The sequence below is a fragment of the Sceloporus occidentalis genome, unplaced genomic scaffold (genome assembly GCF_023333645.1).
Source record: "Sceloporus occidentalis isolate IW3139 unplaced genomic scaffold, rSceOcc1.0.p SCAF_2, whole genome shotgun sequence".
NCBI lineage: Eukaryota > Metazoa > Chordata > Lepidosauria > Squamata > Phrynosomatidae > Sceloporus > Sceloporus occidentalis.
This window is the reverse complement of record NW_028316982.1, coordinates 163,482,348-163,744,061: the sequence shown is the minus strand read 5'-3', so window position 1 is coordinate 163,744,061 and position 261,714 is coordinate 163,482,348. Positions and strand designations below refer to the sequence as shown.

The window sequence follows — 261,714 nt, the reverse complement described above, 5'->3', positions numbered from 1 at the left end:
CACAGGCAACTGCAATGCAAAAGCAGAAAACAGAGCAGAATCAAAGACTGTAGGGAAATTTGGCATAGGATCAAGAAATAAAGCAAGAGAGAGATTGATTGAATTTTCCTATGCCAACCGTTTTTTTTCACTGCAAACACATTTTCATTGCAACCACATTCTTCAAGCAACCAAAGAAGTGAGTGTATATATGGACATCACCTGGTGACAAGATAAAAATATGGACATCACCTGGTGACAAGATCCCCCCCCCCCCCGGCTACGTCCCTGTATCTAGCTTTCCCCGATTCATGCTTCTCACTTTCCATATCTTTATAATAAGCATTGTGCAGCTCTGGATTTTCCTTTCCCAAGTGAAGAGTATGTCTGAGCATGTCAACACCTGAATATCCTTTTGACTTGCATCATTAGACACAGTGCTACTCAAAGTTGTCCTCTGCTGTACCTCAGTAGCTCATTGAGTGCTTCAACCTGGCATACTCATCATCTGACACTATGTCTTGCTTCATTTGGATTGTCTCATCCTCCTTCTGCACTGTATTAGCTATGGTGCCATCATCATTGTCTTTGAGGGAACCTCCACCAGTGTCACCCTCCACTACTGCTGTTGTCCAGTTTGGTGCATCTGACAGAAAGTTAATTTCTCTTCCTAGTAGCTTTTTTCTCTCTGATGTATTGGTACTAGAATTACTTGCTTTGAGAAGAGGCATCTTTGAAAATGCTGCCTGGGTTATGTGCTTTTTTATCTGTGTGGCATGTAAAATAGGTCCTAGGCTTATAGTTCTAACTGAGCTCAGTTTAGAGAATCCAGAATAAGTTGTTCTAGTCTTTATGCAGTCTAAATGCAGCTTGTCCCAGCTAACACCACAAGCAAGCCAGCAGTTAGTATTATGTGAGTTGATAGAATTTCTCAAGGTCTTTTCCCCCCAGCTAGATACAGTTTTCTTATGATGAAAACTCCATTGGGACTGGAGGCTGTAGCAGAACGTATGCAGCTGTCAGCTGCTAGCAGGTGGAAAGCTATGAAGTGCCCCTGAAACCATAGTTGCCAATGGGCAAAAAGTGCCCAGTAGAGCACACAACTATATAGAGGACAAACAGAATGATCAGCAAGTCTAAAAGAATGTGAAATGGACATCTGCAACACTCCAGCAGTCACCTTCAAAGAGTGACAAGTTGGAAAACTAAAGTATATGATGGCAGGTTAACACAATTTGTTGCTGCTGCTGAAATAAGTAATTAATTACTTTTTTGGCTATACATAGAGAAGAGAAAGAAACAAGATTATATATTATAAACTCTCCAGATATACATGATATTAAGCATTTTTAATATTTATTTTTTAAAAGAATAACACAGTTTGGCCTGATTTGTGGAAGATTAATGATGAAAATAACAAGCATGCCCAGTGTAGATAAATATTATGGAAATATCTTCTGATAGAAAATTAGTGCCCACTTTTTAAAAGAACCGATCGCTGCTCTCATCATAATGAAAACTGCAGGTACTAGGTTAAATGATTCTTATGAATAAGTGGAGTCCACCCTGAGCAGCTCATAACCAGAAGAAGATTGTGATGCTGCTACCAAGCTAGTCTCACCATATCAATATTTGTAATTCTCATTTAGAGCTAGAACCTTCTATGGTTGTATTGCCTTCAGCATTATCAGTCACTAAAAGCTATTCACAACATCTGCCAAAGAGATTAGCATCCTGCCAGATTATTACTAAAATCCAGTTTGATGGGCAAGTAGTATGAATTGCTATCAGCTGACTTGGCATGCATGCTCCATGCCATGCAAAAAGCTGAATATCAAATTTTATATCTCTGTATTTGCAAAACTTGGCCTTTATTTCACATACTCTGCAGCCTAATCCTTTCACTTTAACTCATCCAGAATCTTTACTGATTTATGGGGAAGAGAACGGCATCTTCATTCTGCTCTAAACAATTACGCCTCCTTTGTCATACAGTGACTTGATACAAAGTAATGCAATGCATTCCAGAAATGCATCTCACAGGCTTATATGCCTTCAGCCCTCCAGCCAGTAACAACAAATCCCCAAATATGACAATCTTGAAACAAAAGAGATGAGAGATTTTTCCTCTCACATATTCATTTGGAAATATGTACAGCTACCTACAGCTTTTCTGTATGAAAAACTAGAAATGCAGCATGCCTATTCTTAGCTGGTTGAACTTCGCTTTTATCATGTTTGAATGCTTGTCTTCAGCTCTGTTTTGCATATTTTCCAAAGATGCTTAGATATATACTCCAGTTGTCTTCTTGACACTGAAGGGAATCACAGAGGTCACAGATTCAGAAGCATTTTTGCTAGAGGTACTGTTAAGGAGGGACATTCCCTGGCCCATTATGTATTTCAGAATGTGTTTATTTATTTCTAGCAAATAGCCTGTTCTAGATATTAAGATGGATTTGAAAAGCAGCTACAAATATTTCTTCAAACTCTCTCTCTCTCTCTCTCTCTCTCTCTCTCTCTCTCTGGGCAGATTTTGTGAAATCACACATCACCCCAAACATTGAAATGGCTTTCTTGACTTCAGGCTACACAGCTAAGATTTTCAAAGTTCAAGACAGTACTAAGCGTTCCCAGGTTAAGTGAACAGTTGTTTGAAATGCTACAACTGCTCTGAAAGCTAGAGAAGATATTTTACAAATTCCTCCTGCAGCCTTTAAGCTGAGGAGCATTGGCTTTCCAGATGTTGGATTGCAACCATCATGATCCATTGCCATTGGCTATTTTGGCTGGGGATTGTGTGTTGCAGCTAATCATCCAGAGGACCATGAATGTCCCGATCCCTGCTTTAAATCAAACCATTAGATGGATATGTCAACTGTGTTTTAAACTGACCAAACATTATTACCAATTAAACAGGCATTTTTTCTAATGTTAATTATTTTTATTTAATATAGGTGGCTGCATCTATAGGGAGATCCTTTTTCATCACATCACTATCACAGAATACCTTTTCTATGATAGCTCCTACTATGATGCCTACCTAAAACCAGAAGAAAGTATACATTCCCCAGCCATACAGATCAATTGTTTCAGTCACAGGGAAATTCATGCAGATTTGCTCCACTAATGCTTATCAGCTAAGACCTCATTAGGTTGGGTGACAGCCCTAAATTGTATTTCTATATTTGAGGAAAGTATATTAAAGAATAAGAGAACAGAGCAAGCCCAGTTTGCTGTCATGCACGAGCATGCGTAATTTATTTCTTCCTTACAGTAATGTACTTAAATTAATCTCACTGTTCATGTACTAGAACTGATAAGAGGAAGCTACCAATCCCCCTGCCCTCCCCCCAACAGGCACATGCAAGACAATCTGAGCAGGACTAATACCTTAAGCCAGAGGAAAAGTGACATATGCAAGAGGATCCAATCACACTGCCCTTCAGGCAGTAGAAGATATAGACAAGATCAAAGAGGCACTTGACTTGACTTGAAGTGCTTGGTTCTGGGGAAACAAATTTGTTGAATTTGCTTTACTAGCTGAGAAGGAAAAACATATTAGTCCTGTAAAGTTCAGTCTCACCTCAGTATTTTTCTCTTCTAGACAATCACCTGGTTAGGGGCAGTTATATCATCAATGTATCATGTTTTTAAATACAGAAGAAGTGCTTCCTTTTTATAATGCAGAAAACAACTAATTGATAGAGTGACCTACACATTTAGCAGCTGATTAATTAGCAGAGCTTAGAATTAAAGGCACACTTTAAGGCTCATTTTGTTAAAAAGGAAAGAAAATATTTAAAACAGCCTTTCTTCCCAGTTCTTACAGCATAATAGTGGCATACTGACTCAGGAATAAAACACTGTGATTTTGTGGGATTTGCTTCCATGCAAATATACACTGACAATAATCTTTTATTTAGAATAAAAGATAGGTCAACAATTTCAGTTTCTCACAGAGATACAGAAACTGAAAATCTGGTGGTTTACAGATTTTAGGTAAAACTTTACAGACAATATGTTTTTTTAAAAGCTGTTTTTCAAGCATGAGGAATACTGTTACCTTGTGCATGTTTATCCTTGCCCTCCAGTTAGTGCTTGAGCTGTCTTGGCACAAATCATTGCATGCTTAGTTACTTCTCCTGTCCCTCAGATTATGGTCATAGAGATTATGGCCATCAATTATGGGGCCTCACTTCTCACTACACCCTCTTCCTGGCCAGCATAAGGGGTGTGTATGAACCATTGCTCCTGGAAGCCTTTTAAATAAGTTACAAGGCTTCCATATATTATTTAACATTTTAAAAAAATTCAAGAACCAAGAGAAGAGAAGAACAGCCTTTCTCTTGGTTGCTCCTTTTATTACACTATTGTCAAAAGGAAGCACAGTACTGCATAAGAAACTAGGAGGTACAAGTTTAGGGTTTACTTTTTGGACATGTAGCTAGGTCTGAGCCACTGTTCCCCATCAACGTTTTTTAGTAAAATGCACAACTGATGCACATCTTCATGAACATAGAAGTAGCTATTTTGCAGTGAAAAGGTTTTAAAATACCATGACAAGATTAAAGGGAAATTGTGTCATTTTTGAGCTAGAACCATTCCCCAAGATGTATGGGTTCATATGTGTCACTGAAAGCATCTATCACTATACTTCTCAACAGAACTAGTCTAATCTCATTCATTGATAGAGTAAAATTCTTATCATGGTGAACAACATTATTTCCTCTATAGTTTTTTTCTAGTGGTTTTTGATAGATCGCCAGGAAGCCTGGTTTTGAAAAACTGGTGGTCTGTGGATTATGGTTTATAAATCTGCTGTATAGTCTGATCCCTGTGCAGAGGTCTACCTGGAAGAGAGTACAGCTGAAATCAATAGAAGTTATTTCCATGTAAGTCTGCAAAGTAATACGACATTAAAATGAAAGGAAAAAAAATAATAGTTAACTACAGCTGCTGACATGCCGCCTCTCCACAACAATGAAAGCCATCATCAAGACCCCCTCTAGTTTTGCATCTAGCCACTGAACACCCTGTAGGCACCAGACCCCATCTGATATTGGAAGCTAAGCAGGATCAGTCTATTGGATGGGAGAGCACCAAGGAATACCAGGTGCTGCAGGTTATATTTCAGTGGAAAAAACAGGCAAAAACACCTCTGAGTATCCCTTGTCTCAGAAAACCCTATGAAATTCATGGGGTCACCATAAGTTGAGAGGGGACTTGAAGGCACACACACACACCATACTTGAGCACCTCATTAGAGACAGGTCAAAGCACTTACCAAGGACACAATCCACAAAATGATTCTTCTGTGTGAGTCCTATTCAGTTAATGGGAACTGCAATAAAAATAAAATTAAATAAAAATTAAAAAAAAAACTTCTGTGGATTGTGCCCCCAAGATGACAGGCAAAGATTAAAGTATTTTCACAGTAAAGTCATGCTGTCAGCACTGTTTTTTGTCCATTTTGTCCAAAAATTAAAACAATCTTCTCAGGGATGTAAAGAAAAACAAATTAACTGTGAAAACCAATCAATCCCTCTGGTACTACATGACTGTAGTCCAGAAGACTACTGGTAAAAATACTGTTATATAATCATTTAGACCCTCCATGAAGCAACACAGCAAATAAACAAACAGAGCTGAGATCCTAAGGTTTTATAAGAACATGATGGGATGCAAAGAACCAGCAAAGGGTTTAAATGCTAATTTATCTGCTGTAATGGCTTTCCATTAATTTGACACGCCACTCCATTATATGTTTTTAAAATCATAATCAGCTAACGTAAATACACTTGTATAAAAGGGAAAGTGTTTGTGTATTTGAAATTTTAAATTGCAGCTAAATGGCCTGCAATTCCAGTAGTCCTTCTCACTAGGTATACTAGTTAGGGTTGCTGGACACTCCAGTCCAAACACACCTGAAGGGTCTCAGATTCTCACCAAAGTAGGAGTTATCTGATTCATTGTTGCTGTTAACCACCCTTGAGTCAATTTAGACCCGTGGCGATCCTGTGGATGAAACATCTACAAGACTCCCTGTCCTCCACTATTGTGCTTAATTCCTGCAAACCCATACTCATGATCTCTTTAATAGAGTCCATCCATCTAGCATGCAACCTTCCTTTTTTAATTCTTCTGTCCACTTTTCCTAACATTATTGTTTTTTCCAACAATTCATGCCTTCTCATGATGCATCTAAAGCATGACAGCCTCAGTTTTGTCATCTTGGCTTCCAGGGAGATTTCTGACTTGATCTGCTCTAGGATGCATTTGTTTGTCTTTTTGGGTGCCCACAGGATCCTCAACACTCTTCTCCAGCACCACATCACAAATGGATTGATTTTATTCCTATCTTCTTTCTTAACTGTCCAGCTCTCGTATCCATACATGGAATACAATGATTTGTATTATTCTAACTTTTGTGCCCAGCAGTACTGTATATCTTTGCATTTTAGGTACTCATTGGTTATAAAACTTCAACTTTTCTAGTTCTCAAAGTATCATCAGTAAGAGCTTCTAAAGGACCCCACTCCAGGTTTTGTGTATTTCTAGTGACAAAAGCAGCGCTGTCAGTCAAAGCAGGACTCTCCTCACATCTCCTGTTCACCATTAAAGGAGCTTTCTCTTTCTGTTACACACATGGACCCACTTTCAAGTACCAGGGGTTCCAGAGTTTACCCATGGTTCAGTTTCTATGGAAGACGGGTTCAGATGTCTCTGTGATATAAGGTTTGTTTACACTGCTGGAAAAGAAAGGTGGGGTGGGTTCTCAACATTAAAACTCCAGCAGATTGCTGTTTCTTGTCAGATTTCTGAAGGATAACCATAGTGAAGAAATTATTGACATTTGGCACTCTAGAAGCTTTGGACTTCAAATTCCAAAAGGCCCAGGTAATGGCAAGGGACTATGGGAATTACAATTCAAAATAGTGGGATGGCCAAATATTACCTACCCCTGTCAAAGTGGTGTAGGATTTCCTTCAGTGAATGAAGCTGATCCCTTTTATAATTTTCAGAACATATTTCAGCTAAGTTTCTTTTTTTTGTCCTGTCTTCTATCCCACTCTCATAACATGAACACATTCAGACCTCTAAAACTGGCTAGGCCAGTTTCACAATTTGTAAGCCACTCTGGAGCATTCCTAAAGAGCAAGATATAAATACATCATCATCATCAACAACAACAGGCCAAACATGAAGCATTGCAGAAGTTTTGTATTCATGAGGTGAAAAACCTAGAAAGATCACATTCTATGCATATTTATTCAAAAATTCTTTGGACCCAATTCTCAGGTAAGTCAGTATACTTACTACACAAGTAGCATTGTCATATGCTAGCCTAAACTTTAGAGGGTATACAGGGACATTCAGATTAGGCACAATACTATTAATAATAAGAAGTAACTGAACATTGTGATACAGCTGTACACATCTTGACAGTGCTATATTCAATATCTGTTTGATTTGCAAACTTCAGGAGAAATCAGCACATATACAGCCAGGATGCATAACCATACAAATTAGCAAACTATGATAAAATATTTAATTCATAAAAACAAAAAATAAAGTTGACTTGGAAGAAGTAATATTGCCTAATAGAGATTGTTGCACTGCAAGTTTCTACCTTGCAAAGAATAGAAATTTTCTTTTAAGAAGAATGAATGTAATGACATGCTTAAGTCATCCAGAATTAAGCACAGCCTCATCCTACCAGTATTTAGTTATGGAAGATTCAGCATGTTTATGTCCATTCTTCATAAAACAAGCTTTCCATGCAATGCCTCCTTGATCCGTATAACTGAATGGCTTTTTCCATATTCCCAAGGGAAATTTGTACTTGTGTGTCTGGAAAAGTAGATGCATGACAAACTGTCCATCAAATGTCTCAAATGAATGTCATTGCCTCTTTTAATTTTCCTCCTCACTTTTTTCCTTCCTAGTGAAAGCTGTCACCCACATGCCTCAGCCTGTAAACTCATCATTATAATAGCGATAGCACAGATCTGTAAAGCGGCTTCTTGCAGCTTTGACAGACACAAAATGACAGGCATTGTTGCCTTTTAAAAAGGGTTTCCATCACAGTAACAGCCATATTTGTCGTCCGTCATCTCCTGAGAAAAATCTCACAGAATAGACTGTTCCTTTTCAGCAAGAGGTGAGGGTTGGGGCGGGGGTAAAAAAGGAGTTGCACCAATGTTGCACGGTTGTGTGAAAAATCATGTCATATTAAGCATTTTTAAACTGATGCTGGACATTCCTGGGAAAAAACCATTACTTGATGATTCCCTTCCTATGCTAGTAGGCACAGGTTATCTTAAATAGATATATACCAACATGAAGGGATTTGAGATGCCTGGAGCCATAGCAGGCTGCTTACTATGCATAAGATGCAGTAAAAGAAATCTAAAGCCTGGTTCACCTCTCTCTCTCTCTCTCTCTCTCTCTCTCTCTCTCTCTCTCTTTCTCTCTCGTACACACACATATTGTTTGATTATTATGTATTCATATGACTGGCAAATAATGTGTGCTGACTGTCTGTTGGCAGCTAAACATAGGGACTGACTTCTTTGAATAAAACTGAGTTTCTGTCTTTGTTGGTCCATTTGTACATGCAAGTTATCAACATCGCACAAAGATAGGGGTGTTGGCATTAAAAGTGATTCATTGTATCATTTGTTAGTTTAGAAAAGAATAACTTTTGTATTTTCCTGTTAAACTTCTTTCCCCAAAAGTATTTAAATCAATAAGACAAAATATCAAACTTGAAAAAATGTTCTTTAATGCCGCTAGTAAAAAGTACTACTATTTTTGTCGATGTAACAGTGGTAAACTACACAGGGCTCTCCATTTTCACTGGATTTAGGGATGCAGGACTCCTGTGAAAATGAGAAAAATGCAAATAAAACAACACTATTTTTTTTAACCTCAGAAAACATCTCTGTAGGTCTTTCAGCACAACTCTGGGGTCAACATCTTCTGGCAGGTGACCATAGAACTACACTGGAGGACCCAAGCAGAAACAGGCTGTGGCATTCATGGCTTCCCTTTAAAATATTTTGAGAGATGGTGGGAGTGGGGTCAAGGAGAAGCCCCAGAATTTTTTTAAAATTAAAATTGATAAATTAAAATAATTTAAACTTTTTTATTCTTTTAAAATTTTCTTTAAAAATATCTCATATTAACCAAATCTTCAATATGTATATGTACATACATTTAGATTGTGTTTATGATATTGTAATTTGAAGGGTTAATTTTAATTTTGCTAGTTCTTTATGTCACAACACATTACATTCAGTGTTATATGGGAATTATGATGTACAAGTAACATTAGTGCAAAAAGCATTACTAAGGCCCGTTACAGACGCGCATAAAGTACGGACTGGGTCCGTACTAGGGTTAGAAAGGGGTGTCCCTTCTGGACGCTCCTAACCCTAATACGGACCGAGTCCATACAAAATGGTGGCACCCATTCTACACGGGGGACGCCATCTTGACGTAGCGGACGCTTTGCGTCCACATGTCACGTGGTGCATATGACACCACGAGTGCGCCATTGGCACCTCGCGGCATCATAACTGTGCTGCAAAGAGAAGCGCCATTTTGGTGCTTCTTATTTGCAGCAGGGAGGAGCCGCATGGTTTGGTTGCTGGGGCTCCTCCGCGCTACAACTGGCAGTGGCGTGAGACCGTCTGGTTTGGGCGGTCTGTAACGCGCCTAAGATTCTGTATGGTGTGAAATGAGAGGTCAGTGCAGAGAGTGACACCATGAACTCATTATGAACTCAATATTGGTGTCAACCGTACCGGGTGACACCAAACTTAGTGATGCCACTGGGCTTCAGTCATCTGACTTCTATCTGTTCTTTGCTTGTTTTATATCTTTCCTAGCCAATCAGCTCCAATCAAAACAAGAGGCACTGACTGCTCCTCATTTATGCAAACAATTATTCTCCTTCCCAGAGATGATATAATACGAGGTACACTTAACTTCTATCAGATTACATCAGCCAGCAGATTGCATCAGCTGTAGTTTTGCTATGGAATCCATTTTGAGTTGATTACCTATCAAGGCATTGTTTATACTAACATGTCAGTGTTGACGGTTATGCTGGCTTTCTGTCTAGAATTAAACTGTCTCAGTGACACACATGCATTCTACAAAACACAAAGCTTTCTGCTTTATGCATATATAATAAACACACTATTATTTTCAGGCCTCAAAGTCTGTAACCAAATCAGCATAGGCTAGTAAGAAAATGATGCTCACGTACTACAGATAAGATGTGTAAGATGATTACCTTGCCATTAAAATTGATTGCAAATACTATGTTCATGTACTACAAGGGCCAAGTGTCTTATAAGAAGATATATACCTACACTATGTAACATACCTGAAAAAGAATGTACCTAGACTGGAAATGTCTATGTGAAATGATGAACGTACATAAGAAATGTGTAACTGCAGAAATTGTTTTCTTAATAAATATACAGTATATATAATAAGGAAAAATGTACAGCATGCATCAGAAACTGTAGATATAGAGAATACTTTTTATGAAACCTGATGTCCCTTTATTCACAATTGTAGTAACTGTAGCGATATTTTTCCTCCTTATGTGTATTAACTGTTTTGCCAACTGTGCATATATTAAGCAATTTATTGAACAGAATATGGTACATCATGTTTAACTTTTTTCTGATGTTGATTTCCCCCTGATATTGATGTTTTATTTTGTTTTTAGTTCTCTCTCTAACACAAAGATCCATCATGAAGATTAAGCTGAATGGGATAGTTCTTTTTGCAACAGGAGAAATGAGCCTGTATCTTTTGTAAAGAAAACACCAATAATTAAATACATTATATTTCAAATGAGTCTGGGGTTGTTGTTTTTTTACTGAAGGTTAGGAATGTTTACTAGAAAGTAGACATACCTATCTGAATCATGCAGTATGCATTTTAGTGATTTTAGTGCATATTACTTGAGATGAAATTAATTTTAGTATTGACCAAGTGATGGAATATTATTCAGTGATTTGACAAGTAACACATTGATGTGGAGGCTTTTATTCAGTCAAATTCATAAAATGATGCATAGTCTCATTTAATTTAGACTGTGAGTCTTCCCTAACCTGCTATTTCAAAGAGTTAAGGGATCAATGGAAGCAATTCTATATAAAGTCTCTGATATTTTTTGTAAAATATCAATAAACATTCTTTTAGTACAAATACCTGAACATTTTCCCGGAGCTAAAGAACAAACCCTGTAGTAAATGCAAGCCTACCCCCCTTTGACTGATTGCTAGGCCAAGATAATTTAATGTCAGATTGAAAACAAGACCTGAATAGATCATAAAATATTCAGACAATCAGCTTATTACATACCAAAGGCTACCTGGGACCAAATCAGCTTATTATATGGCCCCATTACTGCTGCATAATGCAACTGTACATTGCATAATGCAATATAATGGAGGTGCATAGTTTTAATCAAGTATGTGGTAAGACTATCACTGCTGGGATGTGGTGACTGCTTGTTCTCCCCCATATATCCCAGGTTATAGTCAGCAGAACAATTAAGTCTTAGTTAACTTGGACTATTTAAGTTTCAACTAACATTGCCCATGAGCTGCAGTGGTTGACATAGAGATCATGGCCTTTGCCAACAGAGATCACATCTGGCTGAACAGATGACTGCTTTCCCCATGTGGGAAGGTTGGAGCAATAGTGTCACAACAATATAGTTTGGCAACACAGTATATCACATAGAGCAAAGGAATCAGGGGAGAGATAAGAGATTGTTATAGCTCTTTTAGCATGTGTTCTTCCCACACCTCTTTTGCCCAGGCACCCTGCAGTTTTTAGAGTGGAGTCTGATGTTGTTTATACATGTTTGAAATCCCAAGCCTATATACCTCTCAAAGTCCTAAGCAGGGAAGTGTTAGCAATGTGCTCAGATTCCCAGCAGTCTCCCTGTGGCTCTTTCGGGGTAAAGAGTAAGAGAGTATGCGCCAGCAGACGGAGGAAAAACTGCAGGGCAGTCAGGATAGTTGGAGACCTCGGAAGGTTTTGTTTGTTTCTTTTAGCATCCAGTTGGACACAAAACATATAGATGAAGGGAAATGCATAATTGAAACCCTAACAGATGTTCTGTTGGAAATGAGAAAAATCAGACCTATGGAAAGGTTAGAAAAAATCCCCAGACTTTGAAGAATACCACACAGCGTTCTGAGAACATTCTGAGAACCCGATGGGAAAGGAACACATTTAAGTATACCGCACGTATGTGTTCCCATTGGGTTCCCATCACGTTCCAAATGTGTTCTGCATGTGTTCCAGGGAGGGGATGGATTAAATGTGTTCCCAGCGAGCTGTAACGCTCTAAGAACGTTCCAAAAGAGGTCTGTGCAGTATTCTTATTCATTCTCAAATACGTTCTCTCATTCCTCCATCTCCTGATTGGCTGAAAGAATGACAGGCAGGGAGGCAGGCAGGCAGGCGAGCGACTGCAGTGAGGGAAGGTGTGTGTGTGTGTGAGGGGGGAAAGAAGGAGGGAGGGAAGGAAGGAAGGAAGGAAAAAGGTTGGAAAGGTGGGACAAGGGAGAGAAGAGGAAAGGAGGGAAAGAGAGAGAAAGAGAGAGGGAAGGAGAAAATGGAAAGAGGGAGAGAGAAGGAAGGATAAGCAGTGAGAAAGAGAGTGAAGGAGGAGGGCAAAACAGAGGAAAAAGAGAGAAGGAAGGGAAGGAGGGGACCAGGGCAGAGAGCAAGAGGGAGAGGGTTTGGCTGCTTCTGTGGGGGCCTTTGGTGTCATGTCCAGCGGGGCTCCTGTGCTGTCAGCCTGCAGGAGGCAGGGACGCCCAGGACCCTCTCCTCCTTCCCTCCAGGAGGGAACCCACAAAAGCTCTTCTGTTTGGAGCACCACACAAAAGCAAGCAAACAACTCCCATAATTCCATAGCAAAGAGCCAGACAAGAGTTAAAGTGGGGAGGGAAGCTCACAACCTGAAGGCATTACATGCACACACACAGGAGGCAAAAGGGTGACAAGCTGCCAAAAAGGGGAATTGGGATGACAGCAGAGGACTCTTCTTTTCTAACCAGTTTAAAGAGCTGCAATGGCTGCCGGGGCTCTGCCCTTGGCCCAGTCCCCTCCCTGGCAGCTTGCTTTCCCTCAGCTTGAAGGGACCTCCGTGGAAAATGTTCTGGGAATGTTCTCAAGAAAAAGGGATGCGCTGTGCGGTAAAATGTGTTCCCATCACGTTCGCATCACGTTCCACTTTCCTCATGCGGTAATATCCGTTCCAGGAACGTTCCCAGAACGTTACGACTCAGAACGTTCTGAGAATGATATGCGATAATCTTCTGTATCTAAGATCTCCAGAGGAGGCATTTCTTTCTACATCCATAGGCATATTTGGGGGGAACACAGAAAGGGTGGTAGCTGCTCCCAGTCTTTGGAACTCTCTTCCTAGGGAGGATAGAATGGCTCCTTCTTGGCTAGCTTTTCAATGGCAAGTCTTTGGAAATTGGCTGGCAACAAGAAAATGTCTTTTTATGTGTTGCACTGCTTTTAATCTTTGTTTTAAAATAATATTTTAAATTGTTTCAACTCTGTTGTTAGTTTAATAATTTATTTAATAACTTCTGTATGTTTTTTTTAAACAATACTTGCCTTTCTTGTAATTTTATATCTTTGTGAGCTACCTTGACTCTCAGTCTGGGAAAAAGGCACTGTATAAGTATATGCATTTGAGATAAGGTGTTGGAACTGATATGAATAACAGAACCCATTCCACTCTGAACATACCTGTTAGTGCTTTTGGACATCTCAGCGGCTTTCGATACCATTGACCATGGTATCCTTCTGGAATGCCTGAGGGAGTTAGGTATTGGGGGTACTGCGCTCCAGTGGTTCCGTTCCTACCTCTCAGGTAGATTCCAGATGGTGCAGCTGGGGGACTCTTGCTCCGATAAGAGGGCCCTTACATCTGGTGTCCCTCAGGGAGCGATTTTGTCCCCCATGCTATTTAACATTTACATGAAACCACTGGGAGAGATCATCCGGAGACACGGGGCGCGGTGTTATCAGTACGCTGATGACACCCAAATATGTTTCTCTGTGTCTCCAACTGATGCAGTGACTAGGGATGGCATCTCTCCTCTAAATGCCTGCTTGGAGTCGTTAATGGGCTGGATGAGGGAAAACAAACTCAGTCTGAATCCAGAGAAAACGCAAGTACTTGTGTTAGGCTCCCCTGGTCCAGGTAGTGAAATTTGTCTACTGAACACAGAATACCGACTAAGCATGTTTCTCCACTATGGTGGCCATAGGATAAAGAATATATGAGACGAAGTTAGCAAGACCATATTCCACTCATTTTTTATCTTCTTTTGTCTTTTCTGCCAGCATAACATCCCAACAGAACACTCCTCCTTCCCGGCTGAACAATTTGGCTGGTAGAGTATAATTTCCACTGGTATATCTCTTGTGCTTATCGCATAGCTCAAGCTTCACCAGCCCAGGACTCCAGATCCTACAGTTTCTCACTTGGCTGAATTTAAGCATAGAACTATGACCTCATGGAAACAACCGTAAGGCCATCATTTATTGTTTAGCAAGCCTTTAAAGCTGGTTCCCCCGCCTTTAACTTCTACACTGCCATCTGGTGGGATGATATGGAAGCACAATATACCATATTGTATTGCGGAGGTGGGTTGTAAATGGAAAAAGCTCATGCTAAAATAAATCTCTTAATCTCAATATTTGTTATTCAGAATAACATACTAATTACCATAATCTGTACTATGACACACACATCTCTTCTGCCTTGCTAGGAGCACATGCACCAGAAGAAAAGAATTTCATCATTGTTGATTCCAAAAGTTCAACCAATACTTTTTCTAGAGTCAGAAGGGAAGAAATCATAGAATCATAGAGTTGGAAAAGATCGCGACTGATTATATTTGCATAATGCCTTTCTCCCAAATTTGGGACTCAAAGCATCTTACAATTTAAAAAGAACAATATACTGGACCCAAAAACACAAAAAGTGAACAAGAAAATGCAATTAAACAAGTCACTGTATTGAAACAATTTAAACCTACATTGAAAAGTTATAATTGCAATATAAAAGATTAAAAAAAAAACTATTAAAAACAGTTCAGTGGATGAAAAGACAGGCCTTCATTTTCAGGGCTGAGCCTGTCACCAGCCTCAGTGAGGAAATTTCCTAACACAGCAGGAGCTAGAGCAGGTAGCAGTGGTGGCAAGCTCAGTTTTTCCCCCTAAAATTTCCAGCCAATACTCTGATGAAAGGCAAGATCAGCCTTTTCTGTACCCCTATATTAATCTGCTGCCAAGCACCGATGAAAGATTCAGTGACCAGTCCTCCTGGCTTCAGTGTTTAGAAGCAAGTAAGGTGATATAATTTTGCTGGGGCAACAAAATGCCTTGGAGCAGCTCTTCTTATTTTCACTACATTCGTCTTTCCTCTGGAAATTTATCATAGTAACTTCACTTTTAGCAAAAAAGTGCTGAAAACATACCAATATTTAATTATGGGATGATCAATAAAAGTTAACATTGTTATAAAAGATAGAAAGTAAAAAATATGAAAAGACTAGTTATAATTACAGTTTGTAAGGAATAAATTGTTACAATTATTATTTGCTACTGTATAAAAAAAGGTTATTTTGCACTGTTTTATTAGTTAAGTGTTCAGCAATTTATGCTCAAGGTCCAGATAAATAGCATGGATAAGAAGAAGCTCAGTCAGGGCTCATCTTATAAGAATTGGAAGATTATTATTCCTCCAGTTGAATCCTGAGGTCTTTATATCCTCTCTTTTAGAACAAAACCATTTCAATGTGTCCTACAAAAGGAGTAATTTAAAAAGTAAAAATATTTACATTACCTGTCAGTTCCATAGAAGTAGCAATGCAGTGACAGGGTAGACTTGACCTTAGGCTGGGTGTAGAATCTCTCTTCAATACTCCATCCCAAGCCCTGTGATGTGGAGTGGTTTTCTGTTCGCACAGCATTTTGTAGTGTTGTGTCAGGCCTTGCTCCATGTGTGCAGTGTGAAGATAGTGGCTTGAATAAAAGAGTCCAAAGTGGAATATTTCCCTCACTTTTTAATCCATACACCATTCTTATAGATATAAAAGAATATTAAGCAATCCCTGGCAATCCCTGTACTGGAAGACAGATGATGAATCTTATTTTGAAGACTAGCTTTGTTCTTAAATGTCCTTTTAGAAGACTAGCTTGTTCTTAAGTGCCCTGTAATTTCATCACAATTGTGCTATAGTGACTGTAAATGACTTATGGCTCTTATGACCTGATACTAATGTAATAGTGTAACATCCTAGCCTAGAATCTCACAGTGGGGGAAAGCCAGATTGTCATTTTCTACTCCACCTATCATGCGACTATAGCTAAATTCAGAGTGAATGGGGAGTCAGTGCAAAGAGCTTGGCAGATAATGCCAGTCCATTGCATTGCTGTTAGGTTGAAAGAGTGTGCCTTGTCTAAGGTTTCCATATGGCTGAGTAAGGATTAAAATCCTGGTGTCCCAGAATCTTAGTCCAATATTCAAACCACTAGGCCACATTAACTTTTGAGGCAGTTTCCATCAATTCATTGTGGCCTCTTACTCATGAACTAGCTATTTATGAGCTGAGCCACATCCATTAAGGAAGTATACATGGCAAGATAACAGCATCTCACCTTCTCCTCGTGAATCTTCTATCTTAACTGCTTTTCTGAGATTTAATTATATAAGCTTCTACTGATGCCACAATTTGATTTACACTGTGTCTTCTTGGACATTAAATTGAAATCTCTTATATATTGGTCTGAGAGTAACAGAACCCCAGAAAAGCGTATCAGATAAAAATATTGGGGACAAAATGTGTCAGGGAGTAGACTTGGCAACAAGGACAGTAACAGGTATAACATTCCTTTCCTGAGCCTCATTCATAAAAATTACATAAGGCATGCTACTCTAGATACAGAATACTTCATACCAAAGGATTTGTGGGGCATATGCCTGTTTTTAATACTTTATGGTGGTTGACTTCTGCTTCTGTTCTTTTAAAGCTTATCTGAAGACTATTCCCATAGGCACTTACCAGTTCTTTCATTCAGTGTACAGCCAGAGTTCTCTGCAAACATTCACAAATCCACTCAGCTTTGTTCTTTCGTTCCTCTAATTGAATTGCAGCTCCAGGAAGATTGCTGCTCATTAGTTTTTCTCTCATTACAGGTTTTCCAAATAAAAGCCAAAACAATGCATTATTGGTATTTTGTTTTATTTCTTTTATAAGTGCAGCCACTGATTACATTAGTGATGGATTTGAGGGTTCAGGCGGGCTTCATTTTAGTTATTTTTTTTTTTTTAAATTTGATTTATATCTCACCTGTCTCTCAAAATGAGACTCAAAAGTGGATTACAATAGGGGGGGCAGCAGTACCAGAATAGCCAGGATGGTGCCCCTTACCACCAGCTGGAACCTTGCCTGGGCCCCTTCAAACCTGGTAGTGCCACTGAGGGTGCGTTCCCACTCGCTTATACACCGGTTTACAAATCGAATCCAAGGTGTATCGTTCCCACTCAATCCCAAATTAACTCTAGAACAGTTCTAGATTAACCCGCAATTGTTCCCACTGCGATTCGAATCTGATTCGAATTGTAACATTTAACCCGGATTACAAGCCTATAAACCGGCATAAAAAAAAATACTAGGGTCTACCCTAGTATTATCCCTTGATCCGAGATAGGAATCGCTGTATTTAAATGGGAACGTTTCGGCGTCTGATTCGGGTTCCACAGGATGGGAGGAACAGCACTCAAGGGGCTGGCCTGGGGGTGTCACCCTCTTTGGTTTCTTTCTGCATTGCCGGCGCCATTTTCTTCCATTCACATAATAGCCTTTCCTCCGGTAGACTGCAACCTCCCCTCTGCTCCTCTTTCATAGACCGATGTGTGAGGAGAGCCATTGAACACCATTTTAAACTATTCTTTTTTTCTTTTTCACCTCTGCCTGAGCACTAGATGGGCTTTGGAGGATAGCCCAGAGATCAATGGGTCAGGCAAAGCAAATTTGGGGAACCGAGGCTCTTTCCAGAGGAACTATGGCCCGTTACAGATGGGCAGGAAAGTACGCGCGGAGCGCGTACTAGGGTTAGAAAGGGGCGGTGCTTCTGCACCCCCTAACCCTAGTGCGCGCTCTGTGCGCACAAAATGGCGGCGGCCGTTCCACACGGCCGCCGCCATGAGGACGTCATGACCACGCTGCCTCTATATGGGGCGGCGCGGAAGTGACGTCCTCGCTCCACGCCAGGGTGCCTAGTGCGCCCTTAGCGCAGAGCAGGAAGGAGCCCAGCGGACCAAAGTAGAAAGGAGCCAAGCGGCCTCTTTCTCCTCCTCCTCGCCGCCTTGAGGCCCCAAGGACACCCTTTTCCAGGCTGCAGGGAAGGGGCCTTTTGCCGCTTCCCCACAGCCTGAAAAGCGGCAGATCGGGGCCACAACGGCTGCTGCTCTGGACGCCGAGGCCCCGATACACCGGGGAAAGGGGTGGGTGCAGCCCGCCCCAAACAGGCGGTCCGTAACCCGCCTCAGGGATGGGTTTTGCAGGACATATCCCCGCTTCATGGCTCTCCAGACAGCCCTGGGAGCAATCTTCCCCAAAGATTCTCTCCCCATGGGACAGGCAAAGCGGATTTGGGGAACCGAGGCTCTTTCCAGAGGAACTATGGGATGGTTGTGTTTGTGAGACATTTATCCTCCTCTGCCAGAGAGTGCTGGTGCCATAATAAACTACCATTCCCAGGATTTCCTAGCACTGAGTTATGGCAGTTAATATGGGGAGACACAGAAGAGGACAAATAAGCGCCTCCTGATTAGCTCTTTTTGAAAAAACCGCGAAATTTATAACGAATTAATAACGGCCAGGTAGTGGGAACGCAGGTACAGGCTACATCAGTGTATGTTACTCCGAATTAATGTGATGTCATGATGACGTCGCTTTGATTGACAGCCAAAACAAGTGAATGTGAACGAAAAAGTAACAAAACCGGTTTAAATATACTCCGATTCATCCTTGAATGGGAACGAAACAGGGTCAATTACAGCAAATTAAAATAAAACGTTACGTAAATGGGAACGATACAAATAAAGCGATTTGAAAAGCGGGATAACACTCGCTTTATTTTGAATCGCTTTAGAATGAACCGCTGTATTTAAATTCGTTTTAAATCGCAAGTGGGACCGCCCTGAGTGTGATAGATTCATCTCTTTCCAGGACAATGCCTCCTCCTGTGTTCTAAGACTCATCACGCTTTCCCAAAATCCTCCTAACACTGTATATTTCCAAGGCATATTGTTAGAACTGTTTTCTAAGAAGTTCCAGTGTCAAAGCCATTCCATTTTCAGCACTGCTTTGTCAGTGAGTGCCACTTTTGAATGCCTAAAGATATATTTGGCAAGGTTTCACACAGAAGACTATCCAAATGTTATCTTTAATTATTCATTTGAGCAACAGATGCTAATATCAATAAAAGTAAGACAGTTCGACTCTCCTGGAGACGATAGGAGGGGAGGAATACTAGGTTTCATCCATATTGTATTCTGCTTTTAGGATTTCCAAAGATGAGGCTAATAAAAAGCACAATTCATTTTCATATTTTATTTAGGATATTTTAATTCTACCTTTAGGATAAAGTCCTTTAAAGGCAGCTCACAGATGCAAACATTAAAAATGTAAACAAAATATTACCAGAAACAAACCACTTAAAACATATTAAATCAGCATAAATTAAAAATATGTATATGAAAGCCTTTAATAAGGCTATCCTTTATATGTTTATAGGCTAAACACAGCAATTCCAACTGTTCAATGGGACTTACTCTCATATAATTATGCACAGTATTACACTGTGGAAATACACTGCATCCAAATCATGTCTTCCCCCACAAACCCATTTTCTAGGCAGAATAATTGTGTTTTTCTCTGTAGAATAATTCTTGCTGACTGACACTTTGAGAGACTAATACTAGCAGAAAACTGCACAAAGTTTTTACTGTTCTATTATCTATCCTGATGAAATTTCTTAAGTGCTGGGAAATATTTTCTGACCTGGGAATGAATAATTGCAAATATTCTTCCCATCTCTGTTTTACCTATATTTACTGAGAACTAAATCTCATTTATTTAAATTGCTCTTAATTTGAAAATATGTTTAACAGTCATAAAACACTTCATCCAAAAATATCTATGTACAATTTAGTACTCATGCTGTTTTAAGGGGTGGGAAACCTGTGACTCTCTGAATGGTATTGGAACTGAACTCTCATCAGTCTCAGCCAGTATGCCTAATAGCTGTGGTTACTGTTGAACCCAGCAATAGTTATAATTCCAGATATTCTCTGTTCTTACTTTAATACATACACCAACTTCACTATGGTCAGGTGACTGGTAGGAAGCCTAATTAATTAATTAATTAATTAATTATTAACCTCAACCTATCTTGGAGTTCCATTATATAGACTTGTTCAACCAATTTCTAGTTGCATCTTAATTATTTAGGTTTTTTTGTTAACTGCCCCAAATAAATAATTTTTCTACATAGCATTTTTGTATATATAAATACAATTAATTAATAGTGAATTAAATGATGCATAATACATGAAGAAAGAATTAATTTTAATGCTAATCAATGACTGGAAGTTCAGATATTGGATGCACAGGTTGTGAGATTCTGCTAGAAACTGTCTGACCAAAGATCCATAAGGAATTAGTAGTTTTGAAATTTTCTTCATTGCAAAGGATGTATCCACACTGCAGAATTAAAGCAATTTGAGACCACTGTAACTTGGATTTCTAGTTGTTGTTTTTGAAAAACTTAATTTTTTAATAAAGTTTTAATAATGATTTAATAATAAACATTTAAGTATTGTTACAGTTGTCATATAAAACCCATTCCGATACTCTTCTGTGGTTTCTTATGTGTTTCTTCCGCATTGATTTAACATACACTCAATTGTTTCTTAATTCTACATTGGTACTTTCCTTAGTTAATCTGGGTTGTAAAAACATTTTTTTATTTTGCCTGAGTTCAGATTAAAATAAACATAAATTTCTGAAACAGTTTCCTCTACTTTGTTTCTCTAGCACTCTTTCTTGTTTTTTACCAAATATTTATTTATGTTTTCCCCCCTTTTTTGTCTGTCATAAACATTTCTTATTACATGTAGAGAGATCTTGTAGCACCTTTGAGACTAAGGGGCTGCACATACCTGCAAGAAATGCCAGCGTCAGGATAGAATGGTGACATGGTCACCACACACTGCCTGCCCTGACTTTGCCCCCAAAGCCACATCATGCCGCCTGCCTGCCAAGACAGCAGGTGACATCATGCCATTTCTGCAGTGCAGCATTTACACACACTATGCCAAAGAAAAATGGAAGAGCCACAGCAGCAGCAAGAGCAGCTTTTTTCTGCCCCCAAAAGGAGTGGCATTTTGTCACCTCTTTTGGGGCTGGAAAAAAACCGGATTGGGGCTGTGGCAACCACATGCTGCGACCCCAATCAAGTGAGCAAAAGGGTGGCACAGAGCTGTTCCTTTAGGACTGTCTGTTTTCGGCCTAACTGAAAGAAACTGGCAGCATGAGCTTTCGTAGACTTCAGTCTACTTCCTTAGCTCTTCAGACTTAAGTCTACGAAAGCTCCCACTGCCAACATCTTTCTTTCCATTAGGAGTTTATCACACGGAGGGCGGACTGGTAAAATCCGGTGCAGAAATGGGATTTTAAAATCCAGGTGTTGTTTGTCAGATGTGTTGGCGTGAAAGAGAAGTAATGCAAAAATAATCCGAATGGAAAACTCCTTTGTACTTTCAGAATTTAGCAAAAGTAAAAAGCATCTGGTTTTGACAACTTTGCATTTGGATTATTTTCATGCTATTTCTCTTTCATGCAAACGTCATCTGAAAAACACCTTGCAAATGCAGTTTTTTTTCAACTTTCTGTTTGTGTTAAGCCTGAACGTTGTCTGAAAAACAACCCGCAAATGCAGGTTGTTTTCAGTTTAAAATTAGTTTCTGCGCAGGATTTGTCCCGCGTGATGAACTCCACAGTCTCAGAGGTGTTACAAGATCTCCCTACATACTGATTCTACAGAATAACATGGCTATATCTTTGATTTCTTACAGTATTCTACTATCGGTGCCCAGTTGTCTTCTGTCTTCCTTGTTGTTCATCTGTTTGGAGGCAGAAGAATTAGACAAAGTAACTAGTTGGCTAAATGGATGAACAGGGATTTGAATAATAATAATAATAATAATAATAATAATATGAATTCAAAGATATAGTCTGTAGAATCAGTAAGTAAAGAGATCTTGTAGCACCTTTGAGACAGACTGAAAGAAAGAAGTTGGCAGCATCAGCTTTCGTAGACTAAAGTCTACTTCCTCAGATGCATTTGGTCAAAAGCATCTGAGGAAGCAGACTTAAGCCTAGAAAAGCTCATGCTGCCAACTTCTTTCTTTCAGTCAGTCTCAAAGGTGCCACAAGATCTCTCTATGAATAATACAATAAACTGATGCTTCTTAGTAATGTTCAGAATGGAAGACATTTTGAAATTAAAAAAAATAATTGTAAGCCGCTCTGATAGCCTCTAGGGCTGAAGGGCGGGGTATAAGTACTCTAATTATATATATGTATATTCATCCTTGACAGAAGGCCGAAATACAGGCCATGCCCTGGAAAAGGAGGACGTCTGGTCACCCTGGTGTATCCACACTGTGGAATTAAAGCAGTGTGACCCCACTGTAACTGCCATGGCTCTATGCTAAAGAAACCTGGGATTTGTAGTTTGGTGAAGGCGGACTATACCTCACCAAACTGCAAATCCCAGGATTCATGGCAGTTAAAGTGGGGTCAAAGTGCTCTAACTGTGCAGTGTGGCTAGCCCCCCTTAAAGGAATGAGACTCTTTCAAGGGGACTTAAAACCACCCTTTGAACCCCGAGAGGCCACAGGACCCTCCTTTCTTTTTGTGTAAATGTGAACTTCTTAGCCATGCTCCAAATGGAGGACATTTTGGGGGGTTTCCCCCTGGAGGGGAGGCCGAGAGGGAGGCCAGGTCCGGGAAAAGGAGGACCTTGGGTCTCCCTGGGTCTCTGTGTGGGGACTTTGTAGGAAAGAGAGAGAGAGATTGATCAAGGGGAAGGCCTTGTTCCATGGCTGCCCCGGAACCTCTCCTCCGAAGGGCCCTGTTGCTCCACGGACGGAGTTCGGAGTAGGACTCTCCCAGCTGCAGGCATCGTGGGGCCCGCCTTTGGAAAAACCCTTTCTTTCTTTCTATTCCTTCTCTCTCTCTCTCTCTCTCTCTCCTCTCCTTCCCCCTTTCTTTCGGGGGGCTGTGTTAAAATGGCGCCCTGAGCCCGGGCCTGGGGGCGTCGGGGGAAGAGGAGGAGGAGGCGGGCTGGGAGCGGGGCCTGGGGGACCCTTATCGCCGGTGCACCCTTCCTCCTTCTCCTCTGCTCCGAGGAGGAGGCCAGGATGGCGGGACCAGACCAGAAGTCGCCCAACGTCCTCCTCCAGAGCCTCTGCTGCCGCATCCTGGGAAAGGGAGAAGGTAACCAGCCCCTGGGAGGCGGTTGGCTTCCCTATTACACCGAGGATGGGCTCCAAAGCTGGGCAGAACAGGGAGGGGGGTGGTTGTGGTGGTACTACTACTCCACTACTACTAGTAGTAGAGGCGCTGGGGTAGTAGTTGTTGTGAGAGAGCCAGCGTGGCGCAGTGGCTTGAGTGTTGGACTACGGCTCTGGAGGCTCCCAGCTCGGCCATGAAACCCATTTTGGGTCACCTTTGGGGCGAGTCACACTCTCTCAGCCTCTTTTTGCAAACCTCCTCTGAACAAACCTTGCCAAGGAAACCCTGTGATAATTTCGCCTTAGGGTCTCAATAATAATAATAATAATAATAATAACAAGTTGGAAATGACTTGAAGGGACACAGCAACAACAGTGGTATACTGTTGGGATCCGCGTTGATTCCTTTGTGGAAAAGCAGAATACAAATAATAATAATAATAATAATAATAATAATTAGAAGTAGTAGAAGTAGTAGTAGGTAGTAGAGGAGGTGGGGGAACCTGTTGCTTTCCTTCTGTCAGAGGCGCCTGGGAGAGGTCTGCAGGTAGTGGAGCAAAGGATGCTTTCCAGTGACTATGCCAGCCCTACAGTTAATACAGTCAACCATCATCGCTTTCCCTTGATGGTGACACTTGACCAATAGCAGTGTCTCAAGTAGAGGAAGAGGGCAGCTGTTGTGGTTGTTGTTGTGTCAGGGTGACCAGAGGTCCTAACCACTAAGGAGGATAAAAGCACCGCAAAATGTAGGACCTCCAAGAAAAAGAATGTATGAGATATTACAAAACAAAAGCTAAAAACACTCCTATAAACGTTAATCCATGCTTCTCTGTCATACCCGAATTGGAGGACGTTTTGGAATTCCTCCTGGATGGAAATGTAGGACGTGTCCTGGAAAGGGCAGGAGGACGCCAGGTCACACTGTGTTTGTTGTGTGCCTTCAAATCATTCCCATCTTATGGAACCTACCCCAGGGTTTCCATGGCAAGTTTCTTCAGAGAAGGTTTGCTATTGCTCTCCTCAAAGGCTGAGAGAGTGTGACTTGCCCAAGGTGTGTGGCTTTTAATTTATACAGTTGGCCCTTTGTATCCACAGATTCTTTATCCATGGATTCAGTCAATCAAGCCATAGTTTATTGCAGTCATAAACCAGTTTAGGTAACAGGTTTTACTGTGAAATACGAGTTGAAATATGAGTTGTATACAACAGAGTGGCATAAAATTCAATACAATAAATTCTTAAAATTTAAAAGTACAGTTCCCTTTTAACATATAGTCGGCCCTCTGTATCCACAGATTCATTCATTCAATCAGTCACAATCAACCAATAATTTATTATGGCCATAGACCAACATAGCCAAAGGTAATAGATTTTACCATAAAATACCTAGGATATGTGAGTCATGTAAAATGCAGTGGCATAAAATGTGATGCAAAGAATTCTTAAAATTTTTAATTCTTAAAAATTCTTACAATTCCCCCAAATTACCTTTTAATATATACAGTCGGCCCTCTGTATCCACGGACTCTTCTTTGGCGGATTCAAACATCCATGGTTTGGATTTTTTTAAAAATTCCAAAATAAAAAAATGCTCTTTGATATAAAGGACACCATTTAATTACATCATTGTAGTTAATGGGATTTGAGCATAGAAGAATTTGGGGTGCTGGATCTAAACCACTGTGGATACCAAAGGCCCACTGTAATCATGTTAGGGAGGTTTTGGGGGGGGGGGTGCTTTGCTGTTGTTAATTGCCCTCGAGTCGATCTTGACCCATGATGATCCTGTAGGTCCTGTAAACTCATACCATGTTCTCCTTAATAGAGTACATTAATCCAGCATGTGGCCTTCTTGTCTTTCTACTTCACCTTTCCTCAAATTACTGTTTTTTCCAGTGAGTTCTCCTTTCTCATGATGTGCCCGAAGTACAGCAGCCTCAGTTTTGTCATCTTGGCTTTCAGGGAGATCGCTGTCTTGATCTGCTCCAGGGCTCATTAGTTTGTCTTTTTGGCTGTCCATGGGATCCTCAGCACTCTTCTCTAGTGCCATATTTCAAATGCATTGATTTTCTTCCTACCTACTTTCTTCACTGTCCAGTTCTCACATCCATACAATGTATTGTGCGATTCTCACTTTTGTGTTTGTTGTATATCTTTGCATTTTAGAACCTTTTCTAGTTCTTTCATAGCCATCATTAATCTTCTTCTGATTTCCTGACTGCAGTCCCCATTTCTATCAATGTTTGATCCCAGGTATGAGGACTCTTTTACCACTTCCATTTCTTCATTGTCTAGATTGAATTTGTCAAGATTCTCCATTGTCATTATTTTTGTTTTCTTTATGTTCAGTAATAGGCCTGCCTGTGCACTTTCTGCCTTGATTTTTCTTAGTAGTTGTTCCGTCTGGGAGGTTTTCTGCTAGTATTATGGTGTCATCTGCATACTTTAGACAGAGGATAGGCATATCCTACTATTTTCACTCCTCCTTCTTCTGTGTTCAAGCCTGTTTTTCTTACAATATGTTCTGCATCTAAGTTGAACAGGTAAGGTGATAAGATGCAGCTTTGTCTGACCCCTTTGCCAATTGGGAACCATTCTGTTTCTCCATGTTCTGTTCTGACAGTAGCCTCTTGTCATGAGTACAGATTCCTCATCAGGACTATCAGATGTGTTGGCACTCCTATGTCTTTAATTCCAAGGCATTAAGCCATGTCAGTTAAAGTGGTATCAGGCTGCTTTATTTATGCAATGTGGCAGCAGCCCTGACCTACCCTTCAGGGTTGTTCAGCGTACGTAGAAGGAATGGTGCCATACCCAGAATTTCTCAGAGGAAGGATGGGATAACTGAAGTGTGATAAGGACAGAATACAAGACAACAGGAATGCAAGGCAATTGTCACCCTGAACACCAAACCTGTGTGGTTATAGCTATGAAACTACTTGGTGGTTTTTGAGAGGCTGATGAGAAGCTGTTTGCAATCTTGTCATGTTTTTGAGCAAAGGAAGAAAACATACAGTGCTTATGTTTTTACTAAGGGGTCATTGAGACATTGGGTTTTTTTTTTAGCGTAACAGCTCACTCATGCATTCTGGGTTTATTATTCACACTATAGAACTACATCTTTGTGCATCTGTGTGAGTTTGGTTGCTCACACGTGCTAGCACTTGAATAAACATGGAGTCGGAGATACAAATGTTTTCGAAATGTGTTCAAGCCATACAGAGTTTAATTCCAGGTCTATTCACATTGGTTATTCATACTGCCAATGATGTGACTCTTTCTTAAAAAGTCAGAAAAAATGTCGGTATTGATTATCCCGAGTTAAGTGCCCCCCCCAAAAAAAAAACAAAAAAACAAAACTTAATCGGGTGCATTTTGGATGCATGGGAACAATGGAGATTCAACCTGAATTCATTCTGGATTATTTTCATCATCTGACTAATCCCTTAATCCCATTGTGAAAGAAAGGTGGGATATAAATCCTTGAAATAAATAAAAAATAAAAATAGTAGCTGTTGTTGTTTACTGCCATTAAGTTGACTTTGCCTGATGTCGACCATATGAATGAGAGACTTTCAGGCAACCTTCCTGGTGAGGTCCTGCAGACTCAGAGCCATAGTTTCATTGGCTGAGTCTATCCAACTGGATTTCGATCTTCTTTTCCTACTGCTTTCTATCTTACCAAGCATTATTGTCTTTTCTAGTGAGTCATGTCTGAATCATAGAATTAGAAGAGACCACAGTGGCCATCCAGGCCAGTCTAAACACTTCTGACAGATGGCCATCCAACCTGTGTTTAAAAACCTCCAAAGAAGGAGACTCCACTACATTCCCAGGTGGCATATTCCACTGTCAGACAGCCCTTATTGTCAGAAAATTCTTTCTAATGTTTAAGTGGAATCTCTTTTCCTTAGTTTGAATCCATTGTTCCATGCCCTAGTCTCCAGAGCAGCAGAAAACAAGCATGCTCCATCTTCAGTATGACATCATTTCATCATGTCACCTCTTAAACTTTTTTTCCAAAGCTAAGTATACTGTATCCAGTTCTCATAGGGATAGCTTCCAGACCTTCTCATGACATGTTCAAAGTACAGCACTCTCAGTTTAGTCACCCTGGCTTCTAGGGAGAGTTCAGGTTTGATTTTTCTTTAGGACCCATTTATTTGTCCTTTTTAGCAGTCCACTGTATCCTCTGAACCTTTCTCCAGCACTGTATGTCAAATGGGTTGGTACTTTTCCCTATGCATTCTCGTCACTGTCCAGCTTTCACAACCATACATAGAAATGGGAACTATGATGCCATGGCCATTCCTAACCTTGGTATTCAATTATATATTTCATAGTTGCCCTTCAAAGTCTAGTCTTTTGATTTTTTGTCTGCACTCTCCAGTCTGATTTTGAGCCAAGGTGTGAAAAATCTGTAACTATCTCACTGTCTCCATTGTCTCCTTTAAAGTTACATAAATCATCGGTTGTCATTATTTTTGTTTTTTTTAATGTTCAGCTGTAAATCTGTCTTTGCACTTTCTTCCTTGATTTTCTTCAGTAATTGCTCCAAGTCTTTGCTATTTTCTGCTAGTAGTATAGTGTCATCTGTATATCTTAAATTTTTGATGTTCCTTCCTCTTTTTTCACACCAACATCCTTTGAGTCTAATTCTGCTCTATGTATCATATTTTCTGCATATAGGTTACACACATAGGGTGATAAAGGGCAGCCTTGCCTGATTCCCTTGCCAGTTTGGAAACCATCCCATTTCCCTGTGTTCTGTTCTAACACTAGCCTCTTATCTTGAGTACTGAGCAATATCTGAGACTTCAGAAAAGTTTTGAAAGGAGCTTTTGTTTGTTGAGTCAAAACTCTACAAAACAGCCCAAATGTGCTAAAGAATAAGTAAAAGACTTTATGCAGATTTTTCAGTAGAATACTGCAATAAATGAAATCATTATGATATCCATTTGGTGTTGTTTTTGTAACTTAATTCATTTGCTTTCAGTAAAGTTGGAAAACCTACTTCCTAAGACACTTAGAGTTTAATGGTAGAGAAACTGTAGTATTGTACCCTCTTAGTACAGTGAGAAAATGGATATGAACAGTGACAAGTGAAAGACACTGGGGAACAGAGAACAAACATTATTGGAAACATGCAAACTTGCTGAAATATCTGCACTTTCTAATTGGTTTCCGGGCCAATTAAGTGTGCTGGTGATAGTCTGAAAAGCCCTTCACAGTTCAAGGAACACTTCTTCCCAAACAAGCCATGTTTATGGAAGTAACACACAGGCTATACTTTTTTGAGTTTATGAATGGTTGGGACTAGGATGTATATTTTGGAGTTCTCTCCTAAGTCAAGTCCATCTTGACCTGACTTTAATATAAAGATGAGAAATTATAACTGGGATAGGCACATTCTACAGATCACTGCTGAATTACATGGAATTGGTAGGAATGGTAGCCAACCCTTGTATGTCTGGATGTGTGTTCAATTTGCCTGTCAACTTGGAGCAATTCCATGAATTTCACCGGGTTTTCCTAGGCAAGGTGATGTGCCAGTTCCTTCCTCTGAAATATAGCCTACAGCACCGGGTATTAATTGCCCATCACTACAGGCTGATTTGAAACTCACTTTTTGGAGTAGGTTCTGAACAGCATGACATTTTATATGTTGCTTCAGGAACACACCTTTCTTAATGAAACTTTATTTATATTAAAAGTTAAATCTCCCTTATCTGGAATTACAAAATCCAAAATACTCCAAAAACTAAAACTTTTTTCATGGGTGACTGAGATAGTGACAGTTGACTTTCTGATGGTTCAGTGTAACAAACTTTGTTTCGTACACAAAATTATTAAAAATACTGCATAAAATTACCTGCAGGTTATGTGTAGAAGGTATATATGAAACATAAATGAATGTAGTGTTTAGACTTTGGTCCCATCTCCAAGATATTTATTATGCAGATATATGCAAGTACCGGTATTCAAAATCCAAAACACTTTGGATCCCAAGAATTTCAGTTATTGGATACTCAACCTGTATTTATAAATGTTGGACTAAGATCCTGGAGATCCTGCTTGACCATGGAAACCCACTGGGTGACCTTGGGCAAGTCATGTTCTCTGAGCCTCAGAGGAAGGCATAGGTAAACTCCTTCTGAACAAATCTTGAGAAGAAAACCTCATGGTATTTTCATCTTAGGGTGACTGTATGTCAGAAATAACTTGCAAACACATAACAACACAACAATTATTTATTAATTTATTATTTATAACCCTCTTGTATACCTTGTTTTATAACCTTCATCCATTCAGAACCTCTGAGATAGGATAGGTTTATAGGTCCAGGATAGATGAGGGAGTGCATTAAAATGAGTGGAGAATGAGGAGTACTCCAGATGATGTTAGAGAGGCACATGTTCTCAACTCTTTGGGCTAACGTCATCATCTACTCCATCCCAAGGTGAAAGGTAGCAGAAAACAAAATCAAAGCATGAATAGTTTCCAACTGTTTTGTAGACTTGGACATCTTATATAATGAAAAGTTGAAAGGCATGTTAGAAATTTCCATTTCAAATTCTAAATTATAACTTTAGCTTTAAAACTTCATAAGTTTGAAATGGCTGAACACTAAGCCATAGATGAGCTCTCTGATGTTGGACTGTTATTCCAAGCATTCATGCTGACCAGAGCTGCAAAGAAGTGCAGTTCAGTTCACCTCAATTCTTCCCCTTGTTCTAAAGCAAACAACTAAAAATAATAATAGGATTTTGTGGGCTATGAATAAAAGTAGCTGTTGCTTGGGTGATATGCTAAAAGTTGCTTTTCTTATGTGTTACAGACACTTTCTAAAATAAGGAGCATTTTAAACAAATAATTGGTATTCTAGGATGTTTATGTTTACAGTATTACACAGTATCATTTTTTCTTCTCATAAATTCAAGATATTTTCCCTACCATTTATAAATATTTTATTGGCATTTTGTGTTGTCTGCTATTTATTACAACCCATTCTATATCACATGCCTGTTCTAAAATATTTTAAAATAAAAAGGTATAAGGGTTAATTTCTGTTACCATGGTATGGTAAGCATAATGGACATTATCAACATTCTGGATGTTAAGTTATTATTATTACTACTTTAAATCCACAAAAATGTGGACCTCCGGATGTCATTGGATCAACTAACGCTAGTCAGGTTAGCCAGTGTTGAGAAATGTAGTAAATTCAGTTTAACAAAATCTGGAGGGTGATACCTTGTCTATTCCTGATTTAAGGGAAAGGAGATCTTTATGTACATCTTGATTGGGATATCATGGCAGGGAATACACATTTTTTTCTTCTATGATATGCTATCATAGAAATTGCTTAGTGATACGTGGCGTAGTGGTTTGAGTGTTGGACTATAATTCTGGGGACAAGGGTTCTATTCATGGCTCGACCATGAAACCCACTGGGTGACTTTGGGGAAGCCACACACTCTGCTTTTAGTGGAAAGTAATGGCAAAACCTTTCTGAACAAATTTTACCAAGAAAACCTCATGATGAATTCATCTTAGGGTCAGAAATAACTTAAAGGCACACACCAACAACAACAGCAACAGTGAATACAATAATTATACTTCCGTATGCAGCGTTTTCTAGGAAAATGTTCTGGGATTAGATGACAAGCATAGCCTGGCCATGTAGAATATGGCAAGTTAGCAGAAATTGTGGCTGACGATCCACTGTAGTAGCTACTATAAAGTGCATGTTTGAATAAGCAAAAAATTGGTCTTGTATATTTGGGGGATGCATACATGCACGTGCACACATGGATACTGATACTATAAAGCTATGGATATAACTTTATTGATGCTGTGAAGTTATGAAGGCAGCATCATGTCTATGAGGTTACAAAGTCATTTTGTTATAACAGTTTGTGATTATTGTAGCATTGCCAGTGTCCAAATCACTTTACAGAATGCAAGAGGACAGGCTCCTGCCCCAAAGGGCATGAAGTCTAAAATTTGACACAGCAAAAACCACGGAGGCAGAAATAACATGCAAAAATATGTGGGTTTTTTTTTATTAGTTTGCATTGCTTATTTAGATGTAACTTAATTTACACTAGGACATTTACACAAGAATATGAGAACTCAGGTTGTTCCAAAGACTTGATGGAACAAGTGGATTTTAAAGTGTTAGAACAGTGATGGCGAACCTTTGGCATGTGTGCCAGAAGCTCTTTCTGTGGGCACATGTGCCGTTGCCCCAGCACAGAGTTTGCTTGAGTTTGTTACTAGAAAGCCAGAGGGACATGACACTTTGCAATAAATAAGTGGTTTGGGGGTTGCAGTTTGGGCACTCGGCCTCTGAAAGGTTCACCATCACTGTGTTAGAAGGAAGAGGGGTGGCATTGCACATCAGAGTTGCTCATTGTTTTTGATTTCAATAGCCAACCTTTGGCCATATGAAGAATTGGCCCTCAAAGTGAAGTGCTTTTCTTACTGTGCAGCATTATTTTCATTTTTTGCTTTTAACTAAACATCAAAGAGAATGATTTTGGTTCTATAGATAGTTTAATGCCATTTAAACACAAGTTTTGTCTTGTTTTTATCTACATGTATTTTTACCTGTATTCCATTTCATCTTGTAAGCCACCTTGAGTCCCAATTTTGGGAAGAATGTGTGTTATTATGTTTTACTGGATCTGGGAGCTGACAAAAAGTTAAGATAAGGATTTAAGGACAGAGATAACTTGTGATCAGAGTGGAAGAACACAGATAGATGAATGATTCTGGCAGATGAGCATAGACTAGACTAGACTAGACTAGAATAGAATAGAAATAAAGGGAGCAAAGGGAAGCAATGGAAAAAGAGAGAAGAAGATATTTAGTAGACACCTCAAGCTGAAAGGCTAAAGCAGATAATAGTATTTTTAAAATATCTCTGTAAAATAGTGAGTACTGGGAGAGACTTTGCTATCCAAAGGACACTTGAGATAGAGGAAACTTCATGGTAAGTATAGGCTTTTGCATATATAATCCCCCCCCCCCCAAGAAAACATAGCATATGCTTGAGACTACAGAAAATTGGATTCCTTGACTCAAAGGCCCAATCTTTCTCAAGACTATTAAAATCTTTTCAGTAAATCGTAATTATGGTTTTCAGTGTAAATGTTGTTTAGTGACTACTGATAGCTTTACTAGTGGAGCAATTGCTTAACCAAATGATACCACAAAATATTTCAATGTCCTTCGCTTTTTGAGACATTTCTAGAAAGCATACTTTCTGTAACACTGAAATTCTTTGTCTTCTTGGATCTTTTCCATTTTCAATTTTCTGTTCTCTAGTCTCTAATAGTTTCTCTACATTTTCACAGGAGATTTGTTCAGAGCTCTTTCTAGTCTTTGAAATACGTATGCTGAACATTGCAGTTCAGAGCAGAAATACCTCTGGTAAATTAGCAGAGATGGTGGAAAGGGAATACATATTGGAAAATGTGTGATAAAGGTCAATTCCCATTAAACGTTAAAGAAACCTGCCTCTTTAACAGTTAACACAAAAGTATATTTAATCTAAATTAGTAAACTTTGCTCCAAGAATATGCTTTCTTAAACTGATAGTTTTTGTTGTTTGCTTTATGCCATTTGAGATTGGAATGATCTTTAACTGTGTTCTTAATTTTTTTGGAAATCTTCTATAAGCTATTCATTAAGAGTTTCTACCAGGATACTCAAATAAAGTATAATCTTGACATTATTAAAATTTTCATAGTTTTTTTTTTAGGTGAAATCTAAAAGCAGATGTGTGGGTTTGTGGGGTTTTTTAGATTGTAAGCCTGAGGGCAGGGAAGTGTCCAATAAAAAAAAAGTAAGCTGCTCTGATAGCCTTTTGGCTGAAGAGCAGGGTATAAATAAATATTATTAAATATTATTGTGTTCTACTGGGCTTCATTATTTCTGGAATGTCTGTTTTATAGACTGTTTGCATTAGTCTTGCATTTATGAGAAGCAGCTCTCAGTTTAATGAGAGTGGGTTGTACTTTAAAGTTATCTATCACCCAGAGTGAAATAAATAAGAAAACCAGGTTTATAGATGAATTCAGGGAGGGGTGAATTCTAATCTGATAAATTTTCTGCATAACTTCTGCTAATGTGAACTGATGGGACTGAAAATTATTATTATTATTATTATTATTATGCTTATGCTTATGCTTATGTTTAGTTATATCCTGCCTTCCTCCCAGTACAGGGACTCAAGGCACACAATAAACCCAGTAGAACACAATAATATTACAATTGAGAAGCCAAAGTAACAAGATACAAGCTTAACTGTGTAGCTGTGGATAATCAGGAGTGGATTTTAAGAAGGCTTCTTTTTCTGTGTACAGGCATGTTGTTGTTGTGTGCCTTCAAGTCATTTCTGAGTTTTGGTGACTCTAAGGCAAACCTATCACAGGATTTTCTTGGTAAAATTTGTTCAGAGGGGATTTGCCTTTCTCTGAGGCTGAGAGAGTGTGACTTGCCCAAGAACACCCAGTGGGTTTTCATGGCTGAACAATGATTTGAACTCTCGTCTCCTGGAGTCCTAGTCCAGTATTAAAACCACTGTACCATGCTGGCATGTCCCACCTTATAAAGCCCATTAGGATCTACAAGATGGAAGCTTTTTTTCTTGGGATGTTAGTTTCATAGACTTATAGAATCATAGAGTTGGAAGAGACCGCATGGGCCATCCAGTCCAACCCCTTTCTGCCATGCAGGAAATCTAAATCAAAGCATGGCCATATAGCCTCTGCTTAAAGACCTCCAAGGAAGGAGACTCCACTTCACTCCGAGGGAGTGTGGTCCACTGTCGAACAGCCCTTACTGTCAGGAAGTTCTTCCTAATGTTGAGGTAGAATCTCTTCCTGTAGCTTGCATCCATTGTTCCGGGTCCTGTTCTCTGGAGCAGCAGAAAACAAGCTTGCTCCCTCCTCAATATGACATCCTTTCAAATATTTAAACAGGGCTATCATATCACCTCTTAACATTCTCTTCTCCAGGCTAAACATCCCCAGCTCCCTGAGTTTGCAGAGTGCCTTCCCACTGTTTTTGGCAAAGGAGTTTGGCATTCATCTCTCTGAAATAGCAGCTGCCCAGCGGTCCTCTTGTTTTGCTGACCTAGTTCTGCCAAATGTAGAATGAAGTCTAGCAGGAAGATAGAGCAGATGAGGCTAGGGTCAGGGATACTTTTCCATTTCAGTGTTTATAATAGTTAAAACAGTGATTCAGATACTATTTACTTCTTCCTTTTTTCAAACTTGCACTATAGGAATATCATTTGCTGAGTCGTGCTGCTTTTATACTGTCCCAAGCAAAAGGTACACATGATTCTTGAGAGAGTTACCTGAACATCATATATTTCCAAAAGCGCTCTTTCTTTTCTCAGTGCTGTTTATGTAACCATAATGGCACTGGTCATGCAGAAGAGGAAGGTAACAACAGAATATCTAAAAAACCAAAACCAGGAGGAGGGCCCACAAACAGTACCATAAGGAGTGAATGTGCTCATTGAATGCTTTATACTGAGTGATTTCAGCAGGAAGGACAGGGAGGTGGAATGGAGCAGCTGTGATCTAACACAAGAGAGGACCAACTCAACACTGCAACCCTTCCTTGTTAATCCTATTCATAATGATTAATTTATATCTTTCCAAATACTAGAATAGAAACATTGCAGTATGAGAGATTTCAAATTATTTCAAATCAGACGCAAATGTCTATAATTAAAATATATTCATACCAATCTTTTGAGGAGAGAGAAACATAAAAGCACTGTTTAGGGCAAGTGTCTTTTGGAGTAAGGCTGTTTTTGAGGTGTCCCCTTCTCTGCCATTTTTAAAAAAAGAACTCATAATGTTTCTCTGATGCCCGTTGGAATTACTTCCTTTTTTAAAAGGGCCTCTCCTTGGTCTAAAAATGCTCAGGTATTTATTTTATTTTTTAAAAACCAAATATGTTTCCACTACTTCCTCAAAATATGTGGAAGTGGATTCTGAATAAATTTGTTTGACATGTTAAGAAAAAAAGGGGTGGAGGTTGTGGTTCTTTGAGGTCAAACTAACAATAGGTATGGTCTCTGGATCTTGGATAGTTGCCCATCTATGTATGATTCCAAAGTGCTGTTGATTGTTGGCCATTGTTGGTGTTCTCCTGCATGTGGGAAAGTGAGGAAAAGAGATGGTGTAAAGCTCCTATTCTTGTGGCTTTATGGGGCAGTATGATCCTAGTGTTTGTGTATGCACACGTGTGCCTTTAAAGTCACCTACTGACTTACCATGACCCCATGAACTTTCATAGAGTTTTCTTAGGCAAGGACTACTCAAAAGTAGTTTTGCCATTTTCTTTCTCTAAAATATAGCCTATAGCACTTTGACGATCTCCTATTCAAGTACAGTGAGGACTTTCCGGACCCCTCCATGTAAGGCAAATAGCCCCATTGAAAATAATGGGGCTTGTGCATGATGTGTGGTGCGGTGCGCACACCATGGGCGTGCGCACCATTGAAACCTCCGTCGTATGGCTTTCAGCATAAGCTGAAAGCCACGTAAAAGATGCCCGCGTATGACGCGGACGTACTGTACTAACCAGGGCTGACTCTGCTTAGCTTCCAAGGTCATACTTGGCAAAATAGTTGAAATCAGATTAATTTGGGATAGTATAGTTGATGACACCTTCTCCTTCCATCAGCATCTGAGGACCTTTGCACACTCAGCAGGCTAGGAGGCAATGATTAGAAAAACTCTGTAGTATTCATGTCATGTTGAAGATACAGCGAGTGCATCCTCTCTTGGTAGGAGAGGGTCTCAAGACACAAACTAGAGTGTTCCTTGCAAGGGGATATAGGACTGATTTATTTACTTTTATTAAGCTTCATCTTGTTACGCATTTCCACTAGATTTTGAGGTGATGGTAGGAAGAACTAAATGTCTGCATCTGGATTGTAAAAATTCCAGTGAACAATACCAAAGAAATGGGGTGGTTATTTGAATGAGGAGGAGGAAAGCAATGGCAACCCCCTCTGAACAAAGCTTGTCAAGAAAACCCTATGATTGGTTTGCCTTAGGTTTGCCATAAGTTAGGAATAACTTGAGGGCACATACTAACAACAAATTCAAGTCTTTAGCTTCTGTGTACTCGCTGTTGTGTTCCTCCTTTCTCCTCTCCTGCCCTACCTGTTACTCCCTTCCCCTTCCTAAGATAAACTGTGAAGTTGAAGCAGTGCTCTGGATCTGAGAAGGTGTGAAGAGCACTTGTAAAATCTGTTCAAGTTTTTTGAGTCTCTGGTTTCAACCAGATTTATATATGTTTTTGTTTTATTCACTTATATGTATATGTGACTAATGTTACCAATGTCTTACTAGTAAATGTTGACAAATGGTAATTTTTATTTCAGCTGATGTTGCTCAGCAGTTTCAGTACGCAGTTCGAGTCATTGGAAGTAATTTTGCACCTACTGTTGAAAGAGATGAATTTCTTGTAGCTGAAAAAATAAAAAAAGAACGTAAGTTCCTTATTTTTAACAATATGACAATCGAAGCTTTTTATGCAGTTTATAGTGCTAGCTGACTTTTGCAGTGTTTTACTCAGTATGACCGAGCAGACCCGCTTTGGACAAAATATCACCTGGTTTCACAATATACTGTGTACTGTAATTTTATCTATTTTGTAATATGAATCCTTGTAATACAGAGAAGAGGCAAGGGGAGATAATGGCCAAGACACAATAATGTACTGAACTGGACTTTCTTTTCTTCTTCCTCCTTTGTTATTTCTCTCTGACAAGAACAAAGGGTTTGTTGTCAGTTGTACATGAGAGCTGTGTGCAGACACATGTATAACACTAACACACACACACATACACAGACACAAAGTCAGGCACATCTAGATTTTTAAAATATTCTTTCCCTACAGTTTTTTGGCTGTTGTCTTATCATTTTTGCAACAAGGGCTTGTGACCTTCATTTGACAGGTACCAAAATGGAGTCCTTTGTGTAAACTGGAAAAAGACATGTGCAGTATGGTGAAAGTTTCAATTCAGAAAGTGTACAGTTGATTTACATTAGAACTGGCTTCTACAAACTACAGGTTTTAGTAGACATCAGGTTTTGTAATGTTTTGAGTTCATTCTCTTAACATAATCTCTTTCATTGAAAAAAATTAGATATGAAATTTAAAAAAAATTCAGACATTTTCTACAGATTGATGAGCCCTTATCTGAAATGCTTGGCATCAGAAATGTTTTGTATTTCAATCTTTTTCACAGTTTTGCATTCCTGTATTTGCATATACATAATGCACAACACAAATAGCATAGTATTAACTCTGTTTGTGAAGCTGGAGAGAGACACAGCTGGAGAGAGACTGAGGAGATGGGAAATGGTAGGAATCTAAGCGTAGCGCTTAACACAAATCCATGCTTTCCACCATTTCACAGACCATTGTGACTCTCTAGCCTCCCACATCTCTGCAGCTTCATGTTTCGTTCATTCTCTACTAGTGCTATGTATGAGACGCAGGGCTGGAGACAGACTGAGGATTTGAGAAACAAATGAAAAGGAACCCTGCTACTGCTTTTGCCTCAAAGGTAGAAGGGTGTGACTGGCAGCAGAAAGTTTCAGGGTTTAAGGTTTTTTGGATTTCTTGATTAGGGATGCTCAAACTGTACTGTTAAAGGAAAAGTAATTAAGGGTGATATGTTTCACTCTTGTTTGTGGATGCAGACTTAGGACCATTTGTAATTTTCTGCTGGAATAGACCTATTAAACTAATGTGATTGACACAAGTCCATTTGGTACTTGATTCATTGGGCCTATTCTAGTTTATGGTTTTTTTTTTTTAAGAATATTCCCATTCACTGATCATAGTCATGAAATTATCTAATCATACTACAGTCTGCTTTTTAGGTTTTGTAAAACATATTTGAAAGTCATTAAATGATGGTCCTCCTGATTAGCCCTTCCTCTTCTTAGAAGTTTGATGCTGTGCATGTTTACTAAAAAAACAAACAAAAAAGTCATACTGGGCTTATTTTCCTGTAAACATGGATAGGATTGACTGTTAAACCCACTGAAAAACCCATGGATGGAAACATGTTTGATATGCAGCTTGGAAGGATTAGTGCCTTGGGTGCTGGCTCCCAGAATTCCCTATGTGCCATGACTATAGTGGCAGGTGTGATTTTGGCAACTCCAATTAAAAAAGTAAATTTTATATTTTATTTTATCATTTAATATTATCGCCATATATAATAATATATAATCATTTCTCATTGCTCAAAATTGCACATAAACAGCTATTTGAACATCCAGAATCAATCTGTGGTGGTAATACTTATTTGTACTTGAAAGTTTTTTTATATGAACCCTTGGAGATATTTTTCAGAACTGCAGTAAGATCAGCCAAAGCAATCAGGAATTTATCAGCAACAGAAAGCTTAGTATTGCCTCCAACCCTGACATATACTATAAATGCTGCCTTCAGACTCTGACTTCTTACAGGAGAGGTTAGTTAGGATTCTGAACATAACACTAAGCTTTCTTTTGTTAGTATGTCCTTGGTTACTTTAACTGCTCTTGCTTTCAGTAGGAGCCAAGTGAAGGGAATCATGCAGTATGCATTAGCACAGTTGCTCAAATTCTGGTAGCCCAAATTCTAAGTAATCCTTGCTTATTCTTTTCTGCAAAGATAGCTTATAATAAGATAGCCTATAATAAATACACACCTTAGTTGTGCAGAAGGAACATGCTTCTTGTGTGTGTGTGTTTGTTTTATCACATTTTTTCTATATAAAAGTGAAGTTCCTAGGAAATTAATTTGTGTGACATAGGGAGCTGATAGGTAGTTAACTTGCAGACATGGTGGTCATGGTCATGGCACAACAAATGAGGGAATCCATGGGAACTCTAGTTTATAGATTAGGAGCAAAATGCCGGTGCTTGCAAAAGAAATGGCTAAACGTACATGTTCTGCCCAATTGGGCAAAGTCTGGGCACTCTGTACTTCCCAGGGATCCCACTATGGTCTCTCCGGCCCCTCAGCCCTACCTCCAGGGTTACAAATAGTCAGTTGTGCTCCTCAAGTGGAACAGTTGACTGTTTTGCCACATTTCCTCCATCTGGCTATTTTAGTCCCCCATGGATCTTTTTAAAAAACCAAATAACAGAAAATGGCAAAAATGGAGCAAAACACCTTAGAGGGCGCAATCGGCCATTTTAGACAAAAGAAATTGAGAATGTACATGGCAGAGTTCAGGAGGGATTGGAGGGGTGTGTGGAGCACTCTCCTCACCCTTGCAAAGTGCTGCATAGTAGTATTGTTACTTTACAGCAAGGGAGGAACTGGGGACTTTGAAATTAAATTTTGTAGTGATAGAACAAGTACTAATACCATTTGCTTTCTAAGAACTCATAGAATAAAATTCAGTAATATTTGGTTTAAATGTTACTATTACACATAACAGACTTACATTAACCTAATAAGTCTCTCTCTCTCTCTCTCATTAGTTGTGCGGCAAGGAAGGGAAGAAAGTGCTGCTGTATTTTCAGAGCTCTACAGAAAACTACACTCACAGGTACAGGAATGAATTTTGTATAAGCTCAGTGACTTGTTGGTTGATGTGTTGTGACTACCACTAGTGTAGTTTATTTATCATTTAGTTTTTAGGAATGCTTTTTGTATGCTTTAGTTCCAGTCTCCTGTCCTGCAAAATTGTAACAAACACACACACAGTTTTTGTTTTAAATGACTCTTTATGGAAAGGACACAGATCAGCAGAAAAGTGTTTTACTTTTTATGTTAAACTTACCTCACCACTATCTATTTTTAAGATAATGCATATTGATTTATTGATGAAGCATTCTTTTGTCCTCTTAAGTGATCTTGGCTGTTCCTGTTTTGTACTTGAAGTCTAAGGTTGTGGAAACACACTTGTTAATCGAAAGATTACAAGTGGGTTTTGAGGGTGAAGTTCCACAAAGTTCATACATTCACATATTGCAGAAAAACAAATTATTTCTTGGCATTGTAATCTTGCTCCCTCTTTCAGTGCTGAATAAGTTCAATAACTTTCAGACTTCAAAGAGCACTAGAATAGCTCCTTAAATACCACAGTGCATAAATTGGTAGCGAGCCCTGGTGTGGTAAATCTGTCAGTCTTTTTGTTAAGCTGCAAATCATTTTTTCCTCATATACTACAGATGTTAGTAGATGAAATAGTACCTTTGGACTGATGAGACTTTAAGGAACCTAGGACTGTACTCTTCAGAATATGCATGGAGCAAGTAGGAATCATCCATTCCTTTGTATCAATATGTAATTATGTGGCTATGATGGGTTAGTCACTGAAAAAGCACAATGAAGGCAGCCCACCTAACCTACATGAGTTCTACAGGCACAGCAGGGGCAAACAGGTCATTAATGGGAGACAAAGAATTTAAGAGGCAGACTTGTATTTTCCTTAAGGAAAAGAGGGAAAACAATGTAAAGGGAGTCCCGTAAACAAAAAAGAGGTAAATAACAACAGACCTGCTAATATTACTACCCATTTTGAACCATGTGGACCTGCAACTCTTTGCTTTGCACTATGACGCTGGCTGAGAAATTGCTTTCTAAAATTCATTTCCAAACCATGGTATTTTTTCTCATATTCTTATGTTTTTTCATAAGGGCATTTTGAAAAACAGATGGTCAATCCTCTACCTCCTGCTCAGCCTCAGTGAAGATCCACGTAAGCAGTCAAACAAGGTAAATAATATTGTGGGTGGAATTCTTCTGGGCCAGTGTGATGGTGTAAAAAATCATTGCTTATATGGATGCACTTTCTGAGAGATCATTTAAGTAAGTGCAGTACAGCCAAACATTCTGCACAGAGACACACATCCCTCTTTCTCACTTCTGATGTGATGGGTGGGGAACTATTTGATTGTTGCACAGTGGGCAAGTTCATGGCATCTATTGTGCATCTGGCTGTGCAACTGTAGGATCCAGCGTAATGGTGCTGGCTGGTATTTATGATGCACTGAAAGCATGTGGGGTCTTGGTCAGTGTTTGTTTAAAATGTCATTATAATCAGTGATTTCAAGATAGTTCTTAAAACTAGTTAGAACAAACCTAAATATAGACAGAGCAACCAGCAGACAAAAGTGAAATTAAACGTTAAAAAATTTAAAATGCTAAAGATAATGAAAACGTTTTTTAAATGGCAAGGTAAATAAGTCATCAAATTTGTCACCAGGCATCCCCAGCCAGTGTGCTGTAGTGGTTTAAGCATTGGACTATGACCCTGGGTGACCTTGTGTCAATCCCATTTTATCAGCCTCAGAGGAAGGCAAAGGCACCCCCCCCCCCGAACAAATCTTGCCAAGTAAATCCCATCATTGCAGGGTTGCCATAAGGCAGAAACAAGTTGAACAATCCCCAAAGAGGGCATTCTAGAAAAGCGATCTAATGATCTAAGCTTACAGGTAGATTTCTGGAGAAAGTGCTTTCTCATTGTTCCAACATACAGTGCAGAGATATGGGGGATTTTCATGTATTCAAAAACAGATTCAGTGCTCTCTCAAGCTGAAACTAATAATTGTATTTAAGTCTTAATCTGCTCTGAAGTTGGAAGCTTGGGAGTTAATTCATATGCCAGGTATTAGTAAGACTTTCTGAATTATCCAGAGCTTGGAAAAGTTACTTTCTTAGACTAGAACTTCCAGCATGGCCAGTAGCTGGGGTATTCTTGGAACTATAGTACAAAAGTAGCTCTTCCATATTTTGTAAATACAGTCGGCCCTTCTTATACACGGATTCAAGAATCCATGGTTTGAAAATGTTTTAAAAAATATAAATTTCAAATATCAAACCTTGATTTTCCATTTTTATAAGGGACACCATTTTGCTATTTAATGGGGCTTGAGCATTCACGGATTTTGTTGTCCACGGGGGATCTTGGAACCAAACCCTATCGTATAACAAGGGTCCACTGTTTCTTTGGAAAGACAGATGGTTGGAAAGGCTGAAAAGTTAAATGTTACAGGTTACAGGCACTGTACTACCTCAAAATAGCTCCACTGGCTCCCGGTTTGTTTCCTGGCAGAATTAAAAATGCCAGTTATGACCTATAAAGCGCTATTTGGCTCAGGTCCAAGCTATTTGGCATATTCCCTTGTATGTGCCTGTTCAGGCCCTAAGGTCATCAGGAGAGGCCCTTCTCTCGGTCTCATCAACTTCACAGGCCTGGTTGGTGGAGAAGCAAGAGAAGGCCTTCTGAATGGCTGCCCCTAGATTGTGGAACTCCCTAGAGAGGCCACAACAACCCCCAGTTTTCTATCCTTCTGTAGGCAAGTAAAATCTTTTTTTATTTTACAGGTTTTTAATACAGAAAGATTTGAAAGAACAAGCTAGGGAGTGCTGTATTGTTATAAAATGTATTGTTTCAATAGCTTTTTAAATCTTTTTAATTGCACTTTGTTCTTTTAAATAGAGATTTGAAGTGTTTTAATATTGTGACTATAATTCTATTTTAATTTTAACGTTTTGTATGTTTTTAACTGTATTGCTCTTTTAAACTGTAATTCATCAAGGCAGGATACAGTTAACAACAACAACAATAATGGTGGTGGTGGTGGTGATGATGATGATGATGAAGATATGTGTATACTGTGTTTTATTAATTTTAAATAGTTGCAGATACATGGTAAGTAAAATGCAGTGGGAGAGTAAGTTTAGCTTATTTAATTGGTAGATATATGGTTTTTAAACCTTTTTTTCCCCTTCACTGTCAAGGTTTCAAGTTTTGCTACACTGTTTGCTCAAGCACTGCCACGGGATGCTCACTCGACTCCCTATTACTATGCCAGACCTCAGAGCCTTCCTCTGAATTACCAGGACCGGAATGCCCAGTCTGGCCAGAATTCTGGCAGTATGGGAAGCAGTGGGATCAGCAGCCTAGGCATGTATGCTCCGAATGGGCCCACACCAACTCCACAGTCATTTCTCCCAGGGTAAATGAAACTTGCTCATCTTGCAGTTAACTGTTCAGAGAGATTTGCTTCAATAGATAGCAACTGAAGTAACAGTGAAAACTTGCTATACAAAGAATTCTATCTAAATAGAATGCAGCTGTCATCACAGCATGGAACCATAAGCTAATTTGATATAATTATTTTAAGTTTGTTATATTCTGTTCTTCTACTCCTTTAGGGGTGTACATGAAAACAAGGAAATCAGTAAGGCAATAAAAAAGAGGAAACAGCAGTACAGCAAACATTTTTCAGCAGGCTTTACAAACAAATTAGAATAATTTAAAAGGAAGGTAAACAAAAAGATCTGTGCTTGGAAACCTTAAAGGAGGTGCCAGATGAGCCTTTGTGGAGAGAACATCCCATAGATACGGCATCACTACTAAGAAGGCCCTTTGCCATTTCCTCCTGCCAAAATGCCAAAAGCAAGGGAATATGGTAGAGGGCCTCAGAAATTATTTGACATATGAGTGGATTTGGAACAGAGTAGAGTGTCCTTTAGAGTTGTTAGTAATCTTCTACTTACATGCTTAAAGCCACATAATGCTAGAGAAAACACTTGACTGTAAGCATACTTAACTGAGAAATAAGTCCCAATAAATTGAGTGAATCCCATTGATGTCTTGCACAGATCTATATAGGATTGTACAGTATCTTTCTCACATCAAAATTTGTGCAAAAGAGCCATTATTTCCCATGAGTGGAGTTCTTTTCACAGGTAGTTTGGATGCAGACCCCTACTCTTTCTCTGATGGACCACACTGGATTTGTTTTCAAAAAGAACATAAGAGACACTTATCTAGCTTTATAAAAGCTTGTGCAGAACCTTGGGATCTAAAGTATATCTTGGTCAGAAATGGAAAAAATCAAATTCTTAGATGTATTTAAAGAAAATGGGCAACTATTTGTTTTTGTAACCACATCTACATTTTCATAACAAATCATATTTTATCAGCTTGTTACATTCTTTTTAGAGTAGCGGCCAATACAGGCCTCGAGCAGATGGGGAAAAGGAGTGGATAGAGGCTGCTCCTGCCCTGATTGCTGCAGGACCATGGCAACTGCAGGCACCCAGCTCTGATCTGGACTGCTGCTGTGATCCTGAACCAGGCCAGCAGAAGGAGCGGATCTTGTCCGCTCCTTTTTGGCCTGGTTCTTCCACAAAGACACAGCCTTGGCGGGGCTTCCGGCCGTGTTCAGGGCGTGCGTCATCTAAAGGCTACGCCCAAACATGGCCGGAAATCACATCATTTGGCCCATCTGTTTTGGGCTGCAGTTGTATTTCTTTTCAGTACGTTTTATGAGTTTAAGTGCTGTTAAATTGTTATGGCTAAGGAGTGGGAAGCATAAGTGGTTTATAATTATTAGTTACTATTTTATCACTCTTTTATATTCTGGCTTTCTTCAATAGTGCTCAAATTCAGACTATATGTTAGACTGAAAGTACTGAATAAATAAGAGATAACACTTGTAAAGCGGTTGTTTCCTAGCATGATGGTTCTAACAAAAATGAAAAGCAGTCATCATATAAGGCATAGAACCTCCTCTTGGTTATGGGATCAGGTTGTTAGAATATCAAAGTAGTGACTTCCTTGGCTCCTAGACCAGCAATTCCTCAGCATCAGGTTATAAGATTTTGCTGGAGTTCATACATCAATTTCGTAAATATATTATTTCTAATCTTTCACCATTTTTTCAGTTCCATGGAATTAAATAAGAAAATTAATGACTTTCCTACTTGTTTTTCCCCTTCAGTGCCTCACTGTGGCAGTACAGACACATTGCCTCCTGTAAGTTTCTTTTACAGGAATGGAGGAAGCCCGACTTTTCTGGAATTCTTTAGAGCTTAAAGTAACAGTATTTAAAGATACATGTTTCAGACAGTGCTTCTCATGGTTAAACTCAGCTGTTTCTGGCCATCACCTTTCAGACCCAGGATTTACTAAGAGCCTATGTGCTCTCCATAAAGATAATGGCATTGTTATGGGAAGCTTATCTCCTTATGTTGTTATGTAAACCTCTATATTGGAATGGGGTATGTTGGAATGATGGCAGATCCTTGATTTTTAAAGAACCCTGGTTCTCTGTCTCGATAGAATGGAGATATCTTTGTTTTGTTTAGGAATGACATTTTGGGGTATCCACCCTAGAGGTGACATTACCACTTTAGAGAGAGGGATCTAATTCCTATTTTCTTTCTTTTTAAAATTATCTTTATTAAGTTTTTCCTGAAAAAACATAAAATCAACATTTCAAATACAAATTCCTATTTTCTGAGATGGTTAGGGAAATATAGGGCTTGAACAGACAGGCCAAAATAAAGCTGCTTTGGGTCTCTTTGGAAGTATGCTCTTTAAATGATACATGCATCCTAAGAGGTTGGAAGCCGTGCCAAAGCCACATTCCAAGCCTAAGGAGTGTGGTGCAGCTTTGGCACAACTTCTGGCCTCTTAAGATGCATACATCATTTAAACAACATACCTCCAAAGAGACCCAAAACAGCTTTTTATTTTGGCCTGTCTGTTTGGGCCCATAGTCCTGTGCTCTGTTCCTGAGCTGTTGAGCTCACTTCTGAGATCCAGGAGGTCAGATGCAGGGACAGGGCCAAAAATGGTACTATATTAGGTATGTTTTAATAGTTCAAGGAAGCTTGGTTTGGTGGATTTCGTCCTGACTAAATAGAGAAGGCTGTCCCAGATGACAGCAAGACAAAAGACTCAACAAATGCAAATGAGAAATCTCCCAGCAGACAGTGAGCACTATCAAGCAGACATCAATCCTTTTTTGCAGACCCTCCACCCTGAGGCCTGCCATTAGCAACAAAAACAATATACATGCAAATTCACTCCTGCCTTCCCAGGTCACCCAAGTCCTTTCCAGGCAAACATTCTCTGAAGATGCCAGCCACAGATGCTGACGAAACGTCAGGAAGAAACTTTTCTGGAACATGGCCACATAGCCCGAAAAACCCACACAAAACTATCCCAGATGAGTTTGCATCCTGTGGGAATTTACAGGAAGGGGGAAAACCTCTGTTTATGTAAGTGGGAATGCTTGATCTGTAATATAATTTTTGGAACTTGTTTTCTGATTGCAAAGATCACTAAAGACATTCTCATGAAAACATCAAGCTCTAAGGCTTCATTCTGGCAGATTTTGGCTTTCACCTTGTGTGTGGGGGTAGTCTCTCTGTCTCAGAAGGCATCCAAAATATCCATCTTTAAAGACAGTGATTTGCCGTATCATTTTTTTTGCAACAAACAGGACACTGAAGGATGAGAGTCTGTTTATTCTGTGCTACGCTTGATATACTGTAGAAAATGTCTGCTGAGCTTTTTAATTTCTCATGGCTTTCCCCTAGAATTTAGGGGCTCATAACCCTGATCTTTATATACAGCAGTTATGGGCACCCTCATGAGTTGAGAAATGCTTTATTGTTATAATTGTGACACAAGTTGGCAGTTTTACCTCTTCTGATATTCTCAACTATAAGTTGACCTCATGTATAAGCCAAGGGCAGGTTTTGGGGCCAAAATTATGGCTTTTTAAATGACCTGTGGATAAATTGAAGGTAAAACTTAGGGACATGTAACAAAGGATGTAAAACATGTATCAAAATAAATTGATGCCAAAGAACTTCAAAATTCTATACCTGTTTGTACTCACCCTGCATTGATGAGAGAGTAGAGAGGGTTGGTGCTTCTTTTAGGTGCTTCCAGGATGGACAAAAAGCTTGCCTTTTGCCTCTCTACTCAGAGAAAGGAGGTGACTATGAGTTTTTACAGTAATAAAAATTGATCTGTCATAACCGAGAAATTTAGTGGCTAATCATATTAATAGAGGCTTTTCTTTTCTTAGACAATCCTATCAACGTGCAGGAGTGGGCGATTGTCTTCGGCAACAGCTGGGGGCACGACTTGCTTGGACTTTAACAGCCGGCCAGCCTACTTTACAGAATTCTACCTCAAAAGGCCTTTCAACAACTGTTTCACGTAATCTGCCAAGGTCAAGGCGGGAAGGGGATATAAGTGGTGAGCAAAATGGCATTTCATTGACTATACCCTGCAACCTTTCATCACAGTGCTTGCTTCTGAATTACTTCAGGTCCCTGTTTAAACCAACATTGTCTGCTTTCAGTGGGAATAAATCCTGAAATCAGACTATTTCAGCTTTCAGCTTTTATTGGATGATAAAATATCCAAAAATTGACATAGGCAGAGCTCATTCAGATTGTTGACTTCAATTTTGTTTCTTCTAAAAAGACTTTAACTGTGCAGTGTTGTACATATTTATTTGGAAGCAAGTCTCTCCATGTTTAATGATGCTTACTCCCAGTTAACATGTTTCAGGTTGGAGTCTAATGGTGCTGGCTTGAGTTGAGGAGAGACATTTTTGAGGAATCTCTTCCCATTGTGAATAGAAAAACAACTGCAATTCAGCCATTTCCTATCAAAAGAACAAGAGGATAGCAAGAAGGACATGCAACAGGATGTCAGCTGTAGTTTGAGTCTGAAGTGTAGTAACGTAGGTTAATTTCTTTGATAGCTTATTGTAATTAACTTGTGTTTAAGGTATGCATTTGCAGACCAGTGGATGTGAATCCTAAGAAACAGAACGAATTTTACCTACAGTACCTAAGGGAGCTTTGAGCCTGTGTTCTTTAAATGTAGGGTAAACTGATTTTGTTTTGATTTTTAACATTGAGGGGATTTTCAAAAGCTGATTTTGATAAATCATGTGAGTATGAGCTTTGAGGAAAATCAGAATTCCGCTGGATTATCTTTGGATCCTGGTTGTTAGAGCCTTAGAAGCAATGGATAGAAGGGTAAAATTCAAAGTTATGAAAGCATCCCCCCTCCCCATTTGTGGGAGAAATGCCACACACCATATATACTCAACTACAAATCAAACTCATAAGTCAAAACCAGATTTTGGAACCAGATTTTGATATGATTTGTAGATAAGTTGAGAGTAAAGTGTAGGGTCATGTAACAAAGGATCTAAAGAAAGAAGAAAAGGAAAGGAAAATGATGCCCAAGAACTTACAAAATCCAGCATGCATAACTGTTTATGCTGACACTAAAGGGTGGATGAATGAGAGAGTAGTGGGGAGTCAGTGCTTCCAGGAGAGATTATATTCTTGACTTTCACCAAAGGATGGTTCCTTTTTTATATAAGAATTAGTGAACAGTACTTACCCATGGATAAGTTGACTTGGATTTTTTGGGTCAATTTTTTTACTAAAATTTCTAGACTTATACATGAGCCCTGGTGGCGCAGTGGTTAAATGCCTGTACTGCAGCCATTCGCTCAAAACCACAAGGTTGCGAGTTCAAGACCAGCAAAAGGGCCCAAGCTCGACTCAGGCTTGCATCCTTCCAAGGTCGCTAAAATGAGTACCCAGACTGTTGGGGGCAAATTAGCTTACTTGCTAATTAGCTTACTTGCTGTTCACCGCTATGATCTTTGGAATAGCGGTATATAAATAAAACAAATTATTAAATTATTATTATTATGAGTATATACGTAAGTGCTGCTAAGAAATCAGTGTACTTTGAGACAGAAGCAAGTGGATTGCATCAATAATCTATTTACCACTGCCAAAGGGGGACATGGTTTACTGATTGCATGATTAAAATATGTATATCTTGCCTTGTATCATAAGAACCCAGGGCAATTTACAATAAAACAAATTAAAGAATGTAAAATGGGTTTAATTTTTTAAACCGTCTAAAAAGATATCAAACCATTAAAAATGTAAAATATGTAAAATATAAAAACATGTAATGTACAGATCTGAATAAAAGCTGTGTTTTAACTTGGCACCAGAAGGAAGCCACCATTGGGTCCCATTTGAGCATCCACAGCTGTGTTGCTACAGCAGAGAAGGTCCTTTCTTATGTCCACTCATAGTGTAGTTCTTTTGTTATGGGGATGGAGAGAAGGGCCCCTTCAATAGTCCTCAGTCCAGTTAATAATAATAATAATAATAATAATAATAATAATAATAATAAGTTTTATTTATAAACCGCTTTTCCGCAGTGATCAAAGCGGTGTACAGGTAAAAATTGCAATGACAGAGTAGATAATACAGAATAAAAATTGCAATACATAAATAAAATTTCAATAAAAACATTACAGTTATACAAATTAAAACCATTACATCAAATCCAGGCTAGCTGAATGCAGTCGATAGAACAGTACATATAGGAGGGAGTCACATGATATCAAGGAACATCGGGGAAGGCTTGCCGAAACAAGAAGGTCTTGAGTCTCTTTTTAAAGAGATCCAGGGAGGTGGTGGAGTGGAGCTCATCGGGAAGGGTGTTCCAGATCCTAGGGGCTGAGATAGAAAAGGCCCTTTGCGAGGTTGACACATATCTCGCCATCGGGATCCTCAGCAAATTCTTCCCGGCTGACCTGAGTGTGCGGGGCGGATTATATGGGGAGAGGCGGTCCTCCAAGTAACCTGGGCCCAAGCCATTTAGGGCTTTATAGGTTATAACCAACATCTTGTATTGTGCCTGGAAGCGAACAGGCAGCCAATGGAGATCTTGCAAAACTGGTGTTATATGGTCAGCCCTGGAACATCCAGTGACCAACCTTGCTGCCATATTCTGCACTAGCTGAAGCTTCCGGATTTGGTACAAGGGTTGCCCCATGTAGAGCGCATTACAGAAATCCAACCGAGAGGTTACCAGAGCATGTACCACTGTTTCAAGGTCCCCCCGGCCAAGTAGGGTCGCAGCTGGCGTATCAGCCGAAGCTGGTAACAGGTGCTTCTGACCGTCACATCCACTTGAGAAGTCAACTGGAGTGACGAGTCCAAAAGCACCCCCAAACTGCAAACTGAGTCTTTTGGGGAGCGTGACCCCATTCAGGACAGGTGGGCAAATTTCACCACCCGGACCGGGAGTGCCTATCACTAGTACTTCCGTTTTCTCTGGATTCAAACTGAGTTTGTTTTTCCTCATCCAGCCCATTACCGACTCCAAGCAGGCATTTAGAGGAGAGATGCCATCCCTAGTCACTGCATCAATCGGAGACACAGAGAAACATATTTGGGTGTCATCAGCGTACTGATAACACCGCGCCCCATGTCTCCAGATGATCTCTCCCAGCGGTTTCATGTAAATGTTGAATAGCATGGGGGACAGAATAGCTCCTTGAGGGACACCAGATGTAAGTTCCCTCTTATTGGAGCAAACGCCCCCCAGCTGCACCATCTGGAATCTACCTGAGAGGTAGGAACGGAACCACTGGAGCGCAGTGCCTCCGATACCTAACTCCCTCAGGCGTTCCAGAAGGACACCATGGTCAATGGTATCGAAAGCCGCTGAGATGTCCAAAAGCACTAACAGGGACACGCTTCCCCTGTCCGTGCCCAGACGGAGATCATCGACTAAGGCGACCATGGCAGTCTCAACTCCATAGCCCTCCTGGAAGCCGGTTTGAAATGGGTCTAGAAAATCTGTTTCTTCCAAGATCCCTTGAAGGTGGAAAGCAACTGCTCTCTCGATCACCTTCCCCAGAAAAGGCAGCAGTGACACAGGCCGATAGTTATTCCGAATCAGGGGGTCCAGGGAGGGCTTTTTTAGCAGAGGTTTTACTACTGCTGATTTTAAGCTAGATGGAAAACGCCCCTCCCTGAAGGATGAATTAATTATACGGCGTAACGTAGAAGTTACCGCCGTTCCCTCCTGGGCCACCAGCCATGAAGGACAGGGATCGAGAGAGCATGTTGTCTTCCTAACACTTCGGAGAATCTTGTCCACTTCCTCGGTACTCACAAACTCAAAGTGATCCAGTTTAATGGAGTCCACGGAAGCTCTGGAAGCCTCTCTTATAGGATCTGAAGAAATACTGGCGTCGAGATCAGCCCTTAGCCGAGAGATTTTATCCGCGAAGAAGTTGTTAAATTCGTTGCAGCAGGCTTTAGATGGTTCTAAAATAGGGTTCAGGGAGGGGGGCAGTTGTGTCAGCTCCCTCACTACCCTGAACAGCTCTGCTGGACGCGACTCCGTGGACGCAATACGTGCAGCATAAAACGAATGTTTTGCTGCACTTATTGTCACTCCGTAAGCCTTCAAAAGAGACTCAAGGAGTGTCTTGTCGTCTAAGTGCTGGTGTCTTCGCCAGTTGCGCTCTAGTCATTGCATGGCCCGCTTCCTTTCCCTGAGATCTTCCGTGTACCAGGGTTGTTTGTTGGAAGCAGGCCGGAAAGGACGCTTGGGAGCGATACTGTGTATAGCCCTGGAGAGACTTCTGTCCCAGATGTTAGTCAGGGCATCAACAGAGTTGCCGTCAGTTCCAACCATATTGCCCTCTAGGGCTTCTTGTAACCTTTTGGGTTCTATCAGCCTTCGAGGGTGGACCATCCTAATAGGTCCTCCACCCCCGGGGGGGATTTGGGTAGAAGCCTTGATTCGAGCCTCGACCAGGAAATGGTCCGTCATTGATAGGGCAGAGTTGGCCAGTATCTTTGCTTTGCTGCATTTCTTTGCTTTGCCGCAGCCCTGCACTCGTGTTGGGGCATTCATATGCAGGCCAAACTATCTCGGGTTCTCTTTGCTCTGAATATTAGCCCCAGAACTCAGCTTCAGTCTAGTTTCCGACAGCTTTGGAGGCATGTGTCATCTGAATGCCCCACCTTCAAAGCAGTTGGAAGCTGCTTTATTTGCCCTGTCTGTTTCACTGCAGTGTTGCAGATGCCCTGGAATACTGGGGTATGCATTGGTTTGTTTGTACCAGCTTGATAACATTTTTTTAAAGTACCAAATTTGTGAGTTTAATCACATTGATAGAAATCAGGCGCAATATCATATTATACGGATAGAACTCAGGAGCACTATGAAAAGCTAAGCCGAAGTTTTGAAGCAGCTATAAAATAAAGAGGAATTTGTGCCAATTAAATGGCATAGCATATTTAAGAGCAACCGTTGAAGGTGCCTGGTATAAAATAACTACAATAAAACCTGAGTGAAAAAGTAGATAGTACATTGGGTTGCCATCTTTGAGACTTCCATCATAGACTATTCTTGCATTAATCAAATTGCTGATGCATTTTTCCATTTAGAAGGAAAGTTTGTCTCCTAAAATGGTTTGTGAATGACCTTATAAAATACTGTTTTCTCAGTAACTTTCAGGAGACTCTATCTTGCCTAAAACATTTTTATGCCTTTTCACAGTTTGACAGTGTAATGGAATCCCTCTATTTTTAGGCATCTTCATCCTTAAAACCCAGTTGATGTTATGGTGGCACTGATACGGTTTGAAATTGAGAAAACCTTGGTTAGAAATGGCCTATAGAAAAAAGCCATCTCCATTTCTTAATTGATTGTTTTTATGTTGTGCCAGTAAAAAAACATTTACTCATTCTGGTTGGCAGATGTAACAGAAGGAGCAGATGTATTTTGTAGCTGCTACTAAATAAAATTCATATTCCAAATTAAACACTGTTTATAAAGAAAGCAGATGGGTTTTCTGCATTTTATAAATATTGAGTCTTTCAAGGACTACAGGGACATAAAAACAGATATCTGATGTTCTTTGATTCGTAAATCCACATTGTAGAAATTTGGGACTTCTACCATGGAAATTCCTCTGATAATCCAGAATTAGTTTTTAAGAATGTTGATGCATTTAAGAGGGCCGTATAGAGTGAAGTGCTATGTTGGAATAATGGTTAATAGGATTGCCTGGGGGGGGGGGGGGGGCGGAACGTCCGCACACCCTGCAACCCTACTACATGGAGGCAGCGTCATCTACATGGGGGCTGCCATGATGCCGGCACTGCTGCTGAGTGCTCAAATGTGGTGCACAGGAAGTGGCATGATGGCACCACTTCCTGGTTGTGGTGCCGCAACAAAGGAGCTGCTCTAGGCAGCTCCTTTTTGTTGCGGCACCGTAAGCTTCATTCCCTTGGCAACCAGACAGCTGTGGGAACGAAGCCATGGGAGAAAGGGGCCAGGTGGCTCTTTTCTCCAATGGCTGCGCCCGTCAGGGTGTCCTGGGGCATGAAGCCCCAAGGACACCCCTTTTTGGGACCACAGAGAAGGTGGGGCGTTCAGGTGACATGGTCCCGAAAAGCGCCGGGTTGGGGCCTCTGGGCTGCCGGTGAGGCTGCCCTGCCCCCAACCCGGCAAGAAAAGGGGCAGGTGCAGGCTCCCTATCCCATTAAAACCAGACTGAAATCAGGTGTGTATGTGTAACATTTTGTAGTGTCCTTTAGAAAAAGGATCAGCTGAAGAATTATCAGCTGTCTTCTATCTGAAAGCATGAAGAAAAATGCTAAGATCTGATACTGAAAGAGCATTTATAAAGTGTTCAGGTAAAAGGAAAAGAGGTAGAGTGAAAGCCATCCTTTTTTTTGCTTAGACATGGTATAGGGGCTGTGCGGATGCATGCAGTTGTCAGTGTAAAGTCATCTGCAGTGTAATTTCATATGTAATAAAGAGCAGAAGCATGCATAGCTTGCAGTCATACGCATTCTATACTTGTGCCATTTTTGTCTTTGGCTCTGTGCACAATTGCTTGTGGTCCCCAGTTGACTTTCCCTGTGGTCAGCAGTCCTTCTTATGCCAAACATCCCCACCTTCAGCTTAAAGTAAAAAGTCTATATGTTTATTTTCCAGCGTTACTATTGACCACAGTAGGACATGTGAGTCAGCAAATTTTGAACAGTGACTTTCCTCTGTCTTCATGGAAAGGAGGCTTTGTCTTTTTGCCTAAGTCTTGTCTTTTTCTCTTCATAAATTTGGAATATGTTAAGTGTTACCAAATTCTGCAGTGTATCTGTTGTTGAGTTGTAGTGCACCCTGAGATACTTAAGAGTACCCCCCCCTTTAAGGAAAGAAACATATAAATTTTAGTTCTAATCTTCTTTGAGTTACCTTGTTGACCAGGATATTTAAGCTTACTGGTCTGGTTGTGACGGAACTTAAAGAAGCTCACAAAAGAAAAGTTTCCTATAATCTCTTGTTGCCTCATTGTGGGATGGAGCTGAAGGGTAGAGAGAACTGCCTCAGATTGGGCTGAACCCAATTTGATATTGAGCAATTTCTCCTCATTTCATTCAAGTCAAGAAGGTACCCTCCCTGATGGAACTTTTTCAGAAGATGCTGTGGGCTGAGGAGACAATGAGAAACTTTCCTTAATGTATGCTAGGACTCAACCTATCACTTTAAAACTTTAAACAAATGTAAATGTGCTCAAGAAAGAAAGAAAAAAAAAAGATCCCTGTAAGAGGGAAGAACAACAAACAGAAAAATTAAGGAATGTCCTTAATTAAGATGTCAAGCACAATGTTGATGATTTGACAGGTTCTGTTTGACCAAAAAATTTGTGAGAAATCTGTAAGGAAAAAGTCAGTCATAGAAAATAGTTGTACAAGTGATATAAACGGTTTCTAGCAAAGGCTGCCCTAAGAAATCTCTTTCATGAAGATATTGATTGTGCTGATCTGAACCCTAATACAGTTGTCCCAGTTGAGCAGATATGTATGTGGAAGCATCCCAACTTCAGGACCCTATAAGTGATTAATATTGGCTCAGCATTATAATAAAGAGAGTTGGTATATTTAGAAAACATTGGGTGTATTTAGCAATAGCAGTTTCATTTATATACTGCTTCATACCGCACTAAGCAGTCTCCAAGTGGTTTTACAACTGTGAGCTAATTGCCTCCAACAAGCTGGGTACTCATTTTAGCGACCTAGGAAGGATGCTAGACTGAGTTGACCCTGAGCCCCTGGCTGGGATTGAACTCACAACCTTGTGGTTTGTGAGTGAGTGGCTGCAGTACTGGCACTTAACCATTGCACCACCAGGGCTCCTTGCTAGTTTCCTAAAAATAGCAAGAATTATTTGCGAACTTTAAATATTACTTTCTCTGAGTTACTGATTTGGTTTTAGACTTTCATAGTTAATTATTCTGTTGTGAGTTGTGCTGCTGTTGCTAGCTGATTTTCTGACTGAAGTCCTATGCTGTGGAGTGAGGATCATTAAACCCGGCATGACAAGTGTCATTGTCTAATGATTAAGTTCAGGCTGTGAAAGTGAAAAAAATGGCTCTCAAATATCCAGGAAGTAACTTAATCCATTTTTCTCTCTTTAGGCTCTGTTGAAATAACCGAAGCCTATCTTGTGAGGGATATTTTATATGTCTTCCAGGGAATAGATGGCAAAACCATTAAAATGTCCAATTCAGAAAACTGTTACAAAGTTGATGGAAAGGTACAGTATAGTGATCTTTGCACGTGGTTTATATACCTGACAGCACACAGCAAGAAAGTTTGAATTTCAATATCTACAATCGTTCTGTTTCTCGTTTTAGTGAAGACTAGCTTTGATTTCTTATCATTTCTTATTTATTTTCATTTTTAAATTTAATATCCCCTTTCTGTCATTACTGTCATTCAGGGTGATTGTAATAAAAACAGCGCACCATTAAAAATAACATACAAATCAAAAGTGCACTATATACACTAGCCTTCTCCAACCACTGCCCTATGGATACTTTGGACTACAACTCCCACCATCTCTGTTAGTAAGGTTAGTGAAAGTTATAGTCCAAAATGTGTCAAGAGTATGAGAGAGAAATCCTAGTGTGCACAGCTTAATGTCAAAAGATGTAAAAAATAGATCTCAAGGCAGTATTTAAAAATACTATGAAAACCATATTATGTACAACATCTCTTAACTACTCCCTGCGTCCCGTCCCAAAAAACCCTACAGCAAATTTAGTCAGGTTTCCCATCAAGAGCTACTTGGCACTGTAAATGATAGCAACAAAGGTGTCTCTCCCTTGGGAAGAGGCTGAGCCACTGCACCACAACAGCCACATGAAGATATTCTTTCTACAGTATTTACCTACCGAACATCCACAGACAAAGAGTGACAGACAAAAAACTCCGACAATGAACCTCATCTTTTCGTATGGGATTACTCGATACTTTCAGTAACTTCCATGGCTGCAGGCCATTTGTACAGACTTAGATGTAAAGTTCCAAAATGAGAAGGGTAAGATAAAGATGGATGGGGAAAATGAGGCTTGTGTAATGTATGTGACCCCTTCCATCTTCCCTGGTGCCCCCTTACTCTAAAAAAAACCCCACCCCCCAAAAAAGAATATTATTTGCATCCCAGAAAACTCCTGGAGCATTGAGATTGCCACTTAAATGTAACTCTGCCAAGGCCTATTTAGGTTTTAGAAACCTTTTCCAAATGGAAAGGGACCAGTCACCTCCTGATCTGAATAACTGCTTTTACTGTCTGAAACAGACCTGGTGAATAGAGTATATTTAAATGATAAATTATGCCCCTGAGAGGCTTCTTGCCAGTTTGGGATGTGTGTGAAAAGTATTTATTTCAGAGTGTGGAGCTGGAGTGGATCTGACCAACTCTCTCTCAGAATGCCTAGGGGTAGGGCAGAATCTCTCCTGGACCCTCATAAATTGCCTATTTCTACATATTTTGAGTTTGCAAGATGGAGTAGGAGACTAGGCAGATTTAAGGGAGACATTCCTTCCATCAGCAGCTACCTTCTTACATACAAACCTACTGTATCTATCTACCTACCTACCTATTATCTAGTTACTTATCTAATTACCTACCTACCTACATAACATGCAGTTACCTAGGTAACCAAAGGCAAAATACCACAGAATAATTTTAAGCCACAGGTGTATTCTCTGAAAGGCATTCTGAGAGAGACAGAGCCTTTGGAAATGCTGTCTGGAAGTAACAACAGAAAGGAAAAGATCAACACACATGTATAGATCCCGATCCTGCTTGTATTTCATTATTTACTCAGTCGCCATATGTAACAAGGAATTCCATCCAGGTAAATAAGAAGGCAGGCACAGGAGGGGGGGCTCATTACTTTTCTCCTTTCGAGTCTTTGTGGCTTCCACGCTTTCTTTCCAAGATCCATCCTCCCTGTGGCAGGACACTTTGTTTCTGAGATTGATGTGGATAAAGGCAAGCTCTTTCCTGCATGCCCATCATAGAAACCAAGTGACGGGATTTTTAATTTCAAAATTTCGTCTTGGTTTTGGGGGAATGATGGGTTATAAATAAAGATGATGAAGTACTGACACACGTACTCTTGTATGTAAGTATGTATTTGCTTTACTTATATGCCGCCTCTCCCCCAGAGTGGGACCAAAAGTGGCTTTTAGAAACAGTAAATTAAAAAGAAATTTATAATAAAATTAAAATTAAAATCACCTCATAAAATACATTAACCCCATTTAAAAAACAACCAAAAGTTTAAAAGATAAATGCAAAAGAAAAAAAGCCAATAAAAAGCCCCCCTACATATATATTAAATGCCTTCTTAAACAGAAACATTGCTGGGAGAAGGAAAGCAGTGAGGGGGGGCAATAGGCTCCCGTGGAAGAATATTCCAGAGGATGAGAGTAGGCACTGAGAGCACTCTCTGTCATGTCCTCACCAAGCAAGCCTTTGATGATGGTGGAACCCGGAGAAAGCTGCCTCCTGAAGATCTTAAGAGCTTTGGCAGGTTCATATCACATAGTCTTTCATATAGACCCAAGCCTTATAGCACCTTATAGGTCATTACCAGAACTTTGAATTGTGCCCAGTAATGAACTGGTAGCCAGTGAAGCTGTTTCAACAAGGAAGTTATATGCTTCCTATAACTGGGCCCAGTGAACATTCTGACTGCAGCATTTTGAACCAACTTCAGTTTCCAAATAGTTGGCTTCTCCTGCCCCGTAACTCTTGGAAAGATGGTACAGTAACATTTTAGGCTACTAAGGGGCTCGCCACACTGTTGCTAAAAGGCGCCACCCTGCTGCCCTTGGAAGCTCTGGGTTGCGGACACAGCAACTCCATGCCATGCCCCTAACCTGGCAGTTCTGTGACGGAAACAGTGCGCTAGCCACTGCCGCAACTTTTCTGCAGGTCTTTGGCACAGCATGACACCATCTGATGTTTGGTTGGTCGGGGGGCGAGACAGCGGCATGACGCCAGCATGGGGGAGGGTGACAGGTGGTCGGCACACCCCCACTCTGTCCTCACGGCAGCATATTTTGCCGGTCTGTAGAGGGCCTAACTTTTCTGACACATATATAAGACTTATTATAACAGGAAATGTTAAGATTTGGGCATATACAACTGGTCAGGTGGAAGCAGACTTCCCTGTTCACTTCATCTCCTCATGAAAATGCTACACATTTTCATGAGGTCCTGTGAGATAAAACAGATTATGGTGGAACTGTACTGAATGACCAGCACTTTTCCAGGTTACAGGAGACAATCAGATTATGGTATAGCTTAGTTTTCAGTCCAAGTGTAACAATTAAGTTTGTCTTTTAATACTTTAGGTGAGCCTCTCCAAGTCTCTCAGAGACACTACAAGCCGGCTTGCAGAGTTAGGATGGTTGCATAATAAAATAAGAAAGTACACTGACCAGAGGAGCATGGATCGTGCATTTGGGCTGGTGGGTCAGGTATGTGAGCAAAATCCAGAAGTCTTTGATGTTCTGCTTGGTTCTGTTACTGGTACTCCATGTCCCTTGATATGAGAGGAAATCTGTCATTTTGACTACAGGGGATGTCACAGTGCTCACTGTGATTCAATTTGCTAAACCATGTTCTCTTTCCCTTCTTTGTAACTGGAAATATCAAACAAATAATCAGTTTTTTAAATGTAAAGAAAATTCCATCAATAACATTATGGTATGTTTGGGCAGATATGTGCACATGCACAGTAAAGCTTCAATTTTGGTTTAGAGCATCAGTTAGTTTAGAGCATTTCCTGTCCTACCTCTACCTGATACTGATATTATTTGCTACTAAACTAAAGCCCTCTTATATTGTAATGTTTGTGGAGGAACTTCCACCTGACAAAATTGAAGTAGGGCTGTGCTGCCAACTAAGCTTATATGTTAACCGTCTTAGGTCCGACTTTGGGAGAAAGGTGGGATAAAAATTAAATCAATCAATCAATCAATAAATAAGCAAGCTCCTGCCTTGTGAAGCATGCCTTTGTATAAGAGTTGCAGAACACAAGATGGAGCATGCAGTTGCCTTTATGTCATGCTGGTGGGCTAACTGTAGGCAACTGGTTAGCCACTGTTTGAACACAACATTGGACTACATTGATGTTTAGTCTGATCCAAGATGGTCTTGCTATATTCTTAATGTACATCTCTGCCCCTCTGATACCTGTAAGGGAAATTTCAACTTCTTAAGACATCCATACTCGCCACCCACAGGTAAAAAGTAGACATTTGTTTGTACTTGACGCAGTGAGCCCTTGATCTGCTTTGCTGCCTGGGAAAAACATTGTCTGTATATATGTCGCTTAGTGAATTGTCACCTCTTAATAACCAAAACAACTCAACAAACACAAAAACCAGTTTTCCTCAAACTATTATATGTACTAAAGAAATGTTGATTGTAAAAAGTACTTGTTCATCTAACAGTGTGGATTTGCATCTAGTGTTTTAAAATTCTTTACTATTACCCAGTGAGATGTTCTCTTTGAATCCCATTTTCATTACTGTGCTGTGGGCAGCAGATGTTCTGGACAATGTTAAGTGCAGTATACAGGGGCTAGTTCATCTGTTGCAGAGGTGTGATGAAAGGAGAAATAGTAAGAGACTTGTACTTCTGCTTTCTTTTGCTTCTATGGTAACGTGTGAAGTGGAACTCACCACTGATCTTGCAGCAATACACAAGGGAGAAGGAGAAATGTCAAGGAGAGCTATTTTTGGACTCCATTTCCACTTCTTTGTAATCCATGAACTACAATTTTCCCCCACCCCACCCTCAGGCCCAGTCTTCTAAAGATTGTAGTTTGGCATTGGGTTTAAATCAGAAAATTTCAATTGCTCTGTTTTCTGTTATTTGAATGTTTTGACTTTGCAATGCAGCTGTCAAACTGTTTTTTTAAAAAGTGTGAACCAGTTTTAAAGCTTTTGCTTAAGTTCAGCCTGCTAGTTTTTTTTTTGCATTTGATGACTTTGTGCCATTTTATTTTGTTTATGAAGACATCATTTTTTCATTTCTTTAATGCATAAGTCTAGTTATTACTTAGATAAAAAGGAAATGTTATTCTAACTCTTCAAGACGCTTTTGTTTACTAGACACAATCTGTTGTGTTCAATGGGTCTTTACACTATTTTCCTCTTCTGAACTGAAGCCTAGCCTGCAGACTACAGTGCTTTTGTAAGCTTGTGGATTTTCAAAACCTGACTTGCTGTGAGGATGTTCAAAGATTCGAAATCAGTTCCTTGCCTACGAGCCAGGCCTTCTGGACTGGCGTTGGTGTGAATGAACTGCATTGACACCTGTTGTTCTTGTCTTACAGAGTTTTTGTGCTGCCTTAAATCAGGAACTCAAAGAATACTACAGGTTATTATCTGTTTTACATTCACAGGTAAATAAATCTTTTTCTTGCTTGATTCCACCAAGTTAACAAAATATGCCCTTAAACCCATTGTTCATAGGCACTGTTCCATGGTAAATCACAGTTACCTACAAGAAAGCAAACAGTAGTACAGTCAGCCTTCCATATCCATGGTTTTTTTAATCCACAAATTCAAGCATCCACGGTTTGAAAATAATTTTAAAATATATAACTTCCAAAAAGCAAACCTTCATTATACTATTTTATATAAAGGACAACATTTTACTACACCATTGTATTTAATGGGACTTTAGCATCCACGGATTCTGTGATCCATGGAGGGTCCTGGAACCAAACCCCAGCGGATACCAAGGACCCACTGTAAAGTTTGCTGCCCCCCTACCCTTTCAAACATCCAAGGAATGTGGGGAAGGGTAGCTCAGTGGGTAAAGAAGGCACTCTCCTTCTATGCAGTCACTTCAGTGAGCAAGGAGAGCGTCTCTCACTGGAAGGCAGGGGGAAAGTGGAGGGGGCTGGAGCTGAATGGGGGAGAAAAGAGATGCTTTGGGACTTTCATGGGAACTTTGTGAGAAGCAACATTTAAGCTTGGTTTTTGTTCCAGCTCACTGTTTATCAGCCTCTCTGTCCAAAGGTTTGCAGGTGATTTATAAGGGGAGGTGAAGGAGGCAGTACCAGCAGAGAACCAGCAAGCCTGGGAGTGAAGAGAGATGGAGGGAAGGAGGGTTACTTTCATCAGAGCTGCTAGCTTTTATCAGGTTTTTTTTTACAAGTTGCTGAATTTTTTTAAAGGCTTTAACACAATTTATTTTTGTTATCCTAAAGAGCATCACCTTTTGGAGAACAATGTAGTTTAGTATTAAGGAGAGCCCCAGAGTCCCCTCCCCTTGCACAAGCACTGGCTCCCCATTTCCTTTGTTGCCTCTGGAGCATATCTTCCTTGGCCCTTCCTTTTGAAGGCTTCATCCATGCTGGAAGAGATGGCCTGGGAAGGTGAGAGGCAGGCACTTCGACATTGGGTCAGTGCACAAATTTTCACTCCAACCACAGGAAACATGAAACTAAATATAAGTACATTTAGGCTGTGTTTATAATATTGTAGTTTAAAGACATAATTTTAATTTTGCTAGTTGCTTATGTTACAACTATTGCTTATGTCACAACTATAGTTCAGTGATAGATGGAAATTATTAGGACAAAAAATTACTAAGGATTCTGTATGATGTGGTATGGGAGGAGGTCAGTGGGGGTGGTGATACCATGAGTTACTTCACCAGATGACACCAACCCTAGGGCCCCATACACTGCTTAGATTACAGGGCCTTTAGGGGGGAGTTGAGATTTTTTAAAATTCAAGATCTAGACAGCTGATGAGTCCCCTTACCATTCAACAGTTTCCTGCACCTGCTGTAGATAACAATAAATTACAGTGAGCCCACACCATACGCGGGCTCCTTATAGGCAGCTTTCAGCATATATCCAATGGAGCTCATGAATGGTGCACATGGCTGCGGGGGCGTGCGTGGCCGCGCAGCAAGCATGAGCCCCATTGGATATAATGGGGCTCAAGCTTACGCATTTTTTGCTTTATGCAGGGGGACTTCCAGAATGGATCCTCTGCATAAAGCAAGGGCCCACTGTATTAATATTGTTGTACATAGGTAGGTAGGTAGGCTGAGGGAATGTCTGTGTGCTAGTACAGTTTACTGTATTTTCTGGCGTATAAGACTACTTTTTAACCCAGGAAAATCTTCTCAAAAGTCGGGGGTTGTCTTATACACCGGGTGTCATCTTATAGGGCAGGTGCAGAAACTTCTGAGCTGGACTGGAGAATCTGCAGTCGCCGCATATGTAACTGAAGGGCGGAGCAAGCTGCAGGTGTCCGGGAAGCCCAGGGTATGGAAAAAAGAGCCGTGTTTGCAATACCGCTCTGATAGTCTTGGAGACAGGGAGGGCTGGGCAGGTAGGGAGAGCTGACCAATCAAAGCAGGCTTTGTATACAATACGTTTTCCTGCTAAATATCTGCATGTCATAAGCCTTTGAATTAAAATTACCATATTGAAATCAAATCTGATGTTTTTTAAAAAATTATTTGGTGTGCGTTGGAAGAGGGGTAGTCTTATATGGCGAGTATATCCCAAACTCTATATTTTAACTGGAATAGTTGGGGGTCGTCTTATACGCCCAGTTGTCTTATACGCCGGAAAATACGGTATATGCAAGCCTTCCTTTTCCTAGTGTTTAACAAACAGAAAATGGGAAGTGACTTAAAAAGCATTTTGCTTTTATATAACTATTAAAACCATTTTATCATGAAAATTTATAGGAGTTATATATGATTATTTCTTTACATTATTTCTGTTACATAACACTTTATATATGTTTTTCTAATTTCTTTTAAAAGTAAAATGTTTTGAATTGGTGCTTGTTCTTTATATGTTTTCCAGAATTCCATCTATAATATTGCTCTAAAACGTCATGCTAAACTTACTAGCCATTAATATATTTAAGATTAAAAAGCAATGCCCATATTAGAGGAAAGTATGGATGCTTTCATTTTTAACTGACGATGGCATTCTCTATCTGCTTTTTGAGAAGTAAACCCCATTGAGTTCAGTGGAGCTTCTACATAGGCGTATATAGGATTGCCCTGAATTTGTTTAATTTGTTTATTTGTTTATTCTTAGTTGCAGGTAGAAGATGATCAAGGTGTAAATTTGGGGGTTGAGAGCAGTTTAACCCTTCGACGTCTCTTAGTTTGGACATATGACCCCAAAATAAGATTGAAGACACTTGCAGCACTTGTTGATCACTGTCAAGGTATGTCAGCAGAATATTTACAGCTGTAACTTCGATGAAAATTTATGCCAAGATGGTACTGATACTACAGGAATTGCTCACTAGGAGTGCATCTACACTGTAGAAATTATAAAGTTCAACACTGTTTTAACTGCCATAGCTCTAGCCCACAGAAATATGTGATCGCTGCTTTTCTGAGGCATCAGCACTCTGGCAGAGAAGGCTTGAAGGCCTTGTAAAACTACAAATTCCAGGATTCTGGGACTCTGTAGGATGGAGCTACAGCACTTAAACTGGTATCAAACTGTATTATTTCTACAGTGTAGATGCACCCTAGGTCATTAGATGTTAACCAATCAATAGCATTGTGAGAGAACTCTGAACTAGATAAAATGCAGGACATTTGCACTCAGATATATTGCCAGTGGAATCCAAGAAAGCTAATGCATTTTTCAAACATACCATTTATCTTTGTAGCTGAAAATGTTGTGTCTTCATGTCATTTCTGACTTTTAAAGTGAACTATCTTAAATCTGAGATTATATCTGTTTATCTGTATTAGTGGTAGATGGGTAAGTGTTCTAGTTTTTGGTCAAAATTGTAAAGATGGGTGCTTGATGAATGGGTGCTCTTGATCCTTTAATTGTAGTTTAAGAGATTGCCAATAGGTTGTGGGATTGTCCACTTACTGCCCTTTTCCTATTGGCCTTAACCATAAGAATCTGTCTATATATTATGGTTGCTGGCAAGGGAAACTGAGAAATTGGCCTATTTGAAAACTTTGATGAGCTTCCTCCCACAACTCTCTCTATAGACAGGCAAGTTAAGAAGGGATTGGAATATTGCTTAACCCTAGCCTTTATTTGATATTCTGGGAAGTAGTGAGATGAGCTTCTGAGCTCTGTAATGGTAGCTTTTGGCTTACTTTCCTCTGGCAAAATTGTTCTAGTAGTAGGGACATCTTGTGAATCTTGTGATCATGATTAAGGGCTTAGGAATGCTGCATGTATTCTGACCCATCATTATCCAGTTTCCCTTCATGTTAAACCTCTGCAGTTCTTCATACAACAACTGCTTTGGAATTAAATTTGGTGTTTGGCAAATTCACAGATGAAGTACTGATGTTTTAGCTAGGGGAGACAGAATTCACTGTGAAGTTCTTCTTTCTCCAGGTAGAAAAGGTGGTGAACTTGCATCAGCTGTTCATGCCTACAGTAAAACAGGTGACCCCTATATGAGATCCCTCGTGCAGCATATTCTTGGTCTAGTATCGCACCCTATCTTGAATTTTCTTTATCGTTGGATTTATGATGGTGAACTGGAAGACGCATACCATGAAGTGAGTTACATGAAGATTTCTTTCACGGTGTATTTACTGCTTCAACATTGAAGAGATTTTCTCTTCTCCTCAAACATTTGTGGAACTTTTATGGGTAAAATAAATTCCCACAAGTTGTCTTTATCCTTAGGGTGAAAATCCCAAGAATGTGCTCTTATATTGAATTTCCCCCCATCAAATATAATCCTTGTAATAAACCTTTCATATAGTGCTTTTTTGGGGGAAAAGAGGGGTTAATTACATTAGGGCAAATGTGTTTCCCCCCATCAAACTGCAGCACTTCTCTTCTGGGATACTGATTGCTTTTGTAAACAGGCTCTTAATTTCTTCCTAAGAAAATCACCCTTTTTATTTGTTGGTTGGAAGGCCTTGGCATTTGTTCATCAGTTAGATTGTACCATGATTTCTCATTTCTCCTGCGGTTCTCTCTGCATTGGCTATAGTTTTTTTTTAGAAAACCCTCAAAGAACCTTGAATAGGTAAAGCGAATCAATAAAATAATTATAATGCAATTATGTTTTGACCTTGATTTCCTTCACCCTTCCTAAGATCTCTTTTTCACAGGATTAATTATAAAATGCTCTTCTCATTCTTTGTATTTTCTAGTCTATGTTTTCTAAATACATTAATTGCATGTTACTTTGCCCTGGTTACAAAATAGGAGCTTTTAGGACTTCCAAAGATGATTGAATTGTCTGATGTATTTTAAAATTATATTTTCTCATTAATACTCCAATTATGGCTGTGTGCCAATTACTAAGGGGAATTGCCGTAATAAATTTTAGACACTGGTACTTAAAAATGTGTATTATACTTACTTTCCTGGGTAAGTTTTTTTAAAAAAAGAATTACTGTTGCATTCCTGACTAACTCATGTTTTTTTTAAAAAAAGTTACACCTAGTTTTAGAGGCTGTTCAGATAAGGCTTGCCATCTTTCCTGATACCACTGTTTTGGCAAATATATGAAGAGTTGGTCTCTGGCTTCTTCATCCTTTGCCTCTACATAAAACAAAGATCTGAATTGGGAGATACTACATTTATTTAAAATAGGAATAATCTATTATCCAAACCCTCCTTTCAAGCAATGTTGGGTTCATGGTATCAGGGAGATTGTATCCGTAAAGTAATGAAGTAGCTCCTGGTTCAAAAACACCCATTGTGATTATGGTGAAGAAAAGCCAGAGAACACATACTGCTCTAGACTAACTCAAACCGCTTAGATTTCAGTGCATCTCATCTAAGTATGACTACATTTCTTTCAACCTACTATGTGTAGATGTTCAAAGTTAGAATATAACTTGAAGAGAAATACTTCCTTTATCTTGAAAATAGATTTTTCCTAAACATTTAATAGTTTTTTAGAAGAATATAACGATGGTTGAGTCTCAAAAATTTTATTGTTCAGCCATTTTGAAATGTAATAGTTAAACTTGGGCTTATAGAATTTATGGTAAATGACATTGTCTTACATAGGTAAAATTTAATATTTATTGTTATTACAATTGGCAATAGGTTGTGGGATTGCACAATTTATTGTTATTGTTTCCCTAAGAGGACCAGGTCCAAAACAAATATATTGGGTAGGCTTTCCCAAGTAGGGGTGTGGAACCTGAACATCTACATAAGGGATAAGATAGGTGTGGAATTTGGAAGCAAACCCAAATGTTGTGTGAGTATTAAAGTGGTGTTGTTGTATGCCTTCAAGTGGTTTGGGACTTATGGTGACCCTGAGGCGAACCTATCGAGGTTTTTGTGGCAAGGTTTATTCAGAGGAGGTTTTCCAAGCATAGCATATTGTTTTTATATTTTTATATGTTAAAATAATTAATTGAATGCTCATAATATTTATGCTTCTTTTTTAAAAAAAGTATTATATTTTTTCCTAGTTCTTTGTAGCTTCAGACCCCACAGTAAAAACAGATCGGTTGTGGCATGATAAATACACATTGAGAAAATCAATGATTCCTTCTTTTATTACAATGGATCACTCAAGAAAGGTATGGAGAAAAATTGCCTTTTTCTTATTATATTTGACTTTTACAGTGATTTATATAATTGACATACAAGTTCAGAGAGCACACTCAGTTCTGTAGACTACATTCAACACAAGCTTGGCTCCTGGTTTGTATAGTAATGTTACTGCAAAGGGAAAGCTCAGACGTGTGAAAAAGTACACAAATAGCCTTTGCTTATAATAAATGACAAGACTATCCTTGCTATTCATGATGATCAAAACCTCACTATTAAACTGAGCTTGATGCCCCATGTGCTTTTTCTGCTATGAACTCACATCATAGCTGTGTTAAATGATGTGAGTCTCTAACCTGTCAATCAATCTTGTATTCCATCAACTGTGGTTTAGTAAAATATTTCAAATGTGTGGTTTAGAGTGGTAAAATTATATTGCAATTCTTTTAGATATGAAGAATTGATTTAATGACTGTCTTGGGATGTGCCATGGTAAGCAGTACTAGTCTTAAGCAAGTGTATGTGCTTATTTTTATTTGTAGGCTTTGTCTTTAGTAACTATGTACAGTACTTGCTTAAAACATTTTTCTCCTATTTGTAAAATATTTTTAACAATAACTTTTGAAAATGCCTTACATTTATATTTAGGTTCTCCTAATTGGCAAATCCATAAACTTCTTGCATCAGGTTTGTCATGACCAAAGTCCAGCTTCAAAGATGATAGCTGTGGCCAAATCTACAGATTCTCCAAAAGATGGTATGAAGTTAGAATAGTATTACTGTATCATGTCTGATTTTGGAAGCTAATGCATGACTACATGTGGTCAAGGTCAGCTCTGGTTAGTACTTAGATGGGAGACAGCCAAGGAATACCAGGTGCTGTAGACTATATTTCAGAAGAAGGAACTGGCAGTGCCACCTCTGAGTATTCCTTGCCTAAGAAAACCTTATGAAGTTCATGAGGTCACCAGAGGTTGACAGGTGATTTGAAAGTACATAGACACACAGAGTAGTATGCATTATAAAAGTCTAATGTAATAAATTACCAAATTTTGTTATAAAGGGATAAGCATCAAGGTCCACTTCAGGACCACTGCAGCTTTGTTTCTTATCTTGATGATTTTACAAATCGTAATTATCTGAAACCATACCATGAAGTACAAAATCCAAGCATGTGGGTTTTGCAGTGTAGGATCTCAGATATTTATACTGAACATACCGTATATACTTGACTATAAGTCGACCTCATGTATAAGTCGAGGTCAGGTTTTGGGGCAAAATTATGGATTTTTATATGACCTGTGGATAAGCTGAGGGTAAAATTTAGGGGCATGTAACAAAGGATTTAAATGATGAAGCAAAGGAAAACAATGCCAAAGAACTTAAAAAAAAATCCAGCATAACTTTGTGTTCACTTTAAAAGTTGGATGGATGAGAGAACAGAGGGAAGTCAGTGCTTCTAGAACAAATTACACTCTTTCCTTGCACCAGGGGATGGTTCCTTTTTTAAAAAATGAGAGTTAAAATACAGTGTCTACATTGACCCATGGATAAGTCGACTCAGTTTTTTTGAGTCAATTTTTTGACCTAAATTTCTAGACTTTTACATGAGTAGATACACTAAGTCTTTCATAGTGGTTGCAGCCATATCCAGACCTATAGTTGTCCACATGCACTACCGAATCTCTTGAATAGAAATTGTCTAGAACTATTTGTGTCACCCTAAAGGCTTGATGGATAAGGAGGAAACTATGGTAGATGATAGCATTTGTATGTAGAGAGATCTTGTAGCAATTTTGAGACTAACTGAAAGAAAGAAGTTGGCAGCATGAGCTTTCGTAGACTTAAGTGTACTTCCGCAGATGCATTTGGTATCTGGTAAATGGTGGCTGTGTGATGTGTGGTAGAGACAACCAGGCATTGTCAGGGCTAAGAAAATGTGCACACATAAAAAAAGAATGTAAAAGCACGAATTAAAGTACAAATTGAGTCTCCCTTATGTGAAATACTTGGGAATATCTGTATATACATATACATACATAATGCAATATCTTGGAGATGAGACCCCAGTCTAAACACAGAATTAAATTTATGTTTCATATAAACCTTATACACATAGCCTGAAAATAATTTTATAATTAATAATTTTGTGCAAGAAACAAAGTTTGTATACATTGAACCAATCAGAAAGCTAAGATCTCACACTTATCTGAACCACCCAGGAAAAACCTTGGTTTTTGGAGTATTTTGGATTACAGAATTCTGGATAAGGAAGACTCAACCTGTAAGCCTTAACTCTTCTCAAAAAAGAAACCATCTCCTTCTGTGAAGAGTGGCTAGAGGCAAGAACTTAGTCCATCATGGGAGAACCTAAAACAGGCACTAATCCCCTCTACTCTTGGAACTTCTTTGAGGGGAAACTTCAAAGAGCTGCCACTGCTGCTGTTTTCATGCCCAGGAATTCAAAAAGCCAGAAGTAGCATGACTATGGACAGAGTAGAGGGGGTCAGTGCTTCTTTTAGAGTATCTTAGGACAGACTAAGCTCTCAGTTTTGCGACTCTGCTCAAAGAGCAGGATGTTTCCTTTTTTTGAGAGGAGTTAAGGTGCAGTACTTGACCCGTGATTAACTTGACTCTGGTTTTGCGGGTGAATTTTTTGACTAAAATTTGTAGACTTCTACATAAGGATAGACATTGATTCAAACAGTACAGCTGTTTTCCTTAGTAGAATGAAGAGATCTTAGGCTTAAAAAAACAACAACTCAGCAACTCAGTTCCAGGTAGCTTATGTGCCAGGCATCAAATAAGAAGAAATTATATCTCAATAGGTAAAGATGTATCTTTGCTAGTTCTTTTGTATCTAACTAAATACTTGCATAGAAGTCACTTTAGTATACATTTGGCCCTCCACATTCGTGGGTTTAACATTCGCAGATTTTTGTCTGTGTTTGAAGGACAGCCATACCCCCCCCCCCCCCAATGGCTGGGAAGAGTGCAAACACGCTCCTCATTCTCCATTCAGGACTTTTCCCCTGAGGAAAAAGCCCAGGGTGGAGCAGCTGGGAAAGGACGCACACACACTCCTCCTCCTCCTCCATCCTGGGTTTTTCCCCTGGTAAAAAAGCCTAGGACGGAGATGCAAGGAAGGGTGTGTGCATTCATCTCCTTCTCCTTCTCCATCCTTGGCTTTTCCCTCAGGGAATGGAGCAGCCAGGAAGGGCATGTGCACACTCCTCCTTCTCCTTTCTGTTGCCTCACTTGCCCAGCCACTACCTGGCAGCCCTAGACAGGCAGCCGGCTAAGGAAGTGGGGGAGTGGAGAAGGTGGGGGAGGCACCCTCTATTGCTTCCCCTGCACTGACTCTAGGACTGGGTGCCACAGGCCTGCATATTCACGTTATTTCCACCTATATGGGGGTCTTGTGTCCCTAACCTCCGCAAACGTGGAGGGCAGACTGTAGTATGGTGCCATAAGCAACAGCATTCTAGTGATTTAGTATAGGATAGTTTTCTGTTTCCTTTTCAGTGTGTCATATATTGGATTTGAATGTGTTCTTTATGTTGGCATGCAGTTACTATTTATGGTTACTAGGAATTAAGTCTTGTTGTCTTAACTGTAGAAAATGTGCAGAGAATTGCAGTCTTAATTGATTTTTCATGTCTATATGTACAACAATGTGACAGTTTCAAACTGAGTATAAACTATTTCTTCAGATAGTTGAAGAATATGAAATAGTTACTATAGCCTTTATGTTGCCAACATATTTTATTTATTGAAGAATAAAGGAATTTCGATCTGAAAATCTTTGTATGAGTCACCAATAAATACATTCTCTTGCTTACCAAGCAATGATTACATTACTTGAAAGTGCCATGTTGATTTTACAGAGCTCATATTGGGTACTGAAACTTATTAATTTTATTTTCCTTGCATTTTGGAACAGAATTGAAGAAAACACATTTCCAGTCTTGGTAAATCCTGCTTTTGTTTTTATTTATAACAGCTGCTGAAATGTTCACAGATCTGGAAAATGCATTTCAGGGAAAAATAGATGCTGCATATTTTGAGACCAGCAAATACTTGCTGGATGTTCTCAATAAAAAGTACAATTTACTGGAGCACATGCAGGCCATGAGGCGCTACTTACTTCTTGGTCAAGGAGATTTCATTAGGCACTTAATGGACTTACTTAAGTAAGTAATTACAGTTTGTGATCTTACTCATTGTCAGTATGTAGAGAGATCTTATAACACTTTTGAGACTAATTGAAAAAAAGAAGTTGGCAGCATGAGCTTTCGTAGACTTCAGTCTACTTCCTCAGATGCATTTGGAGAAGAAGTAGACTTAATTCTATGAAAGCTCATGCTGCCAACTTCTTTTTTTCAATTAGTCTCAAAAATGTTACAAGATCTCTCTACATGCTGATTCTACAGACTAACATGGCTATATCTTTGAATTTTACTTATTTGCAGTATATGTATTGGAGCAGAAGACTGATTGAAATTCATAACAGAGTTGTGTTCAGTTTGACATCTAGTAGTGACATGCTTTATTAAAATACAGTTGTAATGATTGTGTTAATACATTTGGTGTTTTTTTTTTAAAAAAATTCAGACTGGATTTACCAGTGTGCTTCTTATTTCAAATTAGATAACATTTCACCCTTTTAGTTTCTAAATGGAACAAAAGTGTCAAATGTTGGAAAAATAGTCTGTTCTCTTGTTTTCTTTTCTGTATGATATTTTATTAAAGGCCTTTCATTCTTCATGACCACAAACTTAATAGAAACAAATACCATGTTCATTGATTTATTAAACATACATCCCACTTTTCCACTAAAAATACTTTTTCTTGGCTCTTTTCTCCCATTTCCCTTTCCTTTATTTTGTGCTTTGATTTCTTAGATTTTGATCATTGGTTGGAATGGTTGCATCATTTTTAATAGGTATGCAGTACCTGTTAATTTTTAAAAATCTTAGCATGCTTGCTACCTAGAACACCCTGGCCCTCAAGAGAAATGGTCTTCTGTGTATCTTTAGTTCCATCTGCAAACCAGGCGTTCTATGCTTGTATACATGGATGCGTGTATTCGTTTGTGTAGAGAGAGTTTTGAGTATGGCAGTAGGCTTCACATCCTTCACACATTTCATGCCCGTGGATTTTCAAACGTGTGCATTCCAACATTATGTGCAGGTTTGAAGATGTCTTTCATTGCACGTTTGTTTGTTTCACCAATGTGTGCATTCTGGATGCTAGAACCTGATAGTCACACCCCACCAATACAAAATGGAAATCTATCCATAGTATTTTAGAGACATGGTTAGAACCTATTGATTCATTTATTAAAATAGTTATATTTCATCCTGTATCATGGGATGTCAGTGTGGCATACGAGCAAAATCAGTGCAAGCAGTTTAAAATAAGTCAGAATGTAAAACAATAAAATAGTTTAAATAGGCTAAAATGTTTTTAAAATGAAGAGGTTAAAGTTACTTAAAATATTAAAACAGTTTAAAACTATATGCACATACATTTTGGAACAGAGAAATTAGGACCAACAGCAACTTGGTGCTGGAATGAAACAAACATTGGTGCCAATCAGACCTCCAAGTGATGGCATCTCCTAAACAGGGCACAACAGCAGAGAAGTCCCTGTACAGTGTTCTCCCACAATATTTTGTTCCCACTGGTGGGATATATAGGGAGGGCCCTTCTATCAAACCTCAGTCCATGTGTTCACGGTAGTGGCCAGATGGCTTGCAGATCTGGCTTGCAGATGTCCTTCAGATCTGGCTAGAGCTTGTGGAGGTCAGGACATGTCTTGCACTGCATGTAGGAGAGCTGATCGACCATGCCTGTTATCTGTTGTTTTGGGAAAACAATAACTAAGGGTAATTAGATTTAATTTTGTTAATAATAAGCATAGACCTAAAACTTCAATTTTTTTATCATGCATTTCAACACAAAACTATCTACTTTAATTTTCTTTGTCTTTTCTTAGTCTATAGTCTAAAAGCGCAAGGAACATAAATTCAGAAATTAAGCTTTACTGTAGCTTTAACTATTCAGCAGCTGCTGACATGGAGTAATATTTTTAAAAAATAGAAGGCGAAGACTCCTTTGATGAAAATATGAAAATATTTTTGCACTTAGAGCTACAGGTTTTAGACTCCTGGTTCCTATACTTCAGAACCTGTATTTGCCTCCTCCAGTACCATATTTTTTAAAAGCATCGTAGACTTTCCCTCAGGATGGAGCTTGAAAAGTATAATGGTAGGCTTCCTACATGTCACATTCCTTTTACCTCCACAATTCTATGATTTTTTTATTATTATAAAGCACTCCATTTGCTTGCCAGACATCAAATATATGTCTGTTTGTCCAAAAACTGATTTGATGTAACATCTCTCTACATTGAAGTGCAGAAGAATAATGAGGAGGCATGAGACTGGTATAATGCTTGGTATGTCAAGCAGTCAGGACTCACGTTTTAGTAGGCCAAAGTATCCTTTTCATGATTTTTTAAAAAGTATTATTTTAGATTTGTAAAGAATATCATCTTTGACCTCTCAGTTTTCTAATGCAAAAGGACATTTTCCAGGCTTTGTTGATAGAATTTAAACTGAAGCACCAAAAGCACTTGCTAAAAGGCACTGGCTGGAGAGATACAGCTTTTGGATATATGTACATTTTAAAATATTGGATTACTGAGATCTTTCAAGCATGACTCTAACGTTAGGTTTAAACCAGGATAGGCAACTCTTCAGGGAGGGCGGTACATTGATGGTACGCTAGAAGTGACATAACCTATGGTTCCTGTTATGGTTGATTTGTTAATGATTTTAAATGTTGGGAAGGCAGGTAGTGAAAAGGAATCAAGACACCATGTTTGTGGATGGCTTTGGTCTATGAGGGGAGTGTTGGGTCTTTGGAAGACTCACCCATGGTTCAAACAGTATTTTTCAGTTAAATAGGTAGTATTGGTCTCCTATCATTGTTGCACTCTTCCTCCAATAGAATAATTGTCAGCAGTATGGAAGTGCTTTTTCCATCTTGCCCCAAAACAGCCAGTTTTGCTACTGTAGTTGTAGTGGTGGCGAGGACAGTACTACTGATTTCACCACTAATAAATGATTTGTGGGGAACACTTCCTTGGGTCCTTGGACATGCAATAGTTAGAGTGCTATGATTCCATTTTAACTACCATGGGAATGTCCCATGGAATCCCAGAGCTTGCAGTTTAGGGAAGAGCTTTAAGAAGCCAGAGGAGATTAGTGCCTCACCAAATTACATATTTTAAGATTTCATAGAAGGTGGATGTGGCACTTAAAGTAGAATCGTAGTATTATTATTATGTATTGTGAAAGGGCACTTTGTTGTGGACTAGTGGAGGTTGAGTTTCCATTACTAATTTTCGTTTATTCCATTTCTGCTGCCATATTTAAAATATAAGTTCTATTTTCTATTTCTTTTCACATCCAGTAACGGGGTTACATGTGGCATAAAACAGTCCATGAATTCAGATAATCAAACCAAAGTACAGTTATGAATACATACATAACTGTGTTTTAGAAAAAGTTGTTTTCAGCAAGTTTCAAAAAGGTTTCTTTTTTAGGATTCTTTAGTAATAGTATGGATGTTACCAGAGATTTAAAAAGCTGGCAATGTTAAGTGGTTCCTGTCATTAACCAGCCTTTAGCAAATCACTCTGTCTCTCAAGTACTTAGTTTACTATTTTCTTTTTGGTTCTGGATCTGGTCTGGCCTCAGATTTGCTATATCCTTCAAGTCCTAGCCATTGCTTGAGTTTGAGCCATTAGCTGGCATTTCTTCTGGCAGACCCCACTGCTTTCTGTCAGTCCCAAACCACTTTGCCAATATGGAGCCTGATCTTTAACGCTGTCCAATCAAATCTCTCCAGCCAGACAGGGCATTAGTGGTTAGAATTCCATCCATCCCCGGGTTCAAGAAAGGACCAGTAGAAAAGTCTCAGTACAGTCTATTATAATTTACTACCACCTAATTCTAGCCATCTAGATAAAAGTAGAAATCTCCCCTCTCAAATAGCCAGGTTTATCGCTGTTTTAGCTATTTATATGTTTGGTTTGTTTTCAGCAGTCTGCTACCTTGACTTTTCATGTGTAAACCTTCTTGATAAAAGATCCTGTTTTGTCTCATTTTACTTCCTTGCCTTTTTTAAAACAATAGCAATAGCAGCTTCATTTATATACTGCTTCATACCACCTAAGCCAGGGGTAGGCAACCCTTTTGAGCCGGGGGCCGGGTTGCTGACCCTCAGACAACTGGGGGGCCGAAGCCAAAAAATAAATAATTAAATATTATTTTTTTTTAAAAAAAAATTAAATAAATAAATAAACCGGGACAAATGTAGGACAAAATTTCCAAATGGAGGGCACTTTTTAAATTAAAAATGGAGGACACACGAAAAAATTTGCTGATTTTTTAAAAAATGTTAAGATAAATGCATGTTTCTGAGGCTTCTATAGACAATTGCCCCACCATGCCCCTCGCACGAGACGCCAAAGGCCCCGGCGGCAATCGGCGGCAGGACCGGGCTGGGGCCGGTCCCAAGGCCTCGCCGGGCCGCACCCGGCCCGCGGGCCGCAGGTTGCCTACCCCTGACCTAAGCAGTCTCTAAGCAGTTTACAACTGTAAACTAATTGCCCCGAAGAAGCTGGGTACCCATTTTAGCAATCTTGGAAGGATGCAAGCCTGAGTTGACTCTGAGCCCCTGGCTAGGATTGAACTCACAACTTGTAGTTTGTGAGTGAGTGGCTGCAGTACAGGCATTTAACCACTGTGCCACCAGGGCTCCAAAGCACATCAACACATTTAGCTCTGTCTTCAGTTAATATTGGCGCGGTACGTACTGTTCTTTTGTGCCATGCTGGCGCCGATTTTAGGGTTAGGGACTGCGTGGCAACCGCACGGTCCCTAAGTCTAATATGGCATGGTGGCCTTACAATGGCAGTGCCCTGTGTACATGGGTGCCGCCGTTGTGACATAAGCAATGCATAGCGTCCGCACGTTGCCACATGTCATTTACGTAACATGCACTTGTTATGTCCACCCTGCGGCAGAAAAAGAACCCACTTTTCCTGGGTTCTTTTTCCTCCAGAGGGAAGCGGCGGTCTGTGCCAGGGCTTTTTGGGTGGTCTGTGCTAGGCCAATGGTTCCTTTACAGGAAAACATAGAACATGAAAAAATAGCATACAACACACAGAGGGTTTATCATTCAGAAAGAATCAGTATGTGGTTAAAAATAGTTTATTTGGATCTCTTATATTAGTAGCTGAACAACCATAGACAATTATGTAGTGTTACTGTAAACCAGTTCATGATTTTTAAATGGGAAGTGATATATTTATAAACATATAAATAATATGACTACAATTATTTATTTTATATTTGTCATTTAAGGCCAGAGCTTGCAAGACCAGCAACCACGTTATATCAGCATAATCTGACAGGAATCCTTGAAACAGCTGTCAGGGCAACCAATGCACAGTTTGATAATCCCGAAATCCTCAAACGTTTGGATGTCAGACTTTTGGAGGTACTTCTGAGTTGGGTTTTTTTTTTTTTTTTTGGTGTATTATGAGAGTGTTTACATTAATTTTTTTAGAAGCAGCTAATATTGGCCTCAAGGTCAACATCTCAAAACAATATCAGCTTTCATATTGAACTGGCATGCCTCCCTTAGCAGTAGTATAAAACAAAATTCAAATCCACAAAAGAGTGATACTGATATCTTTATACCATCAAAGGTATTTTGCTTTATGGCCAACATGGCTACCCCTGAATATGTTCCCTGCCAATATAGTCCTTAATTGTTTCTTTGTTTTAAATTGAGCTCTGGTTAAGTCAAAGGCTTTCGTGGCTGGCATCCATAGTTTTTTGTGGGTTTTTCAGGCTATGTGGCCATGTTCTAGAAGAGTTTCTTCCTGACGTTTCGCCAGCATCTATGGCTGGCATCTTCAGAGAATGCTTGCCTGGAAAGGACTTGGGTATATATATTGTGTGACCTGGAAAAGCAGGAGTGATTTGCATGTGTATTGTTTTGTTGCTAATGGCAGGCCTCAGGGTGGGAGGGTCTGCAAAAGAGGATTAGTGACTGCTTGATAGTACTCATTGACTGCTGGGAGATTTCTCGTTTGCATTTGTTGAGTCTTTATCTTGCTATTTTTCAGGACTAGTAGCCAAACCTTGTTTACTTGAAGGGTTTCCACTTTTCTGTTGAAATTGTCCACGTGTTTGTGGATTTCAATAGCTTCCCTGTGCATCCTGACATGGTAGTGGTTGGCATGGTCCAGAATTTAAGTGTTTTCAAACAGTATTTTATGCCCAGTAGCAGAACATGCCACAATCCTGGGCAGATTGTGTAGGGAGAGGCGTTCCGGCAAGTAACTCACGCCCAAGCCATGTAGCGCTTTAAAGGTGGCGACCAATGCCTTATATTGCGCCCGGAAGCTAATTGGCAACCAGTGAAGAAATTTTCGTACTGGTGTTATATGGTCAAACCTAGATGTGCCAGTGACCAGTCTGGCTGCCGCATTTTGAACCAATTGAGGCTTCTGATAGTGTGGCTGGTACCCAGGGATGATGGAAAATGGCACCCATATCTTCTGAAGTAATCTACCCCTTGTATTGAATTGTGAACAAAGGTTGCAACTCCACTGAATTTATTTAGGAAGTTGCGGCTTTCTCAAGTTTGTGTCCACTCCCTTTGTTTCATGCCACAGAGGTAGACTGCCCTCAGCAAGATAGAGTGGATTTCCAACATACCTCCCTTACTCTGTGTGCTGATAAGCTTTGTACATCACCTAGTTTAAGATTTGGGTTCCATGACCGGTAAGAATGGCCAGTAACAGTGACTCAACAGAATCATTGTTAATTCCTGTATTGCAGCTGCCTTTTGTGAAATATGTAAATTACAACGTATACGATTTATTTATATGGTAATACATTTATTTATATTTAAAGGTGTCTCCTGGTGATACTGGTTGGGATGTTTTCAGCTTAGACTATCATGTTGATGGGCCAATTGCAACGGTAAGGACATTTATTTCAGTTTATCAATTTCCTCCCCCCTCCCAACCACTTAGTTCACTAAATACTTTGCTATTAAAATAGCATTTGTGCTTTTATAAGTGCATGATTAGAGACTGCTTCATATCTTGGATGTACCCATTGTATTTAGAGTGCAGCCAAAATCTCAATTTTCCTAAATTATTAATGAGTGTTAAAATGCTACATTTTAAGATTTTCATTATTTGAGATAAATAATTCATTTGTACTGTCGGAGATTTTAGAAAGTACTTAATAAATGGATTTTCATTTTCATCCATTATTCTGAAACTGTAGCAACTAATTTGGGATAATTTGCAAGAACTGTAAAATATATTTTAGGAGAACCTATTTGTACTCCTTAAATCTGATGTGTAGTATTCATTAAAACATGAGAAAATAGCAGCATCATTGTTCACAATGCTTTTACTATTTAAGGAGTAGAATTGCTTTTTGAACAAGATGTTACGAATGAGAATTTGACCCAAGGGTATTGTCATGTATGATTTTAATGAAAGGAGGGTAATATCATTGTTTTATAATTCATTAATCCACTTCCTGTGCTTCCTACCCCTTCTAGTAAGTTGTAAGTGAGTTCAGAGCTATATAGCAGGTTTCTTTAATCTCTGTTGCATATTTTTCTCCATTTGATGCTGGCTTTTTTTAAATTAAGAAAAGTGTGGTAGAAATGGTTCCTGATATGAGTTATATGTAGTATGATATCTTTTAACAAACAAATACATTAATCAACAGAACTAGTGTACACATTAGAACATAAGCTTGAGGTAAATGCTGAGAAATATGAGCTGATGTTACCAGGAGCAGTGGCATCACTAGAATTGGTGTCACCCGGTGCGGCCACTCATGGTGTCATCCCCCATTGACCTTCTTTCATACCACAGCATACAGAATCCTTAGTACCGTATTTTCCGGTGTATAAGACGACTGGGCGTATAAGATGACCCCCAACTTTTCCAGTTAAAATATAGAGTTTGGGATATACTTGCCGTATAAGACCACCCCTCTTCCAATGCACACCAAATAAAAATTTAAAAAACATCACTGCATTTACCCCAACTTGTTCTCTCTCTCCCTCCCCCCCTCTCTCTCTCTATTTCTCTCTCTCTCATCTATCTATCTATCTATCTATCTATCTATCTATCTATCTATCTATCTATCTATCTCTATTTCTCTCTCTCTCTCTATCTCCCTCCCCCCCTCTCTATCTATTTCTCTCTCTCATCTATCTATCTATCTATCTATCTATCTATCTATCTATCTATCTATCTATCATTTCCCTCTCCCTCCCTCCCTCTCTCTCTCTCTCTGTCTCCCTCTCCCTCCCTCCCTCCCCCCTCCCTCCCTCCCCCCTCCCTCCATCCCTATCTATCTATCTATCTATCTATCTATCTATCTGTCACCCTCTGTGTGTGTGTGTGTCTATCTCCCCCCTCTCTCCCCCCTCTCTCTCTCTCTCTCATCTATCTATCTATTTATATCTATCTATATCTCTGTCTGTCTGTCTGTCTGTATGTATGTATGTATGTCTATCTCTATCTATCTATTTCTCTCTCTCTCTCTCTCTCTCTCTCCCCCCTCCCTCTCTATTTCTCTCTCTCTCTCTCATCTGTCTATCTATCTATCTATCTATCTATCTATCTATCTATCTCTATCTATTTCTCTCTCTCTATCTCCCTCCCTCTCTCTCTATTTCTCTCTCTCATCTATCTATCTATCTATCTATCTATCTATCTATCTATCTATCTATCTATCTATCATCTATCTATTTATCTCTATCTGTCTATCTCTATTTCTCTGTGTGTGTGTGTGTGTCTATCTCCCTCTCTCTCTCTCTATTTATCTATTTATCTATCTATCTCCCCCCTCTCTCTCTAGCTCTCTCTTTATCTCCCTCTCTCTCTATCTAGTTCTCTCTCTCTCTCTCTCTCTCTCTCTCTCTCTCTCATCGTTTATTTTTATTTTTATTTACCCCAGGCCTTTGCTGAGGCCTGCAAAGCCTGCCTTGCATCCAGGCAGTGCCCTGGCCTACTATAGGCCAAGTTTAGGGGGTCTGATGCCCACAAACGCCGGCTTACAAAGGGCTCCGGAGGGCTTTGGAAGCCGGCATCCAGGGAGGCACCCCCGCGCCGGCTTCTGAAGGGCTCCGGAGGGCTTTGGAAGCTGGCAGGACAACCAGGTAAGTGTGCTGGGTTCCTGGGGCTCGCTTGTTACCGGCGTACAAGACGGCCCCCAACTTTTGACCCCATTTTAGAGGGTCAAAAAGTCATCTTGTACGCCGGAAAATACGGTAATTTTTTTGTACCAGTTTTACTCACGGATTGCATTTCCTGTATATCACTAAATATAATGGTAATAGTTGTGACATAAACAACTAGCAAAATTAAAATATCTTTAAATTACAGTAACATATGCAAAGCCTAAATGTATTTACTTGTACATAGTTTCATGTGGTTAAACATTTGGTAAGAATAGAAGAGAATCTGAAGAATACTTCTCAGAATGTTTTTATCATGGAAGAATCAGTCTGTGTCAGTGAACATGATTGCTTTCTAGAGACATCTGTCAGTCATTCTCTCTGAATTAACAATTGAGTAGTATTATCTATTATCTCCAGAAAGGTTAATGGGGGACAATGTATAAACACAAAACAAAGCCAATTTGACAACATACCACTACATCACAGCAGTCCCAGTTTGGAAAAAAATGTAATACAGTAACACTAAAAAAGGCCCTACAGACTCATCCTAAGTACAACTCTCATCATAGAATCATAGAGTTGGAAGAGACCACAAGGGCCATCCAGTCCAATCCCCTGCCATGTAGGAACTCACAATCAAAGCATCCCTGACAGATGGCCATCCAGTCTCTGTTTAAAGAGCTCTAAGAAAGGAGACTCCACTATATTCTATCTCTCATGGTCAAATCCAAATGTACAGTAGCAGATACACATATAGATACTTTAATTAATGGAGGCTTGGTGTCCATGCATGTGCTTATAATTGTGTAGACAACATAATATTCAAGTCAGATAATAATTACAGGCCTCTACTTTGTTTTTATAGAGCTTTTAACATAATAATGAATTTTATATACAATTACAAAATTTCTTGTAGTCAGGAACACTCAACATTTAATTTGTGTCTGTTCATTTGTGTCTGTACATGTTTTTCAATTATTTTTTTAATTATAATTTTATGATTATAACAGTTTTAAAAAAAATAGCTGTGTTAGCGTGTTTCAACAAAAAAAGAGGCAAAAAGAAAAGGTATGTGTGTGTGGAGGGGCAGCGGAATCTAGCAGCCCTACTGAGACTGATTTACTTTACTGATTTATATTTATTTTTTTACTGTAAGAAAAAAACCTTCCCTCCATTTCCATCCACCCTTTCCCCCCACTAGGAGGAAGAGGGTGGCAGCTGTAACAGCCAGAGCAGCAGGCAAGGCGAGGACATGCAGGGCCAGCCAGGCGACACACAGCTCGCCTCCAGCATGGCACCCAACACCCCTTCACCAGCAGAGCCAAGAGTGCATTCAGCCAGCGGGCTCCCTCCAGCTGAAGCCCTGCAAGGCTGTTGCCCACCCCTGCTGCCTCTACCAACACAAGGCAGAGACGGGGAGAGCCAAGTGGAGGGGGGAGACTCTGCCTTCTGGAGCAGCGTCGGTGGTGGGAACCCACTTCTCCCTTACCCTTGAGACCATGATGGCTGCAAACTCCCTATTTACTTACTTACTTACTTACTTATACATACATACTCCACCCTTCAGCCCTAAAGGCTATCAGAGCAGCTTTCTTTCCCCTGCGATCCACAACCTCTGCAACCCCCCCCTCCCCCCAATGATGCTACTGCTCAGGAGATTGAATTATGGACAAGTGATGCCTGTATTCGATAACATCTTTCTCACAGACATACTCAAGATCTTTGCCAAGTTTCATCTTCAACCTCAGTTGCCCACATATAAAAGGTTTTGTTGTAAGGATGAATGAAATGTTGAGAATGTGCCTTCATCTGAATAATGTGTAAATCTGAAATGAATATTGTTTTTAAGATGTTACACACATATATCAAGGTCTCTAGAAAATGCTGAACATTTGGGTGCATAAGTGTGGGTGCTAATCATTAAAGAACAGGTCATAGGTTGTGTCCTTTTTCCTTGGTGATATGTGGTTCCTGGTCTTAAACGGAGGAAGGTGAAAAGAAAAGAGGCTGGATTGATGAATACATAAAACAGGGACCTTTTGTGTAACAGCACCTTGATTGTGGAGCTCCCTCCCAAGGGAAATCAGACCAGATCCATCCCTAGAGAGCTTTTGGCAGATAACCAAGATTGTATTGTTCCATGTCAACCTTGGCACTTAGAATCCCAGTTTTAGTGTTGGCATTTTGTTTAATCTTTTCCCAAATGTTTTGTTTTTTTGAAACTGATTTTTTAATAGAATAGTTTGTTCTGCTTTTAAAGAACATTTTTACCTCTTGCGGATAGCCATTGTAGCTCTGCAGGCTTATGGGTTGATAATAAAAACACTTTTAATAAATAAATACAGGAAATCCAGCATTTTTACCTTTCTTACTATGGTACCCAACTTGAATCCTAATCCATAATTTTAGTGTGCACTTTCTCTTTAGTTTAATGAGTTTTCAGTAAAATCTAGCTTTTTTTTCACTTTATTGATGAGGCAGTGACATTAATGAGGTATCTGGGGGAGGGAGATCCGTTTAAGATGGTTTAAAGCATTCTATTAGAGCTTTATCCCGACAGTTGCATCTTTGCTATGTTCCATAATGTAGCAGCTTTATAGTGAGTAAATCCTAGTCAGGTTAGGTTTTGAAACCTGTGATGTTGAAACTGATAAGGTAGCATCAGGGAAGGATCATGGACCTGATCATGATTTGCAACAGCAGCAAAATAATTCATCCTTTCCATACACCAAGCATCTGTTTGTTGAATAAATTTCTATGCACAGATCCCTATATGTGTGGATGCAATGTGGCTGATTTTGTGCAGTTGGGTCAAAGTTTAGGGCAGAGATTGGGCAACTGGAGCCCCTGATTTTGCAGTACCACTGGAGCCCCCTTTGGCAAACAACAACAACAAATCAGCTGGAAATGACCTGAGACAGAAACTAGAAGTGACTTCAGGTTTTGTTTTGTTTGAGTTCTTGAGCAAGTAGCATGAGCCTAACCATTGGTACTTTTCCTTTGTTGGGACTTTCTCTTAAGTTTGATCTTGTTCAAGTGGAGCTTACTTAACTATTGGTATCAAAAATCTCTTAACTCAACCCCCCTTAAACCCAGGGTTTCATTTGGCTACTAAGTGGTATTGACCTGCCTAACAGAGTCACTCAGAGCCATGCAAGCTGCAGTATCTGTGGGACTAATGGAAATGCTGGCATGTTAAATCTGTATATTGACCTTATTTACAGGTGTTTACACGAGAGTGCATGAGCCACTACCTGAGGGTGTTCAACTTTCTGTGGAGGGCAAAACGAATGGAATATATTCTGACAGATATATGGAAAGGACATATGTGCAATGCAAAGCTTCTTAAAAATATGCCAGGTAAGAGAACACTCCCAAAGACTTAATTACATAGATCACTGTTTTCAGACCGTAGCTGTTTAGCTTATTTTCTAAACTGGAGAAACATTTTGCCTTTGTTAGATCTAGTATGGCATGTTTCTTGAGTAAATTACAGTCCTTTGCATTGTTGACTCAGAAGTCAATCCTGTTATGTTCAGTGATGCTTATTCCCTGCTAAGGGTGTGTTTTGGAATTGTAGCTCAGATTAAAAAGTGCCCCTTGGCCACAAATACTTAAAGTGTCCTTGAGAAAGCTTTGTACCCCAAGTCGGACCATTCCCCCCTTCTTTAAATTGGGAATGGTAATACCTGCTTGTATGATAGGGAGATACACTAGACACTTAAAAACATACTTCTTCTTGTTATCGTTAACTGCCTTCGCAATGATATCGACCCATGGCGGCCCTGTGGAGGAGACATCTCCAGGCCCCCCTGTCCTCTACTGCTCTTAGAATCTTTTCAGCTCCTGCAAACTCATATTTGTAGTCTCTTTAATAAAGTCCATTCATCTGGCATGTGGCCTTCCTCTCTTTCTACAGTCGGCCCTTCTTATACACGGATTTTTTATACATGGATTCAAGCATCCACGGTTTGAAAATGTTCAAAAAAGTATAAATTTCAAATATCAAACCTTGATTTTCCATTTTTTAAAAGGGACACCATTGTGCTATGTCATTATATTTAATGAGACTTGAGCATCCACGGATTTTGTTATCCACGGGGGATCTTGGAACCAAACCCCAGCGTATAACAAGGGTCCACTGTACTTCCCTCCACCTTTCCTAACATTATTGTCATATCCAATGATTCATACCTTCTCATCATGTGTCCAAAGTATGACAGTCTAAGTCTTATCATCTTGGCTTCTAAGGATATTTCTGGCTTGATCTGCTCTAGGACCCATTTGTTTGTCCTTTTGGCTGTCCATGGAATCCTTAGCACTCTTCTCCAGCACCACATCTCAAATGAGTTGATTTTCCTCTTATCTTCTTTCTTGACTGTCCAGCTCTCACATCCATATGTGGTAATAGGGAATACAAAGGCTTGTAAGATTCTGACTTTTGTGCTGAGTTGTATTTTAGGATCTTTCATAGCCGCCCTCCCCATTCTCAATCTTCTTCTGATTTCCTGGCTGCAGTTCCTGTTCCGATCAGTGTTTGATCCCAGATATGAGAACTCTTTTATTATTTATATTTCCTCATTGTCTAGTTTGAATGCATGTAAGTTCTCTGTGGTCCTTATTTTTGTTTTCTTTATGTTCAACAGTAAGCCTGTCTTTGCACTTTCTTCTTTGATCTTCCTTAGTAGTAGTTTCAGGTCTGGTTCTCTGCTAGTTTTATGGTGTCGTCAGCATATCTCAGATTGTTGGTATTTCTTCCTCCTATATTCACTCCTCCCTCTACCATGTCCAACCCTGTTTTCCTTAAATATGATCTGCATGTAAGTTAAATAGTTAATGTGATAGGATGCAGCCTTGTCTGACCCCTTTGCCAATTGGTAACCATTCTGTTTCTCCCTGTCCTGTCCTGTCAGTAAGCTCTTCTCCTGAGTACAGATTCCTCATTAGGTCTATCAGATGTGTTGGCAATCCCATGTCTTTAAGGGTCTTCCATAGCCTTTCATGATTTATGTATTCAGGCTTTGCTATAGTCTGTAAAGCGCATAGTGATTTTCTAATCTAACTCCTGCTACGCTCTATTAGCCATCATGTATTTGCAGTGTGATCCCTGGTGCCTCTTCCTTTCCTGAACCCTGCTTGGACCTCTAGGATTTCTCTCTCCATCTATGCTTGGAGCTTATTTAGAATTTGGGAGTTTATCTTCATATGTCATTTTGTTCCATGTGTTCTACATGTTACCATCATCTTTTTATTCCTTCCTTGTCTTGAATTATTTTTATTGTTGTAGAGTGTCCCATCCTTGGTTTGAACTTTCCCTTGATTTCCCGAATCTTGTGGAAGAGGTCTCTCATTCTTCCCTTTTTGTTGTTGTCTTCTATTTCTCTACATTTGTCATTGTAGTAATTTTCCTTATCTTTGTACACTGTACTGTTGCATTCATGGTTCTTAGTTTATTTCTATCTCTTTTTTGTTTTGTTTCACTTTTTTCCCTTATTGCTTGTAGCGTTTTATCTGTCACCCCTGGTTTCTTCACTTTCCTTTTGACTGTTGAAGTGCCTTTATGCATTCTCCTTTTATTATGGGGCTGTGCAGACAGCCCTTAAGGGGTGACCTCCAGCCGCCCCTTTCACAGTCAGATCTGGGCCGTGGCAACTGCACGCCACGGCCCCAATCTGGCCTTTACAGGGCACAAAAAGGAGCGGTAAAAAGCAGCTCCTTTTTGTACCCTGCAAAGGGCACAATTGTTGCGGTGCTGCAGCTTCATGGCACTCCTTCATTGCTGCTACCGTGTGGTGCGGTGCATGGCGTTGCACCAGCGGTGGACAGAACTGGGGCATGTGTCATATGGACGCCACGCCCCGACTCTGCCCCCAACCCAGCTTTTCCTGCCGATCTGCACAGCCTCTATGTCCCTGGCTTCAGACCAAAGCTCTCCTGTTTCACGATCTATTATTCTTAGTACTGCAAATATTAAATTGCCAATCAATTATGTGGAAACAGAACCCTAGATATGGCAGTTCTGTCACTATTCTCACTGATGCTCATACTTTCTCTGCTGGTACAGTTATAAAGATCCATGCATAGGTGAGTAGCAGCAAGATCAGAATCTGAGAAATGTTTTATGCAGTGATCACTTCCTTATCCCCCACTAGTTTAATAAAAAAATTCTAGTTAGGAGGTTTTTTCAGTGTAGAGGAGTTATATAAAGGGCATAAAAAGAACCTGTGAAAATTTTGAAACAGCCTTGAGGGGGCAATAGAGCATTACATTTGCTATTGGCCAATGCATTTTCTAAATGCTGAAGCTCAAGAATCTAGTTTGGATAGGTAAAGCTAGTTTTGTTAGTCGTTTTGGCAAAATACTATGTGTCACTGCTGTGCTAGACAGAAAATCAAATTTATTTTTAAATCAGTAGGTTGTAGTCCTGTTCTGGATAAAATTATTCACACTTTCTTGCTTCTGGGAATGGGATTGTATTTAGTAATTTATTTTATTGATATTGCTAACCACATTAGATTTTTAGAAGGTGTGGTCAGTATTTTAAGGTATTTATAATCAAAGCATAAAAGGTGGAAGAACTGCTTATAATACATATGTTACATCTGGAAGGCATGGAAATCCAAATGGAAGGCATAGAAGGCCAGGTATTCTTGATCAACCTCAAGTCATATATCCACTTATTGGAATGAAAGGTCCACTAAATTCAGTCTGCCTGACTTCTAAGCAGACATAAAGGGTGATTAGAAAAGAATAGTGCTGAACTGTATAAGAACAGTTTTACTTTTGCACGATTATTTCTTCTTCCTCTTTTTTTGAAACTGCATATTCAGTTTTGTTTTACATAATTTTACATCATTATAGTACAATTAACAGTACAATTTCTTCATCAAAATTATCATGTCTCTCTAACCTTAATACTCATATTGATACATGCAATGATCTCAACCAGAGTAATATTCTTGATTCTGTAATTACTCTGTAATTACTCTAATATGAACACAATATTGTTGATAAATCACTAAAGTTAATAACGCATAAAAAGAATCCTCCTTTCAGAACCACCTGCTCAATTAATTTAATCATATACCATGCACTGGTTTAGATCTTACTTGTCTGGCAGATCTTTTGCAGTGGTTGCTGGCGGTCAGACTTCTTCTCCTGTTCCCTTATCTGTTGGAGTTCCCCAGGGCTCTGTTCTGGGTCCCCTTCTGTCCTTAGGAAAACTCATTAGCTCTTTTGGCTTTTCCTACCATCTGTATGCCGATGACACCCAGCTGTATCTTTCCGCCCCGACCTTTCTCCAAGACTTGAACAGCAAGTTTTGTCTTGCCTCACAACTGTCTCGCAATGGATGCACCATCGGCATTTGAAGCTCAACATGTTCAAGACGGAGCTTCTTGTCTTTCCTCCTAAGCCCGCCCTTCAACACTCCTTTTCTGTCTCTGTGGACAACATTTCTATTCAACCAGTCCAGCAAGCCCACAGTCTTGGTTTTATCTTTGACTCTTCTCTGTCGTGTATCCCTCAGATCCAGACCACAGCCAAGGCTTGTAGATTCTTTTTGTACAATATTGCCAAAATCCGACCATATCTCTCCACCTCTACTGCCAAGATCCTGGTCCATGCCCTAGTGATCTCACGACTTGATTACTGTAACGTCCTCCTGGCTGGGCTTCCTCTTTCTCACCTCCGTCCTTTAATCTCTGTTCAGCATTCAGCTGCACACATTATCACTTCCACCCACCGCGCTGACCACATCTCTCCTGTGTTGGCATCCCTTCACTGGCTCCCCCTCCCTTTCCGCATTGAGTATAAGCTCCTGCTGTCGACATTTAAAGCCCTCCATGGACTGGCCCCTCCTTACTTATCAGAACTTCTTTCTCCTCACCTTCCCACCAGGGTCCTCCGTTCTGGTAGTCAAGGTCTGCTGTCCCAGCCCAGGATTTCCTCTGCCCTATCCCGGATTCGCCCCTTTTCACTTGCTGCCCCTCACTCCTGGAACCTTCTTCCCCCACAAGCAAGAGCCATCACTTCTTTAACCAGCTTCAAAACGGAGTTGAAAACCATCCTGTTCAGAGAAGCCTTCCTAGGCATTGCATAATTGTCGCTTACTATTTGATGTTCTTTTGGTGCCTGTTTATCAAACCATTTCCTGTATTGCTATGTACTGTATATGCATTATCCTACTTGAGAGTATGTATTTTCCCTGGAAAATGATTAACCATCCATTATGAAGCCAAGCCCTCCCTCCAGTCCATCTGCCTTGGTCCAGGCCTCAGAAGTTGAGAGGAACTGCTGGACCTCTTACCCTTTCCCTCCACCACTCCCTTCTCCTTCTGTGTCATGTCTTTTTAGATTGTAAGCCTGAGGGCAGGGATCCGTCTAACTAAAAAGATTGCATGTACAGCGCTGTGTAAATTTACAGCGCTTCATAAATAAAGGTTAATAATAATAATAATAATCATTAAATAAAATCCAGTTGCTAACTTTTCCTGTCTCAGGCTATTTACAACTTTAACTGTCTCTCTGTCCATTTTTGCACTGTTCTTTTTTAATCACCCAGAATTTATTATTGCTCTGTAAAACCATGAAGAACTAGGTAAACAGATAACATATAATAACACTAAGGGGACACAGTTTGGTATAGTGGTTTGAGTGTAGGACTGTGACTCTGGGAGACCAAGGTTCAAATCCCCACTCTACCATGGAGGCCCATTGGGTCACCTTGGGCAAGCAACACTGTCTCATCTTCAGAGGAAGACAGTGGCACCCCTCCAACAATTCATGCCACGAAGGCCCTGTGATAGGTTCACCTAAGGGTTGCCATAAGTCAAAAATTACTTTGAAGGCATACAATAACTAAGTTATACTAAAGAACTGTTAATTAAAACAAAATAAGAGCAAGAAGTTCCTGGATTACAACTGCTTCTTCGTGGTCTCTGTGAATGCACACAAATTAGGTTTATCCTGTGCCAGTGCAGAAACTACCAGAACCTTCTAGAATCGCTAGGGAAAACTTTTGGCAGTAGCTCCTCCCACCCTATATATATCCGACATTCCCGCTCTTTCTCTCAGTTCTTTTTTCCCCGCTGCAGCATCTAAGGAACTTTGTTAGAATCGCATTATCTCTCAATATTGATTTAATGGATTTTGGATTGATTTTGGATTTCAGCTTGTTCCATGGATTGGATTTGTCATTTTGTGAATTTTCTGGCTTTACTTGGCTCATTTTAACTACCCTCCTGCCTCACGATTTCAGCTTCATTTGTCTAACGGTCCTTGTTTCCGCAGCAAGTATGGCTTTGGAGTGTGGGGTAAAAATCCCCTTGCAAGATAAACACTCCCATTGTTTACTTTGCCTGGCTGAGGGGCACAATATGTAATCTTGTCTCTATTGCAGGGCCTTTACCCCTCAGGCCAGAAAAAACTAGGATGTCGGGGCTGCAGGCCCTTTTATATGAGTGTGCTCTTAAACTGCATGTAAAGCTGACTTCCCTCTTCACCATCTGTGCGGAGACTGAATCTAATCAGCAGGCTGATCCTGCTCACCCAATTTCCTCAAGGTTGAGTCAGGATCTTTTCTCGGCTAAGCATCAACTTGAATCCAAGTCTCAGCGTGAACCCGATCAACCCACTGTTATTACCGAACCCGAAGAGAACCCTCCCCAAAAGGCTAAATCTTCCGTCATTTCTTCCTCAAAGTCTTCTAAAAAAAAACTATCGGAAAAAGGCAAAAAGGGAAGTAAAGAGGATAAGAAAAGAAAGCATAAGCACTCTTCCTCTCACTTTTCCTCCAAGAAGCCTCGCTCAGAGGGCCATCACTAAGATAAACCAGCCTCACCTGTACCTTCTCTGCAGATTGTAGAGACCCAAGCTGCTTCTGTTTCTGAGGGCTAATTGGTGGACTCTACGAGACGTCGTTCACCTTCTCCCCTGTCCCCATCAAGGTCGGTGCATTCCCTCTCTCGGGTTCGAGATAATTTGTCAGTCTCTCCCCATTCAGAACCATGATCCGATATTGAAGAGCCTCGAGTGCAACATCCTCATAACCTCTTTTAAAACGAAAACACTGATATGTATTTCTTTCCAGTGTACACTATTACCTCCAAAAGTATGTCTGTCATGCACCTTGGAATTCTCGTGGATCTCCTATAGGTTCAGGGGTTCTTTGTTCAGCTCCATCTAGGCAAGATATTCGAGCAGAGCGCTATCTGCCCCTAATTCATCGTGCTGTGAATCCCTTCAGCAGAAGTCTTTGCCGCCTCCTCCACGCTCTCTCAGAGAAGAGTCTCTGGGTTCGGATTCATCATCGAGTTGGTTCCGTGTGTTCTCCCTTTCCAGTGTTTTATTGGTCTGTGAGTCTGCTTCCCTTACTGATGACGTTTACTGTTTCTCAAGAACAGGAGAAGGAATTGGAGGTCACCCATCAAGATGCGAAGCCACTGGATGCCATTCATCCACCTATTTCAATCCCCACTCTGGCGTGAAATCTCAAACTGGTATTCATGCAGCTCTCGATACAACCCTTCAAACCTATGGCTACTACTGACCTATGACTCCTTATATGGAAGACCATCTTTCTAGTAGTCATTGCCTGGGTTTGTCAGGCTGGTGAACTGTGTGCCCTTTGAGTTGACCAGCCTTATCTTTCCTTTCATAAGGACAAAATTGTTTTATGACTGGACATTACCTTTCTGCCCAAAGTCGTTTCACCTTTCCACTTGAATCAGGACATTATTCTTTCTACCTTGGCTCCAAATCCGACCGCTGGTACCGAACATTTTCTACATTCCCTCAAGTTTGAAGGGCGCTCACATTCTGTTGTCAATCAAACTTTGGATTCGAGGCGATCTGAAAGATTGTTTGTTTGTTACTCGAATTAGAAGATAGGACTTCCAGTCACTTATCAACGTTTCTCTAAATAGGTGACTGCTACCATCCATCTAGCTTATGAACTCTCTGGGAAGACTCCTCCAGCTTGAATTCGAGCACATTCTACCAGGGCGGTAGCAGCATCCTTGGCTATTCTCAGTAGAGTGTCCCTAGAGGACGTCTGTAAAGCTGTAGCCTGGTCCCAGCCATTGACTTTCATTTCACATTACAGGCTGGATTCCAGAGCTAGAAGTGATGCAGTTTCCGGAAGGGCAGTTTTGTTCTTTGCTTTGCATTGAGGTTTGTTCATTCACATGCCTTTACAGTATATGGAGTTTTATTGTCATGACACTCCCTCCTCCTGTAACTTTAGCTTATTAATTTCACCCATTTGTCTGCATTCAGAAAGACTACGAAGAAGGACAGGCTGCTTACCTGTAACTGTAGTTCTTTGAGTGGTCATCTATGAACTCACACAAACCCACCCATCCTCTTCTCATGTCGTGTCATACTTTGGCACATGTTCAATGGTTATACTGCTATGCAGCGTCAAATTGGAACTGAGGGAAAGTGTGGGAATGCCAGGGATATATATTGGGTGGGCGGAGGTACCACCAAAAGTCTTCCCCAGTGATTCTAGAAGGTTCCGATAGTCTCTGCATAGGCACAGGATAAACCCATTTGTGTGAATTCACAAAGGACCACTTGAAGAACTATGGTTACAGGTAATCAACCTGTCCTTAATTAAAGATTCTGTAAAATACAGAAGCCATTGACTCAGAGAGGTCTATTGCTCAGACATTTAGAGAAGTCAGAATTGGAATTCCTATGTCGCTTGGCATAATAGGTGTTCTAAAGGCTTCATCTCCCAACTGGAAGAGATGTTACATGAGTGTAGCAACAAAGGATTGCAGGGAAATGGATATACATGATATATGCTCCCAATCTGTATTCACTCATTGTGCAAGCAGGTTGAATCAACATGAGAAGAATGGCTCATGTTTTGGCACATGTTAGGCCTGGTCCCTCTTCTACTTCCACCATTGTCTTCCTGTAGTCTGAACCAAGTGTGGATATTTGCCCGTGTGTGTGTATTTGTGTGTTCCCAGTCCCATGGAGAGTATCATGCATAGGGTTGGCTTAACCCATTCAGAATCACTGATCTTTGTTGGAAGAGAAGGAATGGAACTAAAAATGGAGGGAGGCAGGATTAACATGCTTCCTTTTTTATGTGTTGATTTACCAACAGAGAATAGAACTCAAGAAGTTCTTGGAACACAGTTCTTGGAACACAGATACCCCCCTCTTAATTAGGTAAATACCTGAATTTGGCAGAATCTGCACTGCAGAAATAATCCAGATTGATCCCATTTTAAATGCCGTAGCTCAATGCTATGGAATTCTGGGAACTAGTTTGTTGTGGCACCAGAGCTCTCTGACAGAGTAGGCTAGATGTCTCACAAAACTACAGTTCCCAGTCAACCTGGATTATTTCTGCAGCATGGTTGCAGCACTTCTGTAGAGAGAGCTTCAATATGTGGGAATATTGACGGAAGTTTGTGTAGAATAAAATCCTGGTGAAATGCATAGTCTCTGCTGAACTTAGCAGGACTTCACCTTGCCTACCCCACAGGTTCTTTAAAGGTAGAAAATAACCTGGGAAAGCCCTTGTAATCTCTATAAGAGTTCATTGCAAATTTGCCAGATTAGTGGGAGGGAGGGGGGAGATGGCCTGTTTTATGCTTTTTTCCCCAGACAGAAAGTATTTGGAGTGCTTGAAAAATATCCCTTCCATCTTTTTTTTAAAAATCTCATTAGTTGTGGTAAAGTTTCTTTCCAGAGCCCCTAGCAGTATATGTGGGGCCTCTCTGGGAAAAAGCCCCTCACATGCCTGATGGAAGGCAGAAAATTGGCGAAAGTGCCGCCCACAGCTGCTAAGCAGTGTTTCCCAAAATTTGGCACTCCAGATGTTTTGGGCTTGTCTTCCTGGAAGCCCCAGCCAACTTGGCCAACTGTCAGGAAGTTTGAGAGCTGAAGTTCAAAACATCTGGAGGACCAAAGTTTGGGAATTGCTGTGCTAGAAGATGTGGAAGGAAGAGTGTTTTTTAGTTAAACACTCATCCTGCAGAATTTTTTTTAATGTTTATTATTACTGTCCAGGTGCCTTTGGATGGGAAAGAAGGGAACAAACTCATTTACGTATCTATGCTCAGCATCAGGAACCAATATTGTTACCAGAATACTTAGTAAACCTTCTGTTCATTTATTGCAGTGACAGATCCCTCCTGCAGTTCCAATTCTTGGGCTCCTGTCACCTTTCCCATTTTCCCCTCAAGAGCCTTCCCTGGATCTCAAGTACCTGGGCTTCAGGGTGATTTATATATGGACCTGTGGGTGTGTAGTTCAGTGGGTTCTCTGTAGTAAATGTAACTAGGCTCTCTATCAAAACTGAATAGGCACAACCAGGCACAGTTGTAAAAAAAAAAAAATGAACAAGCTGAAGTTTATTAATACACAGTTAGATCATACCATAGCCCCTGCACTATTTCATTATTCCCAGCTCCCCCAAAGCACACTCAGTTCTTCCCCTTGGCTGGCTGTCCTATCTCTAGGAATAAACTCTTCTAGAACATGACAACATAACCCAAAAAACCCACAAAAAACTAGAGATGTTGGCCATGAAAACCTTCAACTTCACATTGTCCTATCTCTGTTACAGCTTTCTCCTTTCTGCCATCAGAGGCTGCTGCCACACTGCAGAAATAAAGCAGTCTGATACCATTTTAACTTCCCTGGCTCAATGCTATGGGATTTTTGGATTCATAGTTTGTTAGGGCACAAGAGCTCTCTACCAGCGAAGACTATATATCTCACAAAATTACATTCCAGAAATCCATAGCATTGAGTCATGGCTGTTAAAGTGGTGTCAAATTGATTTATATCTGTAGTTTTGTAGCAGCCATAGATAAGTCTCTGTATCTATAAGCTGGCTTGCCCAGCTCCTCCCTAGCATTTTAAATGGATGGATGGATAAATGGATGGATGGAAGTATAAATGAATAAATAAGAAAGAGGATTTTTGGATTGTGACTTAGAATTGCCCTCTAAGATTTTGCAAGCTTTATCAGTTTGAAAAGTACAAACTTGGCTCTGAAGTAGAAGGTTTTTGTTGGGGTTTTTTTTTTAGTGATCTTTGGCTGTCAGTGGGATTTCTTTCTGTTCTCCTCAACCGTTACTACTGCCCTTTATCCTGGATCTTTAACGCTGAAGAATTGGAATTAGATTTGGAGCTGAGCATATTGAAATTTACTATTTAGTCCTATTTGTACATTGCTTCCTACTCTTTCAGTGCATTTTACTCCCTATATAATTCCACTTATACTAGATTTTGTGACATTTTCTCTCATATTTTATATACGTTTATCTGAGGATACAGGAATATAACCAGTTATTAAATTTTTGACCTATTTTTGATGAAAAAATTGTTTCTGTCACTGGACAAACAGGTGGGTTTTGTAGCATTCTGTGCTAACAGAGAAGCTTTGGCAAGGTCTTATCTCATCCTGAAGCTTGTTCCGCACTTGAGTACCCTTGACTAGCGATGCCTTATCTCTTTTCTTCACAAAGTTTGGCCTGAGTATTTTACCGGAGCTCTCCCAAAAGAGCGTTGTAATCTCTGCAGATCATGCACTGGAAAGTCAGGCTCTGCCTTCCAATGCTGAACATAAGTAGCCACGGAAAGCCACTAGGCAGGGCACCAATTATGATAGTCACATATCTGGAGGGATTCAGGAATTTGAATGGTGGCCTCAAAGACCCCTGAATATATGAGCATGCACTTATTTATTAGGTTCCTTGGGGAAGAATAAAGAGATATAAAATTGATATTTTAAAAACCTAAAGGATAAAAAGGAAAGTCCTGAACTATATAAAGGCAGCCCTAGGGATGCATCTCCATTAGTGCAAGGTGGGAATTGTGTGGCCCTCCAGATGTTGTTGGACTGCATGTCACATCAGCCCTAACCAGCATATCCAGTGGTAAGTTATGCTGGGAGTTGCAGTTCAGCATCCTCTGGAAGGCTCTAGTTCAAGGCCATTTGTGCCAGTGGTTATGTATTTTCATAGTCTTCCAGGGCTAGTTTTTCTCTAAAGTAGCTCTAAGACAGGACTACTAATTTTAATCTGTGTTAATATATTGTATAACAAACAAAACCTAATTTGAAAACACAGTGTAAGGGTAGAGGTTTTTATTTAGATTTGTTGTACATAATCCGTAATTATTAGGAAATTGCTAGGATAAATGTTCTGAAATTGTTTTTATTCCACTTCATTTAATCTACTTCCCTTTGTAGATCTTTCTGTTGGAAGGATGGAAACATTAGGAGTACAAACAGTGATGAATTTTCTGGATGTTTCTTGTGAGCAATTGGAATGAAACATTTTTCATAGGTAGCTGTGGGCCCTTAGATACTCTGGCTCCGTGTAATTTGGCTTCATACAGATCTCTTTCCTCTCAGTCTGTTCATTTGTTTGCTTCGTTCATTCGGAAGCTGTTTGTTTCTATAATCCAATAAAAATTATGAAGTGCCAGAGTGCCTTATCTCAAAAGCTGAGAGAAATTCACTTTGCCATGGGTTTTTGAAACATTTCAGAAGAAATAAGAGATCCTTTACTAACATGTAAAAAAGTAGTGTTTTATATACAGGCTGAGTATCCCTTATCCAGACATCAGAAATACTCCAAAATCCAAAATTGTCCACATGAATGGCTCAGATAGTGACCCCTATGCTTTCTAATGGTTTAGTGTACACAAACTTTGTTTCGTGTACAAAATTATTGAAAATATTGTGTATAAAATTACCTTCAGTCTATGTGTATGAGTTGTATATGAAACATAAACGAATTTAGTGTTATATATGAGTCCCACATATACAGATTTTCCAAAATCTGAAAAAAAAATTGGTCCCAAGTATTTCAAATAAGGGAGAATCAACCCATACGAAACCTAAGTGTTCTGAGGATCCATTTCTTCCCTATTACTGACTCTAATGCTTCTACATTTTTGGTCTGTTTGGTCTTTTGTTCTAACCCGTTTTTGAAATTAAGAATCTTGCTTTGTACAGAATTTCTTGAGTGCTGATAACTTACACTGTTAACCTTGGATTTCTCCCCCTGATCCCTGTTTCATCCTACCTTATATAGTGTTCTATGTGACTGACTTTAGATTAGCTACATTGCTGTACAAAAGAATTTGAGAAGATGTCCAGGGACTGAAAAGATGATAGTCCACATACTGTATTTTTCTGCCTTTCTGTCATAATACCATAATAAACACAGTTATCACTGTCTTATTCCTTTCAAATAAGGGAATAGGCTAGCAGTTGTACTCTAGTAGTTGTTTTTAAATAAATCTCAGCAGAACAGCACTTCCCTTCTAATTTTTAATCTACATATTCTTTCACTTTCTTACAGAGCTTTCTGGGGTGCTGCATCAGTGTCACGTTCTGGCATCAGAAATGATCCATTTCATTCATCAAATGCAGTATTACATTACATTTGAGGTACTCTTTAACCATCCATTTTGTTTAAGAAGGAAATTGTTCTTGACTGATCTAAGACTAAATTATGTCACAGAGAGAACAGAAATGTTGCTACTTAAAGCCATTGTTAAAACAACACAGAGCTTAATGTTGACTTACTGTTTCTTGTGCTGTAGGTGCTTGAATGTTCGTGGGATGAACTATGGAACAAAGTTCAGCAAGCACAGGACCTAGATCATATCATTGCGGCTCATGAAGTTTTCTTAGACACAATTATATCTCGCTGTTTGTTGGACACTGATTCAAGAGTAAGCCTTTCCTCTTTCACAGATAGTACTTTTGCAACAATGTGTTTGTTTTAGCAAGGTATTTCCTATCCTGTTTGCATATTGATGTTTAGCGCAATAATAATGATGATGATGATGATGATGATGATGATGATGTATTTTATAAATAGTATTTTATAATATATGATGTATTTTATATTGTATTTTACTGTTGTAAAACTGTTTATTATCATTATTGAGGTGGCTTACAACAACAGTAAAGCACAATATTAAATACATCATATATTATAAAATACATCATATTGTCCCCTCTCTCCCTCCCTCCCTCCCCTCCCCTCCCCTCCTCCCCTCCCAACTCAACACAATAATGAATTATCTTTAAAACTATCAAACAGTCAATTTTATGCATATTTACTCAGAGGTAAGGCCTACTGCATTCTAAGAATATTTAGATCTGCTATCCCAGTAACTGCATCCTGATGAGAGTGTTTGGACACTCTGCTTTGACGCAGAATACATGTTCTTGTTGAACAAATACTAACAAAATACAATTTCAGTGCCTTTTCAGCCAGGCAAATCTAAATTTCATTTAGTTTTTAGGATTTAGTTTTCTTTTTGTCTTTCAATCTTTTGTAGACACTTCTCAACCAGCTCCGAGCTGTCTTTGATCAAATTCTTGAGTTTCAAAATACCCAAGATTCAATGTACCGAGCTGCTTTGGAGGAATTACAGCTACGATTGCAGTTTGAAGAAAGAAAAAAAGAACGAGAAATTGAGGTACAGGGAGCTTTCTGTGTCATTTTAAAGAGAAACAGCCACCTGAATATAATAAGGTGCTTGTTTTCAATGAATAATAATAAAAAAAGACAATTCTCCTTTGCTCCCAAATGCTTGCATACATATTTGTGTAAAATGCAAACATCAGGAGCAGTTCTAGGCAAGTGTGTTCAAAATCCCCCTGTGTATGCTTAGTGCAAAAGAAATATGGTTTAGGAGTTGGAAATCTAATGTAGAATGAGCCAGAAGCACACATCTTAAATTTTCTGTAAAATACACTATCAAAGAGGCCTATCAAAGCTTTCACACAAGGCTTTGTGAAATAATGTTTAAAAATGCATTATTTTGTTTTTGCATGGCTGTTTACTAAGTAATTCATTGTGATTAAATTTTAGCTTGTATGATTGAGGAATCACCTTGTCTTTCTGGTTAGTACAAGAAAATTAGTGTGTAGCATCATTTAACAAAGGCATCTGTATAGATAGGTATTTGCTGATTGCTCATGATATCTTTTAAAATTTCTTTAATTCAGGGTGAATGGGGAGTGACGGCTTTTGAACAGGAAGAAGAGATGAAAAGGATTAAAGAATTTCAAGACTCAATACCAAAAATGTGTTCACAGCTACGACTACTTACCCATTTCTACCAGGTATTTTTAAATTAAACAGAGAGAGAGAGAGAGAGACTAAGGTTGTTGTTGTTGTGTGCATTCATTTTGTTTCTGCTTTATGGTGACACTAAGGCAAATCTGTCAAGGGTTTTTATGTGGCTGGGTGTGTGTGTGTGACTTGCCCAAGCCCATCCAGTTTCAATGGCCCAGCCGAGAATTAGACCTTGATCTCCATAGGTATGATCCAAAGCTTAAACCACTACACCACACTTTCTCTCTCTCTCTCTCATATATATGTGTGTGTGTGTGTGTAGTTATGGACTAGTTATGTATTTGCTTGCTATAAAATATTGTTTTAATACAGTATTATCCAGAGCCATTCAGGATTTCTCAGAATAATACAACTATTTATAAAACAAATTAATGTAAAAGAGAATGGGAAAAAGACTCACTTGAAGTCATGAAATCTGCCTGAGCAGAGTCTTAGGATAGAGGGAAGAGACATGATATTAAGTGGGTCAGGCTCTGGAGTCTTGTGAAGGTATTAGTTTACACCTATAACTAGTAACCAAACATGTAATAGTCCATCCCCTCCCACAGGTTTTTGAAGAACATAGAATTAGTCATGCAAGTGTGTGTGTGTGTGGAATACCTTTGCGTTGTTTCTGACTTATGGCAACACTAAGGATTTTCTTGGCATGTTTCTTCGGAGGAGGTTTGCAATTGCCATTCTCTGAGAGAGTGTGACTTGCCCAAGGTCACCCAGTGGGTTTTATAGCCAAGCTGGGGATTGAACCCTGCTCTCCAGTCATAGTCCAGTCCTCAAACCACTAAACTACACTTGCTTTTATAATGGCATAAGCATCTCCACCTTTCATTGACTGCATTGTTCAGCAGAGAATGAACATAAAGAGAAACTTATCCATTCTAATTTTAGTGAAACTGGATGCCTGTGATTTAAAGAAGCCCACCAAGGTATTTGGCCACTGTGCAAGTAGAAAGCTGAACTTGAAAGCTCTAATTTTCTTATGACACTAATTTCATTGGGTTAACTGCTCTTCTTTGATTTAAGGCTTTACATTATACTCTTAATTGAGATTATTCAAATTTTGTATTACTTTTGTATGAAAGAGGAAGTTGAGCATTTTAGGAGCTGGCCATTCCTTGCTGTAGTTCAATTTCCTTTTCCTCTCTTCTTGCTTTTTTTTTTAAAAAAATTATTATTATTATTATTATTATTATTATTATTATTATTATGAAAAGTCTTATAACAAAAGTCATCTCTTCATGCAAATATTTGTCATATAAAACAGAAAATAATAACAAAAATAAATATAAACTTAACCTCTTACACTTCAGATATTGTTTCTTTATGTTCTGTTAGTACCAGGGCTCAAGGTAGTTTACACATTACACATTAAAACAGAATTAAATTAAGAACCATATTAAAAACATACACTCTAAATGACTTTAAAAACAGTGAACAATACAGTTAAAACAATACAGTACTTACAGCCCCTTTTTACACTTCTGAAAGCCTGCCTGAATAAAAAAAAGTTTTGGTCTGTTGACCTGTTTACTTTTTAATGGGCTTTTCAAAGGCTGCTGTTGAATAGATGCAATTTGCATATTTATCCCTTTGCATTCACTTGTTAGTACTGTATGTGAATTCCTGTGAATTTATGAATTTCTCCTTTCCCTCTCCAGGGCATTGTGCAGCAGTTCTTGGTGTTGCTGACCACCAGTTCTGATGAAAGCCTCCGATTTCTTAGCTTCAGATTGGATTTCAATGAACATTATAAAGTCCGGGAACCCAGGCTAAGGGTCTCTTTGGGCACTAGAGGGCGACGCAGTTCCCATATATAAACCTGTCTGCAATGAATGTAAGCAGGATCACTGAAGTGTAACCATTGTTGGATGTGGCAGTCACGGTTGGCATATGAAAACCAAATGGCATGCAATAGATGTTTGTCATTATTGCAAGCAACCTGTTATCAGTCATGTGAGTGTGCAACACTAGTGCAGAAAGCAACAAGGCTTACTTTCTATAGTTAATGATTGATATTGCTAAATGGTTTTGTTTCCAGTTAGTTTTGTTAATTCATTAGCCAATCATACTTTTATTTGAGGCTTTTGAAGCACATTCCACAGTAATTTTACATTTGTCCCAGGAAATTTAACCACTTCCAGACAGTACAGTTCTCTTTAATACTAAGCAGGGCTGTAATTTTCTGTTTCAGTTTGGAAACCACTTTTGTTTAAAAACCTGCCAGTCATGGGGTCTGGCCAGAAAATCTATATTTGAATTCTTTTTCCAATGTTGTGATATACCTGACTGTGTGTGTGTGGGAGGGGATGTCAATTAAAATTATACACACATTAGTGTTTTCAGCATTTTCAAAACAATTATTTATTTTTCCAGAAAAATTGTAATTACTATACAGAAACACATATTAGAGACATAGCAGGAGTAACATACAGCAGATATGCTAAAAATAAAGTTTAAACCTCAGTGCACTCAAGTGATGAAACATGTAAATACTGAATAGATGTGAATGAAGTATTTTGTGTTCAAATCTGATGTATTAGAAATTAATTTGGATAACGAAGATTACTTATTTCTCTTTCCTTGCCTATTTTTCCATTGTAAATATTTATATATTGCTGTCCAGATGTTAGGGGGAAACATTTTTGTAAAGAAGTCACTATATATCAAGTCATTCAATTATCCATTTGTTATATTCACAGGTAAAGAAAATAAACACAATTATCTTTCAAAAACCTTTATCGGTTTCTTCTGATCTGAAAAGTGCCTGTTCTTGATAAGATACAATAATATAATATAGTTTTGGATTTCTAGGACTCATTGTTCTTCATCTTGTCCGATATCCTTACCCCATATGTAATAAAGTACAGTGGGCCCTTTGTATCTGCGGGGGGATCTGTTCCAGATCACCCTGCAGATACCAGAATCCATGGATGTTCAAGTCTCACTTTTCCTAATGGTGGTGTGATCACGCAACCACATTGCTATTAGGAATAACGAGACCAAGGTCCCCCCTCCCTCCCTCCCTCTCTTCGTTCCTCTCTCCCCCTCCCTCTTTCTTTCTTTCTTTCTTTCTTTCTTTCTTTCTTTCTTTCTTTTTTCCTCCTTCCCCTTCCTTCCTTCCCTCCGTCCTTCCTGTCTTCCCCTTCTCCCCCTCTGAGGCTTCTGCCTCGTGAGAGCGGAAGCTGGAGGGAGCTGGAGCCAGGGATTCAGTCTCAGAGCCCCCCACACCAAGACCCAGGACAGAGCCTGGGCAGCCAGGCTGGGAAGATGCGAGAAGCCTCTTCCCAGCCTGGTTGCCTCCAGAGGGAGTGAACATTCCTTCCTCCTGTAGGGAGCTTGGGGCGGAAACATTTGCCCTTCTGATATCTTCCCAGCCTGGCTGCCCCCTCTGGGGGAAACCAGGTTGGGAAGAGGCTTGGGGAGTGAATGCCCCCTCCTTCTGCATCTTACCAGCCTGGTTTCTCCCTCCAGAGGCAACCAGGCTAGGAGGAGGCTTGGGGAGGGAGTGTTCAGTCTTGTGCCTTCCTAGCCTAGCTCCCCCTCTGGAGGCAGCTGGGTGGAAAGAGACTTGGGGAGGGAGTATTCACTCTTCTTGCGTCTTCTCAGTCCGGTTACCTCCTCCGGAGGCAATTGGGTTGGGAAGAGGCTTGGGGAGTGAACACTCCATTTCTGGGAGGAGGCTTGGGGAGGAAATATTCACTCTTCTTGCATCTTCCCAGCCCAGCTGCCCCCTTGGGGAAGGAACATTCACTCTTCTTGTGTCTTCTCAGCCCAGCTGCTCCCTCCAGTCAACCTCCAGAGGCTCAGTCCCGAGTGCTGGGCCTGGAGGTGGGGGGCTCCGAGACTCATGACTCAATTCCAGCTTCCTCCAGCTGATGGAGCTCCAGCTTCCACTCCTAGAACCAAGCTGGGATAGAAGCCTCAGAGGAGGAGAGGGAGGGGGGGAGGGAGGGGGGGAGGGGAAAGGAAGGAGGGAGGGAGGTGGGAGGGGAAAGGAGGGAGGGAGGGAGGGAGGTAAGGAGGGAGGGGGAAGGAGGGAGGGGTAGAGGAAGGAGGGAAAGGAAGGGAGGGAGACTTTGGTTCAATTGCCCCCAATGGTGGTGCACACACGGTTGTGCCACCATTGGGGACAATGTGGGCTTGCCATCCACAGATATTCAAATCCATGGATGGCAAGTCTGCAAATAAAGAGGGCCCACTGTACACATTATCAAATGGGATTTTTGGTCGGTTTATCCATATCTTACCATATTGAAAGAGGGATGGATAATAGTCTCATGCCTAGTAGCACCTCATGGTATGGCTCAAACATGGGTATTCTCGGCTGTAATCGGAGCTCTATGCAAGTTTCCTATCATTATCCTTAGACCTAATTTAAAAAATTCGATTGGAGCACTGTCTCATGCTGATTCTCTACATACATGTAGATTATAAAACTTCTTTTAGTTACTAGAATATTGGGTGTTTCCCCCCACTCAGTAAAGATTTTTCCCATCCAGTGGAATAAGCCAAAAACTAGAATTCTGCATTCTGAAACTCTAGATTCCCAGTTTCTCATTCAACTGCCTATATGCAAATATGTGAGATATGTTCATATGGTGGCATAATGGTGTCAAAATGTTTAAACTTCCAAATATTCAGTACACATGTAATTCTGCTTTTGCATTATATCTTGCAAAGACTGCTGCAAGGAATACAGCATTAAGCAGAAGTGTGTTCATGCAACTGAGCTTTCTCCTGTTCTCTGCCCTTCAAAACTTTGCTCTAGAGTCCCCAATGTCCAAAGCAGATTTTGTGGATATGTAGGGGAATTTGCTCTTCTGGCTGGTCTGGTAGATTCTGTCCATAGTAAAAGCTCAGTTGATTTCAATGACTGTCCTGCAGTGCATTGTCCTATTTTATCTTATTGTTCAAAATGGGAATAGGTGCCTGGATTATTTTTTTTTTATGTGAGCGCATATTAAAAGTTTGGAAAATCCTGCAAACATTAGCTGCTCCTGGAAGGCTTTATGGCATCTTCACAAGAAATCACGGGGGAAATGACTGGTGATGAACGTAACCTGCTGTTGTTGTTCAGATTTTCATTGTCATATTCCAGCAACTGATTTTCTTTTTCCTCAACTTCTGTGATTTCAGTTTTGTCAGTTCCATCCTCCTTGTAAACGGTAGCATTTGTTACACCGGGGTCCCTAAAATAATAATGAAATTGTTTTAGGGAGAAGAATCTTCATGGAGGAAAGCAATAATGTTAAACACTGGCTGGCAACAAATTTGGCTAGAAATGTAATGTGCACTAGAGGTTTGACTGCACCTAAAAGGCACTTTGTAGGTAAAAAGAAAACTATGGGAAACAGACAGCCCTGAAGCCACCTCTTCCAAAAATGGATTGAGGCTGCAGCAACCACACACTGCGGCCCCAATCCACCTTGAAGCCAGCCAAAAAAGAAGTGGCAAAGAGCCATTTCTTTTCGGCTGGCAGAAAGTCGGCTTTTGTTGCCCTGCTGCAGCCCCATGCCACTCTGGTGGCATGTAAACGTCACGCTGCTGGAAACCCTTGAATCCACCCACATTTGGGTGGCTGCCCAGCTTCCGGGTGGCTTCGGACTGTGCAGATATAAATGCCACACTCAGAAGACGCCTGGAAGCAGGCTTTAAAGGGCTGTCTGTTTCAGCTTTATGACTACCTTGTTTTTTCAAAAAGTGTATTATATATACAAGGTGATGTCATATTTATAAAGCTTACTTATATATCACAGATAACATTTTAATGAAATCCTAAAACGTATCAAGCCTGCATAGAAATGTCTGTTTTGCTTCCTGCCCTCTGAGGTTTTTAGCCTAAGAATCTCTGAAGAAGATTAGGCAAAGAAAGTAATTCAAAGTCTCTGGCACAATAATGCTCTCCATCTTTTGAAGATTCAGACCCACTATATAGTATTTCTGCTTGCTGGAGGAATCTACAATTATAGCATCTATGTTGATATTGTAGATGACGTAGAAAGGTACTGTACATACTTGTGTATAAGTCGAAAAATTTATACTACAAAATTGTGCCCCAAAAAACCTGGGTCGACTTATACACAAGTCAATACGGGAATCAGGCAGCAGGAAGAGCAATTGTTCACTCCCAAAGCCTCTTCCCAGCTCAGTTGCCCCCAGTGGTTACATGTACTTAAGCTTTACATCCATGGATACATGCCCTTAACTTTTACCCTCAACTTATTCGCAGGCCATATAAAAATCCAGAATTTTGGCCCCAAAGACTTATGCACAAGGTCGACCTATACATGAGTGTATGTAGTAAGTATTTTTAGACCTAAGCTGCAGATCTTGATTGCCTTTGCTAGTACAAATTAATGCTTTACAAATTAGTGTTCCAGACTGAAAAGCAGTTATTCAACTTAAGTATCCTGATTCTGGCATAGCTCTGCCAGTAAAAAACTGCATTTGACTGGATTTTTGTACAGCTGTGTATCTTAGCCTATGCTGTCATATCAGATGCCATAAACTCAAAGGTGTTTGGTAGCCATTTTAGTGCTTCAGTGATTGGAGGAGAAGTGCAAAACAAACTGACTTACTGCTGCTTCTTCACAAATAGTGAATTATATATGTGCACAAGCACTATTACAGTGAGGATCAAACCGATGACAGCTACACAGGCTATGATGATGTGCTTCATCAGATCCTTAAGATCTTCAGTCTTTGCTCTTTTCTTGTCCTGAATTCCTAAATGGATGTGACACAGAACTCTGTCATATTATTCACAATATAACAATGTCTCATACTAAATACTGCTGCAGTTCATGGCAATCTTGTTGTTGAAATCTTGTTGCTGCAGCCAAACTTTTAAAATCGCAACCCAATGACACACACGCATTGTGCAAACCAGAGTACTATAGGACATTTATAATGGAACAGTTCTAGCTCTTCACATGAGTTGGTAAGGCTGTGCATTTTGCATGGTTTTACAGTTTGTACAACTCATTGAAGTTGTGATATAGCCAAATCTTTTATCCTAACCAGATATAGTATACGTACACAGATTCTGTATAAGTTACTAAAAGCCTCATCGCAAAGAATAGGGTATTAAATGTTAGCACTGAGTTGGGCAAACCCCTAAACTCAAAGTGGACTGTCTCAACATTATATTGATTTCAAAATTAGCAAACAGATTGAGACGTTTTGTTCATTTTTAATTTATGTAAACAGACACTGCCACTGCCTTAAGGAAGAGGCCATGTGGGTGGATAACAATGATCACTTGTAATCTCCAACCTTGTCTTCAAATCTGCAAAGTGAATTAAGAGCTATCTGACAGCACTGCCTTAAGTTTTAATTCTGCACTAAATACAATCAGTGCTGTCTTAAACAAGGCAAACTGTCCAGAACAGCCCTTCAAATGCTCCTCCCCTCCCTCCCACCCAGTGAACTTTTCATGATGGTGGCAGATCGTTCCACACTGTCATTAGAAACCCCTCAAATCATGTGCTGGCATCATATTATGTTGCCTTTTTGCTGCTGCTGCAACAGGGAGCTTCTTCCGCTGCATTGGTTTTACTACAGGAATGTCACTAAGTGATAAAAGTATGATTTATGATTCTTTTGGGGTTTTATTTTCAGTCTCCCATATCCAAAATCAGGCTTTCCTCCATTCATCAATTTTCCTCTTCGCTGTCTGCCTGTTTTTAAGGTGGAGGCAAAATGTAGAAGGACGAGGAATATTTTTCCAAATCCAATTTTCTGTGTTCATTTTTATCCCATCTAGAGTATAAAAGTGACATTTTCTCTTCCAGAAACCAGGTGGGATCCGACTTAGTATTTAGGGTTGAGGCAGTTAGGAGATATGTCACTGTTCCCTAAGGGCTTTGTGGGCTGACTCCACCATACTTGCAGACCTGACTGCCACAGAGCCACGGGACTCAAGCTTGATCTTGAATTTGGATACTCTGCCAGTACTTGGCTTTAGACCCAAGCTACAGAAGCCCAGAGAAATCAGCACATAGAAAAGCTGGGCATATATTCCCCTAAATCTGGCATGCAAGAGCAATGTCCCCAAGCCAGCCAGCCCTTAAGCCTTTGAATAGTACAACCGCATTGCTCTAGCGTCCAAAATCCAGCATTTACACTCGGGTTTGTAGCTTTTACCTCATGATAAAAAACAAAAAACGCTAATGCTATTAAAAATCTCTTATTTTCACTAGAGGCTGACTACAAAGATGGAATGTTTGTGCTGGGACAAAGTCATCTTAATCCACATACTCAGGGCTTAACTGGGGTGTGGACAGGGTTGATTGTCTTATTATTCATTACCCTTCTGTACAACCATATACCACACTATTTCTTTATCTGTTGCATCAAATTCTGCTGATAAAAGTGAGGTAAACAATAGCATTTCAGTCCAATGTTGCCTTCTGTGATGCATTTTGAACCTATAGCCCTAGAGCTGGTGTACAAAATTAAATGAGATAAAGCAGTACCTTCCTGTTGTCTACAGCTCTGATTTTTATGTCTGACTTCATTAGAGGGTTAAATTGTGGCTTAAGGAACCCCAAAACAGCAACAAAAATCTGCACTGCTAATTTTGTAATTGAGGTCTAGGCAAACAAATTGCTACAGCCATAGGAAAAAAATGTTTATTCCCTTTCAGCTGAACACACAAAATGTGTTTTAGAAGAATAAATCCAATTGAAAAGCATAAATCAAGTGTTTAAAAATAGAACGAGGATAGCAGTAGTTTGCTAAGTCAATATACACAGGACAAGAGAGATGAAAAGTGTTTTATACCCCTGATGTATTAGGTGATGCCCGCTTTCACTGAACTATGCCACATTATAGGAAGATGAGCAGGGAAAAGCAAGCTGCTTACTTAAATCTACCTTACTTAAAATTGTATCTTAATGGGGTCTATTATTTACCTTCGTACTTCTCAAAGAATTCAAATCTTTTGGCATCTTTGATATCTTCATTAACCTCATTCACTCTTAGGTCTGTAAAAATGAAAGGGTAAATTGTCCTAGCTGTTCAATGCACAGTTGCCCCTCCATATCCATGGGTTCAACCAGTCATGGCTTGAAAATATCCCCAAAATATATAAATTCCAAAAAGCAAACTTTGGTTTTGCTGGTAAGGGACACAATTTCCTATGCCACTGTATTTAATGGGATGAACATCTATGGATTTTGGTATCCACAGGGAGTCCTGGAACCAAACCCCAGTGAATGTCAAGGGCCCATTGCATTTCTGTTCACTATTGGCTTTTAGGGAGCAAACCTCATAATTCTCCAACCCTGAAGGACTAATAAAAAGCAAGAAGTAGATTTGTAAAAATCCAAGAGAGTCAGGCTTCAAGTAAAGAACAAAACTGGGAGAGATAGACTGTGGCGGGTTACAAACTGCCAATTGGGACGTCCTCAGGACGTCCCATTTTAAAAAGGGGTGTCTCTTCCAGACGCCCCTATTCCTGTTACGGACTCTGTCCGTAACAAATGGCGGCGGCCGTTCCACACGGCCACCGCCATCTTGACGTAACGGATGCTATGCGTCTGCACGTCGCACGGCGCTAATGATGTTGCGAGTGCGCCATTGGCGCCTTGCGGTGTCATGAGCGCGCCGCCAGAAGCTCCATTTTGGAGCTTCTTTTTTGCTCCGTAAGGGAGCCGTGCGGTTTGGCTGCGACGGCTCCCTCACAGAGCAAACAGCAGCGCCGGGAGACCGCCTCAAAACGGCGGTTTGTAACGCCTCTATGTTTGCTCTTTTCATTTAATAACTTAATTCTAGAGAAGCATTAATGCTGAAAGTCCAACTTTAGTTTAAAAGTAAATTTTATTTATCCCTTTTCATTAACAGATTTTCCAGTGGAGAACAGAGGAACAGCCTGATGTGCGTTGCTCCTCCCATTCACTTTGATAGGCAGGAATCCAGAAGCCTTTTTTTTGAGAGTACTGACTAGAATCATAGAATCCTAGTGTTGGAAAAGACCACAGGCCATCCAGTCCAATCCCCTGCCATGCAGGAACTCACAATCAAAGCACCCCCAACAGATGGCCATCCAGCCTCTGTTTAAAGACCTTCAAAGGAGGAGATGCCAGCATACTCCAAGGGAGTGTGTTCCACTGTCGAACAGCCCTTACTGTCAGGGTGTTCCTCATGTTGAGGTGAAATCTCTTTTCCTGTAGCTTGCATCCATTGTTTTGGGTCCTATTAGGCAAAGCAGCAGAAAACTAGCTTGCTCCATCCTCAATTTGACACCCCTTCAAATACTTAAACAAGGCTATAATATCACCTCTTAACCTTCTCTTCTCCAGGCTAAACATCCCCAGCTCCCTAAGTCATTCCTCATAGGGCATGCTTTCCAGACCCTTCACCATTTTAGTTGCCCTCCTTTGGACACGCTCCAGTTTCTCAACATCCTTTTTGAATTCTAATGCCCAAGAGTGGACACAGTATTCCAGGTGAGGCCTGACCAAGGCAGAATAGACTGGCACTATTACTTCCCTTGATCTAGACACTATACTTCTATTGACGCAGCCAAGAATCGCATTGGCCTTTTTAGTTGCCACATCACACTCATGTTCAGCTTGTGGTCTACTAGGACTCCTGGATCGCTTTCACATGTAGTCTTGTTAAGCCAGGTGTCCCCCATCCTATATCTATGCACTTCATTTTTTCTGCCTAAGTGCAGTACCTTGCATTTCTCCATGTTGAAATTCATTTTGTTAGTTTTGGGCCAGCTTTCTAATCTATTAAGGTCATTTTGAATTTTGATCCTTTCCTCTGGAATATACTCCTAATTTGGTGTCATCTGCAAATTTGATAAGCATGCCCTCTATTCTATCTCCTTGATGATGTATACTGTTCAATCCAGCTATTTGTTATGGTTTTAATGGTTTGTAAGATAATTGGTTTTAGATGCTGTATAGTTTTTAATTGCTATGGGTGGTTGGTTTGCACATTGTTGGGGATATATGTTGTTTATAATTGTTTTTTGTTGCAGTTTTCTTTGTTGGAAACCGCTATGATCTATATAGGAATAGCGGTATATAAATAAAAAATTATTATTATTATTATTATTATTATTATTATTATTATTTGTTGCATAGCACTGGACCCAGGACAGAACCCTGTGGCACTGCACTAGTCACTTCTTTCCAGGATGAAGAGGAGCCATTGCTGAGCATCCTTTGGGTTCAGTCAGTCAACCAATTACAAATCCACCTAACAGTTGTATTGTCTCACCCACATTTTACTATCTTGTTTGCAAGAATATCATGGGGAACCTTGGCAAAAGCCTTACTGAAATCAAGATATGCTATGTTTACCACATTCCCTTCATCTACCAAGCTGGTAATTTTATATATAAAAAAGAGAGATCAGATTAGTCTAGCATGACTGTTTTTGAGAAAACCATGCTGACTTTTAGTGATTGTGGTTTCCCCTTCTAAATGTTCACAGACTCTGTTTAATAAGCTGTTCTAGAAGCTTTCCTGGTATTGATGTCAGACTAACTGGATAACAGTTCTTGGGATCTTCTTCCCCCCCCCTTTTTTTTTGAAGATGGGGACAACGTTTGCCCTCCTCCAGTCTGCTGGGATGGCTCCTGTTTTCCAGGAATTCTGAAAGATTATTGCCAATGGCTCTGAGATTACATTTGCCAGTTCTTTTAATACCCTTGGATGTAGTTCATCTGGTTCTGGAGACTTAAATTCATTTAAATTAACCAGATGTTCCTGTACCATCTCTTTACTGATTCTGTGTTGTGCTTCCCCTGTTGTGTCCTCTGCTCCATTTTCCTCAAGTTGAGCACCCTTTTCCTTTTTTGAGAAGACTGAAAAAAAGAAAGTGTTGAGTAGTTCTGCCTTTTCTGTGTCCCCTGTTAGCATTTGGTAGAAATTGCAGAGTCATGTAAACCACCTTTCACATTCATTAGACACTGCAAGCTGGATACCATTACCTTGGCCAAGGGCACCTTTGGACAGAGAGTGCTTCAGTAAATAGTGAAACCATGATGAGTCACAAGCGCCACCCACTCACCTCAGAAAGGGAGCTATATTATATCCCATGTCAAGATATTCCTTCTCCACTGGGAAGAACCATTTGTTAATCTGTGAGATGGTCATTTTCAGTGGAGAATGGATGAACTGGGGGTCATGGCTAGCCTTCAATCATTTTTTCTTTCAAGTAACTAGCTAAACAGGGAGGGGAAGCAATTTTCATGGTATTGCAGCCTGGTTCATCCCTAGTTTTTGTTTCACCCTTTTTTCTTCACATCTCTCTCAAAATATTTCTTTTGACAATATCACAGGGGGCTTATATTCTGAACAAATAAGATGTGAAATACAATGCCCCAAAGGGGCAGGGTCACACCGCCCCCGAAAAAGCAGGGTGGGTGCCATGGCAACTGTATGCCGCGGCCCCACACTTTTTTTTCTGACCCAAAAAAGTAGTGGCAAAATGCCACTTCTTTTTGCACTGGAAAAAAGGTGGCTTTTTTATCGCCACCACAGCTTTGTGGTGCTCCGGCAGAGTATGACATATTCGGTAAATGTTACACCACCGGAGTGCCATAAAGCTGCCCGTTGTGTGGTTGTGTGGCCAGCATGATGCTGGCCTGGGAGTAGTGTCAGAGTGTGCGCTGTCTAAACACCATGCTCACACACCGCCCCCAAGCTGCCACAAAGGGGCAGCCTGCTTCACCCCTAAATCTATCTAGGAGCATTGGAAGCTGACACATCAATTGGGTCAGTAAGGGAGGATGCTCTTCCTAGTGGGCACTCTCAAAAAAGGCTTCTGCATTCCTTACTATCAGAGTAAACAGGAGGCACAACCCACAACAGAATGTTTCTCCCTTCTCTACTGGAAATGACCATCTCACAGGCAAGACAAACAATTTCCAACTTAACTGATTTTTAATTGATTAGTTCATAACATTGTTCTACACAGAAGTCGTTTTCTAGGTCAGACTGGGATGGGAATGATGTACCTGTCTTGCAGCTATTGGACTGCAAAACCTAACCAGGATTGCTAATGGTGAAGAATGCTGGGAGAAGCAATCTAATGACATGTTAACAGCTATATGATTTTTGGGTTTGCTTTAGAATAATAGCTTACTTTAATGAAGAACAGATTTCTCTACTGGTGCTTCATTTTGGTGATCTTTATTCAAGGTTTCAAATGTAAATTACGACATTCTACACACACTACCAGAGCTAGCCTGATATTCACTGTTGCAGTTTGCAAAGGCACAATATTTGGTTGAGAAAGAAAAAAAAAACCCTTCCCTTTATAAGTAGATTGGTACAAACGTTCTTAACAACGAACAAGCAAAGTTGAAAAGTTTTGGAGTGGCCATAATCATTCATACAGTACAAGGTGTAGATAACTATATAATGAGTTTACTTGGAAGAGGAGTTGGTTTTGGTGATTGACTTAATTCTGGTTCCACTGAAAACTCTTTAGTAAAACTTTCTGATGAGGAAGATTCCGTTGTCATAAAATTCTCTTCAGTGGAAACTGACTCTTCTGCAATGAGAAACAATACTTAAATTTCTACTTATAAAAAGTGTCCCACAAAACAGAAATGACATATAACAGCAGAGCTTGAGCAACAAAGGATATAATAGGGGTCCTTTTGCACACCTGCTTCTCTGTGGAATTTGCTCTTTTGGACCCTATCTACATGTCTCAAATAGGTGCTTTTGTTGGATGTCACATTTTTCTGAGCACTCACTGTGCAATGTATTGTATCTGCAAAAATGTCTTTTGCTTAAACAGTATATTCATTGCAAATGTGATTACTGTGTAGTAGTATGTAAGCGCACAAGATGCTTTTACAGTACAAAGTATTCAGTTAAAAATGGAAGGCAACTAATCTCCTAGCTTTGCTGGAAGGAAAAAACACACTTGAAATCATTTATTTCCTCAAAACTTTTTGTAAGGATGCAAGAATCCATAAATCTGAGTGGTTTCAAGACCTCTCCAGATAAGCAATTGTTCATTCACTACTAGATTCAGGTGTTTCCTCCTGTAGGAAGTACTTCTTGAGGAGGTGGGATAGGCCTTTCCCAACACTATAGTGCAATACACTAGTGTTGGTGGGGAAGGCCAGTCTTTCCATGACAAACAAGGTGATTGCAACTGGCGAATACTGTTTGGTATGGGGCCATGCCTTTGTCACACAGGCTTGCTACATTACTGTCCATGAGTGAGTGATCCACTTTTGTGCAGCAAGATAGAATGAAACATCTCCCTTCCCTCCTTGATCTTGATGAAGAAAGAAGCTGATTTTGCTGAAAGAAAGCAGTCTAGCACTTTCCCCTCTTCACTAGTGTGTGCTATAGGAAAAGTCTTCCCCCCTTTTATATTGTGCTGGAAAGGGCAAAGAAAAAACAACAAGAGAACTGTGCATGACTTCCAAATGTCTCCAAGCCCAATGCAAGGTCATTTCTCTCCCAGCTTATCACACATCATATGCAATTGGAGATTGGTTTTCTGGGAGCTGCAAACATGGGTGGAACTTGCAGGCCAGACATCCTACTGCACAAGCATACATTTCCTAGCACAAGAGGGCTTCCCCTTCCTGTCATTGCACTCCTGCACCCTGCTTTTAGGGCTTCCCAAACATATGTGGAGGCTGCAGTGGGAAGTGTAGTCCGGTTTAGAAAGACTTGCCATATGGTAAACAATAGATACAAACAGAGTTGGCAGCGTTATTTTGCAGGTGCACTGTTTAAGATATTAATTAATATTAATATTAATCCTGCATTTTTACAGAGCTTTTAAACAATGTACTTTTTGCTGCTGTTGAAACTTAGTAAAAAGACCCCACCTCACATCATTTTAGACATTAGAAATTCTACAATACACCACTCTGCTTTTTCCTACTCCTTTGTCCATCTCTCTCCCATCCATTTCTAAAGAGATTATCACATGAAGCTTCTACAGTGCAGCAATCACATTTCTGAAGCACATGGTAACACAAACTGATATTAAAATAATCTCTATTGCACCTCCTTTCAATACCAGTATGGTGCTGCACATTCCTTCTGCACTGTACTGCTTCCGCTGCCTCCTTGTTCTTGTCAGACTTAGAGCATACAAATTCGTCTGGTGGCAGGGGCAGAGACTGGGTGGTGGTAGAGGGAGATGAGAGAACATACGGTGGGGGGGAAGAAATCAGGTGGTTGATGACAGTAAAAATAAAAATAGAAAGGCGTGGCTTAGCTTGCTTGGGAAGAGTAAGGAGGAAGAGAGAGGGTAAGAGGAGGAGAATCCTGCCTTCTCATGCCATGTGACTGTTATCTCTTCTATTTCTGAAACAGAAGAGATTAGCACATGAGGAGGACTGGGCACCTGTGCTATTGGGAGTTATTGTCACGCTTTCCCCATCAGTGGCAAGGTGTGTTTCAGAACTGAGTGAAGGATACACTAGCAATGAGATGAAAGACAATATCATGCAGTAAAATACTACCCAATAATGCTACTACCTTGCTCTAGTCCTGCAATAGAAGCCTTGTATGATATTGTCCTAAGATGTTCCCATGTACTATTTCTGTATAAAAAACTGTATTAAAAAGCAAAACATATTTCTGGTAAATTAAATGAAATCACATTAATTTGAAGGTTTTCACAGCCGATGTCCATAGTTTCCTGAGTGTTTTTCAGGCTATATGGCCATGTTCTGGAAGAGTTTTTCCTAAAGTTTCATCTGCATCTGTGGCTGGCACCTTCAGAGAGTGGTGATATGGAAGTGTGTGGGGTATATATACTTGTGTGATCCTTGGTTGGGAGGAAGAGATTTACATGTTCATCTCTGTGTTAGTTCATTGCTGAATGACAAGGCCTCAGAGTGGGAGGATACGTGTGTCTATTTCATTAGCAACCCACTGTCTGCAGGGAAACTTCCTGACCCTGGGTGGTGTCCATTTGCATGTTTTGAGTCTTAATTTTGGTGTTCTTCAAGAAACAGTACTAAAAAAAGCCCACAAAATGAGTCTAATATGTGGACTGAGAAGATCTGACCATGTTTTTGAATCATCTGAACAACATACACCCAAACATCCAATTACAAAGGAAAAAGAAAAGGAAGAAACATTACCATTTTGGGGTGTCCTGGTCATCCACAAACTGAATCAACAGTTGGCACACATAGTATACAGAAAACCTACATGGACAGATGCCTACACAAGAACTCCAACCATCACCCAGGACCACTGATAGACAGTGCAAAAAGGATCTGTGAACTCCTCTTCCCGGAAGATTAATTGAAGCACCTAAACTGGGCTCTACAGCCTAATGGTTGCTCCAGCTCAGACATCAAAAGAGCTGTCAGACCCAGAAAAGAAAAACCTAGGAGTGAAGACAAACAACCACCCAAAGGGAAGGTATTTTTACAATACATCAAAGCAGTCATGGGCAGAATAGGAAAACTGATGAGGAAACACAACCTTGAAATGATCTACAGACCAACCGAGAAAATCGCAGCATTTAAACCAAATCAAAGAACACAAGAGACACTGCAGACTAAGCCAGTCAGAAAAACCGGCAGTAGGAGAATGTGTCATAAACCACCCTGGGCATAAAATGATGTTTGTTAACATTGAAATATCAGCAATTACAAGGCCAGAATGCATAGGGAGGCCTGGACAGCTTCAACAGGAAAGAAGAAACACTGAAGGTAAACAAGGTTTGGCTATCAGTCCTGAAGAACACAAAAATTAGGACTCAATACATGCAAAAAACCCCACCCAGGGTCAGGGGGTTTCGCCGCAGAAACCAATTGCTAATTAAACAGACACACAGGCAAAACATCAGGAATAAACCCTTCCAGAACACGGCCATATAGCTCAGAAAACCCACAGAAAACTAAATTAAATCACATTTAGGAGAACTTTTTTTTCATATAACAATAAATCCTCAGATCCATGAATGAACTATTCTAGAATTCTGCCTGGCTCAGTGCTAGGGAATCGTGGGAATTGTAGTGTTTTGTGGCACCAGAGTGCTCTGACAGAGAAGGTGAAATCTACACTTCATAGAATTCCCTGGCATTGAGCCAGGGCAGCTCAAGTGGTCTCAAACTGGATTATTTCTGCATTATGATAAACTGGAAGAAAAACTTAAAATGTCATTATGTTTTTAGCCTTAATTAAAAATGCAGGTGTCTGGATATGAAGGATATATAACATCCCCTTTGTACTAGCAACAAAGATCTAGTACAAATATTGTCATATAGTCATGCACACACATTTTTTGCTAGCCCCCTGGACCATGCAGAATCACTGAAGCATGCTGTGGTTAGCCTGGCCAGCAAGGGGTGTGGGGTTTATCTGCATCATACTTCTCTTGACCACCTCTTAAACTCAGGTTTAACATCTCCAGAAAGATCCAGTTCTGTAACCCTCCACTGACTTATTTCTTCTCCTAAAATGATTTTTAACATCCATGCCTGATGAAGGAGCCTGTGAGCTTCAAAACCTTGCATAAAATATTTTGTGTATTTTCGTTGGTCTAATAAAGATATCACCACAATGTGGGTTTTTTGTTTTGTTTTGTTTTTATTTTGCTCTATATATTGCCCTGAATATTTTATTGACTTCTGGACATCAACAGCACTGGTAGCTAATATATTACACACAGCTTTCTAAAACAATAAATGTTACTATGGTTACCATATTGATATAAACTGCACTCTTAAAGCCAGTTAACAGATTACCTGAATGTTTTTTTAACTCCTGCAGTATACGGTCCATTAATGAAGACTCAATATTATCATTAGGGCTGCCTGTTTGAAAAAAAAAAGTAGATATAACGTTAAATCAGCCTTCATTACCAGACTGGGAAAGTTCAGGAAGAATGCAAATCAATGATTACACACAGGAGCTGCCTGGAGGTTGCGCTGGGGCTGCCTAAGGCAGCCCTTTACTCGCCCAAATAGGAGCGGATCTTTTCCACTCCTATTGGGGCTAGCGGTGGAGTGCGCCTTTGGGACCATGGTGTGTTTGCTGTGTTCCTGAGGCAAAGTCAGCTCAGTTTCCATTACAGCAGTCTTGCTACTAAACTTATAAGGACAGTTGGGTATACTCTCCACCAGCTGCTGCTTTTGGGCAAGTGGAAGATTACAGTGTAACATCCATTTATGGCTACATAGATAAATGAGATTAACAGCACAGTCTCAAGCAGGTTACCCTTAAGTATATTATTATTATTATTATTATTATTATTATCCTTTATTTATGAATTTTACACAGCGCTGTACATACAATCTTTTTAATTAGACGGTTCCCTGCCCTCGGGCTTACAATCTAAAAAGACATGACACAGAAGGAGAAGGGAGTGGTGGAGGGAAAGGGTAAGAGGTCTAGCAGTTCCTCTCTACCTCCGAGGCCTGGGCCAAGGCAGATGGACTGGACTTATTTACTGAACTTATTTCCTAATAATCCTAATAATCATGTATAATAATTTCCTAATAATCATGCTTAGTGCCTAAAAGTTGTACCACATTACTATATAAACTAGCAATTCCCACTATAAAGTAAATTATTTTGGCTCTCATCTGACACAGTTGGCTAGGCTGTGCATGTCCTCTGTGGACAGAGACAACCTGGAAGCAGCAGTGATGTGTCGAAACCTTTTGTCCCAAGATATGTATGTACTCCTGGATGGGACATATCTTGAGCCTATTGTGGCCAGGACAACTGGCCGAGGATTTATACTATGCACAGGAGCAAAACACAAATGAGGATCCAGAAACATACATGGCTAGGAAAATGTTGCTTGCAAGAATAGCTCTCCCCTCCAAGGCTATGGATAAAGAGCTCATGGGTGAAATATATAGAGGACTTCATCCCAAGAGCAAGGAGTCTCTGGGATTCCAAATCAAGGAGTCAGATCTATTTGCGGGTTGGGAAACCTTTTCCCTGCACCTAAGGCAGCTCTCTTCAAAATTTCATCTGATGTTGGCACAGAGACAAGAAAAGGCCCTAGCCCAGAAGAAGAAACCTAGGGAAATTTCCCTTAAAAAACGCTTTTTAGGTCCATCTAAAAGCCCCACTCAGCCTTCTCTCATTCCCCAAAGAGAGATGGAAACACCAGAAGGCCTGCCTCACCATAGCAAGCAGAAATTGCCAGAGACCCCCAAGGGACTCCATTCCAAGACCCCCTATACTACTAGCTGCTCTGCAAACCTCAGGAAAGCAAGCCCCCCTTGCCCAAAGCAAAAGAAAAATATCTCACTTTCTTTTGGAAACACCTCTGCTACTGTTCGGACTACAGTCTGCAAACAGAGAGATCAGAACCATACCCCATATGAGCACTTTGAGGCCAAGAGAGTCAAAACCCCAGAAAACAGGGTATGGACTCAACCAAAAAACCCCAAGCTTTGGAAACCTTTCCAGCCAGACATGCCAGAGAAAGGGAACCTCAGAGGTCATCTTTCCCATCCCCGTGGATCAGATTGGAGTGGCACTGGGAGATGTGTTTCCTGGAAGAGACAAAAGCCCAGCTCCCTGGAAAAAACAGTAGAAATGGGTGACACAGTCTCAGCTTTAACCCAGCTCCTTGACCAAGAGGTGAGCTACACTATTTCAGCCTCAGCTCCCAGAACAAAGACCCCAGAAGGTACTTCTTGGAAAGGAATCATAGAAACTGCTCTTTGAGAAACACAAAACCCTGCAGGCATTTTAAGCATTGCAGAGAACATTTGTAAGTGTTGGGATCTTAGAAGACAGGGAGTTTTCCTTCCCCTCAATAAGTCCAGTTTATTCAGTAGTCTGTGTTTTTTGTATTTCTGCATTTTACTTTGTGCCCATGAGGCACGTGGATAAGATCATTCATTTTGTGGAATAAAATCAGTACTTAGAGCGTGCTTGGAAAACTATGTCTCCTTCTTCTAGTGGTAAGTTCTGCCTGCCCTTTGTCTCCTTAATGTGTTTGATTTGCCCAGGCTTGGCTGGAGAATTGCAACAGCTAAAGGCCAGAATGGGTGTTGTAGATCCTATTAATTGTTGCTTGTATTTGTTAATTTGCTTGTTTGTTTGGCTGTTTGTGATTTGTGAATCTCAAGACAGATTCCTTCTTTTGGTCCAAAGGTCTTTGCTGTATTGGTTTTTTTTTCTGATAGGGACTAATTCCTGTTCTCGAGTGTCTTTTCCTTTCTGTTAAGCCTCATTTTGGTCAGCACAGTCTGTAAAAACTGTCTTGGCTAAAGTGGGAAAAAAGTTTGTCTAGGTTGCTTTGTGTTCTCATGCTAAAGGACTACATATCCCATCTACCTTAAGTGTGGTACATGTTTAGAAACAGACTCTAGTCCTGTTGCACCTAGAAATTGTTTGCTTGTCTGTCCGTTAGTGTGTTTAGATTTGTATTACACTTTTGAAATACATATGTCTGAATTTCTTGTACTCTTCCTCCATTTGTGTTGTTTTTTGCATCCTTCTTTCATACATTGTTTCCTAGAGAGAGAGAGCTTCTCTCACCAGCACAGTCTATCTGTCCCTCTTACTCTTCATTTGGGTAAGATACAGAGGGATCCTTCTTCTCCTCTGCCTTGTCTTTTTGTTTTTGAGTTTAATCCTGTACTCCGTAAGTCTGCTTGCAGAAAAGGATTTGCAAAAACAGATTTCCCCATCTTTGCTAAAATTGGTATCCTACCTTCTTTACTAAAGTCTGCTATTGCCATTCTTCTATGTTCTTCCCTATGGACAGCCCTCTCTGTTTAAAGTTCAAAAAGGGGGGAGAGATTCTTTTTCTCTCTCCTACCCACTATTTTCCTATGTTCTAACAATTTTCCTTGTTCTCTTCTGTGAGAGGGTAAGGCTATACAGCCTCACTATTGCCCTTTGTCTCGTCTAAGGTGTTGCTTCCTCTGCTTCTGTCTTTTTATACTCTTCACATGCTCAGCAAACTATGCAAGTTCAGTTTGTTCACAATACCCTCTGTCTTTTCTGAGTTCTCCAGTCCTCAAAGTAAAAGGCACATGCCTTACTTTTTCCTTTCAATCTCAGATATGGTACACCTTCTCAGTTCAAATGGTGCAAATATCCCAAATTTCTTTCTTGAATTTTGCCTATGCCCAGAAGTTAGAGGGACATAAAACGACCCTCATTCTCCTTTTTGACTGACCCCAATAGCCTTCTTCTACAAACAAAGGAAAGGGGGAATGTGCCCCCCCAACCAAAACAATAAGGTTGTGAACCGGGCCATATCTATTATATTATTATTTGCCTGGAATCATTTAACTGCACTGTTTGATTATTTATTTCCAACACAGAAACATTTCTCTTCATTCTCCCTGCTGCTGTGACCCTTGGTGTGATATTGACAGTTGCCAGAGCCAGCGTGGAAAGGACCAGCAACTCCCAATCACTCGGGGAAGAGGGTGTGCAGCAGTGTCAACCCCAATAGGCACAGTATGGACATCAGCTAAGTATCTTAAACCTGCTTATGGCATCAAGGCCTTCAGAACCTAATACTTCAATCCAATCAACAATTTCACATGATGTTAAATGATGAACAACATGAACTTAGAAATACCATTCTGGACAATGGAGCAGCCATAGACTATTTACTTCTGCTAAGTGAAGAAATCAAAAATATGTGCTGTATTAGTCCATAATTTTATGTTAACTATTGTACTTGGTTTATTATGTTTGACCAGTGAAGCCCTTTCAGCCCACTGGTATCAAAGGAGAGATCAAAATGTTTGGGGAAAGAGATTTCATTTACGTATGTCCATATTTTGTTGCCACCTGGATAGCTTTTTACTTGTAACAGTCAAACTATCTGCCAGTTTATCTGATGGTACACAGTGCTGTCTGAGTAGGCTTGTTCCTGTTCTCCAACACCCTTCTACCTTGGATGTTTCCAGGGTTCAAGGAGCAGTAACACTCACCTCTGACTATGACTCTACAATACACCTCTATAGCCCAACTGAATACTTTTGCTGTGTGAAGACATCAAAATATGTGTTGTTTTAAATTGTCAGATAACTCTTGTTCCATTAATAATTTGATTGAAGAACTACATGATTTACCTGACTCAGGTCCACCAGAACATTGGATATTCTGGATTATGAAGCTGATCGATTTACTGTTTGCCAGATTTTCATTGGCTGAAACAGAATGTTGTATATGGAATTGTCTTTCTAAGTATTATGATCTTATTTCGCTGTCTCCTACAATGTATTCCTTCCTTGTATCAAATATTGCATGGGTGGTTTAATCCATCATTCTCATATGGCGCTACCAGGCCTGGGATTATGAAATTAATTGGCCTTGAAAAAATAGAAAAAGGGGAAATGTAGGGAATTCTTCCTGTACGTGCGGAGAGATTCTTCCTACGTGGTGAAAGACCTTGCTGTGCACCCATGAAAACATGTGGAGCCCTCCGTCTATCAGATCAAAAGGAAGAATCTCCTGCTAGTTAGACATAAAGGTTAAATCTTACTCTTCCCCTCAGGAAACTATAAAGTTAACTATTACTAAGTACACAAACCCAAAGGTCAGGCACAGATGGTTAACCAGCCATGCTATGATTAATCAATTATCCTGCATTGATTACTTGTTTGTCTCTGTCTATAAAAGGAATGGATTTGCCTAGTTGGTTGTCAATTAAATTGGCCAAGTGTTGGTTCAGTTGTTCAGAGTCAATTAAACCGTTCATACCAAATGGCAGCAGGCTCTGTCTGATTTCTCTACAGTGCTGCTGTGTGTTGAACTATGGGGTGAATATGTGGAACGGCATGTAAGTTTCATAGCTCTAGGTCATTCCCTTCTTGGTCAGCCTGCGAACCTTTCAATACTCACTTGTAGTATGGTATCCTTTGTATATCTTAAATTGTTGATGTAAACAAATAGGGTGATAAGATGCAGCCTTGCCTGACCTGCTTGCCAACTGGAAACTATTCCATTTTTCTCTATTCTCTCCTAGTAGTAGGCTCTTGTCCTGAGTATAGGTTATGCATCAGGACAATCAAATATTGTGGCTCACCCATATCCTAATGAACAATCTAGTTTTTCATGCTCTGTACAGTCAAATACTTTGCTATAATCAATAAAGCATTTCAATTTTCTTTTGAAATTATTTGGTGCACTCCACTATCTAACAACAATATGATCCCTAGTGCCTCTTTTTTTCCTGAACCCTCTTACATCTGGCATGTCTCACTCCATATATGGTAAATCTTTCTTGTAGAATCTGAGCATCACTTTGCTTGCCTGGAAAATTAATGCAATGGGCCTGTCTGGTGTTCCCTTTCTTGGAGAATGTATATGGAGCATTTCCAATCTGAGGTTCATTCAGCGTCCCCCCCCCCCCCCCCCGGCTGCCATATTTGTTGAGATTTTAGTTAGAACTAGAGTAGAGTCTGTATCTATAGACTGAAACAGTTCTACTGGTATGTCATCTGTTCCCAGTGATTTATTTTTCCCAAGTGCTCTGACTGCAGCTTTGACTTCACTTTCTAAAATTGGAGGTTCTTCATACAGTACTGCCTCAAATGCATCTATCATCCTTTCATCTCTTTCATATAGTCCATGGGTGCATTGCTTCCATCATCTTTTTATTTCTGTTTGGTCATAAAATGTGTTCCCGTGCTGATCATGGAGCATCCTCACTCTTGGTTTAAAATTCCCTTTGATTTCTCAAAGAGAAATAGATCTCTTGTTCTTCCTTTTTGTTGTCATCTTCTATTTCTTTGCAGTGAATTTTACAATAGTTCTCCCTGTCACTGTGCACAAGTCATTCAATAGTTGTATTTAGGACTCTGACTCTATTTTCTGTCACCTTTTTATTTTGCTTCTTTAACTGCCTGAAGAGTTTTGACTGTCATCCGTTGAGATTTCTTTTTGGTTACTGATAGTGTCTTTTTGCATTCCTCTTTGACAATGTCCCTTTCTTCATTCTGGAGTTCATCTGGTTTCTGGTCAACTAGGCTTAATAGTGCAAATCTGTTTTTCACAATATCTTCAAATTATTTGTTATTGTATGTTATAATCTTTCAGAAAACTACTGTATATACTCGACTATAAATTGGCGTCATGTATAAGTTGAGGGCAGGTTTTAGGCCCAAAATTAGGGATTTTGCCATGACCCATGGATATGTCGAGGGTAAAGCTTGGAGGCTTTTTAGTGTGTGTATGTGTGCTTGAGGCAAGAGGTAGTCTAATTGAGGCTCTTTGGTTCAGCATTTCAGCCTTTGTTTCAGTCTTTACTCCCCAGAGTGGGACTCTTGTTTGCTTCAATCAATCAATCAATCAATCAATCAATCAATCAATCAATCACCCAGGACTCTTTCTGCTTGGCTCAATAGAGAGAAAAACTGCTATCCCTACCGTATTGGGAAATCTGAAAGATCTGCTATCACATTACCATACTGACCCATAAATAAGTTAACCTGGGATTTGGGGGTCAATTTTGGGGCATAATTTTTTTGACTTATAGATGAGTATATATGTAAATTGATTTACATCAAGTCTAAGTTCTGCATATCTTAAATTCCATTTACAGATGGTTTTTATAAAATAAAAGGCAGAAAAATATACATACTATTTTCTTCCTTCAGAGTCTCTAATATATTTTCTATTTCCTTTTCTGGCATTTCTAGTTCTTCATCTATGCTTTGTGAATTGTCTTCCTGTGTGCTTAGTACTGTAAATTACAAAAAATAAAAATAAAAATCAGTAATTCTGATAAAACTATTTAACAAATTATTTTTCAAAAGAAAGCTATATTTACTTCTCAGTCATTGTAAATTTTAATTTAAGAGCAACAGTTCAAACGAAAAAGATCCAGGGATATCTAGAACACAAAATATTCTACAATTCTGACTCTTCATTCTTTAATAGCACAGCTGTAGTGAACAGTTTATAGACAAATAAAATATTATGATTGATTTTAAGCTCTATTCTCTTTCGATCTACACTATCAACTGCCCTTCATCCTGCATGTGAGAAAGGCAGCGTATATATTGCAAACCATAAGAAGACTGCACCTGCCTTATGGGCCCTCACTTGTTATTTTCTATACAACCCATGAAAGCTTCACTGAATTACTATAAGGAAAGTATTCTGTGGCTCTAGTGCGTTAAATCTCTGTAAGAAAAATAATTCAGCAAGGGAAATAAGTTGTGTTTATAGACAAACACAAAGCACTCAAATTTTACCAGCTGCTTTGTATATACTTATGTATCACAGGTTTGTCTCAGGATGTGATCTCAAAAAGGAACTGTAACTTGGCCTGGGCATGTAACTAACTGCTGGACTGAAATACACACTACATAATAAAATATAAACTCAGTCAAGCTGATAGTAAGTAGCTTTCAGAGAAAATGGAATAATTTGCAGGAAAATGTCAGGAGCATTTTATTGCTCACAGTCAGAATGTTTCAGCTGAATCCACAATACAATCTGGAAAATATTTGTTCTACTAGTTTGCTTACAAAAAAGGGGGGGAACTGAACAATGGCCATGAGTGGCGTATCCCATGACCTTAGGAGCCTATTCATTTGCAACCTGAATGCATGGTGGGAGAGCAGGATATGATGTAAGAATGTGGTCACTTTGGCACTGCATAGGTGATCCGTCCACTGTATCTTTCAATTTATTAAAACCCAACAGATTTACTGTGTATCTGTAAGGGTAAAGAGACAGCAATCCCACTGCCCCAAAATAATATGTACAATAAAAAATACTTTGAAAAGGTGCGAGGACATCTGTGGCCTTCCACATACCTGTTTTAGAAAATAAAATCACAGACAAATTTCTCCAAGACTTTACATGGACTTGTATAGATATGGTATCATCATTCATCGAAGGTGTAATACGTGTAACTGTCGTTCTTAGAGTGGTCATCTGGAGAGGAAAGGCCTTACAAAATCTGAGCCATACATAAAGAATTCAAAATCAAGCTTGGGATGAAGAGAGGTCTTTGGATGATAGAAATAACACAAACTTATTCCGCTTAGTTTTTTGTGGGGTTTTTGGGCTAAATGGCCATGTTCTAGAAGAGTTTCTTCCTGACGTTTCGCCAGCATCTGTGGAAGAAACTCTTCTAGAACATGGCTACATAGCCCGAAAAACCCACAAAAAACTATGGATGCTGGCCATGAAAGCCTTCGAATTTATTCCACTTATTTTGTTGTTTGTTGTTAACTGCCCTCAAGATGATCTCATGGTGACCCTATGGATGAGACATCTCCAAGACCTCCTATCCTCCACTACTCTGCTTAATTCCTGCAACCCCATACCTGTGACCTCCTTAATAGAGTCCATCCATCTAGCATGTGGCCTTTCTCTCTTCCCACTTCCCTCCACCTTTCCTAGCATTATTGTCTTTTCCAATGAACCCTTCCTTCGTATGATGTATCCGAAGTACTACAGCCTTATAGTTTTTTGTGGGTTTTTCGGGCTATGTGGCCATGTTCTAGAAGAGTTAGCCCAAAAAATCCACAAAAAACTATGGATGCCGGCCATGAAAGCCTTTGACTTCACATTACAACAGCTTCAGTTGGGTCATCCTGGCTTCCAGGGAGGTTTCTGGTTTGATCTGCTCTAGGACCCATTTGTTTGTCCTTTTAGCTGTCCATGGGATCCTCTGCACTCTTCTCCAGCACCACATCTCAAATGAATGGAGTTTCTTCCTATCTTCTTTCTTAACTGTCTAGCTCTCACATCCATACATGGTAATAGGGAATGCAATGGCTTGTATGATTCTAACTTTTGAGCTCAGTTGTATATTTTTGCATTTAAGAATCTTTTCCAGTTCTTTCGTAGCCACCTTCCCCATTCTTAATCTTCTTTTGATTTCCTGACTGCAATCCCCATTTCTATCAATGTTTGATTCTAATGTATGGGAATTCTTTTACTATTTCTATTTCTTCATTGTCTATGTTGAAATTGTGAAGGTCCTCATTGGTCATTATTTTTGTTTTCTTTATGTTCAACATTAAGCCTGCCTTTGCACTTTCTTCTTTGATCTTCCTTAGTAGGTGTTCCAGGTCTTTAAGGTTTTCTGCTAGTTCTATGGTGTCATCTGCATATCTTAGACTGTTGATCTTCCTTCCTCCTATTTTCACTCTTCCTTCTTCTGTATCCAAGCTTGCTTTTCTTATAATATGTTCTGCATAGAAGTTGAACAGATGATGTGAAAGGATACAGCCTTTGTCTGACCCCTTTGCCAGTTGGGAACCATTCTGTTTCTCCATGTTCAGTTCTGACAGTAGCCTCTTGTTCTGAGTACAGATTCCTCATCAGGACTATCAGATGTGTTGGGACTCCCATGTCTTTAAGGGCATTCCATAGCCTTTCATGATCTATGCACTCAAAGGCTTTGCTATGGTCTATAAAGCACATACTGATTTTATTTTGGAATTCCCTGGTGCGCTCCATTAGCCATATTATGTTTTTAATGTGGTCCCTAATGCCTCTTCTTTTCCTGAATCCCTCTTGAACCTCTGGGATTTCTCTCTCCATGTATGGTTGGAGTCTATGTTGCAGAATTTTGAGCATGATTTTGCTTGCATGGGAGATCAGTGCTATGGTCCTATAGTTGCTACAGTCTCTTGTGTTTCCCTTTTTGTGGATGGGGATGTATATCGATTGCTTCCAGTCTTTTGGCCATCATTTTGTTTTCCGAATCTGTTGACATATATTGGTTAGCACTAGAGTTGACTATGTCAATGTGGATTGCAGCAGTTCAATTGGAATATCATTTGTTCCTGGTGATTTGTTTTTGGCTATTTCTCTTATTGCAATTTCCACCTCACTTTTTAAAATTTGGGGTTCATCTTCATATGGCTCTTCGTTCCATGTGTCCTTCATTTTGTCATATTTTTTGTATAAGTCATCTGTGTATTGCATCCAACGTCTTTTCTTCCCCCCTCGTCTTGAATTATGTTATTTTTATTGTCATAGAGTGTCCCATCTTTGGTTTGAATTTTCCTTTGATTTTCCGGATCTTATGAAATAGAGCTCTTGTTCTTTCCTTTTTGTTGTTGTTTTCATTTCTCTGCTTTTCCACTTATACCAATAGTTTTTTGGGGTCGATGGCATGAGAGCAACTTCAATGACATCTCACATTCCAATGATATTAGCTAGTTACTCTACCCGAGTCTTGAGATCCCAGTGGAGAACCTGGCTGTCATGGATAGTGAGTAAGTCAGGCTGGAGTAGTAGCTGAAGATAAGTCTGTTGAGCCAGATGGAGGAGAGATGCAAGCTACAGCTATTTCAGCCACCAGTGTTATCAGGGTAGCAATTGCTCAGTCAGTATGCAGCTTCAATACTGCCTTGGTAATCAATGGAAAGGGTGAGAATGCATAGACCAACAGAATCCTCCAGTCAAAGAGGAAGGCATCTCTTCAAGATCCACTCTGGAGGGATCTTGAACAGAACTGATGACATTGTTGGATCTCCGTGCCTGTGAAGAGATCGACCTTTAGAGTGGTCCAACATCAAAAGACTCAGCAAAGTGTTTCTCCATGGAACACCCATTTGTGGCATGAATTTGACAACCAGCAGAGTTTCTCTGCTGAAATATTCCACTCGTCTGGTAGATGGATAGCATGGAGAGATATCCATATCAAAGTGCAACAGTCACATATGCATATTGTCAGGTAGAATAAGGTGTTTGACTTCGTTCCTCTCTGCTTGTTCAGATAATATATTACTGTGATGTTGTCGGTAATGATCTGGATGGTGTGGCCCTGCAGGAAGGATTCAAAGGCATGAAAGGCTTTCTCCACAGACAGCATCTCCAAAGCACTGATATGGAGCTTGGCCTCTTCTGTCGAACACTTGCCCCTGAGGGAAAGTCCATTCAAGTTTGCTTCTCAGCCATTGAGAGGTGTATCCACAGTGAGAGAAAGAGAAAGAGAGGAGAAAAGGCACCCCAGCTTAGTTGTTGGCAGGATCAAGCCACCAGTGATGGACTATTTGCAACATGGCAAGATGCTTGAAGGGTGGATCCATCAAAGGACTGAAGACAATAATGAATTAAGACTGTAGGAGCTGGAACCAAAGTTGAGCTTGTGGGATGACCAAGGTTGTTGACCCCATATGGCCCAAAAGGACCTGGACAGACCTGTCAGACACTGCAAGAGCATCAGCACCGAAGAATGGTGCACACCAAGGTCTGGGATCTCTCCTCTGGAAGATATGAATCAGAGATTCAAGGAGTTTGAGCATGTATGAAAAGTCCTGAAGTAACCTTCCTTTCAACGTCACAGCAAGGACCCATTCATCTATGTACGGAAAGACCAGTATGCCTTTCTGAGTTAGTCAAGCAGCAACCACAGCCATACATTTTGTAAACAATGCACGCACCATAGACAAACTGAAAGGGACGACACAGAGTTGGAAGGTTCTTCTGCTCACAGTGAATAACAAGAAACATCTGTGTGGTACACTAATTCCAGTAAGCATCCTTGAAATCGAGTGTAGCAATCCAGCCTTCTCTCTGGAACAGGGGAAGGATGGAGGGTAAGGAGACCATCCTGAATTGCTTCAGTGGAATGTAGGTGTTAACACATCTGAGATCCAGTATTGCATGAAGACCCCTGTCTTTCTTGTTGACAATGAAATATCAGAAGAATCCCTGGTGGATTGATGTTACTGGGACAGGTTCAATGACACCTTTCTCAACCAAGGTAACGGCTTCATTGAAGAGAGTATTGGAAGGGGGAGTGATGTGGATTACCCCTGTTGGGTGGTACTTTGCAAATTCAGTGGCATACCTCTTCCTGACAATGTCAAGGACTCATAAGTCAGTGGTGTCATGGACTGCCCTGGGCCTTACTTAGAGGCACAGTCAGAAGACTCAGACCCTGAAGACATGGAGGATGCTGTAACAGGGGCAGATCTGGGGTTGCCTTGACCAGTCCCAGAGGAGGCTCAGCAGGAAGCTGCAGAGGGAGAAACAGACTCTATGGACTATAGGCTGCAGGTGTAAGACCTGTGGAGCGAAGACAGGTCAAGGAGTCTTTGAGGAGTTTTTCCAAGCTAGAAGTCAAGAAGCGAGCTAATGGGTTTCAGCTGAGAGAAGCTGAGGCCTTTTAAAAGACCCCAGCTGCAGAGATTCTTTGCAGCCAACAACTAGTTTTGCAGCCTTGTTGTTTCTTGCTCTTCAATTCATGGTTATCTGACCCCTGTACTTGCCTTGTGACTACGCTCTTGCCTCTGCTGTGACTGACTGATATTGTGTGACCTTTGGACTGGACTCTGGACTATGCCTCTGTATATTCCCCTAATGTGCTGTCCTCAGCAGAGGTAAGCAGGACAAGTGGTAATCATAGCCAAAGCATGATGGTAGTGGTCTAGCCTGCTGCTAAAGATTGGAGAAGCAGAAGGAAGAGGAAGAGGAGAATCAAAAACACATCTTGCCCTGGTCCTGGCACTCTTTCTTAAAATACATGGTACCTAGCTGAAGAAAACTGACACTTTTCAGAAGATGTTGAAGATTGAGATGGGTACTGGGACTGGCAGGAGGTCACTGAACTGCAGGGTGGATAAAAAAATCAATTTTGTTTAAAAAATTAAGATCAGATTGTTAAAATTTAAATCAGATTTTTTAAAATTAAATACTTTTTGAGGAAAATTTTTATCTAAAGAGTTTTTTATTTAAAATACATTATGGTCCAAAGATGATTCATTATGAAATTGGGATTAGTTTTTAATTAAGTAGCATGAGAATGTATTTTCATACAATGTTTAAAAATTTTGGTAAATGAATTCCATTAATCTATTCACAATGTCATGCTCTTCCAGAGATTTCTGCAAGATTATTGGGCAATTTTTCTATCTAGAGGATATTACAACAGATGCTTGATTTTACAGTACTTAAAACTGTAAATTTGTGTCTGCAGAGATCACAATCTCATTGTTCTTTTGAAAATCTATGTACACAGAATCAACCCCTTACCCCTTAAGTACTAAGCTTCAAAATATTTAATGAATAGATTGGTGGAAGACTGGGAATGGAAAAGATCTGAAGAAGAAGCAAAGTGGGAAGAGGGATGAGCAAGCAATAAAATGAAAGTGGAATCTTTAAAGCAGAATACTCCGCATGTCTTTGGATCTTTGTGTATATAACTTGAGGTTTATCATATTATTCCTTCCCTGGAGGAGAAAACCTATAATGGCATTGGCAGTAGGCCATAAGAGGGACCCATTTGGGGAATATTTTAATGAAGTCCATCTACCCATAGGTAAAGGCAGGCATGTGTGCAAAATGCAAGCACTGCAACAAAGAAATGCAAGGCTTGGTGGCCTGAATGAAACAACATCAGAAATTCTGTGATGAACATCAAGGATCTTCAGGTTGATAAACGTTTTGATTTCATCATATTTCTTAAAGATTGCCTTGGACTGAAATCTTTGAGAAAAATTATATTTGTTATTAATTACTACATGTTACTGTCACTTTGATATAGTTGTTATGATGAAATAAAGAAATGAAACAAGAAGATATTCCTTTTTGGGGCAGTCCTGAGTGGCAGTAAATACAATGAGTAATACTAAATAAAGCAGAAATGGAATAAATAATAATATAACTACTGAATTTTTTGTTTAAGGGAATCCATCATCAACATAAACAATTCTGGACAGTAAGTGCCTTGTTATCTCTCCAGGATAGTGTTTCAGTCACATCATATACATCACACACCCACAGTATGTCACCTAAAAGAAAGAAAAAAGCTGGCCTTCCAGGAACCACCATAGATAGGTTTGTGATAAAAACAACAAACCAGTTGTTTACACAACAAACTATTCTTTCTATCTGATTGAAAACCTATACTTCATTAATATGGTTCAGTCACTGAGACCAAGATACAATACAGTCCATCCAGCAGAGCAGATGTTGCAGGGAAACTGCAGCATAAAGTATAGAAATGGAACAATATGAAACAGCTCTAGAGGGTAAAATTGTTAACTAAGGTCCAAAACACACTGTAAAAATAATCTAGTTTGAGACAACTTTAACTGTCCTGGCTCAATGCTAGAGGATTCTGGGAACTGGAGCCTTGTGAGACATTTAGCCTTCTCTGTCAGAGAGCTCTGGTGCCACAATAAACTACAATTCCCAGGATCCCCTAGCACTGAGCCAGCACAGTTAAAGTGATCTCAAACTGAATTATTTCTGCAGTGTGTTTTGGACCTAAGTCATGATGGGTGGAATAATGTCCATGATGATCCTGTTATATGTGATTGTATAACAACAGAAGAAGGGAATGTCTTCCTTGGAGAAACAACTGATACATCAGGAAATGTGCACACAGCAGAATACTTAGAAGAAGTGGCAGCAAAAGCTGTAATAACATGTGAACAAAAATTAAAGAGTTTGGTATGCAGTTTGATCACGGACAATGCTGCAAATGTATTCAAGATGATAAGAAATTTAGAGAAGCAGGAAGGGTATACAAGACTAATAATATATGGTTCATTTGCTACACCTCCTAGCCAAAGACTTCAGTGTTCCAGAAATAAAGATTAATGTCACTGAAATTGCTAAATACTTCCGTAACAATCATTTTGCAGCAGCAGCTCTGAAAAGAATAGGTGCAACCAAGCTAACACTCCCACAAGATGTTAGATGGGACTCCTTAGTTGACTGTTTTGAGCAGTATATCAAGAATGGGCTTATTCTGATGACAGTTTATGAACAAAATCAAGGGATAGCATGGTCACAGGCCAAATCCTCAACACTGTTAAGAGAAATGTTGAAGATATACTGAGCATCCTGAAACCCATTTCTGAAGCTTTAAGCAAAGTGTAGAAAAATAGCTGTTTTACTGCTGATGCTGTTGAAATTTGGAAGGAACTGAGTAAGCACTTAAAAACAGAACTACACACTGACAGAATTAAATTATAAGCATTAAAAACAAACAAATGGGACAAGCTCTGTCTCTAGTTCATTTTCTTATCAATATCTGTAAAATCTTAAATGCTGAATAAGAGGAGTTAGCTATGACATGGGTATCAAGCAATCATCCATTTGTACTGGCAGCTATTATAAACTTCAGAGCTAAGGGGGAACGATTCAAGAAATAGAAACAGGGGCAAAATTATCTCCAAAATGCTTGGTGATGATGTTTCCAAGAAAGTCACACCAGTGAACTGGTGGAAGTCACCTAAGCACTTGGATTTAGAGACTGTTGAAGTAATGATGGGCCCGTACAGACAGGCCAAAGTAAAGCTGCTTTGGGTCACTTAGGAGGTATGCTCTTTAAATGCTGCATGCATCCTAAGAGATCAGAAGCTATGCCAAAGCCACGCTCCAGTCCTAAGGATTTTGTTCATAGGTTATCACAAACCTATCTATGGTGGTTCCTGGAGGGCCAGCTTTTTTCTTTCTTTTAGGTGACATACTGTGGATGTGTGATGTATATGATGTGACTGAAACACTATCCTGGAGAGATAACAAGGCACATAGTGTCCAAATTGTTTATGTTGATGATGGAGGTATGCTCTTTAAATGCTGCATGCACCCTAAGAGATCAGAAGCTATGCCAAAGCCACGCTCCAGTCCTAAGGACTGGAGTGCAGCTTTGGCACAGCTTCTGGCCTCTTAAGATGCGAGTGTCATTTAAACAGCATACTTCCTAAGTGACCCAAAGCAGCTTTATTTTGGCCTGTCTGTACGGTCCTGATTTCACTTTTAACATCAGTCGCTTCTTCTGCTGGCATAGCAAGAATATTCTCTTCCTTTGAACTCATTCATTCATTCAAAATTGAGAAATCATTTGGGACCCAACAAAGCAGGAAAACTTGTTTTTTTCTCTCTTTCCATATTATCAACAAGCAAGGTGAAGAAGATGACTGAACTAAACGGACAGGGGACCACATGATTAAATCAAGTCTTTCTGAGTAGTGATTTAAATTATGATTTAAATTAAATCCACCCTGCTGGACTGTAGAAATGCCTCACTCCCAAGGATGCTCTCTGCCACTCAAAGTGAGGTCTGGTAGAAATGTGCGACTGGGAAGGCATGCCGTACTTCATGTCAACCTCATCTTTTGTGCCAACTCCAGCTTCTCTCGTCAGTACCCTTATTGAAGAGGCCTGACTGTTAGAATTGGCATCTGTGACAGTAGAGGTTGTCAATTTTTTAAGAAGTTGATGGGAGTTTCCCAGCATCCTATCATGATCTTCAATTATGATGGCAGAATGGGGTGGGGACCTTCATTTGAATCCTTCAATAAACTGAATCCATTGATTCCACTTCCTGGTGCTTAATTTGTACTTCCAAGGCATTTGCTATTTACAAGATCTGCTCTAAAAACACCCTCACATCTATGGTTGGAGATGAGGACTCAAGCGTAACTATATGCTGGTGGTTGACCAGTCTTGATGTCCAAAGTCAAGGTGTCTGAACCAGTAGCAGATGGAGTGGGTGAACAGGAGTGCTGTGGTGGTTCTCACAATAACTTCTGGGCAAGAGACTGATGTCTCAGAGGCACTGCTGATGGAAGATTTTGAGGTGTGTCCTGAGGCTGAGCCAGCCATTCCTCAGGCTGATGATGTTGCTAAGGCTGTGGAACAGCAATGGTATGGACTGGAGCTGGTTCACATGTGCAGGACACAGAAGCAGATGAGAATGATATATCTGGTTGGTGATGGAATTGTAGATATGGGCTGTCATAAATATAATCATTGCCCACAAAGTACTGACCATGGTATCTTTTGAGGTAAACATCCCCGAAGAAAGAATGGTAATAGAGTAAATATCAGGGCTGAACGCATGGGTCAAAAAACATATGCTTCACAGCCTTTGTCACAGAGGACTTTTCAGAGAGGAATAGCTCATAGCAGGCCCAGAAGTAATCTATAATGGAACTGAGACTGCTGATTATGGCAGTTTTCAGCTGTTAAAGTGCTCAATCTCCATCCCAGTCCCAACCCTCCTCCTCACTGCCTCTGTTTTATACTCCCCAGTAAGCCTCTCAGCCAAACCATTAACCAACCAGATTCAGTGTGGCCAACATTCTACCGCACCACCTTGCTAGAAATTGTGGAGTAACAAATTTAGCTGGAATGTTATGAAAACCACCCATCAAAGTTAACCAATGTGGACACCTGAAATTGGTCTTTCTAATATTATTCTCACTGGCAGTTAGTTACAGTTAGAAGGCAGCTAGTGCATACAGATAAATAATGTATTTCTCCTCTGTCCTAAGCCTCCAGTAAAAGTCACACTTGCTTCCTTTGTCTGGTTAATCCTTTCATGACATGGCCCATATTTACATCCAAATGTATTTACATTTTAAATGTTTCCCTTCACAATGAAACTGCTTCTTCACAGTGCCATGCATAAATGTGGCCTCCAGTTTTATAAACATCTCTTCAATAATTGAGTTAAGCCCAGTTCTCTTCTGTTACTATTTGGTTAACCCCCATATCCTAGAATAAACAAACTTGCACTGTGTGTGTTTTAAGGGCACTTTCTAACACCAATGAGAATTCCAATGTATTGTAGGGTATAAAAATGCCACACATCCACAGGACCATCTGCACACAGAATCAAGTCTGTTCCACCCAGACACTCAGAGCTGGAAAACACCAAGTGAATAAAATTAAAACAAAGTCAAATGAGACTAGTGTAGCAGTCTGAGCACTGGAGTATGACTCAGGAGACCAGGGTTCAATTCCCTGCTTGGCCATAGAAATCCACTGGGTGGCCTTGGGCAAGTCACACGCTCACCACCCCAGAAAACTCTGAGATAGGGTTGTCTTAGGGCCACCATACGTAAGAAATTACTTGAAAGCACACAACAACAACAAGAACACATATCCTTGTTATATAGCAAGGCATTTCCTGATCCAAGTAAATATTTTTTCTCCTTCAGCCCTAGAAGAAATTTCCATTCTCCTTGAAATAGGCCAGTCTACACACAACCAGAACATAACACTACTTCTTTGATGGTCTGCAGTTGCCTGTAAAGGGGTGGGGGACATATATATCCCAATAGATGACACTGGCTAGGGTTTTTAAAAAGTATCCCATTGACAAAAATCAATAGATGTACTTGAACACTTTTTTGAACCAGGTTTGGTTTTTGGGTTGGGTTTTTTTTGGCTGAAACTGGGCACATTGTTTACAGTTATGCAGATGACAATGTCATATGACTCCTCACATTGCAGGTATACTTCTCTGTATGTTCAGCAAGACAAAATAACATCTGGGGGACTAACATATTTGATGGTAGTACACACCTCAGTGTTCTGTACAGTTTTTAAACTGAAGTGATGAAGGATTTTAGAGTGGTCCATTTTGTGGTTCACTTGTAGAACAAAACTATCAGTGTCTGAATGTTTCGGTTCTATTAGACACAATTCTGTGCTCCAGTTTTATGTGGCAACTTTATCAGCATAAAATGAACTCATCAGTTACATTTTTCTGTCACATTTCTTCCTCGTGAGACAATATAATGCAAATTACAATGTGCATTCTTCATAGGAAGACCCATAAGGCTGTCAAATTTGACCTTTAATTCAAGCAATTGTGCTTTTCTGTAGAAAAATCTACATTTGAAACTTTCCACTCCCAATGTGCTTGCACCGAAGAGATACTGCACATTTGAGAAACAGTGGTAATGTAGTCACCAAACTTACTGGAGTGACCTAGGCTCATTACAGGTGAAACTTACATATTGAGAAACTGCAGAAAAAATGCTGAAATAGTAATGAGAGCAGGAGTGCTAAAGGATTATTTGTATCAGGTTGCCTAATAACAGGTGTGAGGCAGTTTTGAGCACTGGGTAACAACTGTTTATATTCAAAATGATTTTTCTGACACATGATGTTCAGATCTGAAAGAAATTTAATGCAGTAAAGTAAATCAGGAGACAATAGCTCAGAACCAAAGCTTTGTAGTGCACTCCTGTGCACACAGAACTTATGTCAAATCAAGCTTTGTCTCTGACTTAAGAAGAGGAACTAATTCTACAGATATCATGGGGGTTTTCTCTGTGTGTGTCATCACTCTTCACCAATATTTATATTAAGTAACTATAAAAGATTTAAACTATTTTAACCAGATAACTAGTATCCCACTTTATACCAGCTACGCAATTTCAGGTATGCAGAAACGTCACACCCCACTACCCTGCTTTTTCCTGCTTCTTTTAACAACAACAAACCCACTCTCACAGCCCTCTCTCACACATGTACACCCAGGAACATAGCCCAAAACTTTGGACAGTGAAATAAATCCCTCTGGGGAATTGTGTGAAGGTACTAGAGCTTATACTCATCTAAAGGAGCTCTTCAAATGATTTGTGGGGGGCAGTGGGGGGGGGGGAGGAAGAGAGTACAAATTCTATTCATTTATATTCCAGTATTGTTTCTAACCTTCAGGTTCTGAAAGCTGCAACTGATTTGTAGTTGTTTCCATCTGGCTATCTTCCAGTGTTATAATACCTGTAATACCAGAAAAAAATATATAGTAAGTTTCTTAACTGAGTGGGTAACTTTTGTGTAGAGCACAGTGCTGAAGGCATTTTTGTCCTTTTCTCCTGTTGGGTGAAGCAGGAGAGAAAGACTGAAGTTTTGATAGCCTGCAAGTCCTTTTTCACAAATGTGGAGAAAATTCCTTCACTGTAAACAGTATCAGGGGTATATTCCCATAAAAAATGCAAACTGCATTATATAATGTACAATAGCCTTATAAATTGTTTTCTTAGTAGCTTGTGTTTTTAAAAATATATTTATTATAGTTTAAATGTTTTTAAAGTTGTTGTACACTACCTTGGTGGCTCCCACAGAAAGGTAGTATTACAACACTGCATGATAAAAAAATTAAATAGCCACATGTACGGTTACATAGTGCTAATGAGACACTTAAGCCTACATCAAGTGTACATTGATCATCACTTTCAAACTGAAATCTAGCATGTCTGAAATGTGCAATTTCCAGAGGTCCAGAACTTATATATGTGTCCTTCTGAGGAGGGCCAGAAGTAACTTCCAGTCACTTACATTCAGAAAAGACAATCCCACCAGGCCTAAAACAACTCTAGGATATTGAAGAAATTTTCCCTACTTCCAGAGAAAGGGACATTTAAAATTATGGTACACTAACTACATGATTGTTTCTTTCACACAATGTCACACATGCTGCTGGTGGGAAGCACATTACCAGTATAACACACAAGTTCAATTTGGATTAATTAAATAGACTTCTAAGGGGCGAAACAGACCACCCCTTTGGAGCGGTGTCCTGCCACTCCTTTCTTCACTGGACTGGGGCTGTAGCAATTACAATCTGGTGTTTTTCCAGTCCCAAAAGAAGTAGTAAAGTGCCACTCCTTATGGAGCCAGAAAAAGGATGCCTTTGCTTCCACTGTGACACTTTCCGGTGCTCCTTTTGGCACACATCATCTGGACGCTGCACCAAAGGAGTGCTGTGACACCATGCACCATGCGGTTGGTTGGGTGGCGTGACTGTAGTTTGGGTGGAGTCAGGGTATGTGTTATGCGTTTGCCATGCCCCCACTCTGCCCCAAAGCTGGCATAAAATGCTGGTCTGTTCAGCCCCTAAATCTCAGAATCAAGGGTCCCAAAGCATTGCAGAAATAATCCAGTTTGAGACCACTTTAACTGCCCTGGCTCAATGCTAGGGAATTCTGGATACTGTAGTTTTGTGAGACATTTAGCCTTCTCTGTCAGAGAGCTCTGGTGCCACAATAAACTGCAGTTCCCAGGATTCCCGAGCACTAGCAGGGTAGGTAAAGTGTGTTTTGGACCTAAGTGATGGTGCTTCATGTCGTAAAATTCTCAGTCCTGCATTCTATATGTGCCATAATTGTAATAATCATACCATTTATCTTAAAACGTTTCAATTTTTCAGTGCTTCACTATATATTATTTTATTATTCCTTATCCTAGCTCTGTAATAAAAGCTAATTTACTTGTAATAGGCTAGTATTCTAATCATACTGAATAGACTACCTTGTGATCTCTGAGGAGAGACCTCAAATGGAGATTTCTCAGCTTTTAATTTATGTGTCTAGTTATCACACTGCAAAAGTAGAAATGGCCATTTCTAATAACCTCTAATATTGATGAAAACTTTTTAATTATGATAATCCTGCAACAGGTTGATTTTAGAGAGGATGAAACACTTGACTCGAGCATTAAAAAATACCCAGACTGAAAGCATATATGTAAGCTGAGACTCAATATAGACAAGATAGAGATTCTAGAGATCAACTGGAAAGCTGATCCTGGACTTGGATTATACTGTTATGGGCTGGACTGCACCCTCTCTGAAGGCCTACACCATTAGGCTTCTCTTGAGCCCAGGCACTGATTCTGGAGGGCAAGACAGCTACTGTAGCCAGAAGCACCTTTGCCTATGATCCATTTGTCAATCAGCTGCATCCCTTCTGGGAGAGGGCAAAACACCCTACAGCGATGCATTCTTTACTTCTCATTCAGACCCCATTCCACATGGGAATGATTTAAATTTTGAATAATTTATGGACACTATGCTACTCCAAGGCAGTCAGACTGAAGTTTGGTGTGTCTGATATATACCATGCAACACTGGTCTTGAAGCAAGTATACTGACTTCTAATGTGCAGCTGCTGTTTTTCACTAATAACAGCCTTAACAGGTTTACGGCAAAAATATCTGCAAAGCTGTCTCCTGCTGTATGGCTGTCCTTCATTTAATATCTTTATCAGGGCTTTTGCTGAACGTCCCAACATGAAGAAAAGCTAGGTTAGACAGAGCCTTCTTGTAGCAGGACCCTGACAAAGGAAACCATTCCTCAGGGAAATCAGTTAGGCTGCATCTTTAGTAACTGTTACGATAGTGAGTGAAAGTTGAAACTTTTCTCTCAGCTTCTGACAAATTTTCATGTTGTTCTGTGGCCTGTTTTTTAAAGTTCCATTTCTTTGTTATTTTTCTCATGATTTGTTCATTTTCTTGTAGTGCTGTTTCAAATTACACATAGTTTTGAGGGCCATGGTGGGTAGAAAAGTGATGGATAAACACTTTGAAACAAAAACAACTCTGCTACTCAGTCTCTTAGTCTCTGTTCCCACATTTGTAAAATCATAACCACAGAATATTCCAGATTGTGATGGAAAAGAATGAATTAAGAGCACCTTGTGATCACAGTAGCATCTATATATGTGTACAACAAAACAGACCAGTTGAATTACACCCAGTTTCATTCAAGATTTGTAAACATTCTGGAAATAATACCACAATAATAATGTCAATAAAACAGTAGGAATATGTGTTTCATGATGAATCTCAAATTTCACTGAAAAGAAGAATATTGTTTTTACCTGTTACGGGAGAATTTTCCGTGCTGCTCTCTGGTGTGTTCTTTCCTGTAATTCCATGATCACATTTTATTAGACTTTTTCTTCTGCCTTTTGCAGGGATATGCTTCACTCTCTTATCCACTGAACTATTTACTATCACTTGCAAACCACTGTCTTTTAACACTACTGAATCAATTTTAATGCCTCGTTTAATAATACTGCTGGCTACAATATGTACTTCAGGGACCTCGCTTGACTCTTTAAAATTGTAAATGTCAATCTGAGTTTGGCTCGAATTGTCAGTAGAATGGATTCTTAGAGTAATATTAGTTGTTCTTACTGATTTACCATCATTATTACCAACACTGTTGTCCTGTTCCAAGTCAGAAAGCACAGTTCTTTTCTTTCTATCCTCTTCGGTTCCTGCACCCTTCACTTCATTATGGCTCTCTGGAGGGTCCATATTTGGGGAAATCTTCAGCTTGTTACCCACAAGCAGCAGTGAATAGCTGCTGGAAAGAGAGATATCTTGTGCTGTTGGACTACTAGGAGTTGACTGCTCTTTTATAGAAGATCCTGAAACAATACAGTTGCATATGTTAACATTCTAGTAGTTTCTGCACTAAAAATAAGCCATGCAGATGACAAACACCATTCATTTGGCACTACTTGAGATTGTTATTGGAACACATTTACATAGAAGCAAATTCCCTCAAAATGAAAGTGACACATTTCCAAGTAAATGTGCTTTAGATTAAAGTGTCTGATGATACTAGAATGTTACTGAGGATAAATTATGGCCATGTCCTTAAGGAAGTTAGTAAACATAAAACCCAACAAGGATTACTTGTCTCTTACTATAGTCATTTGTATAGTTAATGTTCTGTTTTTCCCCCCTGAAATTTCATGTTCAAGCAGCAAATTATTTTGGGTTTGGTGATCTGAAAATAATCAAAACAAAGCTTTAAGACTGTTGAATTTTGGTATCGTGTAGTATAATGTTGGTAAACCAGTAAATCTGAAGTTCAAATCTTTCATCAACTTTGAACTCCCACAGTGTTTTTAGTTAAGACACATTAACTCTTCTTCTCTCAATCTGAAGTAACCAGAAAATAGCAGAAGACTATTTTATGAAAGATACTGAAGATAATGCATATTAAGCACTGTGCAAAACTAAGGAAAGTGCTGCACAAATGATTGTTACTGACTTGTAAGGAATAAATAGAATAGCAAACTGCAAATCCAAAGACATAATAGATCAGGGAAGTTTTCTCCTATCCAGTTCAGTATCTAGAATATAATCTCAATAAATTCTCTAAAGACACCAAATCCCATTGATATTGGAAGATAAGCAGGATTAGTCCTGGTCAGTACAAAGAATACCAGGTGCTGTAGGTTATATTTCAGAGGAAGGAACTGGTAAAACCAACTCTGAATATTCCTTGTCTCAGAAAACCCTAAGAAATTCATGGGGTTGCCATAAATTGACAGGCGACTTGAAGGAATATACACACACATCTAGAATATAGTAGCAGAAACAGTCAAAACCTTAAGTTATACTCAGAAAATGATTCTATTACATTAAAAAAACCAATATGGCACATACTATTCAGCATACACAAATGCCATGATAAAGAGTAAATGATCATGGTTCAGACCTATGCACATTTAACAATAGTGATAATAACTTCCATGCCTGGTGACAGTTCATATGTACTGATAGTTGAAAGAAGCAAACATTTTAGAGGAATCTTTTTTTACTTGTTTATTTCAAATCTTGCTATAATTTTAGTTTACTTGTAAATAAACAAAGCAGGTAGTTGTGAAGATCCATTGTTGCTGTTGTTTATTCATTTCTATCCTGCCTTCTTCCCAATAATGACACTCAAGGTGACTAACAACATTCTTAAAAACATTAGACATTAAACTATACAAAGTCATTAATAAAAGCATAAATATAAGAGTTATTTTAAAAGCGATTAAGCAATTTATAAAGTTAAAACATAAACATTTAAAACATTTCAGTTCTTTAAAAGACCACATACAAATCTTAAAAACAGCACTGCACAAAATTAAACCCCCATCCCAGTCAGTTTTTAAAAGCTCGATGGCATATATATTTTTTGACTTGCTGACAGAAGGAGAGCATTGATGAGGCCATCCTGGCCTCTCTAGGGAGGAAGTTCCCAAATCTGGAGCAACCACCAAGAAGGCCTTCTCCCATGTTCCCACAAAATAAGCCTGGGAAGTTGGTGAGACAGGGAGAAGGGCCTCTCCAGATTACCCTAGAGCTCTGAGGGGCACATAAAGAAAGATATGGTACTTCAAATAACCTGAATTCATGCTGTATGAAGCTTTAAAAGTCAAAACTATCACTTTGAATTGGACCCATAAACAGACCAGAAGCCATTGGTGCTGTTGCAAGAAGTGAGTTGTGTGCTTCCTATCAGTGGCGTTCATGTACTGGGTGACACCAGAACAGTGCTTGCATGGTCTTGAGGAGCTCCCGCAGGGGGCAAAGCACTGCCCGTGGCCCCAAAGAACACCTGTGTGGCCCCAAGGAGCTCTCGTGGGGGTGGAGCAGCACCTGCGGCCCCAAAGAGTGCCCACATAGCCTTGAGAAGTTCCTGCAGGGGGCGGAGCAGCGACCACAGCTCTGAGAGGCCTCTGCACAGGCCTGTAGAGTATTCGTGCGCCCCTAAAGAGCTCACACAGAGGTTCAACCAGTGCCCACGTGGGCCAAAGCAGCACCTGCGGGAGGTGGGGAGCCAACCGGGTGTCACAGCCCCTTCTGGGGTGTCACCTGGTGCAGTGTACACACCCTGTCCCCTTCCAATGACGCTACTGCTTCCTATAGCCTGCTCCAGTTAACAACTGGCTGCAGTTCTTTGGGCCAACTTCAGTTTCTGAGCACTTTCTAAGGACCACTGTGGAATGAACCACAGCCACTCAGACTATTAACTAATCAGAGTAGGCTCATTCTTTTGACCAAACTAACGTGTAATGAAACAGAATTTGGAAAATGTGTGCAGTAATCGGAATAACATTTTGGCTTCAACACACAGCCGACAAGCAACTGAAGCCATCGTTACCATCTTACTACAATGTGCCCCCAAATGAAGTGACCAAGCCTAGTTCCAAATTCTGTGGTAAGTTAAGTCCCCAAAATTGCAGTCTTTTTGGATTTACAAGTTAGCATTTCACACACCCAAGGGGTTAAATGAACGCTTAGATTTGAGTTCATTCTTGTAAGGTTGTTCTAATTGAAATATATATAAGGGTAAAGGTGTAAAGGTGGAATCAATCAATGCCAGGTGAGACATAGGGGTTTGGAGGACCAGAATATAATCTAAAATGTATGTGGGACATTGTTATTGTTATTGATGTGAAAATGTATGGACAATTGACCAAATACTTATTGTTATTTTCTACATATGCCATTTGTTAAATATTAACAATACCATGTTCAAGTACATTCAGCCACTTTTTCAGGCTTATTTTGTGGGACTTGTAGGACTACAGTATCCTTGTGTATACCTTTAAGGAACCATATGTCTTGCTTCAGCACCTGAAGCCTATTGTAGAGGCTTAGTATATTTCCACACACACTTTCTGTGTAAATTCACTGAGCATTTTGCCAATTATGCTGCTTATCAGTCAAGCTTAACAGTTTGGAGACGTGGGTAAGCTAATTTTGGTCATTCTGATATTATATACTATCATGTTAATTATTACTTTTGCTAATGGTTGTACTAATTGTTGTTACTTTGTATGCCCAGAATTATGTTATATTTGTAATGGTAGTCTGACAATGAACCATGAAGATTTCTGATGAAGACCAACCAAGGTCGAAACGGCCCTAAAAGTACTCCGGAGGTAGCCGTCCTACCTGGGAAGACTACTCAGCATATCTTCATGCTCTGTTGCTGCAAGCACCAAGGATAAATATTCCCCAAAGGGACTGAGGAGACTGGGTTGCTGCAGTTGAATATATGGATGTTGATTACCAAATACAACCACAGAGTTATATTATAGTACCACATATGTAAATATGATTACTCTAATGATTGGGATGTAAAACCATGTGGATAATACATATGGGTACTTTGTGATAAATAGACACGTCTCTGTCAGATCATTTCATTGTTAACTTACAACTATTGTTGTCCCCCTTCAGTTGGTTAGTACTACAATTCAGCAACATGTGGAAGGCTTGATGATTCTTACTCCTGATATAAAGTAACTGCTAAAGTGGGCAACACTTAAAGCTAAGACAAGGAATGTCATTCAAGGAATTACATAGGAACAAAACTACAATTGTAAAAACTTGCTCTAATCCTTGCTATTTCTTTAATTTGTGCTTCTCCCTACCATTAGCTTTAAGTTCACAATGTACATGTTTTGGATATTTAATACTCTCAAGCAGGAGTAGGCAACTTATGACTTTCCAGGTGTTGGACCACAACTCCCAGCATTCTTCACCATTGACTATGCCGACTAAGGCAGATGGGAGTTGCACTCCAACAACATTAGGGTGGGCACTTGTTCCATGCTTTAAGACATTTTATTTATCTGGAGTACTTTTAACATGGAGTTTGTTTTTGATTTTAAAAAATGAGGACAATAATATTTTATTTAAATTCAGATTACTAATTTTAAGCTGTTATACTGTACAACTGTTCCAGAAAAGAATGGTAAATGTTGTGTTCTGGGATTTATAGGCAACATATAAAGGCTGCAGATACTGGAAATTAAGGGGCTATACAGACAGGTGGGTAAAAGCTTCATCTTTGCCCCTGGCCGCTGCTGCAGCAGCCACATGGTTCAGCACTGACCCGCTCCCTAAAAAGAAGCTGTTCTAGGCAGCTTCTTTTTAAGGGCATCATCGCGCACCATGATGAAGCCCTTTCCACCAAGCACCATTTGGGCACTCTGACGTCCATGTGTCATCATGGTGCGCCCTGTGTGGACAGGGGTGCGCCAACATGGCAACTGGGTGCTGATAGTGGGGCTGGATGCATGTGGATGCCCAGATCTATTTAGCCCTAATTTCAAGCCCAGGCCAGTGCAAAGCGCCCATCTGTACTGGTCCTAAGTTTAAAAATACTATATTATTCTAATAGCAGCTTATAATAATGACAGGGTCTGCAAATAAATCATAGCAGTTGGAAAAGCAATAAACAAGCTGGCATTTGACAATGCTGTTGAAAACCATATCGTTATTTTAAATATATAAATATTTTACTGCACAGGCTTCCTTGCTTCCTTCCACAATGTCTTCGATCATAATTACGGGACTGACACTGAATGCAAAAGGAGTATTTTTAACCAAGTGTTCATACGATGCAGCTGTACTCATTCTTAATCACTCATTAATGTCTCGTCAAAAGAGTACTGTATTTTTTGTTTGTTTCATTTACCAAAGGTCAGCATACTTGGAAGCAATTGTCATGCACCATTACAGACCTTTTTACATATTTTTCTTGTATTGTTCTAAGCTATCGTGTGCGCAAACGAGTCAATTGGTATGCAGATTGTCTGTCATTAAGACCATTTGAAAATCAGCTTTGTCATTGGTTTAGTGTTGCAACTTTGGATTCATGCATATACTTCTAGAATATGCTGTGGCATTCAGAATGGGCCTGAGGATGGATGGTCATGCCAGGCTGAACAGTTCTGTAGATTTAAGTCTAACTGAACAGTGATCTATTCTCCCCAACCCCCAGCCGGAAACAGAATTCTGGTCTGCTCTGGAAGAAGATATTCCTTCTTAAGTGAATTAAAAGTAGTTTTCTTTTCGATTGCATTGCAATGGTGAAGTGCAAATATGTCACATTACTCAAAAGCAGTGTTAGCCAACCCCTCCAGCCCTATAATTTAAAAGCTAACATGGGGGTGTAGTTTGCTACTTGTTGAAAGAAAGCACTGATTGAGCTCCCCCCTCATAACTGATTCACTACGATTATCACGCAATCACCAAACTGCCAGAGAGAACTTCCAAGAAGATAATAGACTGCAAAAGGTCTAAGTTTGTTCCTGCTTCCTGTGTCATAGGTGGCATCTTCTAAATATATCATCCCTTTACAAAACTGCATCCTCCCCAACCCTGAATTGTGAATTGCTAAGAGATTGACTACTCCTTGCCCTGTTTGTACTGTTCGCTGTGTGAAGCAAAAACAGCAGGTCTCTGAGGCCTCCGATACCAGACGGCATGTGGACTGCATTCAACCCGGTGAGCAACAAATTGTGCAGGGTTATGATTGTGTGAGCAATAATCTTGAGCCTACAGCTCCAGGAAAGGTGTCAGGTGTAATCCCAGTAAAACAAGCAGGGGTTCTGACCACGATGATTTCTTTTTACTATAGAGTAGACTTGAGGATCACTAATCTCAAATAATTTGCAATTATTTGTGCTGTTTTGGACAAAGACCGCACTGAGCAACAGGAATACTGTTAGCCCCAAACTACCATGCCCAGCCGTCAGATGTCCTTTATTTTAAAGCAGAGGAGGCAAAAGTGTGGCCCTCCAGATGTTGCTGAAGTGCAACTTTAATCACGCCTGACTGTTGAAGATGCTGGCTAGAGCTGATGATCTCAAATGATCTGAGGAGTGAGGAAGTAGACCAAATCTACAAAACCTTATGCTACAGCTGCTTTTGCATAGTCTCAAAGGTACAAGATCCCTTTGCATATTGGTCTCAAATCAAGTTCAACAGCAACTGGAGTGCCAGGTCTGCCTCACATACAGAAGGCCCTCCTTATCCATGTATTAGTTTTTTTAATCTACGGATTCAAGCATCCACGGCTTGGAAACATTCCCCCCAAAGTATACATTCCAAATAGCAAACCTTGATTTTTCCATTTTATATAAGGGGCACCATTTTGCTATGCCATTATATTTCATGGGACTTAAGCATCCACAGGTTTTGGCATCCAGGGCTCCTGGGACCAAACTCAAGCAGTTATCGGTGAGGTAGTCTAGGCTGACAGATAGCCCAAGAATACCCAGCAAGGGCCATGGAATTGTGTGGAGGAGTCTCCTTCTTTAGAGATTTTTAAACAGAGGCTGGATGGCCATCTGCCTGGAGCAGTATCTTCCAAGTCAGCATCCACACTGCATGGATAAAGCGGTTTGAAATGTCATGGTTCAAGGCTGTGGCATGCTGGGAAGTGTAGTTTGTTGTGGCACCAGAGCAAAGCTTTATCCATGCAGTGTGGATGCATGCCCAGAGGGAGTTCAATTAGGAAAGTTATTTGGCAACCCTTCTCCTTTCCAGGGGGAGCCCTACCTGGCTGAGGCTCGTTGTCGCTGAGGCCAAGCGGGGCCTCGAGGGAGGAGGAGGGGTCCAGGGGGAGGAAGAGGAAGAGGAGGAGGAAGCAGGGCAGGCCCGCCATCTAGCTCTGCCCTCTGCAGCCGAGCCCTTGCCCTGCAAAGGCCCTTCTGCTCGCCCTCTGCCAGCCGCCTCTTCTGGCTCTCTTCTGGCCGCCTGGCAGCTGCCTCTGTGAGGTCACTACTAGCCCTAGGAGTCGAACCCCGAAAGGCAGCCCCGCGTCACAGAGGAAGGAAGGAAGGAAGGAAGGAAGGAAGGAAGGAAGGAAGGAAGGAAGGAAGGGCTTCTGAGCTAAGGCGCCCACGCGCCATGGCCCTGGCTTGAAGGGACTCGCCTCCTTGTTTCTCTAGAACACTTTCCTCCATTGGGCTTTGGGGCATCACAAGCAGCCCCAAGAGTCTCCCTCCACAATCCACACATTAAGAAGGGAAAGGCCCTCACTGTCAGACTCTAGACTCAGAGACTCTGAGAGTTGGAAGAGAGCCCCAAGGGCCATCCAGTCCAGCCCCATTCTGCCATGCAGGAACTCTCCATCAAAGCATACTCAACAGAGGAACATCCAGCCTCTGTTTCAAGACCTCTAAGGAGGGAGACTCCACTACCCTCTGAGAGAGTGTGTTCCACAGTCCAACAGTCTACTGTCAGGAGGTTTTTCCTAATGTTGAGGTGGAATCTCTTGTCCTGCAGCTTGCATCCATTGCTCCAGTCCTGTTCTCTGGAGCAGAAGAAAACAAGCTTGTTCCCTCCTCAACATGACATCCCTTCAAATATTTAAATAGGGCTATCATATCACCTCTTAACCTTCTCTTCTCCAGGCTATACATCCCCAGCTCCCTCAGTCGTTCCTCATAGGGCATGGTTTCCAGACCCTTCACCATTTTAGTCGCCCTCCTTTGGACACATGGCTCCAGTTTCTCAATGTCCTTTTTGAATTGAGGTGCCCAGAACTGGACACAATATTCCAGGTGGGGCCTGACCAGAGCAGAATAGAGTGGCACTATTACTTCCCTGGATCTAGACACTATACTTCTATTGATGCAGCCTAGAATTGCATTGGCCTTTTTAGCTGCTGCATCGCACTGTAGACTCATGTTCAATTTGTGGTCTACTTGGACTCCTAGATCCCTTTCACATGTAGTTTCATTCAGCCAGGTGTCACCCATCCTATATTTGTGCATTTCATTTTTTCCGCCCTAAGTACAGTACCTTACATTTACCCTATAAATGTAAAATCAAAAGACCACAGGGAGTTCATACTACTTTAATTGGAGAGTATGGTATATCACTTTGGGAGACAAGAGTAGGCACCCCCCCCCCCACCCAGTCATGGAAATATATTGGGTGGTCATGGGCCAGTCACATTCTCTCAGCCTTAGAGAAAGGCATTGGAAACCCTCTTCAGCATCAATCTTGCCAAGAAAACCTTTGGATGCATTCAGAAATCCATCAAGGATACCTTTATTGGCCAACCAAAATGCACAATATACTTGTTGCAAGCTTTAGAAGCTCCATGGGCTTCTTTATCAGGCAAGATATTACAAACAGATGTTTGTAACATCTTGCCTGATGAAGAAGCCCATGGAGCTTTGAAAGCTTGTAACAAGTATATTGTGCATTTTGGTTGGCCAATAAAGGTATCGCTGATGGAATTTTGTTTGTATTTGTTAAATGGCCAACACAGCTACCCCAGCATGTACTTTGGGTATGCTGCCATCCTATTTTGTCTTACCAGGGAATGAGACTCACTGAACGCAATGGGAACAGTTACTGAATAGAAATGTGCAATCCTTGCTCAGCTATGAAAACCAACTGTGTAACCTTGGGTGAGTCACACTCTCTCAGCCTCAGAGGATGGCAATGGCAAACCCCCTCTGAAGAAACTTGCCAAGAAAACTCTATGATAGATTCATCTCAGGGTTGCTATAAGTTGGAAATGACTTGAAAGCAAATAACGCAACACAAGAAGGTTGAAGGGTTGAAGTTTTGTTCCCCACACAGGTGTGAAGCTCACTGGGTTGTCATGGGCCAAGAGGCGTAATTTCTCAGTTTTATTTCATATGATTGTTACTAAAAGGGTAAAGTGCAGGTCGAAAGAACCACTTAGGGCAGTTGTGATGGAAGACCTATCTAAACTTTGCAGTTACCTTTTACTTTTTCTCTCAGAGAAGGCCCCTCCTCAATGACACCTGCCCACCATCCACCCTTTATGCACTTTCCCTTAAATGCATAAGAGCTAAGGTACCAAGTGTCTTCCTCTTATAACTTTGATATCTTTAGTAGCATGTTTTTATGTGTGCATATGATGTATACAAATAACTGAATAACATTTAGCAAGAGTGTAATTTAGATAAAATAGTTCCAAGGTGGTATGGTTACATAAATGTTACCATTGCAGACATTTTATAGCGTAATCTTTACAATCTCCAATATCCTTTCTGTCCCATTTTCTCAACTCATTCCTTTCACCTCCTTTCAACTTTTTTCGATGCTGTTAAACTCTCTTAAACGCCCCCCTCAACTGAACTGAACTCCTCTGAACTCTCTAGAACTGCATGGACCTCATCTGCCTGAACTTAACTTAACTTAACTGGTCTGATATTAACTTAATTTTAGGTCCAAAACACACTGCAGAAATAATCCAATTTGTGACTCCTTTAACTGTCCTGGCTCAATGCTAGGGAAGTCTAGGAACTGTAGTGTTTGTGAAACATTTAGCCTTCTCTGTCAGACAGCTCTGGTGCCATAATAAACTACAAATGCCAGAATTCCCTAGCACTGAACCAGGGCAGTTAAAGTGGTCTCAAACCAGATTATTTCTGCAGTGTGTTTTGGACCTTAATAGACTTCCCAGTCACTCACACCTCCCTTTTATGTCTACTCCTTCCCTCACAGTTAGCCCAAACTGGGATTGGCTGCCAGGAAACCAAATCTGCCCAGTTTCTCTCTCATAGCAGTGGTGCTCAAAACGCTGGTCCATGGACTCAGGGTAGCCTATGAGCCTTTGGCTGCAGATCCATAGCAAGTTTCCAGGAAACTATGTGCACATGACAATGGCCCAGTACAAATGGGTGGGATGTGGCGTGGCGACGCCGATTCTAGGGTTCGAGAGTGCCCACCAACCACACGCTCCGGAACCCTAGTCCATGCCGCCATGATGACACAAGTGCAGCGCAGCACTCAAACATTGCTGGCAGGAAATGGTGTCACGATGGTGCCCCTTCCTGTTTGCTTCTTTTTGGTGGTGCGTCGGTGCTGCAGCATACAGATGCTGCAGCACAGATGCAGGGCTTACAGGGGCGGCTTCTAGCCACCCATCTGTACTGCCCCAATAATACAGTAGAAATATGGTGCCAGTCCCTGGCCTGGTGCAATGGGAGGACAAGACAGGTGGACATAGCTTACGTAGCCAGACATAGGACCCAAGCACTTGGTTTTCATTAGGAAGAGAGAAGGTGGCCCAGCCACACAGCTTGTCTTATGATCCTGTGAGAGATCAACAAAAGGGGGAGAGAAATGTATAAAAATAAGCATGGTGTGGAGAAAGTAGAGTTTCTTTGATAATACCCAGAGGTAGTCAGTTGAAGTTCACAGATAGGGGACAGAGAAAAGGAAGTTCAGGACAGATACAAGGCAGTGTTTGTTTTTGTTTAATTTATATCCCACTTTCCTCCCATATGGTAGCCACAATGGCTCCCACCATACGTTAAAAGCAAAAACAGTATGAAATACAAATATTAAAAACAAACTACCACAATCCACTCAAAAAGATTAATTTAAAATAGTTATCAGACATGTTCCGCTATCCCAACCAGTAGGGTGGATAGGGGAGAGTGAGAAATTTAAATTGCATTCTAGTAAACATCCTTTCTGTGTTAATATCATTGTGCCAGAATGCCATTTGTAAGTGCTTTTAGGTGTACAGCAGTTGAAACAAAGTCCTTTTGTTTTATGGTAGGTCCTGGTCTATGTACATGTGTCCTACTCATACTATGAGTACAGGCCCCTCCATTTGCACACAAATGAGAAAGATGCTGCTTCTAGAGGCTGTTAGTTGGGTGGGTGGGAGTTGGAGATGAGAGAGGAATGCTATATGGAAAGGATAATGGGGGCTTCTGAGATGCTACCCATCTAAGGGGACCAAATGTAAGAGGGCAGAGCTCCTGCACCTTTAATAGAAGAGGGAAAGCCTGCAAGTGTATTTTGTCTAAGAACTTTCCCCTTTCTAGGCAACACTTATTGTGCAATTCTGCATTACAAAAAAGTCCCTTTATTAAATCATTGCTTCAGGCATTCTCTTCATTTTCATCTGGTCACCCTATTCATAATGGGTCTGATTGCTGTCTGCTGCTGGGGCTGAACGAGTATAGAATTCCTCTGTGTAGTTTTGAGTCTTGGGAACCCCTTTTTAAGGTGAGTAGGACCATTTCCAACGATTCGTGGTTGAAGCTCAACCTTCTCTCTCTTCCTTCCCAGCTTTGCATCTGGCAGAGTGAGCTACAATCAAATCATGCTGATAACATACAATGGTGGGACCTTCTGTTTTGCAAGTGCATGTGCTTTCACATTCTATAATTCCTTGCGCAACATCCTTCCCCCAGCACAACCAGCCTTTCCCAGTGCTTGAATGCACTCCCACGGCCAATGAATAGCTGTGGGAAGACAGGGAACAACTAGGCAACATCCCCCTGTGGTTCAGCAGCCAAGAGAAGATAGCATTCTGCCAAATTTCCAGTGTATTCATGTGAGTATGCTAAGAATCTGGGCCATGGTATCTTGGCTCTCTTCTGATTTATTTTGGTAGAACGTCTTTGCCTTCCTACCAGTGGCTGGGAGGATTTCATGCACTCTCTGTAGGTGTCTTGTGTAGAGAGCTATGTGGGGTATCAGTTCTTATTTCCTGCCCTTTGAGTGTGTCGTCTTCATAAATCAGTACCTTTGGGGAGCATCATATACAAATTATCAGGGAATGGTCCTAGCAAGGTCACTCCTGGCTCTGCCAGTGGGTTGATAACTGGCCAGTTTGGGAACCTTCTTACATGTTGTCTTTCTGTGTGATATGACAGGTGTGTGTTTGTGTTGGGGATGTGTGCTGTGGATATGACACCCCTGCTGTTGTGGCTTCATTTCCAGGCTCTGTCTTTCCCCCCATCATTCCTCTTTTCTACTTGTGTATTTTCCTTCTCCACAGCAAAACACGCATTGGATATGGAGTCTTTTATTTTCACTCCTGGCATAACATTAGTATAGGAATGCTCTGTAAATTCTTCAAATAGATAAATAAATAGGAATACGAAGCGCTTCGGACAACTGCACTATGTGTTCATCCCATTCCTGAACCAGAGATCTGAGATGAGAACATGTATGAGAATGTTATGTATTTATTTGTATGCACATGTTACCTTTTGTTGTATACCATTATTTCTTACTATACACCTGGTCGATTGACAGAGTTATAATTCCCCCCCCCCCTACATTAAAAGTATTGCATGTATTTTCCCCTAAAAAGAGAGCCATTTTCTTTTAAAAGTGGATTTTCACAGCAAAAGAATATTATTCACTACCAACTTCTTCTAATAATGTCTTTCTTTTTAAAAAAAGGAACAGTGGCTTTCAAAAAATACAGAGAAGAAACAAGAGATCATGACTAATGTGACAATACTTCATTAATTAGAGCTCTATAAACAGCATGTAAGGAATTAAGAATAATTTTGAACACATTAAATATTATCATATCGTTATAGGTAATTTTGAGTCAAAAGAGGTCTAGGAAATAAGGTTAATAAGCGTTAAACACAGAATATACTATAATTTTTCCCATTTCCCCCTCTCATGGTATTCTTAATAGATATGAGAACAGTGCTGGAGATTTATCATAATTCCATAGAAAAGCAACCTATGTGTTTGTTCTACACTGGGCATTGAACTTTTTTACTGTGTCCAGAATAGTTTCCATTCCTTGTTTTTACATGTAGCAATCTGTGCATGAAATTAAAAGTAGTCCCTTGACATGAATGTCTAGTTGTAACCAACTGTAGGGAGCAGTGCTCACTCCATGCAGCACTTGGGCCTTGAACTGCCAACCTGCCAATCTTCCGATCATCAGAATTGGCATCTTAACCACTAAGCCACCACATCTCTTGAGTGCATAAAGTTACCAAGCATGTAAGAAATTGCATCTGTTTCCATTCTTTTTAGAAACCATATTGCAGTTTTCTTCCATGAAAACCAGTGTGTGTGGGCATCTGAAAATGTTATGTGCAGTTTGTTTCTGGACAGCCTACCCCCAATTTTAGCAATACAGTGAGCCTTCTATATTTGCTGTGGTTAGGGCACAGATCCCCATGAAACTCGAAAAACCACAAATAAAAAACCACACTATTTTTTTTAAACCTGAGTGAACCCCTATCTAGGAATCTCTAGTTACTCCACAGTCAACATCCACTGGAAGGTGACCACAGAATTGTGTGGAATGGACTACAAATGTCTAGAGAGGTGTTTTCTCTCGTAATCTCTAGTCCTCCACCACAACTCTATAGTCAGTTTCCGGCACAGTTGTTCTGAAGGACCTAGAGATTTATAAAGAGAACATATTACTCAAATTCATGAATAATCAAATCCACAAAAGTCAAAGCTGCAAATGTGGAGGGCTGACTGTAGATGCAATTCATTTTGGATGGAATTTCATATTATTCTGTAACTCCTTGTCCTGTAAAAACAGTACTTTCATAGATTTCAATTTACTGGTGAATATTTATTAAGGTACAAAGAATATTAGCCTCCCTGATGATTTGTATAACTGATTTGTCTCCTTGGCAACATACAATCAGAATGAGCCTCGCAGAAGCCAATGGGACCAAAGTCAGGAAAAGGTGGGGCTACTCCCAGGAGCAAATAAAATAGGAAGAGAGGAGCATGTAGGTTGGATAGGGACAGATCTCTGAGTTAGAGTTTAAGGTTTATTAGACCATGAGGGCTATAACACCCAAGGTGGCTGAGATATACTGCTGAGAGGGGCAGTTGGATAGGGGTTTTGAGTACCCAGGTTAACCACTAGGAGAGTCTTTGATAAACAGTGTCCAGAAAAGGTATTACAGCTAGAGAAATGTTGTCTAAATTACCATAAGTGGTGGCTGGAACTATGGTGCCTTACAGACGGGCCTAAGCGGCGCCGTCGTTGCGCCAGGAATACACGCGAGGGGCGGCGCTTCCGGACGCGCCTTGCCCCTCGCGCGTATTCTGTACGGCAAGATGGCGGCGCCCTATACAGACAGGCACGGCCATCTTGACATAACGGACGCACAGCGTCCGGACGTCTAAACCTGGAAGAGCCGTTGCGAGTGCGCGCTTTGGCACTTGCGGCAGCTCTTCCGGGTTGCCGGAAGGAGTGCGATTTCTGCACTCCTTTTTTGCAGCGCGGAGGAGTCGCGCGGTTTGGCTGCTGCAGCTCCTCCGCGCTGCAACCGGCAGCGGCCTAAGACCGCCCCTTTTGGGCGGTCTGTAACGGGCCAAAGAGAGTTCAAGTGTGAGAGTTTAATTAGGGTGACTAGGGAAGTCACATTTTACCAAAAAGGATATAAAGCCATAAGGAAACAATTACAAAGACAAGCTAAAGGAACTGTCAAATGGTGTAACAAATAAAATATTTAAACACCGTATCCAGTATGAACACCATCCACTAAAAGAGATACTGTATTCAGCCTGACTTGTAAATAAATCTATTACTTTGTGAAGTCGAAGGTTTCCATGGCTGGCATCCATAGTTTTTTGTGGGTTTTTCAGGCTATGAGGCCATGTTCTAGAAGAGTTTATTCCTGATGTTTTGCCAGCAGCTGTGGCTGGCATCTTCAGAGAACGCTGGCATGGAAGAGAGTGGAGTATATATACTGTTAGTTGAGAGGAAGTGATTTGCATGTTAATCTGTGTATTGTTATGTTATTGAACGGCAAGGTCTCAGGGTGTCTATTTAATCAATGATCCATTGACTGCTGGGAAACCCCCTCGCCCTGGGTGGTTTTCATTTGCATTTGCTGGGTCTTGACTTTGGTGTTTTTCAGGACAGCTAGCCAAACTTTGTTTACTTTAAGAGTTTCTTCTTTCCTGATGAAGTTGTCCAGGTGTTTATGGATTTCAATGGCTTCCTTGTGCATTCTGACCTGATAGTTGTTGGCATGGTCCAGAATTTCAGTGTTTTCAAACAGCATTTTATGCCTAGGTTGGTTTATAACATGTTCTGCTACTGCTGATTTTTCTGGCTGACCCAGTCTGCAGTGTGTCTCATGTTCCTTGATTCATGTTTGACCAGTGTGTTTGGTGGTCCCTGTGTAGACTTGTCCACAGCTGCATGATATGTGGTAAACTCTTGCAGCTGTGAGAGGGTCTCTCCTCCTGTCCTTCACTGAGCGCAGCATTTGCTGGATTTTCTTGGTCGGTTTGTAGACCATTTGGAGGTTGTGTTTCCTCACCACTTTCCCTATTCTGTCTGTGAATCCTTTGATGCATGGTACAAATACCTTCCCTTTGGGTGGGTGATTGCCTAAGCTCCTTTGGGTTTTTCTGGGTCTGGCAGCACTTGTCATGTCTGAGCTGTAAAAGTTTGCAGGGCTCAGAGGGCTTCCCATGGCTATCCCACCTCCTTGCTCATTTCAACAAGCAGCTGTCTGGAGTGATTTTAAAAATACATTAAAAACATGACCAACATTGAGAAAAGTCTTTTAGGTTTCAGACACACTAGATATTAGGTGTGTGGCTGTGAGAGAGTAGTTGATGCCAAGCTAGGGGAAAATATGTAACCCAGACGTCTGGCATCAAGAGAAAGTCATGTTGCAGGAGACACACAACAGAGTCCTGAATTCAAGTGTTTCTGTCACATAATTGGTGGCAGTGATGGGATCAAAAAGACCCATTGGGCTGCCATTTGAGGGAAGTGGTTTGGGTGGGTGAGTCTCACTGTGACAAATAGGTGGCAGCAGTGGCACACATTAAAAAGGAGTGAAAGATTTTGAGAGATTTTGGTAGTGCCATGTTGTCACCTTCACATAGTCCAGTGCTCAAAGCATTACACCACACTGGCCCTTTTGTAACTGTTTATATGGACTTTAGTAAAAACTAAGTGCCAGTAACATGGAGCAGAATCTTAGGCATGTTTACTCAATGCTGAGCAAGGCGTCCTCTCTGAATAATTCCCATTGTGTTCAATGAGAATTGCTCCCCAGTATGTGTGTTGTGGATTACACTTCTGGTCTAGATTTGTTTAATCCTAGCAAACACAATTCTAAGGGATCGGGCCAAACAGAACACAATGGAGATTATTAATCAGTAAACATAAACTGGATTGTACAACTGTACCACTTTAACAGCCATGACTCCACTCCTTCCTCTGGAATGCTGAGATCTGTAGTTCTCCATCACATAATTCTAGTGCCTCGCTATTCTACAAATTCCAGGACTTTTGAAGTAGTGATGAAAGATGAAGTGTAACTGAAGTGCTATTACTGTTGGCCCTTCTTACCTATGGATTTTTTATCCATGGATTCAACATCCATGGCTTGAAAATGTTCACAAAATGTATAAATTCCAAATATCAAACCTTGATTTTCCATTTTATATAAGGGACACCATTTTACTATACCATTATATTTAATGGGACTTGAGCATCCACAGATTTTGTTATCCATGGGGGATCCTGGAACCAAACCCCAGTGGATAACAAGGGCCCACTGTAATTTGCAGTGTTAAAAAGACCAGAGTGCTAAGTTGGATATGACAGTTGAGGGTTCGAGACTATTATCCAAAAACTCTGGCTGTGTCTTTAAAACTTTGGACGTTCTGAGAGAGGATACTCTGTGATACTGTCCAGTGATGCCCAAAGGGAACTGGTTTGGGACCTAGCTTTGCCTTGAGAAGAATAGCTTCCACTAGTCACTTCTAACTTGTAGTATGTGGAGTAGGGTTAAGTGAAGAAGGGGTAGAAAATAGGCTTGAGACTAATTCATTCAGGGGCTATACAGACCGCCCCTAAGGGGCGGCATGTAGCCGCCCCTTTCCTGGCCGGATCACAGCCACGACAACCTCACGCTGCAGTCCTGATCCAGCTTCTGGAGGGTGCAAAAATGAACTGCAAAAAGTGGCTCCTTTTTGCGCCCTCCAAAGGGCATCATAGCTGCGGCAGTGTGGCTGTATGGTGCCCCTTCAGTGCTGCATCATTTGGACAGAGTGCCGGAGTCACGCCATGATGCCACGTGCTGTCTGGAATGGTGCACAGAATCATTATGCCCTGGGGATGGAGTCAAGGTGTCCAACATCAAGACGTTGTGCCCTGACTCTATCCAAGTGCTGGTCTGTACAGGGCCTCAGTCTCCAATTTAAGACTGGTAATAAATATTCATGGATACTGTTTTGGCCATGGCACATGTTGGGCTGATTTTCTATCCAGGCAGGCAAATCATTCTTCATCTTGACTGTAGAAGAAGGTTGAGTGCACACTGAACCATTAAGAACAGGTCTAGGCTATTCTAAGGGGCTATCCAGACCGGCCTGAAAGGCTGGCCTGTGGCTGGAGTCAGGGCACATCATCCTGATGATGCAGGCCCTAACTCCAGCACCAGGGCATCATGATGGTGCATGCAACTCCAAATAGCACGTGCCATCATGATGCACCTCCAGCGTTGCGTCCAAATGATGTGCCATACAGCCGCCCCACTGCAGCTATGGTGCCCTTTCGAGGGCGCAAAAAAGAGCTGCTTTTTGCAGCTCCTTTTTGCACTCTCCAGAGGACGGATTGGGGCTGCAGTGTGAGGTTGCCGTGGCCCTAATCTGGTTGAAGAAGGGGTGGCTGCATGCCACCCCTTCAGGGCTATATGTACAGCCCCTTAATCTTCTCTCCAGCAGGGACTTTGTAGTTTATAATAATTCAAAATTACCAGTTGTTTACAGATTCAATTTTTTAAAAGGAATTCTAAATAAAGTAAATGGTACATAATGTACAGGACAACATATCACAATATCTTTTCCCCACCGCACCCTCTGGCATTTGTGTTGTGTATCAATACAAATTGTTTATCTTCAGCCTAATAAAGAATACTGGATGACTCAACACCTTGGAGATTATCAGATGGGGGAACATCAGGGACAAAAAAGGCATACTCCTGGCAAAGTCGTGCAGTTGTATTGAAGATTTTCAGACAACAACATTGCACTTATCCAGGACTTAACCCATGAAGATCCAGGAATGCTCCAACAACAAACCATTCCCGGGACCTCCCTGGAATGATTTTTTTTGTATGTGCATTCCTGGATCTTCATGGGTTAAGTCCTGGATAAGCGCAATGTGTCTGAAAATCTTCAGCATGATTGCACAACTTTGTTGAGAGTATGCCTTTTACTACCAGCATTTTCCCTCCATCTGATAATCTCCCTTGTATGCTTTTTGTGACATTTTGGTTGGTCCTAATAAAATGATTGAGCTGTAAAATTTTAACATTTAGTCTTTTATGGAGTATTATGGCCAACTTCCTGTTTTATGTGTTTCAAATACTGTCTCTTAACTGTTTATTTTCAAAATGACATTATTTCACAATGAGGGACCTGAGAACCTTGATGCATTGGAACAGGATATCTACTTAACTTACTACAACCCGAAGTGCAGTTGCAAATGATAATTAATCAGGGTTAGTGATTCAAACAAGTGGCCCAAACAGACTATGAAGAGTGTATCTCTCAATAGATAGATAGATAGATCTCTCTATACATAATTTACATATCTCCCATTTCACTATTTTGTCTCATAAAGATTCATGATTTCTAGTTGCATCCATTCTGGAATAAAGCTAATACTATACAGTACTGTAATGTATAAAACAAGTGAGCCAAAAGACTCTGAGTCATTAAGAACACATTAATGACATCTTGTCACATTAACCATAGGGTATAGCACCAATTTTCTCTTCTTTGTCATAATCTAACACTATATTTTTTTCTGTGTATAGGCTACACATACTACACCTTCATGCAATATACACTTTCTGTTGGTTCTCTTGATTATTTGCCATTTATGGTATACTATTTTCTTTTGTCATCACTTTTATAAATCAGTAGGATGAATATAAAGATGTCCATAATTATGAAGAAATGTGCACCATCACTACATGTCTAAGAATGAAGCATAGTCTCCAACCTACAAGTAACCTGAGGTAATCCTTGTATCATTTAAATATTTGTTTACTGCCTAATAAGGAACTAAGTGGTAGAGACAAGTGATTTCAATTTGAAATCAATATGTTTGTTGAAGGTGTGGTTGATGAATTCATGGGTAAAAGGCTTTTCAAATAACACATTTATCTCTCTATCCTGGTCTAGAAACCATGCCCTGTGAGGAGCAGCTTAGGGAGCTGGGTATATTTAGCCTGGAGAAGAGAAGATAAAGGAGTGACATGATAGCCATTTTCAAATATTTGAAGGGATGTCATATTGAGGATGGAGCAAACTTGTTTTTTGCTGCTCAAGAGACTAGGGCATGGAACAATGGCTTCAAGCTACAGTAAAGGAGATTCTACCCAAACATTAAAAAGAACTTCCTGACTATATGAACTGTTAGGCAGTGGATCACGCTACCATGGAGAATGGTGAAGTCTCCTACTTTGGAGGCTTTTAAACAGAGGCTGGGAGGCCGTTTGTTGGAAGCGCTTTGATTGTATGATCCTGCATGGCAGGGTATTGGACTGGTTGGCCCTTGTGGTTTCTTAATTATTTGATTTTATAATTTTATGATTCCATCCCTTGGCTCACAAAATTTCTGTAACGTACCATCTAAAACAGCCTTCATCAACTCGATATCCTCCAGATATCTTGGACCACAGCCAACTATGCCTGTTGTATGGGATTATGGGACTTGTAAGTCCTACACATTGGGAAGTTCATCAGGTTGGAGAAGGCTGATCTAAAACATTTTAACCCACATGCAACACAACATATCACTCACAATAGCAATATGGGTAAGCACATAAACATAGTGCATATACAACACATATTGATTTGTTCCTCTACTCTGCTTACGTATGTTGTTGTGTGTGTTCAAGCCCTTTCAGATCTATGGTGACCCTATCTCTGAGTTTTCTTGGCAAGATTCATCAGAGGGGGTTTGCCATTACTATCCTCTGAGGATGAGTGAGTGTGACTTACTTAAGATCACCCAGTGGGTTTACACGGCCAAACGGGGAACCCTGGTCTAACAGTACACCATGCTGTCTCTCCTAGTAAGATGTAAAGAAAACCGTACTGCTTTTATTTTGAAGAATCAAATTATATAGAAAAGACCCTTATGGAGCCTCAGACTCTGAATAATATACAGATTAAATTATAGTGTTTATCATACTCCTTTCATATAAATATTACTGTAATCTAAGAATAAATAAATTGATTCTAAAGACTTGCCAGCCAAAGCAAAATAGTGATGCTAAAGACTGTTTTACTTCCACCAAAAGCTAAAATTAAATCTTCCTTTTTCCTCTGTTTGTTATCCCAGTGATTTAAATGTATGATGAATGAATAAAATATTGTGGGTAAGAAACAGAATGGGAAAAAAAGGCCAAAACTGTTCCACTATCCACAAAAACAAAAACAAAACAGCAGCCCAAAGAAGGGAAAAGGCAAAGACACACTTTTTCCTTTTAATTTTTATGACATGGAATATAATATGTGAAAAAATAATACATCCCATCTTCAGCTACTTTGGAGAGGCATTTTAAATGAGAGAAGTTGTGGTAGAAAGCATGAATGCACAACACTTTCACTGGCTCCTGTTTCCTTGCTCCAAGAAGCTTTCCTCCTTGTGTTTTCAGAATTAATTTTTTAAACTCCATTTGCTGAAAGCCTGGTTCTGTTGGGCTCCTCTCCTCTGTTAGCTGTTCACTGACATCAGCCATTCAACCTGGTTACAACAAGGATAGATGGGAAGCTGGACCCTTCCAGTTACTGTTGTAGAGAGTAGCACCTTTGAGACTAACTGAAGGAAAGAAATTGGCAGCATGAGCTTTCATATACTAAAGTCTACTTCCTCAGATGCATTTGGTGGTTGGTGCATCTCAGGAAGTAGACTTAAGTCTACAAAATTGCTGCCAATTTCTTTCAGTTAGTCTCAAAGATGCTACAAGATCTCTCTATGACTGATTCCACAGATTAACATGGCTATGTCTTTGAATCCTTCCAGTTACTGTTATGAGAAACCAGGTTTATTTGGATCCACATCTCCTGGAAAAGTTTTGTTATGTCTGGTCATTACTAACAGTGTTTCTCTATCTTCTCCAATCTCTCCTTCCTTTTTTCCCCTTTTGTATCCCATTTTTAACTTGTAAGTCTGTAGGCAGAGATTGTATGGCTTTGATTGATCTTCTTTTAGCCACTCCAATAATCTTTTGGACTGGAGAGCAAAGTAGAAATGCTTTAACAAAATAGTAAATAAAAACTGATTTAGAACTGTGAGCATTCATTTCCTCACTGATTCAGTACCATAAACTGTTTTCTCCAAGAAAAAAGTGAGGCACTACCAGCATGTAAAGTGGGATGGGTAGCTGTGGTCCTTCAGGTGCTATTGGTCTACAACTCCTAGCTTCCCTAACCATTGGCTGTGCTGGCTACAACTCATGGCGGTACTGATCAGTAGTCTCTGGAGAACCATATATCCATATCCCTGGATATGTAACATGAAACGGGGCTCTTAAACTAGGGGTGCATCTACACTGTAGACATAATGCCATTAGACACTGCTTGAACAACCATGGCTCTGTTCTACAGGGATTTGTACTTTTGTGAGGTACCAGCACTCTTTTACAGAGAAAGCTAAAAACCTTGTAAAACTAGAAGTTCCAGGATTTCATAGGATGGAGCTACAGCATTTAAAGTGGTGTCAAATGGCATTGCTTCTACAGTGTAAATGCATCCTAGTTTTTCAGGTAGATTGAAAACAAATTCCCAGAATTGCTCTAGAGCTGCTGCCACACTGCAGAATTAATGCAGTTTGGCACCACTTTAACTGTCGTGGCTCCATCCTATGAAATCCTGGGATTTGTAGTTTGTTGTGGCACCAGAATTCTCTGACAGAGAAGACTAAACGTCTCACAAAAGTACACATCCAGGAATTCATAGCATCGAGCCATGGCAGTTAAAGTGGTATCAAACTGCATTAATTTTGCAGTGTAGATGCAGGGCCTGAACAGACAGGCCAAAATAAAGCTGTTTCAGGTCACTTTGGAAGTATGCTGTTTAAATGACACATGCATATTAAGAGGCCAGAAGCTATGCCAAAGCAGCGCTCCAGTCCTTAGGACTAGAGCGTGGCTTTGGCATGACTTCCAGCCTCTTAGGATGCATACATCATTTAAACAGCATACCTCCAAAGTGACCCAAAGCAGTTTTATTTTGGCCTGTCTGTTTGGGCCTGCAGTTTAGTTAATTTAGCTGTGCCACATTGGAACCAGGTTCTGCTCTGTGTACCATACCATGGTGATGGTTTATGCCCATGGTTCCCAGACTTTTTGCCCTTCTGACTCGCTTTGCATCTACATCTGAATATTGCGCCCCCGCCCTGCTTGGTGTAGTATATGAATAAAAACATTTTGTCTGTTTTGTGTGCATGTTTTCATTCACACATTCATGTATATTCACGTTTTAACATCATATAAGGAATTTGTTCTCCTCCTCCTTCAGGCAGAGGCTCCAAGTGCCCTCCTTGCCTTTCTCTTCCCCTCCAGGATAGAAAAGGTTTGGGAGGAGGAGGAGGAGGGATCAGGGCCTCCAAGACTTGCGCTCACTCCCTTGAGCAACTTGGGTGCCCTATCTAGGGGTCTCATTCCACAGCTTGAGAACCATTGGTTTATGGCTTTATTGCTCAATCCATTAAGACACTATAATCTACCATAGCATGAACGTGTTAAGATTTGAATTTTCTCCCAACTGAAAAGGGAGAGAAAATTATCTTGCAATCCTGGTAATGGGAGGGAGAATCAATTCAACACTGTCTAATTTTTATATGGCTCATCTATCTGGTTTTCCTTTTGCAAATGTTTTTTGAAAGGGGGGAAATCTTAAAGGTACAATTAAATAGGGACTATAGAAAAAAACAAAACAAAAAGCCAACAATGTTATCACAAACAGCTCAGTAAATAATAGTGCAATTTTGTAGCTAATAGAATGTTTTAACACCTGAATACATTCACATGCTTGAATAAACATTAACAATATAAACCTGTAAAAGTAGATTATAAGTCACAATATCTCTTTGCAAACAACAGCATATTAACTACTGGTGTATACTTCTTCAATTACATTCTTTTAATTTTTGGTTCTGTTGCAGAAATTTAGTGTTAAACATAATTTCTGTTTTAAAATCATTACATGACAGTCTATTAAAATGCAAGCCAGCAAGTATACACTTTGCCTCATCTAAAAATGGGACATTTGCTTTAAGTTGCCTTACTTGTAAAATCAAAGAACTGGTTTGGTATAACGATTTGAGCACTGGAAATGAAATCCAGTGTAAAGACTAGATTTAAATCTGCACTCAGCCATGACTGGGTGACCTCTATATCTTTGGATTCTGCAACAAATTTCCCAAAAGTAAACCTCGATTTCGCCAATTTATATAAAAGATGCCATTTTATTATACCATTGTGTAAAACGGGACTTGAGCATTCAATTATTTTGTTATCCTGGCTAAAAACAAAACTGGAGTAGATATTAAGGGCCTACTGTTTTTATCACCAAGGTAGAAAGTGTAAAAGCAGAGTTACAGTTATGTCAAGATAACTTGACAGTGGATGTGAAGAGGTTGAAATAGTTAAATATTTTCTATATATTGGCTCAGTCATAAATGATAATGGAGACTGTAGTCAAGAAATCAGAAGAAGACTAGGACTTGAGGGGGCAGCTATTAAGGACTTAGACAAGATCCCCCAAATGTAAAGATATATAATTAAATATCAAAGTCAGGCTCATCCATGCCATAAGTTTCCTAGTTTCTGTCAATAAAATCTAGACAGTGAAGAAAGCTAACAGGAAAGAAATCAACTCATTTGAAATGTAGTGCTGGAGGAGAGATCTTCAAATGCCATGGATTGCCAAAAAGGCAAATAAATGGGTCCTAGATAGATTCAAACCTGAACTGTCCCTAGAGCCAAAATAACTAAACTGAGGCTGCTGTACTTTGACCTTATCATGATTTTATATGATTCATTAGAAATGATGGTGGTGATTGGTAAAGCTGAAGGTAATAAGAAAAGCGAAAGACCACTGATTTAAACCAAGATTTGCAAGACCTGAGCAGGGCAGTTAATAACAGGTCTAGGAGGTCTCTCATTTGTAGGATGTCCATAAGTTAAAACTGACAACTGCAATTTGTGTCTTTACTTATTGTCTATAGTTGTCATTCTTGTCTTCTAATGTATTCTACGGTTGGATCAAACTCACATTCTCACCTTATTACAGAAGTGGGTATTGTGTAGCTGTCCAGTTTTTGCTGTATTGGAACTCTACTAACCCTAAACAGCACAGTCAATGGCAAGGAACACTGGGAATCATGGAGAAAGTTACATGACTACCACTTCCATCTTACTACTTTTGAATACAAATGCATTATGTATAGTCAGCTAGTGCACCCCCCCCCCCCAATATCTGGCACTAATTTAAGAAGATAAATCTGTTTTAAATTTAATAGAGAAATAGAAAAGCTTGTGATAATCATTCATGTTTTAAGAGTCATTCGTGATTTACGATTACCTTTCCCTGTATACCTTTTCTTTGCTTGTATCTAATTTAAAACCACCAGATGTTCATTTTTAAATTTTAAAATACTTATCTGTATAATAGAATCATATTAGACCGTACCTGTGGTTCATGCTTTCATAAAGACAGATCTGTTATGTGATGGATTTGAGAATCCTGTAAACACCACAGAGATACATCATTGTTGTCACACAGAGCATGGCTAAGAACCTATCAAGTGAGTTATATCCAATCCATACAACTAAGTTAGCCAGATATTAGAAATAATGTTACACTATTAAAACTGCTTTGCCTGAATCACTTTTTTGGGTGATTTAAACAAGATTTCCCCCCCCCCCCACACACACACACAAAGAGAACTGACAATATAGGAAAACACCTTGATACCTGCCATGTTTTGCAAGGAATTATTCATCCTGAGTCATGCACAGAGCTTGAAAATTTTACTTTTGGGGACCACAACTCCCCAGATTTCAGCTACCATTATGGCCATTGTAGTGGTTGCCAGATTCTGGGAATTGTTACCCTCAATAATGACTTTCTCCCAAGTCCTTGTCTTGTCCCTGTCATATCTACTTGTATCCCTGGGTGTTGTGCTGGCATCAGGGAGGAGTCTACTCAACTATGAAATATAGAGAATTGTGCAGCTCAAGCCCCATCTCCCTAAGGAATCCCTGAGGCATATCGCCCTGAATTTCAGGGATTTCAATTAAAGCAGTGTTGTTCTGAGCTACAGCAGTCTGGCAACACTGATAAGTGTCTTTGCCTGCCCATTGCTGCTTCTGAACATATGGCAGGGGTGAGGCAGGATGCCAGCAACTGCAAGGCATTCTTGAAACCCTTGGATTTGTGGATGCTGGAAGGGAGACATAGCTTCATTCAGATAAATAGCAAAACTCGGGTGTTATTAGAACAAGCTGCCCTGTGTTCTTCACCTCTATTTTTCCTGTCTTCCACACACGAGGCAAGGTGGTTGGTCACCTCCATGTTTGGTAGGTTTGCCATTTTTCCCAGACTTGGCAAACTATGCTTTGCACAAATCATTTGCTTGTTAATCATAATCACAAGACTTAGTTTAATTATTATTTGTGATCTTGCACTGAGGGTAAAATGTGATTTGTCCTAGACTTTCATAAAACGAATGTTGGTAGCAGGCAACCAAAAGTAAAGGAAACCTTCTGGATAGTTTGTGGTCTGAGCAGGGCACAGAGTACCTTACCTCCACATGATGGAGTGAAGCATGCTCCTTCTGTGGATCACAAGCCACTGCTACCTGTATGTTTTGGTGACCTTGAAAAGTGACTTTTTGAGGTACATTTCCTGGAATTCCCCAGCCAACGTGGTCACTTATACGCTGACTGGTAAATTCTTGGAATTGTAGTAAATTCTTGGAATTGTATAAGCAGTTGTTTGTTTTGTTTTGTTTTTTGCAAAAAAAAATGTTAGCAATAACTTATATAGTGATCAGTGTTATATTTTAATGTAAATTTTATCAGATCAGATTTAATATACAATCACCCCTTGGAACATGTGGGGGATCCGTTCCGGAATCCTCCTCCCGCGAGTTCCAAATCTTGTGCATATTCAACCCCCATAGGCTTGAAAGGGGCATGTGCATGCGGGGTGCGTGCAGTGGGCATGCACCCCATTAAGTTTAATGGTGGTCACCCCTCCTCCTCCTCCTTCCCCTGACAGCTCTCTTCCTTCCCTGGGCCTGGGGTCCCCTTGCTCTAGCCCTGCTTTGGCTCCAGGAGGAGGAGGAAGGTGGCGGAGAGGAGGAGGAGGAGGAGGAGGAGGAGAGGGAAATGGAGAACCGCCGCACCGTGCCACGCCAGTTCAAGGCACACTCTCTGGGTAAGTCACACTCTCTCAGCCAGAGGGAGGAGGAGGAGGAGGAAGCAGAAGAGGGCCCAGGAGCGCTTTGGTTAGGTTCCCTGCTGGTGAGGCTGCCAAGGGCGGGTTGAATCCAGGAACCTGGAGAGGGGTTCAGGAGTCCCAACACAGCCACCATTCCCTCCCTGGAGCATGTTGGGGGGGAGGTTGTGGGAGAGCAAGCAAAAGGGAAATGTAGCACAAGCATTCACACATTTCTATCAATTTGCTGAAAGGGAAACATATGTAGCACAAGCATTCGCATAATCTGTCACAAAATAGAAAATTACAAACAAAAAAAAGCTGCTTGCAAAGCGACTGGTGCAAGAGGGGAGGCATGTTCCGCCCACTATCCACCCTCTGACCTTTATCCCTCCCCTTGAATCTGACCTAATCATGACCGGGGACAAGTTCACATTTGCCAGCACCCAGGAAGAACTGGGTTTTCCAACAAGAAACGGGAAAAATCCTGCTTTTGGAAAACCTGCTCTGAAGAGGATTTGCCCCGGATTAGGAGTGCAAAACCCTGATCTGGGTGTGTAAAACCTGGCACCATTGGGAACAACCCAGTTTTAAACTGGTTTGAAATCCGGGCTATATTGCAGTGTGAATGACCCCTTTAATTGCTCTGGCTCAATGCTAGGAAATTCTGGGATCTGTAGTTTTGTGAAACATTTAGCCTTCTCTGTCAGAGAGCTGTGGTGCCACAATAAACTACAGTTCCCAAGATTCCCTAGCACTGAGCCAGGGCCGTTAAAGCAGTCTCAAAGTGAATTATTTTTGCAGTGTGAGACTAAATTATTCAGGATAATGAGAACAAAAATGGGTTGCAAAATGCTAAAAGAGGAGCTTTCTGAATTAGGAGAATGGGCAGTAAAATGGCATATGAGCCCCAATGTAAGCAAGTATAAAGTGAATTACACCAGGGCAAAGGGATCTTGAGCTCATGTTGACCAAAAAAGGTAAATTCCCTGTTGGCCATAATTAGAGAAGGAATTAATAATAAAGGCACAATTGGCCCTTTTTATCCATGGATTCTGCATCCACACTCAACCATCCACAGTTTGAAAATACACCCCCATTTTTTCCCAACCCCCCCCCCCCCCCCCCGATTTTGTAGTTTTATAAAAGGACACCATTTTATTACCCCACTCTATATAATGGAACTTGAGCATCCACAGATTTTGGTATCCGTGGGAAATCCTGAAACTATTGCACCCAGAAATCCCACTGGGATAGATGTGGGATGTGGGATTGAAAGTCAAGCATGGTTGTTATTGCATGCGGCCACGGCCATTTTCAATGGATAAGCCCGACTGGGGTCGAGCTGCATACAAGTTGTACCCACCCAACCATGGTTGCGTACGATGACACCTGTGTTTGATTTTTTAATCCTGTGTCTATCCTGGTGGGATTTCTGGGTGCAATAATCTTTTAGGAACAGGTGCAGAAAAGGGAAACCAAAATGATAAAGTGACTGGAGCAGCTGACTTGCATGAAAAGGTTACATTTGCATGATGTGGAGAAATGATATAGGGAGAATCTTTTGTCCTTTGCTCATGATACTAGAACCTGGGGGAGGGGGGGTAATCATCCAGAACAAATAGAAGCAGAGGTACTCTTCTTCACACAGTACATAGTTAAACTGAGGAATTCACAGTCACAAGAAGTAGTTATGGCTGCAAAAGGGGATGGTTTTGACAAAGGCTACTGGAAATGATGACTAGAAAAAATGATGACAGAGAAAATATGGAGGGTGCTGCTGGACTTTCCATAGACAACTAGCTGGTCACGGTGTGAAGAAGCAGTGTATGTCTATGTGTAAGAGAGAAAGAGAGAGACATTTTTAAATATGAAATTTTAAAATGCATTTGTTATTACCCCACTTTTCCTCTAAAGGAGAAGTGGAAATTGTGTGTTCTCCAGACATTGTTTGCTGGGACAGAAACCCTAGCCAGCTTAGCTATTGTTGAAGGATCCTGGGAGTGGCATATGGAGGGCCACAAAATTCCTATCTCTGCTCAAGATGGAAAACTAAATGTCTCTTCTTCACTAAAACATTTCTCTGCATTAAAACATTGTTCTAACTTATCTTCATTAGCTTACCTTCATTAAAAATGGACCTCGAGTTGAGTGAAGTTTTGAATCAGGATTTCCTCAATCCTAGATTGTGTCATTACCCAGGACTTGGACACCATCTTGTTGGAGGAGAGGCTTGAAGACATGAAGGCCGTGGAGGATTTTGCCAAGAGAGAGCCTGGATTATTCCTCTCACCAAATATTAATGAGAGATGAGTTCTTGGAGCCAATGCTGCCTATATCTGATTTATCCTTAGGAGATTACCCTGCTGTTCCCTCTCTGACTGTAAGGACTCCTCTGACATGTCCCCATAGGGATATAGCTACAGGAGGACAAAATGAGAGCATTGTCTCCCAAAGAATAATTATGCCCCATATGAGATTTTCCTTCAGTCCTCAAATTTCTAGTGTTGCAGAGAGTGAGACACTGAAAATCATTTGCATTTGGAAATTGAAGTGTTGGAGCAGACTGAAGGACAATTTCATTTGGTGCGGCAAAATTCTTACAGGAGTTTAATGTCCTCATTTTGGATCCCTGCTGTAACGACATTCTTCCACAGTGTTGGAGCAGGTCCCACTGCCACCAAGCCACCTCCAAGAACAGCAGGAAGGTTCCCAGCTCCATTAGTGTGATCATCTGAAGAATAAAATGCTGCCCCTACAAGACATATTCCAAGAGGAAAGGGCCTAATGCTCTGGTTTGAATTTGAACTAAAGCAAACGGATGGACCCAGATCACTGCTGGAATGACATTTTAAGATGACACCTGTTCAGTGTCATGCAGCCAGCCAGTTTGATTCCAAACCTGTTCCACAGTGAGCTGACCATGGTGCTGAGCAGTGGCATCACTAGAGTTGGTGTCACTCCAGTGTGGTAACTCATGCTGTCACCCCCAAGCTGCATGGGGTGACACTGTCCCCAGCCATGCCAACAGTCCCGCTGGAGTAGATCAGACCACTTTGGAAGAGAAAGGCTCTGGTCTACTTGCTGCTGATGTCTAGAAGACAAGGAACATCTGTGTCCCAGGTTATCCTGGTCTACCTGCCTTATTCACAACTGCTGGGGTCCAGGCACTATTCAGTGAAGTGAGTGGCCTCCAGGTTTTTGCAATGGTGTGCCAATAGCATCCCAGCCATCTTCCTTGCTGGTTACATGAGGGTGGACTGGGTCCTCCCCAGGATCTTCAGTCTCTGGAAGTCCCAACCTACCTATGGGGAGGCACAGTAGTACAAACCGAAGGCAGTTCCTTTCCCACAAGTGCACAGCCCCCTCCAAGGTACCTGCCTCGATCCAATACAGGGAGAGGTGGGATACAAATTATTATTATTATTATTATTATTATTATTATTATTATTATTATTATTATGGTACCACCCGGTGTGGTCTGCACACCCCACACTGCCTAGATGCTGATCCTGTGCTTCTGACAAATTTCAACAGCACCCATTGAGACTAATATCTAACTAGTGAACCATTCTAGTTGTCCCTACAAAATATATTCTGAAAAATGCTGTAACTACTTATGAGAATATCACCTGCTCAAACAGACAGGCCAAAATAGAGCTGCTTTAGGTCACTTTGGAGGTATGCTGTTTAAATGACACACGCATCTTAAGAGGCCAGAAGCTGCACCAAAGCACGGCTTCACGGCTTCTGGCCTCTTGGAATGCGTGCATCATTTAAACAGCATATCTCCGAAGTGACCCAAAGCACCTTTATTTTGGCCTGTCTGTTTGGGCCCTTAGTTAGGTCCTGCTGATTTTAACTAATCCACTCTCAGTAAAGTCTGGATCCAACCCATATTGTTAGAAGCTAGCCTTCTAAGGTACAGTATAAATAACTATAATTTGGATCCAGACTTAATCATAGTTCAAGAAGAACCATTTTAATCAAGGGGACTTAAGTTGTCTCTTATTTCATGTAACTAATTTAATACTATGCCTGGATCCAACCTTTTATTTGCAGAATAATAATCAGGGCAATTTCTGGGTTTTATTGCTGTTAGAATTACTTAGATATGGATAAAAATTTACATATTTTGACCATAGCAATACATTTGCAGTAATGATATATCATACTTATTTTACCTGTTTTAGTTTTAACTCCCCCCCTCCCCTGAACATACATTTGTCAGCTCTTTTCCAAATGGAAGTCTGACTGAAATATAGAATAAATTGGAAAATGGTTTCTAAAACCTGGCTTAGCTGTTACCAGAGTCATAATTCTGTCAATAACAGACAGTAAATGCAGAGGCCTGACTTTTCCTTCTTATTTTTATTTATAAATTCCATTTCATAATAGCAATAAGACACCACAGGCCATGCATTTTGAAAGGATTACTGCACTTCTCTTGTGATTAAAGTTGCACAGCCTCTAGCCTTGTGCCTCATAATGCCACCTGAGGGGTTCAGTAATAGTCCAGAAATGCACTACATGCTGTGTCTTATTACTTAAATATATTTAGCTTGATCATACAAGGGGGAAAATAATGGCAGAATGCACAAGAACTTCCTTCTACTGTTCTACTCTTTTTAAAATTAACTTATCAGAAAAGTAACTTTGAGTCACTGCATCCACTGTTTGTTATAATGTATTTGAAAGGCAAAATCTGTAATTTCATGTTTATGATCGTAGTATGCCCCCCCCCATAAACTGAAACCCCAACTTTGACTATTCTGATATAATTTGGCTTGTTGTACAATACAGAAATTCAGCTAAATTCCAAAAAGTAAACTGTTACATTTGACATTAAATTACCACTGTCATTCAATTCATTAGAAGAGTTTATGGAGTTACAATATGGCTGTAATTTATAGCCTGCTTACTGACAAAGCTTAATGCTAACATATGCCTAATTTGCCAAGGTTATCTCAAGTTCCATTCATCTCCCCCCACTAACAATATGCCTCTGATTCCATGCTTCATGGATGAGGTACATGTGGTTTCATATTTAGTGCTATCAATCACAAGTAATTGCCTCTAGCTCCCCGCCTCAGCATTCAAAGGGAGGTCTATACTGTGTCTGATTGATGAAAAGTGGATACTTAGCCAGAGGAGGGCGTCATCCTCCATCCTTAGCAATGGGGGGAAAAAACAAGGAGAAGTTGACTGGAGGAAAAAGATGACATAAATAACTGTCTGACATTTCCAAACTTTTGTCTTTGCCACTTGGGACTTACTGTCAGGAAAAGACACCACCTCTCTTTTTTTGTTGCCAATGAATTGTTGTATGATGTTTCTTTTGTAGCAAAGGAGATATACCATATAGAAAATTTAGCCATGATAAAATAGTAATTCTCTGAATTTTCAAGGGACACAGTATCCACTGTGGAGTACCTTAATGTAAATTTCTAATCCTTCAAATCAGTCTGAGGAGGATGGGTGCCTTTACCTTGGAAGCCCTCCTCACCACAATAGCATGTTTTGATCATCTTCAGAATAACACAACTGAATCCTATAACAGCACTCATTTTGCATTCCTGAATATCAAAATATATACTTATCATGCAATTGTCCCCCTACCATGTGTAACTCCTCCACCCCAAAAATTTGGCCGGGGGGGGGGGGGGGGAGAAAAAAAGAAACCTATTTGCTTTCAGATATGCAAGTCCCAGATTCAATCCTAGACAGCTCCAGGTAGATACCACAGACAAATTACCTGGATGAAATCCTGGAAAGCTGTTGCTGCCAGTCTTTGTTGACAGCACTGAGACAGATGAGCCAATGATAGGAGTATATGGTTGCTGCTTCCTCTCACTCCTTATAGCACCTGCTACGTGATTTATGTTTTGGTTCATATACTATTTGGTTATCAAAAGGTGTGCAATACGTATCTTAAAACATTGGAAAAATTCAGTCTCATATTTCATACATTGTTTGTTTGTTAGGTCATAGTATCTACTTCCTATGACACAGCATGGCATAATGGTTTGATTGTTGGGCTTTGACTCTGGAGGTCAGGGTTCAAATCCCTGTTCATCCAGAAAACCTTGAGATAGGTTTGCCTTAGGGTTGGCATAAGTCAGAAATGATTTGAAGGTACACAACAACAAATCCCCTTCCTGCAATGTAGAAGGCCTGCCACAGTCTTCCCAACCTGATCTCAACAGAAGTCCTGGACTACAACTTCCATCATTGCCAGTCAATGCCTGTGTTGGCTGGGGTTGCTATCTAATTGAGTGGGCCCTTGGTGTCCACTGGGGTTTGGTTGCAGGACCTCCCATGGATATCAAAATATCAAGTCCCATTAAATATAATGGCATAGTAAAATAGTGTCTCCTATATAAAATGGCAAAATCAAGGTTTGCTCTTTGGGATTTATATACATGCATATATATTGAATCTTTTCAAGCTATGGATGGTTGAATCTGTGGATAACGAATCTGTAGATATGGAGGGCCGACTGTATGTCTGGAGGACATGAGGCTGAGTCTAGCAAACAGAAAGATCCCCACTTATATTATGTTACAATTTGTGTGCAATTCACTGCTTAATCATGCCAAAACGGCACTGCAGGTCTACCACTCAAAGTGGCCAAAAGGAGCTACCACTTGCCACTTTTTAGGAATTCCTTGTCAAGGAGGAAGATTGCCCCCTCAGCTGGCTTGGGGATTCTGGACATTGTCATCAAGAAGATAGCATTGCCAAGCTGTGTTGCCTCCAGTCATATCTCTTTTCACATGGGAGCATAGCCTGTCATGTTATATTTTGTGTTAGTGCAGTTCCAGGAGATGGACGGAATCCAGCTCACATCTGCTATGTTTGTGCACCTCCTATCTGCCTACAATGTTTGTGCAGCTTTGTAGCATACCTGAGTTATGCTGTGCAGCCTTCACATGCTACTGAAGGGCAGCTGGAGGTGAGAGAAAAGGATCCCAGGAAAGCTAGATTGTACTTCTGGATGATACTGTTGCACCGAAGCAGCAGTCAGCATGTTCCCCTCCTCCCCAGGATTTCTTTGCTACCACAGATATAAAATTAGCAATCCCATATATTAAAAGTAAAGCCCATCAGAAAAATTAAGGTGCTAGTTTCTCAATCATGCCTGTTGATGTCCTATTCGTGTCATTTTTTGACAAGTAGAGGGGTGTGTGAAACTGTGCAGTGGTTTGTGGGAATCGCTTGCAGTTCTGTTTCATTACATGGCTAATTAAGCAAGGTCACTGAGCCTTTTTTCAGGTCTTTCAATTGAGGCATTGCTAAGGTTTGAATAGATCTGTTTATTATCTTACATGCCCTAACAATGTAAAGATAGTAAATGCATGGTTTGTGAGTATCGGGTGTATGTGTGTGCTTGTTTGTGTGTGTGTCTGTCCAGATTGATTTAGTCTTGCATTTGTATATCCATGAAGAATAAACCCCATAGAACTGGTAATACTGTCCTAAAATAAAACCTAATTATTTAAAATATTTGCAGACTTTTAAGTCAAATGCAAATGTGCAGGGGGTATGAATAATGAATGCAAAGGAATGTGTAGTCTTAAAACAATACGGTTCACTTTACACTATGTCTCTATGACACTGGATCACTAGAGAGGTTAAATTCTGTATGCAAGAGAACAAGAAAGGCATGCAGATAAATAATTAAGTATATAAACAAGTACATGAGCTACGGGATTACATAACACCAAGGCAGGTTGAGCAAGGAATAGAGCACCGGGGGGGGGGGGGGGATCATTTATATACAAAAGCCACAGTTCAGTAAACAGTTACCTTTGCTAACATCTCATTGATTTTTATGAGGCTTAAGCAAATATAATGCTCACAGAATTCATACAAATAATCTGTACAGTGAAGCTCAGATGATCCAAGCACACCGAGAAATCAATACCTGAAATGCTGTAGCTGGCAACGCCAAAGTGGATGATACCAAAATGGTTCTTGGAGCCTTCTGGATTGGAAAGGATTGAGCAGTAAGGTTCCATTCACAAAAAAGGTGAGACATGCTGCCTCGTTTTTGGCAAGCCAAGAAAAACTCTGAAGAAGAAAGTGACCTATTTTGACAGTAGCCGAACAGCATTGAAAGGAACCGAAAGGACCATTTTCTCAAACTCTACCATGCAGCAATCTACAACTCAAGCACTTCTGAGAAATTCCCATCTCTGTTTAAAAACTTCAAAAAACAGAGAGCCTACTACCTTCAAAGGTAGTATATTCCACTCCTGAGTAGTGCTTTTAAGAGGTTCTCACTAATGTTTTGGTGGAATCTCTTTTCTTGTGATTTGAATACTTTGATTCATGTCCTATTCTCTGGAGCAGTGGAAAACCAGCTTGCTCCGTTTTCTAAATGACATTCTTTCAGATATTTAAAGATGGCAATCTTGTGTTCTCTATATCTTCTCCATGTTGAAATCAATTGCAATATAATTCTATCTTGATAATAACTTAAACAAGAAGAAAAGCAACTTTATGGAGACCTCATTATCTCATAAAAATGTTAATTAGCCTGAGATAGTGGATAGGATGGCCAAACTAGATGTCACACATGGATAATGTTTATCTTGTATAATTCAAATACGTCTTTTGGAACAGAAGTTCTTTCTGGATAGATTGGAGAAGAAGTTGAGTTCTTAATATTTCCTTGCCCTTTTCCCACTTTACTTTTCCCCCAGGACTAGATATTTTTCATACTTTGGTTGAGATTGAGGACTGCTGTTGAATCTTCTTCAGTATAGTGCCATTTGGGCAGTGCCCACTAAAACATTTGCTGCTTGGCACAGTTATCTTACTCTGACTAATGGTAGGGCCATTCCTATACTAAGTGATATTTCAATGCATATCGAGTTTCACTGTGCTTCTTAGTCAATGAGGGTTTCTCCTCCTCAACAGGTCAACCATGTTTAAGAAATCTGTTTGAATTTCTGGTGCTACAGAGTCCTCAATGGTTCTATCCCTCCTCTTTTTGTGTACCCTTTTAGGATTAAGACAGGATGATCTAGGCATACCCGAATAATGCATAAATAGGAAGTGATTGTAACAGTTTGTCAGTTTTGAATATAATTATGAATATAATTACTTCAGGGACTAACAAAAACAAGGGAAGTTTCTTACATATCCTTCAAATAAGATGGAGAACTCCATCAGTAATTTTAAATTTATTAGATAATCTGATTTCATTGTATTGCTTGCATTCTCTCATTAAACTAGAGGGAAGCATTGTTGAAAATACAAACCAGAACATTTGAGTCATCTCAGCTGAGTGACACGGCTGCACAGCTATACAGTATTTTCTTCCTCCATTCTCTGTGGGAGACACTGGGCTCTGTCACCTGGCTGAAATAGACTGTTTACCCATTTGTTACTGTATTGCTAGCATTCTAGAAAATTGCTTGTAACTTCATTTGTTCAGCTTTGTATCCTTCAGAGAGGATAGACTTGCCTGTGCTTTGAGATTCTCACCTCTATTATGTGTACATTTACCAGCAGCTTATATTTTGTGGGCCTCAGATTCTGGGCTCTCAGCTGATAGATAGGGGCATTATTACTTTTCCTCAGGATCAGTTCTTTAAAACCTTTTCCACCAATTCAAACCACTTCCCCTTCCTGTGCTCACCAAGTCTTACATTCTTTTATTGCAGCTTGCATGGCTTTATGGTTGAACAAGAACATCACAGGTTCAGAATGCCAACTAGTTATTTATGCACCCCTCCAAACAACAACAACAAAACTGTATATCATTACATAGACACCAGAAGTGATTCAGGAGAACCAGCAGAATAAGAGCAAAGAGTCAGCACTTCTGTCTTAAACTATGGGCAGCTCAGTGCATGTAGAAAGCTCACAGGTGGGATACAAAGGCAGTGACTTTGCTTATAGCATGCTATTCAAACATATGTTCAGGGGAGTGAAAGAATCTTGCTGCTCCTCAGATTTTTCTCAAAACCAGGTGTCTTAGTATGATGAGACTTTGTTGTTATTTGCCCTTGAGTCAATCTCAACTCATGGATACCTTGTGGATGAGACATCTCCAAGCACTCCCATCCTCCACTGCTCTGCTTAGGTCTTGTAGATTCAGGCTACACTTTGATGAATCTTCAGTTGCTGATGGAATAGCAAATTGTAGAAATAATTTTTTCTATCATATTTTCCAGAGTTTATTGAAATTATTAATAAATTGAGTTTGCTCAGCCAAACAAGGCAACAGCAACCGCCTTTTCCAATATGTGCATTTCATTAAATGTGCACACACACAATTTTTTGTACAAAATGGCAGATTTTTTTTCTGCAGAGAACAAACAAAATCTTACTATCTTGGCAAATCTCACTATCTTGGATCAGGGAATCCACCTCCCTCCCACATTTTCCTCATGAGTCATTTTAGGACAAATCTAACCAGTATTTCTGCCCCTAGCTATGGCGGGATACAGACCACCCAAAAAGGGTGGTCTGCCACTGCCTCCATTTCCGCCAGTGGGAAGCCTCAAATGCCAAACGGTGAGGCTTCCTGGCGGCAAAAAAAGAACCTGCAAAAAGCGGGTTCTTTTTGCGTTGCACTTGCGACGCCCAAGTGTGCAAATGGCACACTCGTGATGTCACCAGTGCGACAGGTTGTGCAGATGCTACGCGTTTGTTGCTTTAAAATGGTGGCACCCGTGTGTACAGGGCACCATCATTTTGACGCTCCCATCACGTGCTAGGGGTGAGGCCAGTATGGATGCTGCGTCCTCAGCCAACCCCTAGCACGTGATGGGGATGGCGCAAAGGCCTGTTTAAATTGGGCCTATGACACCCATAAACATGTATGACTAACACCACTAGCAGGCCTTGCGTAATCATTTTAAAGCCATCATCTTGCTCTAGAATCACACTCACACAGGTACACAGATATGTAATAAGTGAGATTAGCACAATTTGTATATACCAACTATTTGGCACACTGACACAGGTTAGTGTCTCAGAATCTGGGAAAGTTACTGTTTTGGATTCCAACTCCCAAATTCCCAAACTCTTATCTTAATCATGTAATACTAACCCATTAGGTCCATGGCAATCCGTTAGCTGTTTATGTACCTACAGTCTTTAAATTGATTGACCTTGGACTGAGAGTCAAATGGGATGGAGACAAGATGGCAGCAAGCTAGCAATTGCTGAAATCTCCTCCTGATTAAAAAGAGTTTTAATTCCCCCAGATTAGTCCATATGGTATTTGCTCCATTTATACTGTGCTGTTAGGTGTTGAGCTATCAAGCAGATGAAGAAAGAAGCAAGAAAGCAACATACATAATTCCTCTTAACTGTCTGAGAGGAAGTGGACGTTATCACACATGGGGGGGGGGGGGGGTTTGCAGCTCAGATCCGCAGTCTCTCCTGTTCTAGCAATGCAAAGTGTGATTTTTTTTACACCAGATCCAGAGTCACTCTAGCAATACGGATTGAGATTAAAACATCATGTTCTTCCACACCTGGTTGTTTTTCTGTTGTCCTTCCGAAGTGAGGGGCAAGCGAAGTCAGTTCGATTCCAAGCAAGTCACGTGATGCAGACTCAAGCAAAGGGAATGCACATTGTATTACCACACCAGAGCATACTTTGAGGGTTCAACTATTCGAATCGGCACCCTTGGGTATGCTCAGTGGGGCTCTGGCCTCCTTCCCTGACCCCTCCTTAGCTGTCATCCTTCATCGAGGTGAAGGAGGAGGCAGGGGATGATGGGATTGGTGGCAGGTTGAAGGAGAGGAGCAGATCGGGGTCTAGGAGAAGGCAGGGGATGATGGGATAGGTCGCTGGGGGTCTCTGGGGCCAGGATCGGGATGCAGGAGCAGACAGGGGATGATGGGATTGGTGGGAGGCTGAAGGAGGGGAGCAGATCGGGGTCTAGGAGGATGCAGGGGACTCAGGGGATGATGGGATCAGCTGGTTGGCAGAGAGGAGGAGATGGCATGAAGGAGGAGGAGGGGGATGACGGAGCAGGACGCAGGGGCCAAGGAGGGTGGCATCGGAGTGCTTTTTCACACCAGACCAAATTGCAGTGCAATCGAAGGCAGCCTGGAAGTGAATTCTCTGGAGTCACTTTTCCCCCGTTTTTACCAAAATGAGTGGTGACTTCAGAAACACTGCTGAAGCAATTCGCAAGCAGCTCCCATAGAAATCAATGGCGTCTGATAAAACAGTCAGTTTATGACACGAAACCGCATCAGTGGAAGTGCAATCACTTCGGAAGTGAGCTGGAACTGAGCCACAACACCACGAAAAAGCTCTGTGTGATATACTCCAGTGAAAGGGGGATCAATCCTTTTCTTTACCCTGTTCAGGATATGTTCAGGAGTTAGAGTTTAATGTCATCTGGATGGCCATATGTTGCCACCTCTAAATTAAATAGGGAAATGCCATTTTAAAAACCAAGTGTGAAATACCAGTGCTTATGGCCAAAGTCAGTCATTTTGTCATTGGATAAGATGTTGCCTCCTGTGCAGAAACTGTTTAAATTAGCAGCTGAATTTTGTTTTAACATTAGTGATGGGACAGCATCCTTTTAAGGGCACAAGGTTAATTTAAAAGGTTCAGAATTTGCTCCCAACAGTCCCAACGTCTGCTACTTGAAGCAATTCCATCACTTTGCCTAAAGGTAGAGCTGGACCTGTAAGTATTCTATAGCATCATAAAGGAAAGAGTTTTCAGACTGTAAAGGATGTGAAGCAGAGGCCTATATAAATGGGGCCTTTTTCAAAGTACAGGTTGTTGCAAAACTGTCTTTGAAAAGCAGCTGGATAAGTGCAGCTGGGGTCCAGCCTGCAGATGGGTTGCCTGGCCTTGGCTGTGTGCAGTAACATCCATTTTTGACTTTTCAATCCTGCATCTATCCGGGCGGGATTTGCAGGTGTGATCTTCCTATGAAAGCACTACATACACCCATTTAGCCACTGTGCTCTTCAGTGCTTTGTAACCAACTGAATACTCCCAGGCAGGTCAGAAAGGCAGGTTTTATCACTGGTGATGGTTCAGTAAGCACAGTGCTCCGCTTCAAATGTACCTCGTTCTCCAGCTCTTGATTATTCTTTTTTTGTTCTTTGTTGCAGTGTTCTGAATCTTCTTTTTAAAAAATGAAGTATTATTGCATCTTTACTCAATGGAAAGTGCTTGGAAATGCTATTATATCAACTGGTGTATGAGTATTGCAAATTTAGAGCATGGGCAGCAGTTTTGTTCATCATTAAAAATAAAACAAATGTCAAGAAGCTTACTATGTATTTGTCTTGACCACAAAATATCTATACTTGTACTTTCAGGCTTCAAATTGAGTCACTAAAAGAGAACTGCCTTTCCATTTTGTAATCACATTCTGGGAAAGCAAAATTATGGCTGACTTTCCATTTTATCAGCCTGTCTCCTCTTCATGTAAGACAATAACAACCACGAGCGGTGGTAAAAGAGACAGCCACACAGATGATGAGGAGCTGTAGTTTTCATTTTCCTCTCCTCATCTTTGCTCTTGCAGAGCACAGTCATGAAAATCAATAGATGGTTTGCCACAGGTTTTCAATGGCATGGGAATTGCCCCCTGCTTCCTTTCAATCTTATTTGAGCAGATGATATGAATAAAAGCACATCAGAATAACTCCAATCAACATAAAATAAAATGATGTCACTAGGCTAAAGGGGGAAAATAGAGATGATAGAAGTGGCTTTGCCTTTTGCTCTCATGAGTGTCTACTGAGATGTTGTTGAGGTTTAGTGCTGCCACCTGCAACTGATGTCATTGAGCATTTCCCTCCATTTAGATTAGGCTCACCTGGCCTTCTGCAATCTGTAGTCCTGCAGAAATGTTGAACTATAACATCCTATCATCCTCAGCCAACATGGCCACTGGGAGTTGCAGCTCAACAATGGAGAACATCAGTTTGACAAAGGCTAGCCTTAAGACATTTGTTTTCTTATGCAGAGACAACACTTCATCTGTGCACTCTTGGTGGGGATGGGAGGTATAACTTCAAACTGAAGGAAAAATTCTGACAATATAATTCAGTCCAATAATCGTTAGGGAATCGTAACCCATGAACAAAATCAACTGTCAGCTCTCCATAAAATGTTGTTTAGGCTTCAAACAGAAGGCCCCAAAAGGCCACCTTCGGCCTGATCCAGTGGTGGGGCATGCACATGATGCTTGCCCCTGGATTGCTCAGAGGCCATGTGGAGGCAGTCCTGGGGCCACCAAATATGGCCCAAAACCAGCCACAAAAGGAGCAGTTTCTTACCACTCCTTTTTGTGGCCCATTCAAGACTCGGGACTGTGCCATCTGGTTGACATGGTCCCACGACCTCTGGCTGCTCATACTGCCCATATCCATCACCCCATATTTTCTCATGGTCACATCCAGTGAATGACTGTATCTCGGTATAATGAAACATGTTTTGGATCATTTCAAATATGCATACTGATACTTTCAACTCCTTATTATTTTGATATTACCTTCCTTGGTTTGCCTTTTGTGTGGAATAGATTGCTATTATGGAACAGACAAATGCAAATTCAAAGGATTGTTTTTCTGTAGTTGAATAGGACAGAGGCTTTATCCCCCACCATTTGCATTGCTTGCAAGATTGCTTTGCAAGATATTTCAATTAACTTGCATGTCTTGGTTTGCCTTTACTATGCAATGGGTTGCTGCTACAGCAGACAAATGGAAACTAAAAGTTTTTTGTGTGTTATCGTGGGTTGGAGACACCTTCTCACAACCTGCTGGATTGCACTCATGTTCTAGTTATTTCTGTTGCCTTTTTACAGCCTTTCGTAAGTGCTCTATTCTCTGTGTGCCAGCCCCTATAGGCAAAGCAACCATGGCCTTGAGGGATTTGGAGAATTTTAGTTATACACTTTAACTTTTCCAAGTAATGTATTCTACTAAATAAAATAACAGTCTTGATTGCATGGATGTGTTGAACATGAACAAACTGCATCAATTTTCAGAATCTTCTCTTCTTCTACTTACCATTTAGAAGGAATGCATTCATGAACAGTACCCAAACACCACATCTGGTTTGCTTGTTAGTCTTCTTCAGTGGGGTTATATTGTGACTAAGGCTGGGTTTCATAGGTATAACAACCAAGTTTGAATCTCTGTCCAACTATAAATATCAGTGGGCAACTCGGGTTGTGTTGTTGTGTGCCTTCAAGTAATTTCTGACATAGTGACCCTAAGGCAAACCTATCATGGGGTTTTCTTGGCAAGATTTTGTTCAGAGGAGGGTTGCCATTGACTTCCCCTCGAGGCTGAAAGCATATGACTTGACCAAGGTCACCCAGTGGGTTTCATGGCTGAGCTAAAAATTGAACCCTGGTCTCCAGAGTCATAATCCAACACTCAAACCACTACACCACATTGGTTCTGGCTACTCCTTGGCAAATTAGTTTTTAGACAAAAATAACATTTTAAGTTTCTTGAAAGAATGGCAAGGTGCCTGCAACAGTGGCAAATGATGTTGATAAGCTACAGTTTTAAGGACCCATCTCCTCTAGATGGTACTCTAGAGGAGGTTTACCCATTGGTGATCAAGGAACTAATAATAATAATAATAATAATAATAATAATAATATGATTTATTTATATTTCCCACCTCTCCCTATGGATCGAGGCAGGATTACAACAGAATAAAAATACAAAGTACAAACAATAATGCATTATGATATCCCCTTACAGCCTCCCAACCATTACATAATAGTAAAATACAATAACAGTTAAAGTAATTATAAAAAAATGAAAAAATACATAACATAGCAAATAATCAAAGCTTAACATAGCATAATAATTGATTAGACAATCCCCAGCTCTCCCCTGACAGCAAAATAACAATCAAATACAAGTTACATACTTTAAATAGTTGTACTAGTTATAAAACAGATAAAAATCAGGCAAAAGGAGTCAGACCATCAGGGGCAGACAGAGCTATTTAAGATTAACATCGTCTGCCCCTCCACCCCAATCCACTATTAACAAGGATCTCTCTCTGCCCATTGCCATCACTCTCCATAGCCAATTTACTAACAATGCTCTCAGTGAAAAATAACATCCAGGAAGGAGGCTTGGGGAGCCGGCTTTTGAATTGCCGCTCTCCTGGCATGCCTCCCTCTAGTCGTCGCAGGGCCTCTGGGCTCAAGTGTTCCAGGGAGCAGGCTTGGGAAGCTGGCTTTTGAATTGCCCCTCTCCCGGCATGCCTCCCTCTCATTGTTGCAGGCCACTGGGCTCAGGTATTCCAGGGAGGAGGCATGGGGAGCCGGCTTTTGAATTGCTCCTCTCCTGGCATGCCTCCCTTTCGTCGTCGTGGGGCGGTGGGCTCAGGTGTTCCAGGGAGGAGGCTTGGGGAGGCGGCTTTTGAATTGCCACTCTCCTGGCATGTCTCCCTCTCGTTGTTGCAGGCCACTGGGCTCAGGTGTTCCAGGGAGGAGGCTTGGGGAGGTGGCTTTTGAATTGCCACTCTCCTGGCATGCCTTCATCTCGCTGTCGCACTGCTCCCGGGGTCAGGTGCTCAACTAATGCTGGTGCACAGTAGAATCCCAGCAGATCCAATTCCACATGGTGGGCTTCTCACACAATATGTTTAAGCAAGCTGTCATCAGATTTTACTCCCTTCAGTCAGCATCATGTGGATAGTATAACAGGATTTGTGTCCTGTAGCATGGAATATAAATATTTGGAATAATACATTAATGTAATAGTCAATTACTGTAATAAATTAAGTATAGAACACTACATAAATGCTAAATATTTTTAGTATTGGCTCTGCCCTTTGGTTCACACATTATGTGGAGTCACTTGTTCACACAAGTAACTCTACATAATGTGTGAATCAAAGGGCAGATTTGATGGGATAGTGTGAAAAAGTAGAATCTGCATGGAATTTATGAGGAACTAGTATGGTGGTTTTAGTGATTCCAGGAAACCAGAGTTTGAATCCCTACTCAGCCATGGAAACCCTGTGGGGTGACCTGGGACAAGTCATAGCCTCAGAGAAAGACAGTGTCAAACCTCCTCTAAATCTTGTTGAGAAAATCCTACTATGGGATCAGCATAAGTCAGAGTTGACTTGAAGGCACATTACAACAACAGAAACAAATGGTCCTCACACTTCTAGTTCAGGCCATACAGACCTACTCCTTCATGCCCAAAGTCATTCTGGACTCCAGGCACAATTTCTTGGTGCACATTTATGGGCCATAACTCAGATGATAAAGCTGAGCACTAATATAAGGAGGGTTTTTTAAAGGACAAAAGTAAAAATGAACAGCTATCACACCTCCTATGACTCCTTTTATTTCCCAGACCCAGAGCAGACACTCTTTAAAAACCACTAGAGATAGCTTCAAAATTTACTCCTCACATCCAAATTAGATTAGCTGCATTATCTTGCATCACAAGCTCCCTGAGCAATACAATGGAAACTACAAAAGCTGAATTTGCTGCATAGTGTGAAAAGAAATTGAGATTATATTTAAAATAAAACATGGCTGTTTTATTTCCTCAAGTATTATAGCTGTATCCCCTGTTAAGGGAGATCACAGTCTTTTGTGCTGTTTTATTTTGAACCCCTTTAGCAGCTGCTTAAGGGAAGAGATTAGTTCACTGCTAATTGTGTTGCTGGTTTTGTGATCCTATGAAAAACCTCCTAAAAGTCTGCATGCAAAACCAATGAGGTAGAACATGTTTGACAAGCTTAGTTCCAACATGACCAATGTAGCACGGAAAGATTTCAAAATCATTGCCTCTCTTGGATAACAATAGTACATACAAGTGTTTACAAGAGGATTAAAAGCTGTTTCAAGAAACTGTAGCATAGGTTTTTTTTTTAACAAGACATGTGTTATTTTTATTTTTAAGAGAACACAACTACCACAAAAAACAAACAAACCCTAGTTGTTTTTAATAAACAAATAATTTGATCCCAGTCGATACTAGTTCTTTAATTTATTCTCATTTTGCTTACTTGTTTTAAAGAAGTGTATGATTGTTATTTCTTTTAAAACTATACTAGTAGGGTCACAATAAGCAGTACCTATTAGCAACCTGTCCAATTACAGCAACAGGGGGAAAAAGCATATCCTCTACAAACTACCAATGTAACACCTGGTAATTAAAATTGCTAATCACCAGCAATTATCTGCCAGAGCTTTATAGCCAAGTGAAACAGTTTGACCCTTTGCCCATTGAAAGAAGAATGTTTGCTGTCTATTGATAAGCGCTTAGGCAAAGCTGTGTTTGGCTCCCATCCATTAAGTAGCTACTAATAGGAAGTCAACAAAAGAGGCCTGACATCTGTGGTTGGGGTACTTCTTCCAGGACAGGTCTGAGAGCCCAGATGTTTGGAGCACTCCAGCCAGAGGAGAAGAGAGGGAAAAGTTTACTACACATTAAAGTAGCTGCCACTCAAAGTTGATACTTTTAAAAATCAATTGCAAATTGGATCCCAAACTGGTATACTGTTTAATTTAATATAACTTCAGGTACAACTGTGGAGATGTTTAAGAGAGAAGCTGTTTGGGTGGGAAGATGCATGAAAGAAAGAAAGAAAGAAAGAAAGAAAGAAAGAGTAAAAAGCAGCAGCAGTTGAAAGGAAAGCAATAAGCCAGAGAGGTAGATGAATATCCTAGAAAACATTCACACACTTGTTCAAATTCCATTCAGAGTATTTCTACATTTCTGCCATTATTACACAAAGGACACATAATAATATCTCCAATGGTAATATTTTCACATCTCTCCAACAATTTTGTTATATTAAAACTCCCTGAAACTCTTCGTTTTATACTATTTTAAAACCCCAGGCAATCAAACAGTAAAATAATAGAATACTCTTCTCGTGGGAAAAATATATATATATATATATATATATCTTGTATTCTGAAATAAAAAGGCTGTCAGGTTCCTGAAAAGTGTTGGCAGAAATTTGTCAAACCATTGTAAACAAGTCAATTAAAAATCCCAAATTCTGTGCTATCACCTTTGAGACATTAACGATTCCCCACCATTTTTTTTAAATAATAAAGAAAGCTCTCTAAGAAAAATGCTATAGGAAAATAAGACTGTAATGTTATGCCGGAGAAACAGTCTAAAGTGGACAGGCTAGAGACAGTGAAACCAAAAGATGGCTGCAATCCAAACCGGACCACTAAATTCCAACAAGGCCATTGTAAAGATGAGAAAGGTCAAATTAATCTTTTTAAATTTTATACTGATGAAAAAAGGTAGCACAAACTGCCCTTCTTTCCAGATATCAGGGATATTCTGGGAGTTCTAGGTCTAACATTTTACTTTTCTAGTCTGTACATCTATAAGCAAATGTCTGGGGTAAGTCCTATATACTTGGGAAACTACTTTCATGGAATGAGTTGGAATCTTCCAGAACCAGGACTGGGATGAGGTGTTAGTTATGTCTGCCATATTAAAATGTGTCTTTGTATATACTGTTGGGATAAGAAATCAGTGTCATTCATGATGTGGAGAATAAGCCCAGCAGAGGGGGTTAAGGAGACAAACTTAGACCTTACTTTTTAATTTCTTTGCTTTTGTCACTTGAGGTTAGACCTATACTATGTTATTTGCACATAGTTTTTCAGCACTTTGTTGATATTAGTTACCTGCTGTGACACACAGTACATAGCAGTTTCATTGTTGTACTCTAGAAAAAGCAGGTATTGTACACCTGAATTACAATCTTGCTGTGATAATATGCTTCTATTGAGTCAACAAAATGAGTTGTCTATTTTGTCTTCACACACACATCTCTGCAAAGGCGAGATTGACAATCAGAACCATAAATATTTTGGACTTCACATTTTGCGGCATGATGAGAAGCAAAGCAGTGCAATAATTTCAAAATGAAAACTTGCAGACAATGCTCTTCCATTTGTACTAGTAAGATGAACTTCTTGTAAAAGGCATTTATTCTGAAGAAGTGTTAAAAGGTTATAGACCATCAATCATCTAAAACATATAAAAGAAAAATATTGTATTTAATATACTCTCTTCTGAAGTGTATTTGGGAAACACACATTAAAATAATGTCAAAAAGTGTTTATTTTCACATAGTATCTATTTTTTTTTATATTTTAAACACATAGTTACAATATTACCATCTCTGGATTATTTTAATGCCCCAAAGGGGATAAGTACTGATACTCATCCAGGTTCTTGTAATTGACATTTTCCCCATGGAATATGACCATTCCCTGAAAAGTGAGTAAAGATATTCAAGACATTTGTGTGTAAAAAGGTGATTGTGAAAAAGAAATTGACTGATACAACTATTTAATGATTTAATTCAGTTCCACTGAATTTTTAGGCTGCACAAATTGTCTATAGGTTGCTTTTCAATATAGGCTTCACCAGTGGAAGAGGATGCCTTGGTGGCAGAATACTATGTAGAGCGGTGAAAGGTTTGAACAGTTAGGAATCTGAATTGCAATAAATTCTGTATGACAAAGATTACTGAGATAACTCAAATTCTAACAAAACCATAAATGATTTTTTTACAGAACAAACTCTTGTCTACAGGGTGTACAAAAACAAAAGTACAATTCAGTAATATAATGCCAGAAGCGATAATTACAACAACAGTCAATAGCATTAATTACAGATTGATTAGTCTTTAAAAACAATGTACATTCCAGTATATGCTGATGAAGATCACAACGATGAAAGCAGTTGCAACAACAACAACAAGGAGGTAATCTGCAACTCCATACAAATAAGTCACTCATTTAAATATTCCAGGTGGGTTGTATCTTGGCTTAGTCATTATTAGGGCAGGTCCCCTGAAATCAGGTACTCACAAATACAGGTTTATTCAGATTTAGGGGCTGTGCACACTGGCCATAAAGGCCAGCCTGGGGGCAGAGTCAGGGTGTGGTGGCTACATGACACATGACACTCCTCTGGCACTGCGTTCACATGATGCAGAGCCAATGGAGTGCCTTAAAGCCATGGCACCATGGCTATTGCTCTCTTTCCAGGGTGCAAAAAGGAGCTCCTGTAAAGGCCAGATCAGGACCATGGTGTGCAGTTGCCACAGCCCTGATCTGGCTGTAAAAGGAGTGGTCTGCACAGCCTCTTACATATAATAAGGATCAATATGATCAATAAAACAATGATTAACGTGCTGTTGTATGTCTTCAAGATGTTTCCAAATTATGGTGACCTTAAGGTGAATCTATATTGGGGTTTTGTTGGCAAGATTTGTTCAGAGTATGTTTCCATTGCCTTCCCCTAAAGCTGAAAGCATGTGATTTGCCCAAGGCCACCCAGTGGGTTTCATGGCAAAGCTGGGAATCAAATCTTTGTCTCCAGAGTCATAGTCCAACACAAGCTACTACACCTCACTGGCTCTTACATCCCACTAATTTCAGTTACTTGGTTGCCTCTTTGCCTTTGCATTTCTCTGGAGAAGATACACTCTTTGGATCATTGCTTAAACCCAGCCCTGATCAATGGTGCTCAGTCTTTCTCATAAACCATCATAGGAAAGTACTACAGGGTTGGGGAATAAGCATTGCTGTTCCCCTCCACAAAGGTCTCTTGTAGATCCAAAGGATTTTGGACCAATCTGTCCACTTACTGTGGCCTCTAAGTGTCTCTTGAATAAATTAGCATCATGAGCTGGTGAAACCTCAGTGATGGCTGAAGAAGCGGTTGCCTTGTTTTAGGGGAAATCCACAGCTGACCTATGCTTTTTTATTGGTTTGTTTCATTTTATACAAAAATATTCTGAAATTAGCACTACTTTTGTAGGTTTTAGTTCAGGTTTTTATAATGTACACAGAGATTGTGAAAACTTTCTGCCATAAACATTGTCATGGTACAGAGCACCCAAAAAGGGTGGTCTGCCAGCGCCTGTTTTTCCGCCAGAGGGAAGGGTTCTTTTTATGCCATGGTGGCGGCATAACAAGTGCGCCACTGGTACACTTGTTACATAAGCACCACATAGTGCCGTGCTGACACCACACAGTGCTTATATAACAATGGTGGCACCTATGTATACAGGGCGCTGCCATTGTTACACACTCGTCACATGTGAGGGTTGAGGGGCATGTGGGCGTGCCACCCCGACACAATCCAAACACATGATGAGGGCATCATGAAAGACCCGTCTGTTCTGGGCCATTGATAGAAGGCAGTTGTTCCTGATTCCAGTAAGGATGTTTTGTACTAAAGAACTTCTGATCATTAATTATATTAGGACCACAACAGTACTTATGGAGAAGAAAAGAAAAATCCATATATGAAAATTGGATAATAAATCTATTCAGATTATACAGGTGTAGGTATCTGGGTCTTTACTTTGATGCCTAGTTTTCATAGAGGCAACAGCTGGACACATACATTGAAATCATTCAGTCAGTTCAGTTTTTACAGTAGTCTTGTAGAGTTCATCGGCTGTATGTGTATGGAGTCAGGGGAGCTTGATTGTCCCATGTTTGTCGTGTTTTTGAATTGTTTCCCAAGTTTCATCTCGAAGGTAACAGTGAGTAATTTCAGCAAGTTTCTTCCTGCTGTGAGAAAGTCTTTGAAAACAATGCAGTTTGTGAAGGCTGTTTTCATTCAGGATTTATTCCCATGCTTTGGGAGGTTATGCCTGTGCACATGGTTGCTTTGCGCAGAAAACAGATATTCTGTGCAGGAAACAACATTTTCTGCATAAAAACTAATATCTCAATGCACTAATACTGATTCCTGTGCAGAAAATTCTGTTTTCTATGCAAATCAAGTTTAAATAGAATAAATCCCCAATTACTGCATTTTCTGTGTAGAAAACACATTTTTTTGTGTGAAGGAATTAATATTTCTGCATTAAAATATTATTCTCCACACAGAAAGTGCTGTTTTCTGTACAAAAGATCCACACAGCAATTTTGCCCAGTACAAGTCCCAAACTGTGAAGATTCTCATCAGTTCAGATTCTTTGCATCAGGTTTTCTCAACACTTGAGATACACTTTTTCCCCAAACCATTTTCCAAATATTTTTGAATATTCTTTCCATACCTAAAATGTAATGATAATTCCTTAAGTAGTTCAGTTTGCTCTTGAACAAGAAGTTGCTCAAACTGAACTATCAGATCAGACTCAGATACTCTTTAGAGTCAACCTGCTAACTGCAGTGTCAACAGCCAACCATTTGCATTGCTAGTGCAGCAAACATCACATCCACAATTACAAGCTACAACAATTTTACAGTGGGGGCTTGGTGTCTATTGAGGTATGGTTCCCTGACTCCCCATGGATACCAAAATCTGTGGATGCTCAAGTCTCATTAAATATAATGGCATAGTAAATTGTGTCCCTTATATAAAATGACAAAATCAAGTTTGCTTTTTGGAATTTATATATTTTTTGAATATTTTCATGCTGTGGATGCTTGAATCCATGGATAAAAAATCTAGATACAGAAGGCTGACTTTACATGGAATTCAAAGGTTACAAGGCCCTGTTCATACCGACCTGAAAGGCTGGCCTGGGGGGGAGGCAGGGCATCACGTTCAGATGACACATGCCGCTCCAGGCACCCTGATGCCATGCGCCACTCCACACAGCATGTGGCATCATGGTGCTCCTCTGGCGCTGCATCCATATTACACAGCACCAAAGAAGCATTGTATAGCTGTGGCAATGCAGCTATGGTACCCTTTCAAGGGTGCAAAAAGGAACCGCTTTTTGTGGCTCTTTTTTTGGCCCCTGAAAGGCTGGATCGGGGCTGCAGCATGAGGTTGCCATAGCCCCATTCCAGCTAGGAAAGGAAAGGCATCCCGCCACCCATTAGGGGCTGTATGCACATCTCCTGAGAAACCAAGAACCCATCATCTGAGTTGCTGTTTCTAATCAAATCCCAGGTACTCTGTAGAGATTTATTGGAACCAAACTCCAGTAACTGCTAGATGTACAGTGGCCCCTTGGTATTTGCTGGGGTTTGGTTCCAGGACCCACCATGGATATCAAAATCTGTGGCTGCTCAAGTTCCATTAAATATAATGACTATAGTAAAATGGTATCCCTTGTAGAAAATGGCAAAATCAAGGGTTGCTTTTTCAAGCTGTGGATGGTTGAATCTATGGATAAAGAACTCATGGATACAGAGTGCCAACTGTGTTGTGTAAGTTATATTTTATTTGGACTTTGGATAGAAGCATCATTTATGATGGTTTTTTTGTTTCATTTAGCATAATTGGCTATTTTATGTATGTTTTAATTTCTCTTTATTGTTAATTATGGAGTTTTTACAAAGACTGCTTCAGATGTAATACTGAAGTTTAGAGAAAGGCAAAGACAAACTATGACACTCAGCTAAACTAATATTTAGCATAGAATGACCACAGCAAGTCAGATTCCCATGCCCTTGCTCCTTTAATATGATATAGCTGGCTATGTTGCTGAAACTCCAGCAAGGTGCGGTTAAATATTAATTATATTTACCAGTTAGTGGAAATAATCCAACTTTGAGCCATAGTTCTTGAAGATGGCAAGTTTTCATTAACTATAGATAAGGTTAACCACAGTGTAGGGTTCTGACAACACCCTAAACTTTTTTATCTAGAATAAGATGTGGAATCTTTCCCTCTACTTGCAGCCCTACCAAAGCAGCATATAAAGTCAATGACGTCCCTTCTTTTAACACTGAGCCATGAGATGCAGCTTCTGAAGAATAAATGAATGCTTCATTTATTTGCTTACTTATCACTGAAATCCTTTGTTTTGGGATATAGCTATGGTGTGGACATATTCACAATCTAGACAAGTTTATGTACCATGATTCAAGGCCTCGACATAAATTAATTTTCTGTTGAGTGGCTAGAAATATGAAACAAATTTAGTGAATTGCTGAAGTGACTTAAAATTATCATGGATTTATGATGGAGATAGGTCAAGTGATGCTAGCAGAGTAAAAAGTGCGATGAGAAAATTGGTATAATCAGGATTTTTAAAATATATATATAGATACTATACAGTGTAAACCAATTGGAAAGGAAATTGGATCTTAATTTTTTAATTTCAGAAGAGAAGCTGAAAGGCTAATTATGAAAAAAGTAGAAAAATGAATTTCAGGAAAGACTTTTACCTGTGAATAAACTACAAAAACATAATATGTGTTCTTGTTGCTGCTGCAGAAGTCTGTCCTGAAGTACAGAGAGAAACCTAACTGGCCTGCTTCCACTTTAAACTCAGTTTCTCTGTGGAAAAAGCAAAGATAACACAGAATTGTAGAACTTAAAGAAATGGCTGCACCTATGGATTGCCCATAGGGGTAGCCATTTCTTTTTCCATACAACAATGTGTCTAGAAGTGGAAATGTCTCTAAGTCCCAGCGGTAGATCAAGGCCATACAATGCACAGTGACATGGCTGACAGCATAAAGTAAGTGTGTGTGACTCATCTACTTACATAACCAAACTGAGCACATGGGAAACAGAAGTGAACTGGCCCTACTTTACTTCCACATATCCTTCTGTTTCATATTTGAAGTGGATTCTCCCTCTCAGTCCATCTCCAGTACTAGAAATGAACTGAAATAGAGAGAGAAAGTGAGAACTCAAAGAAAAAAGTTCATAGTCAGAAAGCATAGGAAGGCGGAGGATTTGCTTCCATATTTCATGCACTCTATTTAGTGGTAACAGGAGATCTCTCATTAGATCTTGAAAGGTTTACATTTGGGACTACAGCTTCCCAGTGGAGCACGAATTATATTTGACATTCCTTGTGGATCATTTTTAAATGCCACCTCCTTTCTTCAACAGCCTTTCATGGGTCTCGTGGAGCTGCTAGGCAAGCAGGAGAGGAAGGCAACTCTCTTTGCCACCCAGCCAGCAGGGCCACTAGACCCAGAAGGCAGCCCAGTCCCATCAGCAGCCATTGCTCCTTAACAGCTGCTCCTGTTACCCCATAACTTTTTCTGAGTCTGATGGATTTGCTGGATGAGCAGGAGAGGAAGGTGATTCTCTTTACTGCTTGGCCAGCAAAGTCACCAGACCCAGAAGGCAGCCCCTTCGCACCAATGCATCAGGTGACAACCCCTCTGAGATATTACCTGGTGTTCTCTGTACCTCCTGCATGTCCCTAGTGACACCCCTGCAGCTCCCATAGTCCTCCATACAATCTGGTTTAGGGGTTGTAATCCAAAATGTGACTCCTCTGAAGATTGTAGTTCTAAAATGTAATGTAATGTTTCTCACCTTTGCCTCTAAATTCATTTGGATCACACCTGATTCACCTGGTTTGATCCTAAACAAGTGTAGGCATTTTGCACATACAAGGGGATGGGGCAGGCTAGTGAACAGTGATAAACATCTTTGTGTATGATTTCTGAAGATCTTGGGTATGGAGTGTCACCTCTAATGACACTCTTGCTTGTTTCATTGCCTGTTACCACTAAGAAGCAAGCAAGACCTATATTAAAATAATAAAGGAACTTTTAACAAAATTGGAGATGACTTCTCTGTTCTTCCAGATCAATCTCTCTGCTAGTGTGTGTTAAGTCACTTCTTTATAGCTGCAGTTTTAAGCTATGTCTTCCTTTTGTGCCACTAGGTTTTTCTTCTTGCCTACTGTTTTAACCTTCCTATTTATTCCCACATATATTGATATGGGATCACTTGCTGAATTTTCTAGAACAAACAGAATAGGCTAGTATTTGGAACACAATTGATAGAGCTTGGAGGTCAGAGCTGGCAAAAAATTCCACATGTGGGGTGCCAAAACTAAGGGTCACTTCATCTCACATATGAGGTGGGGAAACTGGATGCAGAGGTTGTGAGCAAGGTGTCAAAGGTGATGATATTTCCCATTAATTTTTTCCATAATGACAGACAACATCATTAATTTTGAACATTTATTCTTTTTTGCACAAATGACCTTGGGCAAGGTATACTGGACTGTACCACACAGGAGGCAAGTGTGACTAAAATGTGATTAAAACGTGGTAATACCGCAATCGGGGGAAAGACTATCACACCTCTATGCACTTCTCCCATTTGTGCCCCGTGTGTAAACTGTAATAGATGTGTCAATGGGTAATAAGGGAAATTCTCGTTATTACCCAGTGATGTGTCCATTGCAGTTTATGCATGGGGCATGAACAGGAGAAGTACGCGGGAGTGTGATAATCTTCCCCCCGACTGCACTATTACCACATTTTCATCATGTTTTAATGATGCATGCCTCCCCCATGTGATAGAGTCCACTCTCTCAGTCAAAGAGGAAGGCAATGGCAAACCCACTCTGAACAAATCTTGCAAAGAAAACCCCGGGATAAGGTCATCTTAGGATCACTGTAAATTGGAAACAACTTGAAGAGACAATATTGATTTTGTATTTCAGAAACACTCCTGTAGTGGGGTCCTAGTTATGGTCATTTTTAGTGATTTGAAGATAAAAAAGGAGTGGTGTATTAGTAACAATCACTAACTCACAAATAATGAGTATTTGTGCTATTAATATTATTGTGCATATAATATTATATGTAGAACATTTTCTACGATGGCCCCTAGACTTTGGAACAATTTATCGGAAGAGGTCCGTCTTATCACTTCCTTGGAAGTCTTCAAAAAAGGCACTGAAGATGGATCTCTTCCGGCGGGCCTATCCAACTGATCTCCTCTAATCTGATTTGTACATCTGAATATATGACTTGATCCTTACAAGTGAGCAACACTGTAACACTTTCTCCTTTTCCCTTTTATTTTTATTTCTTTGATGTTTTTGAATTATGTATGCATTTTATGATGTTTTTACTGCTGTAATCCTGCTTCGATCCGAAGGGAGAAGTGGGAAATATAAATAAAATTTAATTATTTATTTATTATTATTATTATTATTATTATTATTATTATTATTATTATTACATGTGTTTTGCAGCATGGGCAACACTGTTACCCCTGAATATGTTATTCATGGAACACATAAATTAATAAGTAGTGTTGTTTTTGAGCAATGATTCCAGTTTTTGCTCCACTCTTCCCCAACTCACAGAGTCTGCTATATATTTCTCAGACCATCTCCTGCCCTAATCATTTGCAATTGCAGACTCAGGATGCAACACACACAGTCCACTCCTAAACCCCACAAAAGGGCCTGTCATAATGTTTAGTTTAAGATAATGATGACTTATCATAATAACCCTCAAATGTTAAGTTGACTTTTTATTTTTGCAGATCCACAAATAATCTTGTCTATTCCCTTGTTACTGACTTAGTGATATCCCTCGTAACTCATCCCAAATTGTATGTAACTCAAGAGCAGTGGGAGAAGGAGGGAATTCAGAAGGAGAAGGATGCACCCTGCTCCAAGATGGAAAATGCTATATTTATCATTTTTCAAGAGAACAAAAAGATCAGTATGTTGTGTGGGTTTCAGTGACAGTAATTATCCTTCTATTCAGGAATGAGTAATTGCATTATTCTGTATGCTAAACTGCACAGTTACAGTTACACACACACACAAAGCTGGTTGTGCCACAAGTATCGGAATTAGAATTGAGAAGAATGCTTATTCATATTTGTTGGGACTATGTCTGAGAAACTGTGCTTTTTAACATTCAGACCATATTTACCTAGCTACAGAAATATTTTCTTTAGAGTCACTAAACTGTTCACCAGCAAATACAATTATTTTATAGATTTTTGCCTGCTTTGCATTGTGAAATGGCCATGAATTCGTTCTGTGAATTGTATTACAAAGTGTAAGACGTGAAGATAGGGCTCTTGAAGAAAAATGGTATACAGTGAAATACTTTTTTTTGAAGACATTCTTTTTAAATACAGTGGGCCCTTTCCATCGGTGGGGATTTGGTTCTGGGAGTTCCGTGAATAAGAAAAAACATGAGAGGTCAAGTCCATATTAATCAAGCAGGAGTGGTGTGCACACTCCCGTATCAGCACACCGGTGGACACACAAATCTTTTGACTATTATGGGGCAGGGTGATCCATGGGAGCTCCAGTTCACAAATGGCTAGCCCACCAATATAATGGGTTCATTGTAGTCTAAGACTGTATTTTCTACCAAGTCTTCAAAGATCCTTACAGGGGGGAAAGGAGCTTGAATTCCCAGTAGTACTTTCACAGGAAGGCCAGCATCCAATAATATCATTCTTTTAATAAAAATGATGTTGCATTCCAAGATACCTAGTTTGGACTATGAGCGGGGGGGTGGGGGGTGGGGTTCAATACAGTTTCCAGCTATACACCCAGTTGTGCAACCAGATAAAAACTGGTTGCACAACCATTTGCACAGCCTGTGAAATAACACATTGCACAATTAGCAGCATGCTTAGGAACCACCAGAACAAATGTGCTGTTGCAGAGCTTAAATGTTTAAATAAGCAGATGTGAGTGATAATGTGCCTCTTCATGTCTTCCTGGCAAGTCCCACCTACCATGCAGCCTACTGGGAGATGAAACTGGTCCCCACACAGGTATGGACCTCTTGCTCTTCTAGGCAGCTGCACTAGCCTCAAGGAATGCTACTGTGCAGATCACAAGTCTCCTCCCACCCACATGCCCACACAAAGGGCACATCACACAGGATTCAAATGGGCTCTTCAGAAGGTGGGGGGCATTACTCAGTATTGCATCCAGTTCTGGGCACCACAATTTATAAAGGATGTTGAAAAACTGGAGCGTGTCCAAAGGAGGGTGACTAAAATGGTGAAGGGTCTGGAAACCATGTCCTATGAGGAACAACTTAGGGAGCTGGGGATGTTTAGCCTGGAGAAGAGAAGGTTAAGAGGTGATATGATAGCCCTGTTTAAATACTTGAAGGAATGTCATATTGAGGAGGGAGCAAGCTTGTTTTCTGTTGCTGCAGAGACTAGGACCCGGAGCAATGGATGCAAGCTACAGGAAAAGAGATTCCACCTCAACAATCCCATCAGGCCTCCCTAAAGGAACTGAGCCTTCCCACAAGGCCTCTGACTCCATCCTGGCCTCTGAGGGAGAGAAAGGTAGGCCCAGCGCCTTCCCTAATCGGTCCTAAGAAGAAGGGCCCTCCCTCCAGTTGATCTGCCGTGATCCAGGCCTCCGAGGGAGAGAAGATCTGCTGGACTTTTCCCCTTCCCCACTGCCATTCCCTTCTCCTTTTGTGTCTTGTCTCTTTAGATTGTAAGCCTGAGGGCAGGGAAATGTCTAATTAACAATTTGTAAGCTGCTCTGACAGCTTTGGCTGAAGAGTGGGGTATAAGTAAATAATAATAATAATAACAACAACAATAATTATTAGGAAGAACTTCCTGACAGTAAGGGCTGTTTGACAGCAGAAAACACTCCCTCAGAGTGTAGTGGAGCCTCCCTCCTTGGAGGTCTTTAAGCAGAAGCTGGATGGCCATCTGTTGGGGATGCTTTGACTGAGAGTTCGTGCATGGCAAGGGGTTGGATTGGATGGCCCTTGCGATCTCTTCCAACTCTATGATTCTGTCTTTCTGTTTGCTGAGAGTAAGAAATGCTAGCAGGGTGATTTAAGAGAGTTTCATTTAGAAAAATGCAGAATGCAATCATACACACTAGCAATCCACAAACACAGCATTCAGAGGAGATGCAATGTGGGCCTCAATTTGGAGATCTTTTCCTTATACCTCCAGATCAGCCAGTGCAAGAGTGATCTCACTAAAATTGCCCACAAAATCTTCATCACCTGGCTGCTAGAGAGGCCGCAAAAAGGTGGGCACATACAGAGGTCCTGGATATTATATCTAGTATAACACAGCAAAAGACTGACTTCTGCTCAGCCCTTTTATTTCATATCTTTATATGTTAGGAAGAACAGTAGATTGAAATTTAGGACTTTAATTGTCTTTCTAAGAGCAGCAGCCAGGATAGAAGTGGCCAAGAACTGGGAGACGGGAAATCTATCTTTGGCTGACTGGTGGACAAATGTGTGGGATAACTGGATGTCTGAAAATTTTTCCTTTCAAATGAAAATCAACAAAAGACATAAAACCAGAGAAACATTCCAGGAAGAATGGCAGATTTTTGCTGGTCAATGACCGAATAAACTTTTACTTACTTACTTACTTACAATGGCAGATTTTATTGAATATATCCACAAACAACAATTGCAACCGCCATGTGTACAATGAGTCTTTTGGAAAGACACCATTGATATTCTCCCCTTTCCATAGGAGATGTATAAGACCATCAATAACAGCTGATATTATGATTATGAAGTGACCTTCTGTATTTTGGGTTTGTGTTTTGCTGTTATAATTTGTATAATAAAGGATTTTTAAAAAGAAGAAAAGAAATGCAGGGTGCAATCATACACACAATAGCAATCCACACACAAAGCATTTAGAGCTAACCAAAATGGAAATAGGGAAATGGGATAACAGAGTTTAAGGGGCTTGCAGAGGGCTGATAATTATCTGTTTGATGAGTAGACCATGGAAAGCTGGTATGGCTGAGATTGGAGGTCTGAAGGTGACACAGAACATACACAGAGCCCAGAGGTATATGCTAACTGTGTGCACAGAGACTGGGTTTCTGAGACCCATACTTATACCTAAAATCTAGCCTCTGGGGGGTGACCTTGGTGGTCTCTCGCACTGTAACAAAGACCTGATGGCTTTCTCAGGAATTCACAACGAGATTCTAGGCTAGTTGATGGCTTTAATTTTAGTGTGTCAAAAACAGTGACTGGATCAGGATATCCACAGAATGGATGGACAGGAAAGTTTGGCTGGGGACACAACAAGGTGTAGGCAGGGAGGTTGACTTACTACTTTCAGTGCAAGGAGATCTTTTGACTCAAGGTGCAAGAGGAAATGCAGATGACTTGGGGAAAGGAAGGAGTATTTAGTACACTCATTTAGATTTCATTGCCTTATTATTTGGATGTGCATATGCCTTAGCATATGGTCCTTTTCTCCTGGGAACCTGATCTGGTGTTTCTGACAGGGCACAGATCTCTCAAGAACATGCTGTCTCCAGATATGAAATATGAAATATGGGGACCCCAAAATACAGTGTGGGGTATGCACGTTGTGCTAGCATCTGTACCATTGTGATAAAATTTGGTGGCCATCTATCTGAAGTGAATCCTTTTAAATCCTATCAGAATGAATGCAGATGTAGTCATGCCTAGACTTATGTTGGCGCCATGGGTAACTTATGTCATTGATTTCAGGGAGTCTATGCTGACCTTGATTAAGTGTCCATCCACACTGCATTATTATAGAAGTTTGACAAGCATAACTCTTCCTATGGAATCCTGGGATTTGTAGATTGGTGAGGAATTTAGAATTATTGTGAGTGCACTAACTTGACCAAAACTTTCTACCTGAGGATTCTAAGTACCTGGCAAAACTACAGATCCCAAGATTCCCTAAAGTGGAGCCATGACACTAAAAGTGATGATCGGCATGCCATAATTTTGCAGTGTGGACACACACTATGTCTGAATTCAAACCACTGAAATCAGCAGTTTTAAATAATACTTTTTTAGATGACAACTGCCAAAATCCTACAGCCAGCACTGTGGGATTCTGAGAATGGTAGTCCAGAAATAACATTTCCAAACTCTGCTAATTTCAGTGGAGGAAAAGTCAGCTGCTTGCTTAACTCTACATATGAAATCAATGGTATTGACATATGCTTCACTTTGGTTGGACTATGTCTTTTATTTATAAAGAAAGATTTATTTGGCTACATTCCCTTCCTCACCATGACATGACACACCATACCAAAGACGCTTGGTCCCTGATTAAATTTGACAGGTGAGGGTATAATAGCAATGCAAGTCAACCTCACTCATTGTTCTTTGACTTTAGACTCAGGTTGTTATGAAGAAAGGTTAATAAAGGCTGTTTCTATCTGAGCAAAGAGCTTTCTCTTCTGTGGCCACTTCCTGATAATATCATTTGTTTTTGGTCCAGCATTCAGCCAGCAGAGTGAAATCCCCCTAGACCATCTTTACTTTGTACATGGCAACAAATGTCTTGGCTCCCTCCATTGTCACTTGATCAGGCATGAAAAGAGACCAGCACTTGACTAAGTAACATAAAAAGACAGCATGAGCACACAGTCCTCCGTTTTTGTTTTTTTTTGTTTTTTTTTTGGGGGGGGGGGGAATGAAGCAGAATAGACATTGAGAGGTCCTGCTTTTTCACCATGATCTGTTAGCATTTTAGCATCCTTGCTGAACTGATGTCCCACCATTTCCTTCACCATTCTCTTGCTTTGAACATACATACGTATTTGAAAAACCTTTTTGTTACTCCTTGTTTGCCTAGCTAGTCTCAGCTCATTTGAGATTTAGCTTTTCTTACATGGTTCCTGCAAGTTTGGGCTACAAATCTGTATTATTCCTTGTCCTTCCTTTCATTCTTTATGCATACTCTTTTTGTTCACTGTCTCCTTCAGTTTACTGTGTAGCCTCATTGGCTTTTTCTGATATTTCTCATGTGCTTTTTCTGTGGAATTGTTTGTGATTGTGCTTTCAGCAGTTCATGAAATCCTGCCCATGCTGGGTGAGGTCTTTTTCCTTTAACATTTCTAGCCATGGATTCTGCCCAGTATTTCCCTGAGTTTCATAAAACCATCTTTCCTGAAATTTAAAGTTAACGTTTGACCATACTTTTCTTTGATCTGTCCCACAGTCATGAATTCTGCCTCAGGTGTGACTTGCATTTCATAGTCACTCCCCCTTGTATAGCACATGTTCAGAAGTAAAAGATAGATGCTTAGAAAGATGGCTTCTGCTGGCTACCTGCAGTAGCCTAGGAGTAAAGTCTTCAACTCAGTCATGTGTGAAGGGCTACAGTTACATTTTATCCAATGTGGAATTGAAACCTTGGTGTTGATCCCACTGCAATATTGGGGTTTCATTGTTTATTTTTTTTTTTAAAAAATGATCTGTCCCCTCTTCTATAATTTATTGGGGGTGTAATGGAATATGTTTAATTTGATAGAAAGTCCTTGATAAGATGCACAAACAGTGGTAGGATGTTGATGGCAGCTTGCTGGCATTTGATCGGGCCATGGTTGCGATAAAATCAGTGCTCGTTTTAAGTTGTCATGTAATTGACTGCCCTGGAAAGGTAAAGAGCAAGCTCCCCTGTAACCAGGAGACTCTGTTCTCCACATCCAGCCAGAACATAATATGCTGTGTTGGCTTGTAAGGCCTATGGGATTTAAATAGTGTCTGCAATCTGGAGCCATGCTGATTTACTAATCCTTGATCTTAGTTGAACATGATCACAGTCCCTGCTTCTGTTCATAAGGGATAGGCTTACTGTTAATTGACAGATTTTGGCATCTTACCAAAGAAAGAAGAAAAAAGCTGCAATGTAGAGAAGAAGGAACTAATACAGCCACAGAGGATGCTCCTGAGAAGTTAATTTTGGAGGGGTGGCTCGAAAGAACTTTAGGCCATTGTTTAAAATTTTATATTTTATTTATTTATTTTATTTATTTTTTAAAAACTCTCCATACAATATGAGATTTGCATTTTTTTTAAAAAAAAGATTCAGTCTCTAATAACAAAGGGAATAAATTGGAATATATGTGCAGGGTGATTAAGACTGGACTGGCATTCAAGGTCTTCCCAAGCATTTGGCTTTCTATCTGTGTAATTATGTATCTGTTCTGTATGCTTGGAAATATTATTCTTTTGGACTCAGCTTCCAAACTCTCATAGCCAGGATGATATCATTGGTCATGGTGTCTGAGATGTGTGTTTGTGAGTATGTGCTTTGGGAATTATAGTACAACAAAGTAATGTTTTCCAGGAGTGCATATATTACTGAAGGTTACTGAATGGTCCCAGGCACCCATCAGATATGTACTTACTACTTATACCAGCAAGTTACCAGGGCAACATCTTATAAAATCCTGGGATTTGCTGTTTAGGGATGGGTACACAGAATCCTCAGCCAGAGGACTCCTATGGTGCCTCTAACCAAACTATAAACCCAGGAATTCCATAGGATGCAGCCATGACTGTTAAAGTAGAATCATAGCACTGTAATTGTGCAGTGTGACAGGCCCCAGCTGATAAATGTAGCCACCTGATTTCACTGATTGTGAGCATGAAACTGATGGTGAGCCATTGAGAAATGATGGCAGAGTTAGCCCTGTTTCTTATCTCTTGTAGAAATACTCCTACCTCTCATTCTCGCTCAGACTCCCAGTGACAGACACAGCATGGGTTCACTTTAGGCTCTAATCAGCCTTGCTGAGAAACAATGAGATGCTAGGGAAGAATGGATCCTTCACTGTCTCCTTTTCCTTTTCTCAGATTCTAGGGATACAGTGCTCACTTGAGAACTTCCCTTTAGTCACATATCCTTTTTAGTAGCTCAGGAAGCATTCACTAGGGGAGAAAATCACTGGTTTCCCCCCCACTCTAGAACCAAATCTTAATTACTCCATGTTACATAGGCTGCCTTATTTTGGGACTAGTCTACATGTATTATGTGTATTATGCAAATTGCTGTGGATTTTCACACAGTAGCATAGACAATTGTCTTCACTTTCTTGCACAAATTTGCATCTGTTCGCCCTCCCTCTTCCAAAAATGTGCAGCCAGGCAAATCCATGTGAAGTGGATGGATGCCTGCATGTTTGATAATATACATCCTTGTGCATACTCAGGGGAAAACTGCAATTTCTTCCTTTAGTTTTTGAGGAGTTTTTTGCTCCCCACTCCCTTGTACGTAGAGAGTTCACATTCTGTTCAAACAGAATGAGGAGTATTTCAAACATGTAGACACGCTCATGGTATCTCTATGCATTTTAAGGCTGAAAAATCTCCATGTAGTCTTAACCATCCAGGCCAGTTGATATGCTGTGGAGGCAAAGTTGGCAACTGCTTATGTGGAATGTATAATGTGCCAAATCTCCTGATGTCCAGTTATTTAATCTGTTCAAACAGGGCCTTTTAAAGTCTCCAAGAGTCCCAGGGGATAATGTTCATTTAAGGCCCTTTCCTCCTGTCTCCTATTCCATTTTGGTCACATGGAGCTCAAGTTAGTGTGATTCTGAAAGAAATGAGTGGGCAACAACAGAACAACGACAGTGCTGATATGTGCTACTCCATAGATGAGGCCTCTCTCATTTGTGAGAACTACACAGAGAAGGAAAAGTAGTAGAAAAGGATTAATGTAATTAGTTAATCATTAATAATTCAACTGTATTTACATTAGAAAGGAGGAAATTAGGTATTCCTTGTATCTTAAATTGCCATTTACTTTTAAGTTTAAACCCTGCATGAAAACCATTACAGAATGAAACTGAAAAATGCTTTCTTTGATTTTACTCCCCCTCATCCCTGTCTTGAGTTTGGGAAAGAAAGAGCTGTATGAATTTTGGGAAAAACCCTCATTTCTCATCCATCCACCCAAATCTCCTTTCTTGCTCACTTTATAATCTCATTTCTTTACACTATTTGTGCAGTTTACTGGTTCCCAGTAGATCACAGCAAAAGTCCCAGGATTAATAACTTAAAAAAATTAATTTCCTGGGACATATGAGGGGCCTCTGAGCAGTATCTGAGGCACAAAACAGGAGAGGCATTTGAGCAAAGAAAACCACTACTTCTTCAAAGCTGCTCTTACTGCTTCTGGTTTTATAACCTCTAATCTTGGAATTAACTATCTGTCATATACTGATCAGAAATGAAAATGAACAAAGATTCCTCTAGCCATTTGCATTTGCAGAGATTTGAATCTTATGGTTTTAACATTGTAATTCTCCAGTTCTGAGGGACTAACAAAAGGAAAGAAGTTCTCTTGGATTTTTGCACCTAGGCATTTGTCAAAGAACCAGCTGTGAAATGAGTAATTCATTGACTCTAGCATGATCTCTCATCTAAATAATTAATAACTAATAATTTAATTGTGTCATTAAGTTAACTGATTTACTTAAGTTAGAATTTCAGCATTAAGTTTAATTAACTTGTCCTTTTATGTTACAAAAATTCTCAGATAATTACTAACTTAATTAATTTTAAATCATTAGTCCTGTCACAGTGTCCAGGCCAATTACCCCTATACCTCCCCTTAAAAGGCCCTGTGTTAAATCATCCAACAACCTGTTGCTCTCCAGATGATGTTGTTGTGTGCCTTCAAGTTGTTTTCTGATTTATAGTGACCCTAAGGTGAACCTATCATGGGGGTTTCTTGGAAAGATTTGTTTAGATGGGGTTGGCCATTGCTGTCCTCTGAGGATGAGAAAGTGTGAGTTGCCCAGGATCACCCAGAATTTTGAATATACATCACCATGATCACAAAACTGAATCTGTATTCCCACTGTTTTGCCAGTATATTCACCACCAAATCAAATATTAGCTCATGCTACCTAGCTTGAATTATTGAATTTGTTGGGAGGTACAAGTGGAAACGGGAGTTCAATGACATACAGAAGGTTACAGGTTTGTCAGCCCAAGGTTAGACTATTGGACTAAGATTGTGAAGACATGAGTTCCAATCCCCATTTGACTACAAAGCTTACAGGATGATCTTGGGTCAGTCACAATTTCTTCATGTGTTCTACCTCACAAGGCTGATGAGAAGATAGAAATGGGGGAGTGAAGAAGACCATGTACAGTGCCTTATTTATACTGTCTCGCCTCAGCTGAGCACCTTAGTGAAAGATCGGGATATAAATGTACTAAATAAACAAAATATGTTTTTAACTCAACAGGCATCTTGGTTTTTGACTAGGCACTGATGTTCACTGTTAGCATCTTCTGAATCCCATAATTTTAATTAATGGAAATAAAAACAACCAAAAAGCCCAAATTGCTCTCTCTTCCTTAAGCTTGGCAAAAATCATCTTTAATGTCTTTCACAATAGTAGAGATGGGGAAAGCCTCTCTACTATTGTCGCTGACATTTATAATTGTGAAAGGGACTAAGTGCTGACTCTGAGAGGGTCTCAGACTACACAGACTCAAAAACATTGCAATTAAATATATTAGAAGACACTTACAGATATGCAGCCAATCAGCTTGCTCAATTAGTAAATATTCTGAACCCTATAATTTTGCATAAAGAGTGACCCATGCTGTGAGGGATGTTTACTGGATTGGTTTGTTGGGTAATTAGACTCAGGAGAGATAAATGCTCGATAAGTGTTTTTGGGACAGATTATGGCATTCCCTTGCATAGACACGTAAGTAGAGAAAGGGAAGAAGACAAGGAGTTTCCCCTTATGTTTGGCAGGTGAGTTTCATGCTTTCTCATCACAAATTTCTCTGACACTTGTCTAATATATGCTGCTTTCCATGTTCCATTTTCTCAATCTTGTATCAGAAAATCCATCCAAGAAAGTAATCAGAAAGAACAGTGCTTGAATTTTATGGTAAGGGAAGTGTATATTGGGTAAGTGTTCCCTTAATGAAATCTACATTCTCCATGACCCCTTCTCCTTTTAGCCAAACCTATAATTTTCTAAAAGCAATGGGGTACAAATGTATGGGTAGCTGTGTTGACCACTCACACTAAACAATTACAGCACTATGGTTCCATTTTAATTGCCATGGCTGCATTCTGTGGAATTCTGGGATATGCAGTTTAGGGGACAGCATTTTGAGTTTTCAACAGATGTGTTATATATTATTGTAGTCTTTATATTCCCATGGAGAGGTTCTTGAGCAATTTTCTGCCTTGGGTACCCAGTCAAATAGCAATGGCCCTCAGTCTGCGAGACCTGAGTAGCGTGGTTGATGTCAGGGTGGCTTGGAGGACTCTCATTCATAGGGTAGCCATAAGCTGAAGTCAACTTGACTGCAGTTAACAACAACAAAAACTCAAACAACTTACTCAGCCATAGGTAATAACTGGCCATAACTGGGAGCAAGCCTCATTTGTTTTTCTGGCTCAGCCCACAAAATAGCTTGGATTAATTGTAGGTAAGGGAAAGAAAAAGGCTGCCCCTTTTATTGTTTGTTGTGACCTGCTGAGGTATTCTAAATTCATATTGTGGTAGTGCATTTGTTAGCCAATCAAAAAGGCACAAAGCTCCATGCAAACATTCAGGTTAGGGGAGCATTTTGGTTGGCTTAGTAAAGGTATTGCTGCAATATGAACTTTGGAATTTGTCCTCTAGGGCCTTTTTGCACTACACAATTACAGCACATTTGCTCCACTTTAGCTGCCATGGTTGCATCCTATGGAATCCTGGGATTTGCACTTGAGGGAGAGGCACTTAGACTTCTCAGCCAGAGAGCTCCTCAAATACCCCAGTTTGGCCTAGGATCAAGTAATGAAGCAGGAGAGTGGCTGACTGAATTTTGCAAGGCCAACAGTTTCTTCATTGAAAGCAAATTCTTTAGGCAACCAAGGAGGCAACTGTGAACATGGACATCACCCGATGGTCAATATAGAAATTGGGTAGACTACATATATCAAAAATTTAGGTAATGCTTAAGAACACTCAACTAACCACTGTACCAAAGATACAGCCTGAAAAACATCCTTGTAGAATGTAAAGATAATTTGCAGCTATACACAGAAAAAATCAGTTAATGTAAATTCTATACAAACTGGGATCTCCTTCTGTCTTCCTTTTTAGTGACATGCATCAGAGTCCTGTTGTGATCATCCATGTACACCAGTTCTTTTATGGGAGAGGTTGAAGATATTCTTCTGAGGCTCAACATCTGCACTAGACTGCTAGGTGGCATGGGCCATGATTTTCAAAGGAAGGTTCACATAGAATATATATATCCCTGTGGATAAGATGCTACAGATGAAGTACAGGTAACTTGAGGACCAGGGCCTTGGAGACAAGGCACAGCTAAATCCATACATGGGGAGCATGTGTGTTCCTGAGGTGCTGTGTCACATTTAGATGAAGCTGGGACGGGGAGGAACACAGCCAATTCCCTATAGTCATGTCTATAGCTGTGTTCATAGGGGCAATGAACTGTGCCCTATATTTACAGCAGGAAATGTACCATGAGACAGTCAATCAATATCTTAGCAAATTGTGTCCTCGGTTAACAAACCTGCTCTAATAATACATCAAAAGCAACAAGAACTGTTTTCATTATTTCTACAACCATTTCTGCAAAATGTTGCTTAAGAAAGAAGAGGAAAAGATGCACATGTGTTTAGAGAAGACACTAAAAAGTGGTATGAGGGGGGTGTCAAGAAGAATATAATGTATTTCTAAAGCTCAAAAGGGGTTGCTCTGTGGAGGTTTTGATAAGGCAGGAGCTCCCTTTTCCCTTAACTCTTATCTTCAGGGTTCCAGAGCTCAAATGTGCCAGATACTTCACATGTTTAACACAGATTTCATCTGTGCAATTTTCCTTGAGATTTATGTTGCCTATGCATGAAAGGAATGGGCACCTAGTCTTTTTATCCCATAGTATTTAACATTTGTTAGATGAAGCGATTGCTTACATGTTCAGTTCTTTAAAATTGTTATCACAGCAGCAGCGCCCCAAAACTTAACTCATCAATAAAAGGAAATTGGCTGAATGTTGTTCTGTCATCTCCTTGATAGGCAAGTTGATATTGTATTCCTGTGGGACTTTTGCTACCTGGAGCACTAAAGAATATAGTGTTTTGGCTATACTCTGGGCTTTATTTCTCTTCACCAAGGGAGACTTAAGCATTCAGAGTGAAGCTGTAGACATTTATCTCCTCCACCAACCTTGTAATTTGATTTTTCTTTTTAGTAATATACTGTACATTGGGTCATCTGTTGTAGAGAAAGTTGACAGAATGTTAATAACAAAGGCATTGGAAATTGGGCATTCGTGGGGAAACCACTAATGACTGTTAAACACTCCAGCAGAGGAAAATGTTTGCTTATGTACAGTTGTGTGCTAAGAACCCACAAATTAATAAAAATTAATAAAAACCCACAAATTAATAAGCTCTTGTAGGTGCTCAAAAACTAATACATTTATTAAAGCATGAGTTCTTATGGACTCTAGGTGTTCTTATCCGGCATTATAGTGTTTTAAATGCTATAAGTGGGCTATAGACATGAAAGGCTATGCTTTCATGCTAATACAGTTATAAGTCTCTAAAGTGCCATAGACTTCTTTGTTGTTTATTCTGGAATAGAGTATCAAGTACCCCTTGGGAAAGTGTCATAAATTAATGACTAATCAGAATATTTCTGGAATGTACATTTGGTCAGAAAATATTAAATAATAAGAAACATGCACTTGAAAAGTTACTAGCACAACTTTTCTTTTCTAAATTCCTCATGGGGCTGGAATGCTTAAAATTACTAATTCTTCCATGACCTAGTTGGGATTAGAACTTTTAAAGACGCATCTAAACAATAACATTCTAACCCGGCCCACAAGGGCTCCCAAGGCAATGAATAAATAAAAGCTGATTAAAACAATACAAATATAAGAAACATTTTAAAAAAAAACATTATAATGCTCTTTTAAAACTTGTAAAAGTAGTCCAAAACAATCTCAGAATCCAGTTTTGAAACAGTTAAAACATGAATTTCAAACTCTGAATAACATGAGGAACAGCACTGTTGTAGTAGTCCAACAGAAGCTAGAAAGAGATGGGGCCAACCTAATTTCCTTGAGTGAGGAGTTCCATAGATGAGATGCTACTAAGCCCTGTGACATGTACACACCAATCTAATCACGAGATCTTGGCGCATGTAACAGGGCCTCCTCTGGAGATCTCACATTTCTGGCAGGCTCACAGTGGAGGAGATGCTTTTTCAGATATCTTGGCCGCAAGTCATTTCAGACTTTGTACATCAGCATCAGAATCTTGAATTAAGCTTGGAAACAAACTGGAAGCCAAGCAGTGGTTAAAATACGGCAGGCAATAATTACAGTGGGATATTGATAGCAAACTTATCAAGATGTATTGAGGCCATATAACCTGAAGGGATGATTTTAGATTTTAAATATGTTTTAACTTGCCTTCTTTCAACCTGTGCTGGTCTATGACTATAATAAAAGAAATTAATTCATTCAAACTGGAAGCCAAATTGAGATCCCTAGAGAGAATACTAAATAACCTGTGGTGAGAAACAATTGAACTTCATAAGGTACAAGAATTAGGCTATGAAGACAATGAGGTCCAATTGCATGTACATATTATACAACTCTGAGACTGTGTCCGCAGTGCAAAAATAATCCAGTTTGACATCACTTTAACTACTGTGGTTGAATGCTATGGAATTCTGGCATTTGTAGTTTTGTTGTGGTTCCAGAGTTCTCTGGCAGAGAAGGCTAAATGTCTCTCGAAAGTACAGTTTTCAGACCTCCATAGCATTGAGCCATGGCAGTTAAAGTGCTGTCAAACTGGATTATTTCTGCAGTGCGGATGCAGCCTTAGTAGCCAGGAAGTTGTGTGTTTGATGAAAAATAAAAGCAAAGGGTTGATCAAGAGCTGGCTACTATAGACATGATGTTCATATGCCACCTCCAGGTTCAGAGACAGTATGCCAATGAATGCCAGGTGCTGGGGGAGCAAAAGCAGAAACAGCTGTGCCCATGAAGAAGGGAAGGAGGAAGGGGAGAGGACTGGAAGTGGTTCCTTGATTCAAGTGAATGTGGTTGCCATGGTTGCCAAGAGAAAGAGGGCTGAGGCCTACTCAGAGGAAAATGTGTAGATAAAAGGGGGGATGTTTTGGCTAAGTTTTATTTGAAACAAACAGTACGGACATGTGAAATGAAACAAGCAGATCAGGTTGGATCAGGTAGCACCAGTAAACAGAAACATTTTTGAACCTTCTAGAGACCATTGGAAGGCTTCTTCCAAAATGCATCCATGGATTACTTTTTCTTTCATCAGACTCCACTTTTCACATAATTTCCTTTTTGGTGGCCAAAGTGATAAGAACTATGCTTGTTAAACATAGTTAAAATATAATATAATGTCAATCCAATAAAATAAAGAAAGAAAAATAACATGCTGAGAGTAGCTGGTGAGGCAGGCTTATCTGCTGTCCCCTTTCTCTCTGTTTTGCTGTTTATACATGCCCAGTAAAGGATCCTGGAATTACCTGTTGTTTACCTCTTGTATGCAGGTATAAACAACTACAGTAAGATTGGCTAGAGTACCTTTCCTTCCCAGCTCTGTGTTTTATTGCATTCTTTACCACAGAATGCTGCTGAAACCTGATATTGAAGGTCTGTGTTCCTTTAGCCTTCCTTTACTATTCTCCTTTAGCAGCTGATGCTGCTAAAAAAAACCCTTCAAGGTAGACTGAGAATAAGGAAGAAATGGGTTAATGGTCACTGGACCAGTGTAAAAACACTTCGTAAGAAAAAATACTTCTTTGTCAAATATTTTGTTAAATGAGGTATGCCTGAATGTTTTTTCTCTCTCTCTCCACCAGTTTCATTGATGTGTCAGTGGACTGAGCTCTGGTGTGTGGTCAAACTACATCTCTTTTCTTGAGTCTGTGCTGTAATATAGTCATTTCACAGTCCTTGGAAATGGGTAAGCGAGAGAGCAAGTGAGCATCAACACACACACAATTATTATTTGTTTACTTGGCATTTAGGTTTTCATTCACCTTCTCACACAGTGATACAAAAGCAACTCATCACTATCTGCCTTTGATTTTTTTCCTTTGAGTTCTTACCAGGCACAGTTTTACTTCAACTGCTTTATATGTCTTTTTATCGGTTCTATTATTATTATTATTATTATTATTATTATTATTTTACTGTCACCTACTTTCAGATCCTTGGGGGTCATATATGAAAAGCAGCACAATCATTTTAACAAGATACCTTAAGACAGGGGTTCCCAACCCTCTCGTTGCTCCACATTTCTAGGAAATGTTTGGTTGATGTTTGCACCCCCTACAAAACTAGTATCACATTTGAAGATGAAGAAGTCTAATTCCTAATTTCTAAACCACAAATTAAACACATACAATACTCTGGGTGAACAAACTGAACTTTAAAAAAATTAAAAGCTTTTCACTCAGTGCATAAAATGCCATTCTAAATTGAGCAATTAGATTCCAATTTATTCAGAAAAAATGGCAAACTATTGTAATTTGTAAAATTATCTCCTTTTGATTAAACAAACAATGAGACTACTGTCTATGCAACACAACCACCTACTACCACTTCTCAAGGCACAGTTATAGAGGCTGCCTGGATTGGGAGGAACTGCTGCCACCCCAATCTGAGCAAGATCCAATTGGCCACATTGTTCTGGGAACTTGTCTTCTTCCTCCAGGGATGCTCTGTTTTGGCAGGGGTTAGAGTAGTAAAATGGAGATGGGCATTTTTCTTCTAGGAACTTCTTTAAGATAACTTATCTTAGGATTCAATCCTAAAAGAATAATTAAATATTCCAAGGAGATGCTAGCTGTGTGAGCTGGGACTCTACTAGCTGTGTGAGATGGCACTAGTAGTAGGGGGAACCTTGGTTTACATTAGCTGGAATCTTTTCTAGAAGTCTTTCCCAGTCCTATGTGCTCCATCATGCACTCTACCATAATGACAACATTGTTTATTATTTGAGCATTTTTTAAGGCGAAAAGTACAAAGCTGCAAAATAAAATGGAATAAAAATAAGGAAAGGTGCCATTTTCAATGTTCTCTCAACAGGCATTGAGAGAATTAGAATGCAACCTATTATGCATGGAAGAATTACTGTCTCTCCTTTGATACACCAGCTCTGAAGATCTTTACTCATAAATATATCCCACTGAATTCAACAGGACTACTCAGTAAACATTTGCTTAGAACTGTAACCAACACCTTATATTCATTATTTAACATTTTTACAGTATGGGCAAAAAGACATGCCTGTATATGATATGTCCTGTATTTTGAGAAAACTAGGAAACAAGAGGAAAGCTGGGATGATAGATTGATATAACCAGCTGAATTTAGAAAGTGAAATAGGAGGCTCAACAAAGGAGGCTTAATTAAAGTGAGGGTAGTGCAGGGGAGACCACCACCAAATATCAAGTGTTGAAGGCTATATTTCAGAAGCAGGAACTGGCGAAACCACCTCTGAATATTTCTGCCTTAAAAACCCTATGAAATTCATGGGGTTGCCATAAGTCAACAGGAGACTTGAAGGCACATACAAGCACACACACACACACAGAGTAAAGGAATTCAGTATTTGTTCTCAGAAGGGGGTGCTGTTTCCTCATTTAATTTTCAGTGTACTATATGCCAGGATACTGATCAAGATTTGTACACTCTCTCCCACCAAGGCCCACTGCAACATTTTCTTTATTTGCTTTTCTTCACCAGCCCCTCACTTTAAGCCATTTAGAGTTCACTTCCATACAGGTTTGTTTAGAAATAGATCCCACTGAATCCACTAGCACTTTGATTCAAGTCACTCTGCCCAAGATTATTCTCTTAAGCCATCTGCTGTTTTGGACCTGTGGTGCAATTGTGTTACCATGTACCAATTTTCTTACTATGTTAAGGAACATGGAAACCAATGTGCATAGAGGAGCGTAAGGTGAATGATGATGAGTACAGCAGGTTGTCTACTTATTTGAAGAATCTTTTTTTTCTTAAATAAGGGATGCTGTAGGAATGCTGATATGCTAAAAATAAAAAAATGCAGTTGTGTGAAAAATGAACTGCCCAATTGAAGAATAAGCTTATGGGCACAATCAAAAACATTTGCAAATGTGTTTAAACAAGAAGTGGGTAAAATATGGCCTCTGAACTACATGTAGCCCTTTCCCCAACCTTCTCCCCCAGTCTTCAGTTGCTTCCAATGTTCCCAGGTACCCTGTTTCTCCACTGAAGAAAAGGTTCAGCATTAAAATGGCCTCTTTTTGCCCTTCCAGTCTTATAGTGTGGAGGAGCTATTTAGACTTGCCCAAGCCTATATTAGGCCTGGAATAGTTCTCTTATGGAAACAGAATTAAGGAATAACCCCCCCCCCCAGCCTCCTTTAAAGCTATTTTGAGTCTAAAATTGCATTTAAAGCCATGTGCTTTTATTTTTTTCACCATCGAGATGCCATGAGACACAGGCTGGTGAATTCTGGGGGATGACAAAATGGCTGTTGGATCCTCTGAAATTGTCAGTCACTGTTTAAATCATACAAACATGCTTTATACAGAGTCAACCCTTTGGTTCATTTACTTTAGGACTATCTATGCCTGCTTTTCCCAACCTCTTGATTTCCTCTGGATGTATTCGAGTAGAAATCCAATTTTCTATTTCCATGCCCTCCAACATTTAACAGATGAAAAATGGGAACATGTAGCTAAGCAACATCAGAGTGTTATCAGGATGGCAAAAGTTATAAACAAAGAAGAATATATAAGCTGTTAGTCTTCAGCAGCTTGCTTTTGCCTGAGCCTACAGGGAATTCCATCCCACTCTTCTCTTCTCCCCTCTGCTGAGTTGATGGAGTGAAAACTACTTTTGCACTTTAGTCTCAGTTTACATCACCTGAAGTAACATGAGGGTAGAGAAAGTAGGAAGAGGAGAGAGAAACTGGGACATTTTAAAAGCAGCTGAAAAATGGGATAACAGAAAACTGTGCCAAATCTGGACAGCTGGAGGGCTTTCATTTGAGCCATTGGCCTTGCTAGCTGTGTGAGATAGCACTAGTAGTCAAACATACCTGGAGGGCACCTGTTTGGGGAACTTTGGTTTACATTGGCTGGAAGCTTTCCTATAAATACAGTGCTATGTGCTCTACTATTAAACTATGGTTCCACCAATCTTAATGTAACAATCAAATAATGTTGTTGGTTGTTGTTGGTGGTTGCCTTCAAATCATTTCTGACTTATTGGGATCTTAAGGCAACCCTGTGACAGCATTTTTTGGAGCTGAGTGTGTAAAGTCACCCAATGCGTTTCCATGGCTGAGCAGGAAACTAATCCTTGATCTCCAGAGTGTTCCAATGCTCAGTTTCCATGGTATGTACAAATAGAAAAAAGGCATGTTTGCTTGTCACATTAATAGTTTACATATGAGTTGCCTCTTGTTTCCTACATGGAAGTGTTACCCTGTAAGGACAATGTTACTGTACTTCCATACTTAACCAGACTTCCAAACCTAACCAGAATCCAGAAGAAGTCCAGGAATGGTCAAATCTTCCTTATCAATTGGTTATGCACCATAGGTGACCAATTTACAGATTATAATACTTGATTGTATGGTAACTAACTTGTTGTGCATCCCTAAACTCATCTGTAATTCTATATGTAGCAAGTCCTTGATGACCCCATTGGCTTCCAAATTCTGGGAGCTACAGTAACAAAAATAAATTTAAATCATAAAATGTTATCAAAAAACAAAATATGCTAACTATGCTAAATATTCTTAACAGACCATTCATTGATATGTTCATTTATTGATATGGACAAAAAATTGTCTGGTGTTCTGATTTTTCCTTGGGAACGTAGCTATGAGAAGTCACAATATCACAATTTATTATTATGTGATTATATTACATGGTCTTTCATGTGCCTTTCAGATCTTTCTGTCCTTATCCCGAGGCTCCTCATTGTGTCCATGAAACAAGCTGGCAAGATAGAGGAAGTCCTTGATTTCACAGAAGCCCCATGGGCTTACTTGAACCCTACGGAGTTTCAGCCTAGGATACTGACATTCATTAGCATGTAGATAGCTCAACACACTGCACTGTAAATATTTAGGGATGCTGCTATGTTTTCACTTTGATGCACTTTCCCATGCAGATGTGTACATCAGATGAGTAGTTCTGCCAAATTTGGTTTCTCTGTGCAAAAGAAAGGTATCACAGTTTTGTTTTTGTCATCTTTTCTTAATTACCTTCCCTCTTCTTACTTCTTTGTATATGCCTCCTCCCTCTGTTTTACTCAGTTCTTTGTGCACACAGACCATACATTTAATGGGCCAATCAGGCCTTTGGAGCCTGACAGATACTTTTGTTATACCCTGGTAGCGATCTTTACTGCAAGGTTGAGTTGACTCATACAGGGCTGATTATGCAACTTTTTAAAACATTCCATGAAACTTAATCTAAAGTGATTTTCAAAATCTTTTGGTATTACACTGGAGTATAAACAGTTAGCCACCAGTGAAAATCCTAAGCTATAGACAATGGGATGTGGTAACCTTTGGAGTTTAGGATTAAAAATTATAGGATCATTGACCTTAAATGATTTATGTAGCCTGGGAAATCCAGAGTTAAGCAGCTTGGAAAACTGTGAAGACCAACCACAAGTCTGGGGAACAGAAGGTTTCTTCTCTTCCCCCTTTGCCCCCTCCCATTGCTATTGAGCTTTGTTTCAGTCGAAGCACAGGTAGTATTTGAGGAGTGATGTATCACATGAACATTGCAGTTCCACATAATGGGATTATTTTTCATAAAGTTGATCCATTTGACTTCTGTATTGTGCAGAGTGTCATAGAATCATATCATAACAACATGCAGACATGAATTTATATTTCAGTGTATCTGCTGTTAAATAAATCAATAAAGTGCCTTAAAATTATTAAGATCACTCTATCTATCTATCTATCTATCTATCTATCTATCTATCCATCCATCCATCCATCCTATCTTTATATATAAATATATAGATGTGTAATAAACCAAAAGCTAGATTTATTCTTTCTAATTTGATCTATTTCTGTTAACTGGATTTATTCATATATTTCCATTAACAACCACCTCCAAAAAGAAAGAAAGAAATTGTTGGAAAAATGAACTATGGCTTTTTGTAGTGTGATAAGCGACAGGTCAGAAAAGCATTTCAGAATAATTTTACACCTTTTAACCTTAAAAAATACTTTGCTGACAACTGAGAAAAGGCCTTAAAAGAAGTGCTGATCGGCATTCTCACAGCAGGGTTGCCGTGTCCCATCACATAGCAGAAGGTTTCTGCATAATGTATCCTGTAATAAGAAGTGTGCTGCTGCAAATCAGAAGACTTGAGAAGCAGCTTTAAGAAAGTAGTGCGTGGCATGAACTGCTATTAGGGATGACACTGAAAAGTTTGCTCTTTTGAAACTCTTTTTTAAAGGAGGAGGAGGAAGAGGAGGAGGAGGCGATGATGATGATGATCTTATTTAAAATTGACTTCAGCCTTGGAAAAAACCTCTCTGTCATCAACAATTACCCACACTGAATAAACATACTTAGTTATTCTCAGTTTCTCTCTGCTCAGTGTTTATGCATGGGCAGCCTTGCTAAATGAACAGTGCTGAATCTAGTTAAATGAGTATTTCCATTTTCTCTTTCCACTACCAAAAATGTTAATTGTTTGGAAGAGATCTTAAGAATGGCCTGCACCAACAGCCCAGCTCACAACCTGATCAAGTGAACTACAAGTATTAAAGCCAATTTAATCCTGAAATAAGCATTAACTATAAAGTGATTGGCTTAAATGCATATATGTGTGTCAGTATCAGTTAGGCAATGGCATTCCATCCTATGAGTATGCAAAATTATGCTAATGCAAAATACTGCTTTGCTCTGCATCCTGTGGGAGGCCAAAAATGGGACAGATGTGGTTTCATGGGCTTTGTTCTTGTTTCAATAGACCGTAATCTTTTCTTACCGATACTTAGGTCGTAGGGTTGTGCCAATGTTCCTGGATGGACAAAGTGCCAGTAGGATTCTGCTTATAGAGCAATCCCTGCTGGGCTGCCTTGTGTTGGTTTTCCATGTAATGCTGAGTCATGTCACATCTGTGTTGCAACGGCAGTTGCTTGGAGTACAGAGTAGCAGCTGCGCTTTGGTTTCCTAGCACACTGTTTTGAGATGGGTATGCAATAAGACATCAGGGTAAAAGCCCACAGGATTGTATTTTCATACCAGCCCAGTACTCCATTCTGAAGTTCTGTTTGCCAGTTTATCCCTGACCTGGACTGGGTTTGAAGCAGCTTACAAAATTTTAAATAAAAAGTTTAGTTTTAAACTTCTTTTACAAAAGTTTTTTTAAAAAAACACAAATCAAAATTCTGTGCAAAAGCCATAACATTAAAACAGTTTAAAGTGCATTTTAAATAACTGAGGGGAGATACAGATGGGTGGCTTCATACCGCCCATCTTTACCCCTCGTTGGCGCTGTGCCAACCACACTGCATGGCACCAATGCACTACAACCGAGCACCATAATGGTGCTTGTACGCCCTGATGCTGCTGCTTCCAGCGAGCACCGTTTGAGCATGTGGATGCCTGCCCGTCATCGTTGCACGCCCCGTGTGGGCGGGGTAAGATGGTACACAGGTGCTGCTATTAGGGCTGGGCGCTAATTCGCCTCAGGGCCGTGCTTTTGCCCGTTTGTATCGGGCCTGAAAGGATACAAGATAAAAACACAGCTCACCACTTTCAAACATCCTGCTACTATATGATTAAAAGTCAACAATTTGCCTAAGTAGAAAGGTATTTGCCTGCCAGCGGAAAGACAACAGGAAGAGGGCAAGCTAGATCTCATGTGAAAGGGAGTTCCACAGCCTGGGAACAGCCATGGAGAAGACTCTCTCCTGCATCTCAAGGACGAAGTGGTGGACAGAGGTATTATTAGGTATATCACAGGGAATGCACTGCACTGAGTGACACCATTGGAGGGGGGTAACACTGAAATGACAGGGGGTCCAGGGTAGAGAAAAGATTAAGAATCGCTGGTCTAGGTGCTTAGAGTCATAGACTTCAGAGGTATGACCCATAAGATCACAAGACTCTAAGGGCCACCCTGGCAAAGAGATAATCACAGTAAAACCTAGCATAAGTCTAAAACTTCTCTGGGCAGTCAACTGAAGTCCAGAAGGCATGGGTGCCTATATGAAGGCTCACCCAGAACATTTTACTGCAGGAGGAGAATTACAAATGGCAATCTCACCAATCCAAGTCAAAGTAATCCCCAAAGTGGTCTATCAGATGCCTATGTGAAGGCCACAAACAGGACATGAGAGTAAGGCATCCTCCTGCTTGTGTTCCACAACAACAGGAATTGAGAGACATACTGTTTCTGACATTGGAGCTAATATATAGAGCTGTGGTGACTAGTGATTGTACAGTGATTAGCTATCATTGCTAGCCTTGTTCTCTATCAATAGTTTTCACTGTCCTTCCCACTAAATGTTTTAGTATACAAGTACATGAGTATGACATGATACTCATGAGTATGATATGATTTATGTAAGGATTCATAAATAAGATCTAGATAGGATGCTGCTTCAGAATAGGCTGAATAGCTTTTGCTTCTAACTCAGAGTGGTTCCAGATGGTTGGCTCCTAGGACTCCCAGTCAAAAAAAACCTTATTAAGTCATTTCCTTTTTAAATGGGTTTTCTGTGAAGAAGTAAAAAGGCAAGAAATGTCAGGAAAACACATAAGTACGGAAGATGAAGGCATCTGGTCCTACATAAAATTCAGTGAATGAGACAGGGTGATTGCACAGTAAAAGCTTCAAGGATCTGGGGCAACGTTGTCTGTTCTGAGTGTTTCTTAAGATAAGGCCTTTCCCATCACCTTCTAGCAGATATTTTTTTAACTCTGGAGATTCTAGGGATTGTAGCTGGTACTTCTGCATACAAAATAAGAGCTTGACTACTGAACTTTGGTGCCTGCCTCTTTAAAAGTGTGCTCCATTCATTCTCTCTTAACAAGAACTCTCCAACCACCACCTTCAGGAGGAACAGACTATTTTCTCATCAGCTGATTCCATCTAGAAATGATGAAACAGATAGTTTCCAGGCATAATTCCATATGGAATGGAATTTTCATATGAGTTTGGAAAAGGTATTATTCTAGGATACAGCTCCATGAACCCCCCCCCCCCCAGCTAGCATAGCCAATGACTGGCTGGGGGATTCTGGGAATTGCATTCAAATGCCCCCTCCAAAAAACAACAACAAACAAACCACAAAAAATATTTTCCATGATCAATGTTTAATTTTACTGGTGTGTGTGTATGTGTGTATGTGTGTGAAGATGCAATGCACATTGGTACACAATGCACATCAGGCACTTTGCTATTTCTGCTATGTAACAGTGTAACAGCAGTCCTCTACTGGATTCCGTACTGGATGTTACAAAACTGACCAATTCTAATTCCTGAATATGTAAATCCACTTGCAAAGACATATCTCCTACAGGATTCTCTCCAGCATTTTTATCAACTTTGAATTTGTTAGCTACCCTTAACTTTCAACCCTTGAAATGTTTAGTAACTAAACAAAACGGGGAGAAGATTCTTGAGAAACATTGGTTTAACGTTTTTCTTTCTTTCTTTTTTTAGAGATGGGTCATTGTGTCCTTGCTAATATATCTAAATCTGTTTAGGTACTGGAATGGTTTCACCTGATCTTGGGTGATCAGTACAATTAAGGCATCTGGTGGTTCTGCCAAATCCCACTGAGGGTATGGATGAAAAGATCAAGGAATATGCTACATCTTAATATGCCTACAGGTGGAAAGCAGTGATGTCACACTTGGTTTATACAACTGGTTTCTGCCCAAAGGCAGCTGTGACAATGTTGATGGAAAGCAGTTTTAAGAATGGAGCAGCCTTTGTCATTTAGCATTGCTGATTCTGAAGTCATAAAAAGTTTAGACTTAGAACTTTATCGCACCCTTTTTTCCCCCCCGTTATGGGCACGGGAAGTTGTATGCAAGAGTTCTATGGAAGGAAAAACTAAACAGCATCCAAAATCTATTTACAAATTCCTGTTTAAACTATTTGAATTTTGGAATCGTCTTCATGGATGGAGGTAATTAGAACCTCCTTTTCCATGCCTGTAGTTATGCTGCTAGGCTTCCATTATGTTGTATAGGTATCTTGTCTTATAGTTTCTAGACACTGTTAAGATCATATTCTGGCCTGAAGACAGAGTGCCCTCCCTCCGTAACTGTCATCTTTCGGCCGTTGAGGGAGAGAACAGGCTGGCCCAGCGTCATCAGAGGCTGGCCTGAAGACAGAGTGCCCTCCCTCCGTAACTGTCATCTTTCGGCCGTTGAGGGAGAGAACCGGCTGGCCCAGCGTCATCAGAGGCTGGCCTGAAGACAGAGTGCCCTCCCTCCGTAACTGTCATCTTTCGGCCGTTGAGGGAGAGAACCGGCTGGCCCAGCGTCATCAGAGGCTGGCCTGAAGACAGAGTGCCCTCCCTCCGTAACTGTCATCTTTCGGCCGTTGAGGGAGAGAACCGGCTGGCCCAGCGTCATCAGAGGCTGGCCTGAAGACAGAGTGCCCTCCCTCCGTAACTGTCATCTTTCGGCCGTTGAGGGAGAGAACCGGCTGGCCCAGCGTCATCAGAGGCTGGCCTGAAGACAGAGTGCCCTCCCTCCGTAACTGTCATCTTTCGGCCGTTGAGGGAGAGAACCGGCTGGCCCAGCGTCATCAGAGGCTGGCCTGAAGACAGAGTGCCCTCCCTCCGTAACTGTCATCTTTCGGCCGTTGAGGGAGAGAACCGGCTGGCCCAGCGTCATCAGAGGCTGGCCTGAAGACAGAGTGCCCTCCCTCCGTAACTGTCATCTTTCGGCCGTTGAGGGAGAGAACCGGCTGGCCCAGCGTCATCAGAGGCTGGCCTGAAGACAGAGTGCCCTCCCTCCGTAACTGTCATCTTTCGGCCGTTGAGGGAGAGAACCGGCTGGCCCAGCGTCATCAGAGGCTGGCCTGAAGACAGAGTGCCCTCCCTCCGTAACTGTCATCTTTCGGCCGTTGAGGGAGAGAACCGGCTGGCCCAGCGTCATCAGAGGCTGGCCTGAAGACAGAGTGCCCTCCCTCCGTAACTGTCATCTTTCGGCCGTTGAGGGAGAGAACAGGCTGGCCCAGCGTCATCAGAGGCTGGCCTGAAGACAGAGTGCCCTCCCTCCGTAACTGTCATCTTTCGGCCGTTGAGGGAGAGAACAGGCTGGCCCAGCGTCATCAGAGGCTGGCCTGAAGACAGAGTGCCCTCCCTCCGTAACTGTCATCTTTCGGCCGTTGAGGGAGAGAACCGGCTGGCCCAGCGTCATCAGAGGCTGGCCTGAAGACAGAGTGCCCTCCCTCCGTAACTGTCATCTTTCGGCCGTTGAGGGAGAGAACCGGCTGGCCCAGCGTCATCAGAGGCTGGCCTGAAGACAGAGTGCCCTCCCTCCGTAACTGTCATCTTTCGGCCGTTGAGGGAGAGAACCGGCTGGCCCAGCGTCATCAGAGGCTGGCCTGAAGACAGAGTGCCCTCCCTCCGTAACTGTCATCTTTCGGCCGTTGAGGGAGAGAACCGGCTGGCCCAGCGTCATCAGAGGCTGGCCTGAAGACAGAGTGCCCTCCCTCCGTAACTGTCATCTTTCGGCCGTTGAGGGAGAGAACCGGCTGGCCCAGCGTCATCAGAGGCTGGCCTGAAGACAGAGTGCCCTCCCTCCGTAACTGTCATCTTTCGGCCGTTGAGGGAGAGAACCGGCTGGCCCAGCGTCATCAGAGGCTGGCCTGAAGACAGAGTGCCCTCCCTCCGTAACTGTCATCTTTCGGCCGTTGAGGGAGAGAACCGGCTGGCCCAGCGTCATCAGAGGCTGGCCTGAAGACAGAGTGCCCTCCCTCCGTAACTGTCATCTTTCGGCCGTTGAGGGAGAGAACCGGCTGGCCCAGCGTCATCAGAGGCTGGCCTGAAGACAGAGTGCCCTCCCTCCGTAACTGTCATCTTTCGGCCGTTGAGGGAGAGAACCGGCTGGCCCAGCGTCATCAGAGGCTGGCCTGAAGACAGAGTGCCCTCCCTCCGTAACTGTCATCTTTCGGCCGTTGAGGGAGAGAACAGGCTGGCCCAGCGTCATCAGAGGCTGGCCTGAAGACAGAGTGCCCTCCCTCCGTAACTGTCATCTTTCGGCCGTTGAGGGAGAGAACAGGCTGGCCCAGCGTCATCAGAGGCTGGCCTGAAGACAGAGTGCCCTCCCTCCGTAACTGTCATCTTTCGGCCGTTGAGGGAGAGAACAGGCTGGCCCAGTGTCATCAGGGGCTAGCCTGAAGATACAGTGTATCTTAATTGTAGATTTTTCTTGTACTGTTTTATAATTTTCTTGTACACCGCTATGATCTATTTGGAATAGCGGTTTATAAATAAAACATATTATTATTATTATTATTATTATTATTATTATTATTACCAGCACTTTGAATTGTGTCTAGAAACAGACCAGCAGCTGTTTCAATAAGGGAGTTGTGTGCCTCAGCTAAGATTCTACCTGCAGCTCTTTGGGCCAGCTGAAACTTTTCCAAAGGCAGCCACATGTGCAGCGCATTACAGTAATCCAAATGGGATGTAGGCATGTGTTATCTGTTAGGGGGTGGAAAGACACGCTGTGACCACCACGACCACCTACAGAGTTGAACCACGTCGGCAGGACACCAGGGAGAAGGAATCTGAAGAGATGTCTGCAAAGGTATTCAGGCCAAGAAGGAAAATATTCCTTCTTGTCATTATTAACGGCTTTAAGCTCCTGGCTTGAGAAATAACGACAAGAGCACTTCAAGCCTTCACTCTACACGAGGGCTTTAATAAATAAGTTACTTTAATAAATAAGTTATTTTGCCAACCAAACAACCATAACAACAACACAGAGAGGCAGTTACTCTATCACCAACTGTCATAACTGACACTCTTTCTCTCAGAAGGACCAACTGTCTCACTCTCCATCAGTGACAGTTGAGAATGACAGTTGACAGTTGCATCAACATTCCAATGATGCACTGCTTAAATGCTGACACATATAACTGCCACTAGAGCTGTAAATAACTTGCACAACATCTACACCTAGTGGCCACATCCATGTTATTTTATCAGACCTGTTTACCATGGTCCTGACAATCCCCTCCAAAATGACATGCGATGTGTCACATGTGTCCTTGCATTTGTCTCACGTGTGACATAGTCTTGATTGTGTGTGTGTACCATCCCTGCTAGCCACCCACGTACATGATACGCATCCCTTATGACAAGATGGTGGGGCCCGTGTAGACAGGATGCCACCATGATGCTGCCACCATGCCATGCTAGGGTTAGGGACCTTGCGGTTGGTGCGTGGTCCCTAACCCTAGTATTGCTGGCAGCACACCATTTTGGGACTGTCTGTCCTGAGCCTTAGTTAGATATAAGATATTTAATACAGTAAATATCTGTATTTACTATATGGGAAAATGTACCCTTATTAAAATCCAGTAGCCCCATTCCCCTGGCATCTAATAGTTTAATCTAAATCTCTCCTTTAGCCATCTAGAAAAAAGTAGCAAAGGAAGAGGCATCAGAAAAAGATAGGTAGCAAAGCCTATTTGCCACCCAACAATGGTTTACTTTCTTTCCTGTTGGTATCCTCCTATCCTTACAGCAGGAATGGGGAACCTCAGGCCATGGGGCCAAATACGGCCATCCTGGGATTTCAATCTAGCTCTAAAGTTCCCCAGATTGCCATGATCCCTTCCTTATGACATAATAATTCAGTCATTTCCTAGAGTTTAAATGTGTTTCCTCTTCTTATTCATGCCTCTTGTAATGGTTGGTTAGAGGAAAATTGGCTAATATTTTTGGTCCCATCTTGTTTGGCTTGGAAATGGGGGGAAAAGTTGAAAGAAACTAATAAATCAAATCCAGAAATACGGTAAGGGTTGGAGCTTACTTTAACTGGAATGACTTATTTTCACCTTTCCATTTGCCCCATCCTCATCCTCATCATCTCTTCTTCTTCTTCTTCTTCTTCTTCTTCTTCTTCTTCTTCTTCTTCTTCTTCTTCTTCTCCTCCTCCTCCTCCTCCTCCTCCTCCTCCTCATTTCATTTATATCACACACTTTTTTCAAATACTGAGATGCAAGACAGTTTATAAAAATTAAAACACACATAAAAACACAATAATCAATAAAGAAGTTGTTATTAAAATGCTGCATTAAATTACCAATAGAAAATAAAACCAGTTAAAACAAATCTATTAAAACTATTAAAATCCATTAAGATCAGCATTCTATGAAAAGTTCTACAGTACTTTCTAGAAGCCTTTCAGAACAGAAACTTTTTCATTTGTTGATGGAACAACAACAAAGAAGGAATTGTCCTGGCCACCAAAGATGGAGAGTATCCATGGAGAAGATCTTCACCTGTTTCCACCAAAATGCCTGGAAAGGTGGTAGGACTTAGAGATGGCGCTCTCCCAGAGATCCTAGAGTCCAGACCAGGTCATGTAGGGAGATATAGTCCTTCGGATATCCACCCAAGATTTTTTGTTTGTGTCAGCTCATGGGCAGGACCTCATTTTTAGCTCACTGTACAGCACCTGGTGGTTTTAGGTGTTTTGATTATAGTCATTATTATTTTATTTTATTTTTTAAAAAGTCATAATAATTTATGTACAAAAATGTAAGCCAGTTTAACTTCCATGCGTGTCTTTCTTCCTACCTCAGTTATTCTCGGAGTTATAGTTCAGTAGTTAGTCTTAAGACACAGAATAACCAGCTGGTGCCCTCATTTAATGACTGTTCCTAGAGCTGAGTAGAGAAGATGTGGTAATGAAATGAAAACTTTTTTCTAGCAATGGCAAAGGTCTCTCTCTTCCTGTCTCAATATCTTCTTTCTCCAAATTAATCTACTTCAGGTAAAACAATCAGAAAATAGGTAGGCACATTCTTCTAAACAAATAAATTGTAATTAAGTTTGGAGATATCATGGTGTATTATTCAGATGAAAAGTCAGAAGTGTCCAGACTCTTGGTAGGTTCTCATAGATATTCCTCACATATCATGTTGCTAAGCGACACTTAGCAATATGAATCCTTTTCCTCCTGCCATTCAGGAACATCTTCAATGCACTTACCTTTTGTCTTCACAATGTGGCATTATCATTTGAAGCTTTACAGGTGTCAGACCTGGCTGGAGGCAAATTGTGGGAAATGTACATTAGCCCTGCAGAATATAAATGACAGACACTGGTCAAAAACACCTTTAAGTCAAGACTATATGTCTCACTCATTTCTGTATGTGTGTTTAGGGGGTGGGGAGGAAATCTGTTGCAATCAATATTGCATTTATGTTGCAGCATAGCTATAGGAGATGTCAAGGTCTCTTAATGTACCTTATTTAGAATAATGACAGTGCTGGCTTTAGACTTGATTGTATTATTAGGCGGGAGTGAATACTTTAGAGGCATAAATAGTACTGAGAGAGCAACATACTATTTGCACCTTCAGAAGGCTGCCATGCCATGACCTCTCATTCCACAGCCTCAGTTTTCGCTACCAGAGATATAATTGAGAGGAGCTACAGTTAAACTCCATGTGCACCCATGATATACTATTGTTATTGACAGTAATAGAAGCCTATAAAGGCTAGCCTTCTGCTGTCAGGGAGGAAAGAATGGTCACTCTAGGTCATCTAACCCTCCTGGGGAAAGGTGACCCGCTCCTCAGTGGAGGACTGTGGTCATCCTAAACCCTGTCCAAAGGGCAGGTTGGCTACTGGCAAAATCATTTGTTCTCTGTAGACCCCCGTGGAGAGAGAAGGTGAGTGTTGAGGCAGAGTTCTTACTTCAAGGTTGTCTCTCACAGGTTCCAATCACAGGGTGCTTCCAGATGTAGTACTTTGTGAGTAATAGCCTCAGGAAAGTGGGCACTTTAATTCTCTCAGCATGCCAGTGCCCAAAAACATTGCTCATCACGATAGAGTACAGTATTTTGTATCATACAACCCTCCATATATTGTTGGACTCCAATTCCAAACAACCTTAGCCAGCATAGCCAATAGTGAGTAAGCTGGGTTGAAGTTCAACAAAACTGTGGCATTTATCTCTGGTGGTTCATGTTCAAATCAAAACTCATCCATGAAGTGTATTTGGTGTCAGCCTGAGCTTTCTTACAGAATTGACTTCAGGATAAAACAGAGAAGTGAAGAGGGAGTAGAAATATACCATGCATGGCACATTGACCTCTCGTGGTGCAGTGGTTAAATATATGTACTGACACCACTCACTCACAAACCATACGGTTACGAATTCAATACCAGCAAAAGGCTCAAGCTCAACTCAGGCTTGCATCCTTCCAAGGTCACTAAAATTAGTACCCAGATTGTTGGAGGCAATTAGTTTACTCTTTGTAAACTGTTTAGGGGGTGCTTAAGTGCACTGATAAGCAGTATAGAAATGTACCTGCTATTGCTATTGTAGGAACAGTGGGCTATAAATATAATAAATACATAATAAATAGATTAAGCTCAAGATCCATTCAAGATGTTTATATTAATTTATGTAGGCATTTGTTGCTGCTGTTTTATGTGAACCTTCCTATAAAATGGCATAGCATTGTAAGCAGTACAGCAGGTGGAAGAAAGTCTTGACTCAGAAACAGTTTTCACGATCGATAAAGTAATGTAGATAACATTTTTTTAAAAAAAAATCTGTATTTAGAGAAGAAAATTTGTGCAGTAAGTGTTACTTTTGAGTGTGAAAGCTTTACTGAGGCCAGTTCACACACAACACTTAACATGTGGTAGGCGAAATTGGGAATTGTGCATTTATTTCTCTAAATGTGCTATGTGCTATCAAAATAGTTGTTTTGTACAGACTACGCTCCTTATTCATGGATTCCTTATCCATAGATTCAAGCATCCATGTCTTGAATATATATATATATATATATATATATATATATTCCCAAAAGTAAAATTTGATTTTGCCAATTTATGTAAGGGACACCATTTTACTGTGCCATTGTATTTAATGCAACTTGAGCATCCACAGATTTTGGTATCCATGGGGGTGGGGTCCTGGAACCAAACCCCTGGAATCAAACCAAGGGCCCACTGTACTGTGATGTTCTGTGCTTCCCTGGCCTAACTTTACACCATGGTCTTCCACTGTTGTAACATGAAGAAATGTGAAATATCATAACACCAGGGGTGCATTAGCACAAAACAATTATGGCACTATTATTCCACTTTAATTATCATTGTTTCATCCTATGGAATCCTGTGGTTTGTAGTTTGATGAGGCACTTGGGTTCTCTGGCTGAAAGTTTAAATGACCCTTCCTGGACTGCAAATCAGTACAGTAACTAAAGAAACTTTGCATTAATTTCCCATGCAAGCTAAGTCATGCTCAAAATTCTGCAGCAAAGGCAGTTACTATATAGGAATGAAAAATTTCAGAGGCACAAGCTGGGTTCAAGAAAGATAGATGCACCAGGGATCACATTGCAAACATATGCTGGATAATGGAGTGCACCAGGAAAATCAAGAAGAAAAGCGGTATGCATGTCTAATTAAAAATAATAATTTTGAGCATGACTTAGCTTGCATGGGAAATTAATGCAAAGTTTCTTTAGTTACTGCACTGTTACTACCGCTTTGATAGCTGAAGAGCGGGATATAAATACCATAATAAATAATAATAAATAAATAACTTTATAGACTACAGTAAAGCATTTGACTGACTAGATCATAAAAAACTACAGACTTCTCTTAAAGAAATGGGGAGTACCAAGACATTTAATTATCCTAATGTTTAACTTATACTTAGAACAGAATATGAGGAAACAGAAATATTCCCAATTAGCTGCATTCTATCACCCTATTTGTTCAATATATAAAACAAACCATCATATGCAGAGCAAGTTTAGATCCTCTGAGGAAGGGGTAGTGTTCCTGAAAAAGCCGGGTGGACACCGCAGTGACCACACACTGCAGCCTCTCTCTGACTTTTTTTCTGGCGCAAAATGCCACTCCTTTTTGCTCCAGAAAAAAGGTGACTTTTCTACTGGGACCACAACTTTGTGGTGCTCCTGTGGCATGCAGTGTATAAATGCCACACCAGAGGAGCACTGCAAAGCTGCCTGCAATGTGGTCAGGTGAGTGGCATGACGCCAGCTTGGGGGCAGTATCAGAGTATGCAGCATCTAAACACTGCACTTGGACGCCACCCCCAAGCTGGTGCAAAGGGATGGTCTGCTTCACCTATGAAAACTTGTGCTGCCACCCCTTTCTCACAGTTAGTCTCAAAGGTGCTGCAAGATCCCTTTGTATACCGATATTCCAGACTAACACAACTATGTCTCTGAATTCTATATTCTCCCTATAGTTTAAAAATAAAAATGCATTATGGTCCCTATCCCTGCTTATCAACTAGGATATGCTTGGTGAGTTCATAGAAACCAAATAATTGTTAAGGCTGTGTTTCTTATCCAAGATTAGTGCAGCAAAAAGGAAGACATTATTCTATAAACTCAGCAGTTTTCCACTATTAAAAATGACACAGCAGTAAATGTGGACGTACTGTCTTTATATTAAAAAAATGGCTAGCTGGGTGAAAGACTCGCCTTCCATCCTTTTTCATCCCTGCCACAAGATCAATTGTTTTTCGTTTGCCAAGCATAAAAGAGCTAACGAATGGATTGTTGGGGAGGTATGACTGGGATGATGTCAGAATATTTCCAGAGAAAGAGTGTCAACTCCTCTCTGGCCAGTCGCAGGAACTGCCACTTATGTGCTTTTAAACTCCTCCCCAACATTCTTCTTGTCCGGTTCCCACAGACATGAAGTGGCATGGAGGTCAGAGTGGACGAATACAAAAGAAGACCCCCTGCTGCCAGACCATCGTGCTGGGCTGTCACTTTGACTAATTCATGACTTCACCTTTAATCTCGCAGATCCATTATGGGTTAAAAAGAGACCCATTTTACAGCTGACAAGATTGAAGGGAGCACAGGCCAGGGACCAAAGAAGGGGAGGAAGGGTGGAGTCGTGGGTGGAGGAGGAGGGCAGAAATCCTTCCTAAAGTGTATATAATTGCAGCCACCTGCTAAAATGAACCCCCTTTTCCATTTTGTTGCCTCTGATCCTTTGCCAAGTTTATATATAACATTTAGGAAAAGGCAAGATAAATTCTGCTAATTCCATATCTGGCAGATTTTTTGATAAAGCATATTGTGAAAAGAATAAAAGGGAATGGGGCAAATGCTGGTGAGTGCCCCATTTCAGTACCAGTAATATGTATATAAAGTGAAAGGAAGAAGAGTTTTAAATAGTTCATCATTTTGTCACTGAAAGTTTTGCAACCCTGAGCTGGACCACTATTGGAAGACAGGATGAATGTTGGCTCTAATATCTTTAAAATACTAATGTCAACTGTTGGCTAATTAAGTCTACATGAATAAAAGCAGGGCAATAAACACAGTTTTATACCAATTATTATGTGTGCGTAAGAGCTAATCTAGCAGTAGTTATTTATTTTTTAAAAATATTCATAATGTAGTCTTTTCTACTCTTTTTAAAGCTCCCAATTATACTTAATTTTTTTGTCTACTTCAGAAATACCGAATATGTTCTAAGAAATAATTAGACGTGCTTTGTGGTGGCTGATGGACAGTGTCTTCAAATATAATTCAACTTAATTATTTTTGTTAATGGTGCAGTCGCTTCAAATATGTATTTACCAGAGATTTTGTAAAACTACTTTAAGTGAGCCAATAGGTGTTTTATAGTACTAAAAAACAGAATAAATGATATTTGCAGAAGAAGAAGAAATGAATAAATTGCAAATATTTCAACACTGCTGGTGTTTCACATGATGTTCTGTGATTCATCATGTACCAAGAGTTGAAGTAATAGTTATGCATGCGTGAATCAATTTATTGTGCTGTATATATTTACATCTAACAAATCCCTGCATTAGTGCAGTCTTACAGTTATGGCTTTACACCAGTGTTACAGCAATAACCTGAGCAACTTTCTAATTTTTAGGTAGCCAAAGACAGTGGGACATAATGCTGTAGGACATGATGTCCCAACAATCTTTTTTCCTTAAGTCCTGGAGATGGCTAGAAATGGACAAGCATCACATGAGTGTAATTTTATATGCACTACAATGAACTAGGCATGTATATATATTTTCATGGGGAGGTAGGAGAATGCTTGTTATGGATGTCATTAAGATCCAGTGCTATTAATTTGGTTTGAGCCTCATTAATCTTATATTCTGAAGCACTGTCAAAATGTTGGTTTCATAAGAGTGCACTGGCTCTGTTAAAGTGCCCAGGTAAGCAGAGTTGGCTGAATTTCTCTGCCAAGTCTGAGCGATAATTCAGTTGGGGAAATGTAATTAATTGTGAACTGTTCCTCTATCAGCTAATCCTCTGATTAGACAGGTGACTATACATGGGGGCTAGAGGTCTACTGGCCTGCTGCACCCAGCCCAAATCAATCCCTCCCCAGTGCCCAGCACCCCACGGAAGTACTCCAGACATACCTCCAAGCCATTTGAGCCTGCCGTGCTCCTTGTGCCCTTTCCCTATTCATGGAACATCTTTATCCTCAGCCCAGTCACAGTCATCCAGCTCTTAAGGTCTGATCAGCACCCGCATGAACACAGAAGTTAGTGGGAGACTTGAAGATTACAAAAAATTTGGCAATGATTATAGTTTCTTGAGCATACTAGGCCTATCAGAGCTCTACTGTGCCCTTGATAAATGCCATGTAGTCTGCCCCACCTGAGCAGGTGCAGATACCTCTAGGCATCAGCAATGTCCAGCTTCAGAAATGTCTATAAAGGGACATACAAACAGGTATATGGTAAATGCTCTTCAGCTGAGATTCCTCTGCCTCATTTTGAATGTCCTTTAGTATTATGGCCTTTAAATTCTAAACTATAGAGGAGGAGTGGGAAGATGATACATCTGGACTGCTGATAGATATCCTGAGAATTAGCAGTGGCCTTCTAATGATTTCTTATGATTGCTTTGACAAGAACAGCAACATAATGACTTCCTTTATACTAATGAGAGTTGGAGTCACATGTGCCTGTTCCAGCCTCCCCAATCCTTCGCAAGCTGCCAGATCTGCTCATTTTTACATTTTTTAGTATTCAGTGAAGGAACTGTCTAGATGCAGAGCTTTCATTCTGTATCCTTCTAAAGTAAGCTTATGTCTTCCTGTTTGTGTATCAGAATTTGCAAAACTCACTTCCGAGCGATGACTTCTGTTTATAAAGATTGTAATGAGTTATTTCACTGGAAAACAACTGTCTCCTTTGTTACAGTACTTGAAACAGTAAGATAGTATATTTTTGTTCTTTATTAATCCAAAGAACTAAACAAACTTCTTCACATTACTAAAATACTCAAAATCTTATTGGAAGGCACTGGGTTGTCTTTTTATGTTTCCAAGACATATCTTGTCAAACTTTTCAGTTATCAACTATCTTCTGTTACTTGTCCCAGTAACTGTGTTGCTTTTATGTAATTATCACCATCTTTTTTGCAACCTGTTTCCCTTAGAGTTCATTCTTCTCTATTGACCAACCCCACTACATATCACTATGTATAAGCCTGATAGTTCAGGAATGTGTTAATGCATTTTATGAAGTGGATCCTGGGTCATGAAAATTCATATCGTAATAAAACTGTTAATGTTTAAGATGCATCAACATCTTTTTGTTGTTTTTTCCACAAAAGACCAACACAATTATCCCCAAAACATCTCTCAGCCAAGTTATCCAGTCTACTGCAGAATCACATTCATAACCCTAAGAGGCACCAGGATATGTTCCCCTTTACATTTTTTGTTCTCACTACACTGAAGTAAATTTTTTTGGTGTATATATTGTGATTTCTGTGTTGATTGGGGCCCATCAACTTTATATCCATCTTTTCCTGATGTCTTCGTGCATAACTATTACAGAAGAAGCTAAAGAGTAGTGCTTTCAAAGTAAAAAAGTTTCTTCCCAGCTTTTATTGTTCACTGCCTAGTTTGAATGTATATTTTAACGTTTTAAATTTTGATTGTTGTGATTGGTGCTGCGTTTCAATATTGTATTATGTTTTAATTTTGTTTTGTTTTGTTTTGCAAGTGGCTTTAAAAGGACAAGCAAAAGAATAAAATAATTAACTGATTCAATTTTAAGAATAGGGGGTTTGAATAAGTAAAGCCCAGAGTTTGCTGGGAGGAAACACAGTGGCTTATTAGGTACCTCTGTTTAGCATCTGCTGTACTTGTTATAGGCTGAAAGAAGAAATTCTAGCAGCTCTTACCATAATTTTTGCTTCTACTTTGTCATGAAAGAAGGACAGGTCAGCCAAATTGTAGCCAGGTTGGTGATAGACTAAAGACATTTTAGAGGCATGCACATCATCTGTTGTATAACCCCCCCCCCCAAATATTCTTCCCTGTATTACCATGATTTTTTTTAAACGGCTGGCAAATAGATGTCTCTCAGGTGAAATGCATGAATATCATGAATAAATAATAAGGAATTTTGAAAACCATAAATTATGACAATAAGTAGCTAATGCCTGCATCCTATAGCAGCATTTCTTCTTACAATTTTAACTTTCACCTTTGCTGAGGGAACAAACAGCTTTCTAGAAAGTTGCTGAAAAATCAGGATCAGAATGTCATATAAAACTGCACTGTTAAAGACGCTCACAGCATCATATTGTTTTGTATAGAATACATTTGGAGACATTGTAGTTGTTGTTGTGTGCCTTCAAGTCATTTCTTACTCATTGTAATCCTGAAGTGAAACTGTCACAGGGTTTTCTTGGCAAGATTTGTTTAGAATGGTTTTTGCCTTTGCCTTCTTCAGAGGCTGAGAGAGTGTGACTGGCACAAGGTCACCCAGTGGGTTTCCATGGCTGGGGATTGGAACCCTGGCCTCTAGAGTTGTAGTCCAACTCTCAAGCCACTACACCATGCTGGCTCTTGGTAATTTCTTTGCTCAACTAACCATGTCCTCCACTCATGACATGCACACTAAAATACATACACAGTGTAAGTCAGTTAAGTTCCATTATCTTGAACCTCCCAGGTTGTTCTGCATAGGATTGCAACTATAGACATTTAGACTTGGCAGCAGGGTGAATTACTCATGCTAGGGAGATCTTTCTGTTCACTATGATAGGAATGCTAGCTATTCCTTCTGTAGGATTCAATGCCTTCTGCAAAGCTTCCAGTCCATCTTGTGAAAAAGAACTCCTGTTCTCCTCCATCAAGTAGAAATCCAAGTCAAGGAGATAAGGAGATTGGAAAGGTTTGATTACATTTTGTACTACAAATACCAGAATCCTCCATGCAGTAAGTACAGTGCTGGCTGGGAGTTTCTGGGAGTGTGCATTGTGTGCCTTCAAGTCATTTCTGACTTATGGTGACCCTAAGACAAACCTATCATGGGGTTTTCTTAGCAGAATTTGCCATTGCCTTTTCCTGACACTGAGAGAGTACTAGTCAAAAATAACTTTTCCTGGCTCTGAGTAGGAATTCACCACAAGGTAGCCACATCTGACTACAAGGTGACTTTTAAAAGCAGTTGGTGTGTCAAGTGTGGAAGCTGCTGTCACTTTTGTTGTGTAGTTTGAACCGATAATGAGCTACCTTCTCACATAGTAAACTGTTTTCCTTTTATTCTTCTACTCAAAAGACTAGGTAGGGGGGTTGTTTGTCAACAATCTTCTCTTTAAACCTCTCATGAGATCTCTGTACAAGCTCTTTATAAAGAAATAATGAGAAATTTCTTGTGCTTTTGTAGAAACATCCAGTTGGTTGCAAATGACAACCATATTCTGGCATGTTCAGATCACTAGCACACACACACACACACACACACTTAAACAAAAATACTCTTCCTCATCTTTTCTTTTCTGTCATTTAAAAAGAAAACCTTAATGAGCCCGTATAAGCTACTTCTGGGTGAATTACATCAATAATGCCTAGAGATATTTGCAGTCAACCATATGGCCCACTGAATATGCATGCAAATGTGTGGGGGTAGAGACTGAATTTAATGGGTGCTATAAAGTTGCTATTGATATTTAAGGAAGAAAAGTGAATGTCCACAAAGCATTGAGGCCAGGGTTATGAGACTGGACTGTCTCTGGATGCTTCCCCAAAATTACAAAAAAAAACTAGTGACCACTACTTTGTGGGAGTTTTCAAAAAGCTGGCAATGTCCTGAAAGGTATCACTTGGCTTTAACAAAGTTCCTTTCCTTTAGTTGGACATTCTGGACTAGATTTACACAAAGACAGTACTGGACTTTAAAATGCCCACTTACATTGAACAGAACCCAAGAAGGAGACCCTTAACACCCTTCAAAGTTCTGAGATGAATTGTTTTATTTTGCTTTATTGTTGTAATACGTTTTGTATATGGTTGTTTACTTAACAATAAAGTTTAATTTTTTTTAAAAAAAGTTTGTTTCCATAGAAGAAACATATAACAAATTATACTTAAAATTGCAGGGATCAGGCAAATGTAAGTGAATGCAGGAAAAAAACAACATTTGTACTGGAAAAACTCCTAGCCCTGGAAAAAGGGGAACAAGCTGTTTGGTGGGTTCTTGCTTTGCAGTTTGATATGCGCTTGGAGGGTTTAGATACTGCAAAGTGCTGTTGTGTGGTAAGTTGCACACAGGCTGAGGGGGATGGGGCATTTTGTCATTGGTGGAGAGAAAAGAGACTGAGCTGAATGGGGGTGATTGGGCATAAAATAGTAAAGATTGAGGGACTGGAAGGAAAGGAAGGCCAAGAGGGATGTGAGGGACAAAAGAGAAGAGAGGAATTTCTTTCACAGAAAGAAGAAACTGTTGTCATTCAGTGTGATCCCTGGTCCTGGAACAGAATCTTTAATGGGGAATGGAAGGCAGAAAGATTTTTAAAAAATAAACAAAAATTAAAGTGGCTGCCTTTAAAAGTGCTGTTGGCCTAAATTTTAGTAGTATGTCTTTTAAAAAATAAAAATAAAAAGTGTGTGTGTGTGTGTGTGTGTGTGAGAGAGAGATCCAAATGTAGCTTTCCTTTTGAAATTTGATTCAAACCCCATTGTTGCAGGAATGTAATAGACAATTCGTCATTTTATCATGACAGCTTTGAAACATGTGAGCAGTCTTTAAAACAGAGTTCATTTAGTCGGCCCTGCTCCTATCTCTGTGTTTAGATTCGGACGCTTTACAAGCTATAATAGAATGTACTATCTTCAAGTTCTTACACAGGAAGTAACAGACTTCTAATCCTATTACCAAGAGAGGGAGGTGTGGCAGGAGTGAAAGAAGATGCTTCATTACAGCATATAATAGACCTAGATAAATAAGTCAAAATCAGCCTATATGCACATCACAATGAAGTCCTGAGGCTGTAACATTTTGTGAAAGTGAAATAATACCCAATAATACGTAAACACTTAAAAAACAAAACAAAATCTCTTGCTAGAAAGCACTGCTGACATCCAGCTTCTTGAGTGGGTTTGATTCTTGGTTCTTGAATGGTTGCAAAATCTTCCTCTATCTCAAGCCAAATTTAGAATTTCGGAGAATAAAGAGGTGTGATTCTATCAATATATTGGCCTAGAAAGTTACTGTGAGAAATGCTACATCTGCAAAGAGAATGTGTGTGCTGTTATTCTGTATCCTCCCTTTTATTCTGCATTCCCTTATCTGTTCTGGTCTATGGCTGTAATAAAGATGAACTGAACTGAACTGAACGGTGTGTGTGCTGTGAGATTAACTCATACAGTGCTTTATTGACAATACCTGCATAATATGGTACATGTGCATGAAAATTGTTTGGAATATTCATTAAACAATTTATGTACTCACACAGGGCTATTAAAAAGCCAGTGTGTTACAAATTGATCTACATTTGTGCAGGATTTAAGATGCAATGGTACATGTTTCATGTTACAATACAATTGCTCTCCCCCGCCCCAGTTTATACTTGTCAATGATCAGAGATAATGTTCACTTCAGCGACTGTAAGGGGAACAACTCAAAAGGTAAACTGCCCAGTTCATCAAAGGCATTTGTTGTAAATATTTTAGATGAATAGAACCGTTATGAATTATGGACGAACCTTTATCCAAATTGTATTGGGACCAAACGCTAGAGACAAACAACATAGAACAACTATTCCTATCATGCTTTATATGTGAACTTCCTATGTGGGACTTGCTTTGACCCCAGGATAATAGTTGCCATTTCAGGTTCTTCACACCAGTGGAATCAGTGCAACAGACTGAGGAATTTGTTAAGGGAGTGGGAAGTGAATGGACCGCAGCTTCACTAGCACGGTTGCCTAGATCAGATGGAATTTTTCATAGAATATCAAGAATTAAGGCACATGTACAATAACTGCAGCCCATGAATGAAACTGCCACCCGTAATGAAAGACTGTTTCCTGCTAGGTGCGTGTTGCCTGTTCTCACCCTATTTCTCCATTCCAGTTGGGGAAGAAAAACCAGGAGGAGCTTTCGGTGATTTGCCACATGTGCCATTTGAACTGGGGCTGGGGGTAGTATTGATCAAGCTGAGTTAAGCCCTAGTAGCAACAACAGAACAAATAGTTGTGAGAGATTTTAAAGACTAAGATGTTTAGTTTGGCATAAGCTTTTTATTAGCTTGAACATGTTCACCAAGTTGGCTAGTTAAGGTTTGCTCAGCTACTCAGCCTTCCCTTGTAACAGCTTTTTGGACTAGATCAATTGATATCCTGAAAAGATGCAATCTCAGATCCTTATTAACTGTCTCCAAATATGCTTGGAATTTTAAAGAAAAACGTTGAGTTTCCCTTAATTGGCCATGTTGCACTATATAGCCAGCTTATTCTTGTCAAACTCTGGGTCCCATTGTGAAGGAGCCCTCTTGATGAGAAAACAGACTTTTTGAAGTCTGAAGCATTGTTCACATGAGTAAGGGCTCACAGGATTAGACCCAATATCGCTCAAGATGAATAAAACATCAGGCTCATTATATCTTTTGAGCTTTCTGTGGTCCCTCTTAAAATAGTCTAGGAGCTGTCCTTTGGCTTCACAGAGCTAAAATGGCATTTTAGCTGCAGTAGCAGAATCTATGTGTATGGATGGATGTGGACTATGCCTTGTGCGCATGTGGAAGTTCATATTCATAAATCCTGAATGTGATAGAGAATTCACAGACACAGCCCAGGAATCTGCAAACAGGCTGATGGACAACGGTGAGCTGTAAAATGTATTTGTGGCATGTGTTGTAAGTTACAAGTAACTGCGACTTATAAAGTTTTTATTAAACTCCTGTTTTAAGTACTTGCCAGTATTGCCATCATGCATGGGATTCCTGAGGTAGGCAGGTAAATCCATTCATTGAAGTGAGGCAGTACAGACAGGAATGGGCCCTGACATTATCTATCTGACAATCCTATCTAAGGCTAAGGCAAAATAAGGTCCATGGAATTCAATATGGCTAGAACTGCTAAGCAAAAAAGGGCCTGCCGCAAAGCAAACAATTCTGCATTTGCTTCATAATACTAATACATTTTCTGCGAGGATTCAACCGGTGAGGGCAGGCTGGCCCAAGCTATTTTACTACCTTTGGCAATGGATAATATCCTCTCCCCCCTCACACATAGAAGGTTATCGCATCAGTGCCTGAAACGTTTCTATTCTGTTCCGAAAACGTTTCAAGATGTAACGTTATGGGAACGGATATTATCGCATTCAAAAATGTAAAGCGTTCCGAGAACGTAACGGGAACACAATTTACCGCATTTGTCCTTATAGGAAGCGTGATAAGTATGAGAATGTTTCAATATTTGCACATGCGTATTTGTAACTGTGTATTCTTGTTCATGAGTACCACATACACAGAACAAAAGGCTTTTACAGGGAGATATTTGTGCAAACACAACCTAATATTTTTATATACAAGATACATATAGACACACACACACACACACACACACACACACACGTATACACACATATAGTCCGCAATCTATATATACAAAAATTTATATATATATATATATATATATATATAATATGCATATATATGTATATATTGTGTGTAATATATTTATATTATATATAATATATATTTTGTATATATTACATATTTAAAATATGTATATTGTATATATATTGTATGTATACTTTTAGACACACACACACACACACACATATATATATATAAATGTTATACATATACATAAACATAGGGTTGCCATCCCTGGGGACCTCCAAACTAGGAAAAATGTAGGACAATGTTTTAAAATGTAGGACTTTTTTAAAAAAAAATCCTGGCCAGGAAATTTTAAAAAGAAGGTCCTACATTTTTAAACATTGTCCAGGGCCAGGCTAGAGCTGGGGAGACAGCCTCTCTCAAGCCCCAGCCAAGCTTTGGAGGACTCTGCAGTCGAGGAGCCCCATCCAGGGCCAGGCTAGAGCTGGGGAGACAGCCTCTCTCAAGCTCCAGCCAAGCTTTGGAGGACTCTGCAGTCGAGGAGCCCCATCCAGGGCCAGGCTAGAGCTGGGGAGACAGCCTCTCTCAAGCTCCAGCCAAGCTTTGGAGGACTCTGCAGTCGAGGAGCCCCATCCAGGGCCAGGCTAGAGCTTGGGAAACAGAATGCAGGGAGGGAAGTCCTTTCAGCCAATCACAACAAAGCAGAACATGGGAACGGAAGTAAGAACGGATTACATTACCGCTCTGACATTTCTTGGACCGTTTTAAAAACGTTTCCACAAGCTTGGATCACTTTCTCATCCGTTCCCTCCGAGGAACACATATGGAACACTTTGAGGGGTATGTAGAACCCGATGGGAACCCGATGGGGACAAAAAAGTGCGGTAAAGTTGAAAGTGTTCCGTTCCAATCGGGTTCCAAAAATGTTCTCGGAACGCGATGCGATAAACTCCATATTTTGCACAACATACATACATACATACTAGTATATATGTGTTACACACAAATCCTGATAAAGAAATTAATTGAGGAGGCAGCCAAATCACAGTAGAGCTAGCATTGTAAAAGACTGCATTTGCGAATGAACTGGTGAAGAAATACATCTTAGTTTGACAGTATGTCAAACTAAGTTACAGTATGGTTGACACTAAGCATTTCTATTGGAAGAGGGCATTCCAAAAGTGTGGTTTGTATTTAATGTACATATGTGAAGCCCTTCCAATGCTTTGGCAATTTAGCTATATAAATCTTAATCAGCTATATAAATGTTAACTTTATATAGTTAAATTGGCAAGTTTCAGGGGCCCCTGGGGCTTGCAGGAGTACCCACCCACCTCCAGGGGAAAAAAGTCAGAGAGAGGGCTGTAGGAGGAAAGATCACTTAACAAAACTAAAAGCAACACAATGAGGGCTAAGCATGTGGTAGGGTAAGCCTGCACTTTGGAGCTAGGGGTGAGCAGAAACTGTAGGAGACAAAGTGCCCAGGAAGACACATGGCTCTAAACAGCAAACTCTCTGTGGCCAACCCTATTTGTTATTTGCACATAGCAAAAACTTGCAATGATTACTGAAGAAAATCAAGGAAGAAAGTGCAAAGGTAGGTTTACAGCTGAACACTTACAAAACACATATAATGACTACAGATGATTTACATAACTTTTAAGTAGCTGATTAAGACATTGGAATAATGAAAGATTTTCTATACCTTGGCTCAATCAAAACAGAGACTGCAGTCACAAAATCAGAAAGACACTAAGACTTGAAGGAACTACACAAAATTCTCAAGTGTAAACCCATATCATTAAATACTAGAGATAGGATTGTCCATCGTATTTCCCATTTCCATGTGTGGTTGTGAAAACAGGACAGTGAAGCAGGCTGACAGGGAGAAAATCAATTTATTTGAAATGTGGTGCTGGGGAAGAGTTCTACAAATAATGTGGAATACTAAAAAGGCAAATAAATGGGACCTAGGGTAAATCAGGTCTGAACTCTCCTTAGAGCAGGGGTAGGCAACCTTTTTGAGCCGGGGGCCAGGTTGCTGTCCCTCAGACAACTGGGGGGGCCGAAGCCAAAGAATAAATAATTAAATATTTTTTAAAAAATAATTAAATAAATAAACCGGGACAAATGTAGGACAGAATTTTCAAATGGAGGACACTTTTATAAAAATGGCGGACACACAAAAAATTTGCTGATTTTTAAAAAAATGTTAATATAAATGCATGTTTCGGAGGCTTCTATAGACAATTGCCCCCCTTGCCTGCCGCTTGCCCCCCCTCGCCCGCCTCCTCCTGATAGGCCAAAGGCCCCACGCCCTCACGCAAGAGGCCAAAGGCTCGAGTGGCAATCAGCGGCAGGACCGGGCTGGGGCCGGTCCCAAGGCCTTGCCGGGCCGCATCCGGCCCATGGGCCGCAGGTTGCCTACCCCTGCCTTAGAGGCTAAAGTGATTAAACCGAGACTATCATACTTTGGACATATGGGAAGACAAAACTCACTAGAAAAGACAATAATGCTTGAAAAGATAGAAGGCAGTAGAGGAAGAGGAAGACTACATCCCAGATGGATAGACTCAATCAAAAAAGCCATGGCCCTTAATCTGCAAGACCTGAGCAGACCTGTTGATGATAGAATGACTTGAAGGTCTCTCATTTATAGGGTCATCATATGTCAAAGTTGAGTTGACAGCAGTTAACAACAAAAAATGCAATCTACAAAAGAAGCAGGATCACTATTTTACAAGTCCATTTGAAATATTGTGAAAGAAAACCAAAGGTTTGTTGCTATGAGACCTAAGTGGGTGGTCAAAGTTAAAATTAGATGTCTGCCTACACGCTGTATTGAAGAACAGTTCATTAGTTTCATTCTTTAATAGCAGGTGGATTTCTGTTTTATTTCTTATACTCTTGTATCTCTTAGTAGTTCGCTGGGGAGCCATTGTACTCTTGTTTCACATGTGTTGCTCAGAGTTCTTATGTTGTTTGTTCAGTAATGGTTTTTACAGGCTCAGACTTCAGTATTTTTATTTAGCTTAATGAAAAGTTGTTGTGTGCCTTCAAGTCATTTCTGACATATGACATGCGTGAAAGCAACCCTATCACAGAGTCTTCTTGGCAAGATTTGTTCGGGGGGGGGGGGGGCTTACCTTTGCCTTACTCTGAAACTGAGAGAGTATGACTTACTCAAGATCACCCAGTGAGTTTCTATGGCTGAATGGGGATTTGAACCCTGGTCTCCAGAGTCGTAGCCCAATGCTCAAAACTATTATACCATGCTGACTCTAAATGAAATATTACTCTCAGGTAATTAATACTCCTTAAAATATGCAAAGGGATCTTATAATACATTTGAGACTGAGTGAAAGATGTAGCATGAGCTTTTGTAGACTTGGTCCACTTCCCTGGATGCAGACCAAGTCTACCAAAACATAGGCTACAGAATCTTTTACTCAGTCTCAAAGGTGCTACAAGATCCCTTTACATACTGGTATTCCAGGCTAGCATATCTATGTCTCTAAATTTCACCCATTGTATATGTAATACTGGTTGTCCAAATGCCATTGATTCTTTGTGTGTATTATTTGTGACACTGTTCTGAAGAGCAACACAATGCCTCCCAGCTGCTCTGGGACTAGTCAAATATTTGCTCAAATATCATGTCCTTTCCTAGAAAATAGTCATCTGAAACTTGTGGAAGTTTTTATATTTCTGTTCTAGATGTTCTTCTTATTCTCTTCATCGGGGCCACAAGGCCCAACTTGTTAATCAGTGGAGGAGAGATGTCCCAACTTGAGTGGACCCATTAAATTAATTGTGAAATGGTGAATCAGCTCATAAGTAAATCCCAGTGAGTAAACTGGTTTACTGTATTTAGTGCTAACAATAGGATTCAAGCCTTGATTATTTTAGAAAGGAGTCTAGGTGAGTGGTTACATAGCTACAATGGTGCAAATTTAAAAAAAACAACAAATGACTTTGACACCAAATGCCAAAGGACATAGAATGAGTCAGTTGTTGAGTAGACAAGGCATATCCTTGGTTTGCAGTGATAATGGCAAGCCCCCTTTTCTCTCTAGTGAGATATATGGTATTGCAAGAGCAAACTAGAAATTGAAGTATAAAGTGGCTCAGGATGGGATGCATGATGGAACTTGAGATGTACATGTTCCTGGTACAAATAGCAACTGTGGGGTGCATGTACAACAGATGCTGTAGCCATTTTGTGGATTTGGAAGCTATTCTTGGAAAAGATCACTGTCTAATGTCAAGCGTAACAATTCAGTGATGGCCTAACCATTTTGCTGTCAAAAGGTAGGCCTGACATATTAAAAAAAAGTTTACAGCAGTGTTCAAACATCATTTCCTGCCATAATTACTACTCCTGGAGTCTGCTTTGAAATAGAGCTGGTCTTGTGTAGGTTTGGTGCCTATGTAGCTGGTGTATGCACAATGGCAAGTGAGGGGCTGCTTCCAATAGCATGTAAGACACATGCTTTCTTCAGTATGCATCTGTGATTTGAAACATCTCTGTATAAAAAAGCTATGTAAAATTTGGTGTTGACAACAAGTAGTGTCAGAGCCTGCTGTTCCGTGTTGCCTTGTGACATTGGTGCAATGTCACAGATTGACTCTGAGGTTGTAACCATGAAGGCCCTTTCCTCTGCCCCACCACCCTCATAGATACATCTGGTGGGAATATGGAAGACAATCTTCTAGGTAGCTGATTCCAGGCTCTGGAACTCCCTTCCTAGATAGGTAAGACTCACTAGCACCCTCCTTGCTATCCTTCCATAGGCAAGTGAAAGCCTTTTTGTTTCAGCAGGCCTGTGAGGGCTGATTGCTCAGGGGAAAGAGCCTTGCATAATGTGCTGGATTATCTGTAGTCCTTGTTTTTCTTTTTAATGGTCATGCTTTTTATTGCTTTTAATTTTACTGATAGTTGAATTGCATTTAAACTGTTCTATGGTGTATAGTTTGAGCTGAATCTTTTCTAGCTTTTGCAAGCCATCTTGAGTTCTGGGGAATTCAAATTCTCAAGTCCCCACTTCTGAGGAATGAGGAAAAGGTGGGATATAAATAAATATAAGAACATCAACCACCACAATACAATATGGTGACATAGGGCCCAAATAGACAGGCCAAAATAAAGCTGCTTCAGGTCACTTTGGCGGTATGCTGTTTAAATGATGCATACATCCTAAGAGTCCAAAAACTGTGCCAGAGTCACACTCCAGTTCTACGAACTGGAGCACAGCTTTGGCTCAGCTTCTGGCCTCTTAAGATATGTGTGTCATTTAAACAGCATACCTCCAACGTGACCAGAAGCAGCTTTATTTTGGCCTGTCTGTTCGGGCCCATAGTGGTGTGGCAATGTTTGTAACATATCATCACACTTTCTCTGATGATGCAGTGGCTTATTAAAGGAATGTTCACTGAGGGGCTATGCAGGCCACCCCTAAGGGGCAGCCTCCAGTCGTTATGCCTCGATTCTGCCCCCAGACCAGCTTTTCTTGCTGGTCTACACAGTCTCTGTATCCAATAACACTGGGCCTGTGCTTGTGCAAAAGTGGAATCCACCATAATAGTGCATGTGTAGTATAATCTCCTCTCTCTACTGCAGCCTCCCCAAACACTCACAGAACCCTTCTAAGGAGGGCTGAACAACTTGGAGAATGTTTTTAGTGCTGCAAAGGGATGTATGTGCAGGAGAAAAATCCCAGCATTGTTATGAGCATCACATTGCATTGGGTCTGGGCCATTACGTCATCCCTCTTGATACTTAAGTTATGGGATATTTTTAATAACCTATAATCAAGGCATCTGTTTAAAATGACATTAATATGTGGGGAAATGATGAACAAAGGCCCAGACCAGATGGACCAAATGGAGTGGCTTCAGGCCACTTTGGAGGCCTGGTGTTCAAATGATGCATGCCTCCAAAGCAGTGTGATGCCATGCTATGGTCTTTTGGACTGGAGCCAAAAGGAGCTGGGATAATCCAGATCCTGGCAGCATGGGGCGGACCCTGTGTCTGCAACTCACTTTTGGAGTGGACTGTATGGTCAGCGTGGTCCTGACCAACTTGCAGCCAGATCGGACTTGGGCCACTCTTTCACACCTGTCTTCTCTGGCCCTGAGATATCCAACTGTCAATCTGCTCAACCTGTTTTTCCTATGAATACACTTGGCCCTCCACATCCACAGATTCTTTTCCCACGAATTCAATTATCTACGGCTTGAAAATATTCCCAAAACATATAAATTCCAAAAAGCAAATCTTGATTTTGCTATTTTAATAAAGGACTCCATTTTACTATGCCTCTGGAATCAAACACCAACGGATACTAAAGGGCCCACTGTATTTTTTTTGACAAGGATTAACACTTGTTTCAGAGTTGGGAGCAAAATAGCACAATGAAAGTATTTGTACATTTTGAAAAAATGTTACTGACAGCTTTGCCATTTTAAAAAAACCCATACATACACACAAACTACAGACAGCAGGTATTCAGCCCAAAATTCTTTTAGAATCTTCCAAAGTGCGAATGTCTATGAAGTGCCTTGAATATGTGCTAAATAAACTCTACAGCATGATCCAGTCTGTCCTCTGTGGGCCACAATGTGTGCATATATAGCACTACTCAAATGCAGCAGCTCTCTCTATGTGAGAGGGCAGTGAACAGTGGGGTCAGTGGTAGGTGAATCCCACACATGGAGAACAAGAATTGATGAGGGACTGAAACATCTTGAAAGTATAATTATTCCACCCTTGTAACTAGTGGTAGTATTGCACCCTAAATATGTCATAGTTTTGTTTACTTTATTTTTTTTAAAAAAGATAAATCTTTCTCTTATTTTTCTTTTATCTTTGGGTCCATAAATGGACAACATAAATACAGGAAACAAAGCAGTGGCAACCCCCCCCCCCCCCGAACAAATATTGCCAAGAAAACCCAGTGATAGGTTTGCTGTAGGGTTGCCATAGAAGGCACACAACACCAACAAATGGTTCCCCCCTTCCTCCACAACAATCTCTGATTCTTGTTCCCATAGTTTTCTGGTTGTTGTTTTTTCTGCAACAGTCACAGAAGCCACGCCACAGTCCAGGCCACCAACATTTCCCAGGTGAAGGTTATCTATCCTTTTCACTCAATATAGAATTTTCAAATTTTGAAACATTTGATTATTGCCGTCATGGCAATTGCGGTCCTTAACAAGACATGCTGTCAGGTTTCAAAATGTATACATTGGTTGGTGCAGAAAAGAGAAGCCCCCTTTTAAAACACACACAGGCACGCACTCTTTCTCTCTCTCACATGCACACTCACACCAAAGGTCAAAACTTTTAAAATGTCACTTCTTCTGCAGTTTTGCATAGAAAATACACTGAGTCAGTGGGAGGGCTCCTTGTCCATAGAAACAGGCTGCAAGAAAAGAATGTTATCCTGCTGCTGTAGTTTCCACTTTCACTGGCAGCTGCGGTCTGAGTAGAAAAGCACTGTGGGAGCCTATTGTTACCCCAGCTGGGTAATAGTTTTCTTATTTTACAGTCAGGAGCCGAGGGGGGTTGGGGTGCCTCCGCAAAGTGCCTGAAAATATAACTCCTGCAAACAGATCACTTTCCTCCTTTCCAATGAGAAACAGGCATCCATAAATCTTTCATTTTGGCTCTCTGCTCAAGGGAATGAAATTCTCCAGACAAAGGAAGGATCGCCATAATCATCATCATCATCATCATCATCATCATCATCATCATCATCATCATCATCATCCTCATCCTCATCATTGATATTACGCCTATTATTATTCCTTCCAAAGCTAGGAAAGCTGTTAAAAGAAGAACCACACAAGGATTGTGCACGGATCATGCAGTGTGCACCTTGTGGAAAGCCACTGCTCTCTATAGTGCTGAGTAATGCAAAGTCTTTCCTTTCTTCAAGAAGAAAAATTGGATCATAAACAAAATAGCGCGCATGTTGGTGCTTGTGTAATAAAAAGGGGGGTGTCTTAGCGGTAAAATGGGTTGTGTCTCCCATTCACGAAATTAATTAGCTGCAGAACAACAGCTTATATTGGTCACTAGTTTACCCAGTTAATGAGACTGATTTTAGCTGCCATGGCAACCCAAGTTTGAAAGGTGAAAGGTCACTGACCCAGCCATAGAGCCTTACAGTCTCTTTGGAGGTAGTTAATGTCCTAGAATTGGTCAAACCCGAATAGAGAAATACAAAATCTCTAGAAGAGTTAATGGGGTTGCTGGCTACCCCAACTTTATGAACTGAATTTTGAGGTTTCTTTGTGGCTGTTTCATTTTCTCTTGAAGAAACCTCTGCCAGAATGTGTGATGTGTGGTTTGTGTGTGTGGGGATAATAAAACAAATGTACTGAAGACATACATAAAGAAGTCTCTTTTTGAGTTTTAGTGCATCAGAAAGAGGTTGACAACCAGCGCTGTTACAGAGACAGGGATCATCAGGTCAATGAAATACTGAGTACAAAAAAACTATGGATGCCGGCCATGAAAGCCTTCGACTTCACTGAGTACAGTATTTGATATGATTTTTGTTTGCCACTGTGTTGAGGCATTTATTATGTATTCAAATAATTGTTGCTGTGTGCCTTCAAGTCATTTCTGGCTTATGGTGACCCTCAGGTGAATCTATTATGGGCTTTTCTTAGCAAGATTCATTTGCCTTTTTTGAAACTGAGAGAGTGCGACTTGTCCAAGGTCCCCCAGTGAGTTTCTATGGTTGAATAGGGATCCAAACCCTGGTCTCCAGAAATGTAGTCCAACTCTCAAACCCATGAACTACACTGGCCCTCTTTCACGTACTTAGAGGTTTTTTCTCTGAGAAATGATCTATCTGTTCCTATCTATCTGTCCCTATCAGTCATCTGTGTATCCAGTTTTCAATAAAAGGTTCATGTGAAGTAAAAAGGCAATTTTTCAGCCCTCGCATCACCACATTATGCCTGTAATAATAGCTGCTCATGTGTCTCATTCAGTCTCTGTTATTGAGCACCAGGCCCAAGTCACATACCGTGAAACATATGTAACACAAGTGGCTTCTCTTCAGCTAGGAAAATTATATTAAGTCTGAGCATCTCTTCTCAAGGTGGAGAATCATATGGATCCTGGTCCAATGTAAGTTCTTATCAAACCAAACTAGCTAACCTCCCCCCCCCCCAAAAAAAAAACACCCAGGTTTAATTGTTCCTATATCCATTTGGTATCCACTGCAGTAGTGTTGTAGGTTTGTTCCATAGTGGAAATATTGGCTCCTTGGTATCCTGTGGTGCAGGACCCAGTGTTGTCTTTGTGATTGGTGTCACCAAGTGCGGGTACTGCCAACCACTACTTGGGAGGGGGGATGCTGTGAGCTCTAATGACCATTTGGCATCTGGCATGGCTGCTCCGGGGAGCAGCTCAGACTCCAAACAAAAGGCACTCCCCCTCTGAAGCAGCACCCACCATTCAGAGGGGCAGTGGTGTGGGCTCTGACAGCCTTTTGGGATCTGGAAATGCCAAAGTTGCTTCCTGCACTGAACCCCAAATGAAAGGCACTGCCTCCCCAGCAGTGGCCACTGCTGGTGGGAGGGAGTGGTGCTAGAGTTTCAGACAGCTATTTTGGTTCTTGTGTAGCTGCTGGGTAAGTGAGAGAGGGATTTGATGTCCTTTCTCACTTGCCCAATTGCCATGCCAGCCCCACAAGGTGAACCTATCATGGGGATTTCTTGACAAGTTTCTTCAGAGAGCATTGGCTACTGCCTTCCTCTGAGCCTTGAGAGAGTGTGGCTTGTCCAAAGTGACCCAGTGGGTTTACATGGCTGAGTTGGGATTTGAACCCTGGTCTCCAGAGTCCTAATCCAATGCTCAAAACACTACACCATGCTGGCTCTCTTACTTAAAACTTAGTACTAAAAATGGCACCCATTGCAAAGAACGCAGAGATAGTATATGGATAATTGTAAAGTCAGTAGCCTGTTGCTAAGAGAAAAATCATGCCCCTTAAAATGATGGAACAGACAGCTGAGGGCATGGTGTATGGACAGAATATAGTCAGAGGTACAGACCAAAAAGGCTGAGTATTCCCAGGTAATGTGGGGAATTAAATTTTCTGCTTGTAGTTGACTGCTGAGGAAAAATGACTTATTAGTAGTTGTCAAGCTCCATCTGCTGAAACTCCCTCATCTGCACGGCTACTAAAGGTACAGTATAAGGCATCCAAATGGGCACCCAGTCCTGGCTTTTGGACACCAGTGGAGACACTGGGGACACCAGTTTAATCAGTGAGCTGTGTGATTCCAATTCCTGCTTTTGCAAGTTACGAGGGGGTGTTGAAAAGTTCTTGGCCCAACTGAGAAGGGGATGACATAGAGCCATGAAATTTATTTGCTATTCCCCATATTCACCCAGATGTTCAACACAATTGGCAAATAGTTTCTCAAGTTTCTTTTACCCTTCAAATAAAAATTCTGATGTCTGGTCACTGATACTGTTCTGCTGCTGCTATCGCCTCTGAATCATTCAAAAATTTCCTTCCTTTCAAACTCTTTTTAAGGTTTGCAAAGAGGAAATGTCAGATGGAGCAAGATCTGATGAACAGGATAGATGATCTGTGCACTTAAACCCCAAATTCTTTGAAATATTATTTTACCAGCCCTGTGAGCAGGTGCACTGACCTGCAAATTTCTGTAGTTTCCCTCATAGTGTTTTGTGGTTTTTTTTTTTTGCATTTTTCATAATGCAAACCAAAACTAAAAATAACCCCCAAACACATATCTTTTGCAATCCTGGATCAGCTGTTTTCAGCCAATTTTTCTAAGCTTCGATAAGAGTTCTGGGGTGTTTTCTTCTTTTTAATTTAGGTATTTTCTGATGGTGGACAGGATAATAATAATAATAATAATAATAATAATAATAATACCTAGGATATTGATGTGTTTAAATGTATTTGTAGTTTTGTATTTATTTGCCTTTTTAAATAAAATGAAAAAAGAAATTACATTCATCTCTCCACATTTGCAGCTTTGACTTTTGCGGATTTCATTATTCACAGATTTTTTTAATATGTTCTCTCTAGTAATATCTAGGTCCTCCAGTGCAACTCTGTGGTCAACTTTAACCAAAGGTCACACTGAAGGACCTAGAGATTCCTAGAGAGAACACTCCACTAGGCATTTGTAGCTCCTCCAGTGCAATTCTATGGTCAATGTCTGTTGAACATAGCGTTGCCCTGGAGGAACTAGAGATTCCTAGAGAGGAGTTCTCTCAGGTCAAAACATAGTGTTTTTGTTATTTGCAGTTTTTCCACTTTCATGGGGGTCTTGTGCCTCTAATCCCAGTGAATGTGGAGGAATGAATGTACTTTCAACACAGTCTGAATGTCAGGATTATATGTAGTGGAGAAGCTGCACTCATTAACCTTTGGAATAGGAGAATGGACACCCAAGAACCTCCTCCTCTTTTTTGTCTGGTCACCCTAACAATGATGAGTAGTCTATCTGGAAGCAGCCTGCTATGGTTGAAATCCTGTTGGTTAGTCCCAACTAGAGTAAACCTGTTGCTAAATCCACATAAAAATATGTATTGTGTGTGTGACAAAGATGTAGGCAATTGGGACTTGCATTCCCATCAGAATTGCTTCTTCCAAAGACATTTTTTGTGGAGGGGCAATTGATACCTGAAATATCCACGTTACCCTTCCTGGGAGAAATATATTTCAGAAAATTGATTTTGATAGAAAGAAGTCATGCCAAGAGTTCAGGACTTGAATTCTTTGTACCACCTACTTCTTTACTTTATATATCTATTCCCACCCATCTTATTTAGAAATTTTGCACAACCTGAACACCAAAAGGCAGGTCATGCGAAGACCTGCAAAAATAAATTGGCTAATGGGGAGAACCAAAGAATTCACAAGGAAATCTGTCTGCGCTCTATAAATTATAGGAAAGCCTTTGACTGCACAGACTATGAAAAACTATAGCTCTCTGTAAAAGAAATGGGAGTCTGTCAACATTTGATTGTCCAGATTTCTAGTCACAATGTTGACTGCAGTCAAGAAATCAGAAGACTACAGATTTGTCTACATAGACCAAATAAAATGGCCCAGTCCCATCCTCATGATGACCTTTCTTTATAACACAAAGCCAAATCCCCAATTTGATTGTAGACTGTCTTTACAAAGTAAGTCCCCTTTCACACTGAACTCACCCTCTAATGTGATTAACTGCTCTTAAATTGACCTCAACTCATGGATACACTGTGGATGAAACATCTTCAAGATCCTATGTCCTCCACTGCTCTGCTCAAGTCCTCCAGGCTCAGGCCCATGACCTCCTTGATTGAGTCTACCCATTGGCATGTGCTCTTCCTCTCTTCCTATTAACATCTGCCTTTCCCAGCAACATTGTGTGTTTTTTTTAATGAATCAGGCCTTCTCATGATGTGGTCAAAGTTTTTTTTTTTTAATGTTCAGCATTAATCTGACCTTGGCACTTTCCTCCTTGACCTTCTTAAGTAATTGTTCTGGGTCCTTGTTGACTTCTGCTAGTAGAATTGTGTTGTCTTCATCACTTAGGTTGCTAATGTTCTTTACCCCGATCTGCATTTCTCCTACTTCTGAGTCTAATCCTGCTGTGTGGGACATTTTCTGCATACAAATTGAATAGACAAGGTGATAACCCCATTGCCAATTGGGAACCATTCTGTTTTTCTGTATTCTGTTCTAACATAAGCCTCTTGTCCTGAGTACAGGTTATCCCGTATCCCTCCCTTAAACTGGTTTTTAAAAACTTACCTTTTGCTCTGAATTTTGCAGGAAAACCCAGAGCACTCTGTAGCAATGCTGGGAGCTGTCTACACACATGTCCCCAGTGTGTCCCCTGGCACTGCCATTTCTGGCATAAATTGCTACCTGAGATCACAACGAGATGCCCAGTCATGTGACTGATGCTGGGCATCTCTTTTCTGACTTGATCCATCACCTGCAGAGTTTGTAGGATGCAAAGATTAACCACTGACATATAAATGAGCTGTGAAACTAGGTCACCTCAGAAATCCTTAGTTATGGTCTTTGATATTATACAGCTTAATGAAAGCTCAACGGAAAGTCCTGCATCATGTACAATGGGCAACTTATAGCCATACAGGTGTGATCAGACTACAACACCTATCACTTCTCACAGCTACCTATGATTGAAGGGAGCTACATTCCAACAGTATCTGGAGGCCCACAAGCTTTCTATTCCTGTGCTAGAGGTAGACAATAATTTAAAAGAAAAAGAAAAACCCACTTTATTCCTATCACACTTACCCTGATGGTTTGTATATTACCTTTACCACTTGATAGTGTCAGCTTCTTGAAGGAGCTGCCATTCAGATCAAGGTACAGTGGACCCTTGTTATCCACTGGGGTTTGGTTCGAGGAACCCCCATGAATAACAAAATCTGTGTATGCTCTAGTCCCATTAAATACAATGGCATAGTAAAATGGTGTCCCTTATATAAAATGGAAAAATCAAGACATTGCAGACTGGGCCAGCCAGAAAAATCAGCAGTAGCAGAATGTGCCACAAACCATCCTGGGCATAAAATACTGTTTGAAAACACTGAAATTCTGTATCATGCCAATCACTACCATGTCAGGATGCACAGGGAAGCCATTGAAATCCACAATCATCTGGATAATTTCAACTGCAAAGAAGAAATCCTTAAAGTGAACAAAATTTGGCTACCAGTCCTGAAGAATAGCAAAATGAGGACTCAGCAAATGCAAATGGGAAACCACTCAGAGTCAGGGGCTTTCCCAGCAGATAATTGATCACCAATTAGCAGACACTAATCCTCGTTTGCATTAGCCTCCCAGCCTCAGGCCGGCCATCAGCACAGAACAATACACATGCAAATCACTCCTGCATGCCCAGGCTCACACACTCTATATAGACCCCCTTTTTCCAGGCAAACATTCTCTGAAGATGCCAGCCACAGATGCTGGCAAAACGTCAGGAAGAAAATCTTCTAGAACATGGCCACATAGCCCAAAAAAACCACCAAAAACTAGGAAAAATCAAGGTTTGATACTTGGAATTTATACTTTTAAAAAAACATTTTCAAGCCGTGTATGCTTGAATCCGTGTATAAAAATCTGTGTATAAGGAGGGCCAACTGTATTCTAGATGTGACATCTTCCCCTAAATTAGAATATTATATAGTATAAAACTGGATTATATAAAACTGGATTGTATCTATACTGCTATATTATTTTTGTTTTTATATTTTACTTCAATGTATTTTATTATTATGTTAATTGCTTGTCAGGGACTGTGTGCAGTTTGTAGTGTGCACAAGCAACAATGAGGATAAATGCTTGCTTTGCTATTTTTAGTTTTGTCCATCATTAGTTTTGTCCCCAATTAGAGCTTAATTACGGTCTAAGGTTGTTACTACAGCTGAAGAAAGACCAACTCTTACGTCCACAGTGTCAACTACTGTAATATGCGATAATTATTATACAAGGTTAATATAGAAAGATTAGAATTTGTCTCACATTTTCAGAACAAGATTCCATCCTTCCCTCACTCACCCCCTAGAAGTATTTTGTAACAATTCCAGCTTTATTATTCATAATTTCACACAACTATATTTAAGACTCCAGGGCAGCCTTAAGCAGAGATGGTGCGGGGACCTAACCACAGGTCCTTAGTTTATATCCGATAGCACATATGATTTATTTTTGTTTCTCAAATAAATGTCATAGGCACCTGGGAAAAGTGCCAGCTTACTTTCTTATACATTTTTTTTAAAAAAAGAAATCAATATAATTGATAGACAACATAAAAATTTCCTGCATTGGAAAATAATTTAGGTTATGAAGTTTGAATCAGAAAATGTATTAGTTTTAAACACTTGTGTCTTAAGGTGTGTCTACACTGTCAAAATAGTGCAGTTTGACACCATTTTGAGTGCTGTAGCTTCATCCTATGGATTCCTGGGATTTGTCATTTTATGATGTCTTATGAAAGCTACAAATTCCAGGATTTTGTAGCATGAGGCCTACAGTGGTGTCAAAACTGCATTATTGCTACAGAGTAGATACACAACTAGTTATTTCTGAGGCCATACAGGGAAGAGTTTTCAAATGAACACAGTAAAATGAATCCAAGGGCTTGTCTACCTGATTAAAATGCGCCTCATTCTAGCAGAATAGAATGTGATCTGGCCACATGCAATTCACAGGGGTTTGGGCTTTTTGCATGGGTGAGACTCCTTAAACTCCACAGAAAAAGGCTTCATGTTTTTTACTCAAGTGTCCATGGAAATTCACAAAAATTCACATTATCACACGTGTGGCCACCATCGTCAGGCATTCAGATGGCTACACACTGTCAACAGAAAGAGGGGGAATAGTTTGAATAGATGTGAATTTCTGCAGGAAAGTGAAGACAGCTGTCAGTGCAAATGTGTGAAAATCTGCAGCAGTTTGCATAACACACGTGTAGATTAGCCCCTAGAGCAGGGGTAGGCAACTTTTTTGAGCCGGGGGCCAGGTTGCTGTCCCTCAGACAACTGGGGGGCCGAAGCCAGAAAATAAATAATTAAATAATTTTAAAAATAAATAAATATATAAATAAACCAGGACAAATGTAGGACAAAATTTTCAAATGGAAGACACTTTTTTAAAAAAAATGGAGGACACGCAAAAAAAATTGCTGATTTTTTTTAAAAATGTTAATATAAATGCATGTTTCTGAGGCTTCTATAGACAATTGCCCCCCAAAGGCCCTGGTGGCAATCGGCGGCAGGACCAGGCTGGGGCCGGTCCCAAGGCCTTGCCGGGCCGCATCCGGCCCACGGGCCGCAGGTTGCCTACCCCTGCCCTAGAGTCTATAGCTGGGTCTGATGCTCCATAGTGGTTCCCCAGATATTTGAAAGACAAAAAATACACTATTCATCAAGTGGAAAGGTTTATAATGGAGACACAGGTCAATGGAAACCTCTGTAGCTGCTTACAGGTGCCTTTCAGATTCCTTACTTGTTCTTCTATTTTGTTATATGTAGAGTGCTCTGAGCATCTAGACAAGGTTTTGCTTTATGGCAACAGTTTTGAACTGCTGTGGAGATTTTAAATAATACTATGAAAAAGTATTGGGAGACTATGGCGGGATACAGACCACCCCTTTGGGGCGGCCTGCACCTGCTCCTTTCCCCGATGGATCAGGGCCTCAGCTGCCACAGTGAAAGCCTCGGAGGCCCTGATCCACCGCTTTTCCTGGCCTTGGGGAAGTGGCAAAATGCTGCTTCCCTGTGGCCTGGAAAGGGGTGTTCTTGGGGCTCGGTCAGCAGTGGGTAAAGGGAGAAAGGGGCCACTCGGTCCCTTTCTCTCTGCATCGCTGGCGCAGCCGTTTAAAGGAGTGGTGGAAGGAGCTCCAAAATGGAGCTCCTTCTGGCGCCACTGAAAGGGTTCCACAAGCGCCCTGCAGCGTGCCAGGACATCACATCTTTGCCACACTGTTTGGCTGCAGCGTGGCCGTGACGTCGTAATGGCGGTGCCCATGTAGACAGGGCGCCACCATTACAACGCCGTGGTTACGTGCTAGGGTTGTGGAGCATCTGTAAAGGATGCCCCGAGGCAATCCTAGTATGTATCCAGGCCGGCGCTTTGCGCCGGTCTGGATACTGCCTATATTTTGTTATGCATTTGTAATTAAGTTGCCCATGTAGGGTCTCAGCTCAAGTTGTTCATGTAGAAGTATTCTGTTTGTTGAACAGGGGTCAGGAATATGAAGAAACACTTGGCTAAATGCAATTATTAATCCAAACTAGAGTACATCCTGTGAATGAATGAAACTTATTAAATCATCACTTATATAAGTCTCTTGATTCAATAGGACTATTCTGGTTGGGTCTAACAAAGGCATTTAACCCACTGAATAAGTAATTGTTCTGGGTCCTTGTTGACTTCTGCTAGTAGTATTGTGTTGTCTTCATAACTTAGGTTGCTAATGTTCTTTACCCTGATAGTGTGAAAGAGATCTCAGTCTCTGACAATTGTTTTGTGATATTTGTATTCTTGGAGTGACCTCTGAGTGAGTTTATAATGTTACTGAATTTTCCAGTTGTGGATAGGGCTTAAGACAGTAGTGCCTGCCTTAATTATGGTTATTGTGAAAAACATCTTCAAGATGAAGTTGAAGGCTTTCATGGCCGGCATCCATAGTTTTTTGTGGGTTTTTCGGGCTATGTGGCCATGTTCTAGTCAGAAAGAAACTCTGCTAGAACATGGCCACATAGCCCGAAAAACCCACAAAAAACTATCTTCAAGATGAGTTTGAAAATGGCTAGTGGAAGAAGCTACATTTATTTTGATGGGCCAGAGGATTAATAAACGCAATTGACAGTTATAACGTCTATAAGTAGCATGATTGGTTAGAGGTTCTAAGAGATTAGAACAAACTAGTAGTAGTTTTTGCAAAGTTTTCAAAATGGAAAATAGGCCAATCTACTTGATCTTGCTACATTTGGTGTCTACCAATGAGATAACCTTCATTGGTGTTTTACCACATTTGATAATAATAAGAATAAAATCTACATGAAGTTTTGCAAGAGTCAAGCATACAGAACTGTGTACATATTTGAGTGGAAGATCTTGCTCACATATCTGTAGTATACCTGAGGTATACCTGCTCACATATCTGTAGTATACCTTCTCTACAGTTGTCTGTGAAGATGTCATAAGAATGCTTGGATTTCTGTAAAATAAAGATGACTTTTATTTAAATGCAGAGGCCCTGCTAAAAGATTATTTGATCATATCTAATGTAGTGACAATGCTATAAACCTTTGCCATCTCCTAACATAAGATGGGGCAGAAGCTCCAGGTGGGAACAGGAAGGAGTCTAAACACCCAAGATAGCAATTGTCAGAGATTGAGATCTCTTTCACACTATACAATTATAATGCTATTATTCCACTTTAACTCCCATGGCTACACCCTCTGAAATTCTGGGATTTGTAATTTGGCAAGACAATAGACCTCTTTGGCAATTCTAAACCACAGATCTCAGGATTCCTTAGGATGGAGCTATGTCAGTTAAAGTGGAATCAATGTGCTACAATTGTGCAGTGTGAAAGGATCCAATATTCGGACTCAGAATAAGACAATTTCCTACATTTGAGTGTACTGTGAATCTAATAGTTGCAAATCCACTTTCAGATCTCAGACTCCAGCATTTCACAATATACCCAAAGTTCAGAATTTCAGCAGGAAACTATGCTGGCTGTGGAATTCTAGTTGTAGTCCATAAAAGTAAAATTTCAAAGCTCTTCTATTATTTATTTCAGACAAATATTCCATGTAGGTTGAAAGTTTATGAACTTTCAAATGATAGTTCCTATTCAACTCACATATTTCCAATATCAGCAATTTGTAGACACTGAAGCTACAATCCTCAACACCTATCTGGGAATAAATATCATTAAACACACTTTAGTTTACTTTTTTAAAATATATAGGAATGTAATGTAAAACTACCATGCTATGCACAGTTACCTAGAAGTAAGTCCTACTATGTTCAGCTACAGCTTTCTCTCTCTCCGTCATAGACATTTGTGATTTGCAACATGGTCAGAGAATTTGCAGAGGGGTTCAGGAAATTGTTGTTTAAGAAGAAATATTTGATTTTATAGTCATTTGTTGAAGGGGTCACCTGAAAATATAGCAGCCCAAGCCAGGATGGAAAATTTATTGCAGTCTTGACAAAGCTAATTGCAATATACTCTTGCATCCTAACATTGGAGCATGGAAATACAGATTAAGTATCATTTATCTGGAACTGCAAAATCTGAAGTACTCCAAAACCCAAAACTTCTTGAGCTACAACACAAGTAGTGTACTACATACAATACTTGTATTTGCAAGGTTGGAGAGAGAAGTGAGGATCTGTGGGATGGTAAGAATCCATGCCTCCTGCCATTTCACAGATGTTCAGTCTCTTTCCAGCCTCATTATGGAGATTACTGTGTACAAAAATAAAGCAACTAACCCCTGCTGGGATGCCATCATGTACAGGATGCTATCGAGAATTATTGCATGAAAAATGCCACTGATGCCACCAAGCAACTTCATCCTGGCTGCTTCCAGGCTCATAGCCATGCTGAGTGTGGCTGGGAGCCTGGATGCAGCCGAGATATAGTCACCTGGCAGCATCAGCGGCATTTTTCATGCAATAATTCCTGATTGCATCCCATAAGCGACTGTGGTAAGTCACTTTATTTTTGCATGCAATAATCTCCTATATCTCATTATGTAAATGAAAAAACAGGTATTCTGAAATACAAAACACTTCTGGTGCCAAGCATTTCAAATAAGAGATACTCAGCCTGAATTATTTTGTGCACCACAAATCTCAAAATCCTCTCTCCAGAAGGAATTGCATTCCTAAAACATAACTTTTCCAAATTCTGAGAGCTGTCATCCAAAAGAAACATTCCCAGGCTCTGCCTAAACAAAGATGCATAATTCTATAAAGAAAGATAAGAATTGATTCCATCTTGTGAAAATATACTAGCAATGCTGTTTATGAAGAGTTCAAGAGTATGGATTTTTAAAAGATAAACTCTTAGCCTCAACAAAGTACGCACTATAAATTTTGTAATCTTTCAGAGTTGCTTTTACTGTGGTAAAATCTTTAAAAACAGCACTTGCATCTTCAAGAAGAAGACAAGAGACAAAGTTGGCTCAGCAGCTCATTCTCTTTTGTGGAGTTCACAATGACTGAGAAGTAAATTGCTTCTTAATAAGTTTTGTATTCTCCAGGGATATGGTGAAAGGGTTAATTTAACGCTTGACCCATTAAAACCACTGAGTGCAGTGAGAACCTTACACGGCTGATCAGATGATTATTTCTGGGAGATAAGTGGTTGAAAACTGAGCTTCACTAGTTCAGGTAATCAAGGGAAATCGGCATAAAAGAGAAGATGCGGCTGAGTAAAGACAGAACAGCTACCTGAGATTCTATTACTTGTCGTCTTTCAAGCATAATAATGAGATTATAGTAACCCTAAACTGACTGAAAACAGAAATCTGGCTGTCTGTCAAGTTCATTGTGTTGAGTTTTACAACACTCCAGATCTGGTTCCTCTCTGAACCTGGTATAATTATACCAGGAAGACAAATTCAAAGAAACTTTTTTCAATCTTGGGTTATTGTCAGACTTTGGCTTAAGACCAACATACCATTGTTGATGACATGGAGAATCTTGTTAAAGCGTATTATTTTTTTCCCCACCAGGCTGCACTAAGCAATATTGCTATATAAGCACGCACAGACATAAACATTTTTACACTGCATCTGTCACAGGTTCTGAATCTTGTCTTGTGGTTGTCCAAATGAGAAGGCTGCCAGGTAATCTAATCATTTTTCTTTCCACATGTTTAACTGAAACATTTGGTTGTATCAAAAATCTATCTTTGAGATCCTAAACATATTTACCTAAAAATAACAGCCAACATTCTACATGGGACAGATAGCTATGATGTCATAGCTATGATGTCATAGCTCTGTGGTTTTAATGGGTCAAGCAAAGGAGTTCTGTGGTGCTGGCAAGCAGGGTGCTAAAGGATGACAAATTCTGCCCAATCCCACTAGTCAATCATGGTGTAAGAAGGAGCTGTGAAGGTCTCTGCTTCTATAGGGAACTGATGAGAATATCATTAGAAGTGCCTGCACAGAACAAAATGTCATCATCATTACTATTATCACCAACCACCACCACAGGAATATACATAGCTATGTTACTGTTGTTTTTTTTATTAATCCTCACAACAACTCTGTAAGGTAGATTTGTCAAGAGGTGGTGATGAATCAAGGTTACATGGTAATTTCCATGACCAAGCAGGAATTTGAACTTGATTCTCTCTGTTTCAGGTCCAGCCCTTTAAACATTACTCTGTACCAGTTACTATTTAAAACATGGTACCAAGTCTGAAATATAATAGTAGAGGGGAAATGTAATGATTAGTGTGCTACATTTGCATAATTTAGAATGCAAATAAATAATGTGCATAATTATGTTATGCAAATGAGACACCAGATTTGAGAGGCTGCAATATGGCTACCCTAACTATGCAGCCTCAGCCTGTTCCTAGTACAGTACTCCTTGCCTAGGATGCATCTACACTGTAGAAATAATGCAGCTTCAACTGCTGTGGCTCCATCCTACAGAATCCTGGGATTTTTAGTTTTGTGAGGTACCAGCACTCTTTGGCAGAGAAACTAAAGACCTTGTAAAGCTACAAATCCAGGGATTCCACAGGCTGCTGCTATAGCACTTAAAGTAGTGTCAAACTGCATTATTTCTACAGTGTAGATGCATCTCAAATAATACTGTCTACTAAAGAGAAGAAATGACTGTCCACCTTTCCAAACAATGGGAGCTGCACAGTTATATGCACAGGAGCCCCGGTGGCGCAGTTGTTAAATGCCTGTACTGCAGCCACTCACTCAAAACCATAAGGTTGCTAGTTCAGTACCAAAGGGCTCAAGCTTGACTCAGGCTTGCATCCTTCTGAGGTCACTAAAATGAGTACCCAATTGTTGAGGGCAATTAGCTTACAGTTGTAAACCACTTAGACACTGTTAGTTCAGTATGAAGCGGTATATAAATGAAGCTGTTTGTTTGTTTATTTATTCAGCACTCTTCCCACCCCCACCCCCCAATATCTTTCCTTTCCCCTTATCCTATTCATATCCCTAATATCTATTCCACATGTAAGAAGGAGTGGACTACATGAGAAATACCAATGGCAGAAAAGCTTACAGTAAAGCATAGCTCAGGTTTCATTCCCCCAAATGTCCAAAGAATACATACAGAAAGACAGAGGGCAGGACTACATGTAACGCTTCTACAGCTTCCAATAGTCTCTTCTTGCCAGTTCAGTTCCATGACCCTGTATTGAACTGGAGGATCTCAGGGGAGCGTCTGTATACATTTGGCTAACATACTTAGAATCTGATTCTTGTCCCATTGCAAAAAAATATTGGTGGCCTGCCAGCTCAGATAGCTTGAGAAGGACTGTTCTGTTCAACTGCCCTGATCTAATGAATTCTCCAGTAGAGAATTCTGACTACTTCACCAACTGCAAGCTGGAACCATGACTGTTAAAGTGGTATCAAGATGCTACAACTGTGTAATATAGGCCCGGTACATACCAGCCTTTCAGGCGCCCTCATCATGTGCGAGGATTGCCTGGAGGGCGGAGAGCCCATATGCCCTGCAACCCTTGCATGTGACGAGGGCGCAACAATGGCGCCGTGTGGCACTTACGTAACAAGTGCTCCAGTGGCACACTTGTTATAACTGCAGTGTAAAAAGAACCTGCTTTTTGCAGGTTCTTTTTCCACCAGCGGGAAGCCTCACCGTTTGGTGGCTGAGGCTTCCCTCCGGCGGAAAAACAGGTGCCGGCAGGCCGCCCTTTTTGGGCAGTCTGTACCGTGCCATAGATACACTTATAATCAGACAGAGGTTACAAAACCCCTTTTGATGCTGCTCATTGTTCTTTGGATTTTTTCTATCTGCCTTGCAGTCCAGAGCCCTAACTTGTGAACTTAGGTACCAGGTCTGGACTCCGCTGTCCCTGAGATTTTGGTGTACCTAAACCTGTTCTATTTCTTGTTCTTCCTTTCTGCTGCTGGTCAGTTATTGGCTCTTTCTTTCTCTGGTAGGAATTCTTGTAGATCTTGACAGACCATGTCATAGAAGTTTATCACACTGGGCACTTACCGCTGCCCAAATGTTGCTGAAGTGTTACCCAAATGTTTCAGAAGCGCTGGAGGTGAGATCATCCATCGCGCTTCTGAAGCGTCATTGAGGCTTCCTGCTTTCCTTCCATCATGGAAGCATTTGTGGGGAAGCCTCAGAAAAGCCATTTTTATTAACTGGATCTTTCGTTAATAAAAATGGCTTTTCTGAGGCTTCCCCATGAATGCTTCCACGACTGAAGGAAAGCGGAAAGCCTCTATGATGTTTCAGAAGCGCAATGGATGATCCCACCTCCAGCGCTTCTGAAACATTTGGGTAACACTTCAGCAACATTTGGGCAGCGGTAAGTGCCCAGTGTGATAAACTTCCTAAAGTTTTGTGTACAAGTGTGCTCCTTTTCCTTTCCCCACCACACTGTATGCCATCTCCTTACTAATACCTAAAGGATAAACCCATCATAGATAATCTCTTTTGAGAAGATTGTTCATTCTGTTTCTTTAACACTGATTATCCATTACACTAGTAATGGATCCACATAGATACAGGATCATAAATGAGTGTTAGCATCATCTAGATTTGTCTGCAATCTAGCACTGTTTCCCCAACATACTAATAGGTTTTGCAACTCGTATCTGTTTTCAATGTAAAAAAGTTTCTCTGCAGATCCCATTTTGCAGTTCACTTGTGAAATGAAACAGTAGAGCAGCTGGTCCATGTTCAGAACTCCCTCTCCATCTCTACTCCTTCCATCCAAAATTAGTTGGCATGCCCAACTAATTTTCTTAGGAAGTCAAAACAGTGTTTGAGGGATCTCTGGGGCCTGTTTTACCTGAGCACAAGCCTCCAAGTACAGTCTAAAATGTGACTTCTGGTAATATTAAATGGTAATTTTAGTTAAGTATGTCTTTTATAAAGATGTCATTCAGAAAGTGGATTTTTATATTTATTTTCCCAAAGTGAACAAATGGCTATGTTCCTCTGGCACCAACAATTTACACATGGGAACTGTAAAACTGTGCTACAAAATTTATTAAACTTTAAGGTGTTCCATTTTGATATGCTCTGATCATTCCTTAACAATGACAGGATGCTACACAAAAATACTGCATTTCATTGGGCATAAGTCTTTATCTTATCTTGACAGATTATTGTTGGTTAAATTGTAGCACTGACTTGAAGGCAGGACTCTTCAAGGAAGTCAGAAATTAAGGCTTCACCAAATGGTAATAAAGCTATTAAATATGCAAACAGCAAACAGCTACACTGTACAGGTTAGACAGCTAATCCAAACTAGGAAAGTTTTTTTTAAAAAAGCAGAGCAATTACACTTTTATTTAAATGCAAGGAATATGAACTGAAATAGAATGAGAAGCCTTGTTTAAATGCATTCTTCTGAATATTTATTAGAAATAATACATGTAGTTAAGCCACTTATCTGATTTCAGTGAATAACTAAAATGCAAAAGATCAATTTTCATAATTATACCAAAGAAGTCTGTCTTTCATAAAAATCTCATTAATATTACCATTATTACTGAAAAATATCTCAGTATTATTATTGTTATTCTAATTATCACAAAATGCTACTGATAATGTTGTCATAAAATTCCTTTTTAGTATCCTATTAAGGAAGAGAGACTAAATAGTGGTATAAGTTAAATCTACATTGTAAGTGTCATTATTAAAACCATCTTTGTGTACTAGGTTAAAATACATTATGTGTATAATTACACAAATTGCTTCAGGATTGGCAAACAGTTCTGTGGAAGCATTAGCAAGCTAGATATTTCACCCATGTTGAACACATCTGTGTGTGTGTGTGTATGTGTGTGTGTGTGTACTGCAAAACTATTATACAATCGAAAATGTTATGCAGATTCTTTCACACTATCACTAAGTGGTATAGAGTCCCAATAAAACAGAGCTGACTTTTGTAGTCTTATCTATAGGCAGCTTTATTATTATTATTATTTTAAAAAGCAAAATACCATCACTGTAGCCAGAAAAGAGCATACTTTTATAGCATAATTTTATAGAATAATAGCAACAACTTTCGGATTTCAATGAGATGTTAAAACTTCACCATAGGGTTTCAATGAACAACTTCCTGGGCCCAAGTGTTTGTTGGGGCAACAAGACAGCAGGTTTTTGTGCAGCTGTGCAATGATATTTCTCAAATGGAAGTAGGGATATTTGTTTTATATTTAAGGGAAAGCAGTTCTTTACAGTGGAGTACAAAGTAAATGGTATGAGAGCCAGTGAGATGTAATGGTTGGAGTGCTGGACCATGAAGACCATTGTTCAAATTCCCCACTTGGCCATAGAAAACCACTGGGTGACCACATTCTCTCAACCTCATAGGAAGGCAAAGGCAACCGCCCCCCCTTCAAAGAAATCTTGGGGAAAAAAGAAGAAACCCTGCCTGATAAAGTTGCCTTTTGAAAATGACTTGAAGTCATACAACAACAAATGAATATAAATCACATGATAAAATGATGTCCTTGGGAAACTTTAATTGCACAAAGTAC

At 40.3% G+C, this 261,714-nt stretch overlaps 2 protein-coding genes across 8 annotated transcripts; one reads left to right on the top strand and one right to left on the bottom strand.

The window, feature by feature from the left end:
- Positions 1–23,506: 23,506 nt before the first annotated feature.
- Positions 23,507–101,350, top strand: LOC149319211 (gamma-tubulin complex component 3). 2 transcript variants are annotated; one of them, XM_089511287.1, is made up of 22 exons: positions 23,507–23,624; positions 37,062–37,169; positions 40,171–40,238; positions 41,333–41,410; positions 43,439–43,656; positions 47,533–47,705; positions 55,789–55,907; positions 59,024–59,149; positions 61,015–61,083; positions 63,760–63,892; positions 65,044–65,210; positions 67,098–67,208; positions 67,828–67,936; positions 71,183–71,372; positions 76,620–76,755; positions 78,183–78,251; positions 83,709–83,844; positions 96,828–96,916; positions 97,072–97,203; positions 97,819–97,959; positions 98,492–98,608; positions 100,277–101,350. In XM_089511287.1, exons 1-22 carry the CDS (start codon positions 23,549–23,551, stop codon positions 100,433–100,435), a joined length of 2,724 nt encoding a protein of 907 aa, XP_089367413.1. In that variant the 5' UTR covers positions 23,507–23,548; the 3' UTR covers positions 100,436–101,350. The 2 variants fall into 2 exon arrangements, with proteins under 2 accessions (XP_089367413.1, XP_089367415.1); XM_089511289.1 differs by lacking the exons at positions 83,709–83,844; positions 96,828–96,916; positions 97,072–97,203; ... (1 more) ...; positions 98,492–98,608; positions 100,277–101,350 and adding an exon at positions 81,686–82,248.
- Positions 101,351–102,651: 1,301 nt separating this feature from the next.
- Positions 102,652–146,393, bottom strand: LOC149319210 (uncharacterized). Of its 6 annotated transcripts, XM_089511284.1 has the most exons (10): positions 146,171–146,393; positions 139,231–139,458; positions 138,904–138,948; positions 135,956–136,024; positions 123,159–123,260; positions 116,329–116,397; positions 112,014–112,136; positions 107,534–107,605; positions 105,197–105,344; positions 102,652–103,807 (listed from the first exon to the last, which is right to left on the bottom strand). In XM_089511284.1, exons 1-10 carry the CDS (start codon positions 146,274–146,276, stop codon positions 103,606–103,608), a joined length of 1,164 nt encoding a protein of 387 aa, XP_089367410.1. In that variant the 5' UTR covers positions 146,277–146,393; the 3' UTR covers positions 102,652–103,605. The 6 variants fall into 6 exon arrangements, with proteins under 6 accessions (XP_089367410.1, XP_089367407.1, XP_089367412.1 ...); XM_089511281.1 differs by having other exon boundaries at positions 138,904–139,458; XM_089511286.1 differs by lacking the exon at positions 139,231–139,458.
- Between the last annotated feature and the right edge of the window lie 115,321 nt (positions 146,394–261,714).

What these genes read in the sequence shown, in the direction of transcription:
- LOC149319211 (XM_089511287.1), top strand. Translation starts at nt 23,549, where the DNA reads ATGGCGGGACCAGACCAGAAGTCGCCCAACGTCCTCCTCCAGAGCCTC. An exon ending in GCGGGAAGGGGATATAAGTG is followed by an intron (nt 47,706 to 55,788) that starts GTGAGCAAAATG and finishes TTCTCTCTTTAG; the next exon opens with GCTCTGTTGAAATAACCGAA. An exon ending in CAATGGATCACTCAAGAAAG is followed by an intron (nt 67,209 to 67,827) that starts GTATGGAGAAAA and finishes ATTTATATTTAG; the next exon opens with GTTCTCCTAATTGGCAAATC.
- LOC149319210 (XM_089511281.1), bottom strand. Translation starts at nt 146,276, where the DNA reads ATGGCGGGCCTGCCCTGCTTCCTCCTCCTCTTCCTCTTCCTCCCCCTG. An exon ending in AAAACCAACTCCTCTTCCAA is followed by an intron (nt 107,606 to 112,013) that starts GTAAACTCATTA and finishes TCATTTTTACAG; the next exon opens with ACCTAAGAGTGAATGAGGTT. An exon ending in CTATTTGTGAAGAAGCAGCA is followed by an intron (nt 103,808 to 105,196) that starts GTAAGTCAGTTT and finishes TTATTATTTTAG; the next exon opens with GGACCCCGGTGTAACAAATG.